General features: G+C 38.2%; 4 protein-coding genes and 5 long non-coding RNA genes across 14 annotated transcripts; 4 read left to right on the top strand and 5 right to left on the bottom strand.

The window, feature by feature from the left end:
• Positions 1–288: 288 nt before the first annotated feature.
• Positions 289–5,736, bottom strand: LOC147656402 (uncharacterized). The gene is made up of 3 exons (XR_015294500.1): positions 5,507–5,736; positions 827–1,486; positions 289–727 (listed from the first exon to the last, which is right to left on the bottom strand). It is a non-coding gene; the product is annotated as an uncharacterized LOC147656402 (long non-coding RNA).
• LOC100869798 (choline transporter-like protein 1) lies at positions 5,632–13,645 on the top strand. The gene is made up of 15 exons (XM_086915374.1): positions 5,632–5,745; positions 5,896–6,047; positions 8,748–8,813; positions 9,264–9,357; positions 9,646–9,709; positions 9,787–9,895; positions 10,049–10,157; positions 10,588–10,707; positions 11,670–11,795; positions 11,858–11,964; positions 12,393–12,649; positions 12,750–12,916; positions 12,986–13,078; positions 13,279–13,371; positions 13,463–13,645. Exons 1-15 carry the CDS (start codon positions 5,650–5,652, stop codon positions 13,523–13,525), a joined length of 1,716 nt encoding a protein of 571 aa, XP_086771500.1. The 5' UTR covers positions 5,632–5,649; the 3' UTR covers positions 13,526–13,645.
• On the bottom strand, positions 6,798–8,139 carry LOC147656403 (uncharacterized). Its single transcript, XR_015294501.1, has 2 exons — positions 7,858–8,139; positions 6,798–7,144 (listed from the first exon to the last, which is right to left on the bottom strand). It is a non-coding gene; the product is annotated as an uncharacterized LOC147656403 (long non-coding RNA).
• Positions 13,646–20,871: 7,226 nt separating the features above from the next.
• Snrk (SNF related kinase) lies at positions 20,872–40,531 on the bottom strand. Of its 2 annotated transcripts, XR_015294499.1 has the most exons (9): positions 40,161–40,531; positions 29,301–29,504; positions 27,081–27,233; positions 25,725–25,971; positions 24,299–24,650; positions 23,971–24,099; positions 23,776–23,881; positions 21,332–23,638; positions 20,872–21,272 (listed from the first exon to the last, which is right to left on the bottom strand). XR_015294499.1 is itself a non-coding variant. In XM_012491878.3 (8 exons), the coding sequence occupies exons 2-8, from the start codon at positions 29,493–29,495 to the stop codon at positions 21,539–21,541; spliced, it is 3,282 nt and encodes a 1,093-aa protein (XP_012347332.2). In that variant the 5' UTR covers positions 29,496–29,504; positions 40,161–40,531; the 3' UTR covers positions 20,872–21,538. The 2 variants fall into 2 exon arrangements, 1 of the variants encoding a protein (XP_012347332.2); XM_012491878.3 differs by having other exon boundaries at positions 20,872–23,638.
• Positions 40,532–43,614: 3,083 nt separating this feature from the next.
• LOC105736600 (uncharacterized) lies at positions 43,615–56,369 on the top strand. 2 transcript variants are annotated; one of them, XM_012491880.3, is made up of 7 exons: positions 43,615–44,092; positions 46,630–46,874; positions 50,306–50,567; positions 51,756–52,038; positions 52,686–52,874; positions 54,071–54,189; positions 54,269–56,369. In XM_012491880.3, the coding sequence occupies exons 2-7, from the start codon at positions 46,809–46,811 to the stop codon at positions 55,723–55,725; spliced, it is 2,376 nt and encodes a 791-aa protein (XP_012347334.1). In that variant the 5' UTR covers positions 43,615–44,092; positions 46,630–46,808; the 3' UTR covers positions 55,726–56,369. The 2 variants fall into 2 exon arrangements, with proteins under 2 accessions (XP_012347334.1, XP_031774985.1); XM_031919125.2 differs by lacking the exon at positions 46,630–46,874.
• A 33,092-nt stretch (positions 56,370–89,461) lies between these two features.
• fz2 (frizzled 2) lies at positions 89,462–211,207 on the bottom strand. Of its 4 annotated transcripts, XR_015294502.1 has the most exons (3): positions 137,945–138,543; positions 136,519–136,809; positions 135,950–136,117 (listed from the first exon to the last, which is right to left on the bottom strand). XR_015294502.1 is itself a non-coding variant. In XM_086915379.1 (2 exons), exon 2 carries the CDS (start codon positions 94,051–94,053, stop codon positions 91,822–91,824), a length of 2,232 nt encoding a protein of 743 aa, XP_086771505.1. In that variant the 5' UTR covers positions 94,054–94,106; positions 211,094–211,207; the 3' UTR covers positions 89,462–91,821. The 4 variants fall into 4 exon arrangements, 3 of the variants coding, with proteins under 3 accessions (XP_086771505.1, XP_086771504.1, XP_086771501.1); XM_086915379.1 differs by lacking the exons at positions 135,950–136,117; positions 136,519–136,809; positions 137,945–138,543 and adding exons at positions 89,462–94,106; positions 211,094–211,207; XM_086915378.1 differs by lacking the exons at positions 135,950–136,117; positions 136,519–136,809; positions 137,945–138,543 and adding exons at positions 89,462–94,106; positions 176,472–177,084.
• LOC116415073 (uncharacterized) lies at positions 137,264–139,886 on the top strand. Its single transcript, XR_004225630.2, has 2 exons — positions 137,264–137,716; positions 137,790–139,886. It is a non-coding gene; the product is annotated as an uncharacterized LOC116415073 (long non-coding RNA).
• LOC147656404 (uncharacterized) lies at positions 140,151–149,587 on the top strand. Its single transcript, XR_015294503.1, has 2 exons — positions 140,151–141,004; positions 148,891–149,587. It is a non-coding gene; the product is annotated as an uncharacterized LOC147656404 (long non-coding RNA).
• Positions 203,327–203,966, bottom strand: LOC147656405 (uncharacterized). The gene is made up of 2 exons (XR_015294498.1): positions 203,731–203,966; positions 203,327–203,612 (listed from the first exon to the last, which is right to left on the bottom strand). It is a non-coding gene; the product is annotated as an uncharacterized LOC147656405 (long non-coding RNA).
• Positions 211,208–244,876: the final 33,669 nt, after the last annotated feature.

Below are 244,876 nucleotides of genomic sequence, written 5' to 3' on the forward strand. Positions count from 1 at the left end.
AAGGCTCACAATTATTTTTGAAAATTTTCGGAAATTTTTATAAAGGAACAAATCGATGTACATTTAATGTACATTTTTCTAAGAGGAAATTTTTTAAATTTTTTCACTTTTTTACAAAGAAATACAATTCAATAAGGAAATTATACTTACTTTATATGAACTTCGTACTTACCTTTTACGTATTTATCTTGCTCTGTTTTCAGGAGTTCTTTTTTAATAATTTACTTAAATCTAAAGGAGGGAATGTAGGGTTAGGAGTAAATATTTTTTAAAATAGGACGCATTTAATTATTGAAAAATAACGTTTATTGAATATAATTTTCAATTAATGTTACATATTTTCTAATTAACAATTGATTTAGTTACATTATTTGTATTTATATATACGTTTCAAAGTATTCACTCTCATTCTTTATAATCTTTTTCCATCTGGTGGTAAATTACAAATTCCATCCCTGAAATATGACGGCTGTTTGCTGTGTTATGAAATCATCAGTACAGTTTCAGATATTTTTTCCTTTCGAGTTATTTCCCCGAAAATTGGTATTGCAGACTTCAAAAAAGATGATAATCTAATACGGGATCAGGTCTAAAGAGTATGTCGTATGTGGCAGGAGTTCCCATTGCAACGCATAAGTTGTCTCCTTTTGCAATGTGTGGCCGAGCATTATCATGCTGCAAAATTACGTCTTATTCCTTGTCCACTAAATGGCCATTTCTGCTCTAGCTAGAAATCATATAAATTTATTAATTAATTTTGATAATATTTGGTAATTATTGTCCTTCTAGATAGAAATAGTTATAAATGATTTTTTAGAAATCTTACCATATAGACAGTAAAATTTTTTTGCAATGCTTCGGTTTTGCCACTGAAGTCGACAGTTCCCCAGGATTAACTCATGATTTCCATCATTTGGATTGTCATATAAGATCCATTTTTCATCGCCAGTAATAATTTTGTGAAGAAAATTTTTCCTTTTATGTCATGAAAGCGAGGCAACAGAAATCTTGAGTCTGTTTTTTTTATTCATTTCGCTTAATTCATCGTCTTAAGAATCCATCGTCTTGACTTCTGAATCCAATTGTTTTAGTCGAATAGATATTGCTTGTCTGATGACTCCCAATCTTTCTGCCAATTCTTATTGCGTCTGAATCGAATTTTCGTTGAGCAATTCCTCTAACTCACTATCATCAAACTTTCTTAATAAACATCCTTTCTGATTTTAAAAATTATTTATATTTTGCATTTTAAAACATTTATTTCAACATCAATCAGATATTTGTTTGACTTTTCGCAATCAATAAATTCTAATGCATGCTTTATGTATAATATTTTATGTATAATATTTTAACAAATTATTGACCGATCATGAATATATATATTCTTGTTTGCACAAACATCATTTTACGTAATTATGAAAATAGAAAATTGTTATAACATTGTTATTACATTATTATATCATTATTAATTATGTTGGATTGTGCTCTGAAAATTATATAGAAATTATATTAAAATATATTCATATACATATATCGTATTTTATATATAAATATTTTATATATAAATATTCAATTAAAAGTATGTTGAAAATTTTTCTGGAACAATAAATAATAATATTCTGAAATAATGAAATTAAAAAAAAAGCTATATATTGTTTTAATTAAATATAATACAATATTTTAAATTTAACATCTTTAAATTAAAGTGTAGATGAAATTTTATTCAACGAGATTTCATGATTGATTTCATGATTGATTTGATCAAAATTTTTTATTAATACAATATTTTATCATTGAAAGAATTAAACGAATAAAGTAATTTGAAAAAGAAACAAAACATATCTATTTAAAAGGAACCAAAATTCTATAAAAACACCGATATTTCGATCTCTTGTTAAAAAAATTATTCAATTTATCTTATACATTTGAAAAAAATCATGAAATTTCAATACAATAATTGATACAACCAGCTACACAACGAATTTTTCAACAAATTAATAAAAAGAATTCTTTCACCAAATTTAATCTGAACATTTGATATGTAACCTATTATAAAACCACAAATAGCGTGAATTTTGCACCTTTCTTAATTTATAGCGATTAGAGATAGAATTAATTTTAATATGTACTCAGAAATATTATAATTAGCATTCCAATATAAAAATTATACTTTGTGAGATTCTATTATTACTCATAATTCATGTCAATTATTTTCTCTGTTTAAAAAATATTTTTAAAAATCAAATCTCTAATATAATTTTTAAATCCTAAAAGATAAAATTACAAATTGTAGATATTATACAAATTATATAATTATACTTTGTTAAAACACACTAAAATAAATTTAAAAAAATAATTTTTTATAATAATTGACCAATTTCCTTTTATCACTATATTCATAATATTCTACTACTTACTAAATCATTTGTTAATAACAATTATTATTTCTTAAATTTTTAAAGAGACGTTTTTCATAAGACACTCAATCTTTTTTTTATTATTTAAGAAAAAATTTTTATTTGTAATACGATAGAATTTGTTAAAATAAATTCACGTCCCGTTACATGAAGTCATCCAGTATAATGAAAATTATAAATTAAGTAAATCACATATAGCGAGATTTTTAGAAATTAGGTCAACGCAAATTACAAGTTAGATAATTCCTACCAGAGCTTTTTGCTTTTAACAAAAGCATAAATTTTTTTCAAAATTAAACAATCCTTTAATGAAACGTAAAAGCTTAATCAACTCAAAAAGAAAATCGAAAAATAGTAACAAGGAAAAGTTAAATAAGTCAAAAAAAAAAAAAAAATGATTGTTTAAATTTGAACTAATGTTTTAGCGAAATTGTAAAAATTTATAATATTTCTACGAAAAGGAAATATAATCCTATATAATATACATTGATTATGTAATTAAAATAGAATTAACACTTTTTACTTTTTACCATGAATAAAAATACTCTAAAATCGAAAACAATTTTGGAATAAATCAAAAGAACGAAGAAATATATATATTAAATGAACAATTAATTTACAAAAAAACTAAGATAAAATTTATTTTCTCTAATTTTTAAAAAGGAAAAATATTTTTTCAATTTTTAACTGTAACTATTTTTATTATTTAAAAATACATGTTATTTTTTGTGAGAATTAATATTATAAAATATTTGTATAAAAGAGATATTGCTGTAAATATAGAATATATCTCACAAAGAATTATTCTAGAAAAGAAATACAAAATGATCGATTTCTTCTCCATCAACTTATCAAATGAACATAGTCAATATTTAATAACACGATATAAGCAACAGAATAATATTATTTATTACCTAAAAATTTATTTAACGTATTATTAAATACACGCCATCGAAATCGAAATTCAATTCGAAGAAAAATCAAAGTTATAAAGAATATAATATTTTCCAAAGAACACTGCAATAAGAATATAATCAATATCACATCCTCCAACGAAAAATTAACCCTAACAATATGTTCCCTTATTAAATTTGCATTTGCAATCGGAAATCAGCACCATAGATCAACGTAAACAACAAAATTCTCATTCGAATGTGAAGACGGATCCACGTTGCGCCCCGTCAGGATCACAATTAACGGCGAGAACGAGGCGTAAATAAGAAATGTTGACGGTGTGGCATAGGAGGAATATCTCATCAGATGATGTTATCAATGGGATGTAATGGCGCACCTTTAATAAGACGGCCCAAGAGTGTAAGAGGGCGGGATTTAATTACGGACGGCACGCTAATGCAAGGTCAACGTCGAACAGTCTAATTAATTTAGGGGTGGTGGCTGCACGATCGTTCGACTTGTAACAGGGTTACTCCCTCTGTTACTCCCGTTGTGCCGTTGAAACGGCGCGGATTCTCGCTGAAAGCGTTTAACCACGCTCGATTTCACCGAGCTGAAAATTTACCGGAATGCTGACCGCGGCCAATAGATTCCACGCTTTCGATCGTTACGGGGAAAGACGTTCTCGTTCGATTGATCGATCCCACACTTTTTCCCTCTGTTCTCTGATTTTTGGATGGAAACTTTTGTGTATGTCCGAGGGGGAGGAGGAGAAAAAAGGGATTTATATGTAAAAACGTTGAATTTAACTGTGAAATGGATGATTTTTGAATGTAATGAAACATTTTTTTTTGGGATTGTAGGATGATGGAAAACTTGTTTGGATTTGGAATTGTTTGGTGATAAGACCATGAAGAATATGAGAAAAATGAGAATGGAATGTAAAATGTTAAATTTAATATTATATGAAATGATAATAATAGAAGATTTTTGAATATTTGTTTTAGAGATATGAGATATACATATAAAAATGTTAAATTCAATTTTGGAATGGATGATATTTTTTTAAATATGTATAATGAGATATTTTTATAGGATATGATAAAAAGAAAATTCTTTAAAATTGTTTGATGTAAAGCAATTTAGATATTCCAATCTATCTATTATATAAAACTATTCAAAAATAATTTGATTTTTGTATTCTATCTCTTATTTTCTATTTCAAAAAGAATGCTATTTCAAATAATTAAAATATATATGTAATATATAATAATAAATAGTAAACCACGAATATGCAATAAATTAATTATTTTGTTGATTATAATACAATTTCTAATGTATTTCGATGTAATGATATATATAATAATTCTATTTATATTATTATATGATAAATTATTATTATATTGTTAAATATCTGTTATATTCATATATATTTGAAAATATATACATAATTATTAAATGAAAGCGTGCTATGCGTTTAAGAATTAAAATTATAAAATAAATTTTTATTTCATTATTATTCATTTTTATTTCATTCATTAGAAAATCAAATTTAACCTATTTTCAACTTTTTTGTAATTCATAAATTCTTTTCAATTTAATCATATCTCTAAATTTAAAAATATTTTAAATTTAATAAAAATGCACGTATTATTTTTTTAATTATGAAATTTTTGTAAAATTAAACAATTTCTTTTGATGAGATAAAAATTTCATCAATTCGAAAAGAGAAGCGGAATATAGACAGTAACAAGATTAGATAAGCGAATATTTTCATCCCTGATTCTTGGATTATCAATCAATTCATCTATTTAAAAATCATCTATTTTCGATAATTCACCGTTGATCGATTTAATGTGAAAAATTAAAGAAGAAAACGAAGAATTTTTAATGATATTTTTAAAAGATTATTTTAATTAAATTTTAACGAAAACAAGCTATTTTTCTATATTAAACTTGAATTAAAATTAAACAATTCTTCAATAAAACATATTCTTGAATAATTCTTATTATTAAATTAATAAAAATTATTATTATTGTAATTGAACGTTTTCACGTCTCGTTTTTATATCCACAAAAATTCATCTAATATATATTAAATTTCCACATATATTTATATGATATAAAAAAAATATAACTCACCATTTAAACATTTCATATATAACCTGAAATGAAACTGGAAAACTTACACTCACCTGGAATTTGATTTACCTGTTTGCCAACAGATATTACAACTTTTTACCTGGGAGGGGGGAAAAAAGTGAAGCTTGACACGATTTTCGGTAAAACAGTCACGATCCTCGTATGCTTTCCGTTTCAGACACCGGAAAACGAAGGGATGTCGTCAAGGCACTCGGACCAGATTTTCGTCACCGATCGATCCTGCACTGATATCCTCACTTTGATCATTCTAATCGGTCTGATCATCGGTTTCGTACGTTTCCTATTTATATACTATTTATATATATATGAGTGTGTATGTGTGTATCCTCTATTCTCTTCTCTTTCTCTTAAATTTCCACACGATCGAAACACACGATACAATACCGGTGGAAAATGCACACAACGTTTTCTTGTTGCACAGGGTTTCCTGTTGAGCATCGTTGTTCAGAAAGGAGACGTTTATCGCATTATAAATGGCTACGATGACTGCGGGAATGTTTGTGGCCGTGTCACTCCGCTTCATCCCGAATTCCAATGCCCGGATGGTAAGAATGGTGACAACACGAAGAATCCGTAAGTATTACAAGTTATAACCCCTGTTCGATGATCGATATATACGTGTGTGTGACGCGAAGTGTGATGTGAATGAGGGGGTAAAGGAGGGGAAAAAAAAAAAAAGGAAGGAAAGAAGGAAATATAACATTATTGGATTTGTTCTTTTGGAAACAGTGTTACGGCGACGTGTCGTCACTAGTGCGGCTAACTTCATCAGGTGTCAAGGGATCCACTGATACCCGGGGATAATGAAGTTAGCCGCAATGGCGAAACGTCGGCACGCTTTCTATAAAATGGCTTACAGCCTGGAGCTTCGATGATACAAGTATACAGGGTGTTTCGTTTATCTGGAATTTTGTTGTTTGAAACAAGGATACCTTAATTAAAATAACTGTTATCTATATTTCAAAATATAAGTGAAAACTATATATAGTTTATCTTGTTTGAAACATCCCCTATTGGTTTGAAGAAACTGTATAATAGAGTTTAAAGAATGCATAGAACTTAAAATATTTCAATATAAATTGAAAAGTAAAAAAATGTCTTACTTTAATTAAAAGAAGACAGAAAGAGACATGACGATATATTTTTTAATTTAAAAGAAACTTAATACAATTATTTATTTCATTAATTAAGAATTTTCTTGTATTCGATTCGTCCTAACATTTTACTTTAAGAGAAAAAAAGAACTTACTTAAATTTATGGGAATAAATATCTATAAAATTTAAATTTTTATTTAAAATGAAAAACACAGAAAAATCATAAAATATGCTATTTCTTAATCTTATTTAAAACTCATTACGATTTTCTATGAATCATTTAAGATTCTTTGAAAGTTTATCGTGTATACATGCTTGAGATTTATTCTTTATAATAATAATGATAAATAATATGTAAATGATTTTAATAAATTTAAAAAATGACATTATTGTATGAATTATAATACTTTTCGTTTAAATATCGAAGAATCCATATGAATGAAACACCGGTTATGCATGTATGCTATCACACTGCAAGAGTCTCATATTTTCGATAAAGACATTAATGGTTGGATCCGTTCACTATTCAAAAGAGGATGTAGAAAACTTGATCAAATTTGGAATTTTTCCAGCATCTAAAATTTTAATATGACATTTTTCAGGAATAAATTACAAGAAATTATAAAAATAGAAAAGCAAACAATATTTATTAATAATGTAGATATTGATTATATTTTTTATTAATTTTTAATAGAATGAAAATATTTTCATGGTATAAAAATTAAGATTTGAATTTTATTATTCATGTATTTATTCGAAATTTTAATAATTTAAAAAGAAATTGTCAATTGTATTACTCTTTCTTTTTTTCATTTAACAGATACGTGAAATACTATTTTTTAAAATATTTTTGAAATATTTATAAATTATATCATTCTTTTTACAACATTTTCATATTTTCTTTAAATAATTACACTTTTATTTTTCTTCTTGTTTTAATTAAATTATGATTTATGAAGTCTTTCTTTTTCAAAATAAAATAAATAATGTCTATCTAAATTATATACTCCAAATAATAGAATATTAAAATAAACCACTCATAATTCTTTCACTTTAAATAATTATTTTATATTTTATATTAATTCTCAACACAAACTTTGATCGCTGAAACGACAGAAAACGAACTTTTTTATCCTATTAGTTTATTATAGAAACTTTAAACTTTAAACTTTCAACCTGTTTCTAATAAAAAAAAAAAAAAAATTACACAATAAAAATCTACAATTATTTTTCCATTCATAGAAAACACATTCTTACACGACAATCGAAATTAATATCAACTACTCACCACTGATTTCCAATCCATTCTATCCTCATAAACATTAACGATAATATCTATAGTACCAACAACAATCTATCGAAATATCCGCGCATACCATTGCCTGGTGGATACATTCGCGATATCCAAACCTTTACGTAGAGAGCCATCGTTCCCAAAGGATTAATAATTCGTCGGCGCATTAACATCGAACTTCATAACCCCGACAACAATGCCGGATTCAATATTCCATGTCGACGGCCAAATGAATGAAACAAGTTCACGACAATAGGATCCGCTAACGATATTAATAATTCCTCGGCCGCGAGGTGTCGCGATGGTGTTTCGAGCACGCAAATATGTGAAATTATAGACATGCATGCCACGATTAGTGATGGAATCAGATTCAATAAATAAATCTCTTTTAAATCTAAAACAAAACGTAATGCAAAAAATTCATAAGAAATTTATTGAAATATTACTAATTAATACAGATAGCAATGTATTTCTGAGATATATCCTTTAATGATTTAATTTTAAAAAAAAAGCCAAGACAAATACAATATCAGTCGAGACTTGTTTATTAAGTTATAAGCAATTAACGTTTTATTTTATCTTAGTTCATATAAAAATAAAGATTTATTCTATTTCATTTCCTTTTCTTTAAAATACGTATAAAAAATTCAATCTATTCTGTCCAATCCTTTTTCACCCATAGTTCACTCATTCATTATTTGTAAAATCTCAACGGAGAACTTAGCCGTCTGAAATAATGTGGTTAATTAGCGTGAACATTGCATATAAATTCGATACAGGATAGAAAATACATACCGAATGGTGACTTTCCAATTTCCAGAGACACTTTTCGCTGTGGTCGTTCGTTAACACCCGTTTGCTCATTCATTATTCATTTCCCACAGGTACTTGCAGATCACCATGGATGGAAGCGGTGTGAAACGCAAGTGCACAAACAATTGCACCGATCAGTTAGTATTTCATGATTTATATGTAGTGAAATGTGAAGGAATATTGAGAAAAGTTGTCTAAAAACGACCTCGTTTTGTCAAAGTTTTATTAAATTCTTTTTTTATACAGAAACTAATCCTTTCTTTATTCTTTTGTTTAAAACGTCCTTTTTAAATAATTTTTTATTTCCGTTAATTCCAAAGAATTCAATCATTTAAATCTATAATATGCATTAAATGTATCTATATATATATTCGTGTTAGTAATCTTCAGATTTGAAGAAATAAAACTTTTTGTTAAATTATGGATATTTATGCAAATTTATATTTTTTGTTAACTAAACTATATACTATATTGAAATGAAAATGAATAGTAATATTGAAAAAAAAAAAAATTGAGATTCGATCAATATTCCTCCATTTTTTTTTAATAAAATTATTTTTACATGATTCTTATTTCTTATATTTTAGACATATAGTGTTCCTGAACCGTTGTGTGTCTAAGGATATATCTGAAACAATCACTTCTCTGATTAATAAACTCGGTTTGGATAATTTTTACAAGGTTTGTACATTTCTTATTTGAACAAAATTAAAAATTAATTTTACATCATCAATTATTAATTAAACCTTCATTTCTTTAACATGGAATAAAAAACGAATAAACGAATTATTTAAACTTCCAATGGGAAAATCAATATAAGAAATGTAATCTGTGTGTTAGATAAATTAAAGAACTTACGTAAACTTAATAAGAACAATTTAATTCCAAAAAACTTTATCAAACTTCATTATCTCTTAGCCCTAAATTAATTTTCTGAAATATTTTCACAAAAACAAATTCACTTTTCAGGAGGCTTGCAGAGATCTTACTGTCGCTTGGAGGGAGATTGTTTACTTATTGTTGATCGCTTTAGGTATAAGTTTCATTTTTTCTTAATTCTTATTAAAATTTCTTTTTCAAGAAATTCATTTTTCTTAAATTCTTCTTCAGGCATTTCAGTGGCTATTTTGGTCGCCTTCCGTTATTTAGTACAATGGGTTGTTTATATGGTCTTAATCGGTGTTATTCTAGTTTGCATCGGTGGTTCAACGTATCTCTGGTAAGATTTATTTACTTTTAATTTATTTTTTAGATTTATTTAAAAATAGATAGAGTACATGACTATCAATTCGTTATTTCTGATGAAGAAAATTCATGATTGAGAATTGTGTTGTAACCGATGGATTTTGAATGAAAAATGTTGTTTGCACAGGTTAGCGTGGTATGCAGAAAAAAAAGCGGTAGAAGCACACAAAATAGTAGAAGAAGACTCGAGTGAACAGTCTTACTTCATTTATGCAATCACGTTGACTGTTATTACGGTAGGAAATATTGTTACTTTAATTATAAATTTTATTTTTGCTTCACTTATAATTATTTTAAAATGTGTTGAAATATTATTCAAAAAAGATATATTAAAAATTGCATTTTTTATTAAATTTTTATTAATTTTAAAATTCCAATTAGTAAATTTACTAAATTTAGATAAATATCATCTTTTCTTTTTTTCTCAATCTTTGAAGATTTATATAACACATAACATTTTGTCCATGATGACCAAAAAGATACCTTTGAGATACCTGTACATTAAAAAATATTTTTTCATATAAATTTAAAATATTATTTTGAAAAAATTAATGATCATTATTTAAGATTTTATTAAAAATAAATTTAAAAATCTTACCTTTCATCCATAATTTTTAAAACTTAAATAATACAATATCGATCTAATTGATTTGATATAATTTACAGGTCATCACACTTTTGATCGTTTTGGTGATGAGAAAAAGAATCGCTCTCGTAATGCAACTGTTCCGTGAAGCAGGAAAAGCTGTTTACGCAATGCCGGTCCTCCTTCTCCAGCCTATATACGTAAATATTTGATAAGACTAATACATACTGAGGCGAGGCAACATTTTTGTCCACTTGACGCATTTCTCTGATAAACTCATAACACATCGACGAATCCAAAGCTGTTATAAGATTTTTTTCTCTTCTTCGTACATGTGAAATATATTTGAATTTCTTATTTTTATATACTGTATTTTCTTATCTTTATTTTATCTTACGTGTACGATTTTATTGCCATTCCATGTTATGGAAACTGGTACTTCATATTTCTGTCAATTTTTATTTCATTCTTTTCTTCTTTGAATCCTCGTGACATGTGGCAAAGAAATAGAATATTTCTTGGCGTTGTAATCGAATATTATTAGAAAAATAGTTTAAGGAATCTTGGGAGATATCAAATTCTAATACTAAAAATAAAAATTCGGTCAAACATTGAATCTTTTATTCTTTTATCGTTGTTATAATATTTCTTTCATAACATACTATGTATATTATATAACGTACTATAATTATTTTTTATAGTATTATAGTTATTATAAAATAGACAATTATTTTGCTATAAAATATTCCCAAAGAGAAATAATATATAGAAAATCGCATAAATTCAAAATAGTGGCATATTCAAATTAATCATTTATATAGGTTATTAAAGCGATATGCGATTTTTCATGTAACAAAAGTTATTAATCAAAATTTATCTGAGTCAAGTAAAATAATAAATATTTTAAAAATGTATGGAGAAAATACAATTTATTAGTAGAAACTGTCCACTCTACATTAATATATTTCTCTTTCATAACAAGAATTTCTTCAATAACAAAAACATTATAATATAAAGAAAAGTATTACCTTTCTGAATTTTATTTTCAATTTAGTGGAAAAATGATTTTGAATCATTTTTATTGATATCATTTTTTTTTTTTGAATCTTCTAGAATTAATTAACTCAAAAGAATATTTAAAATATATAAAATTACTTTTCAGACTTATCTCTTGATCGGTATTACTGTATGTGCCTGGATTTACTGCATGCTTTGGATAGAAAGCGCAGGAAATATTTATAAGAACAAGAAGGATCACATCCATTTCCGGAAAGATAGCATTGTGATTGTAAGTGATTATGAATTAAAATTTTATAAAAACAGAAATAATAGAAAGCTAATATTTTCCAGGCAAGTAGATGGTACAATATCTTTTTCTTCTTCGTCACCTGTGAATTCCTTCTAGGTTGCCAGCATATGGTTGTTGCCCTCGCTGTTGCACGTTGGTTCTTCACCAGGTGACACAATGATCGATATTATGGTTCACACGTGAACTATTCTCTATCTGATTATACAATTTGTCTTTGACTATATATAAACAGACTTCATATTTCACATTAAGATTTTTATAGTGAAATTAAATTATAAGGAATAAATAATTAAATAATTTTGAAAATTATATTGAAAACGATTTTATCAAATTTTAATCAATCATCATTTTGATGAAAATTCTTAGACTTAAGTCTTTCTTAATTTAAATTGTTCATTGTAATAGTTTTAATAAGAGATTTAATGTCTGATAAATAAAAATTATTACGATAATAAGTTTGAGAAAAAAATAAGAAAGGAAAATGTGATTTCGTAAATTTCCTCGATAGAAACTAATTCTAATCATGGATAAATCGTATATCTCATTAAATTATAAACAAAAAATTTGTTTGAACAGAGACAAGAACCATCTCTCTCTGCCAGTCGCTCGTGGTTTTTGCTATCTCACACGATATCACTTGGGCACGGTCGCATTTGGTGCACTGATTATTGGTATAGTTCGATTGATAAGAGCTGTTATTTTATTCGTACAAAATCGTCTGAAACATTACGATAATGATCTCGTACGAGTAATATTATGGTGCTGCCATTGTTGTTTCTGGCTTTTCGAATGCGTTTTAAAGTTTCTCACTAGGAACGCTTATATCGAAACAGGTATTGTACATAAAATTTAATAATACTTTTTTTTTCTTAATAAATATTTAATAAATTTTCCTAAATCTTATTGGTATATTTTATTAATTTTTTTTTTCAGCAATATACGGATGTAATTTTTGTAGGGGAGGTAAAAAGGCTTTCCAAGCCTTGTCCAGCAATATATTAAGAGTTGCAGCTATTAATAGTGTTGGAGATTTTGTCCTGTTTTTAGGAAAAGTGTTGGTAGTTACGTTAACAGTTGTTTCAGGAATTTATTTAATTCAGGTATATCGATGTTTATTCATAATCTTTTATTTTATTAAACTAGATTTGTTAATTTTATTTTGTGTTTAGAAGAAAGAAGGACTCCATTATCCATGGATACCAATTGCATTGGCTGGAGTTTTTGCTTTCATAGTGGCGCATTGCTTTATTTCCATCTATGAGGTAATTTTTTAAATAAAATAAAATAATAATATTGTAAAATATAGCCTAATATGATTTGAAATCAAAATTCAAAAGGCAGATTTGAGAATTTTCTTTATCTTTAATTCTCTCGAAGAAATAATTTTAATTTTAATTTTAATTATATAAAACTATGTATAATTGTGAAATTTACTTATTTATTTATTTTTTTTTTTCTATAGATGATCATAGATACAATATTCATTTGTTTCTGCGAAGATTGCGAGAAGAATGATGGCATCAATAGGCCTTACTTTATGAGCCGAGGATTGATGGTGATTAATTTCTATTTTTAATTTGAATTTTTTTTTTGTATTATATTATATTTTTATTCGCAATTTTCATTTCTACCTATTTTTATTTTAGGAATTTGTTGAAAATAGCAAAAAAGCACTCCAATACGCGAACCATCATGCTGCTGAGTCGTAAAGATTCGATTGCTCTTCAAAAGCTTATTAAACATTTGAGAAATGCAAGGATCTTCAGATTTACTGTGGCATAAAACACACGAAAATGTCTGGCGAATGAACGTCAATTACTTACACTAAATCTTGAACGTTTCTTTCAGCCACAGGCATCAGTGAATTTTCCAAAAATAAACCAAAGTGTTTTTCACTTCTATTTTTAATTACAAGTACAGTATTATGGGAAAGAACGATATATAATCTTTGTTATATATCTGTTCAAAATTAATATTAACACATATAAAGAAACTTGTTATATAAGTATAAAAATGAATAATAATATAAATAAATTGTTAATATTTTCCTATTCTAAAATATAAAATATGTGAGGCTACATATTTAGAAGCAAGAATAAGCATATTACTGTCATCAGAAGTTATTTCATTTATAAACATTTCTTACTAAATGTAAAAATATTTATATGAATTAATCATTGATTACATGACAATGAAAAAAAAAATTATATATATGGCTGTTAAATAATTTTAAAATGAAATATTATATATTTATAAATATATTTAAATATAATATTGTGAGGGAAAACTTTGAATAGGCTAAGAATCGATTTTAAATAAAACTATAAGTATAGAGAAAGAAGAAGTCTTTAACTTAACTGCAATTTCCACGTAATACTGTACATGTATTTTACCGATAAATCCAGTGTACGCACATATATTCACGTTCTTCCATTATCAAGGATGAACAGAATTATTGTCATTGTCACTGTATTATGAATTACCTCGAGCTTTCGTCATCCAAAAACTCTGTGTCTCGATATAAGCACAGGATATTAAATTGACTGCAATATCTGCAGTTTGTTACATAGCTCTGAAGATTGTTATATGAATGAACAAATCGAACATTCCGGTTCCTATATGATTATCAAGAAATCGAATATTTTTTATTTTTATTCGTTACCAAGTCAGCCAAGTTTTTCCATGACTTGTTTTAGAAACAAATCGTTCATATGCATTTACTCGTGTTGATAATACATCGTATAGCTTTTGTATCGAATAAACTATCTCAAGTTTGTATCATATATATGCGTATAAATAATAATACTCGGATAGTTCGAGCGATGAGTGATCATATTAACATTGTGAAATACGCGGCGTGAAACGTCTTGGAACACGATTTCGAATCTTGGAATTACGTTGCCAAGAGCCACATTTAAACGCGTGCCAGCAAGCCGAAAATTGATCAAAAGGTAATACTGCAAGCGGAAGTGCGCGCTGGTGCAGTCGCTTGGCTATCCGAGTAATTGTAGTCGCATCGACCAATATGTTCGTATGTATATATACATATATATATTTTTTTGTGTGACGAAACCGCCCATTGATAACACGTATATCCAAGGCGTCACACCATTCGATGATCGATTGTTGACGATAAACAAGTACAATGTTATTTTTAAACGTGGTCACAGCTTTAAGTTATATGATCATCTTCCCTGCGAAAGACGATTGTAATTTTAATAAAATTCCTACTTTATAAATATTCTTGATTGAACATAAAAATTTTAACTGATTTTAAAAAACATGATTCTTTTATCTTTTATCCTATGTCAAGCCTCATTGATGTTAATTAACTCGTTTGATTTCAAGTTGCTCAAGTTTAAATAATTTTAGGTTATTTTAACGATATACGAACGTTTTATTTTAGATTATAGTATAGAACTATTGAAAATATAGCATTATAATTTGATGATGCTTCATATTCAATCATTAAATATTAAACATTTGTTATTTAAAACCAGGTTGCTTCAATTCAAACAACTCGGGCAACTTCTATAAACGCAAACTTGAATTCAAGACACTTTTTTCATTAATCTAAACGTGGCTTTCTAAGCTAAAAATGTCGGCCACTCAAGGCCATTCCTCCCGCCATACATTATTCTAAATACGATCCTTGCTTCCACAGTTGCTACGTGTATAAAAAAAAAATAATTACCAAGGAAAGGCGCCAAACTCTTACCACATGTTTTTTTTAAACAGCATAAATATCACAGAAGATATCAATGAACGACTAGAGATGTCTCTTAAGAATTGGCGAGAAGGAAGGGTGATTCAATTCAGCCTTGAGCAACCGCAATCTTCATTCTCTCTATCTTAATCCATGCTCCTGCTGTTATTTGAAAAGTATAAAAAGAAATTTTCAAGGAAAGGAAAATCAACGTGGAAGAAACTTAGAAACAACATCAGTAGAGACTCGCTCCTCGTGTTTCATTATTATTATTTTTTTCATTTATTCGTTTCGGGCACACAGTTTATTGCATGAATGATTATGCGTTTCCGGCACATTGCAACGACACATGTCGTCTTCATTACCGGCTCACGCAAATGGATCTTTATACTTTTTTTTTTTTTTATTATTTCTTTGTTACACTCAGCTGGCAGTAAGTTTGACATTTACGAAATCTAAAGCGGACACTTTTCTTAATATGTATATACTCTCTTTTATTTTTCATTTTTTTTTCTTTTCTTTCTTTCTTTTTTTTTTCTTTTTCGTCTTCGCATTTTCATCCTCGCTTAAAATCAAGACACGGGCGCTTGATGGATGTGTACAGCATCGGTGGAAAAAAGGGAGGGATACTTTATGTTCACTTATACAAAAATCACCACGGGAACATTGTACTCTATGCGTATCCAGTTGTCCAGCGACAACTTTGACGGGACTAGCGAACGAGAATTAACGTGGAACGACGCTTCGTCAATTTGTACGAAGCGGCATCTCCTTGACAACCCTTTCGACCGAATCCTCGTTATCATTTATTATTATCGTGCTCTGTTTCTCTCTCTCTCTCTCTCTCTCTCTTTTCTTTCACCTTTCTTACAACGCATCGCAATGGGCGCTTCGCCGCTAATGGATTCATTTTTATAACACGAAAATATCTCTTATTTATCATAAATAGCATCCGCTTTGGGACAACATGGCGTCGCGCAGGAAATTTTTTTTCGAGCGGATAACTCGATGCAAGAATCGCTACTGGTTACTTGCAGCTGCAGGCATACATTCAACGATTTTTTTTTTTTTTAATTTCTTTATTTTTCTTTCTTTTTTTGCTTTTTTCTATTTTCTCGCGGATTTGCAAAGGTATCTCTAATATTCGCGTAGAAAGTGATCGAACTGAACGGACACACGGCGTACAATTCTACGATTGTTCCAAAGGGAAAGTATATTTGTGTATGTATGTGTCTGTGTGTAAGTATATGTAATTGGTCAAGCTTGAATTCACCACCGTGACCATAATGCCCGGTAACAAAGCACGTCACTCTGGTTCCGGATAGCTCTACAGCTAAATAGCAAAATTCACGCGTCATGGTTTCCCTGCTCTCTTTTCCTTTTAACTCTTTTTTTCTCTTTATCCTTCCCTTCACCTTCTTTTCTTAAATCTCCATTGAATGGAAATAGTTTTAATGCCCGTTTTACACCTTGGTCGCGATTCGTTGGGACTCGAAACGATGAACAAATTCGTTGAATGTAAATTATTATTATTATTTTTTTTTAATATTATTATTATTATTTTTTTTTCTTAACAATTCACCTATAGGATAAGGTGCACATTCGATAGCACTATCACGATTCGAATAAAACGTGATCGAAGAAGGGTGATTTTACTCGTGACATTATATTCGACGTATGATTCGTTTGTTTCTTTTTTTTTTTTTTTTTTTTTTTTTTTTTGGTCTCGTCGAGTCATCGTCATCGTACGACACAAGGCATCCAAGCGATTATGGAAATTTATTGTACGATTTGCTCAGTCTTTATGAAGGAAGCAAACGATCTCGTTCTCGAAGTTACGATACGAGGGTGAGAGAAGTTGTATTAATTAAGAAAAAAACGAAAAAGGGGGAGGGGATTGACGATCGTCGGCAGTGACGATTGGAAAAGATCGTCCTTTTTTTTCTCGCTCGCTCATTCTCTCTTTCTTTTTTCACATGACGTATAATAAATAAATTGTATTACTAAAAAATATCTGGCTCGGTACATACAGTTTTACGCATGGATTCGTACACCTGATGTACAGTTTAGGTACATACAAACGCTCTTGGCCTATTTGGGAGGGATATGAAACGTCGAACCATTAATGAGGTGCTATTCGAAAATCGAAGATCGGATTGTCGGCTTTGCTTTTTATAAAATACGCAAAACTAAATATTATCGGGAAACGTTGGTTTTTAATATTGGTTTAACACATTCTCTGTAATGATATGTGTATAATATAAACAAAATAAAAGTTTTTCTGAAAAGTTATAAGAAAAAATTTATAATACATACTAATTTATTCAGTTTAATTAATAATGCCTTGTGCATAAAACATTATTAATTAATCATTAATCTAAAATTAATTATACATATGATACTAATGAATGCAAGTGTAGAATAGGGGGGAAAAAAAATAGAACAGAGAATAATAAAAATAATATTTTAAAATTCTGTTATAACATAATAAATAATAAAAATATAGTATCCACTAAACGTATAAAAATTTAGACTTCCGTGAAGAATAGAACTAAATAATAATTAGCATTCGAGGACTCTGAGTATAAGCAATTCTTTTTTAGAAAAGATTTTCATTCTCGGATTTTCATCAATACTAACTAATACGTACATCCTTACTTTCGAACATTTTTGAAAATTGTAAAAAGGTAAAATGTATAGTAAGATCATTAAGAAGAAAGGAACATTATATGTATAAAATAATTATTCATCATTTCTATTCTAATTTTTTGTTCTATCTTCTAATCTATGAAAGCAATGAGACGAATTTTGGACTGCGATGATGTGGTCCCTGTTGTGATATTAAATTTCAATTCTAAATTTATATCTAGAATTAGATTGTGTTATGTCAACGAACAATAGTTATATATCATATACAGCGAATTTAGAAAAGGAGACTAAATGGCACAAACGACTCCTACGACTCTATCTACATATTGAAAAATTGTTATAGATATGTTTAGAGTGTCACAAACGCACTATATTGCAGTAAAAAATACTGACAGTGATTTACAACTAGAGCAAATAGTTATCCAGCATTACTACTTAGTAACTCTTTCTTAGAAAACATCAATCAATTAAGAAGAATTGAAGGATTTATAGAAAAACGACACTTGTCAATTTTTATCTTTTTCAATAATAAAAAGATATTTTTTATTTTTATTCAATAGATTTGAATTTTCTTTATTAGAAAATCAAATTATAAATAACAATATAAATATTAAATCAAGTCATAATTAAAATTTGACAAGAATTGTATTTGTTATAAATCCTTCAAGCATTACCATTATACCAATGAATCCTTAAACTGCAATATGAAAGAAATATATCTTTTCTAAAAATGTATCGCTGTAGTAAGTCCTAGAAATATAAATTTACGAAATATTCAACATATTTTATTTCTTTACAACCCCTTGCTTTAGTAATTACTTAGTAAATGTTAACGTGAAAATAATATAAAAATATTATTCATTTAATGTGCAACTTAAACAATTGATTTATGATGAAATAAAATATTGAAAATAAAAAATTCAACATAAATTTTATTAAATTTATCTTAAATTTATTAATTATTACCATGCATTACTTAATGTTCAAAGACAAGGGGTTAAATACCTAACTTTTTTTCTATTATGCTATTAAAACAAATACACAATTTCGATCTTCAATCGATGCACCACCTCATCATGGTGACATATATATATATACATATATAAAAGGTGAAAAAGCGTGTGCACGTACATCGCTTTAATTCAACGAGAATTCTGCCGAATGGCTTCCGCGTTCTATATTCGAAGCAAACAATTTACAGAGTTCCGTGAAGTTCCACAAAGTTCTATCTGACCTAATCTTCAGCAGCTTTATTGATCGACGCAGAAAAGGAGCGTATTTTGTCATGGATAAGTTTCCAGTTACACATTCTAACTCTACAGTTCCTGTTTCAGCAAATATTACTCATAAAGCAACAATCGGTCATCCTACGTTCTCCACCAAAATGAACGCGTGCATTCGGCAACGATGACGATGACGTTCAAAATGAAGAGGATGAAGAATGAAGTACGCGCTCAGCCGGCAAGCGCGCTAACACTTGCTGCCAATAGCTTCGATGAAGAGGATCGTCTCTTGAACTTGACGACGAGAAGAAATCGTGCATATGCAGATCTTTCAATCACGAAAATTTGTCCTAGGAGATCTCATTTCTTTTTCAATTCAAAGAATTTCCAGATCTTTATATTGTCGCTTTGGTATCGCAATGATGAATCTTTTTAAAGAATAGCTTTTCTTTTGATTTATAACTGTGATTTACAGTTCAAAAAAAAAAAAAAAAAAAAAAGAACAGTCAAGTATAACAATCTCTTGACATATAACAGTCTCTGTTCATTGATTTAACTAACAGTGATCGATGGGCAAAACTTTTTGATTTTTATGCCCTTGTGGCAGCAAAGTTATATATTTTCTTAAACCTTGTACCTTACTTTAAAAGTTGTAGCAGCAACTTTACTCTTATTCAGGTCACTTTGTTTCTCTTTCTGTTATTTGAACACTCTATAAAACTGAAAGTTTAGATTATGAACTTTTCACATTCAAACTTTCTTCTGAAAAGTTTCAATGCTTCCTTTCCTATGCACATCTTCCATCATTTCCATTCGTATCGTATCATCGTATTTATCCCCTAGGACATAATAATAATAATAATAATAATAACAATAATAATAATAATAATAATAATAATAATAATAATAATAATAATAATAATAATAATAATATAAAAAAAGATAGTTTAAAAAAATTCAATATCTTCCATTTTCCTTTTTTCCATTTTTTTTCTTCTTCGTCGCGTCAGATCTTCGCGTATAGCACCACAGAAGACGTTCCTCGATCGATACGCTATACGCATAAGCTTAATCGATTAGCGTGTTACATATAGAAGTATAGTCTCCCTCATTAAGGGAACACGAGTTTTGTTCACTCTTGGAGCACGCTACCGCGCAACAGCCACGAATATATTTTTCTACGTTACACGTAGGAAAAAGTAGCAAGATCGCAATCCATGGAAGGAACAGGAGAAGGATAAAGAGAAGGATAAATGGGGAGACAGACAGATAAATAAAGCGGAACAAAGAAGAAGACTCTTCGAGATTGCGAGATTCCAATGTCCATGGATGTCGGATGATCTTTTTCCCTCGCGACTCTGCGTGCGATTCGGTCGATATCTGCATTACAATAACTAAGAGAATGACGATATTAATAATTATAGTCAATAGTAATAATCATAATAATAATAATAATAAAATATCAATAATAATAATATTAATAATAATAAACTCTGTAATTTTTAATATAGGTTTGTTCACACGGACTAGATACACTTCCCGCAGAGCGAAAGATCGATCGATAACGCTCTCTCCCTCTCCGACATGACCCTTATTATTCTAGTCTCTTTCGATTACGCGTCGCGTTTGAAAAGAACAGGATCGGGATACTCTTGGTACAGCATCGGTCTATTGGAGGGGACACGACACGATCGATTGAATACATTGACCATTGTGACGCGTGCTGCGTAATCGGCTGAGAGACCGCGGTTGTTAACTACACGATCAACACGACGCATCGCGTACAGAAGATCCTCCTTATCTTGCGTTTAATCGTGTCACACCACGTCTTCTTGCGTATCTTCCTTTCCATCACCTTCTACTCTCCTTTCTCCCTCTCTGCACGCAAAACGACCATCATGAAATTGATTGCACTTCGTATAATCGTATCTCCTTACGTCTCCTTACGTTCCCTTGCGTCTTCTTCTTCGCGCCTCCTCTCCATTTCCTGATCGCAAGCAATCATTACTCGTCACGGAACAGTGACGATTCTCGTCTACGGTCGCTTCGACCATGATTCCAGCGACTTCAGGTCAAAATTACGCGACCCACGGTGTCTTTCTCCGTCGTCGTTTGTGCATCAATCTACTCGCCGTACAGATTCATCAACAGAGACTACAACATTTGGATGCATCGCCCAGGTGGATGTGGCAAACCGCGGGCAACGCGCTGCAACCTTTACCTACCACGCTCTCTTGAACCAGATGCGACAGACCCAAGTTCTGATTGATGTCCCCATCGCTGCCACGATGTTGATGCTTCACGTCGCACCATTGTCGACGATCCCGCCACTTGTCGTCGGTCGTGGCGCAAAACAACATGGATTTCGGCGACGGTGGACTGACACGGTCCCGAGCAATGCTACCGCAAGATCGAGCCTTGTACAACCGCCCTTTACCGAACAATCCTGGCAATGGAACACAAAGTTTCTTGTGCACGGCGAAATATCGACTAAGCAACCGGATTTTCCTGTTCTTGCAGTCGTTCCTATTCATTGACCCGTTTCTATTTTCTTTGTCGTTGGACGGTATTTGATTAACCGAGCCACCATTCAATTCCCTTTCGTCGCACATCTCGATCCTCTGGCAAGCATCCCGTTGCGCTTCTTGTTTGGTACATCTGCCGTTGGGGCTACAATTCGTGTGTTTGTTCGACGATTGAGACAACGAGGACTTGCCGGCGCTGAGAGACCAACTTTGCAGAAGCCTTGCTCCGAAACCTTTGGCCTTTTGGACAGTCGCTGCTGCTTGAGATAAGGGCTGAGGAACTCCATGAGAACCTGTACTGCTCTGAGACTGCACTGACGACGACGACGAGGACATGCTTTGAACTCCTAGAACAGCGGAGTTGCGAGACACGTGATGATTATGACACGCCGAAGGTCCTTCCGCTTCTTGGACTTCCGTGATGCGGTTTAAAGACTGACTCTCGCGTAGCCGCGTTTCACCGGCTCTTCTCCTACCTGCACGATGTCTTCTGCCGAATATAACCTGATTTTCCGAGCACCGATGTCTTCCCCCAGTCGTTGTAGTCGTTGTGGTAGTGGTATTCGTGTTGTTTCCATTGTCTTTGCGATTCGTTTCACTTGGTGGTGTTTCCGTTGTTCGCTCCCCGTTTCCTACACCTCCTCCACCTCCACCACCCCCACCCTCACCCCCACCGCTCCCTCCAGGATCTTGCGAGTCGCTAGAATCGTCGTGACTGTCACGTCGAGAAGACATCGATTTGCTCGCAGAGGTGCTCAATTTGTGTGCTCTTTTCTTCCTACTCTCACTGTCGTCGTCACTAGCGTCAGAACTCGAGCAGGAGGTTGTACGCGTCTTGTGAAACTTGCTCTTTCTCTGCTCGTATCCCGTTCTTCTGACTACCCGACACTTGGAACCACCGCTCTCGCTGCCGGATAGAGGCAACGCGTCCCCGTCTTCTAGAATTTCATTTAATGGTGTGGATGTAGAACCAGTACTTCCTGGTGACGGCATGGTTTTATATTTAGGCGTTAATGATAGATTATCGTTGAGCCCGGTCAATGGTCTTAAAGGAATCGACACTGTGGATGACTCTGTTAGGATAGTGGTCGTGGTGGTCGTCGTGCTAGCTTCGGACGGTTTCGACGGGCTCATCGTCAACGAAGAGTCCAGCGACGAGGCAGAGGATCGGTGTTGCGACCCCATCCTCCATTTGTTCGCTGGGACAGGTCCCATCGATTTTAAACAGTCCGATACCGATTTCGGCCTGTTTTCCGAAGATCCCCTTCTCGACCAGCCGGGCAACGAATCATCGAAACGATTTTTCAGGTTCTCTTGATTCGTGGAGTCGAATTTCGTTGTTGCAGGTACTTTGTCCGCGAGCTGATTGCCCGCTTGAGGTCTAACCCCCGATTTCTGTTGGACAGGCGACGAGGAATCGCTTTTTCCGCTCTTTGGACTAGACATCAGTCGCTCCTCTCCGTCCGTGATTACAGGAATCACATTAATGTCCTTTTGCGAGTTCCGCTGGGACGATATAGGCTTGTGATTCGGTTTCTCCGGAAGTTGAGCTAGCCTCTCTTGCAGAATGTGCGACAATTTGCCCTCAGATCGGGAACCACGACGATTGAACGAGTTCAAAGTGGAATTGCTACCGCGTTCGTCGCGACCCGAGCACGAGGACACATCGTCCTCGTCTTCTTCCTCCTGGACGATGCTGCACTTCCGCGTTCGAATATTCTATAACGAGAACAAGCGTTTCTTTTTTATTCTAAAAAAAAATGTTCATATAATAAATCGCGATTTACTTCGTCGCATTCTTGTATGCACTGTATAGTCGATAGTACGTTAAAAGAGAAATATCGTCGAATACTTACCTGAGGCACGTCACCCGGTGTCCGTGGCACACTCAATAGCGATTGGTTAACTGTGCTCAATGAATTTTGGTCGGTACGCATATTAGTGGCTACGTCATCTTGCCGGCTGAAAATAACCGATAGTTAAATGTATAGAATGATTAATATATATTTGATTGTCTTTATGAACGAGTTTTGTGCTTGTGTGCAATATACCTAGGCGATACTTCGAGGATTTCCGGGCGTGTCTTCTGCACCTGTTCCTGACGATGAGCTCGTAATTTTCTTTCCGCTAGCAAGAAATATGTTGCTGTTATGTGATTGTACTCGTTCTTGTCCAGAGCTCTATAATTAAAAATAATTTTAACAAAGTAAAGTAGTATTAAGTACTTGATTAAAAGATTAATTCTATACTGTAAGTCTTAAAAATCTCAAGATGGGATTCTCAATAATAAAATATACAAATTTCAATAGATCAATCTGGTTTCTGTTCTGTCTCGTATAAGATATTTGAGCTTCTCCAATATTTGACAAACATACTTACTCCAATATTTCTTCTTTGGTGGCAATGTTCCCGTTGACCATCTTAGTTATTATATGATTATGATGATCATCAGACACCTGTTGCCTCGAGACCAAAGGCAACGCTTCCACCGAATCTAAGTCGGGTCCAATGGCCAGCCAAGGATCAGCTGCTATTTCCTCGAGCGTCGCTCTGCCCTCTGGCTCCCTAACGAGCATCCTCGCGATCAAACGCTTGCAACCGTCGGATACGTGTGGCGGTATCGAATACTTGCAGTCCATGATCATAGTCAAGGTCTCGCTGTCGTTCGCCTCTTGGAAAGGCGCTTGACCGCATACTAGCATGTACAAAATTACGCCTAGTGACCAAACATCTGAAAATGCGAATTGGAACGATGAATACAAGGCGTGTTCATATTCAAATGGATTAATTACTTTAATTGTTAATATATCAAGATGAGTTTGACTTTATCAGTTTTTTTTTATATTAAAATATTGCTTTATTTAATCATTAGTTACAATTAGTTAATTTCCTCTTATTTGTTACCTAAAATGAAAATCTGATCTTATTAAATATATCTCAGAAAATGGAATAAAGTGATGATAATAGCAATAGCAAATTTATATTTAATTCTTGATAGATATTCTCATCAAATACAATGAGAAAGTTATTATGACATAAAGATATGACAATACAAATTAATGTAACAATGGTCTTTAGAATCATCCCTCTTGAAAAAGAATGCCGATCTACATTGATATGCTAAAATTCAAGTTTAATAATAAATAAGAGGAATTCAACTTGGTATAGGATTGTACTTACATTTATGTAAAATTGTAAATTGTAAAAAAGTTGATAAAACATTGCCAGTAAATTTGGTATTGGTTCTTTCTATTTAAAATTGAGATTAAAGAAATTTTGCATATTAGATATGCATGAAATATATTTATCATTTCTTAAGAATAAAAAAAAAAATATTTTATGTTTAACATGTTCCAACTATGCAGAATGTTTTTTACATATTCAACAAATTAGTATGCTTCTATGTTCATTCGTTATCTTTCTAACATTTTATAATTATACCAACACATTTTCATAAAAGATAACACAAATCATTTTTTTTTTTTTCATTTTAAAATCCATTAAAATTATAAATTGTAAACCATATAAATAATAATTACATTATATTGATATTGTTAATTGTTCAAAAGTATTTCATACAAGAATTATTATTTTTTAAATTGTGTAATTTTGAAAGTAACAAGTTATGACTGTTTCATTTCCTTATTTCCGCAACGACGCAAATAAAACATATGAAAAACAATTAAATGTATTTCCCCATTGCTTCATTCAAGAATATATTTTCATTTTTTTATCTCTAAAACTATCAAAAGCACCGACACAAGTAAAAAAATAGCTTGAAACAAATCAATATTATCGTACTCACCAACGGCAGGAGCGTCGTAACTATCGCCAAGTAGGATTTCCGGCGCCGAATACGCTAGGGAACCGCAGGAAGTCTCGAGCTTCTGACCAGGACAGAATCTATTGCTAAATCCGAAATCGGTGAGCTTCACGGTACCGAGTTTCTCGAAGAACACCACGTTCTCAGGTTTCAGATCCCTGTGCACCACATGCAATCGATGGCAATACGATATGGCTCTGACTATTTGCCGGAAGTACGTTCTGGCCACCTGTGATCGATTAAAAGCATATGAGCGGAAACCTCGAGAAAGCAAAGGTTGCAGCCTTGATGCCCCATCAATCATGTTGAAAAACAACGAATCGAGGATATTCTCGAGTTTCCATAAAATTGAATGGTATGGAATAAATTGATCAAACGAAACACATCATGCCTCGCTACAAGAATTCTTAATTTATTTACAGCATTTCCGGTAATGAGTAAGGAATGCTCCATCTTCAGTATACGATGACTACGATTCGTTTGTGATTCATATGTGGCGTATGATAAGTAGAATTTGATCAATGGTATAATTGTTATTAATAGAATTGGAGATATGGTGAGCAGAACTATTAAGAGATCTAAGATATATCAGAATAATGTATATTGTTTATTATTAGAAAATATTACTTTGAATAATGTTTTAATTTTTCTCGATATCTAGACTGATTTAAATATTATTTTAAATTTCGATGTTTTAAAGTATTTTATTTGATATTTTATCTTATTCGATTTCCAAAAAAACTACTTTTGGAAACTGTTCATAATTTCGCTGTAACATATTTTTAAACGATGATTTGATTCTGAGTTGATGTATTTCTGAAGTTTTCGAAATACAATAAAATTTTTTCTTTTAACTTAATAATACAATAACAATAATCAAATTCGAAAAAATAAAATAATATGATTCGAATCATATAATTATCTCCGTATTCTTCGTAAATATATTCTTATCTAATCAAGGAATTAATATAAACTTCTGTAAAATTTACTAAAATGGACATAAATATTTATATGTATATGTTTCAAAGACAACTATTTTGTAATACCTAAAAACTATTCATACATACTTGATACGTTACAATTAATTTTAAACTAGTCAAGCATGCAATATATTTTATGATTAAGAAACTGTTTGTTAAGATTTCAATTGAGTCGCGAGTAAATAGAAAAATATTAAGAAATACTGACCTAGAATAACAAGATAGCAAAAAGAGGAAAAAAAAAAGATGGGGAGGGAAAAACTTCTGCACGAAGCCAATGCCTGCAGAATGACTTCATTTTCCCCGGTAAAACAGGATCATTAAGTGGAATATGTTGAAACGATCTCGAGATATATACCTCCTCGCTGAGGCCGCTGTCATGGCGCATGATGTAATCGTAGAGGTCGCCGCCATCGCCAAGCTCGAGGATCAGGTAGAGCTTCGTTTGAGTATCTATCACCTCGTAAAGTCTGACCACGTTCGGATGTTGCACCAGCTTCATGCACCTCACCTGCGGATATAGAAACAAAAGAGGATGATGATCAGACATGGGGCAGAGAAGGCAGGATGGTTCGACATTTGCCCTCGTACGGATGGTCAATGACCCTTTCTCTCCTTCTCTCCATCGCGGCCATTATCTCGTTGACCTTAACAAGATCTACAAGTTCGAAGCGGATCGTAGATATTTCCTACGCGATGCCGTCGAGCGGATCTTACGCAATCGGTCGTTAATATTTAACATCGAATGTTCGATATAATGAAGATTGTAGGAAGAAATATTAGAGCTGATAGAACAACCGAGTTTATCTGAGCTTCATTGAAATCAAATTTATCCTATTGCGAAATTCAGTTTATTTGAGCTTCATTTATTGAGCTAATTCTCATCGTGTTTGGATCCATATATAATTCAATTGTATCTTTTTTTATATTGAAATTATATATAGATTTTATTGGATTATTATTATAGACTGCTGGAATGGCGTATAATCATAATTATTATCCACAGGATTGGCATAAAATTTGTATGAATGTATATGATAAAATGAATTGAACGAATTCCTATTGATTGAAACCACTTATAAATAAATTCCTATTATTCGAAGGATTATTATTTAGAGGCTGTAATGGATTATTACCTGTTCCATTGCCGCAGCATTATCTGAATGATGCGTACTTGAAAAATGAAGTGACGTTCGTATTAATTTCATCAATTCAAAACCATCATATTTTTTCAAGAGGGTATTTATCAGTTAGTAGAATAATGGACCTTCGCAAAAAAAAAAAAAAAATGATGACGAATTAATCTTTAGAGAATTAATTGAGAGATATGGAAGAAAAGTGATAACAAATGACAAAATAATAAGATATTTATCCGATAAAATAAACCCTCTTTATAGAACGTACGAAAATTTTTATATTTCGATTAAATCTATTCTTTCAAAATCTATTTTCAAAATTGCATGTATAATCAATTTTATCGCTTTTTACTTTTAAAAGTTTAGATTAATTTCGACTTATCACTTTATCCAATATCCCGTCTAAAAGAAGAAATCCATTGCAAATCCATGTACGATCGCCTCGATGATCGGGCAGAAGAAGCGAAGATGTGAAAGGTTAGAGAAGCTGAAGAAAACCCCATGCTCTCGAATAAGATACACGCGATGCATTACAACCATTGAGCGAGCAAACGGAAAGAAGGAAGAGATTAGCACGCGTTTCCATTTCCTTCACGGTTCGCTTTGTGCTCGACGTATTCCCATTCATGCGTCTCACAGGGGTGCAGGAACAAAGGGATGAAGGATATGCGGTCGCCTTCGTCGACTTGCATTGATGAGACATGCGACGAATGAGAAAAGAAAAGAAAAAAAAAACAGAAAAAAAGGGGGAGAAAAAAATTGAATGAATATCGCTTTTATATATTTCTATGCAAGTGAATATTTTGAAAAATATTTATTAAAAATACTAATTTCATAATAATTCCTTTAAATATTATCAACTTTTTCGATTTATAATATTCGACGAATAGAATTAGAAAATATCTTTAAAATGCATATTACTGACTCACGTATTCAATGGGACGATAGTTATGTAAATGAGATATCTACTATAAAAGTGATAAAAAATAGATAACTTAATGGATCCTAATTTGTTGAGATTGTAATAATATAAGTTTTTCATTTTCTATATGCATTTTAAATAAGATATTAATTGTTAATTAAATTTTTACTCGTCGAAATAATTTATGTTTTAATTTACAGCGATTTAAAAGTTGTTTTGTTTTATTAATTCTATCTCTTGCTTAGCAAACAGAAGAATACCTAGATCAACTTTAGATTGCGTTTGAACATTCGTAATTTTTGATAAAATGATTTTCTAATATTAAAACTTATATTTTTAGAATCTACTTGTCGATTCGAAAGATATAAAAAAAAGCTAATAATTTCTGATATCCCAAAATTCAGAATATTTTTAAGGATAACAATTTAAATTCAAAGAACGATTCAAAAATAAAATAAAATTAAAAAAAAAAAAAAAAAAAAAAAGAAAAATAAATACCATGTCATCTCTATATGCTTACCTCTTGAAAAAGGTGTGCTCTCGAAACCTCATCGAGTTTGCTCTTGTCGATGACCTTCACTGCGACCTTCTCACCGGTGAAAACATGTCTGGCGAGCTTCACTACGGCGAAATGACCGCGGCCAAGCGTCTCCTCCAGGTCGTAGAGGCCGGCAATCTTGCCATCGTAGTTGCTGTACCCCACCCTCCGATGCATCTCGTGTCGCTGAAATGAGGAAACGAGCCGTGAATGGTCGATTGGATCGCGCAACGGTGAAACTTGTTCCGTTCCAACCCATTTCTAGAGGTTTCAACGATAATGGAAATTGGATGGATGTGATTGAAAGTTGTGAAGATGATTTATGATGGTAGATTGATAAGTTGATCAAGAATGATATAGAGTTATTGCTTGAGTGATGAAATAAATATCAATGTTTCTTATTAACCCATATATGTCTATCTATAAAATAATAATAATTTCTTCATAAATATAAATGAGAATTAATTTTTATTTTCAAATAATAAACATTCACATAATAAAATATATGAATAAATTAGAATATTTATTAAATATGAAAATCTTCAAGCTTTGGAAAGCGGTAAGTTTTCCGCTCTATATACTATGTGTTTCGTGATTATTTAAAAATTTTTTTCTTTAATGTTAAAGGTTCACATTCTACTTGAATATCTAAAATAAAACTCTCGCTTATTTATTTTTTATATTAAAAATTCAATATGCTTCGAAATTAATTTCATTTAAAATTTACAGGAAGCATAAAGTTTTAACAAAAGATTTAAATAATAGGATAAAATAATAATTTTATTTGATTGCTTTAATCTTAAAGGATTCTAAAAATAATTTTTTTCCCAAACCTAACATTTAGAATTTCATAATTTTTTACTTACTTTCAATTTACAAGTTTTACTTTCATAAGCATCTTTCAATTTTCCCATAATTTTTTTTTGCATAAACATAATGAATATATTTCGAAGCAATTATAAACATAAATAAATGTTTCCGCACAGATCTCAACACAAAAATCGTATGAAGTGGTCGTGTTGTCCAGCGAAAAGATTCAGTATCGTGACTGCAATAATAACATACACGTGCTGCATACGTGCAAATGCGAACATCGCATCCGTAAATAACAACGAATCGATTGTCTACCTTATATGGAAAATAAATTTCTACGCACCTATTGGATGCGTCTAAGAATCAGATTCAAGATAATCGCTTGCAAGTAAAAGGGTGATTTATAATTTTCATAATGATTCTCATTTCAATATTTTATTTTATAAGTGAATTTGCATATTAATTGCACAATAAAATTTGTATATATATATATATGTTACATATCTTACTTCTTTAATTATGAATGCTTAAAGAAAATATTCGAAATATCCATCTTCTATATTCTTCTTCTCAATAATATATTATTTTTTGATTTTTTAATTTTTCTTACAAATCACTTGCATCACTAAATGCACAATAAATTTAAAAAATTCCTAAAATAAAAATTTAATGAGTTGAAAAGGGCGGTCATATGTATCTCTAACCTAACCTTATTTATAATACAAATACTTCAGACCCTTAACTAAAATATATATGATGATATAGGGCATATAACATTTTGTCTTTAGTATATATAATCTGTCTTTAAAGTATTAATATATATTTTTGAATCATCCTGTATATATTCTTATTTTTGTACCGTTTCTCTCTTACAGGAAATCTCCCATCGCTTCTATATATAAGGGTAAGCGGGTCTCGTTTCCGGTGTCCTTTCCGGAATACCGAAAACGGTATTCGACGTAGCTTTAGTTGCAAAATCGATCGATCCTCTTTCGACGACCATTTTCCGCTGCAACGAGTTTACGGATCGTGAAAAGAGGGTCGGTGATTATTTTTAGACCTGGAAGAAATAATAATTAAGCAGGGCCTCGTCGATCGACTGGGAGCTGGGAGATCGATCGGTAAAAAAGGTTTCCGCAAGTTTGGTGGAGCTTCAATGAAAAGTGGTCACGTACTGATTGCAATTTGCGATTCACCGGACTCACCGATTGTTTCAACTGCACGCGAAATTGCTTTCTTATCGTTCGTTACTGTACAATATACACAAGTTGAGAGAACCAGTTGTTCTCGACCGACGAAAAGAGGCTTGAATAATTTATAGCTCGATTTGAATGCATTGGTCCCTATCTCGATTCGTAATGGCCGCACTTAGGGTGAAATTGAATCGTTAATAAATCAAACACGATGTCACCGTAAATATCCCTAACTTGAAGTCTCCTAGATTCAATGGTAATGTGTTATTCGTACATCTCACACCGAATACTGTTTGTACGATTATACAGAAACAATTTAGAAATTTGAAAAGGATGTGATTCTCTTAATTCTATTTTGATTTATTCTATTGCCTGAAATGGTTCTTATAAAAATGATTATACCAGATATTTCTATTAGTTGATTTGAATAGAAAGTGACGTGAAAAAAATAGTAAAAAAACGATGTTTGTGAAAATGATGGTGATTGAGAGATGATTCAAAGAAAATAAAGAAAAAAAATTACAGTAAATTAGAGTCTTTTCCGGTAGAGGATACAGATGGCCAATACTTGGGATTTTAAATTAGAAGACATCCAAATAATCCAAATAATTTCCATCTATATAACAATTCATATTTTTGACATAAGAAATAATTTATCCAATGAGATCACAAATTGAAAATTAAATTAAAAATTAAATATTTAATAAATTCAGCAAAACTTTTTCCTACATACATATATGCTCCTAATATTATATACACGTATTATATAACTATTTCTTAACTAATTCGTTGCTTTAAACTATTTGAAAAAATTAAACAATTAAATAAAATGAGACAAAATTCTACACCTGTTACTAATTATTGGAATATTTCATATTTTATACATTAAAAGTTATCGCAAAAAAAATCGAAGAAACAGATCAAAGAGAAGATATCACGTACTGATAGACCAGAATATTTGTTCGATTGTCAGGCAGGCATCACGCCAGTTCCGGTTTCTTTTCATGCCATCGTGCTACGAAACACATTTACGTCAGGACTACGTATGCTACGTCAAAGGCGGAAACGATGCATAACTAACATGTAGGAGGAGCCGTGTTCACGAACTCTTGCTATGCATTTGCTATACATGTATGCACTATTATTTTTCAATATTTGTTTCTTATAAATAATGGATTTATAAAGAGAATAATAAAGAAAAAAATTTTTACATTTTTTATACGATGGATAATAAATTTTTTTAATTTGAAATCATTTTCCTATGGTTACTAGATTGATTTATCTCAATTCTTTATATAATGTAAAAAGATTATTTAGAAACATTCATGATGTAATTATATTGTAATTATGCAAAAAAACAAAATTAAAAAATTTACTCATTATTACCATTTCATTTACATTACTTTATATTCATCATAGCATTTACATTACTTTATATTCATTAGAAATAATAAATTTTGTAATTGGTGTTAACAAAAAACATTATTTTTTAAACAGTTATTAAAAAAATTACTATCATTATACAAATTTTATTTAAATTATTATCGTATCATATATTAAAAGTACCCAATCTCGAATATAACAAAATTACGAGAAATTTAAAAATTAATAACGTAAACTCCTTATATGGCGCCGATTCAAGATCGGAATATATGTAAAAATACATTTTCTTTGAACTGCACGGAAGTATGAAAAGAACGAACAAAGAGAGCATATATATATATATAAATATATAAAGCATATATATAAATATAAGATAGACTCCCGCGCCGTTCTCGTATGCCAGTTTAAAATTAAAACGGCACAACGTTGAGAGTTTATGCGAGCAACAATCAAAGAAGATGCCTTACGCCCTCCCTCTGATCTCGAAAATATTTGACAGGAATTATGAACGCGCGATACACCTAGAGCTTTTCGTAACGCAACGATACGGTTCCATAATCCTTTATGTGTTCACCTTACATAAGTGACGCACGTGAATGTATACATATACGTGTAACAAGTGAATTTATTCTTCCTTGGCACACAACTATTCGCTCATCGATTCGTGATTTAACAAACTTGTTTACTCATACGCTGAATAAATGACGTAAAAGAGAATTGTACGATGATTGTGAAGATTATTAGTCGCAATAACGGGATTAATTTTATATAAAATGTATGTAATGATATCTAAAATAAATGATCGCAATAATCGGATTTGTAAATTTAACAGAAGTTGATTTACATAATTAAAGTAAATCGTTATAAATTCTAAATATTTTTTTATTGGGCATGTGTTTTTTCATATTTTATTAGGGATATAGATCATATATGTCAGAATATAAATCATATGGAGATAAAAGAGAATCATGTGAAGATTTTATTTTTAGAAACAATATTCTAAATAATTATATAAAAAAAGTCGAGAGATATAAGAAAGTAATTGTGTAAAAAATTGATACATGAAAATATTATCTCTATTCTATTTATGTATATTTAATATAACATATCTGCATGTAGATAAAGTAACTATGGAAATATCATTTGATAAAAGAAAAAGATAAAATAATGGAATATGATTGAAAATTATTACTCACTATCTATTCTGTTATAAATATAGCACAAATAAATTTTTAGTTATTCTGATCATTGCAAAATAGATATAGAAAAATTAAAGAAGTAAATTTATAATTCATAATTCCAATGAATTAAGACAAATTAACTCTCTGTAAACTATTCTAAGCAAAGTTGAATATACTTATTCCAAATTTTAATTCCTATTAAAATAAAATTCCTACTGAAATATATATTTGACTCGACAAACAATTTTATAAAGTGTAATAAAGACATTGATAAGTATTCTAAAATTTTTGTCTATACTTTCAATATCTAGAATAGTAAAAATGTTACGACTCAGTTTATCTTTAAAATATGAAAAAATATATCTGCCTACGTAAACATATTTTTAAAATTACATATGTAAACATGACATTATTTACCTTCTACTTTTTTTTTTTTTTGTGAAAAAAAAAGCGAATCACTTTAAAAGCTATTAATTATAAATGTAGCCTTCCAAAATATCCAATTTATTCGATTTTCTATTTTGACTGTTTCTTGCAAAACTCTTCAATTCTTCTTTAAAACGGTGGATAATCGTGCAGCCACACGTGTGCCAGAAAACTTCTTCGTATTGTCCGATCGAATTCTCTCGCAGGCAGACAAAAGTGCCGCTTCTAAGAAAAGTGGGGTATGGAGAGTGTTGAGTTAGGTCTCCACACTCGAGGCCAGTCTAGGTTACAAAGTTAGTCGACCATTATTTTTGGTCGAGTTGTCTCGACGCGTATTTTCTATCACCCTGGTGGGCATAACACAGCCCAGACACTCGTTACGCTCTGATTAAAATGCGCGGTATGCGGAAAAAGGTTTTGTAAATGGATATCGACTGATTCGCAATTGATTCGATACCCGTTTAGTATAACGACGTGCAATAATCATTATTGATGGACGAATTGGAGAGAGATTGAAATCTGCCTTGAAATATTTTTATGCTTGAAAACCGGCACGCCTCTTTCCAATTCCTAACGAAAATTATTAACTATATGAATTATTCGTAGATCTTGATGAAATTAGATATTTAAGAATATTGTAAAATCAAATGTGAAAAATATATTTAATTTACATTTTAACATTAATAGATGGAAACAATTTAATTGACCTACAATCCAAGCTTATCAGAATCACACTATAATTGGTAAGCAATTAACGAAATCAGATTCGAGTCCAAAGATGCAAGTCCAATGACACATTTGTTTTATAAAATTTTTCCTATGTTTAATAAGATAATGATATAAACTAGAAATGGAGCACTCGAAATCCTGCAAAATATAACTTTTTTTTAAGCCAAAAAAGTAAATATTGTTACTATTGATTAATTTAGAATCGAAATTTAGAAAATCCAAAAATCAAAATTTTTTAATGTAATGTTAGATCTTAGCAAAATATATAGATATATAGATTCTCAAAAAAAAAAAAAAAAAAAAGAAAAAAAGTTTCGTTTCGAGACTCATTTCGTAAAGTTTTAATCAAGCTATTTTTAATATAAACGTAATCGAACACAGCATATATCAATTATAGTGTGAAATAAGGTCTCACGAAGAACTTGGACGAGTCATTACATCATATCTGCAATGTGCATTAATAGCGAAACAAGATCAGACCGAGCGTGCTCCCTTTAAAGCCTATCTTCACTCCACTCCTCTTTGAAATACTCAAGGGTATCTTATGGAACTCGCTATTACCGTGTACCTAATTAATTTTATCGTTCATCAGTGGTTACCTGTACCTATCGAGCGGCCGATATTCCGGAACTCACGCCACCTTTGTTACACGGGAGATGGACGAACGAACGATTGTATATATAAATCTATATGTAAGTATATATACGGATGCTGTGCACCGAATTATTAAACGATTTTACCGAGGTAGGTGTGAAAAACCTACAATACGTCTATTCGTCCAAATATCTCGCCACGACTGATTGGACTTGACATTTTCCCAATAACAACCTTACATTCGCCCCAGTATCAGCATCCACCTGCGCACGACGCGTATCTCTCGGTCGCCCGTTGACCTGGTTCCGTTGCACATCGAGTTATGAACCGCGGGATACGGCTATCAACTGAAGATAAAACTTTTACGGTGTCCTCTTGGACACCATGGCAGTACGACACGCGCCCCCAACTCGGAAACTATGTTATCGACACACCAGCGTTGCATAACATTGGAGGAAGTGTAAACTTGTGTGCCACGGATCGTTGCATTCCTCCGCGAATGAACGACTCCACGACGAATTTATCTCGACAACAACCATATCGGTAATTCAAGCTAAAGAGAAACAGAGAGAGAGAGAGAGAGAGAGAGAGAAAAAAGAAGCGAAATCGATATTAGTTGTTTGAATAAATTACGGAATAAAACGATTGTAATTAATTTTATTAATTTGCATGTAAAGTTAAATTTCGATCATTTTTTAAAATCATAAACTTTTGTTTCATATTTTTTCAATGTATTATAACAATAACAATTATATTTATACTTTTTTTTTATTATCAATTATTATATTGTTCTTTAAGAAATATATCGTTTTTTAATCAGAAATAATGTAAACTTTTCCTAACCTCATATTCTGAATTCCTTAATGAATTCTATCTTAATAAAAATTAAGGTAAATTATGATATTTCCATACAAATTTATTATTAATTTTTACGAATGATGATTTTTTTCGTTTATTGATTCTTCGAAAGAGAAAGAAATTTAAGAACGGATTTACAAAGTTGATAACCACTGTTATAATATACTAATACGCACCGAAAACAGATAATCATGAACATGGGCAAATTGGATTTGGAAACGTGGCAACGGAGATACTTAATCCGGTCATGCCAGTGGAATCATAGGCATTATCTAAAGTAATTCAATTAGGATTCGTAATCAATTTCTCGGCAAGGACATACTATTTATGCTGTCTGTATACAAATCTACAAAATAATATAAGTATTATTTCAGAATATATACGATTTCTTACATATGAATATATTAGAGATCATGATTTTGAATGGATACTAAGAATGCATTTATAATTGAATATATTTAAATATAATGTATAATGTAATCGAGATTTTTGGAATATATGCAAATGTAAAATATTGAATTATTAAATTTTATATGATTCTTGCTAATTCCTATGTGATTCAATAATTGAATTGATTATATATTTGAATACTTAATTCAATAATTTTACTTGATAAATTAATAAGTATATCACTAAATTCTATATGATTTATAGTTTATTACAAAAATGATCTAATATTTTTTTTAATTTCATTTGATTATTTAATCAAAATCTTAAAATCTTGAAATTAAATCAAACTATATTTTGAATAATTCATTTTATTCAGGGACAGCCATTCTATTTCTAATTACACTACTGTATTTCTGATTCATCTTAAGTATACCAGTTAAAAATGTCAGAATATTTCATCGTGAAACTTTAATTTCAACAAGAGGAAATCAGATTTTACAAAGATAATCTAATTTCTCGGTTTCTCGATTAGCCAGAAATCAAGCAGATTGGATGGTTAGAAAGTCAGATAAAAAATTTCATTAGTCTGCAATTTCTTCAAGGGGAAACAAGTTTCGTCGATGAAGCTCGTTAACATTACCAGACGACGATGCACGTAAGCACTTATGAGGGACAACGAGGGACCTCGTCGAGCTAAGGTCATCATCATCATCATTCGTGAGAATCTCCCATGAATTTCATCTCTATTGATGTGTCTGAGACGAGTGAAATGCCAACATCTCGCATGACGCGACATTAAAAAATTAATAAATGCGCTATGCCTACTTCTGCTCAATGCAATAAGAGTGAATTAATCGCCCGTTCAATTTCTTGTAAGAATATTTACTATCTACTAGCTTGTGAAAGCTGCAAATAATTCAGTTAAATTTTTTCCGATTTTTTTTCTTTATCATCCATCATAAATTCCACATCGTATCTCGGATAATTTATATATCTTATCACAATCAATAAATAAATATTTCTGTTATGAAAGATAATCAAACATTATATTTTGCATTTCACGTAACAAAGAATGACTATGACTTTGACAATGTTTTTATTATTGTGACTTGACAATTTTCGCGATCTTTGAACTGTTTTGTATACCAATCACATGATCGCGCTTTTTTTAACGTTGAATTACATCGAGCAAAAAAAAAAAAAAGTAAAAGAAAAAAGCAGGAAAAAATATATTGCATAATAACTGCGTTATTTCGCGAAGACGACGTTTCACAATCAAGATAATAAAATAGAAGAGAACGGCAACCGTCGTACGCATACGAACTCCTCCGTGAAATTCACGATTTAAAAGGCGATAACCTACGGTAATGTGTAATATAAACGCACTATCACAAGTGCGTAACAGGTAGCGCTAACTTCCCGTTACCAAGATTTCATGAGTCTTCGACACGCGGAAGATGCCGGGTGTGTATCGATAGAAACCTCTAATAACTTTCATTGTAAAAAGCAGTTACCGATATCTATTGTCTGCCTCTGTTCGTCCTCGAAGTCGAGAACAATTAGAAATAATTAGAGTGTTTCTCTTCTCGCGACTATAGACACTTGAGAGCGAGACAACTTTATGAATGTAATACGATGAAATGCATATGTAGAAAAAAAGAGATAGAGAAATGGATAGAAAGCAAAAAAAAAAAGATGAACGATACGAAGTAGACTCTGTAATCTGTATCCGTGAGGCGATGGTATACCGTGCCACGCCATTTTTAGTCGTCTCAAACTCTTTTCCTCCTCCCATTCCTTTCGTCTCTTTGACCCCTTTCTTTGACCACGGTAAACGAACGTGACGTAATAAGACATTAACATTTCAGAATTCCAGGTTCGTTAACCGACCGATAATATCGAGGCCCATCCGTTTCCGTTTTTGAGGTCACTTTTTTAGAAAATATTCTAATTTAAAGTATAAATTTAAGATTGTCTAAAAATTTTGTCTGTTGGTTACATTATTAATATTTCAGTATGTTATCTATACTTTAGTATTGATCCGGTTTAGAAAAGAGATTGAATAATTTCTGATAAGTTTTTATAACATTATACTAGGTTAATATCTGTGTGGCATAAATACTTTCACAAATATTTCAAGCAAGTGTTCAATATATGTTATTTTTTTTTGTAGAGATATTATTATAGAAAAAATAATGAAACCTCTGTGATTTATGTCATTGAAAATGTATATATGTACATATTGAACTATATAACATGTTCAATGATTGGTAGATAGGTTAAAACACGCGACATGCATTTTTCAATAAGTATTCAATTTTTGTCTATTAATGTTTCAAGGTTGCATCAAATTATATATCTACTAGAAATAGATATGATGGAATGTCAGACATTTATAGAAAATGTAAAAGGATCTTTTTTAAAACGTAACGGGTGTCTAAACGGTAGTCACACGATCCGTTGTCAATTACGTTTACGCATGCAAGTTGCACGCTATATCATGCAGGATAGGTCGTGAATGTTTATAAACGAAGCACGTATCAGCCGATACTCGAGTCCTGTGTATTGCACAGGATCGAAATTCTGGCATCTTTAATCTTTAGATAATAATCATGTATCAATCATTTTGATCTGAGGCTACTTTGTATATTATTATATTGATGTAAAAAATTAGAAAATTATACCGATAATATTATTGAAAAATGTATTATTTATATTTATTTCTTATCTTTCTACTTATGCACTTATATTATATACTTTAAAACAATAATAATTTCAAGATAATTCTAATCTACAATAATTATATAACGAATTGTAATAATTATAATAAAACTATGATTAATGGCTACAATAATAAAACTATAATATATATGATAATTATATTATAAATCAATATAAATAAAAGATATATCTTATGAAGAGAAAGATCTCTCTGGCATCTTTTCTCCTCAAAGGTTTAAGTTATATTGCATGACTTATTAGAGACGTATTCATTTGTTTCATTTTTGCCTCCGTCTTATCGCGATAAACTAAACATTCGACGTTGAGGTTAAAAATGACCCAGCTATCGTCAAATAATAGTTAATCAAATTAATAGTTAAACAATAAACATTTTCTCATTCAATAACTATTTTCATGCATAAAAGAATGAATTTAAATACGATTGAAAATACGGGAAAGTGGGAGGGAACGGTGTATATACGGAAGAAGAGGCGTCAGGAGCCATTTTTACAGAAGAGTCCACTAAATGTACCGTTGAATAAAATTACACATACCGCTTTGCCCGCTAGACAGACGAATCCAGCCAGCACTCGACTTCCCTTCTCACTCGATGGACTGTCATTTGTAATGAAGTTTCATACGCGTGTCATACACCGTGATAAACACATTAGTTGGTCGATTTTTCGTACGTTCGTCTCGACAAATTAACGTCTCCTTTAGTTGTTACAAGGAGACGCCGACCACGCAGTTTTGCACTATCTCGACGATTACGACAACGACGGCGTTCAACGACAATGACGACGACGACGACGACGATGACGACGACGACGACGACGACGACGTTAAGTCGTCGCTGATTGCCACTCGCGCACGCACTCACGGCAATAGGATGTATGTTTACACGGCACCGCACTGTCTCTTTCTCACACTCTCGTTTGTCGACACAATACTCTTCCCTCCCCGAGACGCACAGCTCGTACACCCTTCGTGGCTGGATTACTTCTTCCTTTTTCGAGCTGTCTCGTTTCTGTTTCTCTCTTTTTGGCACCCCACCCACCCGCACACCCTCTGCCCCTTCGATCCAGCCGTACGAAAAGGAAAAGCAAGATTTCCCAGCTCCTTCCTCGATACACTGGCCCGACACACTTCTAGCTTCTTTCTTTTGCTTTTTCGTTTCGTTCTCTATCTCTCTCTGTCTCTCTTCGTTCCGTGTCTCTTGCTCCCCACTGTTTTCTCCTTCTCTGTCTGTTCCCGTGCTCGTCTCTTACCCGTTGCCTGGCCTCGTCATTCGTCCTCTTCTCTGTTTCTCGGACCCTGCCGACTCTTCCGATCTCGTGCAATTCATGCACGCTCAAGCGAACACTTGTGACCGGTACTAACACTCGCGGAATTTAATTTTCATCCACAGATTAGATAAAACCAACCGACACCGCGAGCGTCAACGACAGACGTGCTCGCGACACCGTGACACGGGAAAGCTGAGAAAACGTACTCACTGGATTCGAGTTACGAATACTTCTGTCGCGTCTATACGTTCACGCTGGCGCCACCTACTGGCGCACGTGGCGTACTACTGGCGTCACAGGGCCGCGCGAAGTTTTGAAACATGTAAATATATTTATAACGATATTTAATATTATTTAATAAAAAGAAATGAAATAAAATTATAATAATTCATAAAAGTTATTAAATTTAATGAAATGTATACATAAAAAAAGAAAAAATTTGAAAAACAAGCGAGAAGTTCGAGATAAGTAAATCACCGATCAATATTATTTGGAAAATATATTATTTAAAAAATAAAATATGATACATCCTCTTCTGATTCGACATATATAAAATTGTTTTTAATTTTTATATTTATTTTAATATTTTATATATATATTTTAAGATTATTGTTATTATTTATATCTACTTGAAAAACAATTTCGATTAAAGGCATTGCAAATATGACAATGTGAAAATCTTGGATATATATCTTTATTTTAAAATTCTTTTCAAAGTTCAACTGAATCCTTAAATGTAAGATTTTATATTAATGCATTAATTTTTAAGAATGAAATGAAATGAAATCATACTAATGAAGTGTAGAATATAATTCTTATTATATTATAATGTATCTAATTGTAAATAAAAATATTCTATTTCTAAAAATGAATTAAAAATTTGATTTCACATTCGAGCATAATAATTATATTCGAATATTTAATCCAAGAAACCTAAAATATACTCACCATAGAATATATATATATATATATCTGTTATTATATAGATGAGATACAAGAAATTTGTAATCCATTTACCTTTTTTCTGTAATATATTTTTTAACAATTTTTTTAATATTATAATATTTAAGATAATTATATCGTTGATATATATTTCTTGATATACCTCACAGTATAATTGACATATATTACTTGTCTTGTGTGATTGATTTGTGTTATTTAACTCAAAATTAGTATCGATTATTGTGATTTACTGTTAATTAATAATTAATGAATATTAATGTAAAATGTCTATTTCACTACTATTATAACTACAAATGGTACTAAACGTATATGATACAAAAATGGCAGAGGTCAGATGATCTCCAAAGCATTATATGTCACGTTTATTCTTGTCTATATTGCTATAGAAGTTTAATAGGAAATGACTTCTTTTTCCTTTTATAAAAAATCAATGAAAATAATAATAAAGATGTTCGAAATTAAACAATTTTTATTGTTACAATGAAAAATGATTTTCATTATAATTAGAATAATATATAATTTTTATATTTATAGCAATTTATCATAATAATATATATATATATTTTTAAGCGAGATAAAAATATATTTATACTTTCATGATATTATTTTTTAGATACGTACAAATACATATCTTTTTAAAATTAATACTTAATAACTTATTATTTGTATACTGTTATTTTTTACTGAATCGATAATATTGGAAATGAATTTACTAAAATGATGAAGAGAATATAGAATCCCTACAAATTTATAAAAAGTTAAATTAATTAAATATAAATTCTAATCCATGTGTTACTTATATATTTTAATTGATAAAAAAAAAAAATCGGTAACACATTGTAAAAAAGTTACAATTATCGGATGAATCAAGTAAAAATCTCAAAAGAAAAGGGAATATAGTTCATCACAGTATCGATAGATGTCAGTAGTGCACGGAGCAAATATTGGCGGAATAATTTAAATCATGCTTACACTATTAATCACATAATTTTATCAATTGCATAATCCTTTCATTCTAGAAAATTTAACAAATCTTTTCTTTCAATCACTATTTATTAATTTTCCTTTTATCATCCAAACATAAAAAAACGAACATAAAAAAAAGAATATAAAAACAATCCTATCTTAACACTTCTTACGTATGTATATATCCAAAAAATATTTTTACAATTACAAATCTATAAAATTAACTAAAATACGAATTTCCACGAATACCACCAGTTAAATATTCCCGTACAGATCATCATCATCCTCCTCCTACAGAAATTAATTTTTCTACCAAAAATGAATAATCGCGATGAACGCAATTATAACGCTCGAATAAAACGCTCGATACATTTTTCATAGCTCCATCGTTGTTCCACTTTTCCCAGGGGAAGCACGTTTCCACACGTGAAAATAACTCGCGAATTACTCATCGTTCCCATAAAACTCGCAGAAAGCTCATCACGTCGCGACGCAGACGCATTAATTTTCTGGGGATCGCGATTTACACGTCTGGCACGTGGTTCCTCGTATAAAACACAAAAATGGCGGCGGTTGCCGAACAATCACGAGTTAAACTCTTTAAACTCGGTTAAATCCTGCCGAATCCGACTATCTTACGACTTTTCCTCGAAAATTTAAAAAACATATTTCCTTTCGAAGATCGACAATCGTTATCCGCGAAGACGATGTCCACGTCGAGGCGTCAGCGGCCAAGCCGGCTCGGCGCCAAAATCAGCTCACCAGTCGCGCTTTCCGGTCGGTGTTTTATAAATACTGCAGACAGTCGAAGTGTGCAGCGAACACGGGAGTCGTTGTAAAATCACGAAAGATCTCGGCAGACACGGTTTTACAGCTGCATGGACGAGTCGAATTCGATCGTGGAGAAAAACCAAAATATATTCGTGGCGTCTCTATTGTGATTTTTTTGTGATAACGTGTGAAATTGACGGTGGGGAAGTGTATACACGATTAAGTGGTGTTAGTGACATTTTCGTGAATTAATTGTAGCCCGGGTTGGCTGAGCGAATTCTTGGAACCAAGTGCCAAACGTACACGAATTAGCGCTGGTGTGCGCTAACGGAAGTTGGGAAAGAAACATTTTGTAAAGCGTATTCGTTTGAAGAAAGTGATAAGTCTCGTCTGTGTTTCGGTGAAGTGCGATAAGAATTGAAGGAGTGACTGTTTAACCGACAAATTGTGATTTTCCGAAGAAGGATTGATTATTGTCCCGTGAAATTTTCTTAGACACAGTTGAGTATTCTATTTTCTTCCACTTTTATGCTAAATTTAAATAATTTAAATAATTACATTTATATTATATCGAACTGTTAATCTTTCTATCGTTACATATAAATTACATTCTATTTTAGAATATAATTTATACGCATTGAATAATATTTCTATATTTAATTTCAATTAAATTATTTTCAAATACAAACTTATTTATTTTTAATTCGTTCGAAATTAAATCAAATTAAATAGATATGCACGTATTAGAGAAAGAAATTGTCGTATCCAGATGGATGTGCAAACGAATATAGTCAACGAAATTTGGCGAATGACGATGGATTCATATGTGCCGGCCGAGATTTGCAGCGTTTCGTTGTGTTTCAACTTGCGTAACAATTTATATATCGCAAATCGAAAATACAAGTCTCTTAGATTCTCCATTAGCAAAAGAAATAGCACCCAAAATCAAAAGCAGGCACAACTTATTCGAACGAATAATGTACAACTACATATGAATTATAGGTTGGAATCTGGTGCTATTTTTGTTCTCGGCACGTGTATACTCTACACTAACAACGATCTTTTCAGAACACCGAATAAATGCTTTAATATTCCATCGAGAGTAGTCGAGAAAGGAAACTACTAAATTACTTAATTCTAAAAGTACTATCTGATCGTCTGATTATTAACATATGATTTTCCATTATTTTATAAGCATCTTATTAAATCTTACATGTGAATGATCAATTAAAAAAAAAAAAAAAAAAAAGAACGTAAAGTTTAACGTGGTCAACAACACGTATATTTTTCATTCTTTATATTTCTATAATATATCCAACGTGTCAATAAAAAGTAAAGTAATTAATTAATTATGGAACTAATAACAAAAAAAGAATAATAAAACTTAATTGAAATAATATATAATAAAATTCTTGAAATTCTAGTATTATTTTAATATTAATCATGCCAATTATCGAAGTTTTTGACGTCTTTAATTTTCGTGATTACATTTTCATTGATCGATAAATCTTCAGAGGGCTGTTGTAACGATTTATCTCAAAACAATATACAAACATATTATATTTTAAATTATTATTTAAATTTGAACTGCAACTGCTTATACCATAATCAATTATAATATTCTACTTATAATATTCTCGCCGGTTAATCTTCGAAGGTTAATCCTCCGTTTATATCCAATTTAAAAAATGACGCGATAATTTTTGATAATTAAGAAAGTATGTGATCGCAAAATATTAATCAGAATTAACGCATCTAATTTCGGTTCTCGAAATATCCTCCACTTTCACAGCTTTATTTTCACGGTTCTCCTCTTTCACCCCGCGTTTTTTCTCCACAGCATCGATATCCACCCCCTCCCCTTTTCTCATCTCCGTGCGAGCATGAATGTTTCATGGTCTGAATGCACCGCTCTGTATCGCGAAAACACGTTCTCCATCGGAAGTAGCTGAACATCAAACGCGCGCGAGCTTTTTCGATCCTTTTCCACGATCTTTGAACACGATACAACCAAGTATCTTTTTCCTTCGAGACGAAATGGCGGTTCAACCTTCCCCGACGCAAGCCGTCATTCACCAAACTTTTCTCTTCCTTCTCTCCCTCTCTCTCTTTCTCTCTCTCATCCCAACTTCTCCTTCCGCCACTTTTTCCTTCTCCGTCCCGCCTTCGCCCCCCTCCCCTGTTTCTCTTTCCTCCCATTCATGAGGAGACCGTGTGCCCACTTACGAGCTTTGTAACTCGGTGAAAACGCGTCGTTACCCCGGCGCACAGGCGCACAAAGGGCGCATTATCTAAAACTTACGCTTTCGCTTTGCGGCTACGCGGAAGCACGTGATCGCGGTTTAAGTGGCTTTCGGCAAACTTTCCCCTACCACTCTTCGCCACCACTTTGGATGGCGAACGCTTTAATTCTCAACAGGATCTTGTTGTTACAAAATGCCGCCACCCTGATATTGGAGGATTCTAATTCCACGCCGTTTACGTAACGTCCGCTTGAAAACGGAATGGAAGTTAATCGGACAAATTTGTCGTTTGCAAGTTGTTCTTTGGGGAATTCTTGAGAGAGATATAGAGAGAATCCTTCCTTTGGTCCCTTTTTCTACCTGTATATAAACTAAAACTTTCTTCGAATTTGTTAATTTGTTGTAATAAAATAAATTTATTTTTTTGCAGCTATAAATACGTAATATTACGTGCGTGTCTCTAATTAATTCTTAATTAATCTAAATTTTTCTTTATTCGTGTTCTTTATTCAACGCTTGAAAATCCCACCAGAGGATAAACATATTTTCGTTTCGCTTCATTTCGCCATTTAACTCTGTTACGACTCTGCAATTTTTACCTTTTATTCTCGTTTCTTCTCCTCAAGAAAGTAAAATGATCATTAATATTTAAAAAAAAAAAAAAAAAAATACTCTTCACGAAAAATAAACTGATTATTAAATGGAAATGAACGAGTAAAAATTATTCGATAGAAATAAATTAATTTATCAAATAATAATCGATCCAATTACTTCAAAATTAATCAATTTCACAGAAATGATTCAAAGTTGAATCGACAACGCGAGGGCGTGGAAAATAAAAGTGGAGGATCCTTCATCGCGAAATGACAGAATGCGAGGCTCATGATCTCTTCGTCGATCATTGGGGACAGTTAAACGAGAATTTTGGCATCAATTCGAGCCCGTGGCAAGTGATCGACGACCGTCCGTCAGAATGAGCTTAATGAAGAAGGCTATCGGCGGCTCCATTCACAGGATACGAGAGTTCGAGCTCGAGAAGGTAACTCGATTGGAGAATCGAATCTTCCTCCTGATACGACCAACCCTCCTTTTTTTCCCTTCCCTATTCCTTCGTTGCTCGTTTCGATCCCTTTTGATGGCTCCGCTCGGCTAATATGATTTTTCCATCGATTCGATCGACTAAAGCTGTTGGTCCACCCAGAAAGGGATGAATAAACACGATAAATTTAGAGTGCCGTGAGTGGAACCATTACTCGATCTTTTAGCGGCTTCTCTGATTGTTTGATGTTGCACAGGAATTCGATTAATTTGATTATTGGTTTTCTTCTCTGGCATTCTCGGTGGCATTTGATACATTTTTGTTACAATGAACAGATTGAAGATTTTTACTTAATACTTTTGTTGATTTTAAACTTGTCCATATGATAAATTTTAAAAACTTATCGAACATTCTTCGAAATTTTATGCTCGTAGGAAAAAAAAAAAATCGCAAAATATATGCATTAATCAAGATGCAGGAAAGTAACGAATATTACAGTTATTGCTTAAAATTTATGTAAAATTATGCAGATGTAGAGTCTACTTAATTATTCCCTTCTTTTACCTAAATTTAAATATAAAATTTTTTCGATTTTACAAATTAAAAATTCAGATTAAAAAGGATATTATATTAACAAAACTACTCAAACTCGAAATAATGGATATCGGAATTGTTATTTTACAATTATGTAAAATTATGTAGATTCTTGGCCGTTTATATCAATAAATTTCAAGTTACACACATTGTAGTAAATTGATAGCAAATAAATTTTATAAATTTTCAGACAGCCATAAAGATCTCAGCTTCCATAAGAAACTCAATATAACTCGTGAACAAAGCTTTTATTCCTCCAACTTGTATCCATCTAAAGTAACTAAATAAAGAAGTTGGCATTCGACTCTACTACTTATGGATCATTGTAAAGAGATTCTTCAACTTTTTCCTTAACCAAAGATCAAACAAAAGCCAACATTCTTGGCTGCCATCTTCTATGAATCACGAGCGGAATGAACAAGCTCAAAAAAACAACAACAAAATCATTCCTCAAATAAATTCGATCAATCGTTCCACTGATCAAAAGGATTCTTAAGATTAAGTGACGTTTCGTTGAAGATATATGTCGGATACTATATCTAGCTATCTAATCAAGATATATTTTTGGAAATATAATCCTTCTTCTTCAATGAGCACGAGTGTGATAATTTGAATTAAGAAATCTTTAATTTGAATAAAAAAGATATGCAAATTGACTTAATTGATAATATAAGTGTAAAACTATCTGCCAATGGTATAACCTTTTTAAAATATTTAATATAAAGTTGTAAATGATAAGTACAAAATTGTTGGCACTTATACAAGAATTAAGACTTGAAATCTATCTTACTTATTTAAAGTAATTTACGTTTCTGAATTAAATCTAACGAAAGTTGAAGAATTAATTATAAAATTTCTGTGGCTTCGCGATTATGATAATCCTATAATAAAATTAATTAAAGTTAAAATTAAAACTCTGGATAGTTATCGAAAAGGATTATATTTCTGAAAAATTTCTAGCATCTCTAATTCTGTATCATTCATCATTTTCAAAATAAACCTCGATCGAAAGCTTTACTTCCCAAAATTAGGTAACATAGTAATATAATTGTAAAAGTATTCTTTAAAAAAAGAATTCTACGTATCCCATCATTTCCTGAATCATCTTCAATCTTCAAGATTCCGTAATTACAATAATGTTTCATTAATTAATTAAACACGCGTTGAGAGGATCATTTATAAAAGAAGATACTAATTTTCTAAGAAAATTTTAAATAACTTCCATCATTTCTTCTACTTCCATCTTCGAGTAGACATAATAACAGTAACAATTTTCGTTAAGTGATCACATTCACGTAGAAGCAAAGTATATTTCCAGAAAATTACCTCTCTTCTCCATTGAATGCAAATAAGGCGCCGCAATATCGTCCAATGTCTCAACTGTTGCAAACATATTAGGTGTCGTTTAACGAACCGCTACCGTATTTAACAATAATCCAATTCCCTGGTCACATAATTCACGTGGCCGCGTTTCCAGCCACAAGTTACCAGTCGAGATCCAGAAATAGTGGTATGTTGCGCGCGACATATACACCTAGGAACCGGGACCGATTTCCTGGCACTAAACCAACTTTCTCGCTCGATGCCCACTTTATGACAGTGCACGAAGCGATTGTAACCTTTAACACCTTCGAACGAGTCATGCGAACAGCCTGCTTGCGGCCTGTTCGAGTACAATAAAACGACGTTGGATCATCCATTGTCCTGTTCGTCCAAGGTGTTTCGAGAAACTTTGGGAAAGCTGAGAATCTGCTAGAACTGTTACGAGAGATCTGTCTACGTACTCGATTCTAAAGTTACGGTGAAATATGTGTCGTTTTGAACAGAGACATCTTCCTTTTTACATTTTTCGAACACGTTTCGCGTGCATCTTTTGCAGGAAGTATGATATGCGATTTCTTCTTGAAGTTTAGGTTGGTTTTGCGAAGTGTGAATGAGAGATGCGATTTGTTTCAGAGGTGAAATTTTTTTCCAGAGCGAGAGACACGTTTTGAATGAGAATTTTTTCGTGAATGGATGTAGGCGAGAGTTGGTTCGGTAGTTCGTGAAGTTTCGTTTTGTTTCTTTCTTCTAAAGGTGTGTGGCAGAGTCAAACTGTTTAGTTTTTCGATAAAGAGGATAAATCGCGCGAATAAATAGTAGTTTTCCTAGAATTCCTAGGTACTTTTTAAAATACAGATTATGAAAAAATATTTATTTTCTCTCCAGAGAGAAAATTTTTCCGAATAAAAAATTGCAAACAACTCAAACGAACCCTTGGCAAGCTTCGATCCTCAAAATTCTAAAAAAAAAAAAAAAAAATATAAAAAATCTAACCTCTCCAAACTTCTCTACATTACATGATAAATCATACAAAAACAAAATGGAACTCCAAAACCATTCCCAAAAATTGAAGTTAAAACTCCAATTAAAATTACAGGAAATATTTAATAATTTATCAATGATTTTCAAATGTTAAATTATCCAATCCTCACCCTTCATTGACGCACGAACTACTCGTCAATATAAAAAAAAAAAAAAAAAAAAAAAAACAAATCCTCTTACTTCCAGAACCTATCCCAACCACTCTATCGATCGTGCAGCGAAATCTAATCATGCCTCGAATCAAAAATACACGTTTTGTTTTATATTATATAAAAGAGCAGTTGTTGCATCGCGCACGTCTCAATATTCGCCATTCGTTCAATCTAATCATGCCTCGAATCAAAAATACACGTTTTGTTTTATATTATATAAAAGAGCAGTTGTTGCATCGCGCACGTCTCAATATTCGCCATTCGTTCAATCTCGTTTAAACTAAGAACAGCTGAATCCTTACGCTTTCCTCTGTCGAACAGGTGAACTTGATCGACGAGTTCGATATCCTGCAAATCGTGGGCGAAGGATGGTTCGGCAAAATCCTGCTGACCGAGCATCGAAGCACCCAGACCGAGATGGTGCTCAAGGCTCTGCCCAAGGCGTACACCGGCATCTCGGACTTCTTTCGCGAGTTCCATTACGGTCTACACCTGGCCGCGCACAGGAACATCATAACCACCTACGACGTGGCCTTCGAGACTGCTGGCTTCTACGTTTTCAGTCAGGAATACGCGCCGCTCGGTGAGAATCGTTTTTAAGAATCGATCCAGTTATTTGATATTAATGATCAAATCAAGTAAAAACTTGATTCAAACTTCGTGTTAAGTCGAATTAAGTCTTCTTAAGCCATTGATTGGAAATTATTTGCTCGAATGGCTTTGAAGTTTTGTCAAAATTGAATACTTTGTTATCGAGATGAATATAAAGTTGAGATAAAATCGATTTTAGTTTAAGTTATAGTGACAGTGATTTTTCTTCTTTTCAAGTTAAAATGAAAGAGAAAAGGAAAAATCTTTGCTTGAATCTTGAAAGGATATTTCAAATAAAGTGAAAAAAAATGTGTGCATATGTTCACCGATCCGCTTGTTTATCGTCTTTTATTATTTGTTCGATCGCGTAATGAATACCAATTCGTTCCTTCCATTTTTACGATTTCGATGATTCTACAAATACGGATTAGACGATGTGCCGTGCATGTAGGATTAATACCTTAAAAGTAATATTCTTGGGAGCTGCGGGACCTCAGATGCGAGGGATAATGGAATATTTGATGAGGTGGGATCTCGATCGAGTTACGAAGAAAAAGGAAAAAAAGACAAAGGGCAGCGAAATGTCGAGCTGATGAATTATTGCCTCTTTTCAAGATTTCTATTACTTTTTACCGAATGAATCTTCGGCAAAGCAGTTTACTTATTCTTGGTAAAATATCCATCCAAGGTTAACCATGATGATGATCAGACATTGTGTTTACCACATTCCATAGAAATTTGGAACAAAGCCGAAATAGTTGCAGTATAGCAGTTAAGATTCTCATGAAGTAAAGGAATGCTCGTGATGTATGCGTGAAAATTATTTTTGAATAAAATTATACGCACGACAAATCATCACTGTCTTTTCAGAGACATTTAAATTTCATTTTTAAACAAGTTCTTCTGAGATACATTTTTAATCGTAATAAAATATACCTATTAAATTTGAAAAGCAATAACTTTTATTTTTTTTTTCTTCGAATTAAAATTTTTACTTCTTATTCCATCTTCTTACTTTACCTCGATTCTTTCTATTTTTACTTATTATTCAACGAGACTTTCACTTCCTCCATTATATTCAACGAATGAAAAGATATCCCCCTCATTTCCATATCTTTGTCGTATCATTTTTATCCCGCGATTTAAATTTTATCAAATCTCAAATGATTCACCATTTTAGGAGATCTAACGTCCAACGTGACTGAGACGGGGTTAGGCGAGCTTCACGCGAAGAGGGTGGCAAGGCAATTGGCGGCTGCTGTGCATCATATTCACAGCCGAGAATTGGTGCACCGTGACATCAAACTCGACAACATTCTCGTGTTCAGAAGTGACTTCTCGCGGATCAAATTATGCGATTTTGGAGAAACAAGACGAGTGAACACTGTGGTGCGGCGACACAACGAGTGGCTCCCATATTCGCCGCCCGAGGTATTGCAGATCGACACTGACGAAACGTACAAGTAATTATACGATTGAACCATTATCAGCAATTAATATTTTATTCCCTATTTATATGTTATTGCATTTTTTTTTATGTAGATCATGATTTCATAATTTTGAAAGTTCAAAGAAATTATTTAAATCGTGACAATTCATATTAAGAAATATGTAAATCAATTTTGAAGCCAAAAAGGCAAAGACAGGAAATTTAATTTTTCACTAAGAATGATATATTGTAGGAATTATTTCTCAACCGTTAAATACCAAGCAATGAAAAGTAATAATATTCGATCTTTTCAATGATATAATCGTGAATACGTAATCAAATTTATATGCAACGTATAAATTTTGTAAATTCAAAAAAAAAAAATATACTTTTTTTTTTTTTGAATTAATAAATAATTCATACGAAATCTTACGTAAATATAAATTTATCATTGAAAAGATAAGAAATCTTTATTCTACCTATATTTTCTAATAATTCTCGATATACCATAACTATAAATCTTACGAACGAAATCTCGTCCTTTCTGTGAAACTTTTATCAAGATATATCTCCACCCACTATCGTTTAAAAATGCAAGGATTGATCCTTCGAAATCGCGGCTTGCTGTGATCATGAATGACAAAATATACGTGGCATCTTATTTACGTTTGCCGTTTTCAGAGCTCTCACGTCGCACGACGTCTGGCAATTCGGCATTGTCCTATTTGTCTGTCTGACCGGATGTTTGCCATGGCAGAAGGCGGCGTTGGACGATCCGCGTTACACCAGATATCAAAACTGGCACAACGCGACGCTCAACATAGCCAAGAAACCGAAATTATTTCAGTTGATCAGCTCACGGGCGCAGAGGTCAGTTTCTTATTGTGGATCAGGCGCCAGCCTGTGTTAAACTGCCGCTGGAATATTCTTGTCAAATTACTTTGATATTTAATATTCGTAAAAATTAATGGAAAGGATTATGGGCGATTATTAATTATCCAAAGGATAATTTATATGTTTTGTGCCCTCAAAAACTTGTATTATCCTTCTTCTGAGATCTATCAATTAATTTTTTCAGCATTCAAAGAAACAGATGTTAGATGTCACAAATTATATTTTATTATAATATACAAATCATTGATTTCTTGTGATGTATATATTATAATATATTATAGATTCTATTTAAAAAAAAAAATCTTATTAGAAAATAATCTTGAAAAAAATTATTTCATCATAATGATATTTCGATTCGGAAGTGTGCTTGAAATTTTTTTATTTTGGATCAATTTTTAAAATTCAAGGAATAAAATAAATCATGCGATAACTAAATTAAACTAGAAGAAGTTGAACATATAAATTGATGTCAAAATCGTTAAAGGGATAGGAAGTTCATAAAAAGAAAATTCAAGGTTGATGTTACGTGTTAAAACAAACAAAAGGGTTTACGGTGCAACAGCAGATTATATTCCGAGGTCGTTTAAAGAGAGCAATACCGAGAAATGTTTCCATTTTAGCTTTGGTTTGTTTTCGAAACAAGCGCAAGAACGTCTAAAACCAATCCACCCCCGAATTAAATGATTTATTGTCTCTGAACCATCGAACGTAGGGAAATAACGAACCTTATTTATGGAACACGAATTATGAAATTTACAAAATCAATTTCCTATTTATATACATTATATAAGGTCTGAAATCTTTGAAAATCTATTTATAAAGAATCAAGTTGTTGTTACTAGGATCTCCCCATAAATTTACTTAAAATTTGATATTTCGTTCAGAAATATTTAAAAATAAATTTATAAAACGTAAATTTAACGTGAAATAACCAAGTTTTTCAAGCAAGTTATTAAAAAAAAAGAAAGATTTTGTTAAATTTAATAAGAGATGCTAAAAAATCAATATCGAACAATTTCGTTGAACTACTCATCTCGATAGTTTCAAACAGTAATTTTCAAAAAGTAATCTCGCTCGAGATATCTATTTTCACGACGAATTAATTATTCTAAAACGTGAAACGATATAATATTTTAATATTTCTTTTTATCACTTTCTCGATATCCGCACAGAATGTTCAAGCGATTGCTGGATCCCAAGGCCGAGAAGCGACCCGTGAGCGTCTTGGAGGTAAATAAATACTTGGAGGACAGGTGGCTAGCGAAACTCGGTGCCGAGAAGGCGATGAACGGTAACGATCGATCCGAATTAAGTCTTTCTCTCCTCTCTCCATCCCTCTCATTCACCTCATTGACTCGACATTTGCACAGGTGGCGCCGACGAAAGGGACGAGCTATGTCCCTCCATGTACAGTTTCCACAGCTCTCTCGAGGAGAAGAATCAACTGCTTCACACTCTGACCACGTACGGGATCGAAACAACCGTGGACAGAGCCAAGAAGAAGGACCGAATCAGGGAATGGATTCAAGCGAGCGCGATAGTCGAGGAGTACGAGGAGGACGAGTCGGATCTAAACGAGGATATCCGCGTTGTCTACGAGGACGAAGACGAGGAGCCCAGCTCGATGAAGGGCAGACATTTCCCCGAAACTCGTCCAGTCGTCAAGAACGAAGAGGCCAAGAGGCACAAAAATCGAACGCATCACGGGTCATCGGCCAGAAAAAGGCAGCCTATCAAAAGACAGCCTACCGAACGAAAGATCCCATTTGCGCCTCAAGTAGCCGAGGAACGAGAAACCGTAGCCAGATTCGCCAGTTTCCCCAACGGCGATCCCAATTTGGCACTTCTCAAGAATGGAACGAACAACGACACGACGCCTCCTCTATCTCTAAAAACCGAGCCCAATATGGAAACCAATCAGAAACCATTGGTGAACGGTCAAATGATCAACAATTCACCGATGAACAGTCTGAACGTTCAAGACGAATCCGTTCTACCCAACAGCGGAGGAAATGGTTTCAAGCCTAATTTGCAAGAGGCGATACCAAAACCCGTGTCCTCGACCCAAAATTTCCAGGATCATCGAAGTGCCATCACTCCAGTGATCGATAATACGAAAAGTCCAGAGATCCCGAATAGAAAGCATCGATCGCAAACCGCCCCGTTCCCGGCCTCGCCGGTGTTGAACGGAAGTGGAGGATCGGAGTCCTCCTCAGCCAGAAGAAGCCAGTCGGCCGTGGTGCTGGCCAATTCGACGCAACAACCAGACAGATCGAAAATGGTGATCGGCCGACCTGTGGAGAGGTCAGCGATGCCGATAACGAACGGCCAATCATCATCGGTGGCTCGAGGCGAGAGCTCGACCCCGAGAGCCGAGCATCGATCCGCCACGCAATCGATGTCTCGAGTAGAAAACGCGGTGATGCTGCCGGTGGCTGCTCGCCTCGAGAATCAATCGAACGCGATGCCGGCCAGAAACGAGAATCCGCTCACCATGTCGGCCGCCTCTCACCTGGTCATGCAGAGCTTCAACGCGATGCAAGGCAATCAGGTGGATAATCCAGGCTCGAATTTGCGAAACTCGCCTAAGAACAGCCCCTCCTCCACCCCCAACAAGATCCTCACGCCTAAGAACAGCCCGACCACCACTCCTGCGAGGACGTGTACGCCACCTAGGCACAAGGGGAGCCACAGGGGGGTCGAGGAGAGCGTCGTTTACTATGGGAAGGACCCGTTCGAGCATTATGGGATCGCGCAGGGGGCGATTCTGAGGGACAGCGCTCGACGAGGCTCGATGGAGAGCGGGAACAGATCTGTTAGTAATTGAGGATCGATGTTTGATTTCGGTTTCGCGTGACACCGAGGAGGAGGTTGGAGAGGTTGTCGAGCTGGCGCGGATTGCGGATGGGACGTGACACTGTACATCGTGTCCTGGTTTGGCCACGGTATACGCGCCGTGTTTCTGGCTACGGAGGATGGTTCGGAGGAGGAGAAACTTGGTCTCGTTGGGGAATAGGTGATTGATATTACACGTATTGACGAAGTTTGGGATCGAACGTGATCGCTTTATGGTTTATTTTGAACTCGGGAGAGCGAGATATTCTCCGAGGATGAAGATATATCTTGTTTTGATATGAAACGATATCTTTTTTTTTTTTTAAATTGAATACCGTATCATGGAATGGAACCTTTGAAAATGGCTAGATATGTAGCGTAGATCTAGTACTAATTTAACGCAAAGTTATCAGGAAGTAGAACCAGCTTTATTCGGAATCGATTCACGATTCAGAAAAAGAATAAAATATTCGTCGAAGATATCTTTATCGAGGATGAAAGAAATTCGTTGTTAAGTAAAGTTGTTGTTGTTGTTGTTGTTAAGTTTTGATGAACGCCTCGCTTTTGAAGATACATTTATCGAACGAAAAACGTAATACATTCTATTCGCAATAAATATCACGAACAGTATTAAAAGAGAAGAGAAAAGGAACCTACGAATAAAATATCGCTATTACAGACGATATAATACGAGAAAGAAGCAACACGAAAATCGCTTGATTCGATCGATATTGCCTACCCAACTATGTGTCAAACGATACGACATACATATAACAGTGCATCGTCAAAAGTGTCCCGTTTGTTGGAAACGAGCCATTACAGACATTCTTTTGTTCCTTCGTTGTCGATTCTTACATTGAACGGCCAACATATTGTTGTGTAACACGATTCTGTCGAATAACGTTCGTGAATTATTGTTTCGTTTATCGTTTATTTTTTTTTTTTTTTTTTTTTTTTTCGTTGCAACAGGACACGCCAAGCATCATCGAACACGGACATAAAGGTAACGATAATCGAATGCGATGTGATCATTATATTTTGAAACCGACGTGTCGTGTATTTCAGGAACTATTTACATACTTGTGATCGTCGATCAGCCAGGAAGAGTGGAGGCGGACAAATTTTGGCACCTCGGAAAACAACATATCTTGCTCTTCACTGTGGAATACTTTTCGTTATTTAGGATTCTCGATTGTGAATGATACGAGTCAGACAAAACTATCGAGACAAAACTGGTGGGTGTAAATATGGGAAAAAATGTGGAAGAGATTCTCAAAATTTATGCGTTCAGAGGATAGGAAAAATGGGAAAATTTCATTGAGATTAATTAATTATTATTTTGTTTGAATGAAAATAATTAAATAGATAGATAGAAATTATATTAATTTTGAACTTAAAAATTAGAAATTTTCTAAGTATAATTGCACAATTATTAATTCAACTCGAATTAAAACTATATACTAAACTATATACTAAAAAATTCTGGTTTTCTAATTAGATATTATTACAGCAATCATATTCGGCTGTTCATATCACTGTTAATTATATATATTAATCAATTATTATTTGTTTTAATTGGATAAATATATATATATATATATATATATATATATATATATATATATATTTCAATAGATTTCGCCATAATTCTGAAATAAATTAAACTGAAGATAAACGAGGATGTTGCAAGTTACTCTATACATAATCTAATCTAAAATAAATTATCTTTCTCTTGTTTAAATATTCTCTTGTGTGCGTTGAGATTTTTGATGTTAAAAAGAATAAGAAACTATGAAATGACGATGAAAAAACGACAATTTAAAAAAATGTATCTTCCAAATCCATAAATATTCAAAATTAAAATATTTATATGTCTCTACACGACACCCACTAAATTTCATCTCGATAGACCGACCAGGAAAAATATCTCGCCATTGAAGAAAAATATTCTGTTAAATTCTGCTAAACTCTGTGCCGATCGCGACCACTATATTCCAAGACGATGTTAAGATTCTAATTGATTCTAATTGAAATGTAAATATTACATTGCACACCGTTTCTCCGTTCACCACAGAGTGGTCGAAGGTGTGGCCAACGGAATGTGACGTGATTTCGATTAATTGTGATAATAGAAGACCCGTAAGATGACTTTCAAATCGTTTATCTATCCAATTGGAACCGTTCCAATAAATTGTTGCGCGCGAAGGATGTATAATTTTGTTAGTTATGAATGGTGTTACATATATTTAATAATGTATTATTGTAAATAAGTGGTATTAAATAAATAAATGAGGTGATTTGACGACTATCTTCTGTTCCACGAATAAACGAGGACGGAACAGATAATAGATAAGTCGATGATCTAATTTAAATGCGTTTTATTATTACGTTCTTATTAGTTAGTGTGTATTTATCTTATCGCTATTGTTCTTCTGCCATTGGAAATCCTTAATACCATTTTCTTAAAAAAAAGGAAAAAGGAAAAATGCAAGGGTGTAAAGAATAAAAGATAAAGAGAGTGCACAGAAATTCCGTGAAATGATAACAGATGGCAGCCAAGGTTACGAAGCAACGAGGGTGGGAAAATGCGATTCAAACTGTTTTCTTGGCAATTATTAAATAAAGATATCTTAATAAATCGTTTTGATGTATTTTGAGATCCATTGGAAATAACATGTGACGCCATTTGTAGATATTTATTCGACAAATATTTATCATCGATAAATATATGGACAAAATGAAATAAAAAGTACGAACGATTTCTAATAATAATTTATCTGTGTATCTTTAAAATATAAATAGTTTCTCTTGATAAATGTACGTAATTTATATTGACACGAATTATTTTTCTTCTATTTATCGAAATTCTTTAATTCGATCTCTTGACAAATTCAAAATGTTTTTTTTTTTTTCAATTAAATTTTTTCCTATGATATTAAATTTTATTTTTATATATATATTTATTCTACATATGTAATAATAAAAAAAAATATTATATCATAAGTTAAACAAATCCTATCTAATAAGATTAGTTTAATTTTGCAAAATTAAATTTAACTAAGATGTGTATACGAAATAGAAAATAAATAATAATAGATACAATTTACAGAAGCTTTGTAAAAATATTAATCCCAAGAATTTTAATATCCCGAGTCGTTTCACTATGAATGCCAAGAGAAACTTTCACAAAAAGAGGAGAAAAACTTTCATCAAAGTTTCCCAAGAGAACAGCCTCATCCCAATATTGCGAAAACACCGTACAGAAACAAGACCATCTCTCTTCATTATCAACTCGAACCACTCAAACAATTTCAACATTCATAAAAAATTCATCCTCCGAGCGAATCGATTCAATTTCCACGAATCAATCCAATTCTAAAAATAATTACTACTCTACCAATGAAATCACCACGATTAATAATATTCTAGACGTGTGAGACCATGAAAAAACCTATGATATGAAAGCAGACCTCGTAAAATTGTAATTGATAATCCTTTTTTTCTCCCCACTTTCAAATCCACTACTATCGTTCAAAAGTATTCGCGCACATACCTATTGATGATGGATATTTCCCGATTATAAAATTATATATTTATGGTTATAGAAAATATTTGCACAAAAAATATTTGTTGTATTTTTGTATAATATTTATGTAATAATTCGATAAAATAATAATACTTTCATGTAAAAAATATATTAATATTACTGATACTTTTTTACAATTGTTACAATAATCATTATATAATAATTAATTCATTTGTATAATTATTCACACAAAAATAATTAATTTAATAAATGTATACAATGTTTGTGCGCGGAGCAAAACACGTCCGCTCCACTCCGTGTTCGAAATACGACTATATCGATTTTGAATATCAATAACAATCGATGTTATTACTCGTGTCTCCCTTTATGTAACCCATAAAATTCCATTGCGATTATCGAAACTCGTAATAATACGAATAAAAGAACCTCAGATAATAAGAATATAAAAATTAAAACAAAATAATTCATTTTGCGCAAATATTTTTTTTACCAAAATATTAAAATATTATAAAATGAATTTTTTCGTTGATTAAAAAATTACACGTTACAATATAAATCAATTTTATCGATGCATCCAATTTTTCAAAGATACACACAAATATATATATATATATATGAAATATATATCAACGAATCGTGTATCTAATTTTAATATACGTATTTACTCAATCATATATCTCTCGAGACACAATTATAATTTCCATCCATAAAAAGGTATTAAATACTTACGATGCAATCCATCGTTCAATTACACCCTACAAAACGGCTCAAGCCTTTTAAAACACCAGATCCCATGTGTTACTCGCGTCTTTGGCAGCCTTGAAACACCATCCATCTAATCCACGCGACAATCCACGAAACCATCAATCATCCGAATTCGTCCGAGTCGCAAGCAATTAAGCTTTACCCGCTTCTCTTTCCCCCTCTCACTCTCTCTCTCTCTCTCTCTCTCTCTCTCTCTCTCTTTCTTTCTTTAATTCTCCTCCCCCAATCCGTTCGACTTCCTCCGTTAACAACCGCGACAATTTCCTGGCTATCGATGGCCATCGTCGTCTAACCCGATAAAAAGTCGATAAACGCGGGATATTCCAGCTTCATTTGATATCTCGAACGGTGTCAAAGCCCGGTTGCACTTCGTTTTATATATATATATATATATCTGAAACCGGGGCGTTGGCTGTGGGACTCAAAGACGACGTAATTGCATCTCGTGCGCAATATACGCTACTTACGTATCTCTTAATTAATTCGTGCCTCGCCCCGGTAATTATTTCCATATCGCCAGACACGTACCTCCCCTGACAACACTTCCACGTCGCCTTCACGATTGCGATGCCGACACCGAGGGCCAACTCGAAAAGTTAGCAAGAAGAGGTTAGCCAGAATGGACGAGAATATCGAGCATTTTTATGCTCGCTATTTACGCTGTACTGTTTCTTTTTTTTTCCCTTCCTGTTCGTTATTAATTATGCGGCAATTATGTGACCAAGTGTTCGTTTATTATAATTCACGTATCCGAGTATATTGATCGGTGTTTGGATTTGTTAGCGGTATTTGAGTTCGAAGTGTGTAAATTAATAATGATTGAACTTCCAATCATTATTGGTATTGGTATTTTCCAAAATCCAGTGATCGAAGTGGAACTTCTTTTTGAAACTTGTGCTTGTTTTCTTCTTGTTCAAAATAATCTGGATTTTATTTTCATAATAGTCAAAACTGATGTTTGCGTATTCGAAGAATCGATCTTTTTTTTTAAGGAGAATCATAGAATTACCTGATTATTACATTTAATTAGTTAGTAATTTAACGAAAAAGCAACGAGAATATATCTGTTTATGAAAAATTAGAATGTACTCTAATATCACTGAAAAAGGAACAAAAAGGAAAAATAGGAGAATTGTCGTGTCATTCAACAATTTTTACACAACCATATAAATTTTCTACGTACTATTATTTCAAAACTATCAAAAACAATTCGTCGAGAAACGTCCTCGTCACGTACTTCCTCTCCATATACCTTCGCACTATCCTCGTTTCTCGCCAATCTTCACGAAGTGTGTATATTTCACAACCCAATTAAACTCTTGTGTTTAAACGAAGCCACCCAAGCGCAAAGCGAGCTGCTCGGGTCCGCCCATCACCCAATGCATCAATCCACCACCAACACGAGGCAACACCCGAAGCAAAAAAGCCGTGCATACACATTCAGACCGTCGACCTTGCGTGAACCAGGTCCACGCGAGGCCCAGGGGAACGGGTTCTCAATCCGGGATTCCCGGCCGTCACCTTCAGCCAGCGAAAGCAAGGATGAAAATTAATGAAACCACAATTGGCGTTAATGGCTTCCCGTGACTCGAGCCGAGAGAGAGAAAGAGAGCTTCTGCATCCTCGTTACGAAACACATTACACATAGCGTGATTTTTCAACGAGAATGGGGGGATTAATTTCGCGATGTTCTCGAATCCAATTAAAAGAAAAAAGAAAGAAGGAAAGAACGAAAGAAAGAAAAGTTTCACTTCACGTTGGCGAGACTTGATCAGCATTCATACGGATGTTGTTTCGACGGTTATATACGAGGTGATTGAATTATTAAGCTGGTTTTGAACTTGAAGCAATCTCGTTTATGCCGATGAGTATTCGCCGTGTTTCATTTCTCCTCTTTGTATTTTTATGTAGCAAGTGTTTGAATTATTATATCGGCCTTCGAATTGGAGAAACTTCGCTCACGTAAGCGAGATAAGATTATCATTCATGCAGATGATGCCTCGTTCTTTACATTTATATGTAAAGTAATTGGATTATTATGCAGTCTGATTTTTCTTTCTTTTTAACTGCAAAAAGAGAGTATCTGCTACCGATAGATCCAGATAGATCCAGATAACTCGTGACTCCATCTCTTCTCGCAATTAAAAATGCATTACGTATCGCGCAATATTTCGGTGCAAATCAAATAAATACGAATAACTTCTTCCTTTTCCTCCACACATTGCGTAACAAATTGTACCGTATCAAATACGAGAACGAAATACTCAATCCGACATTATTCTACATATAACGCACCATGAATCTCCTCGCGTATAAGAATACAACATAGTTGTAGAAGCTACAACTACCGATCCTAATATTCGTACGAATTTCCACGATCAATTCACAAATCCACACGATCCCATCCCTCTTTTCCAAAGGATAGATCCAGATGTTTGTTTGAAAGCGAGCCGCGATGGATATACCGCGACACGATCCAGATCCGAATCGGTCTCAAAGATCGTGGAGCCCCACGGGCTGGAACGCGTGTCTCTATTTATAAATGGGTGCCGCGTGTGCGGCCACCGGTAACACGCTCCGAATCATTCGTGCTCCAATGTTAATTCATTCGATTCTCGGTATCGCGGCCCACCATCTTGTCTTTAACGCGTTAAGGCCCCTTCGGCCTTCACGTTCCGTGTAATTACACCGCGTGGCCGCGCGGCTGAATCGCGCATCCTGAAACGAGTTGAACTCGAGCTGAACCGTACACTACATACAGTACTCGTGTGTGTGTGTGTGTGTGTGTGTATATATATATATAAAACACCTCCGCCGCGATGCCTTTTAATGAAACTTCTCGTTCAACGAGATGCTTGAACGTCGCGTGGTTAACGATATGAATGGTGAGATAGAAAGATTGACCGGGTTGACGTTGCGGTTTGTTGTAAATAAGGTGGGTAGGGAAGGAAGGAGGGGAGGAGGCAGTTCTTTCAGGGGGTTCTGAAGATGGTAATTATGGTTAATGAGGAAGTAGACGGGGAAGAGAGGAAGGTGCGAAAGGAAATTTTCGAAGGAAATTTTTATATTTTGCGGCGTGAAATTTCTCTCGTTGGTTTGAGAACTCGGAGCGTGCAAGTGATATCGGTGTATCCAGAAGAGAGAAGTTAAAGCGATTGCGGAGGCGCGTGTTTACACGAACTTCCTGTTTCATTTTGGGCGGCTCGATACGCTCCCAAAGTTTGCCGGATGAAACCGGAAACACCCTGTATACAGCGTGTTTATCGAAGCGGATGTGCATATAAGATATTACAATGTGGCCTCAACAAACAAATGAACGGAGGTTGGTTACTGCCTCGTCGCGATGAAAGCCTTGTAATCTTGACCGCCGTCTTTCTGAATTATTTGGTTTTGAATTTAATGGAAGAATTTAATGAAACAAATTGAATTAGTTCTAAGATATGTAAAATATTGTCGCGATATCCCTGTTTTTATATTTATTATAATATGTTTTTTATAATGTTTTTTTTTAATAACAATATTATCTGCGGTATTTACATTGCGTTACATTATTTCCTGGATTACCGAATAAACATTCGTTTTTATCTATCGTATATGTACTTGAAACGAGCAATTTTTGGTAATAACAAAATATTCTTGAGATTGGCTATATCCCCTATATAAACTCTCTTTCCAACATTTTATATTTTTAAAATTCCAAATCGACAAAATGAATTTATTAAACTTCCAACTTTAATTTAAAATATACTCCATACTTTTATCTCATATTCTCATATTCTTCGCGATAAAATAATGAAATTAGCATATTAATGAAGCACACCATCAATGTATCATTTATACATTTATTATTCCGTCCTATCTATTTTTCCTTCGTAAAACAAATTCATATAAATTCGTAACACGTTTTCTTTACGTTTTCTATACATTCTACCCCATATTTTATCCTATTCTCTCGTTCAAACGTATAACAAAATAATCGATGAAACGACAAAGAATACATCCTGATCAATCTTATGAAAATTATCAGCAATTTTCGAGAATAATTCTGTATATATTATATCCCTTCCGTTCCGTGCAGCTTGTTATAATTAACTCGAAATCCGGTAATTAACCGCGATAATAAGCTGCAATTCTTATGTTATTCTACGGGTCATCGTCGAGTGCTAGTCTGTGCAGGAAACGTTGGTACGATAAAAAGGTTGTCGGGTCGAATCGTTTTAATCCCTTCGTTTCTCTCTCTCTCTCTCTCTCTCTCCTTTTTCTTTTCGAACGAGATGTCTTGTCGAGGCGCGGTTAACCAGGGATGAAGAGATACACTGGGCTGGGAAAATTCAACCGCGAGATAATCTCCAACCCCTCGGGTTAATCGTCTGTTCCCTCTTCTTCGAAAAATTTACCTTAATTCCGGATGCCTCTCCGCGGCCGGAAGTCGTAGAGGGCTACTGCGACTTCTCACCGAAGGAACAGACACGCGCCTCTCGTGTGTTTTACGCCGTGAAACGAAAAGTTGTGTGAACTCCTCGACTACTTTGTTTTAGTTGTAGGATCATATATTGCGGTGTGTTTAACGTTGAATTTAAAGTTAAAAATTCTTCGCGTTCCTTTCGGAAATTGGACGGTAAAATCGAATAAACTCGAAGTTTTAAATTTATATAGCCTTTTAAGATTGATATAACCTTCCCCGTTCGTATCCATGAAATATTAATTAACCTATCTAGATTGAATTAAAACACAGAGGACGTACATTTCTTATATTAAAAAATTAACGCCTCTTATTTATCATTGTCGTATTTACATTCTTTAAAAAAAAAAAAACAAACAAACAAATGATTAATAATCTATTCAATATTATCCAAGTATCGAACGTTTAACAATACACGCGATAAAAATTCCTTCCAACGAAAATTTAAAACCAAGTGTGTACAGACACTGGAACAAGAATCTGCCGAAAATTATCACGAGAACCCCCATCGGGGCCATTCGACCTCACGCGAGCACCAAAAGCCAGCAATAAACGAAACCCTGTACACCGCCAGCCTCGATATCGCGATAAACATCCCCCAACGAAGAGGAGAGGCAAGGAGAGGACACGCGATCCCTGAATCTCATCCTGACTTCCCTCCCCTTCCCCCATTTTCATAAATCAGCGAGTAGCGATCCGGAATGATTAATCCTCGGCGGTGGGGGATGATGAAAATGCAAATTCCGATCGCGGTCCCCGGGCGCGCGACACGAGCCACCATCGAAAGTGGATGAGCGATTCCGCATGCGATCCGCCGCCGATCGGGGAACTCAGCCGCGAATAATGTCCTCCGGCTGTCGTCGAAAGTAGGCGTCGGCAAAGCGTATGCGTACATTAGCATTTAGCAATTAGTGGGGAACGGTATATTCCATCGCGACCCCTTCCGTCTCGCCCCTTCCGTTTCGTTCGGCTGCGTGCGCGCGGATTAAGAGCGCGAAACGCTCGCGCGTGATCCGTCTGCGCCCGCCAGGAGGAGGAGGGTGGAAAATCAGTGTACTCGTGTCGAGGGAGGGAGGGAGGGAGGAGGAGGTAGTGCACGCGGGACCCGTAATGGTATAAATATGGAGTACCCGCGGGTGGTGAAACGAGCGGGACCACCGAGCTCGTGTGTTTCGCACTTTCCTTTCGCAAGGAATTTCCAAGCTTTTCGTCGCGTTTGTCGCGGTGCGAGCGTTTTCGTAAACGGCGCTCGTTGTTTTTTTTTCTTTCTTTCCCTTCATGTTAATGGAGGGAGGGTCTTCTTTCCGCGAGGAAACAAACTTCCCTTTCTGATGTGGAGGCGAGGTTTTTTTTTTTTTCTTTCTTTCTTTCCTTTGTGCGAGGAAAAGTCGGTAAAAGGGAAGGGTGTGTGATTTTTCTCTTTGATTCCTTTTTATCATTGAAGTTTTTCTTGATAATTTCTTAAAGAGGGTTAAAATTAATATTTTGTCTCCTCCCTCTTCTTTTTTCTCTTTCTTTATTTTTTATTTTCATATCGATTCGCGTTTTGCAATTTTCGCGGAGAGAAGCGATTGAAAGTAAAAGTATTTAAAAATGAAAAACTCTGAGAGATTCCTTGTTACTTCTCTCCGCGTATAATTCCTCCATTAACTCAACCCTTCGCCATCAATTATACAACAAACCAACCACGGACTAACGATCATATCTATTTTCCCGCTCGAACTATCATTCACCTTGACTCGAACCGGAGAACTTCAGAGACTTTTCATTCTCGAAGTAAAGTAAGTAAAGCGAGAAGGATGTTGAAGACTTTCAGCATCGAAAGAAAGATGCGATGCGAACGAATATATATATTTCAATTTGTCCTCTCTTTCTCTTTGCTTAAGAGTTCACCTACCGTTAAGATCCTGTCCACTCTTCCACGTTTCTCTCTTCCACAACTTCCTCTTCTGGGACACGAGTTTCTCCGTGAAACGATATGAAAATTCAAGCAACGAGAGGTTGGTAAATACCTTAAGCCGTGTAATGGAATATTCGCACATTAGCGACAGGCCATTAATACGGTAGTCCTATCCACAGAGTGGCGTTTCACTCTTTAGCGGACGATAAAGTGGGTTACCGCTTGATGTACAAGGTGTGGTCGAAAAATTCGGGTACTTTTCTCATAAATTATTTATTTATTTATTTATTTATTTCAAGGAGTGGCGAAATTTACGACGATTCTCCTTCGAAACAATGACGTTTTCTTCTTCTTCTTTTCTCTTATCTCAACTTGCATCTTTATTATACAAATTATAAGTCAATTTTCAACCACTTCCTCTGATGATATTAACTTTCGAAACCGTTTCTTTTTTTAATCGCATATCTAATAATGAAAATATATATATATAAGCGGAGGAAAAAATCAGTTGATCATAAATCTGATGAATGGAATGGAGAAAGCACAACAAGCTGTCTCGGCATCGAATTAATCATTTCAATCTGACTTTTTCCCCATTCAATTTTAATTTCTCTTCCTTTCGAAGAAATAAACGTACAATTCGTGCCAAAAGACAGGCTGTTAAATAAAACAATAAGAATACACGCGAGGATGCAAGTTGAGAAGAGATTTGGGACGATAATCGAGAAAAAGTAGTGAAAACAATTTCAAAATTTGATTTTTGTTGCATAAAAGCATCCTTTCACTCGTGTATATTTGCAAAGCCTGTTTCGAACTCGAATTCGTCGTAAATCGCGTTATAGCTTTCGAATAAACAATTTACCAGAAAACTAGCCCGAATTTTTCGATCACACCTTATATACACGCGCGCGCGTAACCGCACACAACCCTCTTTATAATTGTTTGGACACGAAAAGCTGCGCGCGTAAAACACCGTTTCCTTACGTGCCCCGTTCTCTCTTTGTTTGTTCTTCCATGTTCGCGCATCGCGCCCGTTAAATTGAATTTACCTCGGCCGACGGCTAACCGTGCACAGCATCGTGTATTTGTCTTCGAAAATACGCGGGAATACCGATCCACCGGCGGGATCGAACAATCGAAGCCACGCCTCGTTTCGTTTTCCATTTGTACGTTTGTTTTTGCTACCTGGCACGATGCTCGTAATGAAGCACGATTAATGGGGCTGGTGAATGCCCGCCGATTCGGGGTGGATTTCTTCGTTCGAGGAGTCGTTGATGGATAATAAATTATTATTCGGCGAGCAGACGTGGCTGCCTGCTTCTTCCCATCTCGTGGAACGAATATTTCAATTTATTGAATTTAATTTGTGCCAGATTATTGCATTTTTCAATAATACATCGCATCGATTATTGCAATTCTCGTTTGCTTTCTCAAGTTCGTTGCTTGATTTTACGCTCGATCTCTGGATCTTCGTTGTACGAAACTACAATGTCTCTCGAATGCGGAATATTAATATTCGAATTTTCAAATTTGATCGTATCGAGAGTATTTTGTATCGAAGGAAAATCGTCGAAAACCGTCCCATTCTTCGTTTTATTCTCTATCTAACGATGAACCATCCTTGTTCGCGATTTTTCAATATTCTATAACGGACGAAGAGAAATTATTGCCCGTCCACCACAAGCGGTTTCAATTTTTCACGTGGTGTGCAGACCGCCAACGAGGATTTTTCCTCGTGTGTGATAGGCGAAACTCTCACACAGGGAAATACTATCGCTCGTTAACGTCAGAACGACTGGTGTCAAGTATGATGTAATACGTTGTAACGCGTTCAGCATCGCGATAAAAGCTTTTGGAAACGAGCCACGCTCGGGTTTCTGGGTGACAGACGAGCCAGAAACGCGTTTAACGATGCCCCATCATCGGTTACATTGATCGCTATACGATGATCCGCTTGTCAATAGCGGATCGACGGTTTCGAGGATGGTTTTTACGAGCCTCCCTTCGAATCATTCGGATCATCCTCGCCAAAAACTTTTTTAATGAGATCAGAAGTCATTCCTAATTCCCATTAAGCGGGATCATTGTGTTAATCTGGATTGAGCTAATAAACTGAGCGACGAATCCGCAATTAAGGGATCGAGATGATTTTCTTCAGCTTGTACTTTAATGACTATCTGCAATTGTGCAGGGAATAATCGTATCGATGTCGCGAAATAATGATTATGGGACAAGTATTCCAGCTTCGTTATTCATTTTTGTTAATTGCTCTTTGTTTAATCGCAATTTTTCTTCCATTTTATGTACACACAGTGTCATACAGAGACATCTAGAATCCAAGACAGGAGTTGACGCATAAAAATATCAATTACTCTAATTTATTTATTCAACTGTAAATAAGATAATAAGCGATATAATAATAATTTTTATATATAAATTTCTGCGATTATTTTTTAAGCTCTAGAATCAACCCTCCAAAAGTGTTTCAATATATATATATATATATTAACAATTTGTATAAACGCTATTTGTTTTCTATCTATATCTATTCAATTTAAAAGAATTCATTGATATCTAAAGAAACTTTGCTTTAATAATAATTATTTTGAAATTTAGAATACTAATGCGAATGAATAGAAATTGAAATTAAAGTGCATCACATTAAAATACATTCTCCTTTATAAGAATATAAAGTATATTTAATAAAAATGATCCATAAACTAATGAAATATTAAAGTTTCATTGAAAAAAATACATTCTTATGCAAAAATATATATATTATATATTTTTTTATAAAATATATAAATATTTTCTATTTGTAAAATAATCATTTAATTATTAATTCATTAATGCCAATTCTATTCGTATTTATATTTTATTATCCAACTGGAAAAATATTCATAAAAAGTATAATATCGAATGATTATGGCATTAAAGGGGAAACCTAACAGGACTAATAATTAAAACGGTGAATTCAATAATTGGAATACTCGTAAACGTGGTTTCGAAGCGGACATCCAGTTAGAGAAATCTCAATTTTATCTTTTTAACGGAAAAGCAGTTGTCGGCAGGAAGATAACAGTCCAATTCAACGAATTCACCCAAATTCGCGGGAACATCGTCCAATATTCTCTCTATCGCATTCCACGCGATTGTTCCACCCCTAGAAACTCATTTCACCTCGTACACGTGACAGAATCGGCGAGCTGGGACCAGCAATTTCCTGGATTAGGGAAACACCAAGATAATGCTGTGTCCAGGTATTGCGAAACCCGCAACTACCTCTCGCAATTCTTACTTTGAACAACAAGCAATATGAACGGTGATTGCGAGTTATACCTGTATTTCCACTTCGACTTCCATCTGGAACCGACTCGCAATGAAAAGACAAGGGGGAATTTAATTTTAGTCTTTGCAAGAATGACAAATTACAAATTTTCCTGATTATTTGGAGAAGATTAAAAATTTACTCTTGACACGAAGATATTCGAAGAAGAATAAATCTACACTTTCGAAAATTGTAAATACGATATCCTTTTGTCATTATACGTAGACGACATATATTAGATATTTATCAATTTTATTGAATTATATCGATAACTGATAATGAAGTATAAAAATAAAGGATCACGTATTTTTATTAAATTGGATTGGAAATTCTTCTAAAGTGATTACTATAATAAAATATTTATTTGGATTACTTCTTCTTAATAATGATGTGATAATAGGACGATATTACGATAAAATTATAGATATATTCGATAAATTATCGATTGTCGAGCGAGAATTTCAGATTTGATGACGGAGTTGATAAGCTCATAATAAAAAATTCAATTTCAAACGCGCTATCTACGATTTCATCATTGTGATTAGATATAACTAATTCTTATATAATTATACATAGATAATTATATAAAACACATCAATCAACGATATAATATTCGTAAGAAAAATTTAATCGACTTTTACTTTTGTTAAGAATATACTGTTAAGAAAAATCTATTATCAAATTGCATTACATTATATTTTTCAGGGAGAAAAATTGATTTGAAAGGATCGTTCTCGTTACGAACATTTCAATTGTAAAAACTGTAAAAATTTCTATCAGACGCAGATATATCGTCAATAAAAATTAACACGCTATGGTTTCTGTTAACTTCCATAACTTCCATAAAACAGCGAACACATCATAAAACATCCGCGCGCGTATTCAATTAAACGACAACACCGTTATTCGAAGATTCACCCTTCATCCTCATTAAAGAATCGAAAAACCATCGAGAGGCGGCTAACAGCCGATTTCCATTAGACACACGCGATCGTGCCCCCTATGCGGGCGCAACCGCGTTGGAGGATCGATCGCGTGCAATTACGAAGCGCGTAGCGGGTGCACGCACCCGGCCAATGACATTTTCTTCCATTTTCCTTCTTCGAGCCCGTACCCCAGCGCCCAGAGGCTAAGCGTCGTCATCATCATCGCCTTCGCGATGGAAGGAATACGCGAACAATGCGAGCGTTGGCAGAGTGATCATGATTTTACGTTTCTTTCGCGCGTTACAATTGCGTACGTGGGCCCCTTCATCCCTGTATCGCCTCGCTTTAACTGTTTTCCATTCCACCATGGAGAAATTTCTTTATTCGCGTTGAAAAAAAAAAAAAAAAACTCACCACATTCGTTTCGCCTCGTTTTTTTTAGATCTCTAGAAAATTTCTTTTTGAACGAGATAGAAATATTTATTCGATTCGATGATGGATAGTGTATGCTCGATTTTTTGTTTTGTTTTTTTAATTGTAACACGTTCGATCGGATGTTGATCGGATGTTGATTGATCGTTACGCGCGCTATGAATGTTGAATGAATGAAAAAGCACTTTTTTTTTTCACGATAAACCGTTCAGATATTTTTATAAAAAATAAACAAAACGCCGAGTAAAAATGCTGAATAATAAAATTTACTTGTGAATAATTTTTCTGTCGAATATATATTTTTGCGTTGCGAAATCTGTATATGTATCATCGAGTGCTTTTTTTTTTTTTTTTTCTTCGAAATCTCGTGAGGTTTGATTTTCATCCCCCGACATATTGATATTTGTACGTGATTGTAAAATTGTCTGCGTGCTAATTGAACGTGTGAATAATCGTGATATCGATTATAAATCAATTTATATATAATTTCAATTCTTTCGCATTTCGAATTTTATAATTTTTCTCCTTCTTAGTGTATCTTGCATCGATTGTTGAACTATTGTAAAACTTTAAATATTCATCAAATTTATATCGTATCTTCACTTTTTATCACTTTCCTCAATCTATTCGTCCTTGCAAACTATCAAAGCGTTCGACTACCAATTCTTCCAAGTCAAGCAAAGTCTTTACATTTACATATATCTTGAATTCTATATTATTCTTTTCCCCAATTATTCAAGGATTTAACAATCTTTTGAAGTCATACAAAGTAAAAATATTTACATATTTACATCTTGAAATTCATTCAATTTTCCTCTCTCACTATTTTCTCCATCAATTATCAAAGCGTTTGAAGTTACCGAGAGAAGAGTACCGAAGTTACCACTACCAAGTAGAAGTAGATGAATTGAGAGGAGAAGATCTGTTGTTACAAACAACAAGAAGGTATGGCTTTTGAAAAAAATTCCTAAAAATGATAAAACGTTAGAAAAAAAAAAAAAAAATACTATAAGCCTTTTCCCCTGAAGGGATAGATGTAAAACGGTCGATATCAACCTTGTCTCCTTTCTTCCTCGTCTTCCCGTTAACTTCCTGTCGAGCATTAACCGGGTGTCGGATTACCGCGTTCCATTCCCAAGCTGGCATAGAAACAGACAGCTTAATCTAGCCCGATTTACCTAAGCGACCAGTCGATCAAATTCGATCAGAGACAATGGAGTGGAAAAAAAAAAAAAAAAAAAAACGGAGAGAAAAATCTCGACTCACTTTGACCATACAGTCATTGCAAAGATATTTTTCTAAAGTCTGAATATTATATATTTTCTATTCGAATTCGATGAATCGATCAAAATCAGCTTGTGCAAATGTAAAAAATTAACATTTAAAAAAAAAATATATATATATAATAAATATTAGAGCAGGAAATGATAATGATACTAATTAAGATTAATAAGAAAACTAATATTAGAAGAAAATACAGAAGAAGAAGAAGAAGAAGAAAGAAATCTTGATTTACTTTGACGACTCTAAATAAATAATATTTGATTTAGAAATTTTTAGCGTTGACATACTAATAAGAATTAGCTTGTGTAAATGTAAAAATGGAATTAGCATGATGAAACGTATTTACTCGCATAAATATTAATATAATATACAAAGAAAAATTTAAAAAAAAAAAAAAGTTAAATTTAATTCTAATAAATATTATTCCCAAATGAAGTTATATAAGATATACCATTAACGAGATCTACTTTCTTCTCCTCTTCCCGAAAAATTCTCCTCGTAACAAATTTTTGCGTACTACAATAAAAAGACACTATTAACAAGGACATTTGACACACAGGAAATACACACGCTGCACAATTTTAAATATCGAAGAAAATTGGATAAGACCAATAATGGCGTAAAAAAAAAAAAAAAAAAAGAATTCCCAACGATACAGCAAGTTACACAATTCCGATACTCTTAATTTACCCATCTGATCATCCCAACTCAATTATCCTCGAAACACGGTCGCATTAATAGCAATCGCATACCAAGAACGAAACAAGAAAACCAGTCTGAAAAAAGGCTCACCCCGTTTAAACGGTAGCATACATACAACACGAGCGGACGTTACCAGCGGAACGACCACCAAAAATCGAGGCTCGATCGCATTTATGGACAAACAAACTGTATACCAACCGGACCCCAATCTCCGTTCCGATCTCGGGCACGAAACAGCCGGCTGGTAACAAAGGTGACCAGAATCGCGGATCATAAAATGCAGCAAAAATAACTCCGAATTTAGCGTGGTACACGGCTATAAATCTACGCCGCTTCCGACGTTAAAGAGTCGTTGGTACACCTCGATCGGCTCAAGGTTCTTTGACCGATACACGTCGAAACGCAAGCGAGGGTGTGTACGCGGCTTTCGCTATGGCGCTATAAGCTCCTGTGACTTTCGCGTACACTGGCCCCGTGATCCAGGGGGTTGGTGGAAATAAAGCGAGCTACACACTGAACGTTAATCCTATTTCGCGTTTTTTTCTTTTTTTCTTATTTGCCTTTTCGATCGAAGAACAAGAATCGATTCGTTATTGTTTTTTCGTACAAACAAAATTTATTTCATGGAAACGAAATGTAGATTCCGATTAAGAAACATGGAATATTTTGATTGGAAAGTAGAAGTAAAGGAGGATTATTTTTAATTTCTTTTCTTATAACGTAGATACCTGCTATTTTTTTAATTCTTTCATTAAACGTGAAAGCATTTGCCTAAAGGCATTCGATCATGCATATTACTAATAAGAAACGATTAAATCATTTGATATCAGAGAAATGATCGAAAATCAAATCAAAGCCATTTAACTTACATACTTTCCTATCTCTTATAGCTATCCACTTTTATTCGAACAAAAGTTAAAACAATTTAATTTCGCTCGCGAAAAATTTGCATAACCAACTTGAACTTTATTAATACCATTAATAAGTACAACTATACCGTGGATCGATAATTGAAGGCCGTTTAAACAAGATCGATATAAGCCAGCCCGCTTCGTTAAACGAAAATCGTATCGTCCAATATAGTTGGAACCGGAAGCAATAAAATTTTTTCCAATCGCTCGATTACCCTTAATCGCCCGGCTAAATAAAACTTTTCGCTCAAATTGTTGGAACGTTTCGAAATCCGATCGATAAAATCGCTTTAATCCCGATTTTCTGTGACAAATCGAACGAATAACGGTGGCGGCAGGAGGAGAGGACAGGAATTTGGTTGGGGTCGGTGTGCGCGAAGCTTAAACGCGATTAACTCGCCATGTTATGTCTCCAGAATCCTGCGGGACCATTTTACGAGACGTCGTATACGTATCGCGCGAAATTTGAAACCTGATTCTCATAAAGTGTTCTCGTTGAATTAATTCGAGGGACTAACGCTAATATTTACTGCTTACCATTGATTGCGAGGGTATTATTTGATTGTCCAATATCGCTTTTCGATTTTTTTTTTCAATTTAATGGCTAATAAAATTTAATGAATTTTTTGTTCAAATTTAAACGAATAAAGAATAGAAATAAAATAGTTCTTCTTTTTTTTTAATTCGATAATTTATAAAATTTACGATACGATAAATAACGATTATAATTATTACGTAATAAAAATCCATAACACAGTGTGATTTCGGGGTGCGCAAAATAGCTATTCGCCTGCTCGTTTCGTTAAATTACGATAAAAGTATATAATCGATCAAAATTCTTTCTTTCACGAAAGAGCAAAACAAACTTGTTTTTCCGGGGTAAAAAATTTATAACGATAAGATTAAATTGAACGAAGGATAAAATTCAAGTTAAAGAAGAAGGAAAAAAGGATTTCAAAGGTATTTAACACGAGAGGAAATATAAATGATCCCTGACTGCAACGAGAAATAAACAAGATTATTAAACTGGCTCTTAATCGAACGCATGAAACGCATCGATGTTCACGACGAAATCTGAATCAAACTCTTCCTTCCTTTTCGTTTATTTTATTTTCAAAGTTTAATAGACGATTTAAGAGGGAAGATTCGTACGTGCAGTTCGATCGAGAGGAAAGATATTAACGCGCAAGCGAATCCTCGGCAACAAGATGGATCGTGTGAAAACTATAACGACGCGCGAACAAGACTTTCACTTACACGTGGAACACGATTATACAATCATGGTGTCGATCTTCCCTTAATTATGGCTCGCGATCGTTGCCCGAGATACAACAAATTACCGGATCTTAATTTTCCTCTTCCTTCCCGACGTTTCCTCGAACCCGGTGTTGCAAACTGGGAATAAATACGACGATGTGAGAAATTATGGGTTTAAGAGGGGCTTCTTCGACGCCATGGAACGAAATATCGAACGGTTGCATGCGAAAATTGTATCGTGCAACCGGTTGTACCTTAGAAATCCACCTTGCGCGATAATGAATATTCGAACATCGCTGGACTTCAGTTCCGTTCAAGTTCTTGGTCTCTTGTTGGTATGTCGTAAGTGATAAGATTGTGACTTGATATTGGAATTTACTATTTTTGGAAAGTATATTATATTATCGTTGTGACTCGATCATTACAATCAATACAATTATTATAATTCATTGTTTTCATTATTTCTTTCATTTTAGCAATGAGTTTAAAAAGAAGCCTATTACGTGTAGTTTATCAAGTTGATGTGTTCAATCTTGTTTAAAAATATTTGTTGTTCACAAAAACTTAAACTGGTTAAAATATTTAACCACAAATATATTCCATCCTTTCTAATTCTAATTTCTACACTGGTTTCCAAAATAAAACCGACCGCGCGCCCGATCAGACGAATCCCGAACTAATTTCAACTGCGCTCAAATCATCTCACTTTCTTCACAACTAAACACAACTCTTTCCGTCCAAAAATAAATCCCACGCCCAATTCTTCCATGATCGATCAACATCCGCCAGCCAAGGAACGCGCGAGAAAATAAAGACGAGAAACGCGTCAGATTTACGGCAAACATTAACCCCCTTTCCACCTTTCCAAGGAGCGAACGTGGCTCGTCGATAAATCGACATCGATCATTGTTTCGTCTCGGCAATCCCGGGGGTTGACGTTAACGACGGAATTCAAGCCTGGATGGCGTGGGTCGTAAAAACCCTTCTCCCCCTCCTCCGACGACACCCTTTCCTCCATTGCCCGGTGCACGGAACTTCGTATAGCCGCGAAACTCGAAACCATGGCGTTGAATCGAATTAATTGAAATGGCCGGTGCTATTATAAGAAGTTGCGGTGCTCGTTTCGCTGGGGGGATCGGATCGATACTCCCGTGCGAGCCTCTCTCCTCTCTCCTTGGAACCAGTTTGTCGTCTGGCTTTATTAAAACAAGTAATTACAATCTTATTATAAACCTATCGCCGCTCTCCGCGTCCGAAGACCGAATGAAAACCATTTCTCCGCCATTTTTTCCCTCGTTCGACCCGGATTATCGATTTATTATATCGTCGCTCGTTCGATTACAAAAAAAAAAAAAAAAAAAAGAAAAGAAAAAGAAAGGATCTTTTTCCACGTTTCTTTCTCAGTTTTTATCACGTTTCTCTTTCCAGTTTCGCGACAGTTAGTTCGAATACTTAATTCGAGCATTCGACTGGATAAGTTTCTGTCAGGTGGGAGCGTTTATCTCAGCCTCCTGCCTCGCTCCGATCTGTTACGGTTTAACACGCCGATTTTAATGGCGGCAAATTTAATACCGACGATTGCTACGGGCAAGGAAGCCGTGTTTTACTCCTCCTTCTCTTCTTTTTCGTTTTCTTTTTTTGTTCTTTTCGTTCGTAGATAAGAAACGCTTTGAGAAGCTCGAGCTTGGGATTTGATTAATGAATGGACGTCGGAATAAATTGGTATTTCAATCCCGATACCAATTTTTTTCACCCTTATCGTGGGTTTCCAGATTAATTGGGCATGAGTGATGTATTACGAAGTATTCGTGGTAATGATTTTTTTTTTTTAAGTTTTTCTCCTTAAGTAAGCGATAGATTGTTCAATTAAAATAAGGGAGGAAATAAAAATTTATTGGTCACTTGTACAATTCGAAGATACCTTGGTAATGTACGATAAAATTTTGTGCTTAGTGTAATAAAAGTGGACAGAGTAAAATGAGAAACTGTGTATAGTTAGATCGAACAAGAATTAAGCAAGTCTATTTTAAAATAGACAAGAATTCCAAGCGCGACATCATTGAAATATATTGAAAGTCGGTGACCGCAACAGTAAATCGTTAAGCATCGTTGAATTCATTTTTCTTTGCCCTAGCTGCTGTACCAGAAGGAAAAAAATTGTATGATTTGTGACTCGAGATTTTCCCACTGTAGTAGTGTTTCTAAAAAAAAGAAAGAAAGAAAAAAAAAAAAAATCCTAAAGAACCGGCGTAACTAAGTGCCAGGAAAGAAGTGACAGCTTTATGGGAACCATACCCTTGACCTGAGCTTCGAAGCACACGTTTCCAAGCTTTTGCTTCTGTATTCGAGAATTTCTCGCGAAAATATTCGTAGGATTAAAAAAACGTTCGCTATCTCCAAAGAAAAAAAAAAAAGATATTCAAAGAGAATAAATTTTTTTATATCCTGAGACTATCTTCCCGTTTAAAATTTTTTCCTCTTAAAATATTAAAATATCAATTCCTTCCTTTTAAATAATAACTTGCAACTAATACTGAAAGTGATTATATATCTTGATTAAAAATTTGAATCTTTTAAACGTCATACAGATCAATGATGGAAATAAATAAACAACAATTAATAGCAAATATTAATAACGTAATATATTTCATTTTATTGTGCATGCGCATTATAAGCTTGTTCTTTTGTTGGATATTGTTTATAAATTCCAAAATTTTCAAATAAAACACAAGAAAACATAAGAAAAATAGATTATTCGTTCGTAACATTTAATTCATCTTTTTATAAATGTTCAACCGAATGATTTCTCGAACAAATCTAGCGTCATCGTACCCCCAAACATTGCAAATGCTTTTTTCAACCACTCATAAATAACAAAGATTTACTATCCATTTAACTGCTCCACCCTGCATATATATCCTCGTTCACGAAGCATATTACGACATCCCGGTAAGAAATACGGTTTTCTTTCCCTATCTCTCTCCCAGCTATAGACGATTATTCTCATTTTCCGTCTCGTTACCAGACTTCATACCTGTCTTTCGTAAAAATGTTTAACCCTTGTTCCTCCCGATATCTTCTCGCCCATAATTTAACTCGTTCGAACGTTTCAACAATCGACTTGAGCTCGTTAGACCGCAACATCCAACGAATATTTACACCAATATTTACAATGATACAATATATATCATCGTCACTTTATACATATGCGTTTAAACACGATTCAATGTTACGTGTAAAATTTGCCACATTGAACGTTTCGGATCGTAAAGCTCGTAAATCTCTTCGAGGAATCTTAATAGATTTAATTGGGTTAACGAGCTCGAATGTCTCGAAACGCTCGAAAGTCTGGAAAAATCTTCAGATTCTTGACCGCTTCATGAATCTTCGAAATATTTTCAACATTTCCCTCGAAGTTGGGAATAAAATTAATTCAATTTACAGTAATTGAATCAATTAAACGAGATCGATATTCGTTCTTTCTATGTTTTAAAAAAAATTACTCGCTTATCCATTTCATTCTTAACTTAAACGTTTTTAATATTGTGAAAATTATCGTGGAAAGAAATTAATGAATTATTGATAGGTTTCCAAATTAATTAAACCTAGTTTAAAAGTTTTGTTCGATAATGATCGAAATGATTAAAAAGTAAAAATAGACTCAACATTGTATCAATCAAAATTACCGGAAGGATCTTGTTAGATCTTGTCGGTGATTGAAACGAAGAATGTTTTTCTTTTTCTTTTTTCTTTTTTTTTTATGATGCAAACAAAAGTAAACTTTTTCACAGGATATTGCGCTACCATTAATAAAACATTTTTTACTCCGTTTCATAGAGAGATTATGCATCTATGGGTAAGAATACAACACGAATTCGTTACACATTCGGTAAGATTTGTTGGATAATTTTATAGCTTCGAGGAACTTATTCGTACCTTAGATAAAAGTACAATATATATGAACACGAGTGTGATATTTCTAGCGATATTTCACAACGTGAAACTCTAGTAAAAATAACTTCATGAGAGATCAAAGGAAAAGAACACCTAAAATAATATAATAAACATCTATATAACACGTGAAATATGCGAAACAAATAAATATTTCATTTCTTTCACAATATTTGAAATATTGCAATGTGGAACTATACAAGGAAAATCTGAAATCAAAATCTATTTTCTATTTCACGATATTTATGAATAAACTGAAAACACTCTATTATTTAACATACATTTTGTTTAAAAAAGATTTGAAAGATTAAAAAATTAGATGACTATTAACACATCTTAATTCCATTCTTTATAACGAAATATTCAATTAAAATTCTATGCATTGAATTGAAAACCGAATTGAAAAAAACCCCGTGTCCATGTATGAAAGTTTCTCTTCTTGCAAATAATTTCAAAGGCGCATAAAATAAATACAAAGCGTAGAAATACGAACCCTACACAATATATAACGTGTTCGATAAAAAAAAAAAAAGAAAAAAATTCATACAACTTCGTTTTTCTAAAACATCAAAAGATTTTCATTAAAAGACTAAATACGCTCGGCACACGCGATATAACGATACAAAGGCAACGAAAATTTCCAAAAGGCCAATACAACAGTATTCTGCCTCGGCCAACAGTCACAGAATAGAACCCTCATCTTCCACAAAACGCATACACACTGGCAATAACGACCAAATGTCATCGTCATAGACTGTCCACGTCTCTTTTCCACCCCATTCCCGTGAATCACCTGGTCCAAGCCGAGTTACACAAAGAACAGGAAGACATCGGTACCCTATACACTCCACTTATCACTCGTGTGTCCTAATGGACCCTCGAGCAAGGGGTTGTACGATCGATCCTTGCCCTGTCCAACCACGCAAACCTTCTGCCTCGAACGTATTATTCCTGATTATTTGGACGAAAGTCGAAACGATGGACTCGAACGAGAATAATTCGAAAATGAGCGTGCAGATTCGTTGAATGAAAGGGGAACGGAGAGGAAAAAGAAACCTCGTGGATATTGCTAAGATTGGAGCTACGTGTGTGGCCGTCGTAAATACACGGCAACTTATGTTTCCGTTTAGCGTCACTCACCACCGTGTAAATTTTACGCGACAATACGATTTCCCATAAACGAACTATACGAATTTTTTCCATGATGGATGATTGATTTAAATGATGGATGATTGATTTACGGAATAATTCCGGTTATAAATAATTTCGTTTATCGCGAAGAGAAATTTAGAAATTTGCAAAAGACAGAAAAGGGGATTGGGGGGAGAAGGAAGGATGAGAAGTTCGAAGATTATATGATGATTTCGTGGGTTTTAGGGCGATTAGGTGACTAAAGAGAATATTATATTACACTTTCCCTAACAATTTTAAATTACAAAACTAAATATTCGCAAAGTATCGATTTCAGATACTAATATTGAATACTATATGTATATACTACCACACTAAACACAATTAAAATTTAATTATATAGCACGAAAAGTTTTTTACGAATAAATCGAAAACTAAAACTGATTGCCGATTATATATTGAAAAGAGAAACTGTTCAAAATTGTTAACGTATTCCAAGATTAAAATCAATAAAGAAGATAACATAAGTTAGTTAAGATCTGTAACATTTTCCTAATATTCCAACTTCCTCTTCAGCATCTCTCGCACTTTCCCCCTCCCCAGATTAAAATTCCGGACAAACGCGGCATCCGTGTAAAAATCGTGACGAAAAACTAAAAGGCAGCGAGATTTACGTCGTCCCTTAACTCGTCCCTTTTCCCTTTTTTTATCTCGCGCCACGGTGTAACGGAAGGTGTGCTTCAGTCAGAGAGAAGAACGCGACGATAAGCAGCATCTTGTTTCGCCGATAACACGCTCGAAGAGGGGAAAAGCTGTGCACACACACACACTTGTGGGAACACGAAACTGTCTTCCGTTACACGAGTGACGTCGCGACACGCATGCTTCCTCGTGGTGACAGTCAAACGATTCACGATCCTCCTCGGCCGCCCTTGGAACCCCGTCGAGCTGCCCTCGTTCTCGCGGATAAGTAAAAACCAGCACGAGGCCGGCCGAACGATCCGCGAAAAGCGTCGCGAGCAAAGTGCTCCGGTCGTTTAACCGTCGACATCCTCGTACGAAAGATCGAGCTCCTCTCTGGGGAGAAAAAGTCGGGTTCGGAGGAGGGATAAAAAAAAAGTTGACGGAGGAGGCCGAGACAAATGACAGAAGTATCGCCGCCAAGGAGGAATTTTTTTGTTTGGATAACGCGCTGGTGTGAAACGGAGGATGAGTAATTGATAACCTTGGGGATTGAGGATGATCTGCATTCGAATTATTAATTGGACGATTGGAATAACACATGTATTTTCAGCCTCTGTGCGCTTCTATTTTTAACTCTACATTTGAGACGCGACGAAATACAGAGAATATTTTCTTTAAACATTTAGATTAGGAGATACGGTAAGGGATTGGGAATTTTGTAGTAGCTAAAATGAATTTCTTTTATTCTCGTACATTTACGTTTACGCGGCTTCCAATATTCTTAATTGATCTCGAAGAGAGAAAAAATCGATCTATCTCCAACAAAAATCACCTTCGTTTCCGATCTGACATTCTTGGAAAGAACAGATTCCCCTCTCGTCAATTTTGTACAGTTTTAACATCGCCATACGATCTAACGACATCCATGGTCACGACACTATTTCCACGAATCGATCCAAGAACGTCAATGACCTACAGACTCATCCCGAGGAACGAGCCTCGTGGAAAAACAGCGCGAGATATCGCGAGGTTACGATCCACGGACAGCCGCCCTTGTGAAAATATTGTTTCAACAGCGGCCACGGCTTTACGAGGTCGCTATTATCCGGGAGACCGCCTCGTTTCGTCGCCCCCCGACGTTATACAAGCGCGTGGGGTGATCTTTAATTGAGCGTCGATAGCCCCGTTACCAAGGGTTGAATGTGGAGCGCGAAACGAGGAAAATATGTTACGCGGACGGCAGAAAGATTTGTTTGCCGATCCGTTCGAATGCGTGGAATTTATTTCCATGTCCAAGAAATTTGATACGAGGATTTTTTTATATCGTGGAATAAAATGGTTTAAACAGAATTGGTAGATATTGGAAAGAAAAAGATTATTTTTTTATCAAAACGATAAATTTTCTATAAATGTTAATTAAGGACATGATTTCTTTCTTTTTTTTAAAACAATCTTCTATCTGATGATCCATTTTTCAAATCCACTCTTTTACAAAACAAAATTTAAAAGTTATGAATTATACATGTAAAAAATAATGGATTTCTTTCCGGTCCTTCTAACACGTTAAAATATTTCCTAATAGTTTTAATTCACTTTAATCAATCAATTATTACTATACTATTCGAAACTGTTACGCATTAAAATAATAAGAATCGATCGCATTAAATATCTCGTAAATTGTTGAGTTAGTTTAGAATGATATTTTAGAATGATACACATTAATTCTTAGCACTGTCCATTTAAAGGATATATTTGTATATCTTTTGATAGGACGAATAAAAATGAATTATTCTATGCTTCAAAGAATTTTAAATACCTCAATGATATTATCCTTTCGCTTCAACAAGTGAACACTAAGACTCTAATCTCTCTCATATTAACAATTCCCTTTTTATTTCCCCTCCACAAAATCAAATAATCGATCCCATCCTATCTAAAATCCTCACCTACTCGATACTTATTCCGACACTCTCTAAAACCCTCTTCATCTTCCGTGAACATCCACTCCCTGGTTTCATCTCAAGGAACAAGTGAATACGAATCTAGAGTAACAGAGACAGGAGTTAATCGAATCGCGCTCGTTAATCCGTGGTCGCAAATAATTAATGATCAGCTGCGTGCACAACGTTGTGCACGCAGCTGTTGTCATCGCAAAGATGGATTAACGGTACAAGGGAATCGAATTTGAATGGAGTCGAGGGCCTTCGAAAATCCCTCTCCTCCCGCGTATTATACGCGGTCCTGCTCGATGTGATGCGCTCACGAATGCAGCGCATAGTCGACGACATCCCCGCGTGGATAAATCCGTCTCTGGAACGATTTTAGGGTGAACCGTTTACGGAACGATCCGTTTTATTGGACGATAAAACGATTTCCGGTTTTGAAGTTCCAGTTTCAAGGAACATAATCTGGGATCGTGGCGAAGCCACAAATTGGAAATTCTCCCCTTATACGGGGGATTAATGCGATAAATCTGATGATAGATTCGAGTTTTGAAGAGAAATTTGAAGGGAAATGTGTTCAAGAATATTTGGTTTTCCAAATATTCCAAATTTGGAATTTTTACGCGAGATCAAAGTGATAAAATTAAGGGTTCGATTTTTGAAGAGAAATGTTTTTAGAATATTTGGTTTTTCGATTGGATTTCGAGTTCCAAGGATGATTAATTAATTTCGTGATCCTATCCTGAATTGGACAAACTGGAATATATATACAGTTATACACAAAGAATAAAAATATCTGGAAAAAATGAGAATCAAGTGTAATGTAAATTAATTAAACGATCCTGTCAAAATATATAAAATTAAATAACCATCCAGTTGAATTTTTACAATCATTTCGTTCGTTTCTTTATCATATTATGCACTTCATCGCATGGGTGCTCTCAAAAACAAGATAGAGACGTGAAAGGCAGCAACTCCAAGTCCGATTAAACGTTATCGCGAGGCTCATTATATTTGCGCGTGTAGGCAATTTATGCGTACGAACGTAACCACACGATCATCCCTTATCGCGGTGTCAAGGGTCGTCCCAACGTTGGGATCGTCTCTCACATTCATTTCAGGGGAGATTAATCGTTACCGCGACGATAATCTATCGTTGTATAAATTACCAGCTCGGTTTATTAAGATACGAGGCTGTAAATTGAATTTTCTTCTCATCAAGGTCCATATACGAGTGCCACTGATCTTTCATAAATGTGAAGAAAATTCGTTTAATCGAGCATTATCACCTACGTGAAACTTTCGTGATAAACACTTTAATATCTAAACATATTGATATTCTAAACATATTCTCGTTTATTTTTAAATTGGAAATTATCAAAATAATTAAGTGAAATAAAAGAACAATTAATCTTGCAATTGTTGCACACTATCTTTTTTTAAATTATATCTACAATTAAATGATATCAAATTTGTTAAATTGAAAACGATTCTAACGAAATTCATTCATATATTTCTTATTAATTAATAAGTTTGAAGCTGAAATGTAGAATATGATATTAATAAGTTTAACATAAAAATTAAACAAAATTTTAATAACATATAATCGAGTAAGTATAATTAATAACTATCAAACGTTGAAACTTTCTTAGAATTTCCCTAAAATAAAGATTCTTTGATATTTTAATAGATAAGATAATCGAGAAAGGAATTTGGAATAAGATACAGAATAATTAAGATTTTTTTAAATTAAACCAAAAATTGGATTAAAGAAACAAATAAATTTCCTATTGTTCGACGTTGATAATTAAGATAATAAAAATAAACTAAGAAATAAACCTGTTTTTCCAATAACGATAATTATGATAATTAAATTTAGAACACATATATTCAAGAGAAAATAAGAAACGCGTGCATACCTCGATACAATCTAATGTTAGACAGCTCGGAAGGGATTCGAAGAATATTCAAGGTTTTTTCTACGCCGTATGGAAAATGTTCGTTCTCGACAAACAGCGAGGGTGTCGCCGGATACCATTTCTGCCCCCGTAAATTAGTTTTCTTAGGCGTAATTAATCGTCACCGATCACTGAGACGAGCGTTAGTGAACTGATCGCTTCAACCTTTCGGCAAATCTGCTCGTAAATCGTCCTCGTTTCTCGACGCTCCGGTAAATAATGGAGTACGAGCGTCTATTTCCGTGAATTCGACGATGTGTCGAATGTGTTGACATTCGTAGAACAGTATATCACTCGTTTCTTTCTTCCGTATGTAAACAATTACGAGTTTACACGTGTATGACTACGTGAAAATTTTAAATATTATAGATGACGAATATTATAAATGACGATTTTTAATTATTAATCCCTCGTTCAATTTTTTAACCTGAAAAAATAAATTATCTAATTATTTAAATGATCAATTTATTTATGGATTTTCTAATTGTTATACGTTAAAATTCTTCTACGTTCAAATTATTCTATTTTTATATTTAAGTATAAATATTTTAAAAAAATCGATTAATTTTTCATTTCGTGATTATCGAAAATTCTTATTTAAGTTTAATTTAAATACTAAAATCGAACGAAATTACGAGGAAATTACGATGGATGAATTTCCACGATTAACAAGCATATTTTTGACTAGTTAAAAAAAAATCCTTCATAATCCACGTATTCTCGTTTATCCTAATTTCGCGTCAAATCCTCATTAATCAGAACAGTTCTAAGATGCAGACAGATCCCTAATTAATCACTATTATTATTCCAACATTCCAGCCAAGTGACCAATCCACCCTCACCGCCGCGCATAAATTCTACCAAGGCCATCAAACAGGCCAACAAACAGCTTAACCAAATTACCCTCTCATCTGCAACTGTACGCGACAAACGGCCTAATTAGGCAAAGGATGGCGACACGGTGAACGTTCGGGCGACACGCGAATCACCGACAAGATGGCTCGGCCGCGCGACAATTCTCTCGCCGTGGAAGGCACATCGCAATTAAGGAAATCAACGCAACGCATGGTCACTTAACGAGTGAATGACTAACGGAGATCCGTATCTTTGAAACATTTACCGAGGGCTGTTAATGTCCGGCTTGTTAATACGGTTTGTTTATGACGGCGATACTACTGTTGCACCGGCCAATAAATTCGACGGCTAAGGGTGTGTTTGTCCCCGGGTGTGTTGAGTGACGTTGGCAATGACTCACGGAACGAGGGTGGGTTTACTTAGGTCCCGAGTTAAACGACGATTTTCACCGTGCCGATTCGTAACGTCGTCGTGTAAATAGCCACTCTTGGAGACGACCCGTCTGCGTTTACTTTCATTTCCAGCAGCCCGACTGGGAATTGGGGGTGTTATAAACAATCTATAGACCGGTGTCTATGCTTATCTCGACGAAATATAACGGTATAAGGTAGATCAACTTATTATTACAAGTCACTTTACATTTTCGCAAGTGGTTTGTGAACGCTTGATAAATTAGATTTGAATTTCTTTTATAAATATACTATAAAAAAGGAAAGGAGGCAGTGCCTTTAAATAATAATTCAAATCTGAATGATGCGAATCCTTTGTGAATGAAATGAAGATTCGAAATTTTAATTATCTATTATATACGATTTAATTATATATTTCTCTTATCAAAGGATATTATTTTTCTCTCTAATATCTCTCTAGAAATATCATATATATATATATGATGTGAATCAAATTCTTAAACGATTTTTTAAAATGAATTTTACATTGAATTCAATCTAGATTTATATAAATACATATTGAACTTGATCCCATTATTTATCTCGAGAAACGTCTTTATTCTCTGCTATGTTCCAGAAAGGAATATATATATATATATATATATACAGACATGTGAACCACTTGCTATGTGATATTGAATATGGACTTGTTTTATTGGATTGATGGCAAAAAAGGTCTAAGAGAGGAACTTCTTCAGACAGAAGATTTATGTCTATGTCTGACGTACTCTAATTGAATGATACGATGAAAAGTCGATAGTGCAGCTTATACTGTTTACCACTTTTTGCTAGAGTGAAACAGAGAATGGATCTCTGTAATAGTTTTTTGGATGATAAGCAATTATGATTTTGTTAAAATAGGCTCGATGAAGATATTTTATTATTATTTCGAACAAAATTAAAGAGATTTTAAAATCTTATTTTTAAGATTATTTTAATTAATTTATTAATATCACGTGACATTTCTTTGACTTGTGTGTTACATAAATTTGTTTAAAAATGAGTAAAAAAACTACAAACTATTGTAGATATTTTACTTTAAATATTAACTATGAAATGGAACATAACTATGGAATAATTGGTTATATAAAAATTCAATTGTTAAAAGTAAGTGAAAAATTTCAAACACAATTTAAAAGAAACATCAATATATATACATGTTATAAACATAAACATGTACAACTATCATTTGCATTTGAATTCTTTCTATGGCATCATCCTCTGGTCGGGTATACTTTGTTTCACTGTCAGACTGAAGAATGTAGCCACTTGTTCAGATCTCTTAAACAGGAGGGGCCTTTTTTGTTTTATACACTGAAGTGCGCGTCTCCGGAACCCCTGTTTATATTCAACCATGATTTAAAGGACGAAATATTTACTCAACAAGATTTTTACGTCAAATAATTATGACTCAAGTATCCTTCCAATTGAAACATAAATATCCTCTAAGACTTTAATTTGAGGAAAAAAAAAAAAAAAAAAAAAGAATTTGTTTTAAATTGATACTTGAAAGAATGATGACAGAATTACTTTTTGATGCCTATCTATTGTAAAAACGTTCAATTCTATTCTGTTTTTCTAACGTTGCAATGATTACCTGCAATGTATTTATTTTTCATTAATTTCACTAAATAAATATATAAATTCTGCTGAATACATCAATTATTAATCAATTAATTTGTTTATTATTAACTTACCTTCATTACCATGTATTAAAAAATTGAAATTTGAAGTCGTGTAAAAAAATTGCTAAAAGATTAAATATTGAAGAGAAGAATCAACAACAATTGATTGGAGGATTGAGGAACAATCTCAGGTTATCCAAGCAATGAACGCAAGGAACTTAAATAATAATAAAGTATATTAAAAATCGTATACAATTTTGATTTCAATATATGCATATGTATAACGATATGATCATCGGTCGTCGGTTAATTACTATGGCAACGTAAAAAACTTGTACAAAAATGGCGGTCGAACGTAGAATCGAATCAAACAACAAGAGAATATTTCATATATCTTCGAGAAAAAAGAATATAAAAGCTGAGCGAGGAAAACGTACAAAAGAAAAATAGAGGGAGACACGATTCTAATTTCGAAATTCCAAATATATCTATCTTTCCTTATTGTAAAAATTTGAAGAATAAAAAAAAAAATATATATATATATATATATGTATATAAAAGAATCATACCTCGTGAACCAATTTGATGGATGAAATTCCGGAACACACTCGTTACACACAGTATTTTCCATTTTATTGACAATCATCGTGACAAAAAGTGGCTTACAAATACTCGTTATAAACTCCTTTCTCTCGTTTTTCTAACGTCGCGTTCGTTCTTTTCGTCGCATCAATCGTTCTGCCATTGCGATAGCAGCGCACTCTTTCACTTTTTCTTTCCCCTCTGTCTCGTTCTCCCGCCTTTTTTCCTCTCTTCCCACTACTACCGTCAACAATCTCATTTCATCCCATTCCGTCCCATTATTCTTTCTCACTCTTTCCAACGTCACTGATCGTTCACGAACGCGACATTGTCCGTTTTCGCTCGTAACAGCTTGGCGTGATATGTGACACTAAAGGTTCTTTACTCTCACTACTTTACAACATTACACGTGTACGTTTTCGTTTGGCAGGGGTAACCCGTTCGGATTGCGATACGGATTGTGATTTTATTATTTTTTTTTCTTTCTTTTTTTCTTTTTTTTTTTTTTTTTAAGTTGCTTGAGGCAGTTATCGTTTTTCAGTCCTTTTGTTTCTTTCCGTTCCTTTTCATTTCTTACACATATATTTTTCTTGTTCTTTTTTTTCCCCGCGTGCACTCGCATTCTTCCCATCTGCACCACTCACGAGACATCTCGCGGGTCGATCGCAAAATTCCAACAACTGTTAAAAAAGGCAAGCATCGAAGTGAAAATAGAAAAAGTATATAACCGAGATGTTTCACTCTTCAACTACTAGTGTTGAAAGAATTATTCATCTCACATTCACACGCGATTCCACTTTTGAAATGTCCCGTGAAAAAGAACAGAATAGAAACGAGACACGAGATGCGGTCTCGGGAATTGTATTTCTCCTTCTAGTCCTCCCCTTTTTCCTCTAGCGATTAGAAAAATTGTGAAATATCGATATCACATCGCAGAAGCACGCACACGTCTTCGTAATAAAATTTTGTATATGTTTCCACAATCATATATATATATATATATATATATATATATATATATATATATATATTATTTATTTATATATTTATAATGTATATTTGTAACATATATATATATATATTTATATACATATATATGTATATATATATATTTATGTACTTAATGATTTATTTATTTATTCATTCGATTTCGCATTCTGTCAACAGCTACTTGTCTATTGCGCGGATATAAAAAACACTTGAGGTGTGTATGTCTTAATTTGTCTTAATTTTTTTCCCCCGTTTTACCTACAACTTAATCTCGGAATACACAACAGAATTTTTTCTTGTTCTTTTCTCTACGATGATGTGCGAGTATGTACGACAATGTATTTGTATGTATCGATAATACGTGAGTAGGACTGTACGTAGGTCTGTATGTGTCTGTGTGCGTACATACATGATTCAAGTCTCTATTGAAGACAGAAAATCATACGAGATATAAAACAAATCTTATTCGAAATCTCTGCACTTTTTTTTTGTCAGCTACGTTCAAGACGCGTATATTTATATATACATATATATATATAATATCATATACACACACACACAGCACACATATATATGATAATATATATATATATATATAACGATAAAGGTTAAGGGGGGGCTTTCGTTCGGCGGTAAAAAAGACATGTTCGGTATCCGAAATCATGTTTTTAACGTATGTATACATACCGTAAGCACACGTTTTTATTTTCTCTCTTCTCGATGCATTCACGATTGACGCGTTCCTTCGCCCGCGGCAAGACTAGTGGCTCCTTCGAAGCTTTTTTTTTACAGTATTGTTATTTGATACACGTTACTCATTGCACCAAGTTTTCGACACGATTTCTTCACATTTTTACATCGTGTCTCTCATCGACGAAAGATTTTCTTCGAAAGATACTACAAACGAATATCAAAAAGCTCCACGGACTACGAATTACAATATATGCGTAAAAAGGAACGCGCCATTACCGCGACTGCGCAATGCTCGCGTCTGTACATGATGCTTGTGTCGACCGATAAATCGTTTTTGATGATCGTTTCCGTTCCACTTCTCTTTTATATTTACAGCACTTTTATCTAAAAAATCTAAGAATAATATTTACAGTTACCTTCATTCTCCACATTTTTCTTCTTTCCCTTACACGTCTGCGCTATACACTTGCTCGTCGCACTTCACACGATCGACGGCGGTGAGCCTGTATTCATGGTTATGAGTACTTTCATCGCTCGAGATCCTTCGATCAGTCGATCCTTCCCCTTTTCTTATTTAATATTACCGACATTTGCTCGCTCTGACTAAAAAAAATCGTATGAAGTTACAAAAAAAAAAAAAAAACACGCACTTTGGAATGCCGGACCACCGCCGTAACCTTTGAGTAACGACATCTATAGAAAAAGTCCGTGTTTTACACCTATACTTCTGTTACGGCTAGGTTAGATAAATAGACGAGACGATACACGTTAGACGGACATGCGGACTTTACGAGTTCCGCTACGGTATAGTATAAGTATAAGAAAGATTACAGATAGATACGAATAAGAGAGAATTTTCTTGCACACTCGATTCACTCACTCATTACACTACATTCGATCCACGCACTTACGTCACAATCTCACTACACCAGCCGGTCTCGAGCGCCATTTTCCGAATCGTAGCCCTCTAGTGTCGACGCTTTGAAGTTCGATACGTTGCTATATTTCCGCGCTTCAATTCGAATCGCACAGAGAATTCAATTCAACAAAAATTTCGTCCGAATCGGTAATTATTGTATAATAAATCCGTTGGTAGGATCCGTTTGTCCGTTAATCTACAAGTAACGCAGGTTAAAAAAAAAAAAAAAAAAAATGATGTAAAAAAGAATAGAAAAGAGACCCACGATTCGAGACCCACGGAAAAGACACGTACGGGCTAATACGTATATTGGGTAATCGAGGAGAAGCACCGTCGCGAGTCGACGAGGTTGTTCGACACGCGTCGTAAACAGCCACCACCACACCACGGGAGAGGTACCGAGAGAAACGCACGAATCTACCCCTACCACTACCCGACCCCCTTTTTTCTCCCTTTGTTTCAACGTCGTAACAACGACGAATAACTCGTTATCAGGGATCGATTCATACCTCGGTCGCCTGGGTGTAAGAAGGCGCGAGTCCGTGCGCTGGCGTGAGGGGGCCCGTGGTCGATGCCAACGACCTCCTCGAGTATATCGTGGCCGCCGAGTGTGGCGTGTGTGGCGCCGTATGGGGCGCTGTGTGCGGCGTGTGCCTGCGCGAGGCCGAGGCGAAGGGCTAAATGGGCCCGTAGTTGCTAAGGGCGGAAGGCCTCTCTTGTTGCACCGATTGCTGTTGCTGTTGCTGCTGGTCGCAGCCCGCGGTGTTCATGTCGCCTCCCGCCGACTGGTGACGTCATACGTGCGACAGAGGGGGTTGTTTGAGGACGTGATGATGGAGATGATGTTGGGACGCGCTGGCCACGCTGCCAGGCGGTAGTAGAGCGCTTCCAGGCCCCGGGGCCGGTGGATACGGCACTCCTACACGCCCTACTACGCCCTTGATGCTTGTGCTGCCGATACCTCCGCTGACGCCTGTCACGCCTGCTACCATACCCGCGCCACCGCCTCCGTGACCGCCTCCGCCGCTCCCGCCGCTGAACAAACGCCTCCACAGACGTTTCCACGAGTCGACGGTTTTGCCGCTCCATATCCACACGCCTGACGTGATACCTACCGCGAGCGCCATAAAGTACTTGAGCATCAGGACGGAGTAGAGGGGTCTTGCTCTTGGCCGGCAGGGGCACGCCAGCGAATCGAGCCACTCGTTTCTTAACGACGTCTCGTACATGTGGCAGGCCAACACCACCCCGGCCGGTAGGGTGTATAGAACGCTGAACACGCCAATTCTTATCATCAATTTCTCCAACTTGTCCGCCTTCGCCCCCGGTTGACGTTTTATCACCGAACGGATTCTGAACAGGCTCACGAATCCCGCCAGAAGGAAGCTCGTTCCCAGTAGAAGGTAGACGAACAACGGAACCAGGATGAACGATCGCACTCCATCCGGAGCCACCGTGCACACCCCTGCCACCGGATCCCCCGCCACTCCCCCGGCTAGGTACGCCGAGAACGTTTGGACCGCGGGTGCTAGCCACGCCGCCAGATGGAAGTACTGGGAGTACGAGGCTATCGCCTCGTTCCCCCATTTCAGTCCCGCCGCCAGGAACCACGTGAACGCCAGGATCACCCACCAGACCGAAGACGCCATTCCGAAGAAATAGATCATCAGGAAGACGGCCACGCAAGCTTCCGGTCCCTGTGCCCTCGACTTCAGCGCCAACCCATCGCACGCGATCTCCTCGTGGCCGAACACGCTCCTCGACAGGTAGCCGATCGAGACTGCGAAGTAGCAGGCTGACAGGAACACTATCGGCCTCTCAGGATACTTGAAGCGCTGGGTGTCGATCAGAAACGTGGTGACGGTCACGAGCGTGCTTGCGGCGCACAGGCCGCTCCACAGCGCCAGCCACACGGCCGCGAACCCTCGTTCTTCGGAGGTGAGGAACGCCCCGTGGCACGGGAGCGCGCAATTCGGTACTCCTGCAATGTCCTGAATGATGTTCCTGGCGATGCTTATCGGTGGGGCCGGTATGACCCCACTTACGGCCATGCCTGCCAGCCCAGCCCCGTTGCCTATGCTTCCGGTGCTGCTGCCGCTTATCGGTCCCGGAATGACCGTGCCCCCCGCCCCCAGGGGTACGAGGGGTGGCCTGCACCGGCACACGCAATCCCTCGCCCTTTCCCCCGGGGGATGCTGGCAGTTTTTTTGATTTTTCCCTGGCCTACACCTCGGTGGTTGGGTCGTCTTCGACGGCCTGGTCGGGCGCGGTTGCGCCGCGGGCAAAGGCGCGCTGCTCGCTGCTCCTCCGTTACCGGATCCGTATCCGGTGCTGCTCGTGTGATTGTCTTGTTCCATGCACAAGTTCTCGGGGTCACCGTGGGCCGGCAATCTCTCGCAGGCCATCCTCTCCGGCCAGGAGAACCCGTATTGCTGCATCAACGGCGCGCAACCGGCCCTCGCCCTCTCGCACACGCTTCTGCAAGCGGGGAGAGGTTTGGTGTATTCGGGCAAGCAGATCGGCGTGTACATGGAGCACAGGAAGAACTTCAAGTCGGGAGAACATTTGATCTCGACCAACGGCCAGAATTGGTGCACCTCGAGGCCGGCTTCTTCCTGATTGTCGTGATTCAACTCGTTGGGCATCGCCGTCAGATTGTAACCGATCCCCCGACACATCGGGATCGTGATCTCCTCGCATCGCCCGTTTCCATTCACTCCCGTTCCACCGCCGAGGGACGAGTGTCCAACGCCGCTACTGCCACCCCCGACCACGCTGTTACTGCCAGACCCTACCATGCTGCCGGAAGACGAGCCACTGCCAGGTACGCCGCCCACCATCGACGAGGAGGAGGAGGAGGAGGAGGAGGAGGACGACGAAGAACCGCTCGATACCGAGCCCACGTTACTCGCTGGATTGATTGCCGATTCTAATCGCACATTTGGCAATACTGCGAGCACCAGCAATGGTAACAGGGGAGCCATCGTTCGGCTGGGAAGCAGCTTCGTCCGTCGAACGAGTCCCATTTTCGTAGATTGCTTGGCCCCTCTTACTTCTCTGTCGGTCGCATTACTCCGGCCTGCAACGAAAAATTGTTATCTCCTGTTAGTCGCGAATAAAAGATTTTCAACGTAGATTCTTTTTTATCTCTCGCGTGCATCATGTTATTTTTAAATAACAAGTTTAAATCGAAGCTGCTTTAAATTTAAAGAAAAAAAAAAAAAAAAGTAAAATTTACACGATTTCGATAAGAAGAATAAATGATTCTCGAACAAAATAAATTCGGTTAACATATGAAGTAACATAAGCGAGAATATATTTCAGAGTAATGCATATAATTTTCTATGCTATCCATCTCCAACTTTTAGCAAGTTTGTCGCTAATATATGTGTCACCGATAAAACCTGGTCGAACATGGAATATTTTAGCGTATCAATGTATGCGTATCAATTAGATTAATGGATGGACGTTAACGTTATCTTTCAATTTTCTTGCAATCGTATTTCTTCGAATACTATTATTGTTACCCAATTCACAACTGGAGCGTACCGATAAGACTTTAGCCATGCTTTGAAAAAGTCGGGCTCGTGACGTCTGTTCGATTCTTCGAAAGAAATATTTAAAAACTTATTCGTCGTCATTCGATATTTTCGATACGCTCGTTCTTCTCGACGCATATAGATCGATATTGTTTTTTGGAAAATAAAGTAATAATAAAGTAATACACATCCCGATTAATACACGTCTGTTTCTTTATTAATTACGAATACTTTGAAAGTTTTTAACAATCTTTTTGGTTAACTGAAATTCATTTACGCCTCTTACGCATACGTAACAAGTTTTTGATTCCTATTTCATTCGCTCGTATCCCTTCTACAATCGCGTGAAATTATTTTTAAAACAAATCCTTCCCATATAATGTCTATCTCGCTCAATAATCAGCCATCGCCATCGTCTCCAATAAAATCCTTTCTCCATCCCCAACAAAAACGTGTCCAATCCCTTTACGGTGGTACTAATTAAACTCGAGAACGAACTCGGTTCTACTCGCTGCTTGCTTTTTTTTTTCTTTCGTTCTTAAAAAAACAGAAGAAGAAGAAAAAAACATCGAACTAGCATAACATTATATAACGCGAATCTAGAGACGATCACAGCCGACCTTCGTATTTGCATAACCACTCGCCGAATCTCGATTCGTTAAGAGGCCGCCGAAAGACGCGGCTGTCTGCGACCCTAACGAACACGAAGGGCGCGGGGTTCAGGTGGCTGCCGCATAAATCAACGTCCAAAGAGGCTAGATCCTTCGCTGGAGGATCCCAAACCAAAAGAGAGAATACACGCACTCATGCTGAACAGGGAAGGAGGGGAAACTCGTCTCGATTGGCACGCCGTGCGTGTCTTTCACCGAAGAAGAAAAGAAAGGAGCGGAAGATAAGAAAACGAAAAGAGAGATGGAAAATTGGAGGAGCGAGGCGTGCAACGAGCGAATATACGACGATAGTAAGAAAGGTTAACGCGCAACGGAGTGTGCTGCAGCAGCCACGACAGTCGGTGGATCTTATAATAGTCGGAGCCGCGGAAAACACGTGACCGGAGCGAAATGTTATTGTAGGAGGCGGTGTTAGTTTTACCGTTTGTTAACTGCTAGCACCCCAAAGCACGCGCCGCTATTTATAAGACCTAAAACCCGCCACTGTTGCATCTTCTTGCGAGGAACGATTCTCCTCCTCCTCCTCCTCTTCCTTCTCGCTCTCATCTCGGCTACGTGTGTGGCTCGTGGCCGGGACGTGGATTGACACGCGCGAGGAAAGGATCAAGAGAACGCGGTCCTGACCGACGTGGAAAGACCTGTCTCTGAATGGAAGGATTGAGAAAGAACAGAAGGATCGAAGGAAGGCTGCTGTCTAGCCGAGACGGGATGTGTGTTCTTTTCTCTCCTGCTTTTGACTTCCGGTTCGACGTTTTTAAAGGCTGGTTTATACGCTGCCTGCGAATAATCGTCGTTGCATCGCTCAACGTGGACAACCGTGGTAATGGTGAAACCGTTCCGGAAACGCTTTATTAGTCGCTGTTCTAACTTTTGCACAGATAATAAGGAGATGAATATACTTCTCCTCGTGCGATACCGATGATTACTGGCTTTAACAACTTCTTTACAAGAATATTTGAAGAGAAGCTTTATAACCTATCGAGAGGATAGTTTTATTTTATGTGTTAAATTTTATTCGCTAAAATTTATTGGCTATCAAAGATTAAAAGTAGGGCGTTGATCGTTTACTGCGTAAACGTTGCACGTTCGTTTCGCTCTTTTCTCTTTCAATGTTTTCGAGAAGAATAGATTTAAATCTATTTCGCAAAGCGTATAGATTTTTAACGAATTTATAAAGTAAATGGAAAAGTCTAAATATATTAGAGATAAAAATTTAAATCGAAAAGACGAGAAAACAATGATTATTTTTACACCATCCGTTTAAAATTTGTCAAAGAATCGTATCGTATCTATAATCCATATATAGCACAATCCTGCTAAAAGAAAAAACTGTTAACACACAATGTAAATATTATTCGTTGGGCAACGTCTGTCGGTGAAATAAATTTTGAAACGAAAGGAAGGAAGATTTGAGATTATAGTTCGCGGTTTTAAACCATTCTTTCGTCATGAACAATGGTATTCAAACGAAAGGATGAGAGACTCGAGGGAGAAGACCTCGAGAATCAAGGATCCTTAAAAGCTCTAGTTTTTTTTAAATGTTGCAATCCGCAAGTGGCTAGTCGATCGTCGACGTCTCGAAACGAATGCGCGGCACTCACCCAATGCCGCTTTTAATGAAGAAGAAACGTATAAAGAGCGCGTCTCCGCCCTTTTTCATGGCAGCATTCAACCAGAGAAAAGATCAACCGAGTGGAATGAGAATTCGATATTCATAACCGTCGACTCGTAATGTCTCGAATTTAATCGGTATTTTCGTAAAACATAATCACCTTGTGCATCAATCGACACGATCATTTTTATCTTCTAACCACCCCTCTCTCTCTCTCTCTATCGAGACTCCCCCATATTTGGAAACACGTGAGTCACGCGAGCGAAACGTACACACCCACGCAAGATATCCTTTGTTTTATTGCGTGAACCTCGCACACGATTTATCGACACGTGACGGCTAATGGAACTACAATTTTCCCTCCGCAAAATTCATAAACAATCAACTTGCGATTTCAAATAATAAATCTTCCGAAGCGTAACCATTTCCACTCTCGATCGAATCGAAATAACGAGCCATTTCCAAACGAGCGATTCAATTAAAAACACCTTCGTGGCCCATCATCATCATCATCATCATCATCATCATTACTGTCTCCTACACAAGCGCCGATCAACGCAAATAATACGCAAACAATGCATTGTTCACGGATGGAACGTAAAAAAAAAAAAAATAAAAAATAAAAAAAACAGACGAGGAAACGTGCACAACACCTTTTCGATTATTAATCGCCACGTGGCCGAACCATCGTAATTCATCCGGTCAAACGGATACACCACACTCGGCTCGCCTTATACCGGAACACGATCACGCGCGATTCGATCGATCGATCGATCGTTAATCGTCCAACAACAACGTGCACAGCTTATTGACGCGTCCAGGCTGGCCCACGACTGGAAATTATCGCGTTTTCGAACGCGATACCCGGCTTGGGAACGAGCTTCGCTTATTATTCCGGCCTCACCTTGGCGCTCCTTCCCTCTACGTGACTTACCACGCGCCACCACTCACCACCACCATCTTCTTGTTCTCGAGAAACGCGGGATTCGTGACGAAGACGATGCTTCTCTCTCTCTCTCTCTCTATCTCTCGACCCGCTATAATTCCCCATTAAGGAACATTTTCGCGGGAATAACGTTCCTCCACACCGAGGAGACGAAGGCGAAAGAGGGGGGATGTTTCGTGTAATGAATCAGTTTTAAAGGCCTCGCCCCCTTGGCCGGGAATACGCGTTTTCGCGTTTGGCGGCGGTTGTTGTTTGGCTTATGATTTATTTCTCTCGCATGCAAATCCCGCGCGCCCTGCTTCTTCTCCTTCTTCTTCTTCTTCTGGTTTCTTTCCTGGGATGTGGGCGGGGCGAGAATATTTCCGAGGGAATTTTTCTTGGGACGTCTCTTCTGATTGCGAGGGAAGAGCTTTTTTTTTTTTTTTCGAAAGGGTTTCTTTTCAAGGCGATGGTAGCTCCAACTGGTCTAATCTCTCTTGAAGAATTGCTTTATTAAAAGGGGACTCCTCTTCTTTTTCGTCTTTTTGATACTGGTAATTGTGTGACGTAACATTTAATCGGTTGGGTTTAATTTCTATTTGCACGCGCGTGGATATTATTCCATATAAACGCAAGGATTCTGTTGAATATTAAGAATTGTTAAGAAAAATAGAAGAAGCAAATTCGGGGATAATAATGTATCAGTTCCATAAATTTCTGGTATAGTATAATTTATAGATTATAAAAAATTATTACTTTCAAAAATGGATTCTCATCTATAAAATATTGAGAATTAATATAACAAGAAATCTTTATATCTCCTGAACTTTTATTTCTTTGGGGTTATTATTATTGAAGATATTTCTTTTTTTTTTTTTTCATTATTATTGCATTATTAATATTCATACAGAAGTATAAAAATGTCAATTATACTCGATTCCCTATCAGAATTTTTAATGAAAGCGATAAAAATTTATCTTCGAAAGATAAATTAAGAATACAAAAGTGATAAAAAGGCTCGTATAAATTCTTTTCCCCGGTCACGAGCAATTTTTTAAAGCGGTTGATAGGTCACGTACGAAAACAAACGTCGGAAGAATGTTAGGTATAAAAAGAAAAGAGAAGGCCTTCTCTCCTCCGACCAATTGGATTTCCGAGCAGGGATTCGAACTCGAATTTTTCTTTCACCCGTGCCTGACTGCTTTAACCAATTAAGCTGTCCAGCCTGTCAACAGATCCTTTCTCCAATGAGTCACACGCTCATAACGGCGTTGATAAATGCGGGCGTCCTTGGTCACGTATGAAATTAAGATTAAAAGAAAGAAAAAAATAAAATAAAAGGGGGGGGGGGAGGGAGGGGAAACCCAATAAACACGAGATATTGAATTAGAAAGACAAATTTTCCATCAGGGATTAAATAAATAATTCTTTCCACGATGGAAAATGTTCTTCCCTAATGAATATTCCGAACGTTAATTCTTGGCAACGAGCAAGTATACTCTATTATTCCCAACGAAACAATGAGAGCCATACCAATAATTCTGTATGGAAATCGTGGTAAATGTTCGGATACCAGCTATTATTGCAATAATAACGAGTTGATTGATAGTTTCACAGACTCGCGTATCGCACATACCCGTGGGATAATTACCATTATAATTAGTATATTAAATCATACCAACCCAATTCAATTTATGTCGAAACGACTTGCAACGGAGAATATCTTTAATATCATTAAACATTAACGATTCGAATTTGCCATAAATTACCTTCCAATTATTTTTGCGATGTACGCAAAAATGGGATATTATATTTTGTAATTAGCCATAAAATTGAATATCTTCGACAAACCTTCTTACTTACGGAAACTGCGTTTAATTTTAACAACCTTAATTTTCGACGACAAAAGGGATAAATTAAATTAGATCAAATTGAAAAATGAACGAACGAAATATTAAGATGAAAAACAGAAAGACTCGAATTAAAATCAAGACTCGAAATCAGGAATCACGAGGAGCAAACATCGAACCGTGCACGAGTGCATTCAACAGCATTGAGCGTGACGCAGCGAAAGGGTTGCTTCCCTCCATCTTGTCAAAATACCGTCACTCAAGATAACAAACCGTAATTGAAACTAAATTCCATCCCGCGCGGAGAGGGACGGAACGAGGCATCGACGATTCGATCAGGGGGATAATACTTGGCTCGAGCTCGAGCGAATCAAAGTACGCTCTCGAGCATCTAAAAGCTAAATGAGAAATCATCCCAGGACACGGAGAGCCCCGCTCTCGATTCGTCTCAGCGTCGCGTTTTCTCTCCCTCTCGTGGAAGGATTTCTATATACTCTCTGATCAGAGCGCGCGCGAGAAGCGGCCAATTTGTCGACGCCAGGTGATCATAATTCACGGTGAACGAGCATCATCCTGTGCTCGTTCAAAGAGGATGCGTCAGGAAATCGCGTGAAAAGGGCTCGAGGGCTCGCGTTGCCTCATCTTCCTAGCTGCACGGCCATCTGTAGCAAGTTGTTTCATAGATGAAGCTCCGCCATTCTGGATACCGTGTCGCTTTGGAGAGAAGAAGGTACGAGTTCTTCATAACTCTGCGTAAAACGAGAATCGTTGAAAAAAGTACGAGTCTGATTGGATGATTCCAACGGATCTGATGGATTTACAGAAATTATACGCATATTGGCTGGGAATATTATCTAGGCTTTGACCGTTATTCCAAATTGGTCGATTAGGTTAATTAAAGATCCCTATTATCGTGATATTATTGGATAGTTATAGAGTTTTCTAATTATAGTTAGGAAATTATTTAATGATAGTTTGACGTATTCGCGATGGCTCGTCTGTTTATTTACAGAGGAAAAGGCCATTTATAGGTTTGGTATTTTTTATATTCCTCCACAGATGCGCAAACGGATGTTTCAAAATTGATGACGAAGATCAGGATTTACTACGTTATCCGTATTCTTGGCTTTGATTTGAAATAGTTATTTACGAATCTTTTCCAGAACTTTAATAGCCAGCATAGATAATACCTGAGAAATATCATCTTTAGTCACACGATGATTGACAGCTAATGGACATTTGGCATATTCCTGGACAAATTATATACGAGTTTCTTTCCTTAATTGCAATTCCCTTAACAACTAACTCTCGCTCCCCCTATTACTTACCATCCTGCAAAAAGCATCGAATAATATACAAATTTTATTTTTCACATCCCACATTAAGAATGCTCTGTAAAAAGCAAATTCCAAGAATTAGCAATAAACGTCCAACAATAAACGATATCGATAAAGAATACAACTGATTGAACGAAGAATATATATATATATATTTAAATCCATTCTCCTCCTCCCTTATAACAAACATTTCTCGTCCAAGTAAACTTTTAATTTCTCGACCAGATAATGTACACACCCTGTGAAACACATCCTTCAAACACAACTCTCTCTCTCCCCTTCTCTCTCCATATCACGAACGGAGAGAGAGGAGACGGACTTGGCACGAGAGCACAATTCGAAAGAAGAAATCTTAGGAGGCCTCGACGAGAAAGAGAGATAGAGATGCATAAATCAAACCGATCGTGGAGATTTATGGCGAGGTATGGATAAGGTGGTGGTGTGCTCGCGACGCTCGTTAGTTGGCAAAACTGACGGCGCACGGTGTCAGGTTTTATATCAAATCGCGCGTCACAGGCATTAATCACGAATTCAAGCGGAGAACAGGCTCACGGGGTGAAGGGGTGGTGGGGGTACGTAACACGAACAACGAAATCGCTCGCCAGGTTTCCTCGCTGTCTCGTTCCTTCGTCCTAGCTCCACTCTCTCGTTCGTTTATCTCATTGTGCTCTCTCTCTGAGTAGACGCGCGCGAGTCGCGCCGCGGGACAGGCTGAATACGGAGCTTGGAGCGGGTTCGACGCGGAATGTTAATAATTGAAGCTCGTGCAAGGGAGGTCGGATGCTGGGGGGAGGGAGAGTGTATATCGGCTCGCTGAATGTCTGCGCGCTGAAACAAACTTGTTAATCCTTTCGCGCGCACCACTGTCTGCCTCGAGCCCCCTTTGAAATCGTAATGGAGTTTCGACGCGTTATTATTCCGCCTGCTGTATTTAGCGGGACGAGGAAACCGGACTCCATCGCCGTGGTTAAGTAGGAGGGAATCGAGGAAATTGAAAATCGCTTCCTTGCGATTTACTCGTGTCTTGTGGGTGAGGATCGAGATATGCTGTTGGAGATAAGGTGGAACGTGGATGTTTCAACAATTCTTTATCTGTAATATCTCGTGATTTTGTGCATATCTCTTTCGATAAAGACGATAAAGTCGAATAAAGTTCGTTTTATTCAGGACATATAAATCGATGTATAAATTAGATATAGATCAATCATTTTAAATATAATTTTCGTAACGCAAATTTTCTTTGAATAGGGTGAAAATTTTGTGGAAGGAAAGTACGGAAATGATGCGCAAAATTATCATCGAATTCGAAAGCTTTCTCATCGAGGCTAAAATTTAAACGTTAAAGTTTCGCTCGAAATTCGCCCGAATTAAAACTCTGCTTGCTCATAAAGTTTCGAAAACAAAGTTGGAGTGCTTTTCACGGAACGAAGAAGCTCGAAACGTACTAGAAACTACGGTAACAAAAAATTCTGGTTATTATTTCTCTGCATCGTGAAGGCACAATCTCCATCCCACTAACGTTAATTCATTCGGTTAATAAGTAGTCAGCTATCTAAATGTTACACAGCTACGTAACCGTGGAGAACTCTTTCTATTTTCGAACAATATTTGGCAAAACGAGCAAAAGTCTAGACACCTGTTGCAAGTCTAGCCGGAAAACGAGCCACTTTTCGCCGGCAAATACCAACCCTTTGCGAGCCGAATAGCCAGCGAATGCTATTCGAGCTTCCATGGAGAACAAAAATCCATATGTCTCTAAGCCAAACCGTCTCCGATCCTCCATTTTTCGCGATGCAATACTTTACTTATCTGAAATAAATTCTAATTTACTTAATTCTTATTGGATCGATCTTATTATAGAGAAATTTTTAACCCCTCCGAGTGTACAATAATATATAATTACGAAGAATTCAGAATAATTTATAACAGTAAAATTTAATCGTTTCAATATTCCCTAAATATTTAAATATCCCTAGCATTTCTTTATACGTACAATCAATCGTATCGATCGAAAGTTCTATCCAATAATAATAAACTCTCTCAATCCAAATGTAAAATCTCTCTCGTGAAAGATCGTGCAAAAGATCTACGCTTTTGAAAATTTGATTAAAATTTAATCTCTCACACCGCTCAAGAAACAAGAACAACAAAAACTTGATTATCCCCCAACACAGGCCGAGATAAAAATGGAATTCCACCGCATCCCATTTCCTTAAAACTACGTACGTGAATCCCACCACGTGGTCCGATTTAACGGGCAAAAAGCCTCACCACCAACACCGCCTCGTCGCCCAGAATCGTTTATAATTCATCGCGAATAAACAACAGGAGGTGAACGATGGAGTACCCCTCCCCCCTTCCTCCATAAACGGCGAAATTAATTCCTTCCGAGAAGACCTCGATCGGGGGGGGCCAGAGAGCGGTGTTAATTATAGACGAAACGCGCGCGTCAAACGTTCGATATTCTCTCTCTCTCTCTCTCTCTGGAATGGCAAAGTCCACTCTTCCAAAGCCCGGCCCCTGATTGGTCAAGACTCGAAACATAACCTCGAGGCGGAATTTCGAATCGGCGTCCCGTCGCGCGACGCGTCGTTGCATGATGGATCGACAACCGTGGAATAAAAATCGCCGAAGGGAACGACGACGGGTTACAACAGCGCGGACGGAGCGAGGGAGGTGGTGGTGGCAGCGAGAGAAAGGAGGGAGGGGAGGGACACGAGTGACCTACGGGTTTTCGTGGAAGACACGAAAGAAGAATAAATTCCGTCGAATAAATTCTATTCGCGGACCCGCAAAACTCCTCCCCTCGCCTTTCTGTCTTATATTCTTCTCCTCCTTTCGAATATATATATATACGCGTCGACGTTTTTTGCATAAATTATCCCGCGTTTGCCGCGGGAGGTCTGTCGCGAAGGACTGCTCCTTTCTCGATAGAGAGGAAATATTTAAGAGCGACGCTCGTTTTATTTCGCGCTTACTTCCCTGCCCCCCTTGCCTTTCTTCTTCCGATCCTATCCTTTTCCTTTCTCCTCTTATTTTCACTTCTTCTTCTTATTTTTCCTTTTTTTACATTTGCCTCGTCGATTTCGTATTTCGATCGTGGAATCGTTTCGAAGAAGGGGGAGGCGGAGGGGCATCTTGGAAAATATATATATATAGAGATATTTTTCTCGCGTGAGAAGGATCGTAAAAATGCGATAAGAATTTGTGAAGAAGGAAGCTTCCCGGGCGGAACACAACCCTTCCAGAGATTCGAGATGCTTCCCCGTCGCTGTCAGAGCGAGTAAATTATTGGCGCGTTTTTCGAATACGGAACAACGCTGAGAGGTGTAATTTTCTTTTCGAGACTCTGGCAAGAATCGAAGAATAATAAAATAATAAGTTGAATCGTTGTTCAAAGATCCCTTCTATATCTCTGTATCGCGTCTCAATACTATTAAAACTATTGTCGTTAATTTGTATTTGTAATTTTTAGAGTATCAAAAATTAAGGAATGTTGAACGATAAAGACGTATTTTTCAAATCGTTGCTACTTTTGTAACAAGGATAATGAATAAGGATAAAAATCGTAGGTAGCCGTGATAAAGCAATGGTAAAAATTTAAACATCGAAATCACTTGCTCGAAACGAAATTACGTGGAATTGAAGATTTCCGAGTAAACACCGGTTCGTGCTGGTATTTTATTGTATGTAATTTAAATAAATTAGGATAAGTCGCCGGAGTTGGTTAAGGATTCCTGGAAACGAAGAAAAAGAAGATCCAGGATGTGACGAGATGTTATCAACGGCGTAAAGGTGTACCAAACCTTGGCGTATATATCTCCATAAATCAATTCAAATTACTTGCAACATCCATGGAGTACAGAAACTCATCTTGCACGGGGTTTAAATGACGAAGCGTTAAAAATATATCAGGAGAGCAAAGGAAGAGTTAACAGACAGGTCTCTACTTTGAAACGCTACACCTCCACCTCGATATCACGTTTCGTGGTTAAGTTTCACGCTTTGCATATTAAAAATAACGACGTTAATAAATTATCGTTTCACATTGTAAACGCCGTCTCGGTAATAACGGTTAGAGAAAAAAATTTCCACGTGATATTTTCTACATCGATATTTCTACCTACGCGTCGCAAAATTGAATCTTATCTCTTATTTCCTCTTTCCTTTTTTTTTTTTTTTTCCCTAACAATCTCTCTTGTCTTCATTTTTTCGAAATATATATATAAAAGAAGAAACAAATTTATACTGCTTCCAAATTATCAAGGAAATTATAAGTTATAACGCAAGAAGAGAAATTCAAAAAAAAAAGTGAGCATTACTTGTTCGATCTCCAATCTCTTTTCAATTAATTTCCACCATGCGCTTTTTCATTCGAATAATTAAATAGCATATTAAAGTAAATGGTTAAAGCAGTATTGTCACGTGTTAAATTAATAACTATTAATGCCAAACGGAATTAATCACGTTTCTCGTAACTCTACGGGTAGGGGGGGAGGAAGAAAAGATATTGAAAATGTTGAATCGCGGGATAAATGGTCGGCCATTAATTAAAATTATCCCGGCTTGTTTCGATCGATCGAATGAGAAGCACTGACCGAGTCGATGCAGACAAACGACAGGTAAAATATGTCCGCTGTCGCTCCAAACATTTTGCACGGGACGAAGATATACGTGGAACACAGCGTTAGAGGAGGGGGAGAAACTCGCGAAAGAAACGCGGATTTTGCTCGATGAAAAATCGTCACGGTGCTTCTTCGTCGCGTCGATCGATCCTTTCTTGACGTTCAATCTCCACGGAAGTCCATCTCCTCATCGCCGATTCCCCTCCGCCTCTTCACGATGACGCGATTACCGAGCGAATAGTGATTTATACTTCTGCTACTCTGCACTCTCGTGCAGTGACGAAGGGGGATTTTATTTAATTTGACAGGAAACTTTTGTTCCTTTTTCTATTTAATCCTCAGACAATGCCTGCCTTCAACTGAAACTTTTAACTAACTCCCTTAGTTTTTTCTTAACTCGTCACAGGATTTTCGACGAATTGCATCATAGATATCAAGGTATAAATGTATTTATCTTAGAAGCTTTTTTTTTTCATTTGGAAAAATGATTTTCACGCGACATTTCATAACCTTTTAAACTTTTCACGGTAAATCTTGATAGAGAGAGAGAGAGAGGGCGTGCTATAAAGAATAGTTTGTAATTTCCATATTTTAAATGTTACCACACGTAATACAATTATTAAGATTTATTGGCTATGAAAAGCTGAAAGCTATAAAGTTCCAAGAATTTTGATGACGAAAGAATAATTTCCTGTGTTGCCTGCTTTGAAATCCTCGCAATTTTATTACCCTGTCAAAGAGTTAATGTAACGTACAAGTTATATTATTTAACACTTACAATACATAAGTGAACACCTATGCGAGTCTTAAATCTTATTTTATCTACCTACTTATCATTGTTTTATACTTCCTACCTCCCAAGTTGTGCAATACATAACCAATTATAATTATTCTTTACAAAATCACGTATTATTATCACCATGGAATACCATAAAATTTCGAAGGGTTCAAAAATTAATTTACAATTTTTTTTCCCCGCATCGATCTTTTAAATTTTAAATTATCCCATAAATTACAAATCTCCCGTGCGAATCGAAATCGCGCAACTCACGCTCCAATCTCAAATATTTGCCTAATATCCACGCCCGTCGCGCAAACAACGCTAAAATTTATTCATCCATTCCCCCCCCCCTCCCCCAAAAAAGGGAGCAGAACTTTATCCAGTGGCCAAGTGAACAACACGCGAATATACAACGGATCAATCGGTACGGTTACCCGGAAATAAACTGGGCGGCGGGTTTCATCGGCACGGTGGTCCCATAAAACGTCCCGTGGAAGCGTGTCGAGAGTCGCGTTTAAACGGTCATTAACGCGATCCGTGTAAACACAAATCACGATCCGCGTTAATAACCGGATGATGCCCCGGCATTAATTAACGCCACTGGAGTCCAAAGCGGCGCGAAAGTGGCCCGTAAATTTGAATTAAACCGCGATATAGTGGACGGCCAACCGTCCTCGAATTAAATACTCGCGAATCGGAACGAATCGTTCCAAAGATTCTTATCAATGGGCGAGCACCCGTTACTCTGGATTAATGGAAAATCGTGATTAATGGGTCCGATCCTCTCCCCAATCGATATCCAAGTTCGTGTAATTTACGCCCGGCCGAAAATAATGCCGATCGAGCCGATTCGCGCATTATATATCGTTGGAGGATCGATGAATTCGTCCGGTAGAAACGTGTTTCCGGCCGAGTTTATGCTGGTTCCGCGTTTATCGACGAGGCGCATCGCTGTTAAAACGGCAATCGAAAACGCATCAGGGAAATTTGCAGGTATTCCATTCCACACAGTGGAATCGAACGAAGCGTGGTCTATGCGCAGCTTGCGAGTTTGTAAGATTGTTTTTTTTGTAACGTATACGTGTGCAAGGATCGTAGGTAATGAGGGATTTCCAAGTTGCAATTTTGTTTATCTCGAAATCGGATCGACAGATGCGGATCCGGAAATTCGAGTATCAAGTCTCACTTTGGATAATTAATGATAATTTGGATGTATCGATGTGTTTGATACGAGCCGCGTTATTGCGATATCGCGTGTCCTCTTTTCATGAAATATTTTTAAGTATCTTATTATTGTATAAATGTAGAAGAGAAGAAATTATAAGACGGATCTGTAACTTTAAACGGGGCATACAGGCATATTTGGTAAAAAGGAATAAAAAAAGAAAAAAAAAGCGTTTAATTTAATTATTATCATACATAATTATCCTATATCTTGGTAGAAATATTTAATGAACTTAATTAATTTAACTCATCGTACGAGATACGAGTATTATCGGTAGAATTAAAACGAATGTGGACACTCAGAAAACCAATTTAAAATAACAATTAATTTCTCAACCTTATCAAGTTTAATTTAATCTATAAAAAAAGGAGGGAGGGGGGAACATGCCTCCAGTGTCTAAGAATAACTTTCATTATCTCTGTCCGCTTTCTATCTCACATTCAAGTTAAATTAAAACGATCCCCACCACTCTCCATAACTCCATAAACATTTTCCACAGGAGAGACACCATCACCACCACCACCAACGACAACAACAACATCCAAACGCGGAATTTTCATTTTCACGCGGAACGAAAATTATCAAAACTTTACCCGGTTAAACGTTCTTCTTCTGCTTGGTGCTAAACTTTTACGAGACCGGTCCCCATTTTTCCATATTATACTCGCCGCAACCGGAACCTCCTCCGGTCTCGCTCAACGATATTACCGACCGAGCCACGCTCGGAGGCGCCCGTGGCGTTCGTACGCGCACCAACACTCGTTTCTCAGTGTTATCTCGAGGAAAAGGTGGGCGGTTTGCGAGCGTTTCTAAGATTGGCCGATGCGGCAACCCCGAGGGCAGCCAAAGGAATAGGGAATGCGAAAACAAAACTCGATTTCGCAGACGTCCGTATATACAAAGACGAGTTTATTAACCCTCGGATGGCGCGATCCACGATAAAATTTTATTTCTGTACCCCTTGCTCCAAGTAATATTTACTTTAACCTTAAACAAAGAACCTTCTTAAAGAAACATTTGACGAACTACGATTCTATTCAATTCCGCTGCAAACTTCACAAATATTTGAAACGAATAAAAAAAAAAAAAAAAAAAAAAGACTTCCGCAACGCTGGAACAAGGAGAAAACGGAAAGAGGAGAGGAGAGGAGAGGAGAGGAGAGAGAACGAAGTGGGGCAAGTCGCGAAAGGACCGATAACCGGAACTATTTATTAGAGCCCCATGGCGATACGCGGTCGCGACGCAACCAGTCGTGGGGCCTTTTATGCGATTATAAAGCGCGCTTTGTACACGTTTCCATGCGGCGTCCATGCGTTCCGCCTCTAATAAACTCTATATATCTTATTCTGGGACAGGCAGCGCCAACGGTGGCGCGCAAACATCGGAATTTCTTTTTCGAGCCGGTGACACGCGCGAGCGTAATCGCGACCGATCGTGCGACAGGTAAAAAGTGCGCAGAGGTATTCCTGATACTCGCCTACGTCGAGGCGGCTAATATACGATCTCTGTGGGAGTAATCGCGTCGTGGAATTAAGGCACGTGATCGTGGCGCTTCCCCTAACGAGATAATTTCTTTTTATTTCGCTCGTCGATGACCTGGTATACGAGATTGGATTGGTGGGTCTTGGAATTTTCTAAACGGATGACAGGTGCTCGAATTTTTATATATATATATAGAAAAAGATGATCGTGCGGAGGAGGTTGCTTGTTAAAGAAAAGAGTAAAATAAAAATGTACAAGTTATCGAAAGTAAAGTGGTTGTCACGATGAAATATACGAGGGTTCTATCGCTTGATCGCTTGTTTCGAAGTGTATGGGAACTCAACCTTAAGTTGACTACCAAAAGACATTTAGAATGAATCACTGGGCTGAAGGCATACATGAATAATGGATCAGTCACGTGTGCTGGTTTCTTCATCAAATGAGAAGCAATGATAAATGCAGGTTATTTACCGAAAGATAAGTAAAAATATCATCGTTGGGAAATATTCATCATTTTCCATACCGCGTAGGAAAATCGTTCCAACAACTTTTGCTTTTGCAATAAAGGTACGAATATATAATCTTAGATTAATCGATATTTCTACGAGGTAGAAGAAATAATTGTTGGATTGAATATTGTAGAAATTTCCTCCTCGATTTCAGAACTTTCTTCAATAACTTTCTAACAACTGTGCAACGAGTGTGCAAGAAGTGGCTTCGTAACGACTCTCGATCGAGTCGCATTCTTTTAGCAACGCACAATTTTATCACGGCAAATCCTCGATTTTGCCACGACTTCAACCGTTCTATCCACACCTGCACAATCTTCGAATCACTCGATACTTTCATTCCATCTCGTTCTTATGCCGAAATTTTAAAACTTTATGATCCTTTATCAACCCACTCCTACGACAAAAGGTTAGATCTATCTTATCACGCCGAATTCAACCCGAAACAGCAAAAGACACGGCTATCCTTTCACACCTCGTCTTCCGTATTTCCATCACGGAGGAGAAGAACCTTCGACACAGGATACGACGATTGATGCACGCTATTCAACATCGCGAGAAAACAAACACGTATTCGTGTTACCAGAACCGCAGAGAAGAAGAGGAAGAAGCGAAAGAGAAAAAGAACAACACGACGAGCTATAGAGTTCCGGGCCAAGAGTGCGGTGAGCTCCTTTTCAACTTCGAACGACCAACCTCCCTCCCTCTCCTCCTCCTTACCCTCCTTTTCTCGTCCAGTCGAACGGGTTCAAGTCGAAGCGAAGGTGAAACCCGAGGAGAGTTCACCAGCAAAGGAAGTGGTTCGGGTATTGGGATCCACTTTAAAGTTGACACCTCGCGCGTTGGCCCGTTTTCTCTCCTCGTTAAGGGTTGGGGGAGGGGGAAGCGCGGCCAGGCCTCGCCGAAATACCGGTTGCGTGTTCCGGTGTGCGATTACGATGGTCGTCTGCATCCTGATCACGCGACATCGCGCGCGCCTTCTTCTTCTTCTCCTTTCTTCGATCCCTCGTGAAACACTAGCCTCCCGGAGGAGGATAAACGGAGGGCGTGAAAGAGCACAGAGGACACCGGAGTGGAGGGAATCCAGGGAAGCGTTAACACGAGGATACGTACAACAAACACGCTTCTTCTCGAGAATGAATAGCGCGGCGGCAATCATTTTCTTATGTTAATTAAGGCGTTGGGTTAAGAGATAGTTGTGAGAACGAAGAAGAAACGGTCGGATATTTTCGACGAATAAATTTTAACTACGATGCTCGAGAGAAAAAGCCTCGGTCAGCAGCCTCACAATTACGCCTCGCAATTCTAATTGCTTTCACGGTGTTGAAAAAAAAGAAAAAAAAAAAAAAATTGATGCTACGTTTCCAGAAGAAAGATACTCGATGCGCAATAACTCGTATCTATAACGATCTCGAAGAACGATTCGATGAAAGATTAGAATTTACGATTACGAACTTAACCCCTTCCCCTATTATCATCTGACTCGTGATGAAGATTTCGGCCCAAACACGAATAGCCACGAGTGGAACTGAATTTTTCCAATCGAGATTTAACTTTTACCAGCACGCCACGAGAAAATCACGATTCTTATAATCTACAAGTTGCAAAGTTGTCCTAAGTGCTTGGGCCCAGATTTCGTCGAGCCAAACGAGATACGGAAATTCCATCGTTCCAACATTTCTTCATCTTCATCTTCGAAACCACGAAAGTATCCAAGGAAATATCGCGAAGTATACGAAAAACCGAAATACACGAACAACGCGAATAGCATAAATCCGAAAAAGCATTTTCTCCGGCAATATCGCGGCTCCATCGCCGTGACATTTCTACCCCCCCTTGTAGAAGCGGGAAACGCGTCACTGGGCGAGCGAGCAAGCGCACAACTACCGGCATTTCCACCGCGAAACAATAATCCAGGGGTTAATGGCAGCGCGGTGTGCCACCACGAGGACGACAGAGGCGGTTCGCAGCCGCTTTTGTCCTGGCTGGCGAGTTTACAGCTCGCTCGTCTCCTCTCGTTGGGCACGAGAGTAAACGCGGCCAGGAAAGGATTACACAGCCCCGTGTCACGCCTATCCCTCTCTCCATCCTCCTATCTAGCCCCCCTCGCGCGCAAACTCGATCCTCTCACCCTCCCTCTCGTTTCTCTTTTTCTCCTTTCCGTGTATTCTCCAACGACACACACGCATCGTGTGTACACGCTAATTAATTAGGAGTGAATTATGGATTCGTTGGGCCCGTTAATTGGACCCGTTCGTTCCTCCCGCGGAAACGACGCGCCCGATGCGTGTCCGCTCAGAGCGCGTTTCCTCTCCTCCTCCTCCTCGCAACCGGCTGGGGCCGTCACTCCTTTCCTTCGGGGCGGATGCACCAAACGACCCCCCCGTTGTATACGGCGCTCGTAACTCGTGCGCTATCGACGTTATCGAGCGCCGTTTTGCCGTGCTGGTGTCTGACAGGGCCGCAGCAACCACCGATCGGTTGTTGTTGCGAACTCTCTCTCTCTCTCTCTCTCTCTCTCTCTCTCTCTCTCTCTCTCTCTCTCTCTCTCTTGGCAAAGGAGATTCGGGGATACGATCGATCGTTGCGGGCATTTGGAATCGAGTCTGAAATCGTCTTACGGGGTGGAAATTTGTTTATGGGAACGCGATGATCGAGGTAAGAAAGAGAATTGTTCAGACGATCTTCCGTGTCGATTGGATCTAGAAATTTCATAAACTCGAATCGATCTTGAATAAATCTTGAGCTTTCTCGAAGGGGAAAGAATTTAAATAAGGAGAGAGTTTGAATTTAAATTTTTGAAGCTATACAGGGTGAGAATAATGATGAATAGCACTCGTGAAGGATGTGGTGGATAAAGAGGATTATTATTATTTCGCAGCGTTGAAGGAAGCGACGTTTTATTAGTTTTTCTTCGCCCCTTTCCTATTCACCTCTTCTCGAGAAATCATTTCATATGCCGACTCACCACTTCGGTGCAACTTTCGCGTATTTTTTCAAGAACCCCTCCGCCTTTCTTCGAATTATTCGACAAAGTCATTCTCTCCAAGCGCTACAGCAAATTCGCAAAATCATCTTTGACAGATGAATACGTTGAAATATGCCTTTGATGAAATATCTTCAATGAAGAGAAAGTTGAAAGAAATTTATTTTTCGTTTCAACCGTCCGTATTAATAAAACACGTTATATTAAAAATATAATTTTTCCATCAGATATAAAAGAAGAAGGGGGAGAATTCCTTTTCTTTCCACTCCGTTTCTTCCTCTTCATTTTCCAATAAAATACGTATACCACCCTTAACCCCTTCCTAAAAAAAAAAGAAAAACCTCCAACTTCCTTCCTTCAGATCCATCGCAAATTAAACGCGCACAGCAACGCCTTCCAGGAAGCGGCGCGTTAACAAGGTAAGGAAGAATAGAAAAGAGCTGCGTCCCTGAGCGGCTCCTCTCTCGATAGAAAGCTTCAACAGCGCTTTACCTGGTCTCTGCTCTATCTCTATCTATTTAGCCAACGGCCAGAGGAGGCGGTGCAACGATGACGCGTTGGAACACCATGCCAAGTCGTTGCCACGGCTCGCTGTTTACTTTTCACGAACGAGGCAGGCAGACAGGCGAGCGAGCGAGCGAACGAACGAACGAAGGAAGGAAGGAAGAGGCAAGCACCTCTTACTCGCATATATATATATATATACGCTCAGGCGAAACCAGCTCGAAAGATCGGCCAGGTAGGGCGGCGAAGGGAAGGTCCTGGTCTCTCCTCCTCGACCTTCGCGTATAGAGAGGAGATGGAAAGAGGCTCGAGACCGTAAATCATCGTCCTACTCTCTCTCCTCGAGGCCTGGTACAGAGAGGAGAGGAGAGCTTGCGCCTCGAAGATGACGCATCTGATGGAAAAGGGAGGAAACGAAGGAGCAGGGGGAAAAGGGGAGAAAAAGAAACAGAAGCGAACGAGGCGAGGCGAAACGGAGGGACGATAGAGCGAGGAGGCGATGGCGAGGAGGAATAGAGAGGGACGAAAAAGACGGACGGGACCTCTGTGGTGCGCGCTCGTTATACCTCTCTTGCTGCTCTTATCCGCGACGATCTGTCTCCTACCCACGGCTGGCCTTGAACCCGGGGTGCGCATCGCCCAACGAGACCGTGGCCAGCTCGATGGCCTGTACCAGCAGGCCAACCTCGACGACACGTACTCGATGCATCCTCTCCTCACGGAGATGTAAAGTGAACGTGTGCTGCTCCTTGTTTTCCATTATATACACCAGTGTAATATATGGACGATAGTGTCACGAGAGTGTGCACACGCGTGCAATTAAGAGATATAAACACGGGTGAAATTTGTCCAAGGCCTCGAGTTTTCGAGACTTGAACATTCGTATTCACACCGACGATTCGTTGGCTAATAGATGAGAGACGTTTAGGCTGGATAATAGAAAGAGACTCGAGTTGGATAACTTTAACTTATTATTATAACTTAACGTCGTATTATTAATTTGCAATTGTAATTTATCGGCTGTAAAAAAAAATCGAAAGTATCCGTAAAATTTCAAAATATATTCATAAATATTCTTCCATTCTTAACCTTCTACCCTCCTTATTACTCCCATCTTTTCCTCGTCTTTAAACGCATCTTGTTCCTTTTCAATTTCCATTTTAATCTCTCCCCCTTCGAAATTACCCTTCCACCTTTGCCCAACCACCTCCCCCCCATAAATCAGGGCGGGAAACGAGTCGTAGATCCGAATCGAGAGGGGAGAGGGGGGGATTAGTTTCGTTTCCAAAGAGATCCTCCTCCTCCTCCTCCTCTTCACAAAGCTTGGTGTCCACATGTGCCCTTAATTAGGAAGCGAGTTCCTCCGATTTACGATGAGGATACGAGGCTTCCCTTAATGAGGGGGTGCTGGCCGCCGCCAGTTTCGTGTTTACAGCCTCTTTAAACGGCTCGTTGTCACTTAATTATGTCTCGACGAGTGCGAACGAGACTCCCCCGTCGAAGATGGAACGCGATCAAGCAATGCTCGATTCCACGTGATGAACGAGCGTGACGCCGCCAAATATTCAAACGCGTCCAATCCCGATAGCACGTGAACAGAAACTGGATGGAAACAATGCGAAAGGAAGAAGTTATCTCGGCCTCTCTTCAACATATAAATTGCGCGCCACGCAGAGAAACCAGTCGCCGCTGGCTAAACGACTTCTCTCTCTCTCTCTCTCTCTCTCGAAACGCTTAGGAAGCTAGAGGTTCGCGAGACAAATTGGAGAAGTTACCGAAAGGAATCCGTGGAATTCACGCGAAATTCGTCTCTCTGCCTGATATTATACCGATCCGACTGAATTTATTCCGTTCCGTGTCCGTTCCGGAGAAGTTGGAGTCCTTAACCAGGGGGAGGGGGGGGTGGATCTCCTTTGGAGGGTTTTCGAGGTCTGGGAAAGGAGAGATTGGATTAGGTCGAGTTATCTTCGGGGTGCAATTCTGCAGGAGGATCGATCCGGATGGTTGGAAAGTTTGGTTATACCGGGTGTCTTGAAGCTTTTCCCTTCGACTAGCGACTCGTTTCATTCGTGGAGAATTTCATTCGTTGGAGAAAGGGGATATAATTTAAATATATTTGTAAGAATTGTTTAATAACTGGATTCGGAATCCTCGCATTCTCAGTTGCATACGGAGAATAGAATTAATATTTATTAATTGATAAAACATTTGCATACTAAATAATAAATTTTCTAGAACTACGGATCCATTCACGATGATCAACACCAACTCTCGACGCATTAACGAAGAAATAACGAGATATAAGCTGTTACTTTCTTCCCCTCCCCCAATTGCACAAGCACGGGATAATAATAAAACAGAGAGAAACAAATAACATCATGTAAAATAACAACCATCAATACTGCTCGAAACGGAAAACCAATGAATTTTTAATCGAATCGCTCGTGGGATCAGTCGCCAAGAGGTGTCTCCAGTTATGCGGCCGGTAACGGTAAAGCGGTTAATTCCCGACCTTCACGGCTCGTTTTTGCGGGGTCCCGAGGAGGGACGAGGTATCCAACAGGGCCAGGAGGCAAGGAGAGAGAGATAGGCCGACTGGTTTCCACGCGGCCGACGCCAATGCAAATCGCTACCGATGCATCACCGAGCTGTCAACCGTTCGTTGCTTCGCGATAAACTTTCCCGCTCGAACCGGCCCTCGTCTCTGGTAAGAAGAGGGAGAGAAAGGAAGAAAGAGGAGAGCGGCCTCTTCTCCGTGTGCACGACCGATATGCGCGCGTGTGCACCGTGCGCGCGACCGCGACCGCAAAATAAAATTTACACCGCTGTAAACGGCGAGACAATGGTCACGTCCGCTGAAAATCGAGATTCGAATCGTTTCACCGCGGTGAACCTTGGCTGGAATGGTATCTGATTTGTTGCTGAACGAATGTCAGGGCCCTTGGGGGGTTGGGAATAAGGAATTATAATGATTGCTGGGCCGTTAAGCATCTCTCTCTCTCTCTCTCTCTCTGCTTAAATTTAAAGAAGATGATAATATTCGACGTATATAGAAAATATATGTTTGTTGAAAGCGGAAATCGAATTTTCTATTATTCAAGATCCGTTTCGAAATGTACATGTACATATAGGTTTGAGTGTATATCGAAAAAGGAATTTGAATTTGTAAATAGTTTGAAATTAATCTTGCAATGGTGAAGCTATAAGGGATAACGATAAGAAGAGTATATGCTTGAACAACGTAATTTTATTAACATAATAATTCTCCTCTTCGAACAAGTTCGAATCAACGGTTGGACGGTTTCTCTGCATATCGAAGAAAATTATCGAGGAGTGTAAGAGTATATGGAAAAATTACAATCTCTTAAATGTGACAAAAAGTGGAGAGGAAAAGCAACACCTCATTATCGTAACTTAATTTAAATTATTCGCCGTTATTTACAATCGCGACGGTATTAATCAGAAGCAATTTATAAAGAAATTTTATGATATAAAAATCTGCGAATTATTAAAAGATTATATATATATATATCTTTGAATAACGTATTAAACAATATTAGCAATTTTTCAACAGATTTTATGACGTAAAACTTGCAGGCATGAATAGAAATGGTTTCAAACGAAAAAAGAGAATTGGAGTACTATGGATATTTCGATCGAACATTCGAACGCGTGGCGAACCTGTTGTAAAACATTCTGTATATAGCACATAAGCTTGTTTCTGTTGAACAAAATCTGTTGAGCAAACAGTGTTCGACGAGGAGAAACAGGAAGAAAAATCTTGTATAAATAAGGTCAGATGATGCGTTGTTAAAAAGGGACAAGAAGAAGCAGATAGGAAATGAGAAAGGGAGGGAAAAATAGTAACCGGTTTGTAAATCGATAAAAAGACTGTCTAATATATGATGTTTAATCTTATCTGTTTATTCAAGTCCTGTTTACTATTTGACATGATCAAGGTAGCGTTTGATCAGATTCGACAAAATCATTGGAGATAAGCAGTGGTTTCTATGTGCGATTAGACATGTTTTCTCGTGTTTTTCTAGAGATTTTTTTCTAATCTTCTCACCATTTTTCTTCAAACGCCGTTATTGTGTAATATCGAAAAAATAAATTCTGATTTCTAACACCTTTTCCATCCGTTTCAAGTATCTAAATAAAACACTGCAACTACGAAATAATTCTAGTTAAAATATTTCAAAATAGTAGCAAAGAAAATTTAAAAGATTACTATATTTATTATACTCTATAATAGTTCTTAAGAATTTAATTCACGTTATGCTTCCATAAGCTTTGCAATCTGCTGTGATTTCGCGACGGTCATCGATTATCGACACGATTTTCCAACTATTTTTTTTTTTTTTTTATACGTGTATAAAAAACTTCGATTGGCCTCTTTTTCCATAAAAATCATGTCACTGGAAAATAAACGAGAAGCGTTGCGTTCGAAGAAAATTAATATTAACCCTCATCTGGTGTTACAAGGTCATATATAAAAAAAAGTGCGTATATAAATAATTTCAGATCATAGTTAATTTTAACAATCGCTCATGTGTTAATTATTCTCCCAGCAACTTTCTTCTCGAGAGAAATTATTGTGATTATTTTTACAACATGATCAATTCCTCTCTAAACTTTTCGAAATACGACTCCATTTTATAATATCCTGCAATTTCTTTCTCTCTCTCTCTCTCTCTCTCCCTTATCACAATTGCGTAAAATATAATATTTGTTAAATGTAATTAATCTATTTTTAAACATTCGAAAGTATCCATCGTGACGAATAGAAATTATTTAACAATCACAATAATCGAATTCCCTCAAGAATCTCGAGAAAATGTTCAAATCGAACCCCTTAAAACGCGCACATAAGAAACTTCAAACTTACAAGTATCATCCCAAAGGTCAACCCTTCTCTCCCTCCATTTACCTTATCAACCGTACACGTTTCAATCTCAAGCTCCCTCACAGCTTCCTCGACTCGAAAATTATCTCGTGTAAAACTCCTCTCTGACAGCGGTTATCGCGATCATCCGGGCTTATCCATCGGTCGTTCAACGTTTCAAATACGATGCACACGATTTTTAATCGTTCTCTTTCCCTCTCTCTGGACGAATGTTACCCCCCCCCCTCCCTCCTGCCACCAGAGAGATACCTATCGATTTTCCGTCGCAGACGCCGGATCTTTTCCGCGATTATTTCGCGCCGACGCTTTCAGGTAAATGCGAATTTACAGGTAACACGAGTTTCGTTTGTGTGCGCGCGTTTGTACGTGCGTGTGCCCGCCTCCTCTCTCTCTCTCTCTCTCTGTGTGTGCGCCGGCTAAAAAGAAAGCCTCATTCATCTCGACTGGGAAAACGCAAAACGATGATGAAAAGCTGATGAAGAGGATGTCTGAACGCGTCGAACTGGATTGCGAGCTTTATTAGACGGGATAACGCGGATGGCAGCTCAACGTGGGCACAAGGCGCACGTTTGTTCCATTATTTCCGGGAAAAGAAGCCTCATCTCGCGACCTGTCGATGCATCCTCGATGCTTCCTCGAAATCTTCCGCGATTCCCTTTAATCACGCGTCACGACGATGAATGCCCGAGCCAATATTATATTCGATCGTGGAAACGTTTAATAATCCTCTCTCCTATTCGATTGCTTTTCGAATACGTGTGTGTGCGCGAGAAGAAATTGTCGAGTCGATCGATCGAATGAAATCGATCGTCGAGAGGTTTTTTCATGGGATTACGTGTGAGGCAAAATATGAATCGTACGTGTTCTAAAAGTGTTTCATCCTAGAGAGAGAGAGTTTTGATTCGATAAATACATGTCACGATTATCTGTACGAATAAATGAATATCATTTCTTGATTAAACTCTGTCACTCTTGATCTCTCCTAATTTATCTCGTCGAATATAATAGAGTCGAAATAGGATTATCGAAAATAATAGAGATAAGACTAAATAGAGATAATGAATAATTTCTTTTCTTAGACGATCTAGTAAGTTCTGGATGGAACTCGTCCCTAACCCCCCTCCCTCCATTTTTCTTTTTTTAAAAAATAATTGAATAATTCCGTAATAATTCTCTTCCACTTCCAACCCAAGTGGAAACCCAATCTCGTGTCATTATTCAGTTTCAATGTTACTTGAAAAAAGTGTTCAAAATCAAAAATTACACACTTTTTCAATTAATTTGAGCAAAGTACACCCTTAGTACCGCGCGTACAAGCTACAAGCTAAAAACGCGGCTGGGCGAGCGAGTACGTCATTATTTTGCAGCTCGTTTAAGGAAACGGTCGGTTTTTCGAAAGCCACTCGCGCGGAAAAAGGAACCTGTTCGCCGTTTCTACGCACGGCCGAACGTTATGCACGAGAAGCTGGTGGTGGACGCGAGCGGAATTCCCCGCCGCGACACGAGAAATCTCTCTCCTCTGCGCCCGCGATCGGCCTTACGCTCCACCGTTTCCATCGAAGCGGAGAGGAGAAGAGAAGGCTTTGAATCCAACACACGAGCACGCTTTAATTGATCCACGAACAAAGCGAGCCCTCGGCCGACCCGCCTCCTGACCAATACAGGACTTACGAGGTCGTTTCTTCGTTCGACATCGCGGCCGCTTCTTTTTCTTGCGGCCAGGGAAAACGCTAATTAAGACTCGCCTCGCTCCCCTCGATTTCCAAGGAGCGAGACGCGTTATCGCGAAAGGACGAGGCGCGATTGAACTCTCTGTTTACCGACGCCACGAATCGACCTCCTCCCGTCTCTTCGCTCGCGTGGTGGGGCGAACTTTGGCTTCGAGGAAACGTCGCCGAACCAAAACAATTTTCTTCGCTTCCATTTACGAATACATTTACATTTACATTTCTTCGTGCAGGTTCTTTTTCGAGAGGTAAAAAGATCGAAGAAAAGGGATTTTTCGGATTTTTCTTCGATTTCGTACGCGAATATCTTGAAAAGATTTTTCGAGAAGAATTCCTTTTTTTTTTTTTTTGGAATTATTCGTACGTGTTTGACGATTGAAAAGAAATTCGATTTTTAAATTTTGAATGAGATTGGAAGTTTATTTATATCGTTTCCCTCGATTTCACGTATATATTTTGTAAAGAGGCTTTTTTTATTCCGAAGAAGATGATCGATTGAAGAGGAATTTGAATGTATGATGCATGAAAAGTGATTCGTTTTTTTTTTTTTTTTTAAGGGGTTTTTAAGGTAATTCCGAGAATGGTTAGAGTATGAGGATTATTGATGGAGAATTTAGAATTTAGGGAAGAATTGGCTCGTACTTTTAATAAAGAAAACAAGAATTAATAGCATTGAAGGAAGCATTTGGAATTCAGGAGGGTGAAATAATTTTTGGATCGAATAGAACTTTAAAATTCAAATTGAAAGGGGGCTTTTCATCGAGAATACCAAGTTTCGTGGAAAATGAATATATATTTGGCTCATTGATATTCAAATTTGATCGGCCGACAATAAAATATAATTAGAAATATAAATAAATTTCCGAATAAATTTTGAAATATTACAAAAACGCGTCACAAAGAATATCGAATGTCGAAATTTGAAAAACATTCTCCATAATGCATACAATTGGAAACCAATTGGAAACAAATTTCGAAATTATTGGCCATAATTGGTGTAATCAATGGTGAAAAAGCAATAACGATAATTGCACGTAGAAAGACATTCATTCCTACTTTAAACTCATCTCAACGAAACGACGATCCCCGCCACGACATCTCCACACAATAAAACGGACACAAAAAACGATCTCTAACCAACCACTTAACTCTTTCATCCACCCTCTTCAGTAATTCCATGCTCCTCCCCTCTACTTCAAAGTAAGAAACACGTTACATAACTCAAAGGAAAACCTATATTCCCCTACAGAATTACAGTCCACCCCCTACGAAGACGAATGTCTGTCCCGCGCGAAAGTACAATTGAATACCCCTTGATGGCATCGTTGCTTACCCGTGGTCGGTATTGATCCGAAAAGAAAGAAAGAAAGAAAGGAAGGAAGGAAGGAAGGAAAAAAAATATTCAACTGGCTGGTAGAAAATATATGCGGTATCCTTGCAGACACACCATCGCAACGGAAAGATCGTAAGGGGAAATCTTATGGTGCGGTGTGACGACGTTTCTCGTTGGCACACGGTCGATAGGACCGCCACTCCACCACCACCGTCATTCCACCCACCATCGACCCTCCCCCTTGGAGAAGCTTTCCGACCGTGGCGGTGCTATCGACCCAACAGTTTCCCCGTGAGGACTATACGCAAAATTTCGACCAACTCGGGCAACCATAATCGTGTATCGCGTCGTTCTCAGGACAAATAGAGAGATTGCGATGGAAAATTTTAAAAGGATCGAAATGTTTGTTCGAGCATTCGAATCGTGTACGAACGATGGTAATAGAAAAACAGTTAAAAGCAAAACAGTTGGAATAAACACGAGGATAGTTTAAAATTTCTGAGAATATTGGATTGTTTATTTAAATATTCGTATTGAAAAAAGAACGAGACATAAACATACAGCAAGATTGTAATATTCGAAGAAGCCAAGCAATTGTATCGAAAATATAAACAATAAAATAGGCGAAATAAGTGGAGAAAACGAAGAAGATTATTGGAATCGTTGTATGTTAAACTTTTTAAATTATATCAAAAGTTTAAGATTATTTTAGAGAAGAATCATCTATCTGATTTAATTACGAACGAATTAAAATACAAATTTATTTATATATTTTGAAGAAAAAGCTTAAAATTACAATGTTTTGTTTTAAATATATATGAGTAGATAAAGATAAAGATATTTCGAATGGAACCTGTTTTTTAAGGGGATAATATATCAAACTTGATGGCGTAAAAGAGAAAGAATTATTCGAAAGAATTACAGTCATTCTAAGAAACAGGAACGTTGGAACGAATGATGGATGACTCTGGCATACGTTTTGAGTAGTGAATACACTCAAAAGGAGGCAAGTGGAACATTTTACGGAACTTTATTTTCTTATAATACGTTCATTTCATACGCCATTGAAATCTTAACTGCTAAAAAGTTCCAGTTTTTATGAAAAATTATGTAGATAGATCTTAAATTCTACAACATAGATATTTGCAAAATATATAGCGATTAAATTTTGAAAGTCTTGTTGCTAAATTTTTAATTCTTGTAAAAAAGTATATATAGAAAAATAAATATAACTATAAATGTTTAATCATCTACGAGAAATTTATGAAATACATAGGAATATGCGCTTAATGTGAAAAAATATATATATAAAATAAACAGAGATATTTAATTAATTTTCTTAATCATATTCTAAGAAATATTAATTCGCATGAACATTCGCCTTCACCTCATAATATATTCAAAGACGCTAACAAACATTACAAAAATAGTAAACTGCTAATTAGAATTAAAAGTTAACTGTGCCATGAAAGCAATTAATAAACCTTGCCATTTAACTCATACATAAAAAAAAAAAAAAAAAAAAAGAAAAATTATACACGCAAAACGACTTTGCATTATTAAACTTCACACCGTAATAAGGTATATGTCGGGCCTCGTAAAAATTACACGCTACACAACGATACATAAATACACAATAAATCTTTGTCATTCGACTTTTCATTCTCGTTAAAAAAAAAAAAATATATATATATATATATATACACAACGATGCAAAACGATTCTACATCGAACTACTACAGACTAATAATAAGATGTAGATGCGGAGAGGACAATTACGTAAGAGTTACACGCGATGCAACGATACGCAAATATAAATCGCAATTAAGCATCGAGATACAGTCGATGGATAAAGAATTATATACCTGTTGAATGTAATCGTTATTCGATTATGATCTATCGATACGGAGAAGACACTAACGCGGCGAAATTTCAAATTGAACGTTGAATGGAGGGAGAGAGAGAGAGAGAGAGAGAGGGAGGGAGGGGGGAGCAGGGGGGAAGGAGGAAGGAGAGAGGGATAGCAAGAAAGGAGAGATCTTAATGATTAGCAGAGGAGAGGAGCAAGCAGCAGTGTATAAAGCCGGTGATTGGCGGAACGTGTGTGCAAGTGAATGAACGGCCAGGTGGCGAGGGGTGAGGAGAGAAAAACAGGTGCAAAATATAGGCGGTGTGGTGCGTGAGAGCGAATATTAGAGCGGTTACCAATAAAGAGCAATAAAGATCAGGATTGTGTTGCGAGTGAAAATTCTTTCGGCCGGACCTACCTACATGCGACATTAATATTTATAATCGACTGGCTGGACGATATCGTTGTTAAGTTAATAGCGTGATAAAATAATATCGCGTGGAAAAATTTAAGCGGGCTCATTTAATTAAGTTCTATCGTGCCACAACACTTGTATAAATAGATAATTGAATCTTATCTAACCAGGTGAATTTTATGAGATATTATGCTTGTGCAGATAAAGAAACGTTTCTTTTTTTTATTTGTTTTTCGACATTTTAACGAAGCCCACTTCTATCAAGTATTATTAAGTATTCAATAAATAATAATAAAAAACGACATAAAAATTTCCTATATTCCAACGATGCGATTTCTATATATATATATATTCTACAATTAAAATAATTAAGAAAGGAAAAATATTGATGATAAAAGTTTAATTGTCAATGTGCAATTATTAATTCAATAGGCGGTGTTTCGTTCATCCTATTATTCCGCGCGTTGAAATCCTAGCGTTACGTTTTAAGAAACGATTATAGGATCACGTTTTATATACGTATCAAAGAATAAATTTCTAGATAGCCAGCCAGCTTCTATAAAAGGATAGGTTTCGTGCTCGAAACCTTCGTGCAGTTGGCTCCACTTTTTTCCCCGGCATGAATGAAAGAACGGGCGATCTAGGGCTCGGAGAAAGCTGCAAGAATTGGACGACGGATTAGAGGAACACGAGCAAGTATCTGGAGGAGAAATAGAGAGAGCAGGAGCGAGGCAGGTGTGCAGAAGGCGTACATTACGAAACGAGGGAACAAGGTGTAGACAGATCACGTCTTCGGAAATTCTATTAAAAATCCCCGCAATTGAATTTTTATCGCGCTATATATATATATAACTTGCAATCTATATCTCTTTAATATCCCTAAATTTCTATCCGATTTAAATTCTTCCACCGATTCGAATCAAAACAATATTCAATCTACTACTATCATTAATATTATTCGCAAATTTAATCGTCCATAAATAAATATAATGCTCGAAACGAAAGAGAGATCGATAGAAATATAGAGAGCAAAGCCCAGTTCCGGCAATATTTCGCGGTGCAGAGTACAAAGGTGAAAAGGGAAGAAATAAGAGAATAATCGCCTCGTTCGCCTTTTTCCAAGGATACCGCGCGAGGGTAACGTGACACCGGTAGGAAAAATATCCGCGAGTTTGACTCGCGCGCACGAGGATCCGACAAAGTGGCTTTGATCCTTATCGAACGCGGTACCCCATCCGCGCGGAATCGCGCGCGTCAGCCTTAAAAAGCTCACCGTAACCGTTTACCAGTCTCGAGTTACCTTTGGGGAATTCAAAAGGGCCCGCGGCGCGTTATCGAGCCACCGCCTAAGCAAATATAAGCTGAAATATCCAAAAAGTGCCGCGAAAGGGAACACCCTTGTCGCGTTTTGCCGCGGGTTCGAGGAAATTTTGCGAACAATAGAAGAATGGATTCGTCTCGCTCTCTCTCTCTCTCTTTCTCTGTTTCTCTTTCGGTTCGCGTGGATCAAGGATTTGAGAGTAATAAGGAAGATATTTTCTTGGATGGTATATTCTTTTGAAGGAGTCTACTGGTCTGGAACAGATTTCGGTCGAACAGTTTGTGGTTCGACTTTTCGAACGTCGATCGAAATCGCTAAATCTTTTGAATTGGTATTGGCATTGTTGTTATATATGGTCCTGTTATTGGATTTATTTAGGCTATAGAGATATTGTGATTGTGAAAAGAGTTTACAAATTCGTCCAAATTTTAACTGTAAATGAAATATTGTTGTTACAGAATTTTTCTACACTAATTTTTCTGTAATAATAACTTTAAACAAGTTATTATTAGGGCAATTATGAAATTAACATTATATAAAATGATTTAAAAAAGAGATGTGCATCAAAAATGTTGAAACTTGACAAAAAACAATAATTGTAACAAACAAATAATACCTAATCTCCGATGGTGTACTAAATGGAATTAAAAAAAAAAAAAAAAAAAAAAACAAAAAAAATAATTACAGCTTGCACGCAACAAAAAAACATTTCCCCTATTATTAAATCCTCGACAAACCACCCGAATATTTATTTCTTACGCAAGACCATCATTTCCGGAAGCCAGCGCCGCGCACCCTTCTTCACACCAACAGCAACAACAACAACACAACATTCACCCAACTCCACACGGTTAACCATTGAATCGGCTCTTTATATTTTCTCCTTCGATTTCCAACCTCGTGTCCCTTTCTCTCCATACGCTCTCTCCTCACCCCAAAGAGCACGAGGCCGTGCACAGGAGCCACGGAGACAACAAAGGAACAATTCTTTCCCCCTTCCCTATACTCTCGCGCTATCTCCTTTATTTATCTATCGGTCATTCGTGGAACGAGAGACGGCGCGACCGAGCAGCACACGGATTCCACCCTCCGAACGAGAAAGAGTTACGATCCTCGATCTTCGCCCGGATCCACCGGAGCTCTCCTGACCTCTCGAAGGGGACCTTTTCTCTCTCTCTCTCTCTCTCTCTCTCTCTCTCTCTCTCTCTCTCTCACCCCCCATTCTCTTTCTCTCCCCGCGTTTCGATGCAGATTCCACAGGCCAAGGGCCCCGACTATACACGCTCTACACACTACTACTCTCCCTCTCCAGAGGACCCAACCAACAACCGACCCAACAAGAGGTAAGAAGAGTAGAAGAGGAGGAAAGAGAAGAGAGAAGAAGTACATGGAAGAGGAGGCAGAGGAGGAGGAAGCAACGGAGGAACAGGCTAGCCGAGCAAACGGCCGACAAACCAGGCTGCACAGGGGAGAAGAGGGAGGGTGGTCGTCTCGCAACTGGTGTTAACTCCACGAGAGAGAAGACCACGAAGAAGAAGACGACGACGAGGGACTACTACGAGTAGCAACGCTGGACTGCCATTTTTTTCGACCCTTTTGCGGCGCACACCCGTTATGCAGATACGTGGCTGGCCTTTCGACGGTGTGTTCCTCGAATCGTGGCCTGGCTTCTGCCCACACGGACGAGTTCGAGGGACACGATCGTGCGAAATTATGCGGGATATTGTGCAAGCTGTGGGATATATACGTACTAGGTGAAAAGTGGGCCTCGAGCGTAGGAAAGTCGCGTGGGAGAGTAATACGGGACGAGTGTCGCGAAACGGGGGGAGGGAAATCGCGTTTGTGTGGAGCGATCCGTGGCTGTTGAACCGCGCGCTGCCGGGTTTCCGGTGGTGGCGCGGATGTGTGGGTATGAAGCGCGTGGATGGAAATTGTGTATTAAGTAGCACGAGTGGGTACGCGGAGTGTTTGTTACGTTTGCGAAGAGTAATTGGGTGATTGAGCTGGTTTTGATAGACAGTGAAAAGTATATTTATTAACTCACGCTCGCTTTGATGAGATGTTGTGATAATGTAATGGGATGCGAGTGTAGATTTCTTTCGTTTCGCCGTGTTAATGGAAGGAAGTAAGAACGGAGGGAGGGATTTAAAATGCATTGTTCCGATGACACAATTTTGTCGGTGCGGAAATGTTATACTTTCTTTTATACTTTATACTTCGTTTCATTCGTAATATTTTGATATTCCTTTTTCCCTACTAAATTAGAAGAAAGAATATCGAAAAAACCTTTTTTTTTTTTTTAAATTTTATGGACAAAAGCGAAGTTCAGAATAATCTCTATATTAATTCTGAACGTTGTGACGATAAATCTACGCCATTTATCAGGCGATTTGAATTAATTAAAACAACCGCTTACGGTTGAAGATGACCAACTTCCTCAATATCATGTGTAACGTGCTCTCTCTCTTTGTATAACTTTCACGAATTTGGACGTGACGCTTACGAAGCTGGATAAAAATAAATTCAATTCAAACAATTCAATAATTATTTTATAATACATATTGTTCTTCGAAAGCCCGAATCAATGAAAAATTTAATCGATCAATTAAATTTCGTTAATAAAATTTCCCATAATTCAATTGCATCACGTTAGAAAAGTTAATTCCTACCCAAAGGCCATCAGCAGTCTCTACAAGAATCTATCCGAAACAATACCATCCCCTCCTCCACCCACAACTTCAATTCCCCAACATTCTGCTGTTCACCGGATAAATCGCGTTTTTATTAAAACTTGCACGCGTATAGCACCGGGTAGAACCCAAACTTAACCCTTCTGCCATTCAACCCTTTGCCACCGGAAAATAAACAAACCACCCCAATATATAAACACACACACACACACACACACCATCTTCCCCACAACACACCGTCCAAGCAAATACTTAATTCCTGCCCGTTCTATTCGGCATTTAACGCGCGATTTCATTAAGCGAGATGGATCTCCGCCGTTGGAAAGGTTAATCCAACGTCTGCCGGCTTCCATATCGCGAGCAACGAGGGAAACAGAGGAAAACCCGGACGAGAGCAAGGAGGGTGAAAAGAGGGAAAAAGAAGCTCTCTCTCTCTCCCTTTCTCTGTCTCGGTTCATGCCTGGGCGTACGTCGATTACGGTTTCACCTGGGCATCGGAGGGAAAGAGACGTGGCCGCGAGGAGAGGAGAAGAGTCAAAGAGACGGTGTCGCGTACGCTTCTTCCCGCTTCCCTGTGTGGAGCGCACGCAGAAAGAGAAAAAGGCAGGGGAGAAAGGAGGGAGGCGGCTACGGCGAGCTTGACGCGACATGAAAAGCACTCGCTTCAGCGTGTGGGGGTGGTGGTGTGGCAAGAAGAAGAGAAAAAGTCCCGTGACGGTGAGCGAGACACGCGTTCGCCAAGTTTTTCCGCAAAACAACGGGGGAGGAACAACGGCGACGCGGGCATAATGCCGCCTCGTTAAAAAATAATTCATTTAACCACAATGCTTCGACGATGTGCGAAAAAAAAAAAAAAAAGCAAGCAAAGTTGCGCGCGAGCCTACAACACGGAGACACGACGAGATACGTACATCCGCTTTTGATGACGCGCGAGGCTGTGTTTTCGTTGCTTTCGTGTGGATGTTCGTCTGTCTCTCTTTGTTCCGATATTGCGCGAGAGAGGCCATCCCACCCCCTTTTCGTCTACTATACTCGTTTGCTTACAATAACGCGGTGGCGATAGTGGAAAGTGTGAGACGACAAGAGAGAGCAGAACATCCGTTGTAATTAACGCAATAAATAAGTATCGTGTATTGCGGAAACCGAGAGAGAATGTTAGAGAGAACGGAATGGAAATACCCTCTTTTGAACCTTCGTTTTGAACGAGGGGATGGTGAGTATCGGTTTTTCTTAGAAAGGATATTTTATTCGATTTGCTTGATGAATTGTAGAAAGTTTGTGTTTCAGATTTTGTTTATTTGGACAATCCTTGTATTGAAAGTTATAGTAACGATGTAAAATTAAATCTCTGTATAAATGTCTAAATTAGATAAAAACTAAGAAACGGTGACGTAGATGAGAGAGAGAGAGAGAGAGAGAGAGAGAGAGAGAACTTGGGAAGAAAACGGTTGATAGTCGTCGTGTCGTTTCAAAATGGAAACGCGTATGTTCTCTAGATTAACATGGCAATGCGATAATATCGGTTACTTTGGTAATGTGGCGATATCGGATTTTATATCTAACTGACGTATCTGAATCAGGCATTCCCATTAATGGCCATGCTTGAAAGTTAGCGAGCGTAACGATCTACATGTTTAGTTCAAATTGTTGAGATTTCAGATAGCTGGTTATAGGAATAGCCAAATAAAAATGTAAACAAATAAATATAGTCTCTGTAGAAGCGCGAAACAATTTCCCTTCGACAGCGTGTTTCTAATCTAATTCGATATCTTTGAACTTGTTTATAAATTAATAAGCATAATTTCAGTTTCATTTTCAAATCTTCCTAATCCTAATATTATGCGTATTAAATTTACGAATTCATTAAAAGATATGTATAAATCATTGGAAAATACGTTTTTGAAAAAGTATATAATTGATTTTTCTTTTCTATCAATTCTCTTCTTCATCTTCTTCGATCCTAAAAAAAATTGAATTTTCACATTTTCACGCGTAATTAATAACATATAACGCAATAAATAATAACCTATATTAATAATACTATCCTGAAGAAATTCCTCGTTTCCATATATTCGATTCCACATAACGTCTTGTGTATCTTATTACAGTCTCAATTTAATATTTACACGCGTAAAAATACGATAAAAAAAAAAAAAAAAAAAAAAAGGATATTATTCTCCCATATCCAATATCTCTTCATATCCAATAGAGTGAAACAAGTTCGTGGGCCGAGGTTGAAAACCGATAAAATCAGGGAATCGGCGTATCGAAGGGTACAACCGTTCGATGCCCGACTGAGAGACGACGCTTCTGAACGAAACGGCTGAATTATAAAAAGTGTTCGTCGAATGGTCGTCAATTAAAGCGTCATCCAGCTTGAATAAATTTATAAGCTCGACTCTACGGTCGATAGGACGGTAAGTCGCCTGTGAATGGAAACGATCCAGCGCGATTCAGATGATAATAACCTCCCCTCTCGCGCAATCTCCCACCAACTTTCCCTCCTCCTTTTTTCCATCATATTTTTCTTCCTCCCTCCCTCTCTTTCTTTCTCATCGCATTTTTATTATTTTTCTTTCTCTTTCCTCTCTCTCTCTCTCTCCAGAACAATCCAATGTAACCATTGTCCGTCGGTTGAAAGCGTGTCACCCATACAGAAAGAGAGAAACACCCGGCAGTTGAACGCAAGTCGCTTTCCGCCCTTTCCAAACATTTTCTTTTCTTTCATTAAGCGGTCTTTTCACACCGTCTCAACCACAGACAGACCGTTCACCTTCCTCTTTCATGGGGGTTTCACGGGCAGAGGCGAAAGAGGGTGGACCAAAAAAGGCCATGGATTCTCGGGGAACCCGTTCGCCAGACAACACCTCCAGATGTAGGTTTACCGGATACTAAAGCGTGGAACGCGCTTTTTTGCCGGGGCCCAAGTGGGACGACGCGCGAAACGTCGTCGCCGATAATGACTGCCGACCTTCCTTCCCTTCCTTCCTTCCTTCCTTTCTCCTTCTCCTGCTTGCTTCTCCTCTCTCACCTGTGTCCATATTCGCGCCTCGTGGTATCTCTCTCTTTTTATTCCCCTTCTCGCTCTCTTTTGAAACGATGACGACACGCGGCGGCGTTCGATTCGATCGGTCCATTCGGAGGGGAAAAAACGCGGGAACACGGTGGAGACCATCGAGGAGGGAAAAAGACGCGGAAGAAAATGACAAATGGAGGTTAGAATGTTAGGATCGAAGAGTAGGCTGGTATTGGATTGGACACTTGTGGTGCTTGTAGTGGCTTTCTACGGTTTGAGAGAGAAAGAAAGGAAAAAAAGGTCGATGGGTCGCAGTCGGGAAGTACAGAGGGGTTCATTCAGACGTGTGGAATGAGAAAGTGGTTTGTGGTTTTGTGCGAGAGAGAGAATATATAGATTATTTAAATAGGCAGTGTTTTATACAAATTCATTTCTTTATGGAGATATACAGGACACTTATGGCTTCCGAGATGCGAGATACTTACATCATTTAGATAGTGCCAGTGTTTTATAATGAGATGGTAAGAAAATGAGTTGACTGTTACTCTCTTGGAATCGATGCGATATTTAAATGTGTTGAGTAATAGGGTCTTTTTAATCGATTACATATCTGCTAAGGTTAGATTGAAATATAAATACACGTAAGGTTAATTATTGTAAGAAAAAAGAAAGATCTTGAAAACTGTTTGAAAGTTACGAGTTAAAAGAACACGATGAAAAGAAAAAAGAAATGAAAGAATGAAAGGAAGGAAAAAAAGAGGAAAGAAAGGGAAAAGAAAAAAGAAAGGAAAAGAAAGTTTCTTTGACTATGTGAGAAAATGTATCACGCAAAGTCTGTCAGACTTCGTGTCTGTAGTAAGGAATAAAATAAACTTGAGGCTAACTCTGTTTCGAAACATTGAAAAATATCAAAACTAAAATACTAAAGGGAAAAGATATCTGTGATAAGTTTAATTTTATTCTCTAACTAACTAATTAGAATATTATACTCTTATAGAAATAATTATAATCATCCACAAGTAGGATCGTACACCAATTGTTAAATTGATATAAAATTGCGATATTTGAAGGTTAAATAAAATAATACTATATATACGAAAATAAAAAGATACTATATGAAAGATCGAAACTTGTATTCCGACAAAACTCAAAATTATAGCTTAAAAACGAAAAATCTAAAATACCATTTCGACAAATTTGACAGTGGAGGAATAAAAAAAAATGGATTTAAAAATACTAGAAGAAAGAGCGGCAAACGTTAATTTCCAACGTGGATCAGAAATCAATTTTCTGAATTCCAAAAACAAACAAAAAAGAAAAAACGACCCGAGAAACCCGTGTCATTCTGACAGGTTTGCCAGCCCCGATGTATAAAACAATCCAAAAGAGAAGCAATTACGTATTCCAACAGCCATCTCGACGCCTACCGTCGATAATCGAGGCTAAAAACGGAACACCGTCGGACTTGGACTTCGCTCGATCAAATCTCGCCACCGAAAAAAAGAAAGGGAAAAAGCGAGAAAACACGTGGAGGAAGGAGGAAGGGGAGGAGGAATGAAGCCTTCGTCGTTTATCTCTCCGGCCTTTTTACGACTATCGTGGCAGAGGCAGCTTCCTTCCTGCCTGTTTTCGAGACTTCCCGACCCGCTCTCGTTAAATTTGCACCAGGCGACGCCGATATTCGCGCCCGTATATTTTTTCTTCGCCTACCAACCCCGATTATATTTATTCCTCCGTGTGTCGTTCGAACGGAAACGCTCGGAACGATAAACTGCGCGAGCCAGCCTCTCTCCCCCCTCCCGCCGTTGCAACTCGAATATCGCCTCTCTATCAGATACCCGACCGTCCTCCTCCTTTTCTCTGTCGCGATAACGCGTACCAGCTTCAGATTACGAGGCACGGGACCCGAGCCATAGCCCGGCGTGTGCAGGCGTTAATTATCGGCTGCGTGGCGTTAGGTCGTTTTCTCGAATGGGAAACGGCTCGCCGTTGCGGATGTAACTGTTTGCTACCGAGATGAAACGAGACACGTGTGATGTGGTGGAAATACGTAGGGATAAATTTCTTCTCGAATATTTTGATGTAAATGATCGAGTTTAAAATCTTTTCTCTTTGTGGATCCTTTTCGCGTTTTACTTTTGTTTAAAAATCCGAGTGGGGAAGGGCCGGTATTTTTAATAAAAAGTTCCTGTAAATTAAATCGAGTAAAGTGAGTGCACGACTTGAGTGATATTATACTTCCCACAGTTCTCTACGTATGCTATAAATAAAATACTATCTAGTGTGTGTGTTATATATATATATATATATATATATATATAGTGTTGCATTTAAGTGAGAACGATAGGATAATTGGAAAGGGATAGAATTTAAAAAAAGTATAATTACAGAAGGAATATTAAATTACCTTACTATGTTAAAAATCCCTTATTTTAAAGAATACAATGTTCGAAAACTCGAAGATTATATAAAACTACAAGATTTCTTAACGTATTTAAACAAGCTTATTACGTAAAGCTGATATTAAAAATTGTACAATTCTCTTTTAAAAAGATATACGACCTTGCAAGATATTCCAATTAAACGTAATACTAAAAAAAACTTACAACTAAAACTACATACGTGCATACATACTTTCAACAATTTTCATTCGATGGATTCAATTAAAATCCATCTCCTATATTTTCGACGTAACCTTAAAACAGTGTCGTTTTAACCCTCGCCCGTTTTACACTCTATGACAAGTAAACCAATATATTTTCGCGTGAAACGTGGCCGCGTTTAACGCGCGGAACGAGGTGGTTACGAGGAACGTATTCATCGCGTTGTCCCCCGTATTTCTGAAACAGAAGCAAAAGAAGCAACGAAGGAGAGAAGGGACATCACCCACCTGGGGGACGATATATCACGAGAAACGAGCGAGGATCGACTTCTTATTGGGTTGGCAACCGGCACCGTCAGGCTGGAGCAACATGACTAATTATTGCTGTCCCGCTTCGGTGCCGTCTAGTTTACCTTTGCACGCTTTCCCGCCTGTCATTTCTCACGCGTCGACGCGACCATCGGTCTGGTCTCGGCGTACGATTCACGAAGCCTTTTGCGAATACGGGAACCAATGTGTAGAGAGTCGACGGACCAATGTCTTTACGCTGCCTGACACGCCAGATGGAGAAAGGAACGATAATTGTTTCTATGCGGGTATTGAGAGATTTCTATGAACAGTGCGTTAACACCTTTGAGTAATTAAGTACTGTCTTTTTGAAGAGTTCATTGATATATGTTATAAGCTACGTGGAGGATGAAACGAGTTTATCAAAGGTTAATTGTTCGATTATCGTATAAAATTAAATATACAGTTAAAAAAAAGTTTTTCGCAAAATGCAATTATTGATCATTCTTGGAACAGTGATCAATCAAGTATATAGCATTTTTCCCTTTGAAAAATTTCGAATATTTTCGCAAATATGAATGAGAAAAATTCGTGTCGAAATATTTTGAAGAAAATTTGTCAATATCGAACATTCCTACAACACCAAATTTTGAATAAATATTCGATAAAAAAAAAACTTTATCCAAAACACAGAATAAAAGATAGAAAAAGGAATTCTATTAATAATCTCTCTATTTAAAGGAAATCACGTTCAATAACTGCGTAAAACACTGCGTGCATTCGATACTCCACAGTTGGACAATCGACCCATTTGCCATCAAAGGGGATGTCAGAAGAGTGCTTTTATTTATATGTATACTAGGGCGCCGATAATCGAGCCTTAATTAGCGCGGCCAAATCAACCGGCAGGGGAATAAGGGGGGAAAAAAGATTTCTTTTGTCGTCACCTCGTGTTTTCATTTCAGTTGTTTTTCGGTCTAACGATTTTCTCCATTTTTCTCGATCGTCCGTTTACACGGCCCGTTTCACGACCGACGATACAAAAATACCAGGACGCGGGGTAAAGGTACTACCAACCGAGCGTAGTTACGTATAGATGTATAAAGAAGCTGTTTTCGCATCGTTAATACTGTCTCTCTTTCTTTTTCTCTGGTAATCAGTGACCGACCAGTCTCGTCAACTTTGTTTGCCGATGACATCTGTGCGCTCTCGTAATTGCGTACCTGCTATTCATACGCGATGAGACTACGTCTCGAATAAGGACTTCTATCAAGGACGCGTGTACGTCGTCTATGCGCGTCGAACCTACGTTTATGCAAATAGAACTGGAACGGACCACGCGTCACGTAACTATTCCGACCGCGAGAAACGCAATTCTTTCGAGATTGATTGCCGGGACTGTTACCGTTTTTGCATCGTGTTGTCACAGAGATTTAATTGAAACGTACGACGAATTGGAGTTGGAGATGTGGAGAGATGTATAGTAACAAAAAAATAAATTTGCATCGATTCGAAAATATTGATTTCAATGAAAATTTGTGTGTGTATATATATGTATAGGAAAAATTTGGAAATGAATGAATGAAAAAATATCTTTGAAAGAGTGGAATAAATTCTGATTTTGGGGATATATTTTATAATAATATAATAGGATAGATAATAGAGCACTAAAACAAATAAAGATCCAATTCTGTATTATTATAATATTGAATTTGATTTATTTTATCAGTTATTAAACGTTTGATAGGATTCTAATCTAATAGAATGATAAATCTTTCTTAAATGAATGATTATTTTAAATTTGGAGAATATTATATAGAAAGAGAAATTTTAATATTAATCCTTTAAGTTCAATTTAATTGAATTTTGTATCTTTTATTTTCAAAAATAATCCAATGAATATACATAAATATTTTAAAAACAATCAAAAATTATTTAATTAGAAAAGAAAATATTTTAGAAACAATCATTTTTCATTTCATTATTTTATTATACTATATATATTTATTTATAATATAATATGCAAATATATTATATTATATATATTATATATATAATAAAATAATGAAATGAAAAAATTATTGTTTTTAAATTATATATATATTCATTGAATTATTTTTGAAAACATAAAATAAGAAATTAAAGATACAAAATTCAATTATATCTAAATTGGACTTAAATGGATTATTATTAGGATTTCTCTTTTTATAAATTTATTCTCTAAATTTAAAATAATCATCCATATAAAAGAGATTTATTATTACAATTCTATCAAACTGTTTAATAATTGATAAAATATATAAATATATAAGTTTATAATATATAATATATATAATATATTATATAAATAACATAAATATTATATATATGTATATATATGTATAATAAAATAACGAAATCAATTATATATCAATTATTAGTTTTATTATTCTTATTTTTATGTTCAATATGATTAAATATTTCATTAAAAATCCATATACATACATATATGAATTTCATAGTTGCGAAAACGTTAAATAAATTTCCTGTACATTTATCTAAAAGGTAATTCAAATATACGAAGCACTACAAAAATACCTGGTCTCTAAATACAACTAGCGATAAAACGTCTGGTTCGCGATGTGTTAACACATTGTTGACCGGTCGCGAGCGTACTCGTATTTTCATGCATAAACGTTGTTGACCGGTCATGAGTATACTCACGTTTGCATATGCATCAACTTGTGCAATTATTAAAGTAAAAAATTTTATATATTATTGAAATGTTTATTACATTGGATTGTTTGTTTAATTTTTGTTATTTCTTTTATTTTACTGACATTTTAATTACCATTCTAGTATAGTCTGCTATATTAAATTTTCTAAATCTTGTTGTAAATTTTTTTTCTCGATTAATGCTGAAAAAATAATTTGCATAAAATATAACAAATATAAATTAATTATCGAAAATAAATAAGTAAATTTTTTCAAATTTGAATTTTTTCAATTTAATTATAGATGGCAGTTTGCTGTGATGATTCTGATGGCAGTTTCTACATATACGGTAAATATATCTATCAATAACATTGTTAACAGAGTTCTTCGAAATCTGTATACATTCCTATTTTGAAAAAATCCTCTAGAAAATTCAATATCATTATATTTATATATATTACGTTACGATTACGATTTATCTCTATCTATGTCGAAGAAATAGACAGCTGCATAAAAATCTTATCCACGAGCAAAAACATGCCAAATAAGATAATGGTCGTAAATCACAAGCAATCACTTATCTATTAATTCAAAAATGACTCACCATGTATCCAATTCCGATTTTAGAAAGCAAGATCTTGCAGATAAGAGACATTCCGATATCGTCGGTTTACTTATTGTACACATAATTGCTACAAATATGTTATATCCGTGCCTCCATGAAATGCTTCGTGAAAAATACGTCGAAAAAATATAGCTATTTCGGAAATTTCCACGTATACATTGGCGATTGCCAAGTGTTTCGAATGGAGCAAAGAAACAACGATTCGGAGTGAAACACTCTCGACTGTTCGAAACAATAGACAGACAGACAGAATGTTTCCGATATTTCTCACTGAAACAAAAATCACAGAATCACGTGACTACACAATGCGAAGATCGAACACATTCCACGAAGATTTTCTTTAGTCTTCGACAGAAATATCAAATACTTTCACTTCTTTTCAAACCGACAATCGTTTCTCCTTTCACAATATCACCTTCCTACGTTTCCTGCTTCACTTTACACTTTTCGAGTACTAATCTATCGAAAATCGATGTATCGATTTTATCGTATTTTTATAAATTAATTTTTTCGATAGAAATTAAATTTTCTAAATAAAAATACAAATCTGTCTAACAAATTGGCAATATGATTGATACGCCATAATAATTATAACTAACAAATTAATTATTAAAATATTTTCCCTAGTACAATCGATCTATATTCGAGTAATCGAGTAACGCACTCCAACCGTTTCCGCGAAAGTAGCGAACTCTACATCGATTCTACTTTCATTCGAAACAATAGTACATAAACGAGAATCGTCCATGTTTGTTAGCGTCGTCGCGACAACAGACTTGTGTGTTTCGAAAAAGGCGAACGAAGCCAACTGTGCGGTCCGTTTACCGAGAGCTCCGTATTCCCCAGTGTATACTAAAACCATCGATCGCGTTTTGCATGAATGATTTCGCGGAGGGACACGAGAAAAGAGGGCCGAGATGGTCGTCTGCCGGAAAAGAACGATGGAGGAGAAATTTCGGGAAGGCATCGGTGAAATAGAAAGGGGAATTGGAAGTAGTAAAGTCTGTGTCGTTCGGCATTCAGAATGCAGAAAAGGAGCGAGGAGAAAGAGGAGAGTAGTGTAGGGTGGCTCGGCAGTTTGCGTGCATGTGTTTCTCGTTCGTCCCTATGCACAAGGAGAGAAGAAGAGTCCAGAGAACGCGAGTCGACCATAGAGGAAAAGGAAGAATTATCGAAGGTAAGAGAGAGAGAGAGACGGAAGCGAGAGGCCGCAAAATATATGCTGCATGCTCGTGGATGCTCGTTTGCAGCGTGCCCGTGGTCGGACAGAGATAATCGTGCCTACACCGGCTACGGATAGAGTGAAATGGAAGAAAAGGAGAACGTGAAACGGTTCGCCGAGGAGGCTGGTCAATGGTAGGCCGGCTATCGGAACACCCTTCTCGAAAACAAAGCCGGATCTCACCTTGATTTATCGCTGAGTGCTGCCGCGGTGCTGTGTGTTCTGCTCCAGACCAGGTTGCAGCCGGGGTGAATTCCCCGGCGAAAATTAATCCATTATCGGGTAAACGAAGACCGGGATAACTGCGATTACGGAGTTCAGAAATCACCACTCTTCTCTACACGAAACCTCGACGCTTCTTCTTCCGTGTATTGTTTTATATTTTTTTTCTGCCTAGTTGCCCGCCACCAGACGGCTAACCTCGGTCCGTTGGAGTTTTGTGTACACACCATATACACAACCCGATATCCGATACACTAAATCAGCTACGTAAACGTATGCACGGTAACGCGTGTCAACGCGAAGACGACGAGCAGTCACGAAGCTTGCACACGGTAGCAGATCATACAGTGCGCGTCTTCCTTACTACGTTCAAGTCATTCCCAAGTCAACGACTCACAAAGATACCGGAGACACACGTTTCCTCCAAATATTTTCCTTCGTGCGCACGCCCTCGTTCGACAAGCACGACGATGATACGATCGAGAATGCGACGCGGCATAAACGATACACGTGCGAGTCGTCGTATCGAGAGACGAACTACCCCTAACATCGGCCGAGAACGTACTGACATGAAAGCAACCGAGGAAACACGAAAGCGAAGCTCCGACTGAATCGTCGACGCGAGTGGGGGAAACCTTTCGGTCGACTTCGGGATACTTCGGCGCGTCTTCCCCCTCTACCATCCAATGGATACTTTACACACAAGCGTAGGATTCTCCCGTTCTCTACGTATACGCTAAGAGTCCCGATGTGTATTCGGATTCTGTTCTTCTCCCTTTCTTTTTTTACCTCATTTCCACTCTCTTCTTCTCTCTTTCATCTTCTCCCAATAGATACTCCCTCTCTACCACTGTTCGCGCGAGCCTCGTACATGCACACCTGTTTACGCATACGTGTGTGCACGCGACGCGTACCTTATACCCTCTTCGCGGCAGTCTCCACACGCGCGATGACGTCACGCTGGGCGCCGTGGCGTGGATAACGAGATGGCCCGAGTCTTCCTCGGGACCCTCGATCGCTAATTATCGTCCTAGAGGTTTCGCCTCGTTCCGCGACCGGTTTGCTCCTTTTTCCTCTTCCTTCCCCGGCCTGCTGCCCACCAGACGGAGAAATCGTGTGCGCGGTTCAAGAAGAGAAGGCACCCGGCAGCCACCCTCTTCCCGGCAACGGCCGACGATTTTCGTTTCGCCGCTCGTTTCCCGGTGGCATTAATGATGTCTCGTGTAGGTACAGTCACGACCGGTTCCTCGAGAGACCTACCTCCTATCAAGATCAAGTATCTTCGACTAGCTTCGACTTGGAGAGGACACGCCGGGGCGGCCGAACAATTCCCATCTAGGGTTTCACGCGGTGTGTAAGACACGTCGTCCCGGACCAACACGCGATCCCTTCGTCGAGTCTTGGTCGAGCAAAGCGAAAGTTGAATCGGTGTTCGAAAGGTGGCGTTTTAGAGGTTGGGGACGAATATTCCGTGAGCGTGGACCGTGTGAGTGCAAAAATGAGCATCGCGTCCAACGTATAAATAACGAAACGCATAGCCTCGTTGTAGGAGGCTGCGACGAGGGTTTGTGCAATAAATAACGGCCTAGCGGAGCACACCTGCAGCGACAAGGCGTGTCCGATGGACGATGAAGTTTAACGTCCCCCCCCTCGTTTATTTCTCTGCCCAAAGCTATTGCAAGACGCGACACCAATAAAATGCTAATTCGCCCTTCCTCGTTACGAAAACGCGCCCTCTGTCTTGTTTTTTAGCGCGATCCCTGGAACGAGGTGGCTATATACGCTACTATCTATTATCATTCATATCGCGTATTATCATGCATTATCGTTCATACCGTGTTTACTGATTGCTATATTATAATATCGGAGTTAAATAAAGCGTGTTTCATATCCTGCGTGTTCATTCGCTGGTTATATTTTTTTATTTAAAATTATTTTATACGTAAAAATTATAATTACTAAATATATTTTATACACTAAATGTAATAGGAGCGAGAAGATATTTGCTTGTAAGTAATTTTACCGACATTTTGAATGTCGTAATTTTTTTTATCGAGATCGTAATTGAAATTAATTCTCTTTTAGAATTTTAATTTTTTTTAAACTCATCAATCGTTTGTTACAGTTTAGAAGACGCAGTTTAGTAGATGAGTCTCTAAAAGATTCTTTGAAATGCAGTATATTTAACAAAGGTAACGTACAATCTTGAACGTAAGTATAATTTCTTATTATTATCTAATGGATGCAATATACATTCTCCTCGATTCATTTGAATAATCTAAATACTTGGCAACCTACGATCTCAACATCTGTTTCTAGCGTAACTAATCTCTCAATCCACCAAAACCCACATATCTTTCAATCGTTCAATAATAAAACGAGTTCTTTAAATCTAAACCAATTCCACAAAACGATTAATTTTTCTATTTTGAATTAAAATCAAATTCTTCACTCCTCCTTCCTATTTCGATTCGTGTAATATTTATTTCAATCAACAATATTATAATTAATAACACAGGAAGAGGAAGCGTTTGAAAATCGTTTTATTCAATAAATCTTACGATCTTAGGAAACAGACTTCTGGCAAATGTTCCCTCTTGAAAACGTGTCCTCGGCGTCTCCTGAGCGCGGAAGGGAAGCTCTGCAGCCCTCAGGCCACGGACACTTTCCCTTACCGCTCCCGGAATAGCTCGGGAAAGCGAAGGGTAGCTTTTTTTTCTTCCCGCAGCCAGGCAACGGGTGCATAGGAACGACGTAGGATTGGTTCTGATTATGATCTCGCGTCACCCCAACGTAAGGAGCGCGACAATGACGATGACTGCAATTCCGCGTACGCGCAAGGTGGTCCATTATGATCTTCCAGCTGGATTGAGCGACAAAATAGTGGAGATGAGGAGTTGGAGGAATCGTTCTAAGGAGCTCGTCGAAGAAATGTTTTAAGAAATCGTGCGCTTGTGCGCGGGAGAAGGTCTTGCTGGGTTTTTTATTCAACTCCTTCCTGCGTGCGTGTGTACGTGATACGTAAGTCGTTTTTCGAAAAAGTTTTTAAAAAAGGAATCTTTTAATTTTTCGTTTGCATACGCATCAAATCATGTTGCTTACATTTCAAGATATAACTCTTGCATTGTTCTAGAATTTTGAAAAATCTAAAAAAAAGTCTGTGATGTGAATATCATAAAATTATTTGTTAAAGAAATTAAAAAAAACTTTTGAACAAGGATAAGTAAATTATCCTATTCCAAGATAAAATTTAATTTGTGATAAAATGTTGACAATTTAGCAATAATATAAATTTCATTTTACGAGTAACTTTCTTTTAAATATATATATATATATATGTGTATGTGTGTGTTACGTTTATAGAAAGTTTCATTTTATACATATATTATTAGAAAGTTTTATTTTCTATATGTCTATAAAAAATAATTTATAGAAAGTTTCATTTTATTCTCAAACCATTTCGTTTAAAACGTGCAAGAATTTTATAAGCAATTTTCAATTATGACATGCCTTCACGAAGTACCGGACACATAGCACACGATCTGCGTTAAATGATTTGCATAATGCCCATGTTCTTTTTTTTTTTTTTTTCATCCAGTATCCTCGGTATCCTCGGTATAGCATAACGTATGTAATGTACGAAAGTAGAGTAATAAGTCCATAAAGCTTCACCAGCGTATACCAGCGCCACTTTACATTCACACGTAATAAAAACGTTGATCGTCGTTTGTTTCACGCATCGCGATCACGACGATCGCGGCGAGCTATCTCACATTATCCGGATACTCTCATAGCCTGTAATACCGTAATAGTGATTGTTCAAGTCGAGTCGGACGTGTCGATTATAGTTCCTCATAGTCAAGGACCGAAAGGAGCGAGAAAGAAAAAGGGGGTGACCGGGGTTCACTGCACTCCTTATTAAATCCATCAAGCCCCGCCGATTTTTCGAGGATCAGCACCGATTCCCGATTCGCCCACGGCTCGATACGATTTATCGAAGAAAGAAGGATATTAATTAACGAACCGACGCGGGAAAGATTCCCTCGGACAATGGGCGCCAAGTTTTTCCAACGTCGACGTCGAAAGTCTGACGAAGGTGGAGGAACGAAGAATTGTTCCGGCTGCAACAATACCCCCTGGCTCTAGAATTCGCCGTCGAACTTAAATTTTAAGAGTCACTGGCACGAATAGACTTGCCGACCTCCGCTAAAAAGCGTTTTTTCCGCCGCTCGAATGGACCGCGGTCTGCCGCAGAAAACCCTTACTTTCCGCGCGACGAATAATTTAAGAGAGAAAAAGAGCGCAGCAACTCGGAGGGAAGAAAATGAAGAGAGATCGCGGAGAGAGAGACGGACGTAGGGAAAAGTTTTCGTTAAACTCCTTTTTTCTTTTTCTTTTTCTTTCCTTTTTTTTTTTTTTTTTTTTTTTATTATTATCATTATTCTTCCTCCTCTTTTCCTCCTCCTCCTCCTCCTCCGGTTTCACCCTATCCATCGATTTCGGGGCGATCGACGTCTACGGCGGATTTTCCTCGGCGAGTTTTTATTGTGGACGCGCTCCCGAGGATTCAATTTCATTCTTTCGTCCTCGTCGTCGAAACCCCGTCGGAGAAACCGGACCGAGGGTGAGCGTCAAAGCGAAAGTTTCCATAATAACGCCTTTACCACCGATACGACCTCCCTCTCATCGCCTACAGAAACCCAAGAACTTACGCAAATGAACGGTATTCGCAATGTCAACGAAACAAGAGACAAAGAAGTTTCCCAGCCCCAGGGAATCGTTCAGGCGATCTAGATCGCCTCTCATTATTTGTATGCGATGTGTATATCAATCGAATTTTAAAAACCATCTAATCGTGGCGATCGTGAAAATACGACTGATCAAAAGGATAAGAAACGTTCGTAACTTTTTCTTCTCTCCGCGATAGTGAACGACTCGTTGAGAGCAGATCTCTTCATTACCAACAGAAGTTCCTTCTGCTCGAGGAAACGAGCGGGAAAATATAAAGTGTTTGAACGCTTTTTGACGAAAATATCGAATGACTTCAATGTTATATTTTCATATAAGTTTGGAGTTAATTTAAAAAGAGACGGGTTATGCAATTATTATACGAACAAATTCCCATCGTAAGCGTTTGCCTATTTTCTACCAAGCTCGACAATTTGAAACGAAGAAGACGAAAGAATCTTTACAACACTGACCTGTCACTAGTATCGCTTCTAGTTCCCATGTATAAATTCAACTCTCCTATTGTATTGTACCGTTCTAAATAAATCCTCGTCAAACGTAGTATAGTCCTGCACTGTCGCTACCAAATGGAGCAACCACCTGACCGAGAGAGAGAGAGAGAGAGAGAGAGGAAGAAAACTCTGTTTTCCCGTGTTTTTCAACGCGTGACAGACCGAGGTCTATCGGGATGAAGTCTTCAGAAACGTACGCGACATCAGGTCGGAAATACAGGTTTTTGTCTGCCCACGAGAGAGAAGTTGAGACTCCCCCTCTCCCTCTCTCTCTCTCTCTCTCTTTCTCCCCCTATACAGTTAAACCCCCCTCAAAGTGTAGACCCTCATTGTTGGGTCACGGTTGACATTCACGGCGTCCAGGCGTCCTCGTCGCCACCGGTAGGATTCTCCGGGGAGTGGATACCTCCCAAGTCACAAAGGATCCTCTCGCTTCTGCACCCTCCAACTTCCTGCGCCGTAGGAGCCGCTTTAGAAATCCCCCGAAACCAATTTATCTTGAGAAGCCTAGGCCCAGGCTAAACGGATTTTCCCTCGGCCGGCATTAGACGCTTTTATTCGACGTGAAATTAGCTTACGGACTCGCACAGATCGATCGTCGCGAATTATTCCTTCGTTTCCCCTCCTCAAAATCGGGGGAAAGAGAAGAATCGGGAATTCTCCTCCAAAATTGAAGAATTCCTTCCTCAAGGAGGATGATCCTTTGTTATTATCATTATTGATTAAAAAAAAGGATTAATTCTCTCACGCTTCCTTATTGTTCTTATTTTATTCCACGAACGATGGATCCTTCGCTCCATCCGGGCTAACGAGCGAGTAATCGAGACGACGTACGACCGCGTCACACCCGAGAAGGATCACGTCTAAGCTACTCCACCGACGAGATTACGACTTCCTGCGACCTATCTTTCACGGTACAGGCACGTACTCGGTTGTGGTGTAACGTGTGTGGTGCGGTGACCGACCACGCGGCCGGGTGGTCGGCTACAGACAGATAACGCGACCATATCGGTGCAACGAGGAACGCGATCCAGGTGTATATACACACCGGGGCACGCTCTCTGTTTTTCACCCCCCCCCCTCTCTTCTTCCATCCGCCCCCCCTCCTCCTCCGTCTCCTTTCTCCTTCGCCGTGGGAGAGTGTGTGCGTCTCTGTTTTTAAGCTTTCCATTGTAACGGTTTAACGCTCGAGCGTCGCTCGTTATCTGCTTATGGTTGGCGATACCCCGCGTTACTCTCTCTCTCTCTCTCTCTGTCTGTCTCTCTGAGTACCGGTGCAGCGAGTGCTTACGTACGTGGAAGAAGAAGAAAAAAAAAGCAATCCTTCGAAGAAGGAGAACCGACCCCGACGTTGTTGTTATAATACCGGTGACAAGAATTCTTCAGATATTCAGCTCGACAACTATAAGTTACGGACCGCCTGGTTTCGAAACGCGCAGAGTCTTCGAGGAGGAAGAGGATCGTTGCGAGGTGGTTAATGCCGAGTCATCTCCGCTTGCCTTCCACTCGCTGCCTAGGAGGAGCGTTTCTTCTTACGAGAAACGAGAGCGAATGGCGGAGGAAGGGAGACAGGCTCGAATGACCGATAGAGCGACGCTGCGGGGTTCCAAGCCCGACCAGTTTCTGGATACCGCCATTTCTCGCTCGAGCCTGGCCGAAAAAAAGATTACGCGGTTACGCGCGTATTTCACTCGACGAGACTTGTTTCTTTCGACTTCCTCCATCCCCATTGTTCGCCACGTGAGGCGGATGTACGCCATGGCCAGGGCGGCCATTTCACAGAAGTTTGCAAACACTGCAAGGCGACCTCCTGGCACGCACCCTCTTGCATGTCTCGTGTATACGCGCGGATGATGGACGAGGATCCTTCGAGGAGGCATCGACCGTTCCACCACGTCGAAGCTTCGCGGCCAAACGTTTTATCCGGCGAGATCTGTCCGCTCGTCGCCGCATTGACAGCTACACGGGCGTGGAATAAATTATAGAGAATAAATCGTCACTCGTCGTTCGAGACGGACGATATCTATCGGCCAACATATGCGTTCCTCCAGACGAATCTCTCCTCTCCCTCCCTCCCCTCTCCCTCGAAGGAAGGAAGGAACCGTCTGTTCGCTTTTATTTATACCGGATTATACAATTCCCCTCCGCGAAATTATGGCGGCGAATTATATACCAGATATTGCTCTCCCACGGATCCCCTTTCACCGCCACGGATGGGGGAACTTTTCACGGGGAACTTAATAAACTCCCTCCCCTATCTCCGCCTCGAAGAAAGAACATTCCTCCTCCCCCCCTGCCAAGAACCGTGCCGATTTCGTGCGGGATGAATCTCTGTTCTCCTTTAATCGAAGTCGAGGCGGGTGGTTCTTTCTATCCACGCGAGGGTGGGGGGAAAGAAAAATCGCGATTGAAATCGAGAAACGAAAGGAAGGAAGAAAATCGCGCGATGGAAAACGAGATCGAACGTTGGATCCTCCTCAACGTTACACGAATATGCGTCCCCCTCCTCCTCTGGGAACGTCGCAGCAGCTTGGATACATGCCGAGGGGTAACCCGAGACGTAGGAAAGGGAGAAGATGCCAGAATGAGATTTAATAAATGCCACAGGCCACAGGTAGGCGACGTCTTAGCACCGCAAACCCGCCTACAGGGAGTCAGATTTCCTCTCGACTTGGATAATTCTGCCCTCCCCGCACGTCTCCTCCCCCCTCTTGTGTCCTCTTAACGAGCGCATCGTGCATCCGTTTCGTGTTCGAGCGTTACGTCGCGCGAAACGGACACCTCCTGTCCACTTGGTCGCCAAACGATGCACGCGAATCGAATGATTTTGCGGTCGAATATGGTTTTGCGGAGTCTACGGCGCGACCCGGCCACGAAAATTTTGTATTCGAAGAGACTTGAACGCGTGGACGTGCGCGCGATACGGAATGCCGGGTGAAATTATTCGAATCCACGACCCACGACTACCCTCTCTCGGCCTGTCACTCCCGCGGAGCCGGGCTGTCGCTCAATGCTATTCAACCGGCGAGCGAAAGTTACAGTATGAAAAGAGCATTAATTCGTGGCCATTTTTATGCAAAGAAGCTGATCGAGCGACCACCCGTCACTCGTTTGGTCGAGAGCCAATTTAATTCCTCCTTTTCTCCTCGATTTTTCGCCACGCTACCAATGAAACGCTCGAGTTTCACCTTCGAAATCGTTTAGAGGAGTTTAGTGAATACCGTGAATACCGGCTTGTTTTTTAATTCCATTTGGAATTATTTTCAATGGATAAATAGAGCGGGTTGAAATTGTTAGGAAATTTTGTTAAGGATGTTTTTTACACTCGAGAATTATATCAGGTAGGAAAAAGAAAGTTTTTCTTCGTGCTTCAGAGATAAACGAAGAATTTTTTATTTATTTAAAGCGACTATATATATATATACTCTGTATTCTGTTTAATGGAGAGAAAATTATAAATATCGATTTTATAAGTCTCCTCTCCTTTTAGTTTTTAGTTTCAAAGACGTTTGTTTAATTTTAATAAAAGAAGAATCTTCACAAATCTCGTGACAATTTCTTTTTAAAATATCCAATTACGTACCCGATTTGAAATCTCGACAACCTGTATGTAGAACAGTATTTCGTTCTATAAACGACTCTTTATTTTATTGTATATTTTTCTTGCCACAAAAGGATGAAATTTCACAGCTACCTAGATTAGGATAAATAAATATCAAGTCTGTTGGATGTAACGGCAGACGAATTAAAAATGATCCCAAAATTGTCAAATATTCCCGATGGAATTTACTCGAATAAAGTGGAGATCGTGGGCCACGGTGTTTTTCACGAAACGCGTTATTTTGTAACAGAGAATGGGAACCGTAAACACGACTGGGAAGCAGTATAGCCGGATAAAATGTGGCTGCTTGTAAAATTCTGTCCAACGAATTTTTACGATCGAGCCAAATGGCAATTGTATCGCTGCTAATAACGATCCCTATCGAGGATCGTTTGTTAGATGCTGAAAGTGTTGTTTCCTACCATCGTGCCAATAAACGAGTTCTCTCGAGATATTAGTTACTCGGTACTGCAACCAGTTGCACGAAAAACAAGCGATACGAGTACTGCAATATTTCTGGTCACGTTTTTTTTTTTTTTCTTTGCATACTGCTCTTTTACCATATCGAATTTTGGAAATTCGATTCGATTGTAGAATATTGTCGAATATTAAATAAATATTATCGTATTAATTATCGTAAAACTGTTTTGATTAATATCAGAAAAAGGAATTACACGAGAATGCAATTCATTGTGAATAAATCTCGAAACGGAAATTTTTTTATAATTATTTATCGTTGAAACGATTATGATCGATGGATCGAACAGGATGATATTTGCAAGAATTCCGAATGAGTCACGAGAATATTGGCTCAACACAATCGATATTTTCCCTCTTGGAATAAGTAGGTATAATGGGATTATCAACTAGAGGCGTATATTTACCGAATTATCGTGGAATTAACAATGGAAGGTTGTGAACACCTATGTGACTCATAGTCAACGTAGAGAGAGCGATACGTAATTGACGTTTCCTCTTTATTTGCAAAGATCGATGATACTCGAAGATATTCGTCTCGATTCCTCTGACGAATTATTTATTTTCCCTGTTAAAAATATAGCCTTTCGATAATCGTTTTACGAACCTAACTTTTCGTAAAAGTTTTCGACCGAATTCAATCAAATTCCACGATTCTTCGACTTCCTTATCCTTCTCTTCTAAGATATCGAGAAGAGATCTTTAAATAATCCAAAAATTCCGAAAAAAGTGAACGAAATTTAAAATTTTGAAACGGCACCACAAAAAAAAAAACATTTCGATATCACGAACGTAACATCGCGTCCCATGGTGTCGTCCCAAACGCCGTTCAATAAACGATACTAAATAACCATTATTTAAAAAAAACGACATTTACCACCAATAACTTAAAACGTATAACATAACGCCTCTTTCTCTTCCAACCCCCAAACGTCTCATCCGCCCACCATCTCCACCTACCACAAATTCTTCCCTCCCCTCTCCTCCCTGCGTAATCGGTACGCAGCTTCTTGGCTGACTCCTGATAAAAATCAGGAATTTACAAAGACACCTCGCGGCAACAACGATTAGGGAGAGAGGAAAGGGGCAGAAAAAAAAGAGAAAGGAGAAAAAGACGGGAAAGAGAGAAAGTGGGGGTTACCAAAGAGAGAGAGAGAGAGAGAGAGAGAGAGACAGAGAGATCCACGTCCATAATAAAGTCGTAACGCACTTCCCCCCGTAAATTCGACAGAATATTACGGTACAACGGGGGACACGGGGGCCTGTTTCGTTTGCCGTAAAGTCGCGGCCGGTGATCACCGGGAAATTTACCGACGTGTCAGATCTGTTCGGCCACACCACGGGTCCCCCCTCCCCGTCTTTCACGCGATACACCGACGAGTATTTATAAAAGAAACGGTCTCCTCGTGTCACAGACGCTTCCTTCTGACTGATCTGATCTGGCAAGATATCATCCGTTTAGGATGGAGGCCTCTTCCCCTTTTCAATTTTTCTCCCCTTCCTCCTTTTTATCGATTCCTCATTTTTATCACAAAACGAAAGCTTGCACATCTCGCGGCATTTCTAATTTACATTCGCTCTGGTTACAGTTGTCTGGCGACTCGAGTTATCGAGAATCGTATTATCTGGCCGACCGAGAGACCTGGCCAGGATTGTCCCTGGGAAAAGGTATCCATCCGACATTCATTTCACAACCGACGTATCGGGGGATTAAGATAATTCATCGCTGCTTTCTGCCCGCGTGCAACTTGTTGCAAACAATCAAGTTCTTCTTCTTAATGTGAGATTGGCGTTCGTTAGATGGAGATAGGATGTATATAGATAGGTGTGTGTATATGGTAGTTGGTGTTATCTTGAGAGAAAAGTGAATGGGCGTGAAATAAAAAATGCGCAAGTCTAACGGTTAATATTGTACGTATCAGAGCCGGTCCCGAGTTGAACTAGTGCAAGGAAATATATAAATAAAATGTGGAGCAAGAAGGGATAAGTGTAAAAGAAAGAATGCATAATTGTACGAGTGAAAATTATAGCCTGTCCAATGAGTCGAGCTAATAAATAAAATATTTCGTTTAGCCAAGAGTCAAGATAGTTGAATTTATATCACTTGTAAGTCACGTTCGGAGTATATAGTAGAATGTATACAGCGTGCTCGCTTATATACAACAATGTTAATTGAGCAGTGCTAGCGCAGAGCACTGAATATTAACTACAATGTTAATTATGGTGATCATGGATATAATAAAAGCGTAAAAGTATAAAAGTATAAAATATTTGATTGAACGTAAAGATTGGAGAGTTAGTTGACGATTTAACTCGTTTCTTTTCAGGTAGAAAGGAGAGAGAAAAAAAAAAAAATATTTGAGAAAAATATGTTGTTATGGGCTTCGTTGAAACTTGAAAGGATACATCAAGCGAGATAAATATGTAAGAGGTTTGTAGGAATGAAATATTTTTCGTCCCAGATAAATGATAATAATTTAGATTTACATTAATAAAATGTTTGTTTCTCAAACTTGAGCAATTTGAATTCAAATTGATTCGATTAGTAGAAACAAACTTGAAGATAGATATGTTTTAAGTCGAATACGTAATAGGTTTATATTAATACGTTATTTTAAGTTGAATAAAGTTATGCATTTGAGTAATTCGAACAAGATTTATGCATGCATATACAAGAGATTTATCATCGGTTGCCCGACAAATTGTAACAGAAGAACAAACTTACATTGAACTAAAAAAGAGATAAATTATTATTCGAAACTCGCTTTCCTAAATAATCTATTTTTGTAACAATAATAATCCTGTTTTTAATGAAATTTTAATATAATATAAGAACAATTTCCTTTCAACGAGATACCACATTACAAAATTGAAATTCGATTTTCAATTTCTCTCCTTTCTTCCTTTCGAGATTACGTTCAAAATGTAAAAAAAATTCTGAAGCATCGAGAGTTCGAAGAATTTTTCCAACGAAAAAAGAAAAAAGAAATTCTTCGCGAATAACTCATCCCTACTATTTAAATTGCTCGAAAATCAGAGTTTTCAGATTACGCACCAGCCTCTCCTCCTAGGACACTACACTTTTGCGACAAACTGTACACATATAATCGCAAGCGTTCGTTATCAACTCCCGACTCGTTCGTCCCGAACGAAACGAATCGCACAATATTACATCGATTAACGCAAAACCCTATATAAAAATCCACACCACGTACAACTAAACCAACCATTCGACGTTATCGGCTCGAACCATCTACTCTTCCAGCCCAAGCTCCTATACGCGAGCCTCCTTAGGATGGTCCCTGGGAAATAGACAGCGAGGCGGTTATCGAGCGAAACGCATCTGGTCGTGCCGTTAGGAATTATAAGTTACGAGCCGATTTGCCTTGGCGCGTATCCTCGAAGCAGATCGAGCGGAGAAGGAGTTCGTTCCCGTTCTTTTGCCAGAAAATGATCATTGTCGCGTAGGTGTGGAACGTTTCGAGCCAATGGATTTTTATTCCCCCTCGCAGAGATACGACAACGAGCTATGATTCCTTCTTGAATATAATCGAGAATAATTTTTCCTCTTCTTTTTCAACTCTACTTCAACTCGCGCGATATTTTTAACACGAGTAGCTCCCCTCCGGTCGCGCAGTTAGACATGAAACGAGAAATTGGAAAAGAAATCGCGCCGTGGTCAGAAATTCTGCCGTGCAACGCTCCACGAGACGCTTATTTACAGGCACAGAAATGTGTACACACCGAGGGGCCGTGAGTCAGAGAGACGAGATAAATAAAGATAAGGGGAGCAGAGGTGGAGAAAGTACTGGTCGTGATAATGTACAGTTGTACCTGGGTATAATGAGCGGCTACGTTTCGTATGATTTACACGGAGAACCGGTGGAAGAGAAACGAAGAGATGGAATCGGCCTCGATGATTTACGTGGATCGAGATCGGGAAAGATAGCCGAGGGACTACCGTGGAATGGCGCGTGGTGGTTTCGAGTCCTGCCGAGAACTGGAAATAATTGTTTTCCGTTCAAGAATAGAATCGGAGAGCGAGAGCTACGATTTTACGTTTCACATTCAATTTGAATTTCATCCTCACAAACGTCGCATCCAAAACATCATATCACTGGATGTTTCTCAATTTTAAACCGATGAAACAAGATTATTTCCTTATTTCCTTATAGAAAAAGAGACACAACCATCCGCTCTCACCGTTTTCTAAACCTTGCAAAGAAAAGACGCATTCGAAACGACGCGAGAAGGATCGTCCTCTCCTTGATTTCCATCGCGTGTCCGACTCCTGTTCTCGCACCCGTGAAACGCGCTCTGCCCCGTTATTTATTGGCTCCGGCCTCGATCACGAGAATTTCCGTGTAAACCGTCCTCCAATTAGATACGCGCGTGTTACGCGAGCGAAATCGACCCTGTTGATCCGCGTTTCGACTCGTTATCCACGAATCCGCGATGCAACAGGAGGAGAGGAAGAGAGAGAGAGAGCGGACCTTTTCCACGCGGATCAAAGAATGGCTCGCGTGCAGCCTTAATTTACGAGGCGGCCGAGTTCGCGCCGTTAACCGGCGTGATATCCTCCGCGGGTTTAATTAATGATCGCGCGTATTTAGCGGCCCGCATCGCGTGTGAGAAATGCAACACACCGTGGCCTTTTTCGGGGGCTGACAAATGGATATGATACGATTATCGATAGGGTTGGTTAATGATCGAAGTGGCGGCCGCGTTTCGCTTTTCGATTTCGAGGGAGAGAGGGGGGGATTGATTAATCGCGGAGGAAATACTTTCGACGAGAAGGGGATTCGAAGATTTTAAGGGAAGGCGTGAGCGTGGTTGAAATGCGTTTGCGCAACGTTGAAATATTTATTTAACCATGATGTGTTCCGATTGTTTTTTCTAAATTGTAATATTTAGCTTGTGAAAGCTTCTGTATTTAAAATTGTGTAAAATCAACGGTATCGAAGCGTTTATATAAAATTCTATTACGTATTTATCTACGTGAAAAAATTAAATGGAGAATTTTAGTCCTTTCACTGGGAGAGACGGTATCTTCGTTAAAAATGTAGCTATTTTAAGTAACATTATTAATTGCACAGATTTCAGATTAATTTCCTTTCGATTTATTAAACGCATTAGAGCGGGACTATTCTATTCTATATCAGAAGGGTGACCGGCGAGACCAAGTTTTCCATCATTTAGATTGCCTCGACCGATATAATACAGGTTACTTGTTTCATTTAAATGGAGTGACCAGCGTACGAACATTCCTGCACGTCCTGAACACGATATTTTTAAAACAAATCGTTCCTATAATTCCTTTTCAAAAATATACAATATAACATTTGACGAGACTGTTATAATATTCTTCATCCTTTCCGACAATCTATCTCGCGTTAATTTAACTTGTCACGAGATACTACTGTCTATCCGACGAGATACAAATCAAATCTAAATCTGAAAAATTAAAATTAAAACGTATCAGAAATATCTTTCTCTAACAAAAACTTTTGACAACTCCTTATTACCAACTATTGCATCATTTTCAAACCCTATGATCTAAAATTAAAGATTACCATAGTATCCATCTTTCCTCTTTCACGAGTTCCTATTCAAACTTCAATTTTCTATTCGCGATCTAAATCTTCATCCCATTCTACGTAAAACGTTCGAATACCTGTTGACCAGAATATCTTCTATCTTTCTTCTCCCACGAACTTCTAATTACAATTTTACAATCTCCACGCTGCATCATCCTCCTCGTAAAACAACAATCCACAAACACACCTACATCCCACAGTTCCATAAATCCTATGAACCCACGGATAGAAACGATGGAGAAACACGAACACGAGAGGGCGTTCCTCGATCCTTTCCAGGCGCGTGAAAAAAAATCGCATGAATTATTAAAAGCTCGCGGGATGAGCGGCAGTTGTTATTTCAATTCGTGGCGGGGAATATTTTCATATTCGAATGGGCGCCATGGCGCAATGGAAACGTCCATCGACGATGAATAGACCGTGGCTTCCTCTCTGTCATCCGACCATGGTCCGACTCGAGTGGCAAGCGGAAGTAGACCTTCTCTCTCTCTCTTTCTCCTCGTAGGAAAGGAGGGAATCCGGGCGACCAGCACTGGGGGACGCAGGGGAGAGAAAATGGCGAGGAGTGGAAAAGGCGTGGGCGGTTCGTCCAATGTTCCCGTGTTCACGGCCAGTCAAAACAATCGTGTCAAAGAGAACGTGAATGCTACTCGTGAATGGGATAGCCAAACAGTATTGTAAAACATTACACCGCTCGACAGTGCGATCGAGCTTGGCAAATGATGGATCCTCCTGTAACAAGCTGCTCGAGAGTGTGTGTGTCCAGCGATTCGTTTAACGATGAATCGGTTTCGAGTGGCGCGCAAAGAGAAGTCCGTATCCGCTTGTAAATTCTAATCGTTTCGAGCTCAAGCTATTTTTGCCGACACCGTTTCTCGATTATACGTTTGAAAGATTACAATAATAAATGGCCATTCGAGGCCAATCTCTTTGTTACTTGCGATTTACCTTGATTGATAACCATTAAAATACACTTTTTTTTTATTTATCGTCACGAAATTGTTCCAGATGATTTCGAACGCGTGGGCCACAACACAGAGATTAAAAAAAGGATTAGTTTATGATCGTTTGATTTCTGGAGAAAATTGAATTCTCGTCATATACGTATCTCGAAGAAGTGATGTCATTTCGATCTCTGAACAGAGATTGACGCGTGGCGAGAAGAAGGAAACGAGGATTTATTTTCTAATTCGATTTCTCTCGTTGGCGAGAGAGTAGGAGCTACGACCACGCCGGCTCTCAATGCGAACGATTTTATTTATGCGAACGATTTGCGGAATTTACAGCTACATCGGACGGGGAGGACAGGGAGATAGGCGCGACCCAGTTCGATATTTCAGTGAGGGGATATCATTAAGACCGGAAGCGAATAAAAGAGGCACAAGAACAACGGATCGGTTCATTCTTGTGCTGGCTGCCTCACTGAATCGATCCCACAGATGGTCGAGGGCCGAATGCCAGATCCGCTCCCGCGGAATCTATTTTCGGAGACGAAGACGTCGTGGCTCGTGCCATTTCTTCCACAAAATCAGTTACAACGTCTGGAGGATATCCATCATCTTCTACGTCGTTAAATTTTTAGTATTTCGCATTAGAAACTTTCCGGCGGAATAATAACGTTCGAAGCCAATCTTTTTCTTCTTTTTCCACTTTTGAGTAATTATTGATATTGGATAATAATTTGATATCCAAAAGTAATCCAAAAGAAATTCGGCAACTATCTGTATTTGTACTTTTGTAAAACAATCTCGACAAAATCATCGTCATAATCGTCTCCGATAAAACTCGAAATTTTCTACTACCATCCTCTTATACTTCGTTCTTCTATTTTAAAAGAAATTTCAATTTCCATAAATATCCCTCTTCTCCAAAGTGTCTAACGCGCATCAAATCACCATCGCGTGTTCCAAAGATTGTAAGATCCTCCTCTCTCTCCGTGGTTCCGTTTTCCATCTAGGCGGAGGATCGATTAAATATTACCGTGGAAACACGAGACTCGAAATAAAGTGTTACACGACACCATCTCAGGGTCTCAGGTAGGGAAGTTCCTCGGCCACGTTCTACCTAAGTAGCCGACGAACGCCTCGGGAACGGAAAAAAAAAAAAAAAAAAGAAAGAAAGGAAGAAAAAAGAAAAAAAGAGCGGAGCCTCGAAAAGCGGAAACTCGAGAGGGGTCCCCGCGATCGTGGCGCCTCCACGCAGAAATTCTCTTTTTGCGTAGCTTTACGAGCCTCTTAAATCTCTTTCAACCGTTGTCCACGGGTGGACGCAGTCGTGGTGGAACGCCCTGCGATCCTCGATCCTCGTTCAATCTTTAACGAGGGAATAAATGATTTTTATGCAGGGGCCCCTCGCCGACGGGGGATGTCTCGGACGCCGCGTAATTGAATGAAGGACGCCTCTTGCGGTTAATTCGATCTGGTGTCCGTGGCCGCGACCGATGCTTGAGTTACGACACCGGAGCCAAGAGGAGGGGAGAGGGGGATGATCGACGATTATGGGACGACGATACGACAAGGGGTGGGTGGGTGGGGGGGGGAGAGGGAAGAAGGTGAGAAAATTATTGGTGTCCGTTTGGTGTTTGGCTGAGGGATGAAGAAAACGATGAATCGATTGATATTTTCGAATGCGAAATTTTTAAAATCTTTTTTGGAATAATTTGTTAATTAATGTCGGTGATTGTGATATCCTGATTGTACGTATATTTCATTTTTTTACTCCAAAATACAATTGACGTTACGAGAATTAATGTTCTTATTGATAATATATCTTATTTCCGATAATATCAGAAATGTATTTATAAAATTGATTGCATTTTCGAAATTATACACGCAGTAACAGTATATAACGATAATTCGAAAATTGGATTGAATCAATGCGATTGATCCGCGCGCTGTTACCCCGTAAGAAGATTAATAAATTCGAGCTATCTATCCGATTTGATCAATTATCGTTCGATCGCGGAATCACAATCATCATTTATAATACGACTCCATACGTATACGGAATACAACCTACTCGCTTTAGAAGATCAATTATTCAACCGGTTGTAACTAGCGTGGCGTAAGATCCCGGATGATCTCATCGATCAACTTGATCGAATTGTCGCCCACGCTTCTATACACGTTTCGAAACCCTTTTCGTATCAACCGCGCACGACATTTATTTAAAAAAAGGAACGAAGAAAAAAAAGAAGCAAGGAAAGAAAGAAAGAAAGAAAGAAAGAAAAGCAAAATAAGAAACAAAGTTATTCGAAAATGAATCGCCTGACCATAGCCTAGAAAGAGTCAAAGTTAAGTTTAATACCAACTTCCTCCTCTCTGCTAAATGCAAAGTAAACGGCGCACGGTGGATTAAAGGCGGCACGTAAAATAAAATCGAAAAGAACCCACCTTTGCCTGGTACCTATTGTATCCACAGAGAAAGAGAGAGAGAGAGAACCGGGCCAGAGAGGATACGGTCGGCTTAACTGCATCGGACACGTAGTGGCTCGAATTCTATTTGTTGGATTAACGGCCTCCTTCCACCCGTTTCACGCACGATATATAGACTCTACGGGAATCAATTATCGACCTTACCAACCGCGCACCCCGATTAACCGGTCGAGCATTAATTGAAACGACAAATGGCGGCCGGAAATCAGCTGTTCCCTCAGCTTGTGACGCGTGAATCTCGTAATAATTAAGAATACACGAGACGGAGTTACCAATTAACCCGTAATTTATGCGCATTCCGAGGGATAACGAGGTGGACGTCCGATGTGAATCCTGAACTGTCCGCCTCTTCCATCCAATATTCGACCAGTTTTACCACCCTCAAACCACCTCTATCTATGATTCTCCTTTCATACCTAGCTCCTATTTGTATGTTGAATCTACATACGCGCGCGACCGATGGAATCAATTATCGGCGTGCTCCATCTCGGCCCGCGTGTGGTGAATTCGACGATGGATTAAAGGGTGCGCGTAAAGGGGATCGTGAACGTAGGAGAGGAACCACTTAGATCTGACGCGAGGCCCAGCGGGATACGACGCGGTGTCCTGGACAGGCTGGGAGTGTCTGCCTGGAGAGAACGTTCGCCTTGCTGGCCGTGAACGCGAGGAGAACGATCGAACGAAGTGGCGGTGGAAGCCGAGGGGATATCTCGATTGGAGCGATGAGGACGGCGAGAGAAATGGAAAAGGGCTAAAGAAAAAAAAAAAAAGAAAAAAACGGATGCTTCGAGAGAGAAGGGGAAAGAGGAGAGCGGGCCCTACTCGTACGGGGCCCGTGTACCTTGTACGCCACACGCTGAGTGACTTATGACGACCGATACGCCAGCGGTTCTCATCGTGACCCCACACGCGTCGTGGTTTGCCGAACGAAAACCGGTTGTTAAGCAAATATCGGGGCTGTGTCGTGCGTGGTGGTGGTGTGCCCGCTTCCCTGAAACCAATCTCTGACCGGCCGATTTTTATGCACCGAGGATCGATCCCCTCTTTTTCTTGTATTTATAGACGGGGGCAGGGGAGGGAGAGGATCGCGTGAGTTAAGGAGGAGTCATGTTCCTCGAGCCAGGTATTGGAGATGTTTGATCTTCGGTTTGGAGTCGATTGGGAGGTTAAACGAGGAGATTCTGACGGCGGTCAGAAAATTATTTTCACCGGGCTGTTTATCGTTGAGATAAGTGGTGAAATATGGTTTAGAACGTGAATTTATATTACTCGATCTTTCTCTCTTTTTATAATGGGCAAACGTCAATCACCAGTTAAATATGTGATAACGACGTAACGTCGTTTTCGGAATTTTAATCACTTTCGTGAACCAGAAAACGATTTCAAAATCGTAAAAATAGCCAGATAGAAAAGTGGACAGATTTTCTTTCTCTCGTAAAATGAAAAAAGAAACCCTGGGAGAAATAGATTGAAATCCGGAATATATATCGAGTAACCAGGTGTATAATTTGAACACTTCGTCTAATTATCTTCCAGGATATAAACGATTTTAATTTCACCAGGCCAAGTCAATCAAGAAGCCAGTGGACGATGACGAGAGGAGGACTGACTAATCAAAAGTTCTGGGAGCGGCCAATTCCGTATGCCAGGTGAAACTCCTATGTAACAGAGATTTCAGCGGAACGAGAGGCCGGTTGATAGCCAAAAAAGGGATGATAATTAACCGAGTCGTTTTTCTACCTGCCTGTTTGCGCAAGTATCGATCATTTTCCAATTACGATAGCTCGATAGGCGAAGGCAAAAATCGTTCACCGGCCCTAACTCCATCGATTCACGATGTTACGACACGAGCTGGTAAAATGTCTGTAACGAGTCCTTCTGCAACGTCCTCAAATTTCAACGACCTCGCATGCGGGCCGAATTCCCTCCACGGAAACGGACAAACGTTCCTCCGCTTCCTGGGGAGGGAATTTACCACTATGCGACTGGCTTTCTATTGGCGGTCAATTGGACGATTCGAGTATGTGTGTATACCCGGTGCTGGCGAGGTGAAGGCAATTTGTACGGGATCAAAGAGGAATGGTGGGTGAGTCATGAATTTGTTTGAACTCGATCGATTAAGTACTTTGTTGTCGGGAAATGTAGGTTAGGCTGATTGAACAAGATTTTTACGCGTTTCTCTTCATCCTTCCTCTTTAATTTCGACGACTTGGAACTCATTTAAAATGCTATTTTGGATAAAAAATTTAAAAAGGTTTAGGATTTTTAAATTTGAGGATTTTATTTCGAGAGAAAGTGGAAGAATATTTATTTTTTTTTTTTTTTTACCAATCAGACGAATATTCTATTAAAAAATCTAAATTTGTAGACCAATTTGTAAGTTTTCAGATAGATATTTCCTTATCTCGCTCTTTCATTAACTGTTATTCACCGATAAAAAAAAAAAGAACACGATATTTACATGCACAACGCGATTTTCTCTCTCAATTATTTTCACACCTGATAACCAAATTTGTAAAATCCTCTCCAATTAATTCTCGCTCAATAACATATATATCCAAGATAAACCATATGTACGTATGTATATTTATTCAGGTATACCCAAAACCTGCAACACGAAGACAGCTCCAACCAATTAAGACTTAATGAATCTGTCTAGATGGTTACAAGAATCCATCGAAACTTTATACCGGTGACGGATATAAAACACTTTTCGATTTGTTCCTCCAGAGTTCCAACCTGTAACCAAATCCCTCAACTCGACATTCCATCCCCTTTATCTGCAACGTAGATCGCAGGAAATCTGGAAGTCCGTCCGCGTCGAAAAACGCCCACTCATCCCCGAACAACCTGTGCAACCTTTGATTCCTTATCCCAAGGGAGATAGATAGGAGAGAACGATCGAGTAAGATGAAATTGAAGAAAGATTGGCGACGAAATATAAGAGGAGGAGGAGGAGGAGGAGGAGGAGGAGGAGGATCGATCGATGACAATCAAACGAGATGGGATGACGAAAGATTTGGCGAAAAATTTCGATAGGTTTCAACCTCTCCGTAATTATCGTACTTTATCGCCGTTGTTCGCGTTTATTATACTTGCAAACTCGACGATCCTCCCGATCCTTCTGACGCGGATGACTAATGAACGCCCGTTCGAAAAGGCGTGTCTCGAGTTTCATAGCGCAGTAAATCGAATATCGGACGGGCCACCGAGCCACGCACCCCTCTCCACTGACCCTTAGGAATGCAAAATATTATCGGCGAGAAGGACGCTACCCCCGTACGCGTGCGACCAGTTAACCAGTTAACGATGCATACGTGAGCTTCTAGTACACCTTTCTTAAAAAAAAAAAAAGAAAATATTAATATTAACGATTTTTTAAACGTCAGAGAGAGCCAATAAATAGAACGGTATCGCTCGACTGGACGCGTAAAAGCGTGAAAATCAAGTGTTTATGTAATAGATTTTCATTGTTATATAATAAAAGTAAATGCATTATGTAAGTCGAAACGATATACGAATAATATTCGTAAATCATTCGTTTCGTAACGAGTTGAACGGAAAGGGTGAACGACCTCTCCTTCTAACGACCAATTTAACAAAAGTTTTGCTTGATGAATAAATATTAGAAGAATGATACTTGATCGATACTTCGTCTTCTACAAGTCGAACAAAAAAGAAAGAAAAATGAAAACCAGGTCTCTCAGTCAACGTGTCGGAAAAAGAAAACGCGAGCAATCGAAGCTAGGCAACGACTCCATGAGTCAGCTTGCAGTCAGTGGCAGTCCCTTGCCCAATTAAGTCGTACGAAGGATAGCCGGCCAAAGCCGCTCTCTCCCGTCCCGTGGAATCGATAGATAGACGAGGCTCGAGCGCGTATACAACCGCGTGTTACACGGCCAGGTTTGGTGTGTTACACGCGGGCATAAATCGCTGGAACCTTTCGACCAGGGCCCGCCGATGATGGCCATCGAACGAGTGTTTCGATCGCCAGAGGGCGTGTCTGTTAGGTTTGCGAGGTGTGTACCTGTTCTCTCTCTCTCTCTCTCTCTCTCTCTTACTGCTCTATGATCGAATATGCGCGGATATAATCTTCTTTAATTAACGAGTATCGCGGATCCTCTCTCTCCTAGGAAAGGATCCCATCGACGCGGCTAATAAATTTCATCGTTCGACCGATAAATCCAGCGAATCGGCGGCGTTAATCCGTCCGTTTCCCCGGAATTATCATTACTAAATCACCCTGGATCGGCCGTGTGTGTATCGCGCCATTTATTCTCCTCGGCTATTCATTCGTATCCACAAATCGTCTTTTCTTTCACAAGAGAGAGAGAGAGAGAGAGAGAGAGAGAGAGAGAGAGAGAGAGGAGAGAGAGAGAAATCCAAGCCATTTATTTTTCTTTCTCTTTTCTTTCCTCTCCGTTTTCCTACACGTATATAATAGATATAAGAAGGTTCGAGGGTTCGTGAGCTCTAATAGAAACACACTTATCGTGCATCATCGAACGGGACTTTAAAGTTTCGTAATCGGTGTGCACTGTGCTACCACCCGGGAGCCTCTTAAATCTTCCATGCTCACGTTCTCTTCTTCTTCACCCGCCTTCGTACGCTGGTAATGAGAATAAACGTGGGCGTGCATTCCCAGAAGGGAAGCCGAGTTTATCTGATCTTTATTCGACGGGTCGATCGAGTTTAACGTCTTTAACGTCAAAAGTAACGTACGTTTCAATTTCCACAACCGTGGAGATGTAGTACGTTTAATCGTTGCGTTGTTTTTTTTTTTTCTTCTTCTTAAGATTCGTTTCGCGTATCTCTGCGCTCTGAAAATACGCGGCCGAGGATTATTGTGGCAAACCGTGAAGAAGCGCGATGTATTCTTCTGTCACGAGGCCAATTCGATGCAATTCGAGCACCTTGAAACAGATATTCCTCGTCGTGGAGTATCGTCCGTGTCCATTGGAGCGTGTCCGATTAACATTTTTGCGGTCCGAGCAACACTCGACAGATTATATCTCAACTGGTTTACCAGTCAATGAGCTGGTTTCAAAATCTGTTTATAATTTGCGCGAAATATCTTTGCAATCAATAATTGCCTATCTCGATACACAAGGTGTCGAGGAATATAAATATATATATAAAATGCGTAAGATATCCTTGCACGATTAATCCTATATGCGAGAATGGATCTCGATCGAGACTCTCTCGGTATAATTGATAGAGAGAGAGCGCCTGTGCGCAGGCAACCGGTTCGAACAAATTTGAGTGGATGCGATGTCGTTTCACAGATTCGATATTTTTAATGATGCTACGCGTAGAAGCCGAACGTAGAAACGTAAATTTATATCATTAGAGGCGTAAATTCGACCGAATCGTCGTCGTCACCGACGTGAAATCGCAGCGACGCGAGATTGCAATTTCGAAATTCAGCAGATTTTTCGTATTCGAAAATCGAGTGAAACTTAATAGAAAGTTATCGAACAGTGGTGAGTATAAACTTTATACAAGACGTTATCACTGCGAAATCCTGGTTACGATTTTGCGTCTACGACGCCATAAAATTCCAGTCATTCCCTAACAATGCAACAATGCACACCTCACATCGAGCATAAATATACCAAACAAACTCGCAATTTTTCCCGCTCGTCCAAACTGGTCCTCGGATCGCGGCGGATGAAAACGTGGGAGGAAAATGCGTAACCCTGTAAAACTCGTCCGCAACCGGCCAAGGTCTGGTGGGGGATTGGGTTACCAGGGGGTCGCGGAGGGGTGGCACTTTCCAGGGCACTTGTGGTTCTTCGTTCACACCTCGACCCTCCTCTCTCCTCGTGCGGCGAGAGAACTCTCGAAGGTACGAACAACGTCGACGTGAAACAAGAAAAAAAGGAAAAAAAAAAAAAGGAAAAGGGCTGGTAAAAGAGAGAGAGAGAGAGAGAGAGAGAGAGAGAGAGCAAGAAAAAAGAATGGAGAAGAAAGAAAGGGCGAGAGAGAGTGTGAAAAAGAAGGAGAATTTATCGTGACCAATGGCGTAGGTTGTGACAAGACAGCGGAACTCGACCGGTTATTGTTACAATCGGCGAGTCCATTAACGATTTCGTATAAAGCATTTTATAACGGGCGTGTTTTTAGCCTCACGAAAAAAGTTTCCAACCTTTCGAGAAGCCCTCGTTTAAAAAAGAAAAAATAAAAAAGAAGAGGGGAGGCGATGCTCGATGACGCGCGCGGCCAACTCGAAAACTCGAACGACACCACGCGCGTGTGTATTGTTGTTTCTATAACGAGAGCCAAGTCGCTCATGTACCAGCCACCAACCATGATTTCGTTGTGCGCCGGCATATTCGAGGCGTAAGCATCGATTGACGCGTTTGGTCGTGTGTTCGGAGTCGGGCAAGTTCGTTGCCCCTGGCCGAAAGGGTGGAGAAGGGTGCATAAGTATTTTCAACGATTTGGCCCTTCCACGCTGTTTTTCACGGTTTACAGACGGTGCACTTTGCCCGGGCAACCGATTGGAACTTCGTGTCTTGGAAGTTTGCAACTACCCACGTATTTTCCTACGTTTTAATTTATAATCTCTTTTTTTTTTGCATTCCCTCTCTTGCTTTTTGTTTATGCCTCGAACGCTTCGTTCGTGGATCGGTCGATGCGATGTTACATGTATTTTTCTCGTTCATTGTTTCCCACCGTGAAAATTATAACGTATATAAGAACGAGTTATAGCGAGGCGAGGTGCAAGCTTACAAAATTTATTGGGACACCATCGTTGCACCCTAAACGGAACAATAGGATATATCTGGCGCGTGCGCAGACGCTATAATTCGACAAAACAAAGGGCGTGGATATCGTAAGTTTTCCACGATAGTTGTGGTAATTATTTGCACTCGGTTTTCTCTAGTGGTCGCAGTAAATTGAAGTAAATATCGTATTCTCCGCGAGGATATATTCCGCATACTGAGCACAATTATTTACAGCAAATTGATTTCCCTCTCCTATAAAAATCTCATATTTCCTTCTTTCTAAATGCGTTTCACGCGTTCCAACTTTCAATCGAGAAAATTCAGATGCCACGTCGAAGTTTCAATATAATCGTTTCTGATCGATAAAAATTTCTGACCCGAGTTATTAATATTAAATTTATAATATTAAATCCATCGTTTTATTATATATCGAATATCTCTCTCTCTCTCTCTTTCATCGTTGCATAAAACGCACACGGAAGCACAAATTCGCAAAACACTTGGAACAGATCGAGGAGCAATAGCTTCGTTCAGACGAGCCAATTACAGCAGCGGCACATCTACCCACCGTGACGATTGCTCAAAGGAATCGAGTTGAAAAAAAAGTAAGCAATTCGATTTTTCACGGAGGACTCGGGAGCGAAAAACGGGAGGCCACCGTGTGGCGAATTCGCTCGTGACGGGCGTAAAGCGGTCGGTTGGCTGGCGGAGAATCGATGACCCCGGGCGACGGGACACATCGGAGAACAGAGGTTAGAGAGCTCGAAGAGGAAGGAAGAAGGCAGCGGTGGAAAAGGAGCCGCCGTGGGCCAAGTGAAATGGCGCGTGCCCGCTGGATTTTACGCCGCGTTAGCCACGGGTCCTCCCTGTCTCTCCGCTACCTTTCGCTCGCCTACCTTCTATTTCTACCGACTTCCTGCTTTCCGCGTACCTGTTTCCTCGCGCCGGCAAATCTTCTTTCCACGGATCAAGTGTCTTTATAGATATTTCGCCATGCTTTCAACCACACGTGTACCCAATATCTCGTTTTTCAAATCTGTATCCCGTGTTCCGATCTAGTTCAGGATTTCATTTTTAAATTAAAGAAAATTTCTCTTCTCTTCGATAAGTCTTCTTCTTTTCTTTTTCTTCGAATAACTATAAGATGAAAAGAAAATTGAAGGGAACATTTCGCCCGCACGTACGTAAAATTTAATAATCTCTCGATCTCGTTTCACCTCCACTGGACACTCCAAACTGGACATCCTCGTGTAAGAATTATAATTCTTCCACGCCAGGGGCTTGGTCGCGCGCGATAAATCTCCCAGAGCAAAAGGAATCCTTTCGGCTGCTTGTCCCGGCTACGCTCGCGGCCAGAATTAATTTATCATTTCGCCCGGAGGAGAGAGAAAAAGAAGAGCGGAAATACAGTTCAGGTTCCGGGGTTGTACGATTATTTTAAAAAAGCCCTCGTCACAAATCTCATTTACGGGCAAATCGCGGGTATGTCACGGAAAAATGGCAATCCGCTCGAACTACTAAACTCCCTCACCGATTCGCTTGGTGAGAGTTTATTATACACGTTTCCTTCCTGCAGAACTAACGTGCTTAAAGTTGTCGACGACGCCTTTGTATCAAGTTGAAAATGAAATTCCTTTCTCAGTCAGTCAGCGGTGTCGCCTCGTTCGTCACATTGAGAGGAATCTAGGAAAAAGAGCGACGATTCAACCGGATTGCCGGATTCAATTGGATTAGTTTGTACACGGACAGAATGAAATTAAAATAGACTCGATATTTTTCAGATGAATCTAGCTCCTCATTGCTTGGTGAATATTCGAGACAGAGAGAGAAACGAGGGAAGAGAGGATACTAAAAGAAGACACTGTTGGAACCAGAAAGACGGACGGTTTTATTATTTTATTGCGGCATCGGGAACGAGCTACTCCGACCAGCCACGAGACAATGAAGCGCGTGACGGGCATATAAATAATGCCAATTTATCCTCGGTTACGAGATACCTATCGCTTGCGTGGCAGCCACCAAGGCACGACGGGGTACCGACATCGGACAGGACACGATCGGGCCACGGAACAATCCTACGGATCCTGATGCTGGGATCCGGTATACCGGATAAAATGGCCGCGATATTCGTCTTTGCAACGCACACATCGTGTCTCTCTTTCTCTTTTTATTTTACTCTCTGTCCTCCCCGAGTTTCGTTTTCAACTGCCCCTTCTTCCTTCCTTCCTTCCTTCCTTCCTTCCTTCCTTCCTCTCGAAGGAACATGCATTAATTCCATCGATTCAATAAGTTGTTCGATACTCGATGATACTCTGAGATTTCCTGATGATGTTGGTCGTTGAGAGAAAAATGAATTATTTTTTCTCTTTTTATTATTATCTTTATTTTTAAGAATGATCCTATCGTGTAACAATTTGCTCGAACGGGAGGGGTAACAGGGTGTTTTGTGGTTGGGCGTGACAAGGTATGCCGGGAATCGTAATCGTGATAGATGCTTGTTTTGGCTTCGTTGGCACGGTATCGTTTGTACCTGCATGCTCGCCGATTGAAATCATTCAAGGATCACCGGTATAAGGTTTATAGGGTGTGTGTGTGTGTGTGTGTACATCGTACATGGCCGATTATATTAAATATCAGCTGGAGGGTCGTGATGTTTGATTTATTTTTTTCCGAGGTCCACTCGAGGAATTCTTCGAAGCGAGCATTCTTGAACGTCAGATTTATTACGATGATAAGGGAATGTCGAGGAAGGGGACTAATATTAAAGGATAATCAAATTGTCGAATATTTTTTTCTCTTTTTCGAAGCTAAAACTGTTTAATATCTCTTCTGAGAGATATATTGAAATATGTGCATTTCATTAATTCTTTTTTTTTTTTTTTTTTTTTTCAAATACGATTATGGAAAAACGATTACTTTATTTGAAAAGTATATTTTAAAGAGATTTTTCTTTCGTGTTTACATTCGAAAATATTTTTGAAAGAACAAAAATCTTTCGATCTCAATAAATCCTATGTTCTTTTAAATATTTCTCTCGGCATTCTCTCGGTGTAAAAATGAACGGCACGAAATATCGAACGCCCATTTATCCTCTCGCGCGTTCCACGACGACCTGTCGTGTTTCGATCTACAAATACAAGAAGGCACCGGAAATAGGCGAGAAAACCATCGGCATGTCGAAAATCCTGCGTTGACAGCCTTTCACGATTCCAATCGTGTTTTGACAAGGACTTATTCGTCCCAGAAGGGATTTAACTCTCGTCTATTCAAACATTTTGCCCGATTAATTCTTCCCTCCTTTCTTCTTTTCTCTTCCTATTCATTTTTTTTTCCTTTTTTTTTTTTTTTTTTTCTTCATTCTGAAGACACATTACTGTTCGAAGATGATAATCGACCGTTCCATAATCCAGAACAAGAACTCTTAAATCGTCTACGTCCTCTCTCGGGAACACGCAAAGTGTGACAAGCTGCGACCTCGAGGGTTCGAAATCTTTACGATCTCGGGAAAAATGATAATCCTCTTTCGAAGGGACAAACGTGTTAGTTACAAACGATTTCGACGTGCCATCTCTTCCAAGTGTTCCAAGCATCGAAATCCCTCGAATCTCTTTCTCTCCATCTCCTTTCATAAGAAAGATAAATACTTCGATCGATCGTCATACTCGATTCGATTCTCATTCTATTTATTTATCTCGTATTTTGACACTTTCAAGCGAAAATTGTAAAAGTTTAGAATATGGATTGCTTAATTTCTATATTCACACCTTTACACGTGTAATCACAAAGAACAAGATACTCGATAAGAATTTTTTGCCCAGGAGACAAATCTTCTCCTTATTTCAATTCGATCATTGAAATCACGAAATGACCAAAGAACAACGCACGAAATTCCCTTCTACGGTAATAAAGTGAAATCTACCGAAATCCTCTGAATTCCTGTTCCAAGCCTTCCACTCGATCAAGATACACCCGCCTCGTCCAATCAAGATCACGGAAGCTGGCCAGGTCGCCAGTCCTCGCCGCTCACCGATGTGTACTAAACGGTGATTCGCATTCAAGCGGCATCGACACGACAGCGTACGAGATCGCGCAACTCGTGACGATCCTCGTGGATGCGGTTGAACGACGTCCATCGAAAAACCGGGGAAAATCGTAGAAAACCCCCCATTCCGGGGGTCCTGAACGTGTCACGGTCGCTCAGCATACGAAAAAAGGGCCCGGCTACGCACCATGACTACTAATTGTTCGGCCACGCAAACCGAAAAAAACGAACGAGCAGCACGTGGACCAACGAGGAAAGAACAACAACTTGCCACGCGTGTGCAAGCACGTTGCGAGAGTTGAATTTGTTTTTAATTATCTACGTTCAAGAGTATGCGTCTCGTGATTATTATCGATGATACGAAGATTGTTTAAAAATTTCAAGTTGTTCACGTTTCGAGTGATACGCATTTCGTATTTTCAGATGTGAATCACGCTCAATGAGGAGGGGAGAGAGGAGCTCCACAGTTAGTTTCATTAGAGGATCAAAGGATAGGTTGATGAAGCTAGGTACATTGTTGGCGAAATTGTTGGAATGAAATTCCTACTTGACGCGGCTCGCATCCGAAACTTCTGCACAACCATCAGTAACACCAATTTCGGTGTTATTAGCAGAATTGTGCGTCGTACCCATATTTTCGAAACTTTACAAACCCTCTCTGTTTCCAATCCAATCCGACCAAGTGCAAGATCGATCGATCGATACGATTTAATTAAAGCAATTTAAAATTTGCGACAAGTGATAGCTAACAACTTCCAAGGATCCCTCCTTGGATTCGATTGAAACCAAATATTTCTGTTCCCGTTCTTGACGCATCGTGAACAAAGGAAAGGGGATAAAGGGGAAAGGAGAAGTACGTGAAACGATATCGGAAGGTAAAGGGAGCACAGGGTGAAAAGGACAAGGAACACGTTGGTGAGCGCACACGTACACTTTTATAACGACGCGTAGAGGGAAAGGAAGAAAAAGAACACAGGCGAACGAAGAAGGAGAGAGAGAGAGAGAAAGAGAGAGAATTTGCATGAAAATACAGAAAGTTTCGAAGAGCGTTTCCCTTAGCCGAGTTCAGTGGCGGTAGCTTGTACATACAGAGCGTTTCACGCGACTGCCGGGTCCACAAAGGACCGGCGTAGGAGCTTTTCTGTGAACCGTTCTCCCGATATGTATATAAGGAGGGAGGAGAGAGAGTTTTTTAACGAGCGCGCACACCACACGATGGAGGAGGAGCGCGCGCGTGCCCTTCTCGCGGGTTTCGTTTTATGTGGAAGCGAGCCACCGCTTTTGCCGTGTGTGGCGCGGTAATGGCGCTACCGGTAATATTATATCCTTCCCCGGCAAATGTATTTTCGATCTGGTGGACGATCAGTGTGTTCACACTGTGTGGATAACTCTTCTCTTCGAGAGAAACGACTTTCCTAGAGGGAATTAGCGCTGTTTAGGGAGGGGGGCCTTGCTTTTTCGAGAGCTTTCTCCAATTTCTGCTTGGTTAAGGTCGTTAAGGTGGGCTGGCAAGCCAGGAGGAATTACAGGGTGATGAAGTGGAGTGGATGGAAATACAGTGGAAACATTCGGAATTTTCGCACGAATTCTCTCGCGAATCCTTTCATTCCTTTTTTATTTATTAAATACGTGGCGCGTTCGTAGGGCACAACGATCTTTTCCCTTTTTTTACGTGTCAATTTAATCGTTGCTTAGATTAGGATTACGTTCAAATTATTGGAAATCGAAGTACGGTTTTCGTTCTATAAGACTGTAATATCGTATTGCAAATTGGCAATCATTAAGATACTACAATTTTGTAGTGGCACTCACTGCATCCTGTTGTACATTTGGTGAAATTGGTTGGCCATCAGCTACGAAATTTCCGATCAATTCCGATAGTTAACTCTTCGAATATAACGAAAGCCACTGATGAGCCACTTCACACTACGTGCGAACGTTTCACATTCGAATCGAGAAGGATATCCACTTGAAAAATAAATTAAATAGCACGGTAAAAGAACTTTCAAATAAAAACTTATACGTATAATAACAATCTCCATCTTCTTTCCTCTTGAGAAAATCATCTTAACTTAACGTTTTCTTTTCTTTTCTTTTCTTTTTCAAGATAATGATAACAAACCCAAGGATAATCCCTTTGATATCCCATTCTCGACAAGAGCTGTAGTTTCTGTAATATCTAACCACAGTTCGTGGAAGGGATAAAGCCGCGTATAAAGGGCTCTGCTTATGGACAGACAGCCGTTATATCATGCGTGCCTCTTTCCAAGAGGAGAGGAATATATGGAAGGGATGGGAGTGAGATATTGCCATTGATCCCACTTTTTCGTGGAAATTCGAAAGGAAAATGAGGTCGCCGCGATGACCGTCCATTGTACACGCGATGAGCCGGATATTGGTAATGGGTTGATAAGCCGGCCAAGTCAATTTTAAAATGGACCCATCACAGGACTCGTGTGATTTCATCCGGATACAAAATACGCGGTGGAAATGAAACGCAACGCGGTTGAATACATCAATATCCTTTGACGCTGTCCTTTGACCATTTAATTATACTCGACTTATATATTTGAATTTTTTGAAAGTAGACTTTTGCTCGCGGAATAAATAATAAAATGTGAGTGGTAGGTATATAAAGGATCATTTGATCAGTGATGAAAAAATGAAACGCGACAAATCTTTTGAGATTCTGTTAAAAATCTTGATAGAAAATATCTTGTTATTTCAATTACCGTATTTAACATGTTTTCTTGATCTTGTAAAAAAAATCTTGGTTAAGTAAATGGATTTGCTCTTATATATATAATTAGTTGGAAAAGTTTTCTCCAACTGAAAGTTGGTAGCCGTCAAATTAAATCGAATAAATTGCGAATTGTTCGACGTTCTTTGGTCGACGATCTAATTACAGTAAGCCTATTCGAGCAACGTGTAATTTTCAGAAGTAAGTTTTTTCAAAAGGAAAGCTTAGTGCTTTCTTATTACATACAAAGCGATAAGTAGATGGGGCTGCGACACGGCGGCCATTTTCGACAAAGTAAAGGGTGGAGGATACACCAGAGATTCTCAGAGACATCAAAGACGCGAGCATAGTTGTGCGAGTTCGGTAACAGAAGACGAGTATTCCTTTGGGACTGATTCTCTTGCTTAGATGTTTATAAACATCGTGTAATTGAATTGCAGATAGCATTACAATCTCTAAATGCGTGGCTAAATGCGTGTTGTAAGCTGGAATTTAGAGTCACAAAGTGGCACGAAATTTCACTCGTAAATCGATTAAATTAATTATAAATATTCTGGAACGAAGGATTACGTGTTATTGAAAGTGAAATCAGGGATAAAAACGTCAAGCTTGTGCTTCGGAACATCAGAATACGATGATTAAATTAGAATTTGTATTATGATAAAGACGAGCATTAGAGGAAGTGAAAAAATAGCGAGACATCTGGCGATACAGGAAGAATCGTCGTGTATTGTTAATATATTTATTTTCAATTGATCAAGCGTTAGTTTATTCGAATGGACAAATTACACCAAATTCAATTGCACCATTGTGCTCGATTATATTTAGATTTAAATAATTCCTCGAATGATCGGCTTCCATAATGGCTCATCTCAATCTCAAAGAAATTACTTATTATTTTTTTATTTTAAAATAGAAATATATATTATATGATAATAATTGTCACATTTTATCTTGATTCTATATAAAACATATTTGACTCTTAGCAAATCAGACTATCGTGGGAACGGCAAGATTGGAAACGAAAACGATTCAATTTCAAATCTCTGCAGATAAACGAAGTAAAAATCTGCCGTTTATGTATCCATTTGTCTGACAGGTTTCCACATATGTCACCGTAAATCCCGTACGTCGGATTAAAGTCTGTTCCAACTTCGAGTCACCGCTTTAAAAACTAAAATCGTCCTTATCTTGTATCGAGCTCAACGAAACACAAAATGAACGAGATAAAAAAAAAACTTTATAAAAATGCCCGCGCAACTTCCACGCGCATACATTCTTGATCCCGACTATCTCAATAAAACTTAAAACGCGTGTTAAACAAAAAAAACCGATATCTCCAAATAAATCGCGATCGAAGGGGAGAACATGTTTCAACCGATGTTTCGACCGAATGTCGAGCCTTATCGAGCTTCCAGAACGGCATTCTCGATCCATCCATGTATAAAGACATTTAGATCCCCTGCCGTTACAAACAGTCGTCTAACCTCTCTCCTAATATATCCCCCCCCCCTTGCGTCACGCCCTGCACAACGAGCCCTGTTTAAACGCAAGAATTTCCTCCTCTCGTCTCCAAATAAATCGTAATTAAAAGAAACGGCCGCGTCGAGGGGTCGAGGTGTGCTCGAGCCTTATCAGGTTTCCACGGCAACATTCCCGATCTAGCTGATATCCCTCCACCGGCTCTCAAGAGAGCGTGTTTCTCAACAATTGAACTCGCTCGATACTCGTCGGCTTCGAACTTCGACTCGACTCGACTCGACCGGCTGGAAACGATATTCGATTAAGCCGAGCCTTCCTTCACCACCACCACCATCACCCGATTCTTCCTCTTAGGATACTTAGTTCGAACCGTGAGAAAAAGCAGGAGGATGAGGAGGAGGAGGAGGAGGAGGAAGAAGACGAAAAGAGAAGTCACGAGATTCTTGGATTTAAGGAAAAACGATTGCACGCCAGATGGATGGATACAGAGGGGGGAAGAGGTGAGCGACGGACTACTATGTAGCCGTTCCACTACACAGTCGCGCGTTTGTCGGGGGTGATCCGAGGCGGGGCAAGAGTAATAAACGTTCATCCGTGCTATGGATTCCGGTAGAGAAGACGGATGTGGCCTATAAGGATTTATCCCTTTCTTTTTCTTATTCTTCCTTCCCGTTTCATCCCGGTATTTATCATGCGTCTATCTATCGTTTCGATGCGTATTATCATCCTCGATCATCGTTCATCAACGGAGGGGGGTCGAACAAGCTGCATGGTAATCACACACGTACGAACACAGAGCAAGGATCGATGCTTATATACCTTCTACGGATACGAACCGGATCGAACGTTTGGCCGCGTTAACACGCCTGTATTAAGCTATGTAACGTTGAAACGATACTTTCATACGGGGCAAAAAACCGGCTCCGATTGAAATAAATGTCGCCCTGACCGGAGCCAGGAATTAGTTCCCTTGGTGCGTCTCTCTTTCTCTTTGTCCCTGGTAGTGAACGTGTCGCGTGCACGAGGACGGTAATTCAACGGTATACGGAGACATTCGAACGAGGGGCCCGCGAACGAGGAGACGCATCGATTACACCGATCCCACCGGCCCGCCACGAATTTTCAGACGCCTACGTCGCCAACAATCGTGGCCACTTCGCTCTCGTCTCTTGATACGATCGAATTGAGAAATAAAAACTGGTGGAGAAAACTCGGCGAACAAGCGGAAGGAAAAGAGACACGGATGAGGACAAGGGTGGAGGGAGAAGATTCTCTCGTGGCGAAGGAGGGTTGTGGACGGGTCGAATGACCGATATTACAGCCCTGGGCGGTAATTCGTATCGAGTTTTCCGGCCAACTCGATCGGAAACGCGATGACGAAAGTAATTTTCGGACGAGATGCGCCGCGGGCTGATCCCGCGATAAGGAAAATGAAGCTGCGCGGGGCGTCGAGCGTGAAATTTATTCCGCTACGTTCCATTATATGTATCTGCGCCCCTCTGTGTATCACTGTGTGTATCGCCAAGAAAGCGGGGAACGGTCAGCTTTGATCGAAATTGCCAATCCAGGGACGGGATATTAGCCGCTCTTTGTGCTGTATTCGAACGGGTCTCTCGATCTCGAGGATTAAGAAAGAGAGAGATCTTTCATTTGTGGGTGGGTAGAGTATGAATTAAAGGGAATCTAGGATTTTTTTTCTCGTTGGATTTCAATGTCCATTCGATAGGGAATTCGATAACAATCGAGTAGTAAGCCATTCGCGAATTGTTAATGAAGTTGAAGCTATCGATCGCGTTACGATAACACGATAATTTGTCGAAGATTAATTTTTTTCGTATTTAAAAAAATTAAAACGAAATCCAGCGAATCGAAACGGAATAATATCTAGATCTCCTTGCATACTTTAGCCATCCATTCGTACTGTTCACTTAAGTTTTTTCCTTTCTTCGAGATATTTTAGTCCCCATAGAGATAAGTTAGAAAGTGCCATAAAATACAGTATAGGCCTAAGTGGACATTCGATAGTGACCTGTACAGATTCCTTCGCGAGGCTTGTATTATTAATAGATCAAGCGAACACAGAAGAAAATTCCAGAAACAAACCAAAAAGCCAATCAATGCTGATTCTATATGCATACATTCTTTCTTTTACTTATACGTATTTCCATTTGCGTGCTATGCAAGACAATCCCGTTTAATTTCTTCAAGTTCTCACTAATGTCTCATTAACGAACTAGAACGAAGGATACAAACTTCGACGAAAACTTAATTTCATCGCTATAACAATATAACTCATACTCTATGCTGCTACTACTTTTTCCCTGTAACGAAGATCCGACGAATTTTCAACGACAGTGGTGGCATCGTCGAGCGACATATTGGGTGATAGGCTGGCCGTGCTAATCAGAAGCATTCCCCGACCGACAAATGGCAATTTAACGCTGTCGACCGTCGACGCTAATGCACGGCCGGCCCTTTATTTCCGGCTGTCACCCCGACTCCACGATACGCTCGACGTCGTTCGTTCGGATCCGAAGCGGTCGGACGTTGGTGCCCACCGCTCTCTATACGTCGGTGAAAAGGACCACGCCTCCTAGCCAAAGGATTTAATTACGAATTAATTGTGATGCACAGGCGCGTGGGTAATTCCGCAGCCAGGTAATTGCGCCGCTAGATACCTCCTGTCCTTCCTCCTCCTCCACACCTGTGCCCTTTCCTTTCGCCCTTTGTAAACCGCGCCCTGCTCGCCATCCTTTTATCAAAGCCATCCAACCGCCCTACCATTGAACCACCACCCCCGATTGCAGGCTGCCTTATTGCTCCCTCGATCGTAGCTATACAGGTCCAGGGATGGAGCGTATTCGAATTTCGATCGAATGTCTTTTCGAACCTCTGCTCGGAATGCAGGCTTCTAAGGATATATAGGAGTTTGTTCGTGTGGGTGAAATGAAAAGAAATTCCGTTTGATACGAGACGGTTCTTCTTTGCTCTCTCTCTCTCTCTCTCTCTGTTCGAGGGAAGGGAAGTATCTTTCGAGTTGTAGATGAGACGTCAGAAGTGAAGTGTACTCGTGGTGGAGATACATAAGTCGTAAGTTTGAAGTTCGTGTTGATTCTTTGCGAGATTTAAATATTCGATAAGGCTTGTAAGTTTGGCAGATTGAAGGATGTAAAAGAGATTTCTTATGCAAACGGTTTTCGCTTTGAACATCTCTTTGAGGTGTCCGGAATCCCTTTGGTAGCTTGTTTCAATATTGCTTTGCTCGCAGCAATGTTGCTACACCGGCGGATGTTAGCCGTTCACCGACCAAACGTATAACTTAACGTTTAATAATTCTCATCGAATCCTCGTCCAAATTAAATATCAACTGTAATCATCTCGTTTCGATTATCACGCTTATGTAAAGACCAGGGATAAATTTCTATTCTATCGTCAGACCCTTCTTCTTCTTCTTCTTCTTCTTCTATTTTCCAAGAACAAACAATCGATCCGCGCCAACCCCCAATCTCAACCCGCAAAACTTCCCTCCGCATCAACCCCCTTACCCATATCCTCCGTGTCATCGGGGCAGCAGCGTGTTTCCACGAAATGAGGCAAGCCGGTTTATCCATCCCCTCTCGCGAGTCAACCACGCATACGCGGCGTTTTTCGGCCTTTCAGTGCCCCCGTGACGAGTGGATCGCTCTTCTTCCACGCCCACCTCGCGCATAATTGCGGGATAACGCGCGGGTGGCGCGAACCGTTCCCCATTGTCGGGGAAACACGCTTCCAGGTGTGTCCCCGGGACACAATGCTTATCCGATGGATAACGGAATTTAACGAAGCGGGACCGCCACTTAGAGACGTCGTGTTTCCACGATTCAAAGCGCTCGTTACGAGGGGATGACGATCCGTGACGAGAGGGGGTGGTTTCTCTCCCCGTGGACAGCGAGGGACGCAACCCTCCGATGGAACGCGCGTAAGATGCTTATTCCCGTTCAAATCGCGTGTGTACGAATCGCCTGAGCGTGTCGAATCGATGCCAGCTTCGAGTATACGCGTATTTCTCTGCGTATTTAATGGAGTATCGATGATCTTGTTGTTGAAGATTCAACGGTCTCCTTTTTTTTTGATTTTTCAGCGAATGGATCATTCGTGAGTTGTGTGATCATGGTGAGGGTTTGGTGGTCGTTGATGAGGTATTATCGACGATTGCAGCGTTAGTTGGAAATTTGTTCGCGACCAGTAGTTGAGATAATTAAAATCGTTCCGAGAATGTTTAAATGGGCATTGATGTTAATTGGATTGAGTCGACGAATTTATCAAAAGCCGATTATTCGTACGATGAAAATTATTCGACGTCGTCGCGATAAAATGACAACGGAACAAGTGTATTTCGTATTATTTGTATGGATCAGGATTGTTCCGATTGGAATGTCAGTTGCGTAAATCGATGGAATTCTAGTTCGAAAGCTCCGGATTCCGTTTACACAGAAGTTCGAACATTTACGTTCCGTGAATTTTAAACAGCGTTTTCTATGCTCCCTCAATCGGGAAAAGTGGCTCCTCTAAGTAGAAAGTACTTAGAGCATCGTGTATTTGTTAATCCTTTTAATACAAAATAAACGATACCAATAATGATTACTAAAATAAATCTTCCACTATCGTAACAAACGATGTTGAGAAACTTAAGTTACGGAAAGAAAGAAAAAAAACATCAAATAAAATCGGAACGAAATCTGATTTATCTCCTGTCTGATATTCTCGTTAATCAAAATTACAAAAACCAACGAGAAGAGTTGATCGTCCTACACACAGGCCGTGTAACTTCGCGTGATCGTACATCTAAACAAGAACCAATACCAATAAAAATCGTTCTTTCTCGTCGTGCATCGCTCGATAATTTCAATCACCGTTCCATTTTACACGATCCAATCTGAAACGCAAAACGAAACAACAAGCGCAACAATTTCTTTCATCCCATTTCGCGAGGATAATTTCAATCGTCCCAATCTACCAATCGGATCTCCGCGTTTCCAAGCCCGAACCAATCATCAATTCGCATCAATCTCCTAGCTAGACACCCCCAGAAGAAACTCGACTACCGCTTCGATCGAGGATTTCTTATCAACTTCTTATCATCCGCGCTTACATTACTTTCTTACCTGCCAGCCGGTTTCGATCGGATCGTGGTGGTAAATCGTCTCGTCGCGCGAACCAATCACCTCCCCTTGCCGCGTCAACAGCAAAGAATTCCGGACATTGTTGCGATTTACAGCACAGATAAACGCCTCGAGATCATCGACACGCGGAAACTGTATCCACCACCGATCTACCGATCCATCAAATCACTTCGACAACTTTTCAGTCCCAGTCAAACTTCGCTCTCCATTTAATAACTTCACTCAATCGACGTCTCCACCATCCGTCTTTCCACCCCCCTTTCCCCCTTTTTTCTATTCTCCTCTCCGCACACTTCCACTTCGGAAACAACGGATCACACTGGCCGAAGAACAGTTTCCACCAAAAGCTATATATATATATACTCTTCTATTTCCTTTGTGTCCCACACCTTTGTCTCTTTCACAGAAAAACTAATGGTCCATCACGAATCAACGAATCGTTTCTTTGCGAAAGAAACAAAAAAAAAAAATTCTCTTCTACGCGTTTCCTTCTCTTATTTTTATTTCTCGAATAACGCACGCGATTAATCGTCCCGACGAAACTCGATCTCTCGTACGAGCATCGGTTTGGAGGCGACGAGTCGGCCGGGTTGCCGGTCTCGAAGGCGCGCGAGAAATGCACGCTCCGCCCGGCGGCGCTCGCTTTTATCGACGCTCGCGCGAACGCGCGCAAGCGTGCACTTTCTCTCTCGCTCTTTCCCTCGCCCCTTTCTAGCTGCTCTCCCAGTTCGACTAGGAGTGTTCCACCATCGTTGATGCTTTCACGCGTGTCTCCCGGTGTGCGTGCCACGAGCGTGTACTCGCGCGCTCGCGCAATCCGCGGCGACCGCCGATAAAGACGCATCCCATCGCCTGTAACGCGACTGCCCCTTTCGCGCGGATGCTTTTCTTTCACCCGGCATCGATCTGACACCGACTTCCGACCTTTCCCAAGACGAACGCCCCGCTTTTTCCTCGGACTTGCTCCTCGACTTTGTTTTCTTCGTGGATTTTTTTCTTTTTACTCTTCGATATTCGGTATTGGATCGTGGTGGAATTATTTTTTTACTTTTCGTCGTTGCTTTCGATCGTTTGGAACCGCGTGTGGATCGTGACTTTTCCAAGGGAGGAACAGTTGGATTCGTCACGTTTTCAATTCTAAATCGAATCTTGGATATTTTATTATTTTTTTTTTCTGAATTCTTTTCGATTCTTTTGAAGATACGATTGGATTATAATTATAATAAAATTAGCGATCATATTAAGTAAAATTTCCACTGCAATCTCGCGTAAGAGATAAGATATTAGATATATTAGATATACGCATGTGCATACGATAGGATTTGTTATCGTCCGCAAATTTTAATATCTATAGATCTTGGAGTTAATTCCCAGCAGAAAATCGAAAATCCTCTGTACACGATTATCATAATGTATTCTTAGTTAGACTGAAATTATTATCAAATATGCAACATAATAATATATTATATGATTGTGATTACATTTTATCTGTATCTGTGATTTGTGACAATTATATTGATAACTTTTAAATTAAATTATAAGAAATAATTGTTGCCAATTTTAAAATAAATTGAGAATAAAATTTTTGTTTCCAAAAACACAGTAAATAAATAATTGAGGGCCGAGTGAAAAATATTAAGAATTGAGGAAGACGAACGGAAGATCTTGAATCTTGCAAATGTGAAATAGTAGTGTTTGCTTAGACGTTAATCACAATGAAACTAAAAGTGCTCCCTTTTCATCACTAATACACCGTTTCTCCCAATGCTCGAGCGTTTGTTCTGATATCGCCTTCAGGCCCCAGGCGAATTTCCTTTTGTCCCTTCTGTAGTGTCGCTTCTTTGTATCATCAAAGTGAATTTCAACGCAAAGGAAACAGCTAGAAGTGTGCGCTTGCATATGATGAGTAGAATGATCAAGAAATGACAATCCAAGTTATCTGCTTTCTTTTTTTTTTTTTTTTTTTTTTGCATTAAATTAACGCGATAATTTAATGAATAAATACTTTTCTCAATTATTAAATAGAAAAAGAAATATTCGAATAATGCGACAAAGCGTTGTAAATTTCGCATATATTATTTTGATAATACAAAATAATTTATATAACACTTTAAAGTAAAACAATTTACTACTTCCTCTCTCGAAATTATCCCCCCTCCCCCACCGATACATCACAATTTAGCCAAACAATTTATCGTTTAAATTTCCATGTTTGTATTCGAAATGAATAAGTTCGTATTTACGAACTTATCGAGAGATTTGCTAAACTGGACAAAGTAATGACTCAACGTACCCGTGCCATGAATAAAAGAAAAACAGCTATCAGATTCGCGATGGAACGAAATCGGTAGTAGCATTCGTAATACAAACGGCTATGGAATGAATCTCGTGTAATTTTAAATAGTTGACTCTCTCTCTCTCTCTCTCTCTCTCTCAATTTTAAATGGCTTGTAATTCAAAATCCCCCTCCCCCTCTGATTACCAAAGGATTACCAACGGTTTTAATGGTGCTGGTGAAATGATATTACTCGCAAAATTGAATGTTTTAACAGGGGGCAAAACGATACTAGCGGTACGAAAGTTCAGGAACACTTCCAACTCTCGAAATTCGAGTCACGGCCACAGGTATTATTCCGCGGTTTTAACGTTGATTAGAGGTGAAATTTCATCGAAAATGTTCAACGAAAATTTCAGCTCGTCGTTTCGGGATTCGGCGAAAATTTAGTCTAATTGAAATAAAATTTTGTCGAGCTGGTGCATCGTTATCACGATGGGAGGGGGGAGGAACACATTGAAATTTAAACATGTTACATACGAGAGGGATTTGCTTGGCCACTTGCAAGCGTATAACAACCGTGAATAATTACATATAATGTGTACGTTGTAAAATTAAAAGGGTAATGTCTTGGGAGGAGTTTCAGGCTACTTTATAGCTTCATAAACTTCATTCAGTGAGAAAAAACGGCAACGTAAAGTTTCAGAAATACGCGTCAACTATATGTATATCTGGTTGGTTTTGTCGGAGGAAGGAGAGGGGAAAATGTAAAAATGTATAATATGGTGTTTTAAAAGACGTATATAAAGTGAAAATCGCATTATTATTTCTTTTCAAGGAAGTTATCAATGATGAATTTAAAATGAAATGAATGTAGCTGTATAAAATACAGCTATAAAATGATTCTATTGATAAATTTCAGAGTCGAAAGATTATTAATTTCCATACTTCCTGGAAATTCTAGAATTTCTAAAATAACTTTTAAACGTAACTTTTAAATTCTTACCCGAATAGTTTATTTTAATTAACATGCTTGGTATTTATTGCCAAGTGATTCAGCAATGCTCAAAATGGATTGATTCGATTGAAATTGAAGTTTCACAGTTTAATCACATCGAGATTAGAATTAAGAATTTCTTAATCGAAATCTTATAAATTAATAATAAGGAAAGGAGGATTTATTAATTTTCAATGAAGATAAAAATCTTGTAACATGCATTTATGCCCGTTTCATAACGAGGGAGATTTATACTTTCACGCGTTACAAGGAACAAGATATTTAAATAATCCTTTCGTGTAACGAAGTAACGAACAACAGATAATATCTTATCCGAATATTAATGCGAATAATCTTATCGAATAATAAACATAAATTTAAACCTTATAAAGGTTTATTAAAAAAAGTATCTCGATCTCCATTCAATCAAGAAACAGCAATTTCCTCATATCTTGCGATGCTTTTATTCGATCATGAATCTTTCAAAACCGATCATTCGTGATTACGTTGATTTTGTGATTCGTTTCCTTCGATCTAATCAATTTCCTAATTTTTCCCATGAAAATAATCTCGTCTCGACGCCCGCACGATTACGTAGATTAATTTTTGGGAAGCGATTCTTGAAAGGAACGCCATTATATTCGATTAACAACAAAATTCGAGAGTGATTCTCTCTCGATGACACGCGAACAGCTCTTGATTCGATTCGCGTGGAATCGTTCCCACTCGATCCAAGGCCACCCGATGCAGATTCCCGCTATTCTCGTGAACGAGTTATTAATATCTTAATTACATTCGACTCGTTTTTGCGAGGACGTCTGGTCGATCAGTATTACAAGACAGGACGAGATTTCGCGGGATTAAATCGACGACGTCCAGCGACGATGATTGGACCGACCTTGCGAGAGCACGAGATTAACATTGTATGTATCGTGTTCTGACATCTTGATATTGAGCAGCAGTTGTGTCTCGTAATCCAGTAGCTTAAGGGATTTCATTTTGTACGATTTATACGATGCATCATCGTATCTCGAACAAGTGTTGAACTATTATAAAACATCGATGAGTTTGAAAATTTGTGTTGTTGTATATTTATTCAAAATATTTTATGAAGATGAGGTGAATTCAGATTCAATTTCCTTAAAGAATTTTCGGGCATTAATTTCTTAAAAATCTAAAGTGATCATGTATCATTCAAGATCAAATTCATTTTCTTTCTTGCGTTGTATATATTATACACGCGACGTTTGAATTATCGATTTAATAAAATAAACGGTGCGATATATAAATTTATAATAAAATCCTTAAAATATAAATCCTCAAAACTTCTTATTACTTTCATCCTTTCTTCGCTCCTTCCGTTAAATTCCATACCGAAAATAAATTTAACGATATTTTTTCACCCGGCGGCACTTATCGCACGTTTAATTACAGCAGCAAATAACCGGTCGGCGGGAACAAAACGATATCGCCAAGAAGCCGCTTCTTCCAACGTGGCGAACCGCCGCCATCCACAAATGTGCACAAATGTTTACAATTCCATCTGATTAAAAGTGTCCCACCGTCGTCGCTTATAAGATAATCCGACAAAGAATAAGGCAAAAAGGAGCCGCCCCCACACGAGGCGGCGTTAACGTCACGATTATTAAAACGTTTACCCACGACGGTTCGCCGATTTACCCGCGATATTGTAAATCTCGCGCGACGGGAAAAATTTTTCCTCTCACCTCTGTATTTTCCACTCGTGTCGAATTCAAAACCACCGCGTCTGGTTTGGTCCTCCAACCCAACGCTCCCTTTTGTATATGGAAAATTTACGATTCATTTCGCGAGCAATAATCGGCGGCCACGTGACGCCGCAATGCCGCTGCGAATTATCCCTTAACCCTTGATGAATTGATATTGGCCCGGGTTTTGCCGCGCTTTTTTCCCCCCCCTTTTCCGCCCCCCGGCGCCGTTGAATATGCAATTGATTACACGACCGATCGGGGAGGCTCGCGATGCCTGCGATTAATTCCGATTCCACGGAACCGACGTTCCACCTCGCATGTTCGATTTAACATATTTGATCGATACTTCGTACCCCGATTATCCCCCTCCCATCTTGTGTTACGGTACACACGGTACGGTTGGAATTATCATGGTTGCTGCGTTACCGAATTTTCGATCGTCGACCAAGGCGCTTTCTGTTCGGCAGGATTTCGAAATCGTCCCCTCGAGCGGTTCCTCTCTCGCTGTTTATCTTCTCGAAAAAAGATGGGCTTTGCTTCGAAACGCGTGGGGGAGTCGAAAGGCGATGGAGATGCACGAAGATGGAGGGGGGATTTTTCAAGATCGGTATTATCGAGTTTTTAATTTAGATTTTGATTTAAGGGCGAAAGAGGAACGTATTTGTGTTTATGATAGAGGAGTGGAGGATTGAGTATCGAGTTGAATATTTTTTTATATCTGTATCTCGCGAAATTTATATTTGTTTCGTTTACGATTCGTATATCAATTTCGGACAATATTCTTTTATCTCGTGTTTTCAGTCGTAAATATTAATCTTTTATTCAATTATTATCCCTTTTTTTTTTATCTCGTATTCGATTTCGAAACAGAATATTTCACAATCTCGCTCAACTCATATATACCGTGAAGAAATCCGCGATATTAAAAATTCTCCATAAGAAAAAACGCTTGAATCGATAAAAATTTTTAAGGAAACGAAACGTCTACTCCATCCCTCGGACATTCGTTCGTTTTTCAAAATGAAAATTAGAAAAGGAAATTTTTTAACGATTTAACGAGATTTTTATTTAGACGATCAGCTAAAGTAGCTAGTGGTAAACAGTTATTTAGAGGGACACGTTAAGAGATGGATTTCCTACAAAAGCATTGGAGCTTATCCGTTAGATGAAGCGCAATAAAGTTGGAAATCTCTAAAGTTGAAAAATATAAAAATAATTTAAAACGCGAACATATGCTTTCCCTACAAATTTCTGCCTCAACGTTGTATCGAATCATCCATTATATCCCATAATATAATAATGAAAAAATTTTATACCGTTTGATTGATGAATCGGTATCGTGTTTCAAGCGAAACACGACGAACACAACACAATTATCTAACCCTCGTTAATCGAAAAAATTGCACCCACGTATACCTAGCTTCCAGACACATCGCCTTATTCTCGAAATCGCGAAATTACGGTAAAGCGAGAGACATTGTTAAACGAGCAACAACCTTTACTCTCGTTACCTCCTCCCAACACTTAACTTTTCTCGCGTGATCCGGCCCAAGTTCCTTCTCCTCCTCGCGTCGAGGAGCGGCTAAGTAGCCGCTTCGACGGTATAACTCATTTGGTATCGGGCCTCGGACACGTTTCCCTTCGACCCATGCCCCCGCCACTATCGCCGAGAATTACGAGCGTCATTACCATTAGTCGCGGTAATATAGTAGACAGTCTCGCGTCTCTAAACAGATACGGGAACGGGGGAAGGCAAGCCAAGTTTCAGGGTTGCTCGCCGTTTGTTGGTCGACGTCTCTTTCGTTGAAAGGTATGCCACCACGAGCGCGATCGCTTATCGGGTTAAATGGAAGCCGCGTCGAAATATTGTACGCGCCTCCCGCTGAAAAATTGGCTCGATTCGTTAATGCTGGTCGGATGGCTCTCGTTGTATCTTTATGGGCTGAGAGCTCGAGTTTGTGGAATTGTAGATCTTCTCCTCCTCGCCTGGGGGGAGGGGGCGAGAGATTCCTCTTCTCTTCTTCGTAAAAGGATATATGCAATTGGGAATTTTGTTTACGAGCGTCGTATGGAGAGCGTTTCCTTTAAAAAAGAAATCTTGGCATACTTTTGCGATGATGGAGAAGAGCGTTGAGTATCGAGTAGAGGAGGAATGAAAATTATAAACGAATTTATCCAATTCTTTTTCTTAAACGCGTACAATAGACTTCTGGTCACCGCTATCTGCGACAGTGACAGCAGATAAATTTTCACGACCTAGTGTATATAAATCTTCTTGCCTTTCTCCCCTAAGGGGTTAACGAGAGAGAAAGCGAGAGAGAGAGAGCGAGAAGAAAAAGTAAAAGAAGGGATAACGAAGAAACGAACTGACTGACACTTATTTATACACGCATTCATCGGGCATTCCGGGCTCGGCCATACGATTAAATGCCTGTAAATGCTTCCTTGGTCGCCAGTTTCGCGTTCTTTCGCGTGCGTTTCGATGTTTCGGCTCGGTCGCGCGAGCGAGGGTACAATGGGAAGTGGTTGGAAAACGCGAGCAGACGTGCAGTCCACCGTGGACGAGGAAACGAGATAAGCCGTACTGCGCGCGCGATGCGCCCTGATGAATAGCTCTTGAATCGGCATTGAAGTCGTACGTGACCATTGTGTCGTGGAACAGTGGGGACTTGCATCGACTTGCTTTTCGCGCGACGGACTGGCATTGTCGACGAAAAATCTCCACGTGAAATTAATAAACCGTGGGGAGGGGAGGTATGGCCGCTATTGAATGCTTGTTACTGCCTACCCACCGGTGAAAATAGTAGTGGCTGGCGATTATCCGCGGAATCGAAACAGTCTTATGAATAATGCATCCCCTTGTATCTCTCCCTTGTACTTCCACTTTACTACTTTGTTAGTTGTTGTTTAGTTTCGAGCGGATTCGCCATCAGGACTAATCTCGATTGACCCGTTCCATCTGCACATCCTCGTCAACCTCTGTTCGGTTTTCCGTTCTCTCTTTTACGTTTTTTCTGTCCACGTTTTTCAAAAATTTGTTTATTCTCGTCGTTGGACGGACGAGATTGAAAACGACATCGCCCCGACATTGGATCGAACATTCGTCTCGATTACAAAGAACCCCCGAATTTGATCTGAATCTTGTAATCTGACTACAAACGTAACTCGTTATCCAAGCTCGAGTTCGCGACGACACGTCTGCGTTAGTTAAAGGGTTGAAGAAGAGGTCGATACAGCGAATTAATTATCACAAGCCTCGTCCAGCGGCCTCTTACTTTGTGCATAAGACGGATATGCACGGGTCAAACGGGGAAAAAGAGAGCTCGTAAAAACCAAGAGCAGAATCTTCGTTCTTTTTTCCACCTCGGCCCGGTGGTTTTTCTCGCGGGGCCAACACGTAACGCGCACCGCGTGCGCGCGCGGTGCACACACGTGAACGGCCCTTCTGGCTAGATGCATCACGCAGAGCATCTTGTTCTTCATCTCGGTGACGGTCCTCCAACCCTTTTTTTCCTCTTTCTTTCCACCGTTCCCGCACGCTCGCACGAGAGCGCCTCGCCCTTTCCACCTCGCCGTATGCAACTTTATGCTCTCCTCTCCTTCCTCCGTTTCTCTCCCTCCCTCCCTCCCTCCCTCCCTCTCATTTCACTCTTTTCCTCTTTCTCCTTTTTGTCGAAAGAAGAAGAAAAAAGAAAAAAGAGAGAAAGAAAGAAAGAAATAAAGGAAGAGAGGAAAAAAAGAAGACCAAGGAGAGTGTACACCGGCGAGGTAATCAAAGGGGTAGGTGTATATATTCGTTGGTACTTTACCCCCCCCTCCCCTCCCCCTTCCCGTCCCTCCTCGAAACGCCCCGGTGCTCTCGAGGTACGCGAGGAACACGCGGGAGCGTTGCCGAACAATCGTTTCGGGAGCTTTGAAGTTTCCTCGGCTACACGCCCCCGTCGATCCCCCATACGCCTCCGCCGTTCCATCAGCCGCGTACCCACTCGCCTCGTGGGGGACCAAACGGCGCGTATGGCGTCGGCGGCATGTCGGATGCGACACGGCGTGCACCAGCCGCGGGGAGGGAAATAGGTCCCGTCTCTCCACCCACGTAGCCAAGTACACAACGATAATGTCGTCGAACGGTGGCCTCTTCTCTCTCTCTCTCTCTCTCTCTCTCTCTCTCTCTCTCTCTCCTCTCCTCTCTCCTCTCTCGCTCTCGTTTCACAAAGAGGGACTCGCGCGGCCACGAGAGAGAGGAGTGGGAGGGGTCGGTTACGTACGCGTCGATGGTGATATGCCGATGGGTGATGGCGATGACGCGGCGTGGGAGAGAGGCGTGTTGATGCTTGGTAGGCACGGATGCTTAAGGGGCTAATTACCAGTATTTTTCCCTCGAGGAGATTCGCACGATGGTCATCGTGCACGTTGGATGGTACCTGCTTTGATTTATCCCTCCACGAGATACCTTGACGAGAGGAGAGCGGCTGGTCTTTGTGGCGACAGCGTCACCACGATAGGATGTACTCTCCGCTCTGGCTCGCTGTCTTTCGCGTCGGCGGGGGCTAATCAACCAAAAAGAAGCTCTTCTTCCTCCTTCTTTGTCTTTGTCACCGCGCCACTCGCCCCCCACCCCCCCACGTTGCGTTTTCGTTCACCGTCGTCCCTTGTCATCGCCACCCTCCTCTTTCGGCCTTCATCTTCGTCTTGCTCTTTCGCTTTTCCTCTCCTATACGTGTGTGTGTATGTATATATATATATATCTAGCTCACCCTCTAAGAGACAAGTCTCGAAAAGGGGTGGTGGTGGGGCGCCATATTCCGCGTTTCTTTCGCGGCCGTGCCGCGAGAAGCCTTTGCTCCCGATGCCGCGTATGCAGAAAACATCGCGGAAGTGGCCACTCATTGTCCCGGAGTGGCAGTCGAGTGCAGCTTTGCCGACGACGGGGTAATTAGTTCGTATTATACTTTGTGACATCGTCGGCCAATGAAGCCGAAGAGGATCATCCCTCCTTCCTTCCGCTCTCTTCGTCCACGCCTCGTTGCCTCGCTTCCTCTTCTCGCGCGCTCCTCTTCCAATCCAATTACGATTTCGGTATCTTTCCCGGATCACCCCTCTTCGACTTCGTGTTTCGCGTGCCTGCGATCAAACTCTCTCTCTCTCTCTCTCTCTCTTCCTCGATTCCCTTTCGAAATCAACGCGAAACAGAGAAGCTGTTCGAGTGGCGCGAGGAGGATGACCGAAGCCTCTTTGTCGAAAGATCGTCGAGTGTGCAATCTTTATGGGATGCCAACAGGTCAGAAATATAATTGTCGATGAGGCTCGATGATATATCTTTTCCGTGGCGAATCTACGTATTGGAAAACTCGAGCGAATAATATCGGTCGATTATTCGGGGATACAAAAATTGGCACAATCTCTTTATTAGATAGTTTCGTGGTGTTCTCGAAATACTCTCTTTTTTTTTTAATTTTGAATCGATTCGATGGAAAGAAGTGCATGCTTTACGTGGAGAATTTTTCAATGAGGGGAAGGACGGGGAAGGACGGGGGTAGGTTTTTGAGAGGAAATGGCGTTTGATAAAGTTTAATTACTCGGTTATTCGTTCCCTGGTATTTGTTTTCTTGCTGTTAGGTGGTTATCAGTGAGAGACAGTTAACGTGTTGTAGTTTGCATACTTGGAAGAAACAAGAGCCACGCTTATCGTTGGACGATGTATGTATGAATCCTTGCAAAGGATATTTAATCGTTTAGCAATTAATAAATATGATATCGTACGAGTAAATATCGTATGCTATGAGAACAACGAGTAGTTGAACAGTAATTAAAAATATTCTTAGAATTGATATGATGTAATTAAAAACTTTCTTTTGAATTCGTATATCAACGAGAGTTCAAAGATTGATTCCGAGAGAGTCGAATTCAAAACGTAGAAAAATTAGACGATTTTCATTAAGATTCGTTTCTTTCAAAAACGAAACTATCAGTCGCTGAAAAAGTAGCCTCTCGTTATCTTTGAATCGGTTCTTTGAGAAACGTTCTCAAAGACATCGGCGAGGCGTAATTTTCCATAAGAGAGAACACATCTCGCCTCGATGATCGCGATTCGAAAATTTCCCGAGGGTCACACTTCTGTTCTTCACTTTCGTCCGCTCTGTTTACGAAGAAGAGATCCGTCGGAGACGTTCGAGACGAGTGGTGGGAAGAGAAAGTTCGAGTCAACGATCGAAACGAATCGGGGCTGAAGACGTTCGCCTCGTCGCGTCTGAGAAACCGACAAGGATCGAGAAAAAAGCGTATTTTCCTCGTGTTCCCCCTTATCCACCGCCTGTCACCGACGTCGTCCCCTTTTTTGCGTTTCTTTTTCGATGGATCCACCGCGATCCACCCCCGTCTGAAAACGACATACCCCGTTGGACGTTCGTGAGAAAAATCTCGAGAAAGAGAGAGAGAGAGAGAGAGAGAGTGAGAGAGAATTTCGAATCGAGTTCACAGGAGCGAATAACTGCCTCGATGGTTCAATCTTCGATGGTTCCTTCTTGCCGGATGCTCGTCGCGATATTATGTTATTCACATATTAGCGCATTTACGATTTCATATCGTATCCAGGCTTGAGATTATATTGGCAGACAGTCGAGAGAAGGTTTTCGCGCCACGATTAGTGTAATGCCAATAATTGAATTGATTCAATAAATTTAACTTATAGCGAGTTAATAATAATATGTTAAGTTCCATTATTGATATTCAATAATTTTTGACGAAGAATCGAGTGTTTGTCCACAGTGAAACGTCGAAAAATATATTTGAAACGAATCGTTTGGACGAACTTTTAGCAGAAAGTTTAAACGAAAATCTTAAAGTTTGAAATCTTTTCTGATCTAAACCTGATCCCTTAATCATAAGGAAATGTAGATTGCACTTGCAACATGATGAATTATTTATAAGAATGATAAATGATAAATATTCTATCTTCTTTTATCTTCTTTTATACAACATTCTCACGATTCAGAATTGCTTAACGATTCAGTTAAATTTGATCAATTATAAAAATTACGAACGTGTATCATGGTTAATTCTGTTCTATTTCTAGTTATTCCAGAATTGCAGTTAATTCCACGACAAGTGCACGTTCAACCCCACATTTGTTTCGCTTACTACCAATACGAAAACGTAACTTCCGTTTAGGTCGTCTGCGTATCCAATTGCGGACGAATGGTGAAAATTGCTGAAGCAGCATCTGAAGCATCGGTCTCTGCCTTGTTCAGCCGTAGGCAAATGAACACGCGAGCCTACGTAGCAGAAACTAACCAACATTTTTTAACCAGTCGACTCGCTCTTGAAACAATTGCGCGTCTCAAGAGCCATGCTCCCGATTCCTGTGGCTTATCTAGAAGTTTCGATTATCTAGCATTAGAGTTAGACCGTTTATTATGGAACGGAAAGTAAATCATAAATATTCAGTCGACGATTAATCAAAAATATTACGACGAGAAGAACGAGAGAAAATTTGATAAAAAGTTCGATTATCAAAAATTTTTAATTCAAACGAATTAGGGCGACATCTTTTGTATCCTAGTTTAGCGATTTGAATAAAAATTTGTAAATTTATCTTACTTCTATTCTTAACGGTCAACGAAGAATCATTGAATCGAGACAGATTGATTCTTTTCATTTTTCCTAATAATTTCAGACGTATGATTTTTCTTCACAGACAACAGAAGAAAACCTAAAAATCTTCGAACATCATACATCCTAACTAATCATCAAGGAGCAAAAAGAAGAGGAAGGGAAAAAAAAAAATACTTCGCGTTTGGTTGTTCGAATTGGCATCGATCTCTCGCAAATTTGTCTATTTTTTTTCTTTTTTTCTTTTTACTCTCCGACACACGGCCGACGGACATCTGCGGGGTTGAATAAATCATCCTCGCGATCGAGTATTCATTTGCAACCGTCTGATTTCCCGGCCCGTCGAAACGACCAAACGAATCTCTGCGATCGGGACACGTCCGTTGAAAAAGTCGGCCGGTTAAAGAGTAAATTCAAAGCCATCCTCTCTCCCTGCCTGGCCCGTCACCCCCTCCTCCTCCCCTCTCCCCCCTCCTCGTCCCACGGCTGTTCCGTTTTATTCTAGAATTAATGAAACATGGTGGGCGAGACGTGTGTTGATGCGCTCGTTCTTGGAACGAGCCGCTATTCTCCGACAATTTGAAACCGCGTTTTTTCCCAACCAAGAGCCGAGTCAAAGCAACATTACCCGCGGAAACACAGATATTCGAGTCTTTATCGCGGGACGGATTATTTATCACGGGCGGTCTCTGGATCGTATTACGGATTATACGCGCTTGCCATTGTTAATTGCGCGTCAATGTCCCGTGGGATGAATCCGGTGCACGTTTTCCGGCGTGGAGAGAGAGAGAGAGAGAGAGAGAGAGAGAGAGAGAGAGAGAGAGAGAGAGAGAGAGAGAGAGCGTGGAATGTCCAGGTTTTATTCTACGGGTGAGGGGGAGGAGGGGGCGGGGAGCCTATGGTGGAGAGGAGCTTATAGCCGAGGTCTGCCGAGGATTGACCTAATCTGATGTTTACCAACATCGCAATTTCCGCTTTGCTATTAACGAACAGATTATGTGCACGAGATTATCGTTTGTTGCACTTTTTTTTCGACGTTGAAGAACGGAATCATATTAATCGTAAATTTGGAAATAAGTTAAAGCGAATTAGGGTCGATAATAAATACAATTTTGGGAAAAGAGAAATACGAAGAATAGGAAAAGAATATTTTAAGATGATTCGTTTCGAAGATACTCGTTACCAAAAATGAGATATCTCTGACGATGCATTTATATTTATTTGCTTTCATAGATGTAGATATAAAAATAAGAAAATTTATAGTTTACAACAAATATTCTATATTTATCATTTTTAAGTTCATTCTTTCATCGACAACAAAATTTAAATCTATTGAATCTCCTTTTTGATAATTAAAACGTTAATTTTAATCCAATTTTTCTGAATTTAATATATAACAAATGGCAAATAATAATCCCAGAAAATTTGACTCAACGAATATTCGATTTACACGTAATGGAAAATATCTCGAATAAAATGGCTCGAAATTCATTTCTCTCTCTCTCTCTCTCTCTCTCTCTCTCTCTCTTATATATATATATATATATATATATATATATATATATATATATCATTCGAATAAATTTTGCAAGAGGCACAGGTATCTCGTAACAAAGTGTCCAGAAATACTCAGACACGAAGTGTGCAGGTCGCAGGGAGACAGGGTGCAAGGGTCCACCTCTCTCTCGGGCAGGCTCTCACCCTTTCGCGCCCTTCTTGCGCCATTCTTTTCTCGCAGCATCGGCGCATGCACGATACCTAGACCAGTCACGCACGCACCCACGTACATATTCATACTTCCACACACACACACACAAACACACACACACACGAAGAAAGCCACGTCGAGGCTCGACGGCCGCGTCGATGAATTCTTTGATCCACACTGTAATTAGTTGGTGGCAAGCAACGCACAGTTCCCCGTTACAGGCGGCCCTGCAACAGCAGAAGCTAGCAGCGGGCGCGCGGGGGTGGGTAGGAAAAATGTTTGAGTGGCGATCAAAGTAGTACGACTCTGCCCTGTGCCGGGCTCGGTGGGGGCAGCAGCCAAGGGTGGCAGTGCTAAGGAAAAGAAGAGAAGGGAGAAGAGGGGAATCACCCCCGTCGTCGACGCCGCCACGCGCTATTGCCGGCTAGCTTGCCATTGGCGTAGCCTCCGACGACTTCTTCCCTTCCTTCCTTCCCCTTTCTTCCCTCCCTTTCTTCCTCGCCAACGGTTTTTCGATTCTTCCCGAGGTATGTCCGAGGTAATGAAAGGTTACGAGAGATTTGTCGCAAGTTTCGCGTGGAATGCAGGCGAAACGAATCGCCTGTGATTCGTCCGCCTGGGACACGTCAATACGGCTCGAGAGGCGGGGGGAGGGGGGGGGATAAACATTGTGTGCCGGTGGTGAAAAATTCCCACCGGGGGTTCGAGAGACAAAGAGAATGGTCCAAATAATTCGAGACGGCACTACGCCAGTGTTAGAGGGCGCCGTATGACACGTCGAGTGCGGCACTCCTCGCCCTCAAAGCACCGCCGCCATCGTCGTAGCCGTAGCCGTCGCCGTCGTCGTCGTCGTCCTTGTGTCGTCGTAACGCATCCTGTAACGGCGTTGCTTCCACGAAGACGCGTATCAGTGTGGGAATTTAATGCATCCGCGGGAAGAGCGACGATGGATAAACGGAACGGGTGCTCGACTCGCTCGTTTCCGCTTCGAAAGGAGCATGGTTCTCGTAGTATAGGTAGATAAGACACCGTACGGTTTCGGCTGTTTATGCGGAATCACGTTTAGGGGATCATTTTCTACGATCTTGCTAATGTATCGCCATTTTGTTTCTCTCGGGAAGAGAGACGAGATAAATTGCGAAAGCAGTAAATTGGGAGACGAGTTGGTCGCAACGAGTAATAAATGGATAAATAAGCAACCGAGACAAGAAAATAAGTGATTTTCGATTAACGTTTAATTAAAATTCTAAATCGTAAGAGAATTAAAATTTGGATATAACGTGAAAACGTAAAGGAACGAAGTAGAGAAATCTTTAAAGACTCCTCCATCTTCTTTCTCAAGATGAAGAGCAAGTCTTAATCCTTATCCGGTAAAAGCATTTCTGCTGGATTCGTTTCAACATCTCGAAATCTGACCATCCTCGGGAAAGATATCAAGAAGGGATTCGGGGACTAAAATCGTTAGAAACATTTTCAATAAATGCACGGTGGCGTGCTGGGGAGAGGAAATATAGGAAATCCGTTCCGAGAAGTCAGTGGATAAAGGAGGAGGCGCAAGTAGGTGTATGCACACGCGTGTACACGGGCGATTTTATGCTCGCCAACCCTCTTTTCCGCGCGGCGTAAACCCTCAGACACGAGAGGGAGCCTTACGGATGGGGGTTGCACTTTCAGACGTGAATTTTCACGAAGCGAATAAAGCGTGTTAAAGCTCGTGTTTTCATGACGCTTGCACGCCGCCACGCTCGAGTAATATCTTAATCCTCTTACACGAGAGAATGGTAACCCAAACTGCGAACATGGCCGTTACAGAAATATGGGGCGGAAGGATAGAGCTTAACTCGAAAGAGATAGCTGATCGACAGATACACGAATCGAGTCTACTTATGATTTAACAACGGTCCTTCCAGCTCCTGTTTACTTTTAATTCGTCACAAATTCTTTCTAAAGATATTCACGTTTGTTTTTCACACGTTTAATCCTCCAATATAGATATCTTTTTCCATATTCTATATTTATTCCACTGCTGATAGAAAGATATTCAAATTCTACTAAAAAGTTATCAAAATCAAAAAATGTATCGAGAAATAAAAAAATCGGAAAATACAAGGAATAAAAGCCTTTATAAATAAATAATCCTTGAAATTAATTCAATTCGATTTTGATATCTCCAACCTCACACGCTGCGAACAACTTCACGAAGATGTCACGAAGATAAAAATTCCAATTGAAAATTTCCGGGGACAAGAAAATTCCCCGTTTGAACACCAATAATTCGTTTCCTCTCGAGCAACTTTCTTCGTTGCAACAAACATATTAATACGTTCAATTTATTTTACGGGGGGGCCGCGAGGTCCAAAGAAACAAAAACAATAAATCCAAGGATGAATATTGCATAAATTCCAATTCTAGAACCAGAATCGATCCGGATTCGTAACTTTGTGCTTTCGTTCGAGGAAGAGAAGGGGAGGGGGGGCATATTGTCTTTCTTGGCCGGTGGCGAAGGGACGACAATAACAAGGGACCTAAGTAATGCACCGTTCGTTGGCCCAGGAATCGCGGCAAAAGGTCCATTTAAATTTTAAAGTGGCTCACGATCTGTCGAAGCCCAGGCATCTCCCGAGCTTAGCGCGCGCTTCAACCCCCGGAGTGAAAAGCGTGGTAACCGCGATCGATTCGCATGGCGCGCGCCCCCGCGAATTCCTATGGAGGCCAACCCCCGTGCAACGCGGCGGTAATGCACCGAAACGTAGTTACAGTTTGTAACTCTATTTTGAGGGACATGCACGATGTATCAGGGGTGTTCTCTCTCTCTTGGCGGAATCGTTCATCCAGGCCCCTTTCCACGCTTCGTAATATTCTGCAGATAACGTTAACGGTTATGACGATGTCGAAGTGGAGAGAGAACGTGCGTGTGTACGCGATAGAGAGAGAGAGAGAAAGAGAAGAGGGATGACATCTAAGGGTAGGCAACGTCAGAATTGTCGAGCATAAGGTTTCACTCTCTCTCTCTCTCTCTCTCTCTCTCTGTATGTACTATATATAATTTGAAAATTACCGACTACGTTCTACGACCCAACCCCCCTCTTTCTTCGTTCTCCTCGCTTTCTCCGCTTGCTCGAAACGCCCGTAACATCTGTGTCGCAATTATTCGGTGCACGGTCTGCTCGAAGAGCGTTGAGCGGCACGGTTGATCGATAGACCGAGGTATTCGCTGGTCGATCGTTTAAAGAGGTCTCCTCCCGGAGCAGGGGGTCCAGGAGGAGGGTAGTTCGTTTACGAGAAGATGATCGCTCGTAGCCAGCGGCACCGTTAGACTACCACCAGGATGAAATCGATCTCCCGACCGGAGACAAATTGGTTCGGTGGAGGAGGCGGGTTGTGCGACTTCTCCGAGGTCCTTTTCCTTCTTCTCCTTTCTCGAGGAAAAAAGAAGAAGTTCACGGAACGAAGAGTACGATAACAAGCTACGTGAATGGACGGTGATGAGACGAGTTCGTCGTTACAACGAAAGGATCAACCCCTTTTTGCCGCGGTCGAGAGAGAGGGAGAAGATAAACCGAGTTTGCACGCGACGGAAAGTACGGGCGGATCGTAAATAACGGATGAACTAGCGTTAACCCGATATTCGGTGCGGCGACCTGTCGTGATTTATGAAACGGGCCCTAATGGCGTACGTGGGCGTCGTAAATTAAGGAGGCGAGCGTCGCCGCGCTTTAATCCGCCGCTGTCTTCCCATCTGTTGGCGTGGATCATTGCACGCGGTCCACGCACGCCGCCAAATTTTCTTCCCATCTGATTAATTTCCTAGTGGAAATTAATCACCGCTGCGAGGGTGGTTGCGAAAATACGAGAGGAGAGAGAGAGAGAGAGAGAGAGGAGGGAGGGGCAGAAATCGGTGCGTTGATCTGTACAAGCGGCACACGACGCGTCGGGACACAGGGTAGGGTTTCGAATAAGGGAAAGCCAGGAAAGGGGGTTTAGGGGGCGGCCTACTGCGAACCCCTCGAAATATTGATTGACATCCGGGTGACAGATTTCGCTGGCCACACACCACCCCTTTGCTCGTACGAGCTGCAACATACACCGTGGCTGAAGCGCACAGACTCTGTTGCTACACCGTTCCTTCCATATTCTTTGTCATGCTGATTTTGGCCCAGCGGTGCTCAAATTGGAACCCACGATACGCGTGGATTATTATCTGATATTCTCGGCTCTCGTCCTGTCGAATAATTTAGATGATTTGGAAGATGCGGTGAGACGAAGAGATTGATGTTAGAGGAAGCAGAAAATAATAATTGATGATGAAACGAAATACTGATAACGATATTCTAAATTTCTTTTAACGAACGAGTAAGGATGAAAATCTTTTCACGAGAAAAAAAAAATTAAATAATAAATATTTGTACTGTCGTACGATGCATATATATATATATATATTTTTACACAGTTTTCAATGTAAGGCAATACAAATTATCGAGATAATCATCGGATATTCGTAGTTCAATTTTTTCCTTTTTTCTGTTTTCGATAAAAATAACGGATTTCTATCGAGTACGTACGAATACGTCGTTCATTGGTATCGATATTCCTGTCTTATATTTTTCGTCACTGGTATATTCCACGATAGGAGGCACGAGAGAGGCACGAGAATCACGAACGGAACACGAGCGGGGAAAGGGAGAAGGGGGGCAGGAGAAAATTAACCCGTCGTAAGCGTACTTCACCAAAGGAAAAAGAAAACACGCTAGTGAAATATAAAGGATACTCGAGGTTCTGTAATCGAGTTATATCTCGTAATCCCCTTTTCCAAGCCTGTTACGCGAATATGTGCTCGTCTCCTTGTGCCACGAAGACTCGTATCGATTCAAGCATTTTAACATTTCATCCCCTGCGTGAATCGTTATTTCATTTATTACCCGTGATTGCGTGTCTTTTATATCTCCTGTATTGGCTTGTTGCACGTGAAATGAACGATTTTACGAACGATTAAAATTATTTCAAACTTAATGGCCAAATGTCCCTCTTCAATACAATGTCCTCTCATTAATCGTGTGTATTCGATATGAAATTTGAAATTGACCGATTAAAATATAATTCGCGTGATCGTAACTCGTTTTATCAATATAAAAAAAAAAAAATTGAATAAAAATATGCCAAATAATATTAATACAAGTTTTGAAAAAATTATTCTCAACAAATGTACTATCGTATCGTAAAAATTTATCATCAATAATAAGTTACGGAACCAAGATATTCAAAAAATTGATGAATGAAATTGTGTGAGATTGTACTTAAATTATCAATATTATTCATTTGATATATAATATATCAAGCTTTGAAATATAAACCGATAGTAAATCAACATCAAATAACAAAGATTCGATTAAATTTGTAAAAATCTTTAAAAGCGATGCAATAAAAATGACAATGTATAATCTACCTTTGAAAATATCAAGAGAATTCGAGTTCGTCTCCAACGATCCAAAATATTCTACCTTCTATTGTTGCATTTATTTATCGTTATTATTATTCTCCCTTTCTTTAAACCGAGATAAGAACGCGAGAAAAGAAAATGCGTTTGCAAAGATATCCGGTTTAAACAACTCGACTCGACCCATCGGTAGAATCGAACAATACAGACAGATAGATCGGTTATTACGATTACTGGAATCGGCAGAATTACACGGATCGACCGCGAGATATCTCTCAGCAGATGGGTCGGAATCAATCGAAAAATCGAATAGGTCGATTTCAACGAAAACGGATACACAGAGCGCAATTACGTGATACGTATCATGGACGTGTCGAGAGAGAACCACGCACACACATCGTACACACACAAATTCGAAACGCCATCGAATTTCAAAACGAAAATGTAATTTCCACTGGGCGGTCGGCGAGAGACTCGTTATATTCTACACCGATGGCGAGGGCTCGATCTCGTGCACGACTCGATGCGCAATATTTCGATGTTCTCTCGCTCGAATGACCCGTCCGAGCTGATAAGGTACGACCCTTCGTATCGCTCGTGAATATATATTTGAAATATAAAAATTCTGATGCTTGAAAAATCTTCTTTTCAATGTATTTATGTATTTATGTCGATGGAGTCGAACACTTTGATCGAGAGGAATATTGATGAAACGAACACTTTGTATCGAAATTACTTTATACGTTAAAAAAGAAAAAAGAAAAAGAAAGAAAGAAAGAAAGAAAAAGTATCACGGAAATTTATGATTCTTTTTCCAGTTAACTAAGATTTACAATTACAAATAATATAATATAATTTCTCATAAATTTTTCGAGATTTTATAAAAAAAAAAAAATAATATCTTCATCGCGAAGAGAAACCACCTATGTATTTTTCTTTCTTTTGGTTTTCAATCAAATGAATTCGTCGCTTCGTTCATTTCCTCCGAGCGCGAAAGGATTAAATACATTCCTCCTTAAAAATAGAAATCCAGATAAGAAATATCTATTTACGACCGCATTAATTCGTTCTGATGGAATCTCGGTAATCGACCAGGTCAAATATTACGTTACCAACCACCACTCCGCTACCGCTAAACGGTTCGAGAAATACCGCGAAAACTCGAGTGAAACCGAGGGCTTGTTCATGCAGCTGATGTCTTGAGTTAACACGTCAGCGGAGTGGCGGAGGGACGAGGGCGAGCAACCGCTTGGCGTTTGTTTGCCAGCCACTCCGCTATCTAATAACGTGCAATTAGCGGCGGGGGTATAATTACAATTAATACTCGGCAAGAATTACCGCTTCCAACTAAACGCTTCGATAAACAGGTTCCAGGACGTGGTGGTTGCGAAGGCTTCATCGTATTCGTCGAGCCACGCCGAATACCAAACCCGCGTTGATAATTCACCTGATGTTGCCTCCGAGAGACGAAACGCTGCGCTCGTTATCGCGTAAGGTTTCTATTTACCATCGAGTTAGCCAGGTATAATCTGCTGCAAGGTGCACGATCTCATGCCAGGCCGCGTACCCGTCTCGATATACCGTTATCAATACCTGGAACCTGGCGTAACGATTAACATAATCACTGTCCCGGCTCGAAAGCGTATTCCCTTTCTCCCTGTTGAATATTTTTTTCTGTTCCGTATATACACATTCCTCTCGGCCACGATTAACTTTTTAACTTACCCGTATCTTGCCCTTGGATCCGACTTGCAAACGTGTTATTAAGGGCTCTGCTCCGGGCAGATATTATGCTCAAGTATAGGTGATTCTTTTGGTTTGTTTCGCGAATCGCGTGTTATTGGTTCCTCGTTGCAAACGATTTAATCACGTTACAAGCGAGATATGTTATTCCAACTTGTTTCTTCGTTGACGAAGAAGGATTAATTGATTGGAAGTAATTCGATCCAGGCGATGCCAGGATGCCTGAAAATTGCTTGTTTTCGAAACGTAAAACTGCTATTTCGCAACAACGAAGTACCTTGTGATAATATTTTTTGAAGGATGATTACGCAAAATGTTCCCGTATCATATTACAGCATTTACATATTTATCGATTAATTCATAGATCCAGGTATAACATTATTCCCTGTATTGTTCGATAGTATATGTTCATCCTATAAGAATTCGATGGTATAAAAGTGAAATGTAAAATCTGAGAGAGAGAGAGAAAAAAAGATTCATCAGAAGATAAGAATATATATACTTTTTGTAGTCTGTAGAACTGTATGGACAGTTTCTTGAAGAAGTTGTAACAAGTGTTTATTCATGCTTATGTTACCAGTAACAAACTATACTGTTATTTGGAAAGGTGTAAATGCCAAAGAGAAATAGGAAGTACGTTTCAATGGGAACAATAAGAACAAATATTCCTTTGGTGCAAATGCTTGTTGCCAAGAAGAAACTGTAATCTTAAGGTGAAAACAAAGAAACAAAGAAAAAGAAAAGGAAATTAAAAAAAAAAAAAGAAAGAAAAAGTCTGCATGTGAGCAAACATTTTCTACAATTTAGCATTTGTTGGACATCTTGTAATAACGACATGTATTGAAAAGTTGATTCATTGAGGATACGAAGCTTTAAACGAAATTGCAAATTTCTATTTTGTAATTGGTATGTTAATTTTTTAAGCGCGTACAGATAGATGATTAGTTACGTGATAACCGTTTTATAGTTCATGTTTACATCGTAGTCGTGGAACGGAAAGTGATAACGGTGAATATTTGCATTTAAAATACGCGAACAGGCTCGTAAAGCTGTACGCTTTGGTTTTATATTTGACATAAACCGATTGCAGCTTAACGCAAACCGATCATCAAATATTGTTATTATCGCGATAATATCATTAGAAGAGATTTCGCAATTTATCTACTCGCAACAAATTCATACATTAGTAAAGAGACTGAACAAGAAGAGACTTGAATAAACCGTGAAAAACGACCTACAAAGAGTCTGATTACAAGTTTATACAAACCTGCTACAGAATCGAGCAAAAACACCTGACAGCTTTCAAGGTGCATGCTGCATTATCCGCATAAAAAAGGAATTTATTAATTCAGTTTTCTATTCTCTCACAACGCCTCGTTGTGAACGTATTCTAACTCCTATATAAAATCTGCGGGAGCAAGATTAAATTTTAATCGAAAGAATATTTTCCAAATATTCAAACTTTTTAACTTTTTCCTACAATCATCAAAAAGCCCTCGTCCCATTTTTTCCTCCGCGCAAATATCTATTTTACGTCATCCATCGTTTCGTTTAAAAAAAAAAAAGAAAAAAAAAAAAAGAAAAGAGACACCCCTTTTTATCAAAGCTCCGACTGACATCATCATACCAATTGCACAGCGAAATAATCTCTCAATAACCCATAAAGCGAGAAATCCCCATTTCAAAATGATCATCCCTCTGTGTATTCCGTAATTCCAATCCTGTCTAATGACCATCCCATCGAAGCTCGCGTCTATCTCTCCAACTTCCGTTTGCAAAGGAAACACACACGATGATGCATTGGAATGCATCGAGTTACACGGCATGGTACGCACGGCAGATAAGAAAGGAAATCGCGATGGACAAAGAGAAGGTTAGTTTGCAACGCGATTCTCGCGAGGCAAACTCTCGCCCAGGACGATGATTGCCTGCGACGGAGGAGGCAATTGAAGAAGTGACAACGGGTGAACGCTTCTGAATCATGTCACACGTCAAATGAATGCTCGGAAACTGTCAACCGGTCCAATTACGTCTTCATATCAATGAATGGCCGACCCACCGACCCACCGTACGTACACAACGCCTGTCCCACGCGTAGAGGCTTGGACAACCGACTTGACAGGTTCGATGCAAGCGATGAAAATTATCTGATCGGCTATTACGCGACGTATCAACGCGCGTTTACGTCATCCTCTGGTGTCTGGCGTGGCATAGCCAACGGCACCGTTGATCCACTGCCACATAGAAACTATTTTACGACCCTTCGAAACGCTCGTTGCGAATTACAAGCGTCTGGCCGTGCCGCGGCGTGAGATTGTTGTTCGGTTACTGGGCTCACGTGGATCCATTTCTCGGCTGCGTGGGTGGGACGACGGTCCGCGTATTTAATTTGCGTTTCGCCCCGCGAAATTAAACTGTATTTAATGCGAGTCGCGTTCGTCTTTTCGATCGATGCGCTCCTCCACGATTTCCTTTGAGATGTGTTTCTCGTGAGCATTTTTCGACTCAAAAGAATTTTATCGAAGAAGTAAATGAAATTTTTACGCGTGTATATTTTGATATTTCGTATTGCGATTTTTTTTTCTGTAGAAAATATTTGGAATATTTAACTTTGTGACGTGTCTTTTAAAAATTGAATGAGAACAATCGCAATTTACACGAGGGTATGCAAACGTTTGTACTCGAATATATATATATATTAGTAACAGTAATGCTTGAAATCACTGGGCTCATGGGCTATTTTGGAATACGACAAACAATTGTCTGTAATTAGCATTTGGTAGTACTTGTTCACAAGCAATTACCATACATTTGAATGTGAAATGCCGATTTAATAATTCCTTTACAACGATTTGGACGTTTCTTTTTTTTTTTTTTTTTTTTTTTTAGATTCACATCGAACGAACGAATGAGGAATGAGAATGAAACTCAATGGAAATGTATAAAAATAAAAAAAAAAAAAAAAAGAAAAAAAATTACGAGAGGAATATGAAATTAAGTAAAATTTTAACTCAAGAAAATAAAAAATTCGAAAAATTAACGAGGCAAAAAGAATAGCAAAAAATTAAACAAAAGTTTTCCTTCAGGAAATAAAATGATATTAATAAATTGAAAAGGCGATGTAATTCAACGATTCGTCCTTTCTTCTTTTCTTCTTTTCTCTCGACTACGGGAGAATTTTTTAAAATTCCACGCACAACGGCCGCCGAATTTCCATTAAACGTTCCATTCAGTTACGTTCCCCAAAAGATACACGATAAAACATGCATGCAAAGAACGAGTCTCGTTAACGCTCCGCTAAAAATCCATTCAAACGACCACTTTTTTCCAGAAACGAGCGTGCGTACATACAACTTTATAACTACACAATAACCAGTCGATAATCACATAAGAACTCACAAGCGGAAAAGGATTAATAACTCTCGTCGGTCGTTTTAAGGCGCGTGAAAACTCGATTTCACGGTATTTCAATTTGCAGAGGTCATTATAAGAAATCGCCGGACACTTCAATGGCGGGCCGAAAGAGGGAGAAAGTTTCAGTAACCATTAGAGTTAAACCACCATAACGGTAGTGTCCATCATGGTAAACAATCGACGCGCGTTTGCTCTCCCTCGTATTCCGTTAGAATATTATTATAGAATTATCACTCGACGCGATCGTTTTACGACTGTCACCGGCACAGATTAGAAGCTCGAGTCTTAATTCACGCCTCGTGATCATTAATTCTCCATTCTTCGTAGAATCGGAGAAGAATCCACGGAATCATCCCTTTTACTTTTATCCTATCCATGCTTAAATTTGTTCCAACTCGTGGATTTATCGATAATTGTTCACAGCCGTGCGAGTGTTTTCCTGCATCAGGAGACACGCGTTAGATAGAAATACCCGGCTCGATCGGATGGAATTTCAAATTCTCGCTAAACTATTTTGCCTCATCCTTGGCTCGAGCTTCGGTCGACCGACATACACGATGGATTTCGCCGTGTTTTGCTCGGTTTCTGGCTACGAGGATATAATAGAGGAAGTTTTTGTAATCACGTCTTGCGAAAGAGGTCTCCGTGATTTGAATTGCAGATAGTTGAATTGGAAATTAAAACGAATACGTGGATTCTATTATGTTTTTAGATGTTTTCTTTTTTTTTTTTAAAGAAGATTTAAGAAAGTAGAAATCTTTAAAATTTTTTGCAACATTCAAATGAAAAATCAAATGCAACATTAAACAAGTGAACTCGAAAAATCTAAAAAAAGAAGCCAACCTATCTAAGATAAACAAGAACACATAAATTATCTTCATAAAAAAATCCTCAAAAAATTTAACGACATTAATTAAAATTGCTTAATTTCAATATAATATTTCAAGCGAATCCTCGAACTCGAGAATAACTCGAGAGTAATCCAAATTGCATCGAATTTGTCTTCGTTTCCCTGCACCAAGAAATTTGTACAGAATTTGTTCGAAGATGACTAACGAAGATAGGAATCCCAGGAGGATGAAGTGAACGGATGTTGACCTCCCTTGCGCGAGACTCGCACGAGACGCCAATAAGAAAATATCCCTATCGTCTGCCTGGTGGACGAGCCACCTTCGGGGAAACAGGCGGACGCGCGACGAATGAATAACAACCTTTGATGCCTACTTGAAAATCGGAAACTATAAATCGTCCCGTGGATCGAACGCTTCTAGCCACCGTCCCTGTCACGTGGCTCGTCCCGCTCGTCCCGCTCGGGGAACGGCGTGCAGATAGACAGCACTCCCGTGTTTAGACCCCTGCCTCTCTCTCCACCGATAAATCGGCCGTTAAACGGTCGTAAAACTCGCACCCTGCAGCCACTTGTCGCTTCGTGGCACCGTTCGTGGCCGGGGTTGTTGCGGATAACTAAGCCTCATCTTCGAGATTCCTCCTGGCCTGGTTACCGAATTAACGACCGCCTCCTGTGGCGTGTTCGAGGGTAGCTTCCTGGTTTCACCGGGGGATGACGGGTGATAAAAGGAGCAGCCGCTTTTCTCCGTTTACGAGCCATGACCAAAATAACCGTTCGAACGCTGGGTTTACGATGATGCGAGTAATTGCTAGGTGGTTTTCCTTAAACACTCTGCGCAGATAATTTCATCTTAATGTAATCCGTCAACGAGGAGGGTGAATGAGTCGTTGTTCTGTTAATCGGTTGGTTAATCACGATAATTTTTACAGCGTTGTATTTGAACGTTTATGAATGTTGCAAACGAGTATGTTCAGAGTAATCTCCTCTTGATGCAGGAGTCGAAAGCAGTACTGCTGTTTAAACATCGGAAATGATATTTTGTATACGATTCGAATCTATCGATTGAAAAAATCAAATCTTGTTGACTAGATTACTTTTCCATTATGGTTAAATGGATCCAATGTTTTAAGGGATTTAACAATATTGGCGTAAACGGAAGGAAATAAAGAGGAAAGCGAAGAGAGAGGATATACGATCGGGTAAACATCTCGAGGCTTCTTGTCACGTTGCAAATGTCGCGAAGCTGAAACCAGGAAAAGCGTCGACGACGATGAATGGCGTTTCGTGATCGTGACTTGCTTCACGATTCCTCGTAGTATACATATAACTCGTAGGCTCGTTCCTTTCTGACGAAAAGTATCCTTCTAAACGGATATTCCAGTTAATTTGTATAAATATAATATACAAAACGTTTTTCTGATTAAATTACAAAAGCATGAGCATGTTATAAACAAAAATCGAAATCGATTAATCGTTTTTTACTTTATCTATATTCACGCGATATTTCTTAATTTGATTTCTTTCTTTGAAATTCTCAAAATTCACGATCTAGATTAGGCTGCATCTTTCTCCGTAATTTTGTAACGAACGATGTTTACGCGACGAATTTCATTCGCAATATTTTTTATGCTCCTTTCGAATAGAAAACAGTCAATCCTATAAATCGATACGTGTTGTTCGTTGATTGTTCCAATCTCTTCACCGAATCGCTTCAGGTTGAACGCGATAAATTTCGATAGAAGTGATATCGATACGTTTGAACAGAAGTTGCAGACCTCTTTACACATCCAGAACTTGGTAACGACAGCCGGCGAGCACACGCTTCTATGGATCCTTGAACGGGTGAGACTGAACAGCCGGTGAATCGGTGCTGCAAGACACTCTAGACGAGTAAAGCACTCTACACATCGCCTACGAGCATAACCAAATGACGTATCCCAGAGATACACGACGCATTGTTTTCTTCTCGACAAATTGACGATTCCATCTTTCACTCGTGTAATTTCAAAGTAACACGGGATACGATACCGTGGAGAGATCAATATATAATGGGAACAATCAGATATTTTAGAAAGGATATTCGAGACGAATGAATCGATGAAAAATGCGAAGATTCGAAACATCGATCGGATATTACAAGAAGAAATTTTTAATAGAATATCTTTGGATTAATCGATTTTAGAAAGGAGTTGATTTATCGGTGATTGAAATGAATTGAACATCCTGTATAAAATTTGTTTAATACGTAAAAAATGAAAAAAAATTAACAGATATAATTGTACCATACTTTTACACGTGTTATAGTTTATTTATCTCGCCTTCCAATTTTTTTTTTGAATAATACTTGTTGTTAGTCACTTTGATAATTATTCGCAAATTTTAGATGAAAAACTTTCACAACACTATGACAATTTCATCTTTTTACGATTTATTTTCACACTGAAACTTTCCTTATTTCATTTAACAGAAGAAAGCATAGGAGAAGCAGCAAGGGAGAAGTAATCTAACAGACAAGGGTGTGCGCTACAGGAAGTACTTTGCAAAGTAAACTGTGGGGGAACCAGAATTCCTAAACAAATCTCTAGCATACGTGACACTTCCCTAATGATCCCAGTAGCATCGATCTTATTCCTCAACATTTCTGGTTTTGCATACGATCACTCCAAGTGTTTCTCCGCGCGAAATTGTTTCGTTCCTTCTGTCCACGATATCCCCATAGTTTCACCGGGTGCGTCGAAGTTGGACGCGATATTACAGGGAGACGTTACAGAGATTGCTTCCCCTTTGCATCGTATACTTACATTCCTGCGTGTATTCTACACAGCAGCAAGTTCTAGCACATTGAAAGATCAGAATGTTCCCGCGCCTGGTACACGAAATTCCAATTCATTCTTTAAACACTAACCGACCCAAATACCAAGCCAAGATCCCTCTTTTTAATATCACTGACTCCATTCAACGCGTCCTGGACGGATACGTACAACTTTTTGAGAGATTCACAGTAGACGAGTATAGTAATTCAGATAGAAATGAATCCTCGAATCAGCTGAGTGTTTTTCCAAATTGTTAAACGTACGATACGTCACTGTTGTTTTATTGCAATTCAATGTATTTTTTTTTTTTATGGAATTTTGAAAAAGAGAAAATAATGAAATTTTTGGAAATATTTAACTGCCCTCGTAAAAAAGAAACCGAAACCACTCCTTTTTAACGAATCAAGTAAAACGTTTTATCATCGTTAAATTTCCTATTTCCACCAATTTTTCTTTTTATCCGAGGGAAAAAATTAATAAGTTAATAAATATTTCCACAACTTTCTCAATCTTTTCAAAAATTTATAAATTAAGAATCTAAGAAATTTAACCTGAACATCAACGACCCAAAAAATTATCCAAGTACAAAAAGATAGCTTTTTGGGGAAGAATCGTCAAATCAAAAAACGAGGTTCAAAATTGCAATTATCTTACACATCTTCAAACGAGTTCGATAAGATAGGCACGCATACTCAAACGCAAGAAACTCGAATTACGATTCGACCGGACGAAGAACCGCAGGGGAAGCGGGGCGTGAACCGCGGCAATGTTCCATCGTACGAATTCAAATATTGGCCCATTACAGGATCATAATGCTTCCTCACCTCGTGTATCAAACTCTCGTTCCAGCCTCGATAGAGTTTGCCCAGGGATGAATAAGGTAGAGCCGTGTGTGCACACATTCACCGATTCAGTTCTGATCTAGGCCACGTTTTCCTTTTGTGCCTTGTTATCGGCTCTTGCACTTCGCACAATGCGAGCACATTGTGTTCCCTTCAACTTCCGCTGAACGATCTTTCTGTTGCACCACCCATCATTTTCTTGGCAACAAGAATGGCCATTACCTCGTTGAATCGTTGTTTCCCTCGGTGAAAATCGTAGAATTTCCTGATACCGGCGTCTTAATACGAACCAGCCTTGTCTTCCTCTATTTACAATAATATGCAGCCAGATTATTCGGATCCTTTCAAAGTATTACTACCTTCTCTTCTTTCTTTCCTTCACCCCCTCTGCTGGAAAGATTGTATCTTTGAAACGACTTCCCTTATCTTTTGTGAAGTATCGTAAGATCCGTACCGTGTAGAAAGAATTCCTTTTTCCCTTAATCTGCATTTTAACCTTGCTGAAATTTTGAGATTCAAACTCGAGTGTGCGAGATAAGTCTAGCGAGTGATTGAGCTAAATCATGATATTTCATATGAAATGGGATTTCAGATATTTATTATCTCGCGGTGCAATTTTTTTTCACAAGTTGCGAAATATCTTAAATTTCGTAAAACTTTCTCTTTGCAATTGTTATCGTATATAAAAATCATTAAATCATACAACATAGTCAAATTTGTAGATTGTAGTAAATCCTTTCATTTGGATAATCTACAAACAAATATTTCCATTTAAATTGTGAAAATAAATTAATAAAAAGAAACCATACTAAAAATATAAATAAAATAAAACAATACGATTCAAATTGTTATTCTTGTTGTAATAGTATATCGTTAATGAGGATCTTCGGAGCGATCTAGGAGGAATCGAATATATCAAAAGAACAATCCATCTCGAAGAGAGAAAACAATTTCAATCTCATATTTTTCGAACGAGTTATAAATTAAATAAAAATGGAATGATGAAAAAAAAAAATTTCGCGTGAAACAGAGTTATAACAGGCCATCATCGCTCGATCGAAACCGATCGACCGTGTTTAACGATGAATCAGTGAAAGCACGAGCCTGAATTGGCTTGGAAGACAAATAAACGTGACACGTAGTAGTCCGGCTTGTACTCCAATTTAGGACGTATTTCCTCCCGCGCCGTATTATTGATTTCCGCCCTTTGTGTCGCGTGATCAAGAAAATTGCCGTCGCGCTGCCGAGGAAGCACATCAATGCCGGGAAACGAGCTCGACGAGGGAGGGGGATAGTGGTGCACCTTACCCCGAGTAATGCACCATCCGTCGCCGATAGAGCACAACTCCGGTTCTCGAGTAAACGATTCTACTCGACGAGTTGCTCGTTTTCATTACTTAATGATCGACGACCAGGTGAATCGCGCACCAGGCCCGTATTTTCTCCACGAATCATTAGGAATTGGATAGACTCGGGATCGGTCGAGTATGATTAACAACGGTCTTTGGCCCGGGGACGAGCGTGGAGAGATTTGGAGGAAGAGGATTCGTGCCTCGTGTTCAACGAATCGGCATCGCGGTGAGAGGTTTTGGAGAGTTTAGAGAGGTTGAGCTTTGTGCAGGTAAATCGAGGAGCGTGATGTGGTTCGGTTAAGAAGGAGAGACGGCGAATAGAGAGCGATGGTTTTCGGTAGAATTTTCGAACGGGGAGGGGAGATGAATAGGGGTGCTTTGACCGCGATATAACGTATCAAAGGGAGATATGATATAGCGGTATGACGGTGCAAAATATTTGTTAGAATCCCCGGCATTGAACAAAGGGAAGTCTCTTTCTCTCTCTCGCTCTTTATTTCGGGGCATATCGCACCTGGGTGACTCAATTGATGGGGCGGCCCGTCCAACGAAATTTGGATCCCCTATGAACTCATGTTAATAACATTATTTCCAATTTCTTCCGCGTATAAAGTACGTATTCCAACCAAATTCGATGCGACATGCGATTTAAATACCCGTCCATTCTCCGTGTTTCGCATTTTCTATCCGTCCAATTGAAACAGAGTGGAAAGGGCCACTTTAAGCGAGACGAGATCACGCAATTAAGCGTTTCGATTTTCGCGAGAGGCAAACGTCAGCAAACGTGACGGGCGAATCGAGAAAAAACTGAGGTGCAAAGAGTGGTGGGTGAAAAAGAAAAAAGGAGAGAAAAAGAAGAGAAAGAGAGAAAGAAAGAAAAAGAGAAAACACGTCGCCCCGTGGGATCTGTTGGGCATTGTCGAGGGGGTTGTTTGGTTCGTCGCCCGTCGTTCGAGGGCGCCACCGTTTTCCCTCCCTTCCCTTCTTCTCGCCCCTTCCCTACACGCCACCTCTGTCCATTCCTCTTGTCAGAAGGGGAGAGGGGCACCTTTCCATGGGGTGGGTTAGCTCGGGTCTGTCACTCGGTGATGGATGATTCTACCCCAACGCGATCAATTCGCCTACCGTGCGTGTACATGCCTCGGGGGGAGGGCGAAACTCACCCTCCTGCCTTCCTCCCTCCACTCTGTCGCGAATCCCGCCGCTTCCGACCGATCTAGCGGAAAGACGAATTTCTTCGCCAGTTTACGTGCCACCGATGGAACGCCTTTGAAAGAGGATCGGGGAGGAAAAAACTCGAGAGAGAACAAGTGCAAAGAAGGTGAATGCATCTTTACCTATCTAACCTTTTTTATTGAAATTTTCCATTGGATATTAATGGAATATTCACGGAACGGCTACAACACGCACACTTGTACACACGAACGACGAATAGGATACGTATACGCGCGCGTTCGCATACAAGCGTATCGACTAACCCGGTCGAAACGAGCGGAACCCAGGGAGATTCGACGGCTTAGCCGGTGACACGATAACACCGGCGTGGCGCAAAGCCCCCGTCAATGGTGAAAATGCTAATGATAACGATTCATCTTTTCATGCTGCGGGCTTCCCTCTTGCGCGCGTGGTTTCGAGGTCGTCGTTCCGAGGCGCAATCTAATTTGCATAGTAAATTTTAATCAATCTAACCGCGAACCGTGGTGGTACGCATATATATATATATATATATACGCAAGCACAAGATTCTGAGTACGTATGTATGCGAGTGGCTGCGTGCATTCCCTGCGAGTAGTAGACAACCAGGTAGGTGTACACGATCCGGCGAGGTTGGGAGCTTGCGCCTTGCGCTCACCCCGTAATTACTTTCCTCTGCCGGTACACGTCAATTCAAATTGCTTTCGAATTACCTAACGCTAGGCGGTGGAACAGAGTCGAAACGATAGAGAGAGAGAGAGAGAGAGAGAGAGAGAGAATGAAAAAGGAGGAAAAAGGGGAAACACGTGCATACGCACACATGTGGAGGAACAGTGAAGGTGTAGAGGGGATGGTATAAAAATAAGGAGAAGAAAGAGAAAGAGGATGGAGGAGAGAACGATTTGGGTTTCGCCTTTCTCTCTCTCTCTCTCTCTCTCTCTCTTCTTTCAATGCATCCATATGTGCTCCTCGTAACAAGCTCGAGAATTACACGGCGAACGTTTCTGCTCCTGGTTACATAGCCACAGGCGTTTAGTTCATCGCTGCTACTGCATAGCAGCGACCTGTCTAAAGAACTGAAACGACGGCTCTTTGGATTATCGTGGCGCGGCAAAAGATAACGGCGCTTATCGCGTCGTGGGGGAGAGAAAAATTCTCTCTCTCTCTGGAAACGCGGCAAAACAGCCGCGTATTGTCGAGATCCCGACTCGTGTTTCTACATCGAGTGGTTAACCGGATTTCTCGGAAGTAAACGGTTCTAAGCGACGACAAGTCGCATTGTTGTTTTCCTTTTCCCTCCCCCTCCCTCCCTACACTTTTCTTTTCTTTTTGCCGTTTTTATTGCCACGATTTTCACTAGCGATAATGTTTTATCGACGCGATAAACACGATATTTCCTAGAGAAAATTTGATTCTTCCGGCGATTGCAACGCAACGCTATTTTCGTAGAAACGTTGGATCGCGAAGGAAATCTCTAGAATTAGGATTTTTATGAGGATTGAAACGATTATTTATTTTTCCATCGTGAATATAAGTTTTGAAACGCGAATTAATGAAGACGACATTTTGCCCGTTTAAAAACAATATAAATTTGTGACAAACGAAAAATATTATATATTCGTGTTAAGTGCTTATCAAAATTAAAAAGACACGGCAAGTTCCAGGAAATAATCATTTTAATTATAACTCGGATCCAACGTAACTGTTGTAAAATTAGACAATATAACTTATTAAATTTTTCTCCTTCATACATAATGCATTACGATAAAATGGTAAATTTACGAGCGAATTAAATTAATTCGTCTTGACGTCCAGTTATAATAATATTTTATTATAATCCTTTGCATTAAATCAATCGATCCCCGTAAAAAAGTATAAAAATAAAAAGTCACGCGATTAATTTAATTTATTCGCTACATAAAACGGTTTACCGCGTTTCTCATACACATTCAGGAGGAAGATTTATTTTATAAAACCAGACAAGACTCCCGTAACGATCTGATAATATTAAAATACATTTTCATGTACAATGTATTCAATCATCTGCGAACCCGTTACCATTTCCTTCTTTTTACAAATCAAGAGTAAGAAACGTCGCTGGTCATTCCCCTCGAGAATATCTAAGTATCAAAGCTACTAGGAGGGTTATTACCTTCGCGTGATATCGCTATTTCTGATCGATTGTTCATTCGCACGAAATTACGGCCGCCATGAAATTAATGCCACAAATGAAATTTCACGGAAACAGGAAAGAAAGAGGAAACACGTCTTCTAGACGTCGGTCGCGAAAACATTAATAAACAATCGTTTAATTCCACCGTTGTTAACTTATTGCCTTCCAATAGAAACGCAACAATCGTTCATTCCTTCGATTCGTGGCGATTCAAACGATGTCTTCGCAGAGATCGAGTGCAAAGACATTGAATATTAATCAATTTCCGTCGGCTGAAGCGGACCGTCGCGACGCGAGGATTCTCGATTGTCGAAGTCGCGCACGCTTTCCACAAGATCGAAAAAAAAAAAAAAAAAAAAGAAAATAAATAGATAAACCGAAGTTAGAAACTGTCCCCTGTCAGATTATCGTTCTACACATCACTGATATAAGAAATGATAAATCGTTAAAGAAAAGGGATTCGCTACTCACCGTGAAAAAAAAAGAAGAAAGAAACACAGGTCACAGTAGTCTGGAAACACGGAAAGCTTCCGACTTCCCCCTGTTTTTCACCAAACCGTAGAAAATCACCAAGTTCGATTACGTTCTCTCGAAACGCGCACGTGAAAAACCGTATTGAAAAGTTGGTCCGTATTGAAAATGTGGAGGAACACTCAAGACAAGGCTACCGGCACTTTCGATGGTGTTCGTGGTGTGTACATATACGTATACGTGTAGGTTAACCTTGAAAAGGCAACCCGGTTGCGACGATACGCGAGGCTGTTTTGGGTGGCGTGCTGGTGCAGCGGGAGCACGACTCCGGTTACGCCTCCTCGTGACTGCCACGCGAACCAGAGAAATCGATAGAATGACCCCATGGCACATGCGTGCATCGTGTCCCCGAGTCTCGTGGAGACCGCGTAGCAGACCGGTAGGAGGAAGCGGAGGAAACGGAAAGGAGAGGACGAAAAGGAGGTAAAGACACGGGAAGACGAAGAAGACCGGCAGCAAAAAGAAGAAGAAGAAGAAAAAGGAGAGGAAGAAGAAGAAGGGTACTAGACGTCTCTCCTCCAAAGTAATGGGAATTTCTTTTCCATTTGCCCTGTCTCCCTTCCTCTCTCTCTCTCTCTTTCCCTCCTCTCCTTTTTTTCAAGCTTACCTATGTTTCCATCCCCTGTTTCTCCACCCTTAACGGCCCTCATGCACCCTCTCTCCCCTGTCTCTTTAGCCGCTCTCGGAACGCCCTTACGACTTGTCTCCTCTTCCCGCGTGTACCGCCTAACAAAGGCTAAGAAGGTCTAGGAGAAACCGAGTTTATCTTAGCGATGAAAATAGCTGCGGTTGCTACACCTAATCGTCAAAGTAGTTCAAATCGATGTCTCGTTTTTCAGTCAGACCGATTTCTCTTCTGAAATTTTCTATTTTCCTTTGTGGGCGACGGATTAAGCGAATCCTTCTTTTTCTTCTTTTCTTTCTTTCTTTCTTTTTTTCCGTTTAGCACGGAAAACGAACGTTTTTGCCCCGGTTCCGGTACACAATTGGGTGGAGAGGAACAAACTAACGAGAGCGCGATTTTTATTTTCTATTTCGTCCGCGCTGCTCATTTCCGCTCTCGTTTCCGTCAACAAGAGAGAGAGAGAGAGAGAGAGAGAGAGAGAGAGAGAGAGAGAGAGAGAGAGAGAGAGAGAGAGAGAGAGAGAGAGAGAGAGAGAGAAAAGGGGTGGAGAACGAAGAAGAGAACTCGAATTTATACGAGAAAATCCACATGGAGGTGTTCGTTTGCGCACCTTACAAGAACGTTTACCTTTCGACGCCACGGGTTTCGGTCGGTCCTCGCGATGATCAAAGAGGAATTATAATTTCGAAACTTACTCCCGGCTAATTAAGCGCGACGCGAGAGAGCCCCGTTTGCGAGAGCAGAGGAGGGAAGTTTCCTGGGAGGAGGAGGAGGAGGAGGAGACGACGACTAACCCCTTTCGAAGCGGGAATGGGCGAAGTTTAAACGTAAGACAAACACGAATGAACGTGGCTGGATAAAGTCCAAGAAATTTATCGTTTGGAAAGGCTAGCTGGCGGTCGCGCGCGCGACAGCTTGTAAATTCAACCCCCGATAAATCCATCCGTACACAACGGTAAATTTTCATAAGGAAGAAAAGTTACGCGTTCTCTCTTTTTTCCTCTCTCTCTCTCTCTCTCTCACACACACACACACACACAATATCGATCATATGCGGCAATTTATTACCGATCGGGATAATATCTTGTTTTTCGGTTGCACCGGATGAATCGGGGGTGGGTAAACATTTTAGCGAGCGATGATCGGTGTGCTTGCTTTCGATAAAAATTGCAAGAGGTTTTAAAGCGTGCAGTATCCCGGAAAAAACAGGAAAGTGACGTAGCTTCCCATATATTTTATGATGTTTACGAGAATTATAAGCCGAGTTTCCAATGGGGTTAAATCAGGAACCGATCCTGTTTTATTTTTGAACGAAAATTTAATCAAGATTGCCGTTTCGCGAGAGAACTGTTGTTTATACGAACGAAATTTTATTAACGTTTAATTTTCTTGTTCAGAAGGTATTATTAGGAAATTGCCCGTTCTATTTATTCGTTAAACAATAAACAATTAAGATATGAAATAGATACTTGATATATTGTAATATCCCAATATTTTTTTCGAAGTATATTTTCTACAAGAATGAGGGAGACTTTTGTTTGTTACATTAATATAAATACAAAATTATCGAGCGCGAAGGATTAAAAACCATAAGCTAGAAAGGAAAACGAAGCGAACTTGTATTACACGAACAATCTAATTATAAACATACTTATCTCTCGACATGCTGGTACAAACAGAGTTCCATTGTATTCGTATATCACGGCGAAATTCTGTGTCTGACTATACGAAACACAGACACACACACACATATATATAGAATCCATCCAAGACCTCGTTGCAACCGGAAGTTGCTTGAACGTGGTTCGTTCAGGGACGACGAATAGGTAAAGTGAAAAAGACACACATAGATCCGGTCACTGCGGGGAAGTTTTCAAGGGTAGGGAGGAGTAGGACTGCGAAATGTGCAGAAAGGCAGGATGTACGACATCGGAAGACGCGGCGTCAAAGAGGAAACGACTAAAGGAGAAAGAGCAGGACGTTGTTGGATCTGAGCCAGGTTGCATTTTCGAATGGATAGGGACGTAGCGAGTTCTTGCCAGAAAGAGATTTTGCATCGTGGCTTTAAGCTGTGCAAGCGTAATGGCGTGGAATCGGGTACGTTGGTAAAATTCTCGATGGGAAACACTCGTATAACATTTCATACGCGATGCTCGTTCTTCCTTTTTTGCGAGAGGACGACTGGACTCGAGATTACCATCTCCTTTTCTGTCGCTCCTTTCGATGGATCCTCCTCCGCGAATAAATACCGGAATAAGATATCTACGTTACCACGACATTGGAAAAAAATGGCAAATAAAAGTATATATTCGTATCCATAGAGAAGTTTTAGTATGATAGTATGTTTCTTCATTTTTCATACTCATAATTATAAAACCAAAATATTAAAGATTCGAAAATAAGTAATACAAATATCGCGATTCGTTGTTCAACGTCATTCAAAATGAAGAATACCGTTCATACCTTCATAATTTTTATATAACCTGAACACAATTGTATCTTTCAACAGATTAACCCCATATCAATCTATCTAACTCCTTAAAAGATTCTAGAATAAGTATCACGATTGTACTCCATCTCTGTCTAACCCTACGAGAAAACAGATCTGTCGCAATAGAAAAATCATCAGAGTGAACAGAACAAGTTATGAGTCGAAATCATGAGAAGACGCGTGTCGGCCTGATAAATAGGAAGCTCGAATATATAGAACCTCGCGAGTGGAGGTCCTATCGGTGTTTTACCGAATGATTCCGGCAAATTTGAAGCAAGAAATTGTAGTTGCCCACGGCTGTGTGTACACCGAGCGAGGGCATCTCCACCTCGAGGGAGGAAGCGAGAGAGAAGAAGGCGAGGGAGGGAAAGATTTAGAAGTAGGGTGGAGGTTTCATGGTGTCATGGCAACACCCGCCGCGATAGAGAGCGCCTTTGGCCCCCTTTTCCATTGCCAACACACTGGTGGAGAATGAGAGAACGTATCGTGGCGTTCGAGGAGCCCTGTACGAGGTTAACGGCGGCTCCTTCAAAAGAGGAAGAGAATCGATCTTTTCTCTCTCATCCCCCCTCCCCGATACGCACGGTCATCTTATCACGGTGAAACGGTAGCATCTGCCGAGCATATATTGGAAAAACGATAAGGAGTACAGAAAGAAATTATATTGGTCATAGAGCGCACGATTTCTTTTTAAAAGCCAACTCGCGGCCGTGGATCGAGAGAATCGAGGCGTGTTCTGTACACACCATGATTCCCGGCCAATATACGATTCCTCCCCTCAATGGGGAATATTCCGTTAAAGAAGCTCTGTTTGCTTATCGAACGTCTGCGTTCGCACAAGTATTTATGTATGCACGTTTTTACAAGGGGATCGTGAGACGGATATTGACGGATGTTTGAATTTCACGGATTAGAGAGATATGGGGATTTTTTTTTCTTTTTTTTAAAGAGACGTCGCGACACAAGTTGTAGAAACATTGCAAATATTTGCGCTATTCTTTTTTCGCGGATCGCGGTTCGAGAACATTTACAGCATGTATATATTAAGATAAAGTTGTTTGGTAGTTTGAAATTTATTATTGAACGTCTTCTTCTTATCTTCTAATGTTTTACAACCGTACTTTGAATCATATCAGATTTATCGTTGGAATAATTCGATTGATTTTTACGCTTATTTAATTAAAATTTTATTCTGAATTAATGTATATCCGAATTTACGGATGTACAATGTATTGTTCTCTTCAGAATATTAACGAATAATTGTAATCCGAAGTAGAAAAAAAAAACGAAATTATTCGCAAACTCTCTACGTGCAAAAATTTTTCCGATTTTAATCATTCAAGAAGCAAAACACAATGAATCTCGTTTAACGTTTATTCATCCCCAAACAGAAAGTACGAATTCTATTACGAAGTTTCAATTTGCTCATGAAAGGAGCATCGTGTTCACGGGATCATTTACGAGGCATTTTTACGGGGATCGTAACCCAGATATTCCAACAATATTTCTTCGACCGGAGAAAACGTTTCGTCGCGATGGGTAGACAAAGAGAAACTTTAGTGCCGCGGCTGTTTTCTCTGAAACTTTTAATGTCGCGTAGTAAACACGACCGCAGACTACTAGTCCGGCTAACGAAGTTCTCCACGTTTTATCATCGTGCGCGTAAATTCATTGTTCGCCCGGGAGAACATTTTTATAGGCGATGAAAATCCATTTTCCGTTTTTTTTTACGTATTATTTCTTCAGAGATGGGATACTGTATATCGATGGATTGAGAATACTCGATTTCACAAAATGATATTTTTCAGAGTTTCATATCCATTTTTTATATCTATTTATTTCGAGAAATCGTTTCACCGTCTGGCAAGTTATTGAGTCCACCTTTATATTTATTTTCTCTCAAAATTCGACTTCATTTTACGATATAGAGATATTCAATTCCTATTGTAATAAAATATTTATTAAATAGCAAAGAAATAGAAATATTCATAGAATTCATATTTCAATTTCACTCAATTCAATAAATATATTTCTGTTAATATCTATAAAATATCTATAAAATCTCAAAGCATTGTATCGATTTTTTCCTGCCGACAATCGAAAAAATTGAAAAAAAAAAAAAAATAAACAAATAATATAAAAACAAAATCATTTAAAAATTTCCACGATCCAACGACAAATTTTTCATAACAGAAGATAGCATCCAGGAACATCTATCCAAATATTATTATACACACATATAGCTCTCAAATAACCAGAGAATAAACCAGAATATAATCAATCTTTTTTCCAAACATTTGTAATAAATTATTCAAAAAAAAAAAAAAAAAAGAACGATAACAAAAGTAACCAAACGAACGTGCAACAATCGGTCGATTCAAAGAACCAACCGCGCAATAATTCTCCACTTCGTATTAGAATATTTTGTAACAAGATGAAAACAATCGGCCCATCCCGTGGAAGGGGTGAGCAGGATGCGTGGAGGGTATTTTGTCTTCTGGCGAGCACTCGAGCGAATTTCGAATTTCGGTTGTATGGAGAAGCGAGAGGCGTCGGTCCGCGGCTGGTGGAATCTGAATTGCAAATCTGGACGCAATTAAAAGTGTATCGCGTGGAGGGGGGTTGCAGGCTAGGCAGTCAGCCGGTTTGCCGACCAGGGGTCGAATCCGCAATTAAGGCGAAACATTATATAACGATCGCGACCGAGGGGTGGCACACCACGATACCGAACTCTTGTCCGCGGAAATTAGCGATCGCTTAAAAAATCGCGACACAGGCAATTAATCGTAGAGAGTAATACCGGGCGCGAGAAAAAAACTGGACTCTCGTGTCATTCGTGTCCCTCTGCTAATAGGAAATTTCGTAACGCTCTCTCGATCGGTGTTTTAAAAACGATTATTTTTACCGTGGTGGTAGGTATTCGATGGCGGCTTTATTTCGAGCGAAAAGTTTCGAGGACCAGTTATATAGCTCTATAAAAAGAGGGTTGTTCAACAGATCGTTGAACGATCTATTGAAAGAGTTACAATTTGTAGTACGAATAGTTAGAAAGTAAGATTCGAGGTAAGATTCGATTATCGGATTTATTGGAAGAAAGATGCTTATTTTAAAAGGGTTTAATGATGAGAATTTAATTAAGATTCCGGAGGTGTTATGTAAAGGTATCTTATGTAAAGGTAAAAGAAAGTGAGAGATTTTGGGAAGATTTATTTAAATTAAATGTTTCGTAAGGATTAATAGTAAATCATAAAAAAATAAAAGATTAGTATCTACAGTTACATAAATCTTTTCTTAAGTACGTGAAAGGTATTGGGAAAAAGATTTATTACTAAAATTTGTGCAATTTTTAATAATTATATCCTATATTGAAAAACATATCCAACATTATATCTGTAATCTATTTTACATAAAACCGAATAGATTACATACTTTTACCATAAATTATTACTAATAAATTTCTCGTTACGGCTATTGAATAACTATAAAATTTAATGCGTGCTATTAAAAAGTATGCTTCTTCATCGTACGAAAAAAAAAAAAAAATTAAATATACAACACGCTATTAATAATTTAATTAAAATTATGCACGTGGATAAACCATGCATAAACAGGTGTTTCTAAATAAAATCACGATACTTCTACTGCCTCAACTGGTAGTTTCTCTCAAAGACAGCTAACTTTAAACCGCAACTTTGCGATGCTAACTTTGGTTTTGCATCGTTTGTCGCGTTTACCGCATAATTGCGCGATACAGACTTTCCTCCGGACGAGATTTAGGTTACTATAAATAAGGAGCTTATGATGTGACCTAACCAACCGACGAATTTCATTAGTCTGGAAAATTTTCGGTGAACCTGTCGTCAATCTAGGCTAACGATTAGAGTTTAGTTTTAACTAGATATTAAGGCTGTACGAAATCGATAGCTTAAAATGTAAAATGCGTCTCACAGTCGATTGATCCCATCGGATGATTAGATATTCTCTATCTAATCATTGAAGATTACGACGTCGTTTTAACCTCGATTAGAAAGGAAGTCCTCCTTAAATATTTATCCTATTAAGTGGTTTTCTCTAATAAAATTTTTCTTGCAAGACCGTATGTTCAAACTTTCACCGATTCCTGCTAAATTTGATTAATACTTCTTCTTTAATAATAATTTATACATATATTCCGAGGCAACAAGCCAATAATTTTAATAGAGAATTTACACGATCTACAAAATGAAAATGTACAAGCTGCATAATCTAATTTACCAACATATCTATAATGAATTCTATCATTTTTCAAAGAATCGAATAAAAATCTAACAATCAATATTTAAATCGTGTACTATCGTATATATTTCCATTCAGCCAACATATCTTCCTATCTCAATTTACATTTTATTATATCCACAAGAGACGAAAATAGTCCCTTTCAATTAAAATTGTCACTCAAGAACTACTTTTAAACACCATCCCAAAAAAGACAAAATTCGCGCAAATTCTATACTATTAAATTGTTTAAAATTGCACACATAAAGTCCTTTTTTTTCCCTTTTCTTTTTTTTTTTTCTTTCTCTCTTATGCGTTTCTGGACTAAAAGCTCAATAATTATCGGATTTTTACACCCAACCAGGACGCCGTCCGACTCGCACAATCAATACGCTCCCATGCGTGTACGTGCATTCGGTGTATCGTGAATGATTTTCGAAAAATAGGTTTTGGTACGATATAACGTGGACAAACGAGAAAGAGAGAGGTATGGATCGAACGAGAGGAAATCATCGGGCGATGGGAAAAATGCACGCCTTTCCCAGCTCTATGCATCATATACCAAGCATTATCGGGCATGGATCGTTGTTGAAAAGAGCGGGAAGATACATCGTATTTTTGGCCAGCCGGTTTTTCAACGATGCGTAAATTTCAAATAAAATTGTGCCACCAATTGAATCCGCCAGAAGAATGCACAATGAATTTCGTCAATTGCGATTTATCGCCGCGCGAGTTTTTAAACGCGCGACGAACGAGATGAATAAAAGGGGGAACCGTGAACGGTAGATAAATTTCCCTCTTTTTCCGTTCTTTTTTTTTTTTTTTTGTTTTTCCCTTTCTTTCACCACCCCGCCCCTCCCCCTTTTTTTTTTCGTCTGTGGAAAACAAAAACGTAACCGTGCGACCAAAGTAACGATCGATTTAGTAGTAGAGTTTCCTGTGAACTGTGACAACCCTTTGTAAATTACGCGCGACTGAAATTTTTCCATTTTTTTTTTTTTTAATTTTTTTTTTTTATTTTAACTCTCGGCTAGCTTTAAGTTTCCACTCCCCCACGGTGTTTCCTTCCACGGATTTATCGGAATTTTTCCCGATAATAATTGTTACGATAATGAAAGCAGCGATAAAACGTATTTATAGGTATTTACCAAAAGTTATTATTGTGGAAAGATAATGAACGAACGAACGAACAATAACACGAAAGTTTAACTTTTGTAAATGAGATGAAAGCTTGAAAAGCGAGAAGGGGAACAAACGGGATATACTTTTACGCGTTTTTCTTTTTCAAGAACATAAATTTCACGGGCGAATGGAATTGAATTTTCTTTCTATACTTACTGTAATGTATCCGGGAAAAATATCTCTCTCTTTTCCGGTATTGAACGAGGAAATGTATACAAAAGTTAGATGTTTTGAAGAATTTTCAGGAGATTGGTTTCTACAGTCAATGAGTTTTTACAGTTTCCATCCGATATCATAATACTTTCTCCCTTCGAGTATACACACGAATTCCATCTACGTAATCTTCTTTACGCGTTAGATTCAGAGATTTTCATATTTATTTATTTTTTTTTTATCTCGCTCGAAAGATCTATTGAATCAAAAGAAATTGAATATCCATTAACAGATATTGATTTTGTAAATGAAAAAATAAAGAAACTTTAACGTAACGAATAGTCAAGAAAGTTTCAAACGAAGGATATGAGAAGAGATGTCAGCAATGGAAACAAACAGCCCCGTAAAAAAAAAAAAAAAAAAAAGAGCACGAGGAAGTCGAGGAAAAGTTTTTTCACAAGTGCCAAAATACAAGGGCTAGATTTCACGAGTGAAAATAAATTTTCCAAGGGAAAAAAAGAAAATGTAAAAAATTTCTAAGATATTTCAAACTTCTGAAGAATTTTAGGATATCTTTTCTCAGAAATCTGAGAATGGCAGCTTTAGAACTCGAAGTTAAACCCCAACTCGAAAGTTTCTCAAGTGTGAAAATGTGACACGACACGGATTTAACTGTATTATCCGCCCATCGATTCTTACTACACTACATAAAAACTTATTAACACGATAAAACATTGCTCGCGTGTCTCCCTCTTTACATTCATATGAGACACGTGTCACGCGTCATATTTATGGCTCATTTCCGCAAAGTTTATGCGAGCGGAATAAATAACGTGGTATCGCGCTTATGGTTGCAAGTGACGATTGGTGGACGATGTTGGTGACAGGTTTATAACGACACCGGAAAATAATCCGCGCCCTCCTGGATCGACTTCTCTTGTCTGTTTATTATTCCATCCGAGTACCGGTGACAGACTTGTGAATAAAAGTGATCCTTGAATACGTTTTTAGACTGCGAATTATGTATATTGAAAGCGATTCGTACGTAGCTTGCAAGAGAAATCTTGAAAATTAGATCACCACTTAGCCTGACTCGAATTTCTTCGATTAGATTGAAATATCAACACCGAGATATAAGCTCGACTATCGAGATATTTAATCTCGAAGAAAATTTTAAACGAGAGGTAAATAAAAAAAAACGAAATAAAATTATTACGCATCGCTTTGTAATATTAATCATGACGAAGGTTTGTCTCCGGTTAAAATATCTTTGTCGCGTACATATTTTTTGGAAAAAAAAAAAAGTGACACGGATTAACACGAAACGTTAGACGACAGAGTAAAACAAACAGTAATTGAAAACCGTGAAACATATGTTCGACTCTCAATGTTCCATTTTTTTTTTTCGAGCGAGTTGATACCACTCGCTAGGAAGTTACGCTATATATTGCGAGATTGGAGTGCATACAATGGTTTCGAATGGTTTCCAAACAAACAAAATCTAGTACGAAGACTATCCTAGAAGCTATTGATTTCAAATGAGGGTTGTTTCAAAAGGGCAAAGTATCCTTGCATCGAAACAATCCTTATTTCGCGTATCTATTTCCAAGATTTTATTATAATATTTTTCCAAACTGAATTCTAAATTTTCCTCAGAAAACCATTTTTGAAACCATTCGAAACCCATTTCTAATATATATTGTTGGTGATACAACAAAATACAACTCGTTCATAACAATATTTTGTAAACCACGTTAATTTCACGCAAATTCCATTAATTTCATATTCATTCCCAGATCCCCACGTTCCGTTAAACAATCCACCATTTTCAATTACCCTGTTCGATACAACTCAACGATTCCACGATTCTCAAAACCCAAAAGTATCCTTCTTCCCCTCCCCCAAAAAAGAAAAAAAATCAAGGCTCAAATTCAAACTCTCCGCACAGTAATTCGCTCGTCGAGAAATCACTCAGGCCTGTTTGGGCTGTCGATTCGAGCCGGGGACATTATCGCGCGACGAGGGGGCGATTTCCGCATCGATGAGCCCTTGTCGTTCTTTGCCGGCACAAGAAATTAGAATTCCTGGTGGAAAATCAGGGAAGATTATCGTCTGTCGGACAGAGAAAGGGGAGGGCGCCTCTGACTGAAGCAGGAAAGAGCGAACGAAAGAAAGGAAGGAAGAGGAAAAAGTATGAATGAAGGGGGGAGGGGGGTTTGGTCGGTGGTTCCGTTGGGGTGATAGCCAGGGAGGAGCGGAGAACCAGGGAAATAGGCACTAACTTTGTCGCGTCTTTTTGCAAGGCCAAAGGCACATACAGGTCTGAATATATTAACGAAGCCGCGCGCTTTGACACACACAAGCCGCGGCGCGTAATTTTTAATTACTAAAAAGAACCATGCCTCCGCTCAACGGTCTTCTTCGTCGGTCCTGCATTCACGGATTACCTGTGTATTTATCACGCGTGGCGCGTGTGGTCTCGCCTTTAAATGTGGCGCGCGTGTATGACGACGACGAGCAAAGCGAATACGAGCGTGCTGCTGCTACCGACTTTTTTCTCTTTTTTTTTTTTTCCTCCGATTCGATGTCGAACGCGCGCGTATATATCGCGTTCGTTTCCGGCTGTCTGAGCGCGCGATAACCGAACCAGGCTGAACTGTGACCCCGGAACACGCGGGTAATTGATACGGCTAATTCATCACGTGGACACGTAACGATTGAATTCTCGAATCAAGGGAATAACAGTTGGATCACAAGCGTACTTTTGCTTCGTTCAATGAAACGGGTAGAGGGTAGAAAACAATCGAAAACTGTGTTTAAGCTTTATATCAAATACTCGACGACATTGCTCTCGCGTTATTCGACGTAATTTTAATTTGTAAATTTTATTAATCGTCAATTGCATCCTTTTTAATTAATCTTGAACTTCGATCTATGTTTTATCCTAGAAAGTATAGTATAGATAATAAATAATAAAATTCAAGACAATTTCCGAAATTTCTCACTCGAAATCTGTTTTATCTAAGATTTTTTATCTTCGAGATACATAGAAATATTTGAAGTTGCATATATTCTTTAACCTTAGTTAGAACCGAAGTTAGAAAACTCTATATATATTTCGTCTTAGAGTCTGATTTAACACTAACAATTTTAAAAAATAAAATTTCATTTTTTATCCACGACAGGAAATTTTAAGTAAGGACAGCACGATCGAAGCACTGTCACGATCTTAATCCTTAATCCTACACGAAACGTAGTTCCTTTCGCTTGAAACTCATTATTCCATTCTTTACGTAGAATTAAAGACGCTTTAAAATATTCGTTGAAACGATTTAACTTCCTCCGTTTCCTCCTCCTTCCTCCTTTTTTTTTTATTTATTTCGATTCAAAAGCCAACAGTTTATCCATCGACTGTCGGGACAAGCGAAGTTCGTACCACCTCCTCCTCACAATGACGACGCTCGAAACTTCGGCCGAACGTGAAAAGCCGACACATCGATCCGCGTCGCGCAGCGTCTCCTCACCGATCGTCGTCCCCTTGCGCCCCTCTTTCTTTTTCGTGTGCGTCAACCCCGACGCGAAATCGATTATGAAAATATACGAATAGTTCCACGGAAGGGAAAAAAAGTTGCCGTGGATCGAGCTCAGTGTACCGGAAGCGACTTCCTTCCTTGTAAATCATTTTCCTTCCTTCGCGCTTTCACACGTGACTGTTTTTTTCCTTCTTTTTTTTTTTTTTTTTCTTTTTTCAACTCGTGGATAATGGCTTTCTTTCGAAGTTTCGAGCCGCCACAACTTTCGAAAAACCACGTAGAACCACGTAGGTGTCGATGGAAAGCGAGATGGAAAATAGGGGAGGGAGGGGTTCGTTGGAAAATAACGGAACGGTTCACCTATATTGCGACGTGGCGTCCCTCCCTCCGATCGTGGCGATTCATATGTCCACGGGTAACATAATACCGCGTGGCTTTATTTGCAGAGCGTGTCAGAAAAGCCCTTGGAGATTTGGTCTTTCATATCGGGAATGTGCACGGGTCCGCGGGAGCAATATAGACGAGGAAAAGCACGGAAAAGGGAGAAACGATGGGGATGCGGAGAGAGGGGAGGGGAGGGAAGGGAAAGCTCGAGTTCAGAGAGAGAGAGAGAGAGAGAGAGAGAGAGAGAGGAGGGAGGGAGGGAGGAGGTAAAGGTAGCGAAATTCAAAGCAAAAGCGAGTTACGAACAAATAAGGAAAACGTATAAGGTTAAATTCGTTTCATTCTTGCGGGGCAAAGGCGTCGAATGAAAGAGGTGGTGGTTGGAAAAAATTTACATCGCCGCTGTGAAATATCTTGAAGAACCTTTATGCCGGCCCGTGCGCATCTCCTTCCCTCTCGCCCTCGTCTTTTCCTATTTCCTCTCTCTCTCTCTCTCTCTCTCTCTCTCTCTCTCTCTCTCAGACCGGTGTACACACGCGCAAGCCTCTCTCTGTGTACAACCCTTTGCCCTGGCGCCCTTGCTTTAATTTCAAACAGCGTGTCGGTAATTCCCGCATCGCAGCCCTGAAAAGTCTGAACCGTAAAATATCTCCTTCCTTTCCCTCCCTCCCTCCCTCCCTCCCCCCTCCCCCGTCGCTCGTTCACTGCTTCTCCTTCTCCTCTCTTCTCACTTCTGATTCTTGGCTCTCTCTCCGTCTCTTTCCCTCCCTCTCCCCCGCCGTTGCCTCGATGCCGTTGCACCGAGCAGGCAGCAGATCTTGAAAATTCACAGTTCCGGTGTCGAAGAGAGAGAATTCTCGCAAGGCAACGATGGATTAAGGGATTAAAGGATGCGTGCTAGAGCTTTGACGTTTCTCGTTTCTCACTTCTCTCAGCGTTTTACGACAGGAGCATCGTTTTCCAAATACCCTTTTTCTTTGCTCCCGTACATTCCTTTGCCCACCTCCTCCTCCTCCTCCTCGTCGCTCTCTCGCCATCGCGAAAACTTGACTATTTTCTCTACGTTTCCGGTGGTTCGGTAACGGTGGTTCAACCTCTACCTTTACCTTTGAGCCTGGCTTACCTCCTCGAATCGGCTTTGCTCGTTTCTCGCGCGTTAATGTTCCAGTTCCGAAACGAACTCTATGACGCGGAACACGCCAAAGCGCGCACATTTCACGTTACGAATCGAATAATCCGATCCAGTTGTCGCATACAAGCTGCTACGAGTTGATAGCTAAAATGCGTCACGAAACGTTGTAGTAGCTCCCGTGTTTCCCGTGCCTCTCTCGATGAAAGATCGACGGATCAAACCCAAAGGACGGGAGATCGTTTGAGAAGTTGAACGGAACGGTTCGCATTGCAACCTTCCCCTCCCCCTCCCTCCATCACGCAAAGCGATTGCTAATCGCACCAGCAGACGCGAAAAGAATTGCAGATATTCAACAAACACGCGCCGCCCTCCTCCTTCCTCCTCTCTTCCACCGTTTTCGACGAATTTATACCGCGACGAGGGTAATAAACGAGTCGACGAGTATTGTGCACAAACCACCTCGAGGACCTTACTCCCTCCCTCGGGTATCTTACGATCAAGAATCGTTTTCAAATAAGGATTGATAATCAATTCGGCTGGTCGAGTGGTGTTTCCGATTCGCAAAGGTTTTTCATACCGTGAAAGTGTCTCAGGTTGCGACGATTCTTACGCAGAATCCACTCGTTCGGCTAACAAACCGATTCTTTCCACGGCAATCCCTCGATAATTACCCCTGTTAATTACCGTTGGCGTTCAACCGTCCAATCAACGACTTGGGTCACCGGGATATTACGGGAGGAGAATATGGAAACGGCTTTATGAATACGAACTGGTTGCAGAGGGTGGTCGTGTCTTTCGATCAAAGAGACTGTGCTGCCAAAGGCGGACACACAGATCCCCCGTACAAACGATCGCGCAATTAAACGTTTAATTGTGCCTACAAAGCGTGAACTGCTATCAACCGGAGGATGCGGATGTTCGATTAAAGAAGCGGGGAATTTGGATCGGATTCCTTTTGTCCGGGGCGGGGCGAGGGTGAGAAAGTTGAAAGCAAGATAATTCGTCCTGCCATCGGACTAATTCCATCGATTATTTAAAATCGGAAGGAGCGGGGCATTAATTTTAATAGCGAATCTTAAGACGCTCGCTACTACTCTATTATGCGTGAATCCAGTGAAATCCTCTCGTGTAAGAATTTTCCTTAAAGCCACTTTCACTTGTATTTCACTTTTATCTTTCTTTTTGTACATAAATATCATAAATTCTTGCTTTTATCATTCTCTGGGTTATCTAAATATTTTCATTGCAATTCCAATAATCGAAGAAAACGAACAATATTAGAAAAATATTTTTTTCGAGTTAATAAAGAAAAATTCGACAAAAAGTAATCGATCCTTCGAAACTATCGTCTTAGCGTCTTATCGATTCGATAACGATAAAATCGGTTCCTCGCACAGCCAGAGGGCGAGGGTGAGAAAGTTAACCGGGAGGATAATTAGCGAACCGATCCAGCCAGCCAGTCAGCCACGTGAATTCGTATTAACAGTCGGTTGGCTAAATACCTGGCATTGTTGAGCGTATTCTGGGACGTGTGCGCGTGTACGTGCACGTCCCGTATTACTATCTGCGGTCGAGAATAGTGGTAGATGTGGGATCCAATCGGGACATTGCCTTGGGGCAACGCGGGGTTCCCCTCTCGATCGAGGAGGCGTCAGTCGTGAACCGTTTCATTGGTTCCTGCCACACGTGCACGCGCACGCACGCACGGGCTGATGCTTATTTTCGCACGGGACATTGAATATTGAGCGCGTTTTAATCGGTTTATTAACGCGTAGGTCAAAGGTGATCGATGATGGCTAGCCGAGATATGCATATAAAATTTCCGCTCGATGGATGAGAATTTATCCTAGCACCCTCTTCAACAGATATCTTGAAACTTAACCCATTTGCTGTATTTTTGTCCCGTTTAAAGGAAATGACGTATCGATTATGTTATTAATTTTACACGATACGATGAAATAAAGAAACGTGAGAACGTGAATAAATGTAGTTATTAATTATTCTTTTCGAGTATGAGTAATTATCTTCGTTGAATAATTTTTAACAACAAATTTCACGAAAATTAATAACCGATGTTTTTCGCGAAAGAACAAATTGCGATGTCATATATATATATATATATATATATATATATATATACATAGAATGACGCGTGATAACGAACGAGAGAGAATTTTGATTATCAGCCGAGATTATAATACGCAATTTTGAAGCAATTTTGGCTACATTAATAAACTTAAAAAACTCAATAACCGAGCAATGATCTTTTTCGAATAATTTACAAATTGCGGTGGTCGTATTAAATCCCCAATAAACAATTTCTTCGCACGAATCAGTGTTATCTACCGACATCGACAAATCTCACTCTCGAGCGTTTCATGGGGGAAAGACAAGGCTTGGTTCCACGTTAGTAACCTAGTAAATCGAACTTTCCAACCGTGGAACTCTCGCCGACAAATAACAAACCGTGAAAAACAACCGTAAATCAAACCTATCGTCCGAGCAAACCTAACCAGTCGCGGCGGAAAAAATTCCCCGATGATCCAACCCCGTGTTTATCCAAAGAACGACAAACAACGCGTGTTTCCTAGTTGAAAAACTGTGTTTCCTCGCGAAGGTAGTAGCTGGCAGCGATTTCCATAGGCATTTTCCCCGCCAATTCTCATCTCGGTCGAGCCGATAAAACCGCTAATGCCGCATCCATTATAACGTCACATTCGATTTGGCATATCCGCGTAGGTATTCGAAAACGCAGCCCTGGGCTGCGACGAGGGGTGCGTGCACGCGCTCGAATTTCAGAGGTGCAATTTCAAGAGCACGCGTACGCTGCTCTCATTCATATTCATCGCGTTCCAAGTTGATCGCGCGTATTTACGGTCGGGATTGACTCTCGACGATGGACCCTACGATCTTCCACGATCGAACGAGTTTACGATACGAAACGAAGCAATCGAGGAATAGGAATAGTTTGTCAATAAAGTTGTTCATAGTGAATAAGTGAATACGTTTACGAGGGTGCCGTTTAAAAGGTTTAAAAAGACGATGGAAGAATTGTGATTTTTATCATTGTTAATTAAATAAAAGTATCATGCAAGTTATTAAATTACGTGATATTAATATAATCCAATCCCGTAGAAAATGTTTGGCCACCCTTTAAAATCTATAGATATTTATATATTTTGATGCCTGTCATTTAATTGACATATAATAAAAAAAAAAAACTCAAGTTGTTTGATTTTAAAAATTTTAAACGATCGAATACTTTTCAACCAGGGATCGTAGTATATTTGAATTATATTTAAATTAAATTATACAGAGATTAAGGAAATTTCTCTTGTATAATTCCAAAGGAAAGATCAATAATACCTTTAATTGACACGGAAACCAATAGTCGATATATTTTTTTCCTATCGCTAACGTTGGAATATTTTCAAGCCAAAAGTACACAGTATATTGGAAGGTAGCAATCTATCCAGTATTGATTTCTAATAGTGGCAAACGAGACTTTTAAACGGTGGCCAAAATAACCAAAAATGCAACACAACGAAGGTGCAACGCAACATTCAACGACGTACAGAATGCATCAGAAAAATGGGGAGGGATAAAATCGATAGCAAACGATAAAGTTGCTCCCAATGAGAGGGACGATCATGAGAAAAATACGCGAGTCTCCATCTCCCCTTGGCCCAGGATATTGATGTATTAAGAAGAGAGAATAAACGTTCCCCATTACCTCCGTCGGGGATCTTAATTGTGCCGGTATTCAACGTGGTCGCAGACAGAGGTAACGCTCGAAATCGACAAGAAATAACGATCTTGTAGACACAATGCGCTCGCGAGAACCCCTGAAAATTCCTCGCCCTCCCCTCGAGTAATTGGTCGCCGCGGGTGGTGAACTTGCTCTTCGTTACCCTGCCGAATGGTCGTTATACGTTTCGACGATTCGAGGACCCGTTTTGGAGGACGATGGCCCGCACCAGTTGCCGATCATCTCGTCCCGATTTCCCTCTGCCCTTATGACGTTACCCGCCACGATCGAAAACGTGAATCGCGCGCAAACTGGAACACGTTTTCGAAACGATTCGCGCGAGGGGAGAGTTTGGGCGCACGTGTGAGCGGTCGCAAATTAAAAGAAAGCAATAAGAGTCACTTTGGGCAAGGAGACAGGGCGCACGATTAAAGCTTCGAGGTTGTCTGCGAGTCGAGAGAGAGATAGAAAGAGAGAGGGGAGGATTTGACAAAAATCCAATTGCCGTGACGATGTCGGAACGACAGCAAATGACTCATTTGTCGCTCGATTCGTTCCCGACGTTCTAATTCCATCGATCGGTCGGGCGCGATAAATACTTTCGTGCAAAATATGATGTATGATTTGTACGCTTGTCGACCAGCAAATCAAATCCGGGGATGGAGTTAACGAAATTTATAGCGAGGATATTTTCATATATTATTTCGTATATAGTTGATGATCGTAAAAATCATCGAATCGTAAAACAATTATTTAAAAAAGTTGTACATTATACTTATCTTCCTTAAAGAATAAAAAATAAAAAAAAATATTCTCCAGACCTTAAAAATAATTCAATTCTGTAACATCGTGTTCCCGATAATAAAGTATCTTGACTCCTTCTTCGATTCGAATTTGCATTTAAATATATCGTTAAAATCCTATATAATCAAAAAATCCTAACAAGACCCACGCTCCTCCACCTCACACAAATTTACACCGACAGATAGGTCAATCCACATGCGAGTCCATACTCGTATACCATGTCCATACTCGTATAACAAACGAGCACAGACTTGGACAAACGCGTGAAGCGGTCGGGCAAAGTTGCTGCTCCCTCTCCCAATGGTACGAAGTCGTCCGTAGTCGTCGGTTATTTCATTGCAGCCATCAATATCCTTTTTCTCTCTTCTCTACGCGTCAGCCGGGAGACTGACAACCGGCCGGCGGAGAAAAAAACGCGCGAACTACCGATCCGGGCCTCGTCTACGTGCAACACGGCGCGAGGTTTCCATTGTCGTGAAACGATTCGTTTCTCCCGCCTCGTGTCGGTTCTCCTCTCGGTTCTCGCCATTGACAGTTCGAACAGAGGCGAAGTGTCGGGGTGTGCCGATTCGAATCTCGTACTCGAACGTGGACTCCATTCACGGGAGCATAATGGGCTACGAAGGAGAATGGAGGGACGAAATATACACACGAGGATATCTGCGTCGTGACAGTAATAGAGAGGAGGGTTTTCACATGCGCGCACACACACACACGGGCAACCATAGAGGTCCTGTGGAGAGACAGTGCAATGTTCGAATTGTCCAACCGTATCCCGGCGCCTGTTCGCGCAAAAACGGAAACTCGCGTTGACGCGCACCACTCTCTCTTCCCCCGTTCGAATTTCCCGTTTACGTCTCTGTTAAATCCTTTATTAACTATCGGCTCTCGAAGGGTTGTGCGAACTGGTTGTCGCGTATATCGGTATATTGGGAATTTAATGCTACTGGAATGAGTTTGGGACTACGGTCGGTTGAAGGGGATGATTTGTGTTGTCCTTTGTTCGTATGGAGAGTTGTTTAGAAAGGGGTGGAATATACTGTTTGGAACCAAGATTCGTGGTTGAGATATCCTTCGATATTTTTGGCTATTTAATTTTGAATCAAAATTTCTTTCTTTTGAAGAAAAGGTAGACAATTTTTTTTGAACAGAAGAATTGTGGAAGAATTTTCTTCAAAGTTATAGATATCTTCCATATACATATGATAATTTTATTCACAATTCTCTTCTTTTTTACAATACAATATAGCAAAGTTATTTTGGAATTCAATTCAAATATATTTTTACCAGAGATTGGAATACATTCTATCGAATCAGATTCCATTCAAAAATATTTGTACGACAAATATATTATCTTTATCAACCCGCCAAAACTAATGAACAATCGCCCGAAAAAAACATATTCGTTCATTGTCAATTATTCTAACGAAATATCAACGATCAACCCCCTCGTGCCACTGTGTATATTTCCATAAAATTAATTTCCGATTTTTTTTTTTTTTTCCCCCGACATCGCGAGAACAAATTCATAACCAGTCGGTTTATAACGAATTTACACGTGATCGCTTTATTTCGTCGGTCATCCGATCGGCTCCATATAAATTGTCCCACCCGGATGGTCGTGCATAAATTCCACTGTCGCGTTAAACGTTTACGGTATCGTAGGCTGATTTACGTTGTTGATAAATCCGCGTCGCACGACTTCGTTGAATTTTCCTGTAGCTGACATCAGCGGCATGTAACGTGATCGTTTCTGTATTTCGTCTCGTAGAATCAAGTTATTTTTTTAACAGCGTTCGCGTTCAAAGACGATTCATAAAGAGGGAAAAGATAAAATGCTTCTAAAAATACTAAAACGCTGCTACGTCACGTAAAAAACCATTAATAACTCGATAACGATGATAGTCTGATCGAATGATTTCTAAAAAACGAATTACATTTCTTTCATTCGATCATCGAAATACAGTGATTTCCTATTAGCTTCCTATCTACAATTTTAATAGTATTACGAATTTGCTGTTCTGTGTATTCAAATCTCGAGGATATTCCTTATTGGAATCGCTTTCATACACGCCTTTCCCTTATATATTATTATCAGGCATATTTTGTACACGATACGAACACTATACACATCCTACGATTTCTTTTGTTTTCTCAACGAAAGTAATTTAATAACACTTCGTCGAATTTTTCCGCGACATATCTAACGCGATCATTTGCAGATTTCGCGCCACGCGATGGATTAATTAGTTTCGCGCGCAGAGACGATCCAGAGACGTGGAGGGATAGGAGAAAAAATACGGCAAAGGGTTAGTTGAGAGAGAGAGGGAGAAACAGTACAAAGTGGACGTTCGTGAAAAGATAATGGAGCGGACGGATACGTGAATGTAAGTGGGAGTCGCAGGAAAGCGTGTCGAGCATTGTTCCGCGTATTACACATTCCCTGTGTCGCGTCTTTAGAAAAACCCTCCGCCTGCGTTCGTAAGGTGGATAGGTGTGTACACGACGGAAGGTCCGCAATACGGCTTTCCCTATCTTTCTTCCGTGATGCAAGTTTTGTGTTTACATCACGCAAAAACTGCTAGGGGGAACGATGCCGGCACCGGTACAAGGTGAATAGGATGCACGAGTTCCCGGTTCGACTGCCGTGTAACTGCTTGAAAAACTTTCACCAGGCTTCTGGATTCAATTCACCGGAGCAAAATAGAGATTCCAATCTCTTACGAGCCGCCATTTATCGAGAGTCCCGATTGCGGAACGCGCATCGATCGTTGTATCGTGTATAAATGAATCGGAGAGATGTGAATAGCGGGGGTAAACTGGATTTGAATTTGTGCAAAAAGAAGGGATGTTTAATTTGATGTAACTGATTTGGGGGAAAGATAGCATTGATTTGACGGATAAATCGGTGGAGAAATAGAGGTTGTTTTCTTTTTTTTTTTTGTTGGAAGAATATAAAAGAAATTGGAAATTTTTTAAGGGCCTATGCAACGATTCGATAATAAATACGGAGTAATATTGAAATAATTGTTAACGAGTTTTTTCAAGAAACGATTAATTAGGGACGATTTATCGAAAAAACCGATTTCTCCTCGACTAAAAATTTAAAAAAGAAAGCGTAACACGTGTTTGGAGGTCGGAATTTTTCAAAGCATCGGGGATGCGTCGATGTGGCTAAGTGGCGGTAGGAAGTGTGTGTTTGTTTCGTATGAAGAGCTGGGTCTTCTTAAGAGTGGACAGTGGTGAAAAAGAGTTTAAAGTCCAGAAAGAGAATTTTGAGAGAGCATTAGCGAGCAACGTGTGTTTAGAAAGAGTAAATTTCAACGAAAGAGGGATACCCCGTTGCATTTTTACTTCCTTGTTTGTAAACGCGTGTATCCCAACAACATGCACTAAACATTCTACGCTAAACACCTTCCTCCTCCCTTCCTCGCTTTAACTCCACTATTATATCTCGAAAATGTTTCAATGCACCCCGAACAATTTTTAATTCCCCTCACAATCGCCTCGCTTATATTACCCACTTATATTTTCATCCGTGCTTTCCAACTTCGTCTAATTAAAAGCGATTTCCACGTTCTAGGAAAAAAAAAAAAAAAAAAAATCCGGTTCCACAATTCTGACGTCTACGGTATTTCCTACGGAATATCCAGCAGAAAAGAAGCGGTTTTCCGTGGTACAAAACGATCCGGTATTCGGCGTGTCGATTATTAAGGCGGTCCCTAGTCAGCGACAATGGCGTTGCTAATAATTACTGTTGTACAATTGATATTGAGAAGCGCGCGAATGGCTCGCGGACTCGCCAACCGTGCATTTTTCCATAGATATCCGTCGGGTCTTTTCAAGGCAAAGCCACTGGTGGCGGGAGATGTCACAAAAGGGGAACGGAATGAAAGTAGTTTACAGAAATGCTTTCTTCGTCAGGGTCAATTTACGCGAAACAGAGAGCAACGAGGGAGGGACGAGATCCGTGTCTCTCCTTTTCTCGGCCACTTTTATTCACGCTCCCGCGAAATGAAGTCCGCACGAAGAAAACTCTTTCGTTTGTGACACCGTTGCGCGGTTAAGAACATCTGATCCGGTCACCCGCGTTAATTAAGTGCCCATTTTTCTTCTTTGCTCCGCGATAATTAATCCGTCCCCCCACCCCTTCATTCACGGCCGTGTGCGTTAGAAAAATGAAATCCGGATTTCTTAACGCGAGACCCGACTTATGCTAAAAATAATAGAAGTTTCGATTGCTTTATAATACACGCGGAATTGTATTCCGTAGAATGATATCCTTTAAAAGATTTCTCGTCTTTTATCGGGTTTTTCCATAAATTTTCAACCGGTTGTTCAATAAAGACGAAACAAAAGAAATTATTTTTACGGGCATCTCCAAGACTATTATACTTGCTCGAGATAATTCACTCTTTTTCGAACTACCTTTCAGCATCGCGATATACGTTCAAATAAAGTAAGAATAAAAAAACGCCTCGAATTATCTCTTCCTTTTCTAACATTCGATAAATTTCTTCCATCGGAGTGACGCTCGAAATAATCAAATATTATTCCTCTGTTCATTGTTCAGAATGAACGTTGAAAATACGGTTTATAACCGAATGAAACAGTGCACATTACACACCATCGACGTCGCCATCGATCATCCATTCATCGATTTTCCTCTACCCCTTTTCTTTCTCTCCCTATTTTTACCAACAACAATTTATAAGTTGCCGACTCGTCCGACTGGAAACATTTTCACGACTGGAAAACTCGCCGTGGCAATTTCGCGAGACCGACGAACGAAGAGCGGTAAAAGAGGAGGGGTGAAAAGGGCGGGAATATTTGCAGTGGTCGGCTGCGAAATTTCAATTACGCGTGTACCAGAGGCTGATTCGATTATCGAGGCCGGGTTGATTACCGATTCAATTGTTGCAACGAGTGCACCGAGAAATTTGTTCCTGTTTGCGCTAAAGCGCACCCGACGCATCTATTATGCAGCGCGATCCTCGGCCCGCTTGTGCTTGCGTGGTCGCACTCTCTGACACCTTTTCCCCGTGTTATACCGTCGCGTCACATCGTTCTATCACACGGATATCCCGTGTAATTTTCTCTTCCCCGTCTATTTCCCGTCTCTTTCTCGCTTCGTTCGGCCCCCTGTTTCGCCCACACCCTCTTCCCACCCTCCGCTCTTGTCCTAGCCAGCTAACTTTTATTCTCTCCCGTTCTCGATGCGCGGAACTGTGTATTTCCGAGGGCGTTAAACGACATAATGCGGCAATTTTGTTAGGCGCTAGCAGCAAAAATTCGCGGAGGTGCGAATGGCGGTGGACTCTTATCCTAGAGGGCCATTAAGTGATCTTTCCCCGATTATTACTGGCAAGCCAGGGAATATTCCATTTCCATGTTGTTGGAAGAGAGGAGGAGGAGGGGGGGAAAAAAAACTGGCGAGGATATTACAGCGTTGGAAATTCGCGTCTCATCGCCAACGAGGAGGACACTTCAGCCCCGTAATGTGTGCCATATTATATAAAATTATATACGATCCACGAGAGAGAGCGTTCTTTCTTGGCTATCGTTGTGAAATAACTTGCTCGGTAAACAGCGATCGAGACACATCGCGAAGAGAAACATTTTTAGAGAAAGATTTTTCTTCCCCGGGAGAATAAAAGCTGATTAACGTGGAAACGAGATTGATTTTGCTTTTCAATGGCGCGGAGTGTAGTAATATTCGCGTTTAATTAAAATTTAATTAAAACTTTTTTTTCCGTGACGAAAATTTGAGAATTCCGAGTTCCTTTGATATTTCTATTATTAAAAATTTTTTCTCCTCATTATATTTTAATAGCTTTGTATTTTAATTTAACTTTCCTCTTTATTTTGATTATCGATAAGGAGGAGGATGAAGCTTTTCATCATCGAAAAATCGATTTTCTTCTATATCGATTACCAACATTAATCGTTCGATCGATATCATGATCATGTACGAAAGATACGATAAATTTTTCATCTCATGAAACTTATGCGATCTCAAAATATTGCGATATAAAAAATTAAATAATTTTTCCACGCAAAATCTAGTTTCTATGGATCAATCATAATTACAATTCTTTTGCACAATAAGAAATTTTTATTATTACGTTTTGTTAAAATTTATTTCAATCCAACAGCGCTGTTGTTTTAATCCATTCTGAATCGATAATGTCGCATGTGATATGAAAATGGTAACGGGATCTACGTAACCCGCAGATAAAATAACACAAAAATGCATTGGATAATTGATCCATAGACGAGAAACAGAATAAACATCTACCATCTCATGAGATATAAGTTATACATGTTCTGAAGTACCGATTTTAGAAACGGTCAAAATATTTTTTATAATTTCTGTTCTCCAATTTAAATAAGAATTCTAAATATGATATTTTTCAAATCTGTCGATTAATTATCACAACATCATCTAATGAGACAATTAAAAAATATAAAAAAATTACTTGATACAAACAAGTTTTTACTACCGAAATTGTTGATTGAAAAAACAATATTTTTAAAAACAAAGATTCTAATCTAGAATTTCTAAACTAATATTCTAATTTATATATATATAATATATCTAATAATAAAATTCCAATCTAATATAAATTCTAATTTAAATCTTTCAAAAACTAGAAACCTATACCTATAGGCAGCCAATTAGCTCATTATATCTAATATATAATTTATAATTGTATCAGCGATACGATTATAAATTGTATATGAAATAATAATGATTTCCAGGTCTCACCTCGTGGAGGTTGCTGCGAGTTGGAGACCCACCCTAGCCACGACGTCCCATCCACCCACCTTTTACGTAAAAATTGATTAATTTTCAAATAAATTCTTCTTTTGGTATATGCTTGCAAAACATTCAAAACTATTTTGATCGTTGTGCAAAACAAACAACAAAAGAAATTATATAATAATAAAAAAAACCGACGCGGAAAACTAAAGCTGGAAATAAAAATTAGATTAAATCTTAATTTATTTATATAATTCTATATGAGAGTAAATATTTAGTATATCAATATTTTATATTTTAATTATCATGAAAATATAAAATATTGATAAAAATGAAATGCAATAAAAAAAGAAACCAAATATGTCTCAAATAGACTTATATTTAATTTTTTAACTTAAATACCACCACCAATACCACCATTACTTATCAATAATCATGCATTTATAAATAAATTCTACTTTAAGCAATATTATGCATGCATTTACAAATAAATTCTACTTTAAGCGGTATCATGCAAGCATTTATAATTAAACTTTAGTTTAAATATTAATTAGTACTTATCCATAAACAATTTATTTATCTCCTAAAATTTTTATGTTACCTATAAATCTTTATTTTTATTTTTATTATTTCAATAATCTTTAAATTAAACTATAACTATAAACTATTAACTTAATTTTACCTACCTATAATTATAACTTAACCTCCCTTACACAATAAATGTCTAAAGATTTTCATGTATGCCACCACTTAGATAAAATTTTTTGAAATTTAGTAAGAGGATTTTGCATGCAATAAATATAATATATGGAAACCTTGCATATTTTATATGCATCTTAAAATATGCATAATCACAAATCAAAATAATTTGATCTTTATTTGATATTCCCTACCTATATAAAAGCTAAATTTTTACATTACTTATCTAATAAAAGTTTAAGGGTAATACCTATATATATATATATATATATAAAAATTTGTTTGGTTAGGAAGCCTACACCTTTATGTGAATCTAAATATATGTACAATAAGGAGGAAAGAAAGAAGGGAAAAGGGATAAAATATGAAATATGAATTTCTTTCAATTGATGATTGATTCCACAATGATCATTGAAACAAATAAGAATTAATAAAAATTTCATAAAATATAATAACAATTGGAAATCAAATATGGTCCCTACCTAAAAATTCTTTTCTAATCCCTACCTAATAAAAATCTAAAGATATTATCCCACTTATATATAAATTTAATAAGGTACCTTAAATAAAATTTCTATTATAATCAAAGACAGGAAAAAAGAAAGGTAAATGAAAAGGGATATTATATGAAATATGAATCCTCTTCAATTGATCCTATGATAGAATCTGAAACAAATCAAACTATAAAGAATGAGTAAAATTCAATAAAATTATTATTATTCAATTAATAATAAACTTAAAGTTTTAATCATTTTTTTATAATTCATGTTATAGAAAAAAGATTAAAATTTCTCTTTTTTATCATATTTGTTTGAGATGATAATAAATATTGCACCTTGAATTAATTTATCTGAAACAAATTAATTTACTGAATTAGTAATAATAAAAAAAAAATTGATAGCTGAAAAGAAAATATGTTATACATACATTATTACTAATTGAATGAAATTATTTTTTATATTTTTTGAATTTTAGAAAAGAAAAATAAAAATAATACATGTAATATCTGATTAAATAAATCAAAGATAGAAAATTTTAATATTCTAATATGAAAAAGAAATCATATGATTGGATTGAAATCATTTATTTTTTAATATTCATATTTTTTTCAAAATATTTTTTGCAAAAATTTTGTAAAAAATAAAAATCATGATCATGAATTTTAATTTATGCAAATGGAATTCGAATATTCATAAAACTCTACTTTTAAAAAAAGGAAAAGTAGAAATATGAAGATGAAAAAAAAATTTAAATCTAATCGTATATTCATATATATTATATTTTTAATAGTTTTACATTATACATGTTATTTATTAAACTTTATTATTACAATTTCAATATTAATAATAAATATATTAAAATTGTAATATATTTCTGAAAAGTTTAAAAAATAACCTCTAAAAAAAAAACAAATATGTTATAGCAGTATTTTCTGTAACAAATGGAATATGGAATAAAGGATGCTGAAAAAGAAATAAGTTTAGTAGCCTAAAGGGCCACTAAAATAAAAATATTTTCCACTTAATATAAATCCGAGCAAACCGTGAGTGGAATATTCATTCTATATCGCAACACTAATAAACTAATCTTTATAAAAGATATCAATCGCGATGAGTGCTTTATTATATTTGCAAAATAAATTAATTTACAATTTACAAAAAAAAAAAAAAAATTGGAAAATTCCCAGAAACAATATAAATAGATAATTTTAATTCTTTATGCAATACTACTTTACGCACTCAAATTTAAATTATATACGCAACACTAACGACGAGAATTCCGGTGCAGCTTGCACTTGAAAGCAGCTGTGTTGTATTATCACCCTTGGGCAGCTTTCTTAGCTGCATTAGGTGATTCAGCAATCAATTTCCACAACTCAAGTGGAAGAAAATTGGGCATTATATAGACGCAACACTACTTACAAAACGCGATTATTTATTTACGCAACACTACTTAAAACAAAACGCGATTATTCATCATCGCAACACTAATTTTTAATATGAATTTAATAAAAATTAAACAGAAATAAATTAGAATCTGTGTAATTTGTAATGAAGTTGAACAAAAAAAAATTTTAAAATAATCTTATTTGATATTTTATAAAATGCTACATTATAATAAATTAACGATTGTTATTTGATCGTCACATTACAGCAAACGCGAAAATCGTTTAAACGCAATACTAATTCAATTACCGAAATTATTAGTCATTCGCAACTCTACTTTAAAACTTTACTAAAAACACGAAAATTACAACGCAACTCTAATTCAACCCGTTCTTAATAAATCGCAACACTAATGCAAAATCGCGATTTGCCCATGATGACTGGATCAACGTTGGGCCAGCATGCAAATTGGCCAAGACGATACAACATATACTACGTATTACTAAAACGAGCACAATGATAAAGTAATAACAATGACTTCCCATTCTTTGGATCCAGACAAGATCCAAAAGATGAGAAGCCATTCGTTGCAGCCCTCTTCGTGACAGTTTGTCGGGCCTCTTCGGTCTTCCTCCTTCGGGCGCAATGCCCGCTGAAACTTAAATCTAGGCTCGAGATTCACTAATCGTAAATCAAAGAAAAAAAGAAAAAAAAAAGGGACTAAGTCGCGGAAACTAAGTGCACATGGACGACCAATAATCATTACTGACCATTGTCCGCACATGATGCACAGAATCTCGGGCGCAACGTTCGTTTCGAAAGCAAATCACGACCGCGACCGCGAAATTCGAAAAATTGATAAGCAAAGCCAGAGACGAATGACATTGTCCTCCATTCGTCTCAGTTTCACCCTCGATTTCTCAAATTTTATTCCCTGAAACAAGTTGTCACGCGAAAACGCGCCTACCCGATCAGAGACTGTGACAACCTGCCCGGCCCTACCTACTTATAATTAACAGACATACCAGAAGTATACTACCTATCCTACCTAGCCCTATATTTAAAAAATGGCAAAACAGGCACACCAACACACTCATTCCACGATTCTCACGCATAACACCCGGGCGCAAAAGCCTACACTAGGGAAAACGTCCCGGGACGTCTCCGACACCCGGGCTTGGCACACTACTCGCACACTCTAACTTTACGTACCATTTTCCTGAAATCGACTGACGATGGCTAGCGACCATTGCGTGAAATGCGATCTCAAAAACGCATGTATCTACATTTTAATTCTACTTTAATTCTAGTTTCTGAATATTTATGAATATATAATGTTTTTTAAAATATTAATCACCAGACTAAATTATTGTACCATTATTGTGAATCAAAATTGTATCAATATTGTAATGAATCAAAATTATATTGTAATTTGAGACTAAAGATTAATAATCTTGCTATTTATTAGTTATTTTCAATATTTAATTGCGAATTTGATTGTGTAAATTGTGATTGAATAATGAAAGAAGTAGTAATTGAAACGACGCAATTCCACAGCCTAACCATTCACACACAATGTAGAAAGTACGTCGTGCACGATACACTAACACATCGTCAATCGCTAAAAAATTTGTATTAACTTATGAACTAAGATCATCATACCCATTGCCTTTCCCTCACTCATGTAACACCTGGGCACGCGAGTGAGTTCCTGGCAGTGAACATGGAAAGGGTTAAACCTGAAAATCCTGAGCTAAAAAAATATTAGTATATACATTTTGTATCTAACGAGCTAATATTCTTCGATTTTGCATTATAATTTAAATTAACTTATTGTATTTTAATCTATTTGTGATTCTACTTTATATTTTATTTTATTAATTATTAATTGAATAAATTATTGAAATTTTAATATACTAAATTTGAAAATTGTTTAATATTGAATTTAAAAAAGAATTTAAAAAAGAATTCATTGTAATTTAATATAGATATTAATAGAAATACCCTCAGGCGATTCCTTCATCAGAGCATATTTTTAAAGTCACAAAGATAACATTCAAAACTTATTGCTTTGATTCTAAAATCTGCCTGTCGCGAAATGTCTTCTTACACAAAATTTAATTCATATTTGTACGGAGAAAATTGAATTATACTATCATATACAGATGATACAAATCATATTGAAGTTACACAAAATTATTAGATAAAATATGAAAATCACAATAATCAAATTGATCATATAATTTGATATATTACTTTGAAGAATTTTGAATTCATTCCAGAAATTCAAATTAATTATTGTATTATACTATTACGATAATTATTATATATGTTATATGTATTATATCTATTATATTATATGTTTTGGCATTAGAAAATTATTAAATATTATTAATCAAAAACGCGAAGCATAAGAAGACTCTAGCCTGAACTAATAAAACACAAAAGAAATAATTGTTATTACTCACGGGTATTAATTATAAATAAATACCCGCGATCATTGTGCTCGTGCAAAATTCTACGTATACAACCAGTCACTCGTGTCGATTCGGATCTTTTATCCTACGACATGATTGAGCGACCGGAGGAACCAAAAACCATGCGACTCACCATATGATGCGACGAACACCTTCACTGTGTTGTGGTCCAGAAGAGAAGAAGGCTGCCATCAGGTAGGAGAAGCAAAGAAATCTGACAAAATAATCATATAATTTAAAACATGGTTCTGATTATTTGAAATAATTGATATATGAAACTATTAGATAGTATGTATTACATAATATGTAATAATATGTATTGAAATTCTAACTAATTTTATTTGAAAAAATAAAGATTTTTATAGAAAAAAAGATAATTACCTCTTCGCGTGATGGATGATCGCCTTATTCTCTTGAGAGAAGCACTGACTCTACTCTGTACCGAAAACGAATATTTATAAAAAAAAAAAAAATAAAAATAAGAAACTAATAACGCGTCCGTACAAATTAATCGGCGATCAAACACTGATTCTATCTTCGCGTTTGATTATTTTAATTAAATTTAATCAGAGCTATTGTGCTCTCAAAAATATTAAAAATACTATGACGAAGCAAACACTGATTCTATTAACCGCATTGCGCGCGGTCATCATATATATTTTTTAAAATTAAAGTCCAAGAAAAACTTTCATAAGATTATCAGCATCTGTAATGAAACGTGAAATATTGTATGTAATTTTTTATTACAAACATAACATTCGTTATTTAAAATCTTGCAATAATAAAAAATGGAAGTATATTTAACTTTAAACTTTCATAAAAAAACTAAATTTCTAATAAATTTTAATATTAAAAAAAATATGAAGTTCTAATACAAAATGGTAAAATCTAAAAAATAACAATCTAATGATTTCTCTTACCTCTTCGCGTGATGGATGATCGCCTTATTCTCTTGAGAGAAGCACTGACTCTACTCTGTACCGAAAACGAATATTTATAAAAAGAAAAAAAATAAAAATAAGAAACTAATAACGCGTCCGTACAAATTAATCGGCGATCAAACACTGATTCGATCTTCGCGTTTGATTATTTTAATTAAATTTAATCAGAGCTATTGTGCTCTCAAAAATATTAAAAATACTATGACGAAGCAAACACTGATTCTATTAACCGCATTGCGCGCGGTCATAAATATTTTCTGAAATTAATATTAAATTAGTAGGGTGGTGAGAGCTAGAACAAGAAGCAATATCTTTTTGATATTTTTCTTCTTCTTCCTATCAAACATTTGTTCAGAAAATACTGCTTTTTAACTAGTTTTTAACTAGTAGGTTATGAATTATATATAAAAATATTATAAAAACTATTTATGAATATTTGAAATCCAATAAAACAAAATAAATATTTATACATACGAAATATAAAATTTTACCACGTCGTCAAGAAAGATATGGCGTCCATATTGGAATTTTTCCCGCCTTCGGAGACTTACAATGACGCTATCAATTATACCTGTTCAAAAAAAAAAAAAAAAAAAACAAAATTTCTAAATAAATGAAAAGAATTGTCAATTCTAATTATAAAATATTGACTAGAGATGTATCTATTAAATACAAACGCAAATGATAAAAAAAAAAATAATTACAAAAAGAATAGTATTAAAATATTGCTCATTAAATAGAACACACGTCTCGAGAAAATTTCAAACTTCTAATCGCCACGACGAATAATGGCTATTCGCGCTTCGAATAACAACATGGAGAGGGGATACGATAGGCAATTCGACAAGACAAAGATCGTGTTTGAAAACAAATCCAATTTCTTGGAAACGATCAAATATCATAAGGAACGTTTCTAGCCTCGAGCAAAATATAAACGACAGACCAAAAAAAGTAAACAGTAAACGCACAAAACGCGAGACGTTGCACACGATATATATATAAATTCGGAAAAATATGCGTCCTTGAATTCGATTTCACGAAATTAATTCGTAACGAACCGTAAAAAATTACTTTTATTTTAATGAAATTTTAAAAAATGAAGATCAAGAATGTAAAATAAACGAAATTATATAAAAAAAAAACCAATATACAATTTCAAATTCTGTCTCGAAATATTTCGATACCGAGATGCTAATGACGCAATAGACGCCAAATGAACAATCGAAGAAAAAGACACAAGGAAACACAAAATACTAATTAATTTCGTTTTCACTACACTCAATGGATTATTTGAGAAACTAAATGAGCAATATTTGATAAATTTGGTAATAATTAAGGTAAAATAACTCACTGCGTAATCCGAATTTGCGATGATCCGTCCTCTTGTCACGATTTTCAACTGTAGACTGAAGCCATGCGCACTATGATGCGCACTAAGATGCGCATTCATTCCTCTCGCGTCTCGAACTAAGCGACGCTCTGATTGGCTGACGCATGACACTTATTTATTCATTTTAAAACCGCGCGGAAAATTGAAATATTGTATAATATATATTAATTGTTTTTGCTTGTTACATTAGAATCCTGCAAAGATATATTTATTAGAAATATAATATAATTCTTAGTAAAATTATTAATTTAACAAAATAATTAAATTAAATGAAATAGATTATAATATAAAGAAAGAATTTAATATAAAGATTAATTAAATTTTAAATAAAAATAAAATAAAAAAGAAATTTAATAAAAAAATTTAAATAAATTCATAAAAATTGAAAAAATAAAAAAATTATAAAACATAACACAATATATAATTAATATAATATATAAATAATATAAATAATATAAAAGTAATTAAATTTAATATAATTAAAACAGAAGAGATCAATTTAAAATATATAAGTTTAAGACATTAAATTAGGAAAATAAAGGAAAGCAATGCAACATATCAATAAAATAAAATCAGAAAAAACTTAAAACACAAAAAAAATATTTAACATAATATCTAAATGAATCTGAAAAAACATAAAAAAGTTATTTAACATAAGATTCAAAGAGGTTAGAAAAAACTAATAGGATATTTTATATTGAGATCAACAAAACCTCAAGAGAATTGAAACAAGATTAACATAAGAGTTAAATAAATATAAAAAATTTCAAGAATATAATAACAACATATAGTAATTGAATTGAAAAAATATGTATAAAGAAAACAAAATTTAACATTGCAATACATCATTATTTACTATGTACAAAAGAAAAAAGTATAACATTATTAAGTAATATATCATTAATGAAAAAAACATATAATGAATGAAAAAAGGAAATAACATAAAATGTATAAAATTATTTAACTACTATAGAATGAAAAAAAAAAGAAATATAAGAGATGAATAAATTTTTAAATTGAAAAAAAAAATCTAAATTTAAAACATTAACAAAGAATTTAATGCAAGTGTTAACTGAATTACAAAAAATTTAATATCGTAAATTTGCAAAATTTAATTGTTTTGCTTAAACAATTGTTTCTTTCTTTTTTGATTTAAAAAAAACTTCTGTTAAATTCTTTTTTATTTTTATTTTACTTTTCTTTAACTTTTCTTAACTTTGAGACTAAATCAATTCTTCTATTCTTTCAATCTTTTCTGAAT

Source organism: Apis florea, unplaced genomic scaffold (genome assembly GCF_048593485.1).
Source record: "Apis florea isolate Af1SG1 unplaced genomic scaffold, ASM4859348v1 contig_3773_pilon, whole genome shotgun sequence".
Classification (NCBI taxonomy): Eukaryota; Metazoa; Arthropoda; class Insecta; order Hymenoptera; family Apidae; genus Apis; species Apis florea.

Excerpts from the sequence above, each read along its gene's own strand:
- Snrk (XM_012491878.3), bottom strand. The coding sequence starts at position 29,495 with ATGCATCGGAGGGTGGGGTACAGCAACTACGATGGCAAGATTGCCGGC. Across the intron at positions 27,234-29,300 it reads GAGCACACCTTTTTCAAGAG|GTGAGGTGCATGAAGCTGGT; the intron begins GTAAGCATATAG and ends CTATATCCGCAG. Across the intron at positions 24,651-25,724 it reads TTACGACGCTCCTGCCGTTG|ATGTTTGGTCACTAGGCGTA; the intron begins GTGAGTACGATA and ends TCGCATTTTCAG.
- LOC105736600 (XM_012491880.3), top strand. The coding sequence starts at position 46,809 with ATGAGCTTAATGAAGAAGGCTATCGGCGGCTCCATTCACAGGATACGA. Across the intron at positions 52,039-52,685 it reads GACACTGACGAAACGTACAA|AGCTCTCACGTCGCACGACG; the intron begins GTAATTATACGA and ends TGCCGTTTTCAG. Across the intron at positions 52,875-54,070 it reads ATCAGCTCACGGGCGCAGAG|AATGTTCAAGCGATTGCTGG; the intron begins GTCAGTTTCTTA and ends ATATCCGCACAG.
- fz2 (XM_086915379.1), bottom strand. The coding sequence starts at position 94,053 with ATGGGACTCGTTCGACGGACGAAGCTGCTTCCCAGCCGAACGATGGCT.
- LOC100869798 (XM_086915374.1), top strand. The coding sequence starts at position 5,650 with ATGTCGTCAAGGCACTCGGACCAGATTTTCGTCACCGATCGATCCTGC. Across the intron at positions 11,965-12,392 it reads GCACGTTGGTTCTTCACCAG|AGACAAGAACCATCTCTCTC; the intron begins GTGACACAATGA and ends TTGTTTGAACAG. Across the intron at positions 12,650-12,749 it reads GAACGCTTATATCGAAACAG|CAATATACGGATGTAATTTT; the intron begins GTATTGTACATA and ends TTTTTTTTTCAG.